The sequence below is a fragment of the Eulemur rufifrons genome, chromosome 6, assembly GCF_041146395.1.
Source record: "Eulemur rufifrons isolate Redbay chromosome 6, OSU_ERuf_1, whole genome shotgun sequence".
Taxonomy (NCBI): domain Eukaryota; kingdom Metazoa; phylum Chordata; class Mammalia; order Primates; family Lemuridae; genus Eulemur; species Eulemur rufifrons.
The window spans coordinates 35,535,912-35,824,269 of NC_090988.1; the positions used below are offsets into that span (position 1 = coordinate 35,535,912).

At 36.7% G+C, this 288,358-nt stretch overlaps 3 protein-coding genes across 6 annotated transcripts; 2 read left to right on the forward strand and 1 right to left on the reverse strand.

Annotated features, from left to right (window-relative positions):
• Nucleotides 1–3,353: 3,353 nt before the first annotated feature.
• MTMR2 (myotubularin related protein 2) lies at nucleotides 3,354–107,767 on the forward strand. Its single transcript, XM_069469039.1, has 15 exons — nucleotides 3,354–3,433; nucleotides 42,455–42,560; nucleotides 66,650–66,725; nucleotides 71,421–71,515; nucleotides 71,684–71,794; nucleotides 73,955–74,056; nucleotides 75,150–75,233; nucleotides 85,120–85,269; nucleotides 86,013–86,201; nucleotides 92,587–92,772; nucleotides 95,417–95,623; nucleotides 99,791–99,883; nucleotides 104,301–104,414; nucleotides 106,531–106,707; nucleotides 107,439–107,767. The coding sequence occupies exons 1-15, from the start codon at nucleotides 3,354–3,356 to the stop codon at nucleotides 107,598–107,600; spliced, it is 1,932 nt and encodes a 643-aa protein (XP_069325140.1). The 3' UTR covers nucleotides 107,601–107,767.
• Nucleotides 107,768–111,646: 3,879 nt separating this feature from the next.
• On the reverse strand, nucleotides 111,647–153,526 carry CEP57 (centrosomal protein 57). 2 transcript variants are annotated; one of them, XM_069469040.1, is made up of 11 exons: nucleotides 153,303–153,526; nucleotides 143,497–143,653; nucleotides 132,671–132,850; nucleotides 132,205–132,326; nucleotides 129,670–129,786; nucleotides 128,670–128,747; nucleotides 119,597–119,704; nucleotides 119,217–119,294; nucleotides 114,980–115,221; nucleotides 113,799–113,943; nucleotides 111,647–112,109 (listed from the first exon to the last, which is right to left on the reverse strand). In XM_069469040.1, exons 1-11 carry the CDS (start codon nucleotides 153,345–153,347, stop codon nucleotides 111,876–111,878), a joined length of 1,506 nt encoding a protein of 501 aa, XP_069325141.1. In that variant the 5' UTR covers nucleotides 153,348–153,526; the 3' UTR covers nucleotides 111,647–111,875. The 2 variants fall into 2 exon arrangements, with proteins under 2 accessions (XP_069325141.1, XP_069325142.1); XM_069469041.1 differs by lacking the exon at nucleotides 119,217–119,294.
• A 753-nt stretch (nucleotides 153,527–154,279) lies between these two features.
• Nucleotides 154,280–172,004, forward strand: FAM76B (family with sequence similarity 76 member B). 3 transcript variants are annotated; one of them, XM_069469042.1, is made up of 10 exons: nucleotides 154,280–154,660; nucleotides 155,495–155,559; nucleotides 156,394–156,448; nucleotides 157,526–157,681; nucleotides 159,817–160,016; nucleotides 163,154–163,201; nucleotides 163,392–163,472; nucleotides 164,101–164,236; nucleotides 167,059–167,160; nucleotides 171,807–172,004. In XM_069469042.1, the coding sequence occupies exons 1-10, from the start codon at nucleotides 154,574–154,576 to the stop codon at nucleotides 171,894–171,896; spliced, it is 1,020 nt and encodes a 339-aa protein (XP_069325143.1). In that variant the 5' UTR covers nucleotides 154,280–154,573; the 3' UTR covers nucleotides 171,897–172,004. The 3 variants fall into 3 exon arrangements, with proteins under 3 accessions (XP_069325143.1, XP_069325144.1, XP_069325145.1); XM_069469043.1 differs by having other exon boundaries at nucleotides 164,104–164,236; XM_069469044.1 differs by lacking the exon at nucleotides 163,154–163,201 and having other exon boundaries at nucleotides 159,817–160,003; nucleotides 163,409–163,472.
• The last annotated feature ends 116,354 nt before the right edge of the window (nucleotides 172,005–288,358 follow it).

The window sequence follows — 288,358 nt, forward strand, 5'->3', positions numbered from 1 at the left end:
GAAGGGCTGACTGTAACTAATTTTTCTTATATTAAAAAAAGTATTGGTTAGTGATGGTTTGAAAATTAAAAACAAAACACTGTTCCTTCCCTCAGATAGTTTGAGAAACACTGGCCTACAATACAAATAAAAACATAACTTTTGGGATGGCCTCAAGTTAACAATATAATGTAAGAGATAAGTCTAGACTGTAATTTGATTATAGCAACAGTTCCTGAATAACCCAGGCTAAGCTGAAATGTCCTTTGAAAAGACGAGAAAACTGAGGTATAGGATGTCCTAATCAAATTGATTTCTCTTGAGTAAATGGCATAGCAGCCAATGTGTTAGAAAAGGAATTCAGGAATAATTTAACTTTCAGCTGAGGTTAAAGTATTCTTGTTTTCTTTTTCACTCTGAGAAGTTACTGTTTTACCATTCAGGTTAGAAGTAAAGCAGTAAGTTCAGTGGAAAAACAATAGTAACAGATCTATTTACTAAGAGCCTACTGTGCAACTGACTCTGTGTAGAGAAAAACAACTTACTTTTTATTTTATTTTTTTTTTTTGAGACAGAGTCTCACTCTCTTGCCAGGGCTAGAATGCCTTGGCTTCAGCCTAGCTCACAGCAACCTCTAACTCCGGAGCTCAAACGATCTTCCTGCCTCAGCCTCCCTGGTAGCTGGGACTACAGGCACGCACCACCATGCCTGGCTAATTTTTTCTCTTTTTAGTTGTTTGGCTAATTTCTTTCTATTCTTAGTAGAGACGGGGGTCTCACTCTTGCTCAGGCTGGTCTTGAACTCCTGAGCTCAAGCAATCCTCCTGCCTCGGCCTCCCAGAGTGCTAGGATTACAGGCGTGAGGCACTGCGCCCGGCCGAAAAACAACTTATTATGTAGATTATTTTTATTCCCAATTTAGAGATGAGAAACAACTTAATCACAAGCATAAAGCAAGTTTTGTTACAGAACCAGGATTCCAATGCAGTTTTGTCTGGTTCCAAAGTCTCTACACTTAACTACACTGTTCCTTATTAACCACTAGATAGAACCATATTACATCAGCAGGCAGAAGGCTTCAAGTGCTCTATTAACACAGAAATGAACCGGGCAGGAGAGAGTACATGGGTCTCCTATTAAAGGGTTCATCAGTGTTCACCATACAGACTTTGGTAAATATAAATCAAAGTATCAGGTAACACTGAGCATTTTGGAAGGCAGGGAGAGATGGGAAAGAAATGAGTAAATTCTTCTATGATTCATTGTAGATATTTATGCTTGTTAAACAATGTCCCTTTCTGACTACCTATTCTCTTTGCCTATCATGGGAGTACAGTTAAAGTCTCTATAAAAATTACAGAAATAAAAATAATCTGTTGTCATCTGTCTTTACCAAGCTGAAGAATGGAATAGAAAGTCTAAGCCTTTTGTGCTTAAACATATATTCCATTATTAATAACTACTCTAGTTTATGCTGAGGATAACTAGGCTAGGTTGTTCTTTTGGGGAATGCATTTGCAAGTTAATATTTCATTGGTTACTCTACTTTTTTTTTTTTTTTTTTTTTACCCAAACCCAGCTAATTTTTTATTTTTTGTAGACAGGGCCTTGCTATTGCCCAGGCTAGTCTGGAACTCATGGCCTCCAGCGATCCTCCTGCCTGGGCCTCCCAAAGTATTTGCTGAATAACAAAGGCATGAGCCACCATGCTCAGCCTTTAGGCACTATACTTAAAGATTTTCTTAAAAACATCAGTTGTACAGTATAAATTAAATCTAATTTAAATCAATATAATTCTTTTTATCCTAGGAAGTAAGTTTTTTTTTTTTTAAGGAATCATTGTCTAACTTTTTACAGAAATAATCTTTGCAAAATTTTATACCACATACATGAGGTAACTGGGATTCACTCCCAATCAGAAAAATTCCTTTATGGTGTCCTTTCTATGGCCTTCCTGTATCCTTTGTAACAGAAAATCACTAGCAGGAGTATTTCCCATTTACCCAGTTCCTGTTCTCTTATCACAGTTCTATCTCTTCACACTCCCTTCCTGCTGTGCAGGGGAATTAAGGCGGGGTGGAAATCACTGAAAGTTTGCCCTCTATCCAACACAATCTCATCCAGTAGTATATGTACCTAATTCTTTTTGCATATGTTAACAGTTCCCTACTCATTCCCTCTTTCATACTTCTTTTTGTGGACAATGGATTAATGCTAAAGTGCTTTTCCTCTACAGATACTTCCAGACCATAAAACCCAATCAATCCAAGTCACGGTAGGACTGAAAGTTTCAACTTTTCCCCCAGTGCCCTTTCTACAATGTTGGGCCAGGGGTGGAATGGAAACAGAGCATTAATTTTTTTTCCTACCTGTGGTATTCTTCCTTCATTATTCTTCCCTTACCAACCACTTCTTACTTCCTTGCACCCTTTCTATATATTCTCCTCATAACATCTACCATTTTATTGAATTTATGTTAGAAACTGTTCATATATATGTTAGTCCATTCAACCCTTGTGAAGTACATTGAAATACTAATGGCTAACATCTGAGTGCTTACTAAGCGCCGAGCATTGCTTTACGCATTTTACACTTATCAGCTCATTTAATCTGTGAGACTATTCTTCTTCTTCCTTTTTTTTTTTTTTTTTTTACAGGTAAGGAAGCTCATGTTCAGTGCCCTGGCTTACACTACAGGCAACTGGCAGAGCCAGAATTTGAATCCATGTCTGCATGGCTCTGCAGCACCATGCTCGCCCCATAATCGCTATTTTCAGCTCCTCAGGTGGTGAACATTCACCATCTCATCCCTGGCGATCTCATCCTTTAAATACCCTTATGTTCTCTTCCTCCCTCCTTGATGCACTGCGTTCCATCTGCCCTTTCATTCTACAGCCCGCCCACATTTCTCTCATTACCCGGTCCTCTCATTTTCCTTGACTCTCACATTTGTCTCAATCATCTCAGTGCCTTCAAATCCTCATCTCTTTTTTTGCCGAGACCTTAGTATCCTCTCATTCCTCTTATATGTAGAACTCCCCCTGCTTCCCCGGAGTCCTCATCCCTCCGCCTCAGCGGACCCTCTCACTCTGGGAGCCGCCACTTCCCTGTCCCCGAGGCCACAGGCCGCCCAGGGGAAGCAGCGAGCACTGCGCGTCTGGGCCGGCGTCCGAGGGGCGCCGCGGGGGTCTTCCCACTCCCCGGCAGCCCCCGAGCGCGGTGCAGTCTGGGGGAACATGGCCGCTTCCGGTCTCGCTCCCGGGCCGGCGCTGTCCTGACCGCGGCTCCTGCCCGGCGCGCTGCGCCCTCAGCTTCTCCCGCCTGGCAGCGGCGGAGGCAGCTTCAGCCTTTCCCTCCCGCTGCCCCGCTGCGCCATGGAGAAGAGCTCAAGCTGCGAGAGTCTTGGCTCCCAGCCCGCGGCGGCTCGACCGCCCAGCGTGGACTCCTTGTCCAGGTAACCGGGACGCCCAGGGCCCCGCCCAGCTTCTGAGGGGGATGGAGAGGGGCCGAAGACCCGCTGCATGGTGCCCCAACTCGCACATTCTGGTTGCTGAAGGCTGCGCCGGAATTCCTTCCCTGGACTCGGGCACCACTTCTTCCTCCCTCTCTGGGTCGTAGAGGCAGAGGAAAAGGAGGTTAAAACTCGTTGCTGCTCTGTCGGTTTCCTCTACCTTTCGTATTGCGATCTTGCTTTCTCCCTGGCGGAGTTAGCCCCAGTTAATTAGTTTCTCTTATCTCTCATTCCGTTTCAAATCTTATTTTCGACAGCCCTTCCCCCACTCTTTCCCCCACCTCATTTCCTGCTTTCTCTCTTTTCCACTTTTTCCAAAACCATCCTCCAGTCTGTCTTCCTTCTTCCATCCTTTCTTATGTCTTTGGTTGTTGGATTCTTGCCCAATCTTTTTCTCTTCCATCACTTCACTTCCTTATCTCTTTCACGCTTTTCCCTACACTCTGATTTTCTCCCCGCCCCCCCTTTGCTTAAACATGTAAATAAAAATGCCTCCTGCGCCTCTCTTTTCTAAAATTTCCAGCTGAAAGTCAGTATGAAGGAATCTGAGTAGTCTTTATCCCCAGTGATTGGTTTAAGGAAGCAAAATGAGTGGTGCTTTTCTTCCTTCTTTGGCTACCCGTTCTCCAGGTTGTCATTTCTCTTGTAACACATGGGAATTTTATCCTGGAATTTTGAGGAGGACTTTAGTTTATGCAGCTTTGGAGAGAGCCGTTGTGAATATTAACTAGACATGTTTTGGATGCAGTCTTTTTCTTTGATTTAAAAATAGTAATTTAAAATTTTATTGAGAACTAATAGAAGACCTATAGTTTCTTCTCATACAACCACAGTGAAATCAGGTTCTTTTCCACTGTAAAATAGTCTAATTGTTGTTACAGAGTTATTAGATACTAAACTGCTGCGTGAAACACAGTTTTCATTTTCTCCCTTGAATAAATTGAAGTTGCTCTGTCTTTTAATTCCTTTTTGGACTCTGCTAAATATGGGTGGTATTTTCATTTTTTGCTATTGGTGTTCAGTACCTCGTTGGGGAACCACTGGCTGATCCCATCATCCTAAATTAGATTTCTCTACCTGTATGCACTCCATAGCTCCCTGCTCACTACTTTTTCAGAGTCCTTAACAAGCACACTGTAATTGTTGCTTTAATTGTCTTTTCTACTAGGCTGTAAGCTATTTGAGGATAAGGATCATATCTTAAACATCTTCATATTGCCAGCACTTAACGTAGACCCTGCATGTGATAGGTGCTCAATAAATGATTTTTGAATTTGTAGACTGAATTATCCAGGAGAGAATTATTTTTCTTTGCAGTTGATTGTTTATTGCACAGTTGTTTTAAGTAGTTTTTGAATTCTATATTTATTACTGTGAAATTTAGAAAGCTGATGATTTACATGCTCGGCTGTAAAAATCCTTCATTCAGAAAACAGGTTGGAAAATCATAATTTTATAGGAAAGTTACAAATGACAACTATGGTTTAGAATAGAATATAAAGAAAACAAATGAGGCAACCAGAACTCTTATCCAAGGGAGAGGGTTTAGAGTCACAGGAGGCAGCATAGTATGTTCGAAAAAGGAAGTCCTGGAAGTCTGGAGGCTCCCAAGTTGAAGTTCCTGGCTCAGCTGGCTATTTGGTCTGTATCATTTAACCTTTCTAGTCTGCAGTTTTCTCTCTTTTTTTTTTTAAGAGGTTGGTCTAGAAAATCTGTAAGGTCCCTTGGCGCTCTAAAATTCTATCATTTTTTATCTTAATGATAACACTGAGATAAGTGCATTCTTATCAATACCAATGTAATCCCCTTACAAATAAACCTTTGTTTTGGATTTTTGAAGTTACACTAAGTGTTATCTCTTATTATTACAAACTAATGTACATAACTGTGCCACCTTCACACATTTATTTCTTTTTTATTTTATTTTATTTTATTTTTTTGAGACAGAGTCTGGCTCTGTTGCCTGGGCTAGAGTGCTGTGGCGTCAGCCTAGCTCACAGCAACCTCAAACTTCTGGGCTCAAGCAATCCTTCTGCCTCAGCCTCCCAAGTAGCTGGGACTACAGGCATGCACCACTATGCCCGGTTAATTTTTTCTATATATTTTTAGTTGTCTGGCTAATTTGTTTCTATTTTTTTAGTAGAGACAGGGTCTTGCTCTTGCTTAGGCTGGTCTTGAACTCCTGAACTCAAACGATCTGCCCGCCTCGGCCTCCCACAGTGCTAGGATTACAGGCGTGAGCCACTGTGCCTGGCCTATTTCTTAAAAAAAATAGAAAGCTTAGCAAGTTAAAGTTTATATATGTTAACTTCTTCCTAAAAAATTGTTACTGACATATGCATTTGAGAAAATTAAGAACTCCTCAAAAGAATATTGATTATAATAGGTTAGCCTCATCCTCTCTGGGCAAAAATATAAATATAACATCTTATTTTCCACAAGAGAATACCAGCTTTCATTCCTCTCCTCTGGAAGGTAGAAAAATAACATTTAATTGAATATCTACTGTATAGAAGTTAACCTACTAAATTCTTTCGTATCTTTTATTTCATTAAACGTTATACTTGTTTGTGGCACTCTCTTTAATCAACAGTATATAATAGCTGCACTACAGGCACTGTTTACAAAGCTTAATTTTCTTTTCTTTTTTTTTCCAAAGCTTAATTTTAAACTTAATCGAGACTAACAATCACAGGTGATTCTAATTAATACATAGCCAGGACTACCATGGTTTTAATACCTATGTTAAGTGTCTATCTAGATTGTTTGAGTTTTTACTTTTGTTACATGACAAAGAAAAATATTGATGTTTGGACAATATTGTCTCAGCCTTTTGCAGAAATGTTGCTTTTAAATTGTGGTTTATTTTATGCTTTCTGTTTTTATAGAGAGGCTTAATTGGGAAATTGCCTTCTGATTTTGTTTTGTTAATCACTTGCAAAACAATAGTTAGTAATACTGTTAAATGTATCACAGAATGACTCTCACAAGATACATTAACATAAATTTCTGCTGAGGTTAGCTATAAGGAAAATTGTTTATGAAAACATTGTATAAGCTCCCTGTTTTTTAGAAAATGGGAACTGTATGTAGTCACTGCATCTTTCTCCTTCAGCTTATTAAAAAACTTCAGTCAAATTTATACTTGAAGTTGGCAATATACTTATCTCTAGTTTCTTCAAGTACTCTACTATTAGATGAACTCAGTTTAAGTATTATGTATTATGTTTAAATGTGTTAATTTATAAGATGTCTTAAGCCAGTCTGGGATGTAGGAAGAAGAGAAAAATAATACACTAACCCATCTGGTTGCCCATTGTTTTTTGAAAATGACATATTCCACTGAAGTTGGATGAAAGGCTGTTGTGCCGTCTGTAGTTCACACTAAACATATGTTGAGTCTTGATATGTATCTGTAGTCATTTCATTGCTTCTAGCTTTGCCTTCTATCTCCTCATAGGCCTGATGCCTTTGGTCACAAAAGAGCAATTTCATTCTTTATAGGATATCCAGTTGGTAGTTTCTTCGTCAACTATAGTTATGTCATCTTGCATCTTTTTTTAAAAAAAGTAGTTTTCTTTGGTGATCCCTGTTTGGTATTGCCATACTTCAGTGAAGTGTTCACCAATTCTTGTGTATCCTATTCTTATCCATTCTTCATACATGTCCAGCCTTACAGAGAGAAAGAATTGTGAAAAACTTCACTTTAGCATACTGATAATCAATTTAGCTATGTTCCGTAATTTTATTCTTGTTGGTCTTGCTCTGATTCTTGATGAAAGTATGACTTTATAGGATATAGATAAAATAGTACTGTAGTCAGATGTGATAGCGTGGGTAGGCTAAGCCTCAGAACTGTAATAAGTTATACAGCAGAATTTGATACTATATTGGTAATAGTCTGCCATCTTAATCTGGTTTTCCATTTTTCAGTTTGTACACTGTTATAAACTGTTCTGCTTGAGTAGGTTTCTTTGATTACTTTTTACTGTGCATAATCATATGATAAGATGTCTGGTGCCAAGTTGGTGCTCAGTGAACATCTGAATAAAGGAATGTTGACTGAATGTTCACCACTAGGCTTATTTTCCTATTCAAAGGATTACAAGGGTTTTCTTTTGTTGAATTTGGCCTGAGCAGTTACAACTTTAGATTCAAGTGAAGTATTTTTATATGAAGCCTCTTGACATCCTGAGCTGAGTTTACTGGCTGCATTATGTTTTCTGTGTCCAGTCCTATATATATGGAAATTGTTATGTTCCCTTCACCTACCTGTTTTTCCATCTGCTACTTTTGATTACTTTGGCCCCTTTTTCTCTAATTTATCTTGTTAGTTGTTTTATTTAATGTTAGTTTTTCATCCTTCATATATCCTCAATGCTTTAGTTACTCTGGCACGACACTTTTTTATCCCAGATTATTTTGGTTTCATTGATTTCTAGTATATAAATTTATTAGCATTAATGAGCATCTCATATTTACATTTAACTTATATTAAAAAACAAAAGGAAGGTACACATAATGTACTCAAATAAAGTAATCCCCAGCTAATTGCATTTTTAAATTTCATGTCTTCCTTAAATTATCATTTGAAAACAGCAATTCTTGGATCTCTGTTTCCATGAATTTTGATTATACTTATAGCCTGAAGAAGTAGAAGAATTTCTAGTATTTCTAAAACATATTTTGTTGCAAGGTCTAATTTTTAGTTTTAGCCTCAATGTCACCTAAAGGCGATAAGTTGGTAGAAAGTGTGCTTTTGGATTGTTTTCAGAAGTGGTAATGGATTTGTGTACAGTCACACATTCTTACTGAGTCCTCTTGTGACTCTTGGTATGTTTTCTGAGACAGCTTGCAGAGTTAGAGGTAGGAACTATAGCTGTAGAACAAAGTGAAGCTACTAGGTTGAACCTACAACCTTGACATTATTATTAGAACTTTGTGTCAAACATTGAACATATTGGTAGACTAAAAATTACTTACTTTGTATTTCATTATTCAGGTGCCCTAAAAGAACTTTAAAGTTCCCTTAAATAAGACACAATATTGTGAACTAATCAGTAATTATTGTATAGATTTTTCAACAAAGACATTTAAAGAGATTAATTACTAATCAAAAGCATACCAGTTAATACTGAAGCTGAGATTGGGGTCCTGTATACGTTTTCTTTTTTTTTCTCCTTATGCTATTTATCAATAGTTTTCTATTAGTATGGATCATTAGTTTCTAAAGTGTGGTTCTTAGATCAGGAGCATCAACATTACTTAGGAATTTGTTAAAAATGCAAATTCTTGGACCCTACCTTAGACTCAACAATCAAAAACTCTGGGCATGAAGCCCAAGAGTTCGTGTTTTAGCAAGCCTTCCAGGAGATCCTGATGCATGCTAAAGTTTTAGAACCACTGCCTTGGCTCTTTTGCTAATTAGTGCCTTGTAACTCCATTAACATTAGTTGAAATGGACTAAGGTCTATGTTGGAAGTATTATAAACCTATTACTTGAGAGTATTTTTGTAAAAATGTTGACTGAAGTAGTAGAAGGTTAAGTTATTTAATCGATTTATTATATCTGATTTCTAGGTCATTTGCTGAAGTCTTTTCTTTTTCAGCCATGAGTAACACAAATCAAGAGTATGTTTTAGGCTTTTTCTTAAAAATAAGATGCTTAGATAGATTAGTGGAAACAAGCATTTTAAAAAAGTGCAATTGACTCTTGTACAATGTGGGTTTGAGCTGTGTGGGGTCCACTTATATATGGATTTTATTCCTCCTCTGCCATCTCTGAAAGAGCAAGACCAGTCCCTCTTCTTCCTCTTCCTTCTCAGCCTACTCAAAACTGTGAAGATAATGTCTTTTATAATGATCCACTTCCAGTTAATGAATAGTAAATATATTGTCTCTTCCTTATGATTTCTTTGATAATATTTTCTTCTCTTTAGCTTACTTTATTGTAAGAATACAGGATATAATAGGATATAATACATATAACATACAAAATATGTATTAATTGTTAGCGGTAAGACTTTGATTAACAGTAGGCTATTTATTAGTAGTTAAATTTTTGGAGGAGTGAAAATTATACATGAATTTTTGACTGTGGGGGGTGGTTTGACACCCCCATGCCTGTGTTGTTCAGTGGTCAACTGTATTACAAAGAAGTAATTCCAGGAGGCCATCACCTGAGTTAATAAAACCTTGGATTATGCCCAAGGGAAGGAAATAACCTGGATACAGATGTCCAGAAAGCAGTAAGTTTATTTTGGAAAGCTGCCAAGTTAATGCTATTGTATGCAAAATCACCAGGGCCAAAGATTGCATGTGATTCAGGATTTGAGTAGTGGAAATTCTCCAAATTTTAGTGTGGAGTGTTTTCCCTTTTTAAGGAAAATGGTTTTGAGTATGTAAAGCACTTGCTGTCTTTGTGTCTACTCTATCATTAGTTAAATTAGTGTATAGTGTTAAATACTGTTAGAGAGATGATATTAAAGGAAGGATAGAGAGTGATTTTATAAGCCTGCTTTCCACAGGAAGTCAGGTTAAAAATGGAACTCTAAAAAAGGCAAGATTGGTACAAGATTATTAAAATAAAAGGGACTATGGAAGATGCCTTCTTAATGAAAATAATAACTTCAGTTCCCTTTCCTGTAGCTTTATTACACAGAACTAATTGTGCTTATTCCACTTAATGTGTTTCTATATATGTACCAATGTTGTCATCACTATAGACCATTAATGAGCAAGCTTCTTAATCTTTCTTTTGCCCAAGTAATAGGACCCATGGCAGTAATCACTGATGAATTTTCATTCTTCCAGAGACTCTTACTTCATATGTAACTCTTGGGCTCTTTAAGTACTTTTTAGTCTAGATTAAATAAGGATAGATACTGTGTTTTAAATACAATAAAAGTTAACTTTAAAATATGTTTTAATATATATACTTCAAAAAATCTAAATATTGTTATTTGGAAAAATTCTTCCTCTTTTTTTTTTTAAAGGTAGAGTGTAGGTTTAGCAGAGTATAACAGAAAATCCAAACTAACAATGGCTTAAAACAAGAGGTATTTAATTTTTTTCCCACATGAAAGCCTGGATATAGTCAATACGGATCTGATACAGTAGATCTGATCTATCAAGGACTCAACTTGTTCATACTTTGTAAGGTTACCTCATGAACCAAAATTGCTGTTGGAGCGCTAGCCATTGAATCTTGAGGAGAAGGGGAAGAAGATATTCCTTCTCTTTTAAGGATACTTTTTGGCAGTCACATGTGGTTTTTTAACTTGCATCCAGTTGGCTAGAACACGGTCCATGGTTGTACCTGGCCACCAGGGAGGCTAGGATATGTATGCTCTTCTGGGAGGCCTTTAGCTTCTGCTGAGCTAAAAATTGGAGGCTCTAACACTAAGAAATAGGATAGAATGGGTATTGGAGACACCAGCATCTTCTCCCATTATATATAAATGAGTCATTGGAAGGCAAGGAAGACATTTTCCGGTTAAGTCTATGACACTTCACTTATGCCAGAGACACTATTAGATTTGCAAATGCAATAACCAAGATAGGAAAGACACTGAAAAAGAGAGATAGTATATTGTGGAAGACCAAAAAAGAAAATTGTTTCTTGGAATACTCTGAACTCTGAGTTTAACTTTCTACTTTTTTGTGTATTATCTTGGGCTAGATTTTTATTATCCTAATTTAGGACCATAAAATGAAAGTGATACATTTAATAATTGCTAGATCATTCAGTGATGAGCAAATAGAAATCAAATGAAGAATGATTGCTGTGCTTTTTGAAATTATTTCATTTGAAGAGCTCAAAGAATTGCATGATAAATAGAATACTGCATCAGATTCTACTGAGGTATTTTTTATCATTTCAGTTGTAAGGATGTTGTCTCCAAAAGGGAAATAAAGCTTGCCATTTTAGGCCATTTTAGTTTACGAATGCTTTTGCCAATATTTTATGTTTTTATATCCTTAATCTAAAAATTTTATTGAAAATCCAGAGAAATCAGTGTCTTATGTGTTCTTGTCACCTAACTTAAATACTAATATTTTAAGCATATATTCAAACATATAAGGAGTTTAATCATTTGGGAGTGAGTGAGGAGGGTAGATAAGCCTCCTCTGGATTGATAAAACATTGATTCATCAGGCTCAGAGGGCTTACTAGGCATAAGTCATAAATATATCCATTTGCCTTCTCTGCAGAATTACTTTCACTGATAGCAAATGAGCAGTTTGTTAAGTGGGAGGAGGCTTTGTCTGGAGGTTGTGCATTAGCAAAAGGGAAAATAACTGGCTGATGATGAGCTAGTGATTGCAAGCCTTAATTTTCTTTTCTTTTTTTCTTGAGACAGGGTCTCACTCTATTGCCTGGAGTGCAGTGGCATCATCGTAGCTCACTGCAGCCTCTAATGCTTGGGTTCAGGCAATACTTCTGCCTCAGCCTCCCGAGTAGTTAGGACTATAGGCGGGCACCGCCACACCCGGCTAATTTATTTATTTATTTTTATTTTTTATTTTTTTGCAAAAACGGGGTCTCGCTCTGTTGCTCGGCTGAACTCGAACTCCTGGCCTCAAGTGATCCTCCTGCCTCAGCCTCCCAAAATTCTAGGATTATAGGCATGAGCCACTGTGCCCGGCCAAGACTTAATTTTCTTGAGCTGAGCCAAGATGCCCATCAGAGGTCAAAAATAAAATTTTATATGGTACAAATGTCCTCTGTTACTGATATTGGATAACATTCTTCAATTATAACCAAAGGCAGTACTTAAAAATAGAAACAACCTGAGATAAGTTTTACTTTCCAAGTGGTAGAGAGTCATAGTAATAAATGAATGGTATTAATATTAAACATAACAATACTAATATAAATAATAGGACTTAACATTTATTGTGTGCCTGCTTTGTGCTGGGCATGGTGCTAAATCTTTTCTTATGCATTTTTTCATATAATCTTCATAACTGTGTAAAGTAGATAGTATTAATGTTTCCACTTTACAGATAAGAAAACTGAAGATTTGACATTTGAATTCAAGTCTGTTTGACTTCAGGGTCTATGTGCTATAATGAACCAGTCATGCCTGAGATCTGGTGCTCCAGTTCCAGGCCAAAGCTTTGTAGTTAGAAGGCGGTCCCAGGGCAGGTTGATTGGGTGGTAGTGACGAGGGCATAGTTACCTTGACCCACTGCCTTGCTGGAAGAGGATAAAGGTACACAATACATTCACACATTGAGAGTGTCTATATTTGGTGAGAATTTTATCTAGCTTTGAATGTTTTTGCTTTTGACAGAAAATAGGATAACTTTTTTTTCTTTGCCTGATGATTAAGACTGTACTATCATTTTTATTCAAAAGAACAGTTTTATTATACATTTGGAGGATCAGAGAAATTATAAAGCAAGTAAACATAATGCCAAAGCCTCCTTTCCCCGATAGGCTTTACACAGTAATTTAGAATACTGTATTCTAGGGTTCCTTAAATTTCTGAATTCCCCTAAGTTCCTTTGTGTTTGTTTACAGTTAATGTGTTAAGAGCCATTGACATTTGAAGATCATCAGAAGTGAAGATAAAACATCTCAAAAATTATAATGTAAGTGAATGGGAACACGCAGCTAAAAATGGACAAAAGTTAATATTGTCAACAGTATTTCCAGAATCCATATATTATCCTAAATGAAATTTGCACATATGAGTAACCAGTAACTTCAATCTTCAGTCCCAATTCCAAGTCCCTTTCCTTCAAATTCTATGTTCTTTTCTACCTGGGGAAAATAGTCACTAAGTTTTAGTCATCCAGTAATTTTCCATTAGAATTTTTTGGCTTCCATCTCCTGTTTTCTTCCTTTTCCTCCTTAGTACTTTGCAGTTTGACTTGAGAGGAGGATAACAAGGGTTTGTGTTGTATTTAAAATTGTATTTGCGTAGAGACTGAGGTCTTTCCTTTCCAGCTATTGATATATGTTGTGTATGTTACCTCGCTTTAATTTTACTACCGTTTTGTATGTTTCTTCTTAGACAAAAATATGTTAGCTAGCCTCCCCGCTTCTCTCCCTCACATCTTTCTTTACCAGCACCCTTCCTCTTTCCCTTCCTTTCTTCCTTTCTGTAAATATTTGCTTAGCATCTATTATGCCCTGCACACTATGCTAGATCCAGAATTCCTATGAGCTTGGTGCTGAGATGAGTTATATCATTTTTTTATACTCTTAGTGGCATTAAAGATCATCCGATTCTAGTGTTTCTCAAGTGTGACTGAGGACCACCTGCATATTTCTCTCAACTGTGGTGCTTGGTGAACATTTAACTTCCTAGGTCCTGTCCAGACATTCTGACATTCTGAATCATTGGGAGTGACATTAAAAATTTGCACTTAGAATAAGAATTTAAAAAAAAAAAAACAAACAAAAACAAGAATTTGCACTTAAAAGTTTGAAAACCACTGATCCAGATGCTTTTTGGATTTTAGTCTAGTTCCGTGTATAAATTTGTGGATGAGGAAACAGATCTAAAGAAGTCTAGAATAATTTACCCAAAGGCACAGTAAATGTTAGAAGGTCAGGAAAGGTGGTGATATTTCTTCCAAAGTCACAGAGCTATTTAGTGCCAGACATGATCTTCTGACTTACAGTTCTAGACTTTACCAAGTAACTTCGTAATTTTTGTTGGGCTGTTACAGCTTCACTGTGTTTCATGTCTATAGGACCCTCCCCTTATGCCATATATAAGATCATAACCAATCTATCATTGTTTCTGAAAAAAATAACTAAAAGCATATATGGGTTATGTGTATGGAAAATAGGTGATTCTTCATCTTTAGTCAGATATGTGACTGATTCTGATTTTGAAATCATTGAGTGACAGACTTGGTAGAGAAAAAAACTTTCCTTTTTTGTATCCATGATATTATTCCTGCCTGGACTTTAAGTTTTATGCTTATGAAAAGGAGAACTGGATTTCATTTTTGAATGAGGTAGTGGGCACAAATTTCATAGTGCTTTACAAATAGTAGGTGCTTGGTGAACTAGGCTATGAACAGTTTACTATTAAAACTTTGTTTTTCCCTTTGGATTCTGTGAAGTACACTATTAAGAGTGGTGTTATTTGCTTTGTATAGAATCTTATGCTTTATATATCAAGCCAGAGACCTTAAATAGTTGAAATTATTTATATTTATGATACTATATTGCTATAGTTGATATTCACAAAATCTCTGAGGGACTGAAATGATCTAAAGCAATTTTTGAACTCTAAGAGTTTGAATTAATTTTAGTATTGTGTATATTTTATATTATGTTGTATGTAGTATATTGGTAGTTACTGAATTGTGATCTTACATTGGTAAAGGTAGCTATACTAATTTTTTGGACATATTCTGTAATTCTTGAATTGTTGAGAAATTTAACCATAAAATGCCAATACTCAATTTTTCTGGATATTTTGGGATACACTTTAATTATTTAATTTTTAAGTCATTCAAAAATAGCTTATTTATTTCTAATAAGCTTATGATACTTTGCATTTATAAATTTTCTTTTCATTAAAATATTTTTTGTTGTGCTTATAGCCATAGAATCAAAATCATAAATATAATAGCTCTAGAAAGGAGCCTTATCCATTATGTAGTCTAACTCCCTCATTTTCTGTGTTGGGACACTAAAGTTAAGGGACTTGGCCAAGAGTGGAAGTTTTAAAAACATATTCAAAATACTCTTGTGAACAAACAGAATGACATTTATTGTATTTCTATGATGATGTACGTGAAATGCTTTGAAAACTGTGAAATGTCACCCATATATAATGTATTATTATGATTACTGTTATAATGATAATATGTCCACTGAGATTCCTTGTGATTTAATTGCAAATTTTTATTACTGTTGAATTTAAATAGAGAAAGAAAAATGCATGTGCTTATCACTTGGTTTGTTCTCTTATTTCTTGTATTCAGATTTTTTTATGTCTCCTTTAAGCATATGGTACTAGAATAGATAACTATGCAGGTTGCCTAAATTTCTCTTTCACTGTGAAAGAGTCACAGTGATCAATCCAGATTGTCACTTTAAATAATTACACAACAATACTCAGGATGATACTTCTATATTGGAAGACTTCTGTCAGCAGTTTTTTTTAATGGAAGAAAATGGTTAATGAATGAATAAATGAATGAATGAATATTCAGTATTATTGCTCAACGTAGTCAAAGCAGCAAATAGTAAACACATTTTGGTGTAGTTTTTACAATTACAAATCTTTTTCACCTGTATAATCTCGGCTGTTTCTCATAACAGCCCTGTGAAGGTGGTCTCATTTGACAGATAAGTAACTGATGCCCAGAGAAATAACATGATTGTTCAGTGTTCCTGCTTATAAGAGAAAGGAACTGGAGCTGGAATTTTGACTCTAAATGCCATGTTGTTTCTACTGCCCAACATAAATCATAACATGGAAGTGGTGAAGTTCCATGGGTTATACATTTTGCTGTTTAAAAGAAATTTTAAATATTGGAAAACTAATCACAGGTTCACCTTGTCCAGCCAGCCTAATTAGTCAGTGCATACTTCTCTTTAAAAGTCTGACTCACTTCTACCCTGAAAATACTTAAAGGGGGCCTTGGATAAAAGTCTCATTCTCAGCATGGCTACCAGTGTGTGTTGCCTAAAATTATTTGCATGTGTAAATGTTTAAAAGAGTGGTAATTATGGTCTTTAGAAGTATATTGAACTATATCAAACTATCTCAAAAAATGTAATATGTGATATGAAACAGCACAATGTAGTGAAAAGTCTGGATCCTTTCTTAGTTTTGGGTTCTTTAGTTCTGATTCTGCTTTTTGACTATGACTTTAGGTGAGTCGCTTGATTTCTCACAGCCTTGATTCTCTTATCTGGAGAAATAGATAAAATGATAATTTACTGTCCTACCTTTAGGATCATTGTGAGATCCAAATGTGATGATTGTTTATGATGCCAATAATAAAAAAAATAGCCAAGACCTATACAGGGTGTGACTCAGGCACTGTTTTAGGTATTTTACATATATTAATTAGTTCATTTGATCCTCATAGCAATCCTATGAGGTATAAGAATTGTCATTATCTCCACTTTGTAGATGAGGAAACTGAGGCACAGAGGGGTTAAGTAAATTCCTCAAGATCACACAAAGTGGTTGAAATTAGAATTCAATAGTGGGCAATCTACCAATCAGAGGTGTAGTATATATGCAAGGTAACATACGTGAGAGTATTTTGATGTTTGTAAAGGGCTGTGATAATGTAAAGTATTATTACTTTAAAAAATATTTTGAAAGATAGGCTTTTCCTCATCTTTATCATACAGATAGAGAAAAATGACAAAAGCAAGTGAGAAAAAACAATGTCTTTTTCTTATTTAAGATTCCTAACCACCAACTAATCTGGTAAATAGAAAGCAGTATTCAAAATTATGGAGGGATGTCCTTGGCAGACATGAATCACTGAGTGATGCCAGTACTTGGATTTTTAGTTTAACCTTTCTGGGCTAGAAAGAGAAAGATGTTGAATGCTCTTCTTTTCCTACTGAATGTTTTAAATTAGTGAATAAAAAAAAAAAAAAAAACCCCAAACCTGAGTTACCTTCACTTGCATGCCTTTGAAGTTTGGGCACAAAAGTTATACCTTATTACGTTGAAAAGGTAGTAAAAAATTAGTAGTAATCATCAGTTTTGCATGTCTTGGAAAAACAAAGAGTATCTATCTAGATACCCAAAAGAATGGATATATGACTTCCTAATTTTAATAATAAATTTAGATTTGCATGCTGGGGTGAGAAAATTACATGAGAGATCATTTATTAAGGTACACATTTCCATTTGTTTTCTGTACTTGTCCAGGTAAAAGAATTGGTTGAGCAAGTGTTTGTCAAGTAGATCAATTCCCCTCTTTTAATGTTTCTGCCCTTATACTTCAATTTTGGATGTGTTTGTTTCAGGGTATTGTGGTTTGAGCTCTAATAATCTGACCAGTTTTCAGTTTAGTGTGACATTTCTCTGAGTTACATGAATACCTTTTTCCCTTTAGGCTACTTATGAATCCGTATGTTTTAAGCTATCATCTGAATTTAAATCAGAGATTTTTGAAGGGATTCTGAGAAGCTCTTTTAAGGTGCTGCTGTGGCTGTTGGGATTGATACTGGGAGTCACGGTATTTCTGCTCTCTAATCCTCACCCCCATTTCCCATGTACACACTCATTTTGACCAGAATACTTGAGCTTTTACTTGTTTTATTTATTTAAATTTCCAGATAAGATCTTTGAAGAAACAATACTCTGGAGAAAAAAAAGGACATGTGTAAACTATTTTCTATACAAACTGGTTGTTCAGACTTGCTGCTGCATTATCAATAATATGCCTTGTTTTTTAGTTTAGGAAATACAATTGATAGACCTGGAAATAAATTCTTACAAATTTAAGTTTATCCAGGGTCACACGTACCTTAGAACCTTGGGATTTTCCAAACTAAGTGCCAACGTGCATCAGTTTGAAGACTGTCCCCAGAGCTCAAATCCCTTTTGTTTCTCTGAAGAACACAAAATGTTTCTCATTTCTGTCAATCAGATGCCATGATGATAAGATCATTTGTGCCACCTCTTTTATCCTATGGATTGATTAAGTTAAAAATGCAGAGTTCTGGCATAGCATTTAAAAAAAAATAATTAGAAACTATAAATTAATTTATTTATAGTGGTTGTTTATCTATTTTGAGAATCCTGCAAATATTCTGACAATAAGTCTTTTGTGTCCCAAATGCTTTATACACACTGCAGGCCTTTCATTTTTTTAAATAAAATTTTCAACAGAATGACTAATAGAACATGCTTATGACACTGTAGTCCATTGTGTAAGTATTGAGAACAAAATTTGCATTCCTAGAAAAGCTTGTTCACAATCAGAATATAGAAGGCATTCTTTAATGTTCTTGGGCAAATGTACTATGTATTTGCTTAGGACATTACTTACAAAAAAAATAGTTTTTAAAAAGAAACTTTTCTTTCCATGGAATACTGAAGAAGAATTGGCAGTTAAGAGTGAAGCATTTTAAATAAGGCAAGTGGTTTAGACCTTATTATAATGACTATGGTCAGTAGTGACTGGAAATACAAGACAGGGCGCCTCTCCTCAATCCTGTGGAGGCATTTGTTTACTAGAATATGTGAGAAGATGGGTGACTTGTTTCCAAGTTTCCAGGTTGTTTTGAATAAGAGTGTATAATGCTGGTATGTTTATCTGCATCTCTGATTTCCAGAAATACTTTTATAAGAAATGTTTTTATTGAGTTATGAAAGATTAGGAAAAGTAACAGGAATATAAATATATATATGGCATCTGTGAGTGCATGGATTTTATTTTCTGTTCATTGTTGTGAAATGCCTCCAAATATTGCTGTGATTGACAATAAAATAATAATTCTATGAACAGTACAGCAAACCAGTGGAGCGAGAAAGGATCAGTACTTTGCTAATGGTTACATTAAAAATATTGGTGATGAAATTGGTTTTTGATTGAAGTTTTGGGTCAGTCTTCTGCTTGAATATATCAAAAGTTAGGTAGGATATATTTATGTGTGTGTGTTATGTGATTCAAGAGTTAACTAAAACTTTAGGTTCAAAAGTTTGTATATTCAGTTTTCCTAGTGCACACGAAGGCATTTTACAGTGTAGATCTAAGTGAAAAGTACTTTTAAGGCCAAGTGCTTTGGTTCATTTTAATTTAATTAGTGGATTCCTTCTTAAAAGTAGACCCTTATTTCTGATTTCATCTAATTTTCCCTTCTGAAGAGAGTATTCTTTTCCCACAATGCTATCTGTTGAACAATTTCTACCAGTTCATTGTTTAACACTAAGTACTTTATATAGATCGTGCCTTTTGATCCTTATTACAATCTTATAAGGTATCATTATCATTTTATAAATAAAGAATGAACTTAAATTGAGTAACTTGCCTGAATTTTTATTTGCTAAGTGGTGAGTCAAGTCTGCATGGCTTATATTTTCAACCACTAAACACTTCTATGTCCATGTTCTGTGTTCTCTTCTGTGTTCCTATTGCATCCGTTGTATATCTCTTCATTCTCTACTGTGGTATCCTGAGATACCTACATATCTGGCACCTTCATCAGACTATAAGGCTCTTAAAGACAATGAATCTGTTTTCAACTCTATCCCCAGGACATAGTATATTGGTGGTATCAGTAACTCTGTGGAAGGAAGGGGAGGGTAAAAACAAGAAGTGAGATTTAGGATGTTCCTGCTTCTGAAATGAAAGGGAAGATGGTTGAGGCCTTTAGTTGGAAGTGGAGGTCCTCAGTCTTCATCCTTCCAAGGAAGCTGAGGGTGGTACTTTGTGGTGTGGGAATATTTGGAGGTGATAAGTGAACTCTTTCTATCTGGAAAGAGATTTCTCTGTCTTTGCAGCATTAACAGGGATGCTTGTAAGTCCAGTAGTATTGAGTCAAAGAGTACTTCCATAAGTAGATACCAAAATTCATTTGTTTAGACTTAGTTTTCTTAATTTGCAAGTTTCCTTGGAACGTGTGAAACTAAAAAGTGGAGAGTGCTTTATCTTATTTACTGATATTATTTTGAAAGGCATATATCTGGTAATTCCTATTCCCCTACCACTAATTAGTTCATGTAATTCTGTTCACGTAAATGCTATACTTTCAAATAGTAGAACTGTTGAGACCAAAAGCATAGAGCATTGCTCTTAGGAATAGTGTAGCAAAGGAAAAAGACTTTTTGTTATAATAACAGCAGACTGGTACATGTGTGGGAATGACTAAGAGTCAGATGATGAGATTTCTGTTTTGATCTTATGGTGGAAAGAAAACTGTGTCACTCTGGCTGAGATAGCGGCAGGCTATTAGAAAACAGAGGATGACTAGTGCTGTACTGTATTATGCTTCTCTTACTATAAACCTAAGTTCTGTTCTTTCATAGGTATGTGTATGTGTGTATTCCTGTGGTTATTATGTAGAACTAGAAGTTAACATTTAAATAATATTGACTTGATTCTTTTTATTTAGGAATCGAGAATAACATAAGTTAGGATAGAATGAGTGGATCAAAGAGAGGGGAATCTTAGAGTGATTTCCCATTTAGAAGGGCCATGTCTCTGTGAATTTGGATGAATGCATTTGTGAATGTAAATTGTTTGAATTGTCATGTAATCCTTAACTGCCCTTTCCAAGGGTTGATAATGAATCCGAATTTAGTATATTAGAATATAATTGCAGTTTTATTCTAGGGGATATTTTGAGCCTCTTGGGAAAAGGAATCTCTATATAAATAAGTATAAGTATAAAGAAAAGTAATTGGTATTTTTACCAAGAGTATTCCAGAATGCTGGTTGTACTTAGATCAATTTTGAAGTTTTTGAGAAAGTATTTTTTTATGTAACAACTTCATTAATTTCTGAGGGGTGTATTTTGTTTATAAATATTTTTGACGCTGCATACTTACCTGAATAAAGATGTTAGTACTGTTGAGGGGAGGAATTATGTTTTGCCTACCCTATGATTGTTTTTGTTACAAAGTACATTTAATTCTCCAATATTCTGAATTTTATTAATTACTTTCAGGTTATCCAGTGCCTGCGAATTTTCTGTTTATTTATGGATTAGATATTTGAGCCTTGTGAGTGGGGTTTTTTTGTACCTCCATAAAGGATATATAGGAACAGAAGGGAATCGTGATTATATTTTAATTTTATTTCTTAACAACTCTGGTTAATGGTTTGGGTGGAGGTATTCACACTAACTGGGAATGAAGAACAAATTTTTATGATGCTACAGCTGTGTGTGTGAGTCCTTTCTATGGGGAAAGTTTATGCAGTATAATTAAGAAATGATGTTGAAGAACAAGCCTTTGAATCACATTTTCAAATGGGACAATAGTTTATTTGTATGTGTATGTGCATGTATGTGTAGGGGGGAGGAGAGAATTGGAGGCATTTTGATTATCAGGAGATGAAGGGATATTAAAAATGGTAATGTCTAGTTTAGCAATTATTTCTAGTATTTAGAGAGTATAACTTTTCAGTTTATCTGTAATCCTAGAATTTTGTGTCTGTGGTCCAAATGAAAGAATCTTAGATTTGAACTTCGAGACCCTCATGTCTTCCTTATGGCCTTTGAATGTCATCATTGACAAGACTCTAATTTCCTCAGCACTTCCTACTCCATTTTGGAGATCACTCTCATGATAACAGAAGGCCTTGTAGGACATACGAAGTAAATGTGTATGTAGCTTATCAGTTAAATGGAATATGGACAATGAAGAATGATTAGTTAGGAAATATAGCTGTGTTCCTCAATTAAGTACACATTGAGAAAAATATGCTTTTTTTGTGGCAGGAGGGGGAGGCAGCATTTCATGATTACAGCAGATATGGAGGATTAACTATAATTTAACTTGAGTAGTAGCATCACAATTCTTTTCATTGTTCGAAATCTCTTTGTGAAATATTTATGAATTTAAGGGCCATTAAAAAAGTATGTTTGGACCACGAACCATGTATTTTTATATATCATCTTTTCATTTGTGTGCCCAAATTCTGTCTGATTAGTCTTTTGTCAAAAATGACATATGATTTTTTTTGACATTTGGTGACTTTTTTACAAATCTTTTATTCTTTGTAATGATAGATTTGATCTTCTAAAATATTTATTTAATATTGTTATACCAATAAATCACTTATCCCTTAATTTAGTGTGAATAGATCTGGCCTATTTTTATTGCTGCCATTTTTAATGTAATGGGTATGTTGTAAATGCTAATCTCCAAAAGAGTTCTGATTTTAGTTTAGAAAGTTTTCTTGATAAGTGACATTTTTATTGAATTTATGCATTTTACCAAACTGGGAAACATAAACTTGCTTGACAATATTAGCAAAGAAGCAGTTATAGATAGCCATGAATTAAAGATGTATGTGCTGAGGGAGGCATATATCTAGAGGGAATGACATTAATCTAGAAAGTCTTCCTGAGAAAATATCTTTTGTTTCTTAGTTCCATACATGTTTATTTTTCACTTTAAGTCTTAAGTATTTTAACAGTAACTTCATTTTCCACACTTTAGCATCACTGCCAGTTGCAGGATGCTGACCCCTGGCCTCAATTCACATTTTTTGTTAAGCAATAGTATATATATATATATATATATATAAGAATATTACAGTTTAAACGGCATTTTCACATCATTTTCTATTGGTCTTTATAACTACTCATTGAGATAAATAGAATAGATATTTTTATCCCCACTTTGCAATATGAAATTGTGGTTCTGAGAGGCTATATGACTTCCCATGATTCAGGAGACCTAATTTTTCTTTCTCATTTCATAGTTTAAACTTACACGTCCTAGTTGGAGCACAAGACTAGTTTGTCTGTGAATTGGCATTTGCCAAAGTGTCCTCTGCTGCATATTGTGAAGATGATTTTTAGTATGGTTACATATAATAGTCCACTATTAAACACTTTACTGTAGACATTCTTTCATTGTCATGAAATACAGTAGTACCAAGCATTTAGGATAAAAGGATCCTAAAGGAAAGGATCTATGTTTCCAAGAATGAAATAATAATTCAAACTGTTTGCTAAAGGAGAAATATGAAATATCCTTTTTTAGAGATTGTTTTTGTTTAAATAAATTGTCTTTACTTTTCTCTGGTGAAGACTATCTGATTAAGGGTAATTTAGCCCATTGATTCTTTAGGAATCAGGTTGTTAAGAGTCTCATTTGTTTTGATCCTCCAATCTTATATTTAACCCCATTTTTCTAAACTAGAGTTCTCTGATGGCAGTAGGAGGTGTCCTGTTATAGTCTTCATTAGGTAAAAATAATAGTTCACATGGTTTTGCTGTTTGTCAGATAATGTGCTAAGCTCTTTGCATGCATTATTTTATTTCATTTTTGTAAGTATGTGAACAGTTCCTAGCATATATATGGTAAGCACTAACTGAGTATTAAATAATTCATTCAAAAACTTTCAATAAAATTCAACTTGTGAGCTGCTTCTATGTGTCAGGCATGAATCTAGAGCTAGACCAGTGTTTCTAAACACTTTTTCTCTCTCTTTAACAGCTTTATTGAGACATAATTCACATGCTGTGCAATTTACTCATTTAAAGTATACAAGTAAATGTTTTCTAATACATTCACAGAGTTGTGCAACAATTACCACAGTCTAATTTTTGAACATTTTCATTCTCACTAAAAGAAACCCTATACCCATTAGCGATCACAACCATTCTCCTCTCTACCCAGTCCTAAGCAACGATTAATCAACGTTTTTGTCTATGTGCCTATTCTGGGCATTTTATATAAACGGAGTCATACAACATGTGGTCTTTTGTTGCTGGCTTCTTTCATTTAGCATAATGTTTTCAAAGTTAATCTATGTTATAGCATTTTTCAGTACTTCATTTTAATGACCGAATATTTTGTTGCATGGATAATACCACATTTTATCTATCTACTCATCAATTGATGGACATTTGGGTTGTTTCCTCTTGGTTATATGAATAATTCTGCTGTGAATATTTGTGCACAAGTTTTTGTGTGGACATATATTGTATTTTCCTTGGATACATACTTAGAAGTGGAAATGTTGGATCATATGGTAACTTCATCACAACACTTTTTAACCCATTGACTGCCATACACAAAAAAGCAGGAACTTTTCCTTGGGGCCACAGTGTTTTATTGCAAAAGTAGAACAAAAACTTCAGCTATAATTTTAAGGTAAACATAAATAGAAAAATGAAATTTATTGACTTTTATTCATTTAATCCACGGTTTTAGAATTAAATTGTCAATATTAATTGTAACAATAAGAACCTCAACAAGTAAGATTTTTGTATATGCTTCACATGGCCTCAGGGTCAAAACTAGAATGAGTCAAATAGAACTCTCATGACAGTTAATGTGTTAAAAAAAAAAAAAAAGCGTTTTTGGACATTTTCCTCCCAATTGTCCTGTGTACCCATGAAAATATAATACCACAGATATACTATATGTCATTTTATGTATGCATATCTATGCTTTATGTATGAAAAGAGTAAAATTTTTTTCTCCCCTATCTGCAAAGAACCATTTTTTTTGCTTCCTTTTGGGATGACAAAATTTCTCTCATTGGGAAGGCATGGCCTGGACAATGGAGATGCAGTAGTGAACAAAACAGACACAAACCTTCAAACCCTCAAAGAGCTTACATTTTAAGGGGGATAGGGTAGGAGGGAATGTGGGAGACAGAAAATAAGCAAATAAGTAAAACAAAAAGTATGACAGATAGTAACAAGTAGCCTAGGAAAATAAAGCAGAGAAGGGGATAGAGCATGAGTGGGTTGGTTTGTAGTGGTTTGAATTTTAAATAAAAGGGCCAGGGAAAGTCTTACTAAGAAGGCAATATTTGAGCAAAAATGCTAAAGGAGATAAAGGGAAATATTTGGGAGAAGAGAGTTACCGACAGAGATAACTCAAGGGTGGAAAGGTCTTGAAGGTGGGAACTTGACTGGTGTTTTGAGGCACAACAGAGAGGCTCATGTGGCTATAGTGCAGGGGAGCAAAAGGGAGAAGAGTAAAAGGTGAGATCAGGGGGACAAGGGTAGGGGCAGACTGTGAAAGGCCCCTTAAGCCATTTTAAGAACTTTGGCTTTTATTCAGAGTGAGATGGGAAGGCATTGGAAGGTTTTGATGGGAGGGATGACCATGATTAAATATTTCAAAGGGATCACTCTGGCTACTGTATTAAGAATAGATTGGGGTACAGAAGCAAGGAAACTGGTTTATAGGAAATTAGAATCATCCAGATGATGTGGTAGCAGAAGTGGTTGATAGAAGTGATTGGATACTGGACATGTTTTGAAGATATAGCCAACAGAATTTCCTGACTGATTGAATGTGGATAAAATAGAACAGGAAAAAATGACTCCAAAGTTTTTTGACCAGGAAAGTAGAGGGATAGAATTACCATTTGCTAAGATATGGAAAACTGTTAGTGTTAGTTTCGTGGAGAAATGCAAGAGTTTGGTTTATTAGATACCTACCTAGAGGTGTTAAATAGGTTATTGGAATCTGGAATTCAAGAGCGAAGTCTAGAATAGAGCTATAAATTTGGGTTCATCCATTTAGAGATGTTAAACTGTGGGACTGGATGAGGTTATTAAGGAGAGGAGGTGTACATAGAGAAGACAAGAGCTTCAAGGACTGAGATTTCAAGCGCATTTCACTGTTAGGAGGTTAAGGAAATGAGAAAGAACCATTACTGGAGACCTGAGAGGAGTGGCTAGTGAAGGAGGAGAAAAGCCGTAAGAGTATGATACTCTGGAAGCCAAGTATAGAAAGTGTTTCACAGAGGAAGACGTGATCAACTATGTTAAGTGCTGCCTACAGATGAGGATGTAGTATTAACAATTGGGTTTAGCAAAGTGGAGGCTACTGATGAGTATTTTTGTTGGTTTGGTGTAGGCAAAGGCCTGACTGAAGTGGGTTTAAAGAGAATGAGAGGTAAGGGATTAGAAGCAGTGAGTATAGACATCTCTTTCAATGAGTTTTGCTATAAAGAAGCTCAGAAGTGGTTTCTGGAGCGGTTAAGGTGAGAGAAGTAATATAATAATGTTTCTATGCTGCTTAGAATGATTGAGTAGAGTGGGAACATTTTATAATGCAGGAACTGGAGGGGAGAATTGCTGGAGAGATTTTCTTGTGTATACAAGAGTAGATAGAGTTTAGGGGAGGGGCTTCAAATGGGAATATGGACAATTTCTCCATAGTAAGAGAAAGTAAGGCAGAGTATATCTGCACAGATGCACACAGGTTGTAGTTGGGGAGCTTGTGGAAAGTTGTCTTTGATTGCTTCTATATAATATTTTTCAGTGAAATAGGAAGCTACATCATTTATGAAAATTTAGGTTGGAGAGGATGATAGAGGGTAAAGAAAGAAAAGAAGATATGAAATAGTTATCTGAAGAATAGGAGTGTATGAACTACGAAAAGGTAGTGTGGTATCTGGGCTATCCTAAGGGCCTACTTGAGGTAAGTGGTCATGAATTCAAAATGAGTCCAGGCTGTATGGTTGTGTGTTTTTCTCTGGCCTCATTCAACTTTGTGGGTGCAGGTCTGGAATGGGCAGAAAGTTGGTTTTAACCAGCCAGCTTTGGATATTGTCAGGTAAGTTCTATGAGGCAAGTAAGGGCACGAGAGTGATTATAATAGCAGGCCATGGAATTTAATAACTGGGGAAAGAGGGAAATGAGAACACGAAATAGTGAGAGACCATGCAGGGTAGTAGGAGCAATGGAGGTCCTTAAGGGATTGAACAATTAAAGGTGTGGGCTGGGGTACTAGAGAAAGTGAGCTGGTGGTCAGACAGAATGTTCAGAGTTTAAATTAAGCAGGGATTACAGTTAATTGGTAATGCTGGTGTTTAGGATATGATCATGGAGTGGAATGGCTGAGGCAGAATGGAAGACAAGATTGTGCAGAAGAAGACATCAAGGAACTGAGAGGCCATGGTGTTTAAATGCTCATTTACATGGATATTGAAATCAATACAAATTATGGCAATTGGTAGTATTAGAAAGAATGATGGTGAGACTGAAGCTAAATCCTTAAGGAATGAGGAAGAGTGACTTAGAGATTGGTAGATGACTTTAACAAGGAGGGGTAGTACATGGTATAGTCTGATGGCATGAGATTGAACGCTTGGGGTTTTTAGAGATGGAGAGGAAGAATAATCTGACAATGGCAATGAGGAACAGGGCCCAGGTTCCAGGCCCAGTGGTGGGAATGGAGTATAGGAGAGACAGTAAATGGGCTTATTTTTGCATTTGAGAGGGCTGTTGGGAAAGGTGTCCCCAGGGAAAAGCCAGGCCTTAATAAGCATAAAAAGTAAAGAGGCCATTTAAGAAGAGTTAGAGAGTAAAGGATATTTTGCTGATGATTGACCTGGAAATCCAGAAGCACAAGAATTGGGGGTGAGTGGGAATTAGGGTCTGAAGAGGGGATTAGAATCTGGTAGTTCTGACTTCTTGTGAGAACTGTTAAACAGAGATAAAGAGTATAATGAAGTTAGTCCTTACAGTTTTCACGTGGACTGTGGTGGGATTGTGCATTGTAAAATGGAAATGGTAGTGAGGGGCAGAGAAGGGTAAGGTCCTGCAAGGAGCACTCAGAATCTGGGTCCTCCACTTCACTCTTGTGATGTGGCTGTAATGTTAGGCTGAGAGAGATGTACGGGCAGTCTTACTTTCCTAGAGCACTGGATTTGTGCTGTCCTTTCTTAACTCCTGCTGGGGGCCAGGGAAATGGGTGGTCTTGTCTGGAGCACAAGGAACTGAATAAGTGACCAATTATATGAAGTAGATATTGTCATATCTATACACATAAGAGACCGAGACTCAAAATTCGCCAGGCATGGTGGCTCATGCCTGTAGTCCTAGCTACTCAGGAGGCTGAGGTGGGAGGATCCTTTGAGCTCAGGGGTTCAAGGTTGCAGGAAGCTATGATTGCATCTCTGCACTCCAGCCTGCCAGAGTGAGTCCCTGTCTCTAAAACAATAACAAACTTGAGACTCAGAGAGCTGAGCGGTAGAGTATCCTGCCCGTGGTCATGTGGCTACTGGTAGTGGGGTAAAAGAAAATGAAGCTGTCTTCAACAGTAAAGTGGATGAGGAGTCAAGGACAGTAAAATTCTATGAGGTAATATCAGATTGTCATGGATCCTTATCTTCATTTACTTTCAGATCTTATAATACCACTTGGATTCATGCTGAATTCTGAGTGGGGGATTAAATTAGCACTCCAGCCTTCTCATGTGGAATGCATTCCTTGTTCCTTGTTGTCTAAAAACTTTAAAAAATATTTATAGGAAATGGGCCTAAAGGTAGTGACTGTCTCTGGTAGTCCATTCTTAATCCATTTCTAAATCCATTTGAGCTTTATCTTCTCCAGGGAGCATTCTCTCCCTGATCGGTTTCAACTAAAAGGAGAAAGGTTTTCAGGGTGCCTACTATCTAACCGGGAAGATGTAACATACACACACTCTACTATTTACTTTTATCCTATAAATTTACTGGATGAGTTCAGCAATGTGAGTAAGTCAAAAGGAGACATGATTCTGTATCTGATTTTATATGTGTATATAAAATTACTATTTTTCATATATATATTCTATATCTGGCATTGCTACTAATTTGACATCATATTCCAAACCATTTACTTCACTTCTCTGGGCTGCACTTTATCTGTAAATAAGGGGGGTTTCACTAGAAAGATCTTAGAGGTCCTTTATAGTTTTAAAATTCTATAATTCACTGACTATCAGAATAATTGGCTAACTGATGATTATACTTGTGTTTGAAAGGAACAATTTTAAAGAATATTATTTTGTATAATTCTGGGTACCGTACAGCTTAGTGTCATTGTAAGGAATGAGCAGTAGCCAAGCAGAATGAGAAATAAGGCTGGAGAGAGAGGGTGGGGCCAGCCAGTCAAATGCTTTGACTACTAGTGGCTATTTGTGAATGTGGGACTGAGAAGACCTAAAGATACAAGTTTGCAAATCATTTGCACAGAGGTGATAACTGAAGCTGTGGGAATCGATGATGTTGCAGAGAGAGATGAAGAACAGAAAACAGAGGCAAGGTCAGAGCTTTCAAGAATCTATATTTAGGGGGCAACTGGAAGAAAAGAACCTAGAGAAAGGAGAGAATAACAAAGAAAGCCAATAAATTTTAATGACCGTGGAAACTTAGAAGAGAATTCGAAGAGGGAGGTAGTGACAACAGTATCAAATAATGCAGAGAGGTTAAGGAGGGTGAGAACTGAGAGAAACAGGGCCCCTGCATTTGTTCCTGAGGTCATTAATGACATCCAGAAAGCAGTGTCAACAGAGTATTTGAGGTTAGAGTTCAATTTGAATGTTATTAATGATTCTTACATAGATTTAGATAATGGTTATTGAGATCCTACTAAATGTTCAGTGTTGTGTAAAGTTTATGTACGTACGTGCACACACCAACACCTCTACCAAAGGAGACTGGATGGGGCAGAATGAAAAGCACAGGTGGAAGGACTGGCTTTGAACCTGAGAAGGGACATGTCATCATCTAAAATGGGAAGGAAGACTGGGTTTGGATGGAGATGAGTTTACTGAGGGAGGGGCAAGAAGTTCAGGTAGTCCAGGCCTGAGTACCTCAGTTTTTTCATTCATATCAGGTTAGTATTTCTGAAATATTACACAGACTGTTGACACAGTAATTAATTTAACATATTTTATTAATCCAGTGGATTTTTCTCTTATTTTCCTTGACTGCTCTGTAGTATTGGATACTGTTAACTACTTATTCTGAAACACTTGTTTTGGCTTTTACTAAACTTCTCTCTTGATTCTTCTATCTCTCCAATCCTTTTTTTTTCCCAACACTTCTTTCAGACTCTGTGCAAATGAATATAGTTGTATTCACTCTATCTCAAATCTTTTCTTGCTTTAGATCCTGTCCCTGGGCTACATAATTTTATAGATGTGAATTAGCTATCACCTAGCTGTAACCTGTCCAGGGAATGTCAAAACTGTATTTCTGCTTGCTTAATGAATATATCCACTTGGATATTTTGCAAGAACCTCAAATTGAATGACATCAAAATCTTTTGCATTATTTTCACATACCATATCCCATTCAAACATGCTCTTCTATATTTCCTATCCTTGTCATTATGTGGCTTATTTCAGTTGTCTATGAAGTGATCTAACTGCTTAATACAATAAACTATTAACTCATCTAACTTCCTCTAGAATTTTTCTCCCAGTTGATGCTCCATAACCTGAGCAGAATATCTCTACACATAAAACTAATTACTTGACACTTCTGCTCAGAACTGTTTGATGGCTTCCCAGTGTCTTCAGAATACAATCTAAACTCTTAGCATGGTATCCAGGTTTCTTCATAGAATATATCCCTAACCTTTCTTGCCTCCACCCCTGCCATGATGCACAAAGCCTAATCACGTAGGTTTCCCTAGGTGATCTACTTATGTATGCTGTTCTCTGTCTACAATGGTTTTACTGTCATGCTTTACTCTCAAATCCTACTAAAAGGTCAGTGTTCAGCAAAAATGACAAATTTTTCAAGCATGCCTCAGCTTTTCCTAATCGCATTTAGTCTTTTACTCCTCTATGCTCCTGTAGTATTTTTTAAACCATTTTTATAGCATTCATCATAATCACATTCATAGATGTTTAAATAGATTATATAGTTTGGATAACTTGTCCCTTCCAAATCTCATAATATTGGAGGATGGGTGAGTTGGAGGTGTTTGGGTCATCAGGGCAGAGCACTCATGAATGGTTTGGTGCCCTCCCCACGATAATGAGTGAGTTCTCATTATTAGTTCTCATGTATTAGTTCACATGAGAGCTGGTTGCATAAAAGAGCCTGGCACCACCTCATCCCTTTCTTGCCAGGTAACATGCCTGCTTCCCCTTCCACCTTGATTGGAAGCTCCCTGAAACCCTCACCAGATGCAGATGCTGGTGCCATGCTTCTTGTACAGCCTGCAGAACCGTGAGCTAAATAAACCTTTTTTCTTTATAAATTACCCAGCCTCAGGTACTTCTTTTATAGCAACACAAAGTGGACTAACACAGGAGTCTACCTCTCCCATGAAGCTATAATTTGGGACTATATCTAATATTGTTGTATCACCACATGTATCTTCATAATGCACCCATCCAACCCCGAGTAAGCAGTAAATCAACTTTACCTGAATGAATGAATGAATGACCAGATGTATGATCAGGTAAAATCTAAAATCCATTGGCCTACTATTGTATCTGGTGCTACACATTTCCCTATAGATGCTTTGCTGCTACCTCAGTATTAAAGATTCTGAAACAAAAATCAGCAGCTCCCCAAATGACTGCTTTTCTTCTTTACTGCCTAATTTGGCACACTAGTTTCTCAGTCAGCAAGACTTGGGATCATATTTTGACTCTTCCTTCTCTCTTGTTCATCATATCAAGTCAGCTGCCAAGTTCTATTGATTCTGTTTCCACAGTGTCCCTTGTGTCCACTCTTATTTCATTCTGACTGCTAGTTTAGGCTCTCAGTACCTCTGACTTGAGGAAGTCTCCAAACAGATTTTCTTGCTCTTATAATCCATTCTTTGACCTGTTGTTAAAATGGTCTTCCTAAAGCACAGAAACTTTCAGTGGCTTCTCATTACTTACAGAACAGGATATCACCTCATTATTCAGCACTTTCTATGCTCTAATCCAAACCGACCTTTTCAGGATTATCTCTGATTGTGCCTCCTCAATACCCTATACTCCAACCAAAGTGGTCTACCTCTCACAATAGTTTTAACATGCTCTGAATTTCCCACTTCTTTGTTCTTTTTCATGCCATTCTTTTGCATAGTGAAATTGTTGAGAAGATGTTGAACCTCTTCTATCTTCAAGCTAACCTCAAATGCTACCTCTTTCATAAAAGCCTTTCTTGAGCCTCTATGTTAAAGTTGTATTTCAGCTTTTCAGTCTCTAAACCCCGAAGGGCTTTGTTTTTCTGTCACTCATTTATCATATTCTATTTTGTGTTGTATTTTTCTTGTGTACTTGTATTAAGTACATTGTAGTGAAAGCCCACCAAAGGCATCAAGCAACGTGGTCATATTTATGTCCGTATCTCTAGGAGTTCCTAGAACAGTAGTATCTTGCATAGAGTAGGTACTCAGAAAAGTATTGGTTAAATTAAACTGAGAGGTAAGATAACCACAATAATATGTAGCTGCAGGGAGATGAGAATTTATATTATAGATAAATATAGATAGATTATTGAACTGAGAAAAGACCATTTTATTTTTGTAAGCAGGTCATTAGTATTTACAGAAAGAGCCATTTTGGGGGATTGGTTGATAAAGCAGAAGACAAATTGCAAGGGATTAAGCAGTGAGTGGGTACTGAGGAAATGGAGACAGTGAGGATAGACAGTTTGCTGAGATGTAGAAGGCGGCTGAACTCTAAGAAATGGAATATTGTCTGCAGATTTGGGAAGAGACTTGTGAAGGAAAACCATATGTGGTATTTGAAAGAAAAATGAGTGTGCTGTCAGAAATGAAAGTACAAGATGACTCCAAGTCAAGCATTTCCATTTTTCACCTTGGCAGACAAATACTCCAAATGAGTCAGGCCACTGAAGCTAATAACCAGCTCTAGTGTGCCGAGGTCACAAGGTTAGAGTCAGTGTGTGAATCACAGAGTAAGAAGCCTTGGAAACATAACCCTGGACACCAGCAAGGGTGATGTCCTGGAGTCGATCGAGTTTATATTCATCTGTTCCAGTTTAGTCTGATGAAAATATTTATTTAGAGAGAAGAGTTCCTGAGCCAACCATATACATATTGTTAAGGGGTCTCTCTCCCCTAAATTATTTCAGGTGTATTTTGAAATGTAAGACATTTGAAGGAGAATCACTGCTTTGCTAAATTAGAATATTTGTCAAATGTATTTTAAAAGCGACATTTACTGGTAAAATCACTTAATATAAACAATGAAAATATTTAAAGAAATTGTGGCTTATATCTCTTGATAGAATGTCATTTCTATTTATAGGCAAGGATGTTGAATTTACACAGTGATAGCCCAGAGTTCCTGAAATAAATGTAGTTGTTGGATTTAGTTTTCCTTTGACTCCATTATATATAAATACTCTCTTAAAGACTTTATTATAGGAACACAATATTGGATTGATTCTATTTGGTCTTACATGTCTTGAGATTCAAGACTAAGATGGTGATTACATAATTAAAATATTTAAAAACTATTAAATATTTCAAATATGAAGCTATTATATTTTAGCATACACGTGTGTGTGCATGTGTGTATATGTGTAAATGTTTAGTCAATTTAATTTTTCAATATTCATCTAGATACTGTGTGAATGTTATAAAAGGTAGAATACTCATTTCAGAAGCCCTGGACTGCATTAGAACTAAAAGGGATCATCTAGGCCAAGGTTCTTAACCTTAAAGTCTCTGACATTGTAACGAATTCAAGGAATAGCTTTCATGAGATTCTCAAAGAGGTCTATGACCACCAAAAATGTTAAGAACCACTAATGTAGTCCAATTGGTACTTTTTTACAAAGAGAAAGTGTAACAGGGAGTGGGGATTAAGTGACTTGGCCAAGGATACTGCTGTTAGCTAGATTGGACTAAAATCCTGGTTTCTCAATTACCAACTACTTCTCTTTTAACCATCCCAGTGGAAATAACGTAGTCAAAAACCAATTATTGCCAGTTCTTTGAAGATTGTCATTCTTTTAAGACATAGCCTCTTTAAAGAGATATTTGTCTCAGTGTCCCAGGAAGTCTTTTAATGGGAATGGGACATGATATATGCTATATAAAATAATATGCACACAATAACTCCAGAAGTAAAACTAGGCTTTCTGTTTATCTTTCTCATTTTATCTTGCATGTTCTGGTCATGGCCTCTGATGAATTTGATTAGAATAATCCAGTCTTTTGACCGTTCTCTTTCATTCTTTCATTAACTTATTCAACAAATATTTCCTGATTGCCTACTCTATGCCAGGTGCCATGCTAGGTCCTAGGAATAGAATATTGAACAAAAAGGACATTGTCCAATCCTTCTTGAAGTTTGAAGTCTTCAGGGACATAGGCATTAATCAGATCATTTGCAAAGATATGTAAGAAGAGACTGTGGTAAGTAGAAAGAATGAAAAGCACAAAGTGCTTTGAGAGTGGCTACCAGGGTACTGGTTTTGTGTGGGGCATCTGATTGGATTTTCTTGAGGGGATGATTTTCCTTTGAGAATTAAAGTTGAGAGGGAGTTTGGGAAAACCATGATCTCTGCAGAGGGCCAGCTAATTTAATAATCTCAAAGAAGGCCAGTGTAGTTGGACTGGGGAAAACAAGGGGAGATGCACAAGAGGAAGGTGGAGAAGGAGGAGAGATCAGATTATGTAGTGACTTGAGGCAACGATAAGGTAGATAAGGTATTGATCTTTATTCTGAGAGCGCTGGGGAGCCATTGAAAGATTTTAAGCAGGGAAATGACATAGGCTGTTCCTACTTATGGGCTATTATGAATAAAGCTGCCATAAGCATTCATGTACATATTCATGTTCATTCATGTGTTTTTATGTGTGGAAATAGATTTTCATTTCTCTTCAGTGTATACTTGGGAGTGGAATTGCTGAGTCATGTAGTAACCTTGTATTTCACCTTTTAAGGAACTGCCAGACTGTTTTTCAAAGTGCTGTACCATTTTACATTCTCACCAGCAATGTATGAGTGTTCTAATTACTTCACATCTTTGCCAACACTTGCTATTTTGGTTTTCTTTTTTATTATAGTCACTATGGTGTGTGTGAAGTGCTACTTCATTGTGTGCCTTGCCTTTTACTAGCCAGGCTTTTAAGCTTGGCACTTAGGATTCATGAGATTACTTTTTTAGCACTTTGTACAGTTTAAGTACATAACTTATTATTCACAAAATGTGCCCTATACTTTCTCAAGTTCTTTATTTTTATTTCTTTTCTATTCCTTTTTATGTGCATGCTGGTAATTTGCCTAATCTGAGCCTCGTGTTCCTTAAAGGCCCAGGCTCAATTTCTTCTATTTTCTTCATTTTATCGCATTGAGCCATCTGATATAGTTGATATTTGACCATTTGACCCATAACAATAGCAATTTCAAATGGTTAAACATAATACATTACTTGGCTTCCTCTAGTTATAATTATTACCATTTCCCTTGAATTTTCTTCTCCTGGCCCTTGTTTATACTTCTCATGGCATTACTAATGTGCTTACATGGTATAGTGAGTGTCTCTTTCTGGGCAGAAATCTCAAGTGCAGAGGCTCTTCCATAACTCAATGTTTTGTATATAAAAAGGGCTTAGTAATTGTTAAAATTTATATGCACTAGATAATGAATCAATATAAACATGCCTATAACTGAATACAAATGCAGAGATTCTTGAAATGACTGGATTCATTGTAAGGAACCAGTAAGAATAACTTAGGACCTTTTTTGTGGAAAATGAACCTTCAATAGAGATTTTAGGTGGCAAAAGCCATGGTTGGTCAGAAGGGAAGAGTATTTGGAGACTAAAATAAAAGACATTCAAAGCAGAAAGTAAGAGGAGTCTGATTCTCAGGGACAGGTTTGCCTAGCTGGAGTGAAATGTAAGCTTGTGCTACAATTAGGTATCGTGGATCATTGGGGAAGATCCTTGACACTCTGAAAGCTGTGATTATGAGATTTAATTTGATTCAGAGGCCATTGGGTGCTAGTGCAAGCATCTTTATCACAGTGAATACAAGTGCAAAGGGATTGTTGGAGCGATCCTTGAAAAAAGTTATCCTTGTAGACAAGATTATTAAAGATTATTAAAGATTATTACAGATTGTATATTAATAATCTATTAAAAAGAGCTGAGATTGCCGTGTCTGAGTGAATGTAGGTGTGAGCTGATTTTGTCTATACTCAGCCAAGGCTTACTGAGCTAGAGAAAGAAGATGTGAAAATGGGAGAGAAAAGTTATATTTAGTGTGAAGAAAGGAAGAAAGGATGAAAGGAAGATATAAACTGTTTCTTTACAGAAATTATCTGGTGCGATTGGAGTATCTGTCAAGTTGGAGTAAACAGTTTTGGGAGATACAGTTCTGTAGAAAACTAATAGGCAAAATGAACATTCAATTTCTACTCATTTTTTTCAGAGAAAGGTAATTGTTGATGATATAATCATGTACCCTCTTTCATGGGACAGTCTTGTTCTTTTTAGTACTTTTTTAGAAGTTTAGAACTTTCTTTGTAACTTTCTTTGAAAGAAAATAATTTCAAGCTATCCATTTAAAACTGGAGTTCTTTTACTTGAGAATTTCAAGAGAAACTGGTTTGTTTCATCTTTTATGACATATTCATTTTGAAACTACATTTACAATGCCAAGACATATCCTTCCATAGTGGGAATAATATTTATTTTTATAATACTTCCAACATAATACTGTCCAAGAGGCATAATTTCTTATTTGGTAAACATTAGGCCTCTAATTATAATTCTTGCCTCCTATCTTTTGCCATTATCATTTGCTTTAACAAATGTGACTTTGGTGGGTAATACATGTGTAATAACACTCAGTTACCATAAATAATAATAGCTACATGTGCCAGGTATTCTTTCTTGAACACTTTACAGTAATGCTTTAGTGTGAGAACATGGGAAAACAATCTTTTGTGGTAAAGAAAGCATATTGGAATAGTAAATAACAAAATGTGAGGAAAGGAGCTTGTAGTTGAGTAAATGCAATAAAATGTTACAGGTGTTATGATAGAAATATGTACAGAGGGTACAGTAAAGGAAGAAATAGTTATGTCTACAAGGTGGATGAGACAAAGAGAGCATGGAAGAGTATGAAGGGCATTATAGGATGGTTGTCAGAGGTATAGAGGCATGAAATGCCTAGAGAATTTAGGAAATCCGCAAGCCATTCCCAATGGCTCCTGATGAGTGAGAGCTACAGCTGGATATATAGAACAAGGGCAGATCATGGAAAACTGTGAGTGTTATGCTAAGGTTTGGGCTTGATTCTATAGGCAATGAGGAGTCACTGAAGATTTAAGCAGGAGAGTGATATCAGATCTGTATTTTTGAAAGATCACTTTGGTATTGGTTTGGGATAATATATTGGATGAGTAGGAGAAAGGAGTCAATTGCAGTAGTTCAGGGAAGTGGTGTTAAGACAGTAAAAAGAGAGTCTGGCGTAGTGGCTCATGCTTGTATTCCCAGCACTTTGAGAAGCTGAGGCAGGAGAATGACTTGAGGTCAGGAGTTTGAGTCCACCCAGAGCAGCATGGTGAGACTCTGTCTATACCAAAGGAAAAAAAAAATAAGCCAGGCATGGTGGTGCACATAGTCTCAGCTAATTGGGAGACTAAGGGAGAAGGATCACTTGAGCCCAGTTGAGCCCAGGAGTTAGAGGTTACAGTAAGCCCTGATCGCACCACTGCACTCCAGCATGGAGGACAGAGCAAGACCTTGTCTCAAAAAAAAAAAAAAAAACCAGAAAGAAAGAAAAGAAAATTACGATGGAGAAGGGGATACAGGGCTTTCAGGACTTTGGATTGATCGGATGTGATAGGTTTGAGGAAAAGATGGTTATGGGTTAAACCAATCACTTGGAAATGGGAGCGTCACTGAGCACCGTGTTGGGCCTAGCTGATGTTTCTAACTGTAAGTGGCCCCAATTTGAAAATTTCCTTCACTGGTAGCCAAGCTTTAGTAATGGAGAAGGTAGATGGTTATATTGATCCATATTTAGGAATTAGCAGGGTAGTGGTGGCAAATGGATAAGGATATAAGGACACTGAGACTTAGGAAGGCAAGTAAAGTGGGCAAGGGAGAACAGTGAATCATGAAGGGCAATGAAAAATGGAGAGGTTATCTCCACTAGGTTGAAGATTGGGTAAAGGAAAAGTTAAGAAAGTGAGATATTGTGGAAAGGGTAAGCACCTGATTAGAGATTAATTTCCTTGAGTTTAAGATTATAGAGGCAGAGTAATTCCCAGAAATGATAAAGTCCAGGGTGTGACTACAGATGCACATTGCCTAAGTGGGAATGTGGATGAAAGATGTAGGAATTGAGAGATTTTGAGCTATGTGGTTGACAGTTTATTGTCATGGACAGTAAAATTCCCATGATGATGGCAGTTTTGTCGTAGAAAGAAATGTTAGAGAAGAAAGTGAGCCAGATGACAAAACCCTTAGTGAGTAAGGAGGAGTGATTAAAAGGTAGGGGGATGATAGTAACATGGAGGTTGTATACTGAAGAGCCCCTCAGAGGAAGAAGGCTTTTATATACAAAGGTGGGAAAGTAACACTAGTGTAAAACGCATGACAATTGACCTGGGAAAATGTTCATTTCATCTTTGGGCTTTATTAGATGTGGGTAAAGAAAAGAGTCTATTCTGTTAAAGGCTGCAGTGAAGTGGATTCCTGGGAGGGATGTCAATTGAGGCAGAGAGGTAGACCAGAGAATCCTGTTGAAGATGTTGGGGAGTGAGTAGTGGTGGCTATTCACTGTGGAATAAATATATCAGTATAAAGCTTAGGAAGAGAGTTAGTAGTTGAAGGAAGACTTGAACAGAGAAGGTGCATGGAGGAAAAGCAGTAATATGGTAATGAACATATGTAACAGAGAGTTGACTAGAAGGTGTGGCATTTTGAGGAGAAACTTAGGTTGGCAGGTATAACAGGAATATTTCAGTTGACTGTAGGGAAATTTGTGGGCCTAGGAAATCTGAGGACCAAAGTGGTATTGGTTACTTAATGAGGTTAATAGACTGCAGTCTTTGCTCTAAGTTCAAATGCCTTGTCAATTATAAGATTCTTACTCTCTAGCAGTTTATAGTTTACAAAGGAGGTGACCATGTAACTAAAGTTTTCTTCTCTAAGTGTACAGTGTTAAGTGCAGTTATAGACAAAGTCTATGAAAATGTAGAAGACTGAGTGTTTTAGCTCCAGCTGGAAGACCCGAGGAAGACTTCTTAGAGAAGCTAGTTTTTTAACTGGATCTGAAAGGGTAGGTAGGATGTTAATAAATATATTGAGGTAAAGGAACATTCTATTTTGGAACGGCATGAAGCAAGGGCATGAATTTCGGGAAATACAGAGCTTGTTTGAAGAACAGTTTATAAAAGGTAAACAGAGAGAGCTTGATTCCAAGATGAGCAAGGGAGAAATGGGAAAAAAGCAGTGGAAATTAGTGTGTTGTACCAGTAGCCATGGTGATCAGAAGCACGCACAGAGCCAGTATGACAGAAGAAAAAAACAACTGCAAAAAATAGGGCTCTGCATTACAGCATGCCTGTGGCCACCTTCAGTCTGAGTAGCTGCTACTCAGACTTCATGTTTATACCAGGAGAATTTTCACCAGTTCTGCTGGTCTCTCTGTGTGTATGTTTTCTGCCATAATCACAAGACCAGTACTATGATATATCCCTTCTCCTGTGCCCCCTCCAGCTCCTCATTGTTTGCTTGGAGTTTAAAACCTTTTGTAGACTGGTTACCCATGTTTATGTGTGTCTGAAAAGAGAAGTCAATAATTAAAGGCTATTTTACCACACTTTTGCTTGAAAAACTGATTCTTCAAATCTGAGACTACAAAGTATTAGTTGCAGTGTCTGGATTTGTTATTTTATTTCTCTTATATTTATTTACCTTATACTTTGATTCTAAGGAGCCATTTGGTTTCTTGGTGCTACATGCTACAATAGTCTTTCTGTCAATATTATTTTTCTAGATAATAAAGTACCTATAATTTCAAATCATGTTTTATTGCCTTTAAGAGTTTCTTCTGTTCTTTCAGAAGGTAATATACATAAAAAGTGGCACTATACATTCGAACTTTCTCCAAATACACTTTATAAGGTGTTGATTGCTTATATCAGTTAGAATTGTGTTTGTGTAGAATAGAAAACTCTATTACAGTAATTTTAATAATTGAAGTTCATTTATTTAATTTTCATTGATATAGTATTTATTTTATTTTTATTTTGAGATGGGGTCTCACTATATTGTCCAGGCTGACCTCGAACTCGTGGGCTCAATCCCCCCACCTCAGCTTCCTGAGCAGCTGGGACTACAGGCATATGTCACCTGGTCCAGTCATTTATTTTACATAACAGGAATTCCACAGTTAAAGAGTTGTTGGTCCAATGATGCTTTAAGGACATACGCTCATCTTGTTTGGCTCCCTGTCCTTGGCAGCCAAGCGTGTTGCTCATGTTTTAAGGTGGCTGCTGTATTTCCAATGTTTCCATTCTTATTTCAGGCAAGAGAAAGTAAGAAAGGATAAGGACTGCCCTGCTGTTTCTGCTCCTCCGTATAAAGAAAATAAATGGTTTCTATAACCATTAGCAGACTTCCCACTAAATCTCATTGACTAAAATTGTGTCACATGTCCCTCCTAGCCACAAGAAAAACAAAAGCAAGGCTGTCATCTTGGGCTGGGCACAAACTGCCCTGGTCAAAGTCAGGGACAAAAAGGGAATCTGTTTGGAGCAGGAAGCTATTAATATCTGTTAAACTAGTGTGATAAAGTTTATTTTATCTGTTATTTTAATGCAGATGGCATTTCATCAGTCAGAAGTTAGCTATCAAAAAAGAAAAGCATTATCAGCCTACCTATTTTTCTTTATTTACATTATAAAACTAGATAGTACAATTTCTTATGACTGCTCTTTTGTATAATATTATAGGTTGTTGGATATAAACAAATAACCACATATACTTTGAAATAGTAAATAAAAGGGGTGTTTGCATTTGCATGAAAAAAATATTGTGATGCATTCTCACTGGAATACCATTTTTCATCCATTGAAGTTAAGTGACAATTTCTTTTTTGGGGAAGTGATTTTCACATTGTATAAATAATTTGGTTATTGTTATAGATAGGTTTATGATCATTTACAATGGATGAGTTTATTTTAAAACTAAAATGTGGTTCTTAAATATTATCACAACCTAACATGAAGTATTTCATCAAAACCTGATGAAAAAATTTTGACTTTTGGTGTAAGGGAGGCTTAATATGTTGGGTATGGAGCTATAGAAAAACATATTTTTGAAATCTGAACTTTAAGATTTAATTCAAAGTGTTTGAGGTTTTTCCACCATTGGTTTTCTTACCTTAAATAATTTTAATTTTCCTTTACTGATAAAAGGAAATGATATCAATCATTCAGTTTGTGACATATTGTCAGTATGTTTTTTAATTTAACAAACATAATACATGTTAAAAGTATACACAGACACTAAAGTAGGTTAACAGTATACATAGACACTGAAGAAGGTTTTGTGGAAAATAAAAAAGAAATAAAGGCAATTCTTGCTTTTCTTATTAACACTTAAAATTTAGTGAGACAAAACGTACATATTTGGAATCACTAAGCAGTCGAAGACAGTATGTGATCAAGTATTGAAAGTTTTATAGAAATTTAAGAAAATAAAAGTAACTGTAGACTGTGATAACTTGGTATAATGGAAGAAGTAGATATTTAAGTCAGGCTTAAATATCTTGTTAGTCAGGCTTGTTAAAGTATAGAATTTGATATGGTAGGAAGATACAAGTTACCATGACCGGCCTATCTTTTCAGCATCATTTATTGCACTTATACACATTGAGCCATGTTGTATTATTTGTAGTTTCTCAAGTGTTCTGTGTGTTTTGATACTTCATACCTTTGCAGTGCTTTTTGTTTGTTTTTGGAATTTGCTTACCTGTTTGTCAGCTTGACGATTTCCTATCTTTCAAGACTCAAATATCATCTTCTCTGTGAAGTCTTCCCCGAACTTGCTGGCTAGAGTTAGCTGCGTCCTTTTCTTTTATCCCAAAGCTGTATGTGCTTATGTGTTGTCTGTGTGTATGAGTGTATGTGTAGAGTCACTATCACATCGTACCATTTATTTACTTGTCTATGTTTGCCGCAAGCTCATGAGCTCCATGAACATAAAGACTACATTATATTTATCTCCCAGTGCCTGATATAGTTGTTTTGTACATTGGACCACTCAATGAATGTCCTTTGGATGAATGAATGGATGGATGGACAAAAATAAGGAATTAGCCTGGAGTGTTTTTATGAGTTTTGGGAAAGTCTGTACACAGGAAACATGGGTGGTAAGAACACTTGATCCACCCCCCCCCCCCCCCCCACTGCAGGTATAGGGAATTTGTATTATCAGTATTCAGAGATAAGATTAAATAGGCAAAGTAGGTAGCACGACTTGGCAATGGAAGTTTTAATAAATAATGGAGTTATAGTAAAGAAAATGTCTGAAATTTGTCTTTAAAGCCCCCATTTTTCAAACATACTGTACTTTTATATTTTGTAGTGCCTCCACTTCTCATTCAGAGAATTCAGTGCATACAAAATCAGCTTCTGTTGTATCATCAGATTCCATTTCAACTTCTGCAGACAACTTTTCTCCTGATTTGAGGGTATGTATACTATTTTAAAACTTTGATGAAGGACTTTCTGTTAGGTATTTGTGGCCAACACTATGATATAACCTTTAATTAAGCAGATATTGATGGAGTATTTTCATAGACTTCAGTCAGTAAAATAGAATAGGCCAGCAAATTTGGAATGCTTACTTATTTGTAAAAGAAAAATGTGTAATTTATCTCTAAGGTTGATAACTTATGTTCTTTGCCAAAAGATAATTAATGAATTTCTTTATGTTATGAAAGATTTTCATGGTTACTCCCATAATAATGGCCAACAATAGCTAACTTTTATTGAGTGCTCACTAAGTGCCAAGCATTGTTCAGAATGGTGTATATGAATTATCTCTTGTAAAACTCCACCAATTCTGTCACCATTCTACAGATGATAATAACTCATAGAGACTAAGCAACGTGCCAAGGTCTCATAGCTAATAAATTCTATTGCCAGTGTTCCAGCCCATGCAGTCCAGTTCAGGAGCTAAGTCACTTAAACACTGTGTGGTAGTTCCTACACATCTCATTATATTTTGTAAGTATTTCTCCATTTATTAAGGTTCTTGTTTCTATGAAATTAACCACATCACCGATATCCTGTAGCACTTTGTACATTTCTGGATTCATCTGCTTTTCTACAACCCCTTGCCCATAAACAATGGACAAAAGTAATTTCATGTGTGGTGCTAACCCTTTAACCTTACTTCATAATCTTTTTTCTAAAATAATAGACATTTATTTCTTATAGTTCTGGAAGCTGGGAAATCCAAGATCAAGGCACTGGCAGATCCAGTGTCTGGTGAGGGTGTCTTCTCCTTGTAACATATTCACATGTAGACAGCACTTCAGATCTTTTTTCCTATTAAATATCTGCTTTCTTAATGGTTACATTTATACAGTTTTAACTCAAACATTGTTTTCATGAATGAAGTCATTTGCTGTTAAGCATATATTGAGGATACATGTATATTTTTCATCCATTTCATTTTCAAAATAGAATTCCACAAATATAAAAAGACAGATTAGAAACATCCGTGAAGACTTTTGTATATTTGCATTACCTTTTGTGAAGTTTCATAAAATATTAGATTGGGTATAACATGATTTAAAACATCAATAAAAATTATAAAGGCTTATTTTTATAATCTGGATATATGTTGTGCTAATCTTGAAGGCTTCATGATACCATTAGCCATTATCTTGAATCATAACATCCATTTAAGGCAGGGTTCATTGTTAACAATAATGGTTACAAATCTGTTGTTGCTTCTCCTTGTTACTCTTTAAAAAATATATAGGTATCTAAGTTTTGCTTGTTCATTATGTTAATAAAAATCCACTAAGGGCGTATAGACTTCTTGATAGTTTTGAAATGTTTTGGACTACTTTTGGTTAGATCTTGTTAGTTAAAAACGTCATTGTTTCTAGCCACATATTGTGACTGATAAAGAACTCATACTAGGAATGAAGAAATGTCACTTTTGCTACTTGCCTATACCTGCTTTATTAATGTTATATTCTACCTGTTGTTTCTTGTCTGGGATGTTTTAAACCATTTGTGTAGTCTTGTGAGTGTTTAATTAAATTAATTAACTAGACATACGTGTGAACTGTAGTACATTGCAGGATGCTGAAATTGGATAGGAGAAGGAGGCCTCTCCACTGTCAACCTCCCTGCATGTAAAACCCCTTTATTTCCTCAGGACACCATAAATAATGAGTGAGTGGCTTACATTTGGACAAACTGAGAGCCATAGTATTATTCTGTATATAAAATATTATAATTTAAAAAAATTTTATGAGATGAACCTTTTATTTTAGAACAATTTTAGATTTACAGAAGAATTACAAAGATAGTATAGGTTTATCATATGCTTCCCATCTAGTTTCTCCTACTCTTAGCATCTTACATTTGTTTCACGTAATGAATCAGTATTGATAGATTATTATTAACTAAAGTCCATACGTTATTCAGATAGCCTTAGTTTTTACCTAGTGTCCTTTTTGTTCCGGGATCCCACCCAAGATACCACATTACATTTTGTAATGTTGCCTCAGGCTCCTCTTCGCTGTGAGGGTTTCTCAGACTTTTGTTGTTTTTGATGACTCTCAGTTTTCAAGAGTACTGGTTAGCTATTTTGTCAATGTCTGATGTATTACCCATTATTGAACTGGGGTTATGTATTTTGAGGAGTTAAGATCACAGAAGTACAGGGCCATTTCATCACATTATATCAAAGGTACATACTGTTAACACGATTTATCACGGTTGACGTTCACCTTGATCACATGGCTGAGGTAGTGTTAGGTTTTTTTTCCCTGTCAGTACTCTTTTCCACACTTCTCCCTATATCATACTCTTTAGAAAAAAATTGCTATTCACAGCCCTCACTTAAGGAGTGGGCAGTTACTCTCTGCCTCCTTAAAGTTGGAATATCTAATACAGTTTTTGGAATTCTGCGTGAAAGAGATTTGTTTCTTTGCCCCCATTTTTTGATTAATGTAATTATTTATTTCATTATAGGTTCTTGGATATATATTTTATACTTTTCATTACAATCCAGAACTACTTTATTGCTCACATTATTCCAACTCCAAATTGAGTTCTTTTAGTCAGCTCTTGTGTCCCTTTGACATACTCCCATCATCATAGTATTTTTTTGAGTACTTCCTTATTTTCTGGCACTACAAGATGCTTCAGGTTCCTCATGTATATTTCCTGCCTCAGTTCTAGAATCATCATCCATTTTACCAAGGAGCCCTGGTTCCTTTTTGGGGGGAATGCTACTAGAAAGCAAGATCTGGGCATTAGGTATACTTACTATTTTTTACAAAAAAAAAAGATAATAAAGTACTTTTTTGTTTCTTCTGGTAAAAGATCATCTTCTAAGCCTGCAGACTTCCGCAATCCAGCCACAATTGTCTCGCTCCATCCCTCACCTCAGGGGGAGTGGAGATCAAGCAAACCCTGGGAGCTACAGGGTCCCTCCTAAAGCTTGGGGCATTTGTATGCCCCACCTGGGGAACCAGAGCTTACCACAGGCACAAAAGACCATCTCAGCAGCTGGCTCTTCCTGGTAAACATCAGTCAGTGATGGGGAACAACCCCGTAGCTAAGCATAGGCACCTTCCAACTCAAGCAAACAGGGAGCAGCTGACTCGTGCTCACAAGTACCATCCACCGTCACTGAGATTAAGCTGGGGGACCTAACTCACTACACACTCTTGGGAAGTGGGGAAGACAGCACATCAGAGGTAACCTGACAGGTACACCAGACAGCAGCTCAGGATGAGAAACACTCCTCTCCCTGGCATGCTCAGGGGTTGATCTTTGGGGACCTAGAGACAAGCCCATAAGCTGGGCCTAGCACCCCCAGGTCTTGACCGAGAGGCCAGATGAGAAAGGAGTCAGTGAAAGAACTCCAGAAGCATGAAAATCAGAGTGAAATGATACCCCCAAAGAAAATAATTTTTTACCAGTGGATACCAGCCAAAACGGAAAGATTAAAATGACATCTGAAAAATTTCAAATAGGATTATATGGTAGCTCAATGAAATACAATAAAAAATAGAAACCCAACCCCCAACCACAAAAACAGTGTAGGAAATGAATGAAAAATTTACAAAGGAAGTCGAATTATTAAAAAAAAATCAAACAGAACTTCTGGAAATGAAAAATTCATTCAAGGAAATACAAAACATAGTGGAAAGCTGTAAGAATAGGCTGGATCAGACAGAAGAAAGCATATCAGAGCTTGAAGACAACATCTATGAGTTAGACAAGTCAGTCAAAGAGAAAGAATTCAGAAATAAGAGGAACAAACAAAACCTACAAGAAATACGGGATTATGTAAAGAGGCCTAACACAAGAATCATAGGCATCCGTGAGAGCCAAGAAGAAAATACACAAGGGTTGGAAAACATATTTGAGGGCATAATTGAGGAAAATTTCGCTGGCCTTGCTAGAAATCTAGATATCCAGGTATAAGAAGCTCAAAGGACCCCTGTGAGATTCATCATGAAGAGGCACTCACCGTGACACATAGTCATCAGACTGGCCAAAGTAAACATGAAAGAGTGACTCCTACAAGCCAGTAAGGTGAAAGCAACAGGTAACTTACAAAGGAAAACTCATCAAACTAACTACAGATATCTCAGCTGAGACTTTATGAGCCAGAAGGGACTAGGGCCCCATTCTCAATCTTCTCAACAGAATAACGGCTAGCCTAGAATTTTGTATCCTGCAAAACTAAGTTTCTGATATGAGGGAGAAATAAAGACTTTCTCAGACAAGCAAACACTGAGGGAATTTGTCAAGATGGGACCCGCCCTGCAGGAAGTACTCAGATCTATATTATACGTCTATCAGCACAATAGAAATCCACCAGTGTAAAATCACCCAAAAGCTAAAGCTCAGAGCCCATATAAAATAATGGTTCAAGTGGTAAAGCAAAGCAATAAAGTTCTACTCAACAGGATGAACAGAAACCCATCACAATGATCAATTCTTTTAATAAATGTGAATGGCTTGAACTCCCCACTCAAGAGACATAGGCTGGCTGGATGAATAAAAAAATACAAGCTATGTACAAACCCACAGCCAATATCATGCTGAATGGGGAAAAATTGAAAGTATTCCTCCTTAGAACTGGAACCAGACGAGGTTGCCAACTGTTACCACTTCTGTTCAACATTGTGTTGGAAGGCCTACCTAGAGCAGTCAGGCAAGAGAAGGAAATCAAAGGTATCCAAATGGGGAAAGAAGAGGTCAAACTATCACTCTTCACTGATGATATGATCTTATATCTAGAAAACCCCAAAGATTCTGCCAAGAGACTCTTGGAATTGACAAATAAATTCAGCAAAGTCTCAGCTTACAAAATCAATGTACACAAATCAGTAGCATTCCTATACCAACAATAGTCAAGTGGAGAATCAAGTCAGACATGCGATACAACAGCAGCAAAGAAAATAAAATACCTAGGAATATATTTAACCAAGGATGTGAATGGGGAGAACTATGAAAAACTGAGGGAGGAAATTACAGAGGATGTAAACAAATGGAAAAACATATCATGCTCATGGATTAGCAGAATAAACATTAAAATATCTATACTATCTAAAGTGATTTACAGATTTAGTGCAATCCCCATTAAAATACCGATGTCAGTTTTTACAGATCTAGAAAAAATAATTCTACACTTCATATGGAACCAGAAAAGAGCCTGAATAGCGAAAGCAACCTTAAGCAAAAACAACAAATCAGGAGGCATCACTTTACCAGACTTCAAGCTGTATTACAAGGCTGTAGTAACCAAAACAGCATGGTGCTGGCACAAGAACAGACACCTAGATCAATGGATCAGATCAGAGAACCCAGATATAAAACAATCATCATATTGCCATCTGATCTTTGACAAAGCAGACAAAAACATACAGTGGGGAAAAGAATCCCTATTCAATAAATGGTGCTGGGAAAATTGGATAGCCACATGTACAAGACTAAAACAGGATCTGTACCTCTTACCACTCACAAAAATTAATTCATGGTAGATAACAGACTTAAACCTAAGACACGAAACTATAAGAATTCTAAAAGAAGAGGTTGGAAAAACTCTTATAGATATTGGCCTAGGCAAAGAATTTATAAAGAAGACACCAAAGGCAATCACAGCAACAATAAAAATAAATAAATGGGACCTGATTAAATCAAAAGGCATCTGCACAGCAAGGAAACAATCAATAGCGTGAATAGACAACCTACAGAATGGGAGAAAATATTTGCATGCTATATATCGGATAAAAGGCTAATAACAAGAATCTACGAAGAACTCAAGCAAATCAGCAAGAAGACATTAAACAACCCCCTTAAAAAGTGGGCAAAAGACATGAACAGAAGCTTTTCAAAAGAAGAAAGACTAATGGCCAAGAAACATATGACAAAATGTTCAACATCTCTAATCAGGGAAATGCAAATCAAAACCACAATGAGATATCACCTAATTCCAGTAAGAATGGCTTTTATCAAAAAGACCCAAAACAACAGGTGCTGGCATGGATGCTGAGAGAAGGAAACACTTATACACTGTTGGTGGGACTGCATATTAGTTCAACCTCTATGGAAAGTAGTATGGAGATACTTAAAGAACTAAAAGTAGACCTACCATTTGATCCAGCAATCCCACTACTGGGTATTTACCCAACGGAAAAAAAGACATTTTATGAAAAAGACATTTATACTCAAATGTTTATAGCAGCAGAATTCAGTCACAAAGATGTGGAAATAACTCAAGTGCTCATCAATACATGAACGGATTAATAAAATGTGGGTATATGTATACCATGGAATACTACTCGGCCATAAAAAATGGTGAACTAATACCTTTTGTAATGACCTGGATGTAACTGGAGACCATCCTTTTCAGTGAAGTATTGGCAAGAATGGAATAACAACCACATGTATGCACCACTAAATTGGAACTAATAGATCAACACTCACGTACACATATGGTAGTAAAATTCGGTGGAAATCAGGCAGGTGTTATGTGGGAGGAGGGGATGGGTAAATTCACACCTAATGGGTACAATGCACACTGTCTGGGTGATAGACACACTTGTAACTTTGACTCAGACTGTACAAAAGCAATTCATGTAACCAAAACGTTTGTATCCCTGTAATATTCTGAAATAGAAAAAATTTTTAGAAAAAGATCATCCTCTAAGTATCATAGGAGATAATATTATGGGTAGGGTGATCATACATGCAAGTTTGTCTGGAATAGGCCTGTTTTATGCTGGTTGTTTCTTCAGGTTAAATGTGAGACACAAGTGTCCTGAATTATATGGATACCTTAGCACTAGGTTACACAGAGAATCTGTTAAATTTATATATCAATTCTATGCTGCAACAGTTGTTTCTCTATATCCCCATTAGTGTCTTGCTAATTCAGCATCCTTCACAACTTAGCAGGACTCTCAGGGAATTTTATTAGATGAATGAACAGAGAGCTGCCAAATTAAGAAGATGGTTTTAGGCAATAAAGGTTTACTGTCCTTTCCGTAGTATAGTGCCTAAAGGTGCAGAGAAAAAAAGAAAACTAATATGTTAGGCTACTTGTTACTCCATTTCCTTAATTATAAAGATATCTTTAATTGTTAAGTATACATTTACTTGATTTATAGTCTTATTTTCAATTTTTGGAGGGAGATGGATGAGTAACATTATATTAAAAATGCAGCTTGATTTCAAATATATGTGTGCCTTTTTTGATGGGGGAAGGTGGGGTGGGAGAAGGCATGTGCTCCTAATAATTGAAAAGTATCTAGCCTGCTCTTATGGTAGATGTTTTTACATGTCTCATCTCTTTTAGCTTTCCCAACAATCTTGTGAGACAGTTACTATTATTCCCATTTGACAAATGAGAAACCTAATAGAAGGGGTGAGTTAAATCGTGTTCTTAACAGCACACAGCTAGGTGTTGCCCTTATTTTGTCTCAGGTCAGTCATACTCCTGTATAGCATGTTACTAGGAGACATTAGCCTCCCATAATTTTGCTGCTAAGGTTTTTCAAATGCTAAGTGAGATTTCTTAATAAGGAATATCTTTTATACATTTTGGGGAGATGGAAATAGTGGGTTTCAATCTTACTTTTTTAATGACTCAAATGCTTTTCTAAATAATCAGAAAAAGGATTTTGTAATAAAATTTGATTTCCTCTCAACTTTGTTAATTGATGATGTTTTGCTTTTACTGTGTATACCTTTAGCAATCGTAAAATGATAGTGTGTTAGTTAATCATAGGTGAAACTAACTGCAGACAGCTGTGTGTTGCTTTTTACTGACCATGGTTTGGCTCTCTCTGCGTTGAGGGGTTTGGTACAGTATTTTTGAAAATCATCATACACAGATGATTTGAAATTGGTTAACCTCTAGGCTTCCAGTTCTCCACGTAGCCTCATTGCTTTTTCCTGCCCTGAATCTTCACATTTTATAAGCTCCTTTAGTAACTGCTTTTAAATAGAAGTGTGGAGAACATAATGCATTGAAAGGCTAATACAATTTCATTAAAAATATTGTGTAGGTTTTCTGCTATAGGTACTGTAAAATGGCACTTTCCTTAAAGGATAGTATCTCAGTAGATTAAACAGTTAAATGTGAAAGCCTTTTCTATTAAGGATTTTGTATTCAAACAAGATTTGTTGCCTCTGCATCAATAAAGCAGAATGGAAAATCGATTGGGGGATGGAACTAGTTTTGATATCTTGAACTTTTGTTTATTCAAGTGGACTTTTATTTGTATTACTTTTTTGCCTTGCTAGCTTTGTTTGTTATGGGAAAAAGTCCTATACAGATAATCCAGTAGATGTGTTTCTGAAAAATTTAGCACAAATCCAAGCTTTTTAAATTGAATTGTGCTTTTCTTAGTTACATAATTTTAGAGTGTTTTTACTTTGCTTCATTTGTTCTTCGCTTGGCAGTAAAACTTATGTGATTTCATTTTAAAACTTAAAAAGTAGAATTCTTTTATATAGAGTTTTTAATAATGCAGTTAAAAATAATTTATTTGCAATCTTTTTTCTTTTCTTTTTTTTAAACAGATGGTCTTGCTCTGTTGTTCAGGCTGGAGTGCAGTGGCTCGATGGTAGCTCACTGTAACCTCAAACTCCTGGCCTCAAGCGATCCTCCTGCCTCAGTCTCCCAAATTGCTGGGATTACAGGCATGAGCCACAATGCGTGGCCTACTTGCAAGTTTTACAATTATTCTTTCTTTAAGTAGAACATATTTCTGATGTTTGCCAATTAGTGGAACTAAGAACCTAGGGAACGTACGTCTGGTGATTTTTATTTGCTCACTGCAGAATAAATCCCATTAAATATAGGATTTTAAAATTTAAATGCCCAACTCTACTTATTTATAAGTTGCAATTTATGTAACTTTGGGCTTTAAAGTATGTGCCATAAATGGTAGTGATTGAAAGATAAAAGTCAAGCTATGTAGTATGTCCTTTCTTTTTGAAGCCTGTGATATTGCACTTACATCAATATTTCTCTACAATTCAGAATTAAATATTAAAATAGAATTGTATTTTCTCTTTTATGTCTTTATTTTAGATATTTTATGTACATATATGAGATAAAGGGTATAATATTTTGGGTTTTGTTCTTAATGCTCTGCCTTGTCCTGAAATATTTAATAAGCTTAATTAAAGCAGGCAAATCTCTTCAGGATTTCTGTTATGTTATGCATATTTCTTTAAGAACAAAAGGCCACAGATAATCAGGTTGTTTGTTATCTGGACGGTGTCCATGAGTATGATATTGACATGTACTAAAAATATGCAGATTTATTCAGAATGAGTTAAATCTCATAGAGCATATATCAAATAGACAATGAACAGTGCCTATCACGCATGACCAGAGAAGAAATGATTGAAGTTAGCACTTATTTATGATTAACACCACCACCTCCCTTACCAGCATCAACTCGTAAAAAGCTAGAAATTGTAAAAAAACAACTTTAGCCAGATAAAGAACATCCATCAAAACAACACAGTTGTTGAAACCTCATACTAAATGGTGAAATGTTACAAGCATTTCCTTTAAACTTAGAAACATGGTGATGATTGCTATCATCACTTTTATTTAACATTATTCTGGAAGTGTTAGCCAGTAAAATAAGAAAGGAAAAAAGAACAAATGACATAATAAATGAAAGTAAGAAACAAAAATTTTATTACAGATGATTGTCTATATGGAAAATCTAAGAAAATCTACGTACAAACTACCAGAACTAATTAGATAGCTCAGCACTGTTGTGGATACAAGATAACTTTAAAAAAAGAAATCATGCTACTGTACCTTAGCAAAAATGTTTAGAAAATGTGATTTTAAAAAGGTCCCAATTACAAAAGCAACAAAAGTACATTACTAAGGAATAAGTCTAATAAAAATATATATAAGAACCTTATGGAGAAAGTTACCAAACTTTATTACAGAGTCTAAAAGAATACCTAAATAAATGGATGAATAGACTCAATAGCCTGTAAAATATTTTTAAATCTACCTGTTACTTGAATATAATTTAAAACAAAATTAATATTTACCCAGAGGAAATGAGTGGAAAAAGAAAAATAAAGAAGGTTTAAAAAAATTCAAAAGTTTGTTTTGCAGAACTTCGCAAAATTTTAGGTGATCCTAAAATTTATATGCAAGGGTAAAAGATCAAGATTACCCAAGAGGAAAAATGAAGTGGGGGGGGGGATTTACCCAATCAGACATAAAGCTAAAGTAATTAAAACAAGCATCAGTCAGTCAAATTCAGGATTCGACTTGTGTTTGTAGGAACTCTGTATGTTACAGAGGTGGTATGACAAATCAGTGGGGGAAAGAATGAGCTATTTGGTAATCAATGCTAAATTAGCCGTAAAAAAAAAGGAGTTGGGTTCCTACCTCATACATATGCAAAAATTGAATTTATTAGATTAAAAACCTAAAATGGAAAATCAAAACTTTAAATTTCTTAGAAGAAAATGTATGAAAATATCTTTATGATATGCTATCGGGAAGAATATTTTAAACAAGACCTAAAAGTATTAATAATTAAAGAAAAGATTATTATTTTTATTGTGCTAAAATTTATCGACTAAGACAAAAGACTCTATATGCAAAGACCAAAAAGAGAAATCACATTTTGGAAAGAAGACTTGCAAAGATTACATGTAATTGATAAAGGGTTTGTATTCAAAATATGTAAAGAACATCTCCAAGTTAATAACTCTTGAAATTTTCTGAGTGTCCTGATGAAAAAGCATCCAGTAAGACATGGTGTCTGCTTGCATGAAGCTTAGAGTCACGTAGTGGGAAAGGAGATAAGCAAATCAGTGACTATTGTGATGAAAACATGCTAGGGAACAGAGAGGGCATAACATTCTAAAGCAGTCTACAACCTACATTAATACAAATTAAAAATATTTTAAAATACTTACAAAAATACTTGGGAATTGTTTATAAAAACAAGAATTTAAAGAAAAATAAATTTACTGGGGGAAAAAAAAAGAAGAAAGAGTATTACCATAAGCCCCCTCAGGGTAGACGTAACTGCCTTATTCCCTGTTGTATTTTTAAAGCTCAGGATCTGGAATGTACTAGGTACTCAGGAAAAGTTTGTCGACTGAATCAGTGGAAGAGAATGAGAAGTGCTAAGTTATTTTCCTCTTTATCAAATTGTTATCTCTCTTAAAAATGCTCATTTTCCCCTTTACTTTCCATTCTTTATGGTCTTCCAGTTCTTATGTTTGATAGGCTTGCCTTTCTGTAATTCAGGTAATACACTACCCTAAGGTTAATCTTCCTCTGACATCACTTTTATAATGTCACACCCCTGCTTAAAAACTTAGGGGGGATACATTTCTTATAGTACAAAGTGCAGACTTCTATACCTTATATTCAGGGCTTGTCACTTTTAGTCCTGTCACTGCTATCACTTGCTCCCCACCTGTTCCCAAACTAACCCCAGCTCTACAGACAGGGATTCTTCTTACAGTCCTTTACACATAGTGTGCTCATTCCCACTTCCATCCATACTGGCTCATGCATCTGGAATGTACTTCCTTCTGCTTTTCAGTGAAATGAGTCACGGTCAGCCTGTGAATTACAGAACTAGCCCCATTTTTGATCTTTGCAGCCCTTACGATCTTTTTATTCTCATAGATATTTAGATAAAAATTTTAAAAAATTAAAGAAATTTTTGGAAGAAACTTTGGAAGAGAACAAGAAAGCCAGTCACTAATTCATCTCCTTTAGCAAAGAGTTACCAAAATCCATTTGGAAATGTTCAGGGTTGTTTCATTATTTCCATTCTTAATAGGGAAATGACATCAATCCAAATTGTTAAAACTTCCCATTTTACTGAAACTGTTCTCTCCAAAGTTACCATTAACTCTCCTTTACGAAATTTTGTATCTTAATAGCATTGAGGGTTTTTTTACTATCAAATTAATACAGTCTCATAAAAATTTGTTGGAAATATGGTATAAACAGGAAATATCATAGAAACAGGATTAAGGAAAAAATAAAAATCACCAGTACTTCTCCACCTAGAAATAATTACTCTTTGTATTTGCTACACAGAAATTCTTTCCCTTAGAAATTTCTACTGAGAACTTTTACAGGTACAAGATTGGGTATCAGAGTAAAAATTCCTCATCTGTATTCACCACAAACTTAAAATATCAGCAGTTGGCTAGGCTACTAGGCAAGGAGGGTCATACCTCCTATCCTCTTTTGTAGGCTATAGCATGGATTATTTGGTTTGTAATTATTTTGGTGTGATTTATAAATATTTTGCAGATATTATTAACCACCTTAAGGCTTAAAAGCTCTGAATGTGTTGAAAGTTTTAGTAAAAAGAGCCAAATAATTATAATAGAAACATAAGTAGAGATTATTTAAAAATTACAAAGTATGAAAAATGATAAATGTCTATCTATTATACTCATGATGCAACAGGAATAGTATTGTCTGTATTCAGTGATAGTGAGGAGAAAAGAAAAAGTTTCCTTTCTATGTGCCTAAAGGATATTTATTAGGTGGTTCACTTATTAACATGATGCTAATGCTGGAGAAGACATTTCAGACTTCAAGCCTAAGCATAGTGAAAATGCTGTTGGTATAACTTGTTGTAAGTCACAGATGGTTCCATATAATCATCTTTATATGTATAGAAGAGGCATTTAATAAAGGGCATTTCACAAAATTCAACATCTATTTGAGATTTTAAAAACTTTTAGTTAGAAAGGAATAGGGGGATACTTATGTAAACATTGTGCTTAATATTAAAATATTAAAACTCTAGAAATAATCCCATTAAAGAATAAGACAGGGATACCTATTATCATGCTCGGATTATTTAGTATTGTTTATAAGTACTATCTGATGAAATTAGTTAAAAGAAATACATGAGAGGCATATAACTGAAAAGAAAGACAAAATAAGCAGTATTTTTACCTGGAAATCAAGAAAATCAAATGAAAATTATTAGAAACAAAGACTATAATCAGGTGGCTAGTTACAAAGCTTGGAAGTTGTCATTCTGTTCTGATAACAAGTAAAAAGCTAAACAAGTTGAAAATTAACAACCCTTCTTAGCTCTACCAAGGTTTCAGGGCAAATAGCTGATGGAGAGAGACATGCAGATACATAGAATCACCACTTACTGGAGCAGAAACCCACCAGAAGAGACCTTTGCAGGAACAAGTACCAGGGTAGGAAGACTTTAAATGGTACTTGATGAATTGCTGTAGTCTCAGTGTAGAAAAGTCTGAGAGTTAAAAACTCCAGGGGTCCCAGCCTTATGGGTGCCCTCCTACTTTTGTGAGTTTTACCTTCAGGAGCTCTACCAAATTCTCACAGTGAAGATTGACAAAAACTTCCTGCTTCCTGCAGGGAGAGAGGAAAAAGCAGCTATTCTGAAATATACCCAGAGTATTCTGTTCTTAACATGACAGAAGAGAATATCATCATGGATTGGCCCAGTTAATGTACTGCTTTTAGATGACCATTATTCATTTAGTGCTCATAACACCCTTAAAAGATAAATAGTATTCTTAAGCCCATTTATAACAGAAGTTAAGCAACTTTTCCAAGGTGACATATAACTCCCAACAGCAGCTGGACTTGAACAGATGTCTGATCGTACTCAGACTATGATCATGACATGATAACATCTGGAGCAGGCAACTGATATGAAGGACCAGAGCAAAGATGTAGGTGACATCCATAAAAAAGATGATGTTAATAGTTAAAACCATGAGAAGGAAAGAGAATAAAGAAAGAAAGAGGACAGGGGAAGCAAGGAATGAAGGATACATCCGGGTCACCCTACTTAGATGAGGAGAAAGAACAGCAAAGCACATATAGGAGGGGCAGACAGTCAAGAAATGAACCACAAATTGTCACCGAGTTTGAAACCTGGAATCAGATTTGACTCCTCTCTCCCCGTAATCTGCAACATTCAGGCAGCTTCATACATATTACATTCATCTATATTTCAAATCTGTCCTTTATGAGACAGTATGTCATTACCCTAATATATGCTCTTTATCAACTTTTTTTGGAATTATTCAAACAGCCTCCAAACATGTCTCCTTGTTTCCATTCTACTTCCCCTAACTAATATCACCTGTTTATGTACCATAGCCTCTTCTATCTCTCCACCCACTATCCACAACAAGTGGGAAGTTATTATTCACACTGTTCTGTCATTGGAATTTTAACCTATCTTGAACATCTTTTCATATCCACACATGCAAATCCATTCTTCTTTTCAGACTGCACGTATTCAATTGCAACCACAAAAATAATTTAAATAACCATCCCCCACCACTGAAAGGCATTTATATTATTTCCAGACTTTCGTCATTACAAGCTTGAGATTCATCTTGTCAGATTTTAACCATACTATTTACAGAACAAGCAAAAATTAAAATCTGGACAATATTGAGCTTTTCTGCTTAAAAATAAGGTATGTCTTTCCATTTATTTAAGTATTCATTTATGTTGCTTAGCAGAATTTTAAAGTTTCTTCATATAGCTTCTGCATATTTCTTAAGTTTATTCCTGGAGGTTTCATATTTTAATTGTTATTATAAACAGAATCTTTCCTACTCTCATATAAGTATTTTTATAAAACAAAGCTGTTAATTCAAACACAAATTTTGCCTTTTAGTGTGCCTTGTAATTTTTTGTTGGAAGTCAGACATGACGTACTAGGTAAAAAGAACTGAGGTAAATAGGCCTTTAGCGATGTGGTGGCAAGGGGGTGGGAGAAGGGGAAATAGAGGAAACATTCTGTGGTCCTGTGGTTCAGCCCTATGCTCCTAATCTTTTGGTGGGCCTGTTCCCCTGGGCTAAGATGACATTCATGAGTGCTTCTCCATTTTCTACCCAGCCCCCTTAGGTAAGACAGGATGGCTAGCGGATGCTGGAGTTTTTATTTCCCTTTCCCCACGTGAAAAACTAGAGAGGGCTGGAGTTTGACATTTCCCTTCCTTCAGGTCAGTTAGGCTTTGACAAAATCCCAGTAGGCTACACTCTGGTAAAACTTCTGTAAGAGTCAATTACCCCATTTATACATGGGCTTAAGAATCCTATTTATCTTTCAGGGATGTTATGAGCACTAAATGAATAATGGTCTTCTAAAAGCAGTACATTAACTGGGCCAATTCATGATGATTTCTCTTTGGTATGAGGCAAAATGAAAGTAATTGAGACAATATTGTATCTACCTATCTTCTATTTTATTTGTTTTTGGTAGATAATCTATTATGAACCATTTTTTAATGGAAAGAACTGTCCTTTATTATAAGATTTTATCCTAACTTTTTGGTTTTAAAAATCTTCTTTCTTTTATGAAATGATGTTATATATGGTAGTTGTTGTTTTAATGTTCTCAATAATAAAAAAAAAAATCTGCAGCCCTGTGTCAATCTCCCAAAGTTCTATTTTCATTTTTACTGGTGTTGAAGTTCAAAAATTTGAGGACCACTGAAGTATACCTCAGAAGAACATATCAGAAGGTGTAGGGCTAGTGTGATAAGCAATGGGCATGGAAAAGTGGGGTTATGTTAGGGGTATGGGAGTGGAGATGAAACAGACATGACAGGAGTTGGAAATAAATTGAATATAAGGGTTGAGGAAGCAGTAAAACATGACTACACTGATGCATATAATAACATGTCACTCCTTAGAGATACAGAATTTCTTGTAGAGTTTTTACAGAAAAGGGAAGGAACTTTTACTAATATTTACTGGATTTATTTATTGAAGGACATTTATTGAATTGACTGTACCTTGTCAAGAACTGTTACATACTCAACATATTATCTATGTGTTTTAGGAACAGCTTATATTTTTCAAAAATTAATAGACTTTATTCTTTTAGAGCTGTTTTAGGTTTACAGAAAACTTTACCAGAAAGTACAGAGAATTTCCACGTTACTGCCTCCCCACCCCTGACCCCAATTTCCCTTATTATTTGCATCTTGATTAGTATGGTACATTTGTTATAATTGATGAACCAATATTATACATTATTATGACTAAAGTCCATAGTTTGCATTCGGGTTGATGCTTTGTGGTATATATTCTATGGGTTTTGATAAACTATAACAGCATGTGTTCATTGTTACTGTATCATTTACAATAGTTTCAGTGCCCTCAAAATCCCCTTTGCCGCACTTATTTGTCCCTCCCTCCCTCTCCCTGAACAGCTGGCAATTGCAGATCTTTTCCTGTCTCCATACTTTTACCTTTTCCAGAGTGTCATGTAGTTGGAATCATCCAGTATAAATAGCCTTTTCAGACTGGCTTCTTTCACCTAGCAATATGCTTTTAAGTTTTCTTCATATCTTTTCATGGCTTGATAGCTCATTTCTTTTTATCACTTAATAATATTCCCTTGTATGGATGTATCACAGTTTGTTTATCCATTCACCTACTGAAGAACATTTTGGTTGCTTCCAAATTTTGACAGTTATGAACAGCTGGTATTTTAAGATTAAAATTTGAAAGTTTTTCTTGATATTAGGTGTATTAGTTTCTTAGGGTTGCTGTAACAGAGTGCCACAAGTTGGGTGTCTTAAAACAACAAAAGTTTATTCTGTCACAGGTACAGATGCTAGAAATCTGAAATCAAGGTGTTGGCAGCGTTGGTTCCTGCCAACCAAGATGAGGGAGAATGTGTTCCATACCTCTTTCCTAGCTGCTGGTGAAGGCCAACCATCATTGGTGTTTCTTGGATTGTAGATGCATCAGTTCAGTCTCTGCTTCCATTTTAACATTGCATTTCCCCCGTGTCTTCACATGGCTGTCTTGTAAGGACAAGACATACCCTACTCCAGTATGACCCTATCTTAACTAATTCTATCTTCAACAACCCTATTTCCAAATAAGGTCACATTCTGAGGTACTGGCAGTTAGGACTTCAACAAATTCTTTATTAGAGGGCACAGTTTAGCCTATAGCATGATATGATGCTTTCCAGACGGTTCTTCTTTAGATATTCATCGTTCGTTGTTGTTGAATCATTGATGGTGATGTAATCTTGTCCAGTTTTTGGTAATTGTGGTTTCATCTGAAAACCAAATTGTCCTTGACTGAGTCATAAAAAGAAAGGGCTTCCCTGTGCTCGAATTTGGATGTACTTTTAAATGTGTAACCAATAAGATCTCTCCCATATGCCAGTCTGTGGATCTACCCTGTTAGGATTTTTGTTTGTGTGGTTCATTTGCCCACTTTTTGGTTTGTCAGTTAAGTTGTATAAAAAGTAAAATAAAATATAATTGATGTAAGTAATTTTCTCTAGAATTATCCAGTGAAAAGTAAGTTTATTATTTTTTCTTCTGGGTTTTATTGTATAAAGAAACTGTGGAGGCTATTTTGTAACTTTTATAGACTCATTTTTCCCTTTCAGATGATTACTATTTAGTGTTTTGTAGATTTCAGAAAATTTTTTTTTTTTCCAGTTTTTCTACCATCTGACCATTCCTTGTGAAAATTGACTCATAAACTTGCCAACTTCCAGGTCAAGGCTTCTGAATTTCCTTTATAGTAATTTCCTAATTGTATGTGTGTTGGGGGGGCTGGCATGGAGAGAAAAGGAGGGGAGAGAGAGGAAGAGGGAAAAGGGAGGGAGGGAAGAGGGAGGTTAAAGTCACATGGAAAATTACTGAGCAGTTTGAAAATAATTTGTTAAAAAGAGCATGGAAGAAAATTAGGGTTGAGGAGAGGGCAAAACCAGCCTGATTACATATTAGGAATTAAAAATAGAATTATAAATTTGAATCTTGTAGGTTTTTTGTTTATAAGTAAGATTTTAATAACATTAATAACTCTTCTTGGTAGTAATAAAGGATTAAATGTTATTTTGTGGGAAAGGATTAAATGTTGTATTAAATGTTGTGTAATCTTACCTATTGATATAGCCAGAGCTCAGAGGCAGACAGGGATCTAATGCATCTGAGTGGAAACAGGTTGGATCCCCTGTTGGTAACATTATTTTGGCCCAGTAAGGGAAAATGTTTAATGTATTCCAGGGAATTTCTCTAGCAGTGAATTTCTCTTCTCCTCTCGCATCTGAGGGTTGTATAACTTGCTCTCCACTAAAGGTATTTCCATGTGAAGGCAGAAAAACCTAATGATCAGTCTGGCCTTGCTCTCTTAGTTCTCCATCCCCCATTTTTGGAAGGTAGGCCTCTGGTGCTTTTGAGTTGCCCCACTTGTTTTGACCTCACTTTATTTCTTGATTGAATCTGCATTTCTCTTTCTTCCATTGCTGACATACTGAGATGCAATTCCTTTTGAGTAAAATCATCAAGTATTATTTCTACAATTGGCTTCTGTTTGTTTTAAAAGCCTGGGGTCAAATTTGATCAGTTTTTCCAATGTATCATATTCCTCTTTATTTCTGCTGCCACACACTAATCCAGGATTTTGCTATTTCTGTCCCAGAATATCATTTCATCTTTATCATATTCAGTTTTTTGCCCTTCTTGACTGTGCCATCTGCCTCCATCAAAGGCCTACAGTGATTTTATTTTTTTACATGAGTGGTCAAATTTAAAATTCTTACTTTCTCTCCAATATTTTGTTGTAAAAATGTCTGAATACACAGCCAGGTTTCTGCCATTAACATTTCAATCTACTGTACGTGTTTTTATCTCACATCCATCATCTGTCTATCCGTCTATCCATCCGTTAGGCAAGCTTGCTTTTTGATACATTTCAAAGTAAATTGCAGACATCAGTACGTTTCCAACTAAATACTTGAGCATGCAAATCATTAACTAGAGCTAAATCTTATGTATAGTTTTTCTTTCAATATAAAATTTATATCTAATGAAATGCAGAAATCTTAAGTGTATATGCTGTGAGTTTAGAAAGTATAACCCAAATCCATATCAAGAACTTGTTATTACTCCACATTATTTTCCTCATGCCCTTCTCAGTCCATACTCCCAGCTCACTCTCATAGCAACCACTGTTTTGAGGTTTTTTTTTTCCTACTATAGATTAGTTTTGCTATTGTAAAATTTTATATAATTGGACTCATACAATATGGACTCTCTTACGGAAGGCTTCTTTAGTATAATGTTTCAAAATCCTTACCCTTTTTTTGAAGCCTTTCACTAAAATACCCTAAATTTTTACTCCATTTTTATTTCTCAAGCCATCTCCTTTATTCTCTCAGGCAAACATTAAGGTTTTTTTAATTTTATTAATTTTTCTCAAGTTGTACCAGACTCTTAGACTATTCCTGCTGCCTCCTCAGCCTTTATAAGTATTGAAAGAAAGGGAAAACATTTGTTGCCTTAGAACAGTCGGATGCTTACTATTTTGTAGCTAAATCTAGAATTTAGTGATTTAAGAATCAGAAAGAGAGACAGAGAAAAAGAGAGAAATCTATGGTTCCCTGTGTGACATGCTGTCTCAAATATTAATCCCTTGTGTATTTTAAAGCAGAGGAACAAAGCACCATGTGAATAGGCTGTTTTGATAACAGACAGTGAAAACTTCTGTTCATACTTCTGTTAAGTGAATAATAAGTACAAATGCTTCTCGACTTACGATGGGGTTATATCCAGATAAATCTGTTATAAATTGAAAATATCATAATTTGAACCATCATAAATCAGACACTGTATTTCTTACATTTTAATAGTATTTTGCAAATCTATTTATGATACAGTTACCTTATTTCATAGTTGCAAAACTATAAGGTAGATATTAATATTATGTTAATAATATGAATGATGAAACTAAGACTCAGAGGTTAGTATGGTAGTAGTGAATGAAGGGGAAGTACTTAGGATATGAAATCTGCATCTTCACTGTACACCACAATTGTGTATTTTAATTTTGATTCTCCTTTTTTTAGCTAATTGCAGCTGCAGGTAATTTGTTTTTCTTCTTTCAAAAAAGGGACTTCTGGGTTATATTTTCTGAGACCTGAATATCTGAGAATGACTTCCCGTTGCCATTCAGCGCATTACAGAAGCATTTTCCTTTACGGCTCTGATGACATTTTGTTATTATCTTCTAGAATATGGTATTATAGATAAATATGAAGCTAGTCTGATCTTGCTTCCTTTGAAGGTAATTTCTCTTCATTTTTTCCTGCCTATATTCTTATAATTTGTTTTTTAATTCTTGTAGTTCAAAAAAATTTGCCAAAGCGCACCTAGATATGTCTCTGTTCATTGATTTTTGTGCAGAACACTGTAAACTAGAAATTATTTATTCTGTTCAAAAGCATATTCTTCAGTTATATATTGGATTTTTGCTCATATTGTTTTGATTTTTTTCTTTTTGAAAATAGAATTATTTTCTTGGTTTTTTATTATTTTTCCTAATGATTTTATCTTTATTCTTTTCCTTCAAATTCTTACAGCACTTTTCATGTTTGCCCTTAACCTTAATGCTGTTTTCTGAATAATTGATTCAGTTCTTTACTAATGCCATACAGATTTTATTTCTGCTATTACATTTTAAAATTTTCTTGTAATCATTCCTTATCTCACCCATTTTTCTTATCTCGATGTGTCTCCCCTTGTGGCTTTCTGTTCCTATTTCTTAGGAAATATGGCATATTTTCTTCGGTGTATGCCAAGTACCTTATACATGCTTATACTAATGTCTATAGGGAATTATTTTCAGAAGACTATGTTTTTTTTTTTTTTTTAAGCTTTAGGCTGATATTCCCTTTTGTCAAATAATCTTTTCTCTAGGCCCTATTTTTTCTCTTCTGTTTGATTAAGGATAGATTTGTTCAGAACCAGTGTTTGTCAACAAACACAGGGTCTGGATTGCCCTCATCCCTGCTCTTTTCACTTGGGTGCTACTTGGAGTTCTTTTTCATATCTTTAGCTGTAGAGTGAGTTGTTTATGTATAACCTCTAGTGTATGCATATTGTTAAAAGTTTGTCATCTAATACAGCTCTGCTGGACAAAGATGGGATCCTGCATTACTTCTATTCATTGCCTTGCTCTTTGACATTCTGAGAGAATATAAGAAAGCCCGTGGTTCTCAATGTGTGCTACTTGCGAGAGTTTTCTGACCTCTTTTCTCATTTTATAAAGCTTTACTTATGAGGATTAGACCTCCCATGTTACTGAGCCTTTGCCAGAACGATCCTCCTCTCTTCTGTATATGACACACATATTTTCTAGGGCTTGCAAGTTCCTTCTGAATATGGAAATACAGAAAGAGAGGAGGTTGTGGGGAATAGTACTGTAGCAGCCACAAGGAGGTATACCTGTGCAATATAGGAACTACAGCCCAGCTTTGTAAGTGACATAATCTTTATATTTCTGGGTGAGGTGGCAGACTGGGGGAAGGATAAAGCATCTTCCTGTGTGATCTTTCACATGTGCAGCATTGTTTGATTGTTTTTCAGTGTACTATGCGCTAATTATTATTTGTATTTTCTGATCTAATTCTCTTGCTTTCATAATTAGTAGAAATTATTAGCAGATTCTGGCAATCAGGTACTATGAATTTTTATTATTACTAATAGTCAACACTTATTAAGTACATCTTATGTACCAACACTGATATAAATACTTTAAATGTGTTAACTCATGTAATTTTTATCACCCTATTGTGTGATACTATAATTATTATCATTTTATAGATGGGGAAATTGAGGCTTAGAGAAGTTGAACACCTTGCCTAAGAATACTTAGCTGGTTTGTGGCATAGTCAGGATTGAACCCAGGAAGTCTGTATTTTTGCATATTGCAAGTTTTTATCTTGCTCCCCTCCCCCCATCTTCATAGGTTGGTCCTCCCTCTTTACCTCTCTTCCTTCCTTCTTTCCATTTTTTTATGACTACACAAAAGACTGGCAAGTATATAGCATTGAAAAAAGATGACCTTTATAGTTATTTTGTTCTTTGTAGGTCTTAGTTATTGGCCTTAGATGAGCATTGGACTGGGGCAATAATGTCTGTCTCTTTTGTCTAATCCTCCCTAAGCCACTTTCTTAAACTAGGGCATGACTTGATCATCAGGAAGAGTCAGATTCATTTGATTTGCACTGCCCAATACAGGGACCACTGGACATGTGACTATCGAGCACTTGAAATATGGCTGATCTGAGTTGAGATGTGCTATATGTATAAAATACACCCCGGATACTGAAGGCTTAAGTATCAAAAAAAAAAAAAAGAATGTAATTAAAATCAATTTTGCCTATTCCTACCTTTTTGAATGTGACTATTAGAAAATTAAATTAAATTTAAAATTTTAAAATTAAAACTTAACACACGTGGCTCATGTTATATTTCCATTGTGTATTTAGAAGTGTGTAAGGTATGGTGTCTCTTCTCTAGGAGTCTGGTAGGAAAAAGGGACTGAAAGGCAGTTAGAGAGGTGTGGTAAATGTGAGATAGGAACTCACACAGAGGAGACATCTAAACCCGTTTTGAAGCCCTGTAAAAGGTGAGCTTTAAGGCAATGGTAGTACCTTGTCTTTTCTTCTGTTTTACCTTTTTTTTGAGGTCTCTAAGTCTACTCTTTGGAAGAAAGGAAATAAAGATCAAAAGCTGATTAAAAAATGGTTTGAAAGTCTTTTTTCTAGTATTGGTTCTTGGTATAATGAAACTGATCAAGGTTGAAGAAGGCCTGAATCTGCTCACAGAGGCCACTGCTCTTTGTCCTGTCCCCAAACACTGGTTTAGACAACCAAATGTATGGTAGTGTCATTTGCTAAGTATGGAAAACAGATCAGCTTTACTTCTATTAAGTTCAAGATACCTGTGGTACATCCACATGGGGATTGACATGAAGCAGTTGAATGTATGGAACTAGAGCCTGAGAAAAATCTCTGCTGGCTATGTAGATTGAAATAAGTTTAAGTCATGGGTAGGTATGAAATCATCAGGAATTGAGTGAAGTGAGAAATGAATCTAGGACAAACCCCTGAGGAACAGTGAGGGTGAGGAAAAGGAACAGGAACATAAAGGCCACTGGCAAAGAATGGCCACTGGCAGAGAGGGAGGAGGTTAGCCAAGATGGTGTGCTTTCAAGAAGCAGTAAAAGTATAGACAGTGTCAAATGTGACTAAGAGATAAAAATAAAGACTGGGAAATGTCTATTGTCTTTAATTATGAAGAGGTATTGGGGAGAGAGTACGTTCCCAGGAGGGGTTGGGTTAGGTGGCAAAGCCAGATTGCAGATGGTTGAGGAATTGATGGGATTGGAGAAAAAAACTGATTCTTTGGTAATGAAAGAGGGAGAAGAGAGGAATACTTTTGGTAGCTATCAGAGGATATATTTAGCACGTGACAACTTGGGATGTGTGTTGTGTCTCTGAGTTGTAACTCCTTTAGAAAACTGTGTTTCTATATCTGCATTCTTGGAATATAGTGCATCCTTCACAAGGTAACTACTTAGTAACAGTTGTTATGATTTTAATTTACTTAACACTTCTTTTTCGAGAAAATTCTTTATTAACATCATTTCTAAATTCTCTAAACATTAGATCTACATGAGCACTTAAGTTTATCCAAGTTTAAATGCACCATGGTATGGCTTAATGGCAAGGGAATGGCCTTTGGAATCCATTACAACTATAATTCAGATCGAGACTTTGGCACTGTAACTATGTGATCTTGAACAAATTAGTTACTACTTTTGGCCTCTTTTTCCTCATCTGCGAAATGAGGATATAACACCTCTATTACTGTCAGGCTGTTTAGGATTCAGTGTGAAAAGTTGTAAAGTTTTTTGTGTACAAGTGTAAAGTGTTTGGATATGAATTAGGCACTTAGTAAATGCTTTCTTGAAAAACAGTAGCTTCACATATTATACATGCCTGTATTAAAAGAGCACATGTACCCCATACATATACACACCTATTGTGTACCCATAATAATTAAAAATAAACAAATTAAAAATAAAAGTAATGTATAGGGTATGGTATTATAACTTGAAATAAGAGCAAGCATACTCAGTTGAAATTTGAGTGAAAAATTCACCTTGGAATAAAAAAATGTTTCTTTTCTTGTCCTCTCCCCCTCAATCCAGGTCCTGAGGGAGTCTAACAAATTAGCAGAAATGGAAGAACCACCCTTGCTTCCAGGAGAAAATATTAAAGACATGGGTCTGTAATGCCATTTTTTGTCTAATTTCCTTCTCCTTTCTGACTGTGCAGACTGTTGAGTCCTCTCAGCATACAGAGAACAAACTGGCTGTCGGAGGTGCCTCCTGTCTGGCCACACTCATTACCTGCAGCCTCCCCAGCCTCTCAGTGTGTTCTGCAAGCCAGGGCCTACACCTGTTGGTAGTGTTTATGTTTGGACTATTGGGAAACATGCAAATTGAATTATACTCTGCTTCTTCTCTTCCAAAAACCTTCTAAAAAAGTTTGTTTTACTTTCTTTGAAAGTAGGTGGCTTTTTTTTTTTTTTAACTGTTGCTGAGTTCTGACTAGGGAAATTTTATTGTTTTCAATTACTGTATTCATATACTGGATTGCCTAGATAAAAACATTGAATTGTCACTTTATACAAGTAGTTTTTCTTAAAACATGTTCTCTATTGTTTGCCTCCTTTATGTTTTTCTTCTCTGAATAAACTTGGGTCAATTTTGGAGTGAAATTTTTCATCCCAGTTGCATCTATTTGTATATAGATGCCTTTCTCTGTCCAACCTAATTAACTTAAAATATGGACTGTAAACTGAAAATCAGCATATAAGGTGTGTTTTTGTCCTTATGCTTTTGCTTTGTTTCATCTGTGTAATAATTAGCAAATACTCAGATTTTGAGAAGTAAACTAATATGTTAGGAGAAGAAGTAAATGATTTCTTAAAGTAGATACCATCTTTCATTTTACTATCAATCATAATTTTTTTTAAAGAATTTAAAAACTGCTTAATTTCCCTTGGCTACGTGTCTTTCCTTGTGTGAAAATAAATAAGCCAAAGGGGGACCTCCCTCTAAATGGGTTATTATTACCTACTAAATTTAGCTTCTTAGAACTTAGCCATGGTATTTGTCTCTTCTTGCTCTTGACTCTTGATTGAGTAACTTGCCAATCTTTTTATCCCCCCACTCAGCCTTTTTTATACGCTAAGCTCTTGATCTGCTGAACTATATACTGAGTTACATATATTTTTTCAGTACTGGCTATTATATAATGTTAATAGTTATCATTATAGGGTACTTACTGTCTCAGTCATTTTCAGAGTAATATTCTGAGAAAGATACTAGCCTCATTTTGTAGATAAGGAAACTAAGGCATAGGGAGATAACCTAGCTAATAAAGTTATATCTAGCATTGTGACAATTTCTTTTTTCCTATTCCAAAACTAATGCCCATGCTGCTTCCACTGTGATATATGGCCTTATTAAAGACTTTTGGGCTACCACTCAGTCTCATTTGTTGGTTCCTGTTCCTTTAAAATCAACATTCCCTAGGACTTCACCCTTAACCATTTCCCTTTTCCCTCCTGTATATTCTTTTTAGGTGATCATATCTAAATAAGTAACTTCACCTACCATATATCAGATGATGACTCCAAAGTTTATATTTCTAGTCTAAACCTTGGTCCTAATACATGTAAACAAATGCCTCTGTCTTAGACGTATGCCCTTGGCTATCCCATAGGAACCTTATATCCAACATGTCCAAAACTGAAATCATCATCTTTAACTCCAAACTTACTCTTTTTCTAGCATTCTCTCCCTCAGTTGACATCAATACCAGCTGTCCATATACTCAAAACTAGAAATCTGGTTGTCATCCTAGACTGCTCCTTTTTTTTGAACTCTTAATATCCAATCAATTACCAGATCTGAAGGAGTCAATCTCTAAGAATTTCACAAATTTATCTTTTCTTTATTTTTATGAGCACTTGGTATAATATTTATGTATATAAAATATTTATGTATATTAAGGGAGATCTAGGCTTGAGGTCCATGTTTGGGAATAATCAGCACATGGATATTAGTGGAAAATAGGAGGGGAAAAATAACTAAGAGAGTGTATGGAGTGAGAAGAACACCAAGAACATAGCTTTGGTAAACACTAACATCTTACAATTATATGGGAAAAGAGGAACGAGGGAGGGAAATTAAAGAATGGAGAGAGTATGGCACAAGATAAATTGGAGAGAGCCAGACTAGGCACTTTGTACATATCTTTGTTGGATTATGTACTTTATTTCCCCACTTCTGTATCTTGGATTAGGTTCTTTTGCATTAAGTACTTTGTCACCATCTTTACCGATCTAAAGGATACCTACCATTGGGGGACAATTCTGATGCCTATGTTCCTTGAGCACTTCTCTGATCCTATGGCTGAATGGACTTTCCCTTCTCTGTATTATTTGGAATACTTAGAATAATTAGACACGTGTTTTTGTGTCTCTCTGCACAGATTGCATACTCATGTATTACATTTATTTATATGTATTCATTATTTCTCCTTATAGATGTGTATTTTCAAAGTCATTTTGGCATACCTCACAGAAAGTATTATGTGTTCTTCCTCTGATCTCAGTGGAAATTTGAGAGGATTAGTAAATCTAAGATCTTTTTATAACACTAGGCGGTATTATCATTGCAAAATTTAGAGGAACACCAAATATGATTTAAAAAATTTAAAATCATCTGTACATGATGATTATTGTGCAAAAAAATTAAATTTAATCAAAAAAAGTCTAAGGTTAGAGTAAATTTGCATATATTCATTCATGTAAAAAAGACCTTGGATTTTTCAGTTGGCGTAATATGAATCTATGTTTAGATTTTTTTTAAAAAAAGTGAAAGTGATGTTAGGAATATCAACAGAATGCCTTAGGAAAGTAACAGTCTCAAAGTATCGTGGCCTGGCCACATTACGAGTAGAGGTATCCCCAGACTGCAGTGATTTAACTTTTAACGCAGGAGAAAGATGTGCAATGGACTGTGCTGAATTAGTGGCTTGGCTTTGCCATAGGAGAGGAGGAAGCATGATGTGGTAGAGAGAGTCTTAGGGGAACTGGATTCAAGTCTTAATCATAGCAGTTACTGGTTCTGAAACACTGGGCAATTTATTTCACTTTTCTGAGCTCTGATATTCTCATCTAAAAATTGTAGGTAGTTATATTCCTATATTTAAGAGTTGTTAAGAAGGTTAAATAAGGTACTCAGGTGAAAAGTAATTTAAAATTCTAAAGTGCTTATATCACTAATGCTAGTTGTTGTTACTGTCATTTATTTTGGTAAGGTTCCTAGTTACTCATAGTCTCCCATCTACTTGCTATAAAGCTACTGAGCATAACTTTTCTCTTTGAGTGACTTAGCCTGAGAAGAGATGAGAGAGGGAACAGAACAGAGTAATGATAATAATAGTAACACAGGTATAAACCCTTGTATTTGTATAGTACTTTCAATTTTAGAAGCACTTTTGTGTATATTATGATTTTAGAATAAAAGGGAAGGTATAACAAAGGAAGCTTTGGACCGAGGGTGACATATCCTCTAGTGGGATATAGAAGAATAAGACTGATTTTTCTTGCATGAATAAGAAAACTGGCTCTGGAAGGAATCCAGAAATCTGTTTAATAACATTGAATAAAGCTTTCCTAGTTGAGGTACAAATTCATAAGGGAAAAAAAATGTGTGCAAGGCAAGTTTGTGTATCTTTATATAATGATGGTTTTATTTAATTTTAAAAGCTTCCCTCTAAATGAAACATGCATTAGAAACAATGATTTAAAAAATGTAGCTCATATTTGAGCATTCCTAAGGGAACTATTTTGAAAGTTAGAAATGATTGTCAAAAGATCAGCCTCAAAGCAAATTCCATACAAAGCAGTCAGTCCTTCAAAGTGATGACTAAGAAGCAAAGTCAGGAAGTTGCAATACCCTATTAAACACATTTCATGGCCCTAAGTTTTCCCATAAGCCCTTGAAAGGATCTTAGAAAGTTGTTGCTCCGCAAAACTGCAGCTCACTTCCTGGGAACAATGAAGATGTTCCTTTATTTGCTGATTTGCTGTGGTAATCACATAGCAGGAATTTATGAATATTTTAAGATATAACAACCTTGTATTGGGAATTATGAACTCTGCTATTTTAAATAATATTTTGAGCTAGTGATTGCTGAGTTGTCCTGCTTAATCAATTAATGTATATATTTTACAAACCAAAATGTCATAAAGATTCATTTATCATTTAATAAAACATTACTTGGAATTATTTCTTTACAAAGTTGGACATACGTTGCTTGGTCAGGAATATAATATCCTCTTGTACTATTATTTTTCTAAGAAATTATATTTCATATACATTTCATTTCACCTACAATATTTTCTCCAGAAATATAATCAGATCAGGAGTTTCTGGTTTAGGTATTGCATTTTTAGAAGAATGTTGACAAACTGGACTGTGGCCAGGCAAGATCAAGAGATTGGTGAGGCCATCTGGAAACTGTGATGAGATAGATGAATAGTGACTGTGCTCTAACACGTTTACTGTTGTTGCCACCATTGCCAGCACCTATCTACTCCACTACTCCAACCACCACACCTATTTGATCCGACCGGGATAGTAGCTATCTCTTTTATTTTCTATTCTGTCTCAAGGAAGAGATGTCCCGCCACATCTTCAGTCCTTCTCATTTAATTCTACATTCCTTCCTCAGATTAGCACAGGGTTGGAAGCTTGGATTAGACTTCGGAAGTCTCTTGGAATCATGGATTCTGTGATTTTTGAGCATAAATTAGACTAGCAATTAGAATAAGTTTATAAGATGAGAAAGCAGTTTTTAATAGCTCACAAAAAGTAAACTGTGGACTTTTTGCCTTTTCAGCCAAAGATGTAACTTATATATGTCCATTCACTGGTGCTGTGCGAGGAACTCTGACTGTCACGAATTATAGATTATATTTCAAAAGCATGGAACGGGTAAGACTTGGATTGGATTTTTGTATGTACATGTATGTGTTGTTTGCAGCCAGTTTTGTTCGTTTTTGATCATTTCTAGTTAAAGAATTTCTGATTAAGATTTTTATCAGCTAAAATTGTACAGTATCAACTGCTCAGTTTTAATTGTTTTTTCTTTCCTTCCTTTAGGACCCCCCATTTGTTTTAGATGCTTCTCTTGGTGTGATAAGTAGAGTAGAAAAAATTGGTGGTGCTTCTAGTCGAGGTGAAAATTCTTATGGACTAGAAACTGTGTGCAAGGTAAATGTTTTAATATGTATGTGATTTTCTTTGGTTTGTAAGGCTTTGTGTTAAACTGAGCTTGTGTTTAGAAACTTGTTTCCAAAATATCAAATTGATTTCATATTAGAAGTGCTGTTCAAGTAGAAGAAAACAAAAGTTAGCAGTAATAGAAAAGGTGATTCACGAATTAGACTTAATTCTTTTGGGCCCAATTCAGTCTACATATTTTGATATGCTCACAAATTTATAGCAACTTATTTTTATAATGACCGTCTTTAAGGTGCATAGTACTTTACAGGATATAAAGTACTTTCACATTCATTATTTCACTTTGAGCTTCATTTATGATTCTGTGAGGTAGACACAAAAGACATTATTAATTTACAAATTAGAAACATTAGGTTCTGAGCAGTTAAGGCGAAGTACTTTGCTAATACATATATGTTCATCATTGCCGATCTTTTTCTATTTCTAGTTCTTACAGTTTTTCTACTTCTGAAACAATGATGGGCAAAACTTGATATTATAGACCTTCCCGATTTTTTTTTTAATCTACTGGCATTCTTTAATTGAAACTTAGATTTTTACTATTAAGTCATAGGTATTTAATACCATGTACCACTTCTCCAGGTCACTGTTCTTATTGTTATGGCCTAATTAACACCCGTATGCATCTCAATCTAGATTACATTGCTCTTTTCTTTTGCTGTTCTGCCAGTGCCAAAAGTAGAAGAAACAGCACATGTATAATTCAAGATACTTTCCTGTGTTAATCTTAGAAGTTTTGTGAATCTAGTATTCAAGCTAATTACTTAGTAATTATTTTTATGTTTTTCCCATTATAGTCAGAAGGGCTCTGTGAATGTAACCATGTGTGAAGCACAGTGTCCCCTGATTACTTTTCTGTGGTCTAATAGTAAATAGAATGTAGAATATAAGAGATTGTGAAAGAGGATGATTTTGAAATCTTGATCATTTTAAATAAAATTTTTCCATGGAACAAGACCATTATCAATAAACCCAAACATTTGTAGGGCCCCTTCTGTGGTACTTTCAGAGAGCTCTGTGGTTAACAGAGTGATTCTGAATATCTCTACTAGTTGTAAAGATATTTACTGAGGGAAAACAAGATGATAACAGCTTAGGTTCCTGCACATGTTTACTTTAAAAGAAGGAAAGGATATCATTCTAGTTTTGGATCAGATTTGTAATACACTGTTTTACTTATTAATGTACCATAGGTGCATCGTAGTGAAGTGTTTTGAGTTCAATTTTATAGAATGAGGTATAATAAAGCTATTTTGAATTCTGCCTAGGTTAAAACATGTAAATAAAATAGGTAGTCTTGAAATTATTCTTAATTCCCAATTTTTTTTAAATGCTATTAGGATATCAGTAAACCAGAGCATGAATATCTGCATTCAGCCTGAGCATAGAAAACTACTTGAGAACAAATAATGGAAGGGAACCTTGGTCTGTAAACCTGACTGTAGAGTCTGGATGATATCAACGAAACCGTTCAGAGTCAATGTGTCGGTAGATGATGGAAGTACTTGGATGTGGAGTGAAGGAATGCCTTTAGGCAGAGTTTGGTTCTATTCTAGCAGCAGGGGACTTATGAAGAGAAGGTCCAATGGAAATGAGTCTTGGCAAGGGATAGTAAATAGAAAAATAATAACCAGACATAATTGAAATGAAGATACATATGAAATGTAATAGCAGCTAAGCAGGTTTTATTAATAGGGAAATTCATGACAGAAAGTAGGCTTTGACAGGGAAAGGACATATGCTGAGTGTGTATCAGTCATGATACTGAGCTTAAGATGTGATATCTCTAATCTCCAGTGCTTAACAACAAATGCTACCTCTTTCACTGGCCTACCTTGAGTCCTTAGGCATAGGTAAATTTTCTGCCCTCTGAATTCTGCCTTCTATTAGAGTGCCTTGTGCTTCTTTTTATTTCTCCCAATGATTATACAATATATGTTACATACTATGTGTATAGTTATATATATTATATAATAATTATTCTGCCTCCAGGAGCTGTTGTCTGATTTATTTTTGTATCCCACATTCACAGATCTTAACATTTTACAAGATAGTTCCAAGTAACCTTATTTATTAATTAAATAAAAAGTGAAGAAATAATTATTAACTTGGATCCTAAATCTTTTCTAGGATATTAGGAATTTACGTTTTGCTCATAAACCTGAGGGGCGGACGAGAAGATCAATATTTGAGAATCTAATGAAATATGCGTTTCCTGTCTCTAATAACCTGGTAAAATGTTTGTTTTCTTTGGAATATTTGTATTATAATCATTGATGTAGTGTAAAGAAACTTGTCTAGGCTATCTAGAGTCTCTTCATTTACATCCCTGCTTTGACATTTAACCAGATGAATAGTGTAGGTTTGATCTAATCTCTTGAACCAGTTTCTTCAGGTATGAATAAGGAAGCTGGATTAGCTGATTTGTCAGGTCCATTCTAACATTTACATTCTGTAATTATATGATCTGGCTTTCCAGGGTATTCCCATGATGAAAAGCATTATGTGGTGGTCTTCATTAGGATTTGAAATCTCCTTTTTAATTGGGAGCTGACAGTTAAGACTGGAAATTTGGGAATGAAGGGTAGGCAAATACTTATTTGCTACTATGTGCTATGTGCCAGTGTTAGGCTCCCTTATTTATATCATTTCACTTCCATAGTTGCCCTATCATGGTAGGTATTATTTATTCCTGTTTTAGAAATTAAACCATTGTCCGGTAAGCAGTTAACTCAAGGGCCCAGCTAGAAGGTAGTAGAATTTGGAATCAACACCGGTTTTCTGACTCCAGTTCAATTTTTTTTATCATAGTTGTTTCTGCCATTACATCTATAAATATGACGACAAATTAATTTTTTTTGGTAAGCAGATTGCATGCCAAAAAAAACCTTACTCAGTGTGTTTTAGAAAATATAGCATAAACTTCATTGCTGCTTAACTGCTGGTATCTGTGATGTCAAACTAGTTAATTATATCAGAAGATGTCTTTTTAAATGTAATCTTTCACTATTTGGAAGTAAACCTACAAAAGATACCAAAGATATCTGAAAGAAACATGATGATATGTTAGTATTTGATAAGTTTTGTTGGTAGGTGTCTGTGCTTTTCTATGTGTTTGAAAAATATGTAAAAAAAAAAAAAAACCAATAAATTTCAAAATTGTAAAATAAAAACTAAAACAATATAAAAAGGAAAGCCAATACACAGTATTCTTGCAGATAAGTAAATTAAAACTTTGGGTATGGTAAAGATACATTTCTCATTTCTTACTCATTACCTTCTTAAATGTCTTTTAAAGCTATTAACTTTGTTTACTTTTTTGTAGCCTCTTTTTGCTTTTGAATATAAGGAAGTATTCCCTGAAAATGGGTGGAAACTGTATGACCCTCTTTTAGAATATAGAAGGCAGGTATGTACTTCTTTTTTTTCAATTTTAGTACTTTATATCTTTTTCATTGTAAAGAAAACTTCTTGGGTAGAAGTAAACAGCTTTATGTAGATTTTTTGTTTGTTTGTTTTGAATGAATGCTAATCCTGATTGTTTGGCTACTTTTCATTTTCTTTGAACTGCTTTTCAGAATATGCCAGTGATCTTTTGTGAATCTTATCTAAGAGTTTACAAGTATATCAATTTGTTTCAAAAACGTTTAACAATTTTAAAGATTAAAAATAAGATGATAAGTATATAAAAGTTTTAATGTTTTTATGTGCCATTTAACATTGTTCACTCAGATTTTTCTTTTTTGGGTATTTTATAATTTAATTCTGAAGAAAATGTCTTAATAATTCTACTGCTTATAACTTAGCTCCACATAAAATTTTGAAAGTATGTTGGGCTAAAGATAGCATTGATTTACTTTGGTTAGTAACCATAATGGGAATAACCCCTCTACATTTTGACATGAATTCATCACATCTTTTTTATTATTTTATATGTAGATCAAAACTTAACTCCTATTAATTTCTTAAGAAATTCCTTACCCTACTTGGATTCATTTTAATTTGATATTTACTAATGCCTGCTTAGCCCTTTATTCTTTTTTTTTTCTGCTGAAGCCATTTGCTTTGTAATTCTTCATCAATGCTGCCAGCTTTTTGGAACAAACATCTCTCATTAGTTTGGTATTTTTCATGCTCTAAGAAGGAAGGTACTACATCTTTTTTCTCAGTGTTCTATCCTCAGGATATAGCACAGGGTCTGGCACATAGTTGACAGTAAATATCTGTTGAATGAATGAGAATGCATGAGTGAAGCTTAGGAGAATATTTTGCTTATAGTATGTGTTCTATAAATATTTGTTGACTAACAAGTCTCCTCCCTATATTGGTTTTATTTACTAAACTGTGTATATTGTACCTATATATGCCAGGCTTTTTCTTAAGCATTTCATAAATACTAATTCATTTGCTCTTCATAATAATTCTGTGGTGTATGTACTAATATTATCTACATAGCATATGAGTAAAGTGAGGCACAGGAACATCGAGTAGTTTGCCCAAAGTTACAGCTACTAAGTATGGGAATCGGGATTTGAATCTAGGAAGTCTGGCTCCAGAATCATGCTCTTCACCATTTACACATAGATTTTTTTCCAATATCAAAATCATTTTTTAAAAAATGGGTTTTTGGTGCTGAGGGATTATACTACTTCTTGTATAGAAAATTATCCATAGTAGCTATAATAAAGAGTCTAGCTGTTATGAAGAAGTATGTATATTTTATTAACCAAATAATTGGAAGAATACAATTTTAAAATTAACTCTAATTGTAACTAAGGAGGATACTGTAAGTCTAAGGACAACATCCAAAAATCATATTTACATTTCATGGTAGTTTGGAATCTTACGAGTCTTAAGATAATGAATGAATTGATAATAGGTTGACTTGGGTGGGCCTCATGGAGCAAGGGGGATAAAAATAAAAGCCTCAGTTCCCTTGGGTTGTAGTGTCTGATGATCAACCCCTACATATTTTAAGATCAGGTCCCAAAGTGCTAGATCTTCAAGGTAAGAGTGAACTGGAATTAAATCAGATCTTGATTAGACATGCAGCCTAGATTTGTACAACTTGAATTTTCTGGTAAACTCAAGAAGAGGGAGAAGCGGGGGTAGAAATTATCTTTGAAGACATAAGCTGGAAATATTCTCAAACTGATGAAAGATACCAATGTATAAATAGACAAGCTCAATTAATCTCAAGCGAGATGAGTGTAAAGAGGTTCACATTTAGATATACTACAGGGGGACTATGGAACATCAAGAACAAAGAGAAAATCTTAAAAGCAGCTAGAAAAAAATACATCATTTACGAAAAAACAAGAATTAGACTGACGGGTTGTTTTTTTTTTTTTGTTTTGTTTTTTGAGACAGAGTCTCACTTTGTTGCCCGGGCTAGAGTGAGTGCCATGGCGTCAGCCTAGCTCACAGCAACCTCAAGCTCCTGGGCTCAAGCGATCCTGCTGCCTCAGCCTCCCGAGTAGCTGGGACTACAGGCATGCGCCACCATGCCCGGCTAATTTTTTTTTTTCTATATATATTTTAGTTGTCCATATAATTTCTTTTTTTTTTTTTTTTTTTTTTTTTGAGACAGAGTCTCACTCTGTTGCCCAGGCTAGAGTGAGTGCCGTGGCGTCAGCCTAGCTCACAGCAACCTCAAACTCCTGAGCTCAAGCGATCCTCCTGTCTCAGCCTCCCGAGTAGCTGGGACTACGGGCATGCGCCACCATGCCCGGCTAATTTTTTCTATATATATTTTTAGCTGTCCATATAATTTCTTTCTATTTTTAGTAGAGGTGGGGTCTCGCTCTTGCTCAGGCTGGTCTCGAACTCCTGACCTCGAGCGATCCACCCGCCTCAGCCTCCCAGAGTGCTAGGATTACAGGCGTGAGCCACCGCGCCCGGCCCTGATGGGTTGTTTTTCAAAAGCAATAATGCAAGCCAGAAGACAGTGTATTAATAATTTTATCTTTAGTGTGTTGAAATAAAACAACTGCCAGTTGACAATACTATTCCAGTGAATATATCCTTCAGAAATGAAGGCAAAATAAAAACATTTTTAGACAAACAAGACCAAAGAGTATTAACTACCACAGAAAATTCGAAAGGATATACATCAGGCAGAAGTCAAGTGACCCCAGATAGAAAATCAAAGATCAAAGAGTAAATGAAAAGTAGAGAGAATGGTGAGTGTGTGGTGAATCTAAATGTTGACTATATAAAACAATATTTTCTGAAGTATAATATATATGAAATTAAAATACATGGTATCAATAACACATACTTCAGAGAGGGGTAAACAGTTATAGTGTTTAAAGGCTCTTGTCTGGAAGATAAGGAAAGACATTTATTAATACTAGAATTTAATGACATTGTTTATAATTTATAGTTCTAAATGCATGTGATAGAAAAGAAAGGAGGGAAGTTTAATGATCTTAAATATAAAGAAGTTAGAAAAAGGGGGTGGTGAAGATGGTGAGATGTTGATCAGAGGATACATAATTACAAATAGGAGAAATAAATTTCAAGTGATCTATTGTATGGCTAATGATGAAATAGTATATTCTTAAAAAAATTAAAGAATGTGGATGTTATATGGACTTACCACAAAAATAACTATGTGAGGTAATGCATTTATTAATTAGCTAGATTTAACCATTCCACAATGTATGTGTACTTTAAAACATCATGTTGTACACAATAAAAACGTGTTTTCTGTTAATTAAAGAAATAGAAAAATTGGAAAAAGAATACTGAAGTTAACCTAAAGAAAGAAGGAAGGAAATAATAAAGATAAGAGAAGATGTTAATTAAATAGAAAACCACTATACAGTAAGGATCAACAGAGACAACAGTAGTTTCTCTGAAAATATCAATAAAATTGTCAAACCTCTTAAGAGACTTAACAAGAAAACAAAGACAATTCTCAAGTAACCAGTATTAGAAATGGAAAGAAGGACATCCCTATAGACTGTGCAGATATTAAGGATAATATCAAGATATTATAGGCAACTTTGTCAGTAAATTTTAAAATTTTGGTGAAATGAACAATTATTTAGAAAATACTTGCCAAAGACTAATTCAAGAAGAAATGGAGAACCTGTATGATTCTATATCCATTACATGAATCTGTGATCAAAAATCTTACCCCAAAATGACCCCATGCCCAGGTTTCAGGGATAAGTTCTACCAAACATTTAAGTAAGAAATAATTCAAATCATATATAAATCTTTCAGAAAATAGTAAAAAAAATAAAATAAAATAAAAAAAATAAAAAGAAGATAGCCTTCCTTAGCTTATGAGTCTAAACCTTGAATTAAAAACCCTATGAAGACAAAAAAGAGAAAAATGATAGACCAGTTTCACTTATAAACATATATTTAGAACTTCTACATAAAATGTTAACAAATCAAATCCAGTAGTGTATAAAAAGGATAATACAATATGACCAGGGTGGGTTGGTCTAATATTAGAAAACCTATTAATATAATTCACCACATTAAGAGATTAAGGCAAAATTCAATCTTGAAATCTGTGTTTTAGTGTATCATTCTTCCTATTTTTCCTCAGTAAATTACTTCTCAAAGAGTCCCTGTACTGCAGTACTTAAATTCTACCTAAAACAGTCTTTATTTTCAATTTTCTTTATGTCCGCTTGCTTTCTTCAGAATTTAAGTTGACAAATGATTGTTTCCCATAATTATTAGATTTGATATCCAAATTATTCTAGAATTCAAATTTGAAAATCCTCAAGCTGTGACTTTTGTGTTTATATGTCAAACATTGCATTTTAATTATAACACTTCTAATTTACTGAGTTTTTTTTGTTTTAGAAGCCAGGAAGAGTAAATAAAAAAAAACACTGCTAAAGCGCTAAAGATATCAAAATGGTCTGAAGCTGAATTTGTTACTACACTCATATGTGGCAAGCGAAATTTTAAATTCCTCATTCAGTTACATTATACCATCAATTGGCAAAATAAATGGGAATCAACTAAAAATTAAGAGTATACAAATAACATTATAAGATTTATGCTAATCTAAAAAATTCAGTGTCAGAATAAGGTGATTAAGCAACCAGAAAAATCTATCAAGTGTCTTCAGAAATAAGTAAGGATTATTCTTTGGGAGTCTGGGCAGAAATTGCTGTCTGTTCTAGCAGCATTCAACATGAAACTTTGGAAAGCAGATGAGATAATTATCTCCAAAGAAAAGAAGTAAATTATTATTAAAAGGGAAAGAGTTGAAGGGTAAATGAATAAGTACACCTATACAGAAAGAGAATCATGAGATTAGGAAATGTGGCAGTCAGAACACAGCACTGACCTCTACATTACATGATGGGGATGCTTTATGGTTTTTGACTGACTTAGATGAATTTGTTGGTTTTTTTTAATTTTCTTTTCTGCAGAGTTAGAAACTTTTATCTCTGAGTCAACTAAGCTAAGGTTTACTGTAGAGGATACTATATTTTTAGTTAGAAGATTTAGTTTGTTCTTTTCTTGGATATATTTAAGGTTATTACAGAAGAAAATGAAGATGATCTCTTAAAATTTAAGACTAAAGATAAAGCATCAGAACATGCCTTTTTTTTCCCCTTTAAATAAAAAAAAGGAAGTGCTAATACTTGTACTCTATATAAAATTTAAAAGATCCAAAAGGGTATATACTGAACTTTCCAGAACAACCCTGTCCCCCAGCCATCCCAGTTTCCTTCCCTTTGGGAAATAATGTTACTGGTTTCATATATACCCTCTCAAAGATACTATGCCTACAAAGATCGTGTTTGTATGTGTGTACATTTCTTTTTGAGCATATGATTGCATACCATGTGCACTATACTGCACCTTTCTTTTCTCATTTAATGTATTTTGGAGATTGTACCATCTCAGAGCATACAGACCTTTCTGCGTTTTTTAATTGAGATATAATTCACATACCATAAAATTCATTGTTTTACAGTATATAGTCCACTGGTTTTTAGCATATTCACAAGGTTTTGCAGTTATCACCACACTAATTCTAGGACATTTAGAAGACTTTGTTTTGAATTTTAGTTCTAGCTCTTACTCTCACATTTAGGTGCATGCTCTTTACTGAATCATTTATATCACAGTGCCTTTATTTTTTACTTGGTGATAAGTACTGCTTTATGGGATTGTTTGAAAGATTAATAACATATAGGAAAGCACTTTGTAAACTATAAAATATATTCAAATTATTATTATGTTTATTACATTGTAAAGCTCTGAAAACAAATCATGACTGATTAGCTTTATCATGTGCTGCCACTAAATCAAAAAATGAAAGCAACATTAATTCTACAGACCTATACATGATAGTGCTAATAGAAATTATATCTTCTTAAAAATGGAAAAAACTATTAATACTTTATAACAAACCCCTTTGAGTTTGTTGTAAAAGGAGAGTTTTTCTTTAATTTACTCTTGAAGTACAGTATGTTGTGATTATACAGAGGACCCTGGAATTTGTGGAAAAGGTCAAGAAAAATCAAGTCTTCAGTAAAAATCTGTATAAAGAAAATGAGCATGGTCTTCTGCAGAAATACCCAGTCACAAGGTACATGCATTGCTGAACGAACTTGGAAAACATTCAAGTTCAGTTATGGAAAACAGAATTTATCCTTAGAACTGGAATGGAAGTAACCGAGGAAAGTCATAATCCTATTAATTTGGTTGTAACTGGACTCTGACAAGTGGACATACTAACTAAGGGTAGTGATTTACATGGAGAGTAGAAAAATATATGCCAAAGATCAACAATTGTCAGAATATCTTTAGTACTGTCTACAAAGAGGGTATATGAGGACAAGCCAACTCCAGTTTTCTCCTTGAAAGGCAGTCACTTTATTGGAGGTAGGTGTGTCAACTTATCTAAGAATGAGGAGGACAGTAGCCATTAAGGGACTTGAAGACAGTGGTTCTCGTTCCTACCTGACCCTGACACTTCCCTGAAGAAGGTGACATTCCCAGTGGAGCAGTGGTTCTCTTGGTAGTGATTTTTCAAGGATATGGGAAGGGGGTGGGAGAAAGATGGGAGTACCTTTCTGGGTTGAGGGATGGTACATTAGGATCTCAGATGTATGCTTCTCAAGCGATCTGTCCCCTCTTACTTCTGATTTCATGTTTTCTAAGAACACTTTAGAAACTAACTTTGCTTCCTATGGAAGCTTCATATGGCTCATTGATTTATTCATTCATATATTCATTCATGCATTCACCAAGTTCATACAGTACCTACAAAATACTAGTAGCTAACATACGAAATGTAAAGGTACAGTTCTGGCCCTCAAAGAGTTTGTGTTTAATGGCAGGTTCAAACAAGTAGACTAACAATTACAACATATTATAATAAATACTCTTATAGAGCAAATACTCTAGTGCAAGAACATGAAACCATCTGGGAACTGAAAGAAGTCTTACACAGGCTGGATTAGAGTGTACAGTGGCAAGGGAGAGGTCTGGAGAAAGCAGGATTGTGAAGTGCTTTGCTAAGTCTCACAAAGGACTTTAGATGAAAAGCAGTATTTTAGGCAGAGGAATGACATGATCACTTTTGCATTTTAAAAGATTACTGTGGGCCGGGCGGGGTGGCTCACGCCTGTAATCCTAGCACTCTGGGAGGCCGAGGCGGGTGGATCGCTCAAAGTCAGGAGTTCGAGACCAGCCTGAGCAAGAGTGAGACCCCGTCTCTACTAAAAATAGAAAGAAATTATATGGACAACTAAAATATATATAGAAAAAATTAGCCGGGCATGGTGGCGCATGCCTGTAGTCCTAGCTACTCGGGAGGCTGAGGCAGTAGGATCGCTTGAGCCCAGGAGTTTGAGGTTGCTGTGAGCTAGGCTGACGCCATGGCACTCACTCTAGCCTGGGCAACAAAGTGAGACTCTGTCTCAAAAAAAAAAAAAATAAAATAAAAAAAATAAAAGATTACTGTGGAGGCAGTGTAGAGAATGGATTATAGAGGGACAGGAGAGAACTGATAATGGCTTGGATTAGGGAAGTGGCAATGAGAATTGAGAGAAGTGAGCAAACTTCTGGTACTTTTGGGGGAAAAAAATAGGAATTGGTCATTGATTGGATGTAGGAGGTAAGGGAGAGGGAGGAGTTAAAGATGTCATTCAAGTTTATTGCTTAAGTACCACTTCTTTAAACTTGGCAACTCACTGTACTGTACTTTTTATTATAGTACGTGAATATTTTTTAAAAAATTTAATATTTAAATTAAAAACCTTAACATAAAAATAATTAAGCCTTTCTTTTACTTCTGGAAATGAGTAAGGATCTTATAGTTGCCCAGACTATCTAAAGTTGAGGAAAGCAAGAGGAAGGGAGAGATGTGTAGAACATAGGGAGCAAGTTGGGACTAGGCTAATTAATAGGAATAAATAGGATATAAGGCACCAATGAGGAAACAACACAGCTAGGGATAGATAGTAATGCAATTGAGACTGTTTACCACATGATTACTGGAAGGGAGTTTTCTCTCCTTTCTTAATTTTAATATTCTCCTGGATATTTGGCAACAGCTTGAGAAATACTTCTTTAAAGGAGAGTACATTCTGCTCTTTATTTGAGAGTTTTATAACAATTTATAGTGAACTAGGATAGTAAATTTTTCTTGAGGAATAATGTACACTGTACTTTAAAATAAAAAGGGTAGATTTGGAATGTACATGGAATTCTCTATTCTACCACGTCCTAATGTATAGCTTTGGTCAAATTACAAACCACATGTGCCACAGTTTTTTAATAAAATGAAATTAATAAAACCTGAATACAGGCTGGGTGTGGTAGCTCATGCCTATAATCCTGGCACTTTGGGAGGCTGAGGTGGGAGGATCACTTGAACCCAGGAGTTTGAGACCAGCCTGGGTAATAGCAAGACCCTGTGTCTACAAAGAATAAAAAAAATTAGCCAGGTGTTGGTGGTGTGTGCCTGTAGTCCTGGCTGCTCAGGAGGCTGAGACAGGAGGATTATTTGAGTGTAGGAATTGGAGGTTGCAGTGAGCTATGATGATGCCACTGCACTCTAGGCTGGGTTACAGAGCAAGACCTTGTCTCAGAAAAATAAAAAATCCTCCCAAAACCCTTGAATGCAATAATATGTATGTGTGTGTATTTATAAAGAGGCTGGCATAGTTGCCTATGATGATATGAATTTTCAGGAATCATTGCATTTAAAATAGATTCTTAAGTCCAACCATTTAATTTAATGGCTTTATTTTCTATACAATGGAGGATGGAAAATTTCAATTTTCTTTAATCCTCTACCTATGTGAAGTAGTACACTAATAAAATAGCAGATATTGAAGGACCACCTGAGAGCTTAATATCTGGTATAGTTTTAAAAAGTTAAGTCTTTCTCTTGCCTGTTGTCTGTCTCCACTTTGCCTTACATTACTCCCTTGCTTTTATGATGTTTTAGATTAGCAATATCCCATTAGTACTACAATGCTGGGGTGAAAAATTCACTTTAGATATGTAAGGGATAGCTATGTATCTAGCATTCTAGTGGACACTTGGTGCCTGCCCTCCGAAATTTCTTTACATAGATGAATGGCAGCAAAATTAATCAAACTGAATGAGACTGTGTTCTCTTTTTTTTTTTTTTTTTTTTTTTTGTTGAGACAGAGTCTCACTTTGTTGCCCAGGCAAGAGTGAGTGCCGTGGCGTCAGCTTAGCTCACAGCAACCTCAGACTCCTCGGCTTAAGCGATCCTACTGCCTCAGCCTCCCGAGTAGCTGGGACTACAGGCATGCGCCACCATGCCTGGCTAATTTTTTTTTTTCTATATAGATTTTTAGTTGACCATATAATGTCTTTCTATTTTTAGTAGAGACAGGGTCTCGCTCAGGCTGGTCTCGAACTCCTGACCTTGAGCGATCCACCCGCCTCGGCCTCCCAGAGTGCTAGGATTACAGGCGTGAGCCACCGCGCCCGGCCTGTGTTCTCTTTTAAGACAGGGAACATTTGCAGTCTTAATTGTTTCCTTCCTTCCCCTGGATATGTTTACACAGACCCACACTCAACATTTAATGTATTAATAAATCTATTAACATAAAATTGGGTGCCAAAATGAACCCAAATCCCAGCCTTAGAATGTCTAATCCTAAAAGCCTGGCCACCACAGGCAGACAATAACAATTCCAATACTTTAAGAAATATATTAATATAATGCAGATAAGAGAGGTTGCATAGGATAGCTTCTGTCCTGGTGTCTTTTAATATTTTAGTTAGATAATAATTTGTCTCATGTTTTATTTCACATGTAGGGAATTCCAAATGAAAGCTGGAGAATAACAAAGATAAACGAACGATATGAACTTAGTGACACATACCCTGCCCTCCTGGTTGTGCCAGCAAATATTCCTGATGAAGAATTAAAGAGAGTGGCATCCTTCAGATCAAGGGGTCGTATCCCAGTAAGTATGAAGCTTTGATGAAACTTTGCAAATGCTTTTATATTCTACCTAATGCTGAGATTAATGAATGAGAGAATGGATTCACGATAAAAATAGCTACAGGTCTTTTATGGGGATATTGGAGTTTGAGTTATTTAGTAAAATTAAAACTGGAGGAAAGACTTAGATTAAAGAGGTTTCTGGAGACTCTGACATGAGTATTAGATAACTGCACAGAATTGCATGGTTCTTCACTGGGAAACGTTTGCCCTGTACATTAGTCACTGCTGGTTTATCTTAGTGTACATTCCTTAGCCATGTTCTTTTCCTTTAAGTCCTAAGAAAGAAGAAAACTTTACAAATTTATGATAAATAACTAGAAAGATAAATAACATAGAAAGATCAGCTCTAATAATTTTAGGTACGAAATTCATAGATTCTCAAGAGTTGAACAGTTTTACTGATACAGTAAGTGGGGTTTACTTAGCCCTGTTTTAATGTATTTTTTCCTAGAGACAGCACTTCTCAATATTAACAGTGACTTTCCTAAATTAATGTCTGACTAAAGAATTAGACCAAATTTTCCATATGCCAGAGTTGGCTTGAAAGAAAAATGATGAGTTTTCCTTGCAGCCTTAGGCATCCTTTCATGGCCAGGCTTCGGATCCAATAAGAAAGCAGAGCTTTATTGAGTATTGTTTTTGAGAAGAATTATAAACAGAGAAGCATATAAAGGGTGTGTTACCATTTTTTCCCTCATTAAGGTTTTATCATGGATTCATCCTGAAAGTCAGGCCACAATCACTCGATGTAGCCAGCCCATGGTGGGAGTGAGTGGAAAGCGAAGCAAAGAAGATGAAAAATACCTTCAAGCTATCATGGATTCCAATGCCCAGTCTCACAAAATCTTTATATTTGATGCCCGGCCAAGTGTTAATGCTGTTGCCAATAAGGTGAGACCATCTTTCAGTAATTAAGATTATAATTACAGTTTCATGAATCAGCTGAGTTTGGCAGGGGCCACAGTGTAGTAAAAAGAGCTTGGGCTCTGTGGTGGAAAGTTCTAGTCTTGGCTCTTCTACTTGATGGTGTGAATTTTCAGTTATTTAATCATTTTAGACCTCAGTTTGCTCATTGGTAAAATGAGAATAATAATAGCTAACAGAGTTGTTTTAGGAGGACAGTCATTTAGTAAAAAATAGTGCATAACCCTGTGCTTACTTATGCAATAACTAGGTGTTCAGTTTTTCTTAGATTCTTTCTCCCCTCTCCAAATGTGACAACTAGCTGAGCTTATGACTGATGGATGTTCCTGTACAGAACTGCTGTAGGAATAGTGAAACAGTGTTCTCAGTGACAAGTGGTGCCCTCTTCTCACTGCCCTCCACCTGAACAAGTTATTCAGGCTGCAGGACTTGCAGTTAGCTGTAGCAGTATTCCCGATTGCTCCTGCAGAACTAGTATTGTGGAAATAGAAATGCTGCTTCAGGGGACAAAATCTACCATAGAGGAAGGAAGAAGAGAAGAGATACAACTCAGCTTTAAGAAATTACCTGTTTTTTAAAACCCCAATAAGCAATGCATATTTTTTATAAAAAATTACATAATGCATATAAGCAAAAAAAGGAAAATATTTTAAAACACCCAAACTCCTGTAACTGTGAGAGAAATACTGTTAAACTTTGGTAATGCTTCGAGACCTGTGTGGATATGTATGTACACATATTTGAAACAAAATTGGATAACTGTAACTTCCTTTTTTAAAAATTGACACTATTATCTCATATGCCAGTAAACATTCATCTGTAACATCATTTTAATGGTATAGTAACTATACCGATTGTTGCTGGATATTCAGGTTTTTTTTTTGTGTGTGTGTGTGTTTTGTTTTTTGCTATTATAAACAATGCTTGGATGATCATCCTTTTAAACTGTGGAAGATGTACCTAATTATTTCCATCCTACTTAGCTTTTTGAGGGCATTGTGTTATCTAGGCATTCCCTAGTAAACTGTAAATTATTTACTCTTAAGGGATACGGGGGAGATACATGGCACCCTAAACAGTTATCAGTTAATACTTCAGTTATGGGGCATAAAGATAAAATGAGATAATGTGTATGTGAGGCCCGTAGCCCAGGGACTGGCATATATTCTTCCAGTAATTACTTGTTTCCCTCCTTAAACTGTCTACCATGAATTAGCAGGAATGAGATTTAGGATTATTTCCTGGGATGAGAGGAAGGGAGAGAGGAATATAAGGCAGAAAAGGTGGTAGCGTAAAATGTTAGGTTCTTCCTTTTACTTCTTTTTTAGTTATTCTCGCACATACCTCACTGTGGCAATCCCCTCTTTTTAATATGCAAAAGCCCATGTCATTGTTGCAACAAGTTTTTTTTTACCTGCATAGTAGGAACTTTTTTAATAGCTTAATGAATTATTGTATGACAAATGCTCTTGCAGCTGTGACTCATATTGAGAATTAAAACTTTGCCAGCCACTGATTCCTCCATGTGTGCCTCACCCCGATCAATTTCACCTTCCACCCCTGCCAAAAGTAACCACGATCCTTTTATAGTAATCATTTCCTTGCATTTTTTAATACTTTTATTACCAAAGTGTACCTCCCTAGACTATACTTTAGTCTTACCTTTTAAAATATTATACTTGATGTGTCTTTTAAGTCTCTCTTGATTTATAGTCCTCTCTTTGCCCATCTTTTTCTTTTTCTTATATTTTATCTGTAGAGTTCTCGTGGTTTGGATTTTGCTGATTGCATCATGGTATGGTTCAACCTTCTTCTGTCCTAAATTTCCTTCAGATGAATCCAGAGGTTTATTCGGATTTTGGTTCAATCCCTTTGCCAAAGCTGTAGGTGGTGCACCTAATTTGAGGTGGATCCTCCTTTGTGGGACGTTAGCAGCTGTTGATGCTCAGTGCCTACATACTTCTAATTCATTGGGAGTTACAAAGTGGTTACATTCTAATTTCATGATTTCTTTTTTAGCTTTTAGTTGAATTCTTTCTATACAGAGGTACTTTTTCTTTTCTGTCTATATTTTGGATAACTGGCAGTTCATATAAGAAAGACAGAAAGGCGTGATTCTTTCTCCTTATTTACCAGTTTTCCAAATAATAAATTTATTCTCTATCTTTTAGGGTAACTGATTTTTTTTAAGTATCATTATGAACTCATGTATTTAAATGTAATTGACATTTCCTAATCCATAACATTTTTTTTTTATGTTAGAAATTATCTCATCTTTGTTGAGAGGAAGTCTTTTCAGGTTATCTCCTGAGTTCTTGTGACATAACCATAGTAATCTTTGCCGTCTGGTGTGACAGGATGTACAAGATTCATCAGGAAATGTACAAGATTTCCTAGACTGGACTAGCCATTTATCCATGAAGTTCTGGTTTCTACTAATAGGAAATGGTATTTCAAACCATAATCTGGGTGCTAAGGATGTTCATTTGTTACTGGGATGGTTCTGTTTCTAGGTGTTTTCAGTGGACAGAGTTAGGAAATATTTACATATTTTTAAAGATAGCTGGGCCTGGTGGCTCACACCTGTGGTCCCAGCTACTCATGAGGCTGAGGCCAGGGGATTGCTTGGAACCCCAGGAGTTCCAGGCTGCAGTGAGGTATGATCATGCCACTGCACTCCAGCCTGGGTGACAGAGCATGACCCTGTCTCTTAAGAGAGAAAAAAGTATCCCATGAGTTGATAGTGTCTCCTTTCTTCCCCACCAGCATTCCTGGTTCTTCAGGACACAGGTGATGATAAAATGAGTATGTCCCTTAATTAGCCATTTGCTTTATCCCACCACAGTCTCAAGTAACAATACTGTTACCACCATCAGCAGTATGATTACTTAAGTTAAATGTTATTTTTTTTGCATTTGCTCTCTTCATTTTCGCCCCATCTTAAAGATTCTTTATATTATCTCTGCATTGTCAGAGTATATAAGCTTTTAGGCAATCCCTTTTATACACATTCTCTCTCTTCTACCTCTTACTGCTACGAGTAGCTATATATTTTCTGTTCACAACCAATGCAGCCAATTCTTATATGGACGTCCTTCTCGTCATTTTTCTTTTGGTCTAAAGTTGTTTAGTAGTAAATATTTCAGGAAGGGTTCATGGGAACAACATTCTCCAAGTCCTCGTGGAGGACACAGCAGCTTGTGTCCTTTATATTTGAAAGTCACTTTCACTGGATATACAGTCCTTGGCTCATATTTGATTTTCTTGAGTACCTTAAAGACATTACTTCATTTTCTTTTGGCATGAAGTGTCAAAAACTTTAATGATAAACTAAATATCTTTTCCTTCTAAGTTACTCCTTTTGCTTGAATATCCAAAGGATTTTATTTCTTTAGTGCAGTTATTTTGCCAGAATATGTCTTCATGTTAGGTGTTGCAGGTCAGTATTCTCAGGTATGCATTTCAGTTTGTATTAATAATTTTCAATTTTTAAAAAAGATTTCATGAATATATCCTTTAATTATAGTTCTTAGCATTCTGTTTCCTTGTTTTGGCTTACTTCTTCAGGCATTCCTCTGGCTCTTCTTTACCTATCTTTATCGTTTGTCACTTTCTCTTGAATCCTTTTTATGTCTTTATGATGTCTTTTTGGTTTTTAAGACTTTACAGCATCTGTTTCTTTTAATTTAGTATCTATTTATTTATTTGCTTTAGTGTTGCTTTTACTTTAGTCTTCATTTCTGAAATGATCTTTTTCTTTTAATTTTTCCCCAATGCTATCCCTTCATTTCTGAGTTTTTTTTAGTTCTAATTTATGTTGGTTTTCACACCTGATCTTATTTTACTTTACTTAATGAATGAAAGGCAGAGTCTCACTTTGTCGCCCCAGCTAGAGTGCAGTGGCATCATCATAGTTCACTGCAACCCCGAACTCCTGGGCTCAAGTGATCCTTCTCCCTCAGCCTCCCGAGTAGCTGCGACTATAGGCATGCAACACCAGGCCCAGCTAATTTTTCTAGTTTTTGTAGAGCTGGGGTGTCACCCAAACTGATCTTGAACTCCTGACCTCAACTGATCCTCCCGCCTTGATCTGCCACAGTGTTAGGATTACAGGCGTGAGCCACTGCACCGGGCCTGATCTTATTTTAAAATGTGTTTAGCTTGCTTGAAGAGAGAAGGCTTTAGTTTTGAGGGGCACTATCTGTAGGGATGTTATAAATGCTGTTCATTCTCTTTTCTTATAGGATAGCTTATATAGGATTTGACCTCGATCTTCTGTTACTCATTTTTAGGTGAAATTAGTTTCCTGAACTTTTAACAGGATGAATGGTTTGGTTAGAAGGCATGGCACAAAAGTTAGGTGTACCCAGAAGTTACAAGAGCTAATCACTGAGCATTCCTCTTTTGTTGTTTTTGTGTAATATTAAAAAATACTGGAGCTTACCTTCTGATATTTCCTGGCTCCATCCTGTCTCTTACACCCTGCACCCACGCCCACACCTATACCTACCCTAAGCCTGACCCTACCCCATCCCCACCCACAGCCAACACCACCTACCCTAACCCCACCGCATCGCCCCATCCCTGCGCACATACATCCTTTATCTGGACCTTCTCTTCTGTTGTCTCTGTCCTGCTCAGTTTTGATCCTGCACTTTAGAAGAGATCCCTGGCTAGTCAGATAGGAGAGTTTGTAAGGGTTAGACTGCTTTGGCTCCTTTACATCTACTATAGGCTACCTTTTATACTCATCAACTGTTAGAATGGACAGAACCCCTCCCAGTTTCAGCTGCACTTCTTAGATTGATCTCTTGTGCTTTCCTGTAGTTCCAGAAGAAAACCAAACACAGAAGCAGAGCAAATACTAAAAATTAAAAGACTCTTGGGGTTCTCCTGTTCTTGGGTCTGTCGTACGTCCAGAAAGCTTTCTTCTCCTTTCTCCCATGCACTAATTAATGGCAGGCAGATCTTGTGGCTATTGGTGGTTTGCCCCACCTGTTGGTGTTTTGGGGTTTGATGGAAAACTTTCCTACTTAATTGTGTTTTACATGTTTTTTGCATGTTTTGGGTTTTACTGTCTAGTTGCCCTTTTAAAAAAAAAAATCACCTTTATGGATATACAATCCATTCACCATAAAATGCACTCTTTAAAGTGCTCTTCTTTTAAAGTGTGCATTTCAGTGTTTTTAGTCTGTTCATAAAGTTGTACAACCATCACCATTACCTGATTCCATAGCATTTTCATTCTATATGTTTCTGTGATGGGTTCTGTATAGCTGCTACCACTGTTATCTTTCTAGCATTTGTTGCAACAAATTTGAATTGAAAGTCCCTCCACCCCTGACCCGTCCTATTTCCATTCTTCAGAAGTAATCCTTGTTAGCAGGGATCCACTGCAACCCTGTTCATTTTATAACTGTGCCTGCTGTGAATCTGAACTATTTCCCGGACTTTCAGTGTCAGGAGGGAGCTTGTGTTCTTTTAGCAATCTGTTGTTGGTTGTGAGTTTGTGAGTTTTGTTGTTTTCAAAGGTATGGGTCATATGATCACTTAATTTTACATAACTACATTTGCTACTCTAGGATTTTCCTAATTTGTTCCTATTAGGGCTCTAAGAGGTATGATTTTATACATGAGTTAGGTAGGAGATTGGAGAATATTTTGTTCATAAAATATAAAAAGATTAAGTCCAGAAAAATTAGGTTCTCCTTTCTAGCCAAAGCTTATTTTGAACACCAAATATTTTCTCACTCTGTTCTGAAGATACAGATTTAAGTCTTTGAGGATAAGGATGACAATAGCATTCTGTGCTTTATTTTGTTCTGTCTTTTTATTTAAAAAGAATTTTGTGGTTTAAACTAGAAGCAAGTCATTATGATTGCAAAGAATTTATTTTGCAAATATTAAGATTAAAATGAGGTGAAGAGGCTGCCTGGTGAAGAAGCACGAGTGAACCAGATACGTGGAAATTACAGTCTGGTCTTAATTTCGATAAATATGAAGGGAATTCTTCTGTAAGAAATTATGTTTGGGTAGGATTTGAAATATGGTCAGGGAAAATTTAGTGCTTTAAAATGTTTAAATACTTTCATATATGTTTCACACTTAATTTGTCACATAAGAAAGTCAGGGTGAGTGTACATTCCTGTTTTATAAGGAAAAGCATGAGGTAGAGGGTGGTTGTGCTATGTCACGCTAAGCCATCCACATTTCCCCATGGTGTTTTCCTAGTCACCAGTAATATGAAGCATCTTTTATGCTATTGGATATTTTATGGCACTTTTTGATGGACGTCCACATACAATGGATGTGTATTCATATATGGCTTACCATGATGTGTGCCTTTTTCCAGGCAAAGGGTGGAGGTTATGAAAGTGAAGATGCATATCAAAATGCAGAACTAGTTTTTCTGGATATCCACAATATTCATGTTATGAGAGAATCATTACGGAAACTTAAGGAGATTGTATACCCCAACATCGAGGAAACTCACTGGCTGTCTAACTTGGAATCTACTCACTGGCTAGAACATATTAAGGTGGGTATATGTTACTGTTTCCCAAACCAAGAGTGTCTTTACCCCTTTGTCACTATTAGCTCTTTTCCTATAATTGAAATCAACATGAAGGTACCTTTCTACACAGTGAAAATAGATAAATGCTTTGATAATTAGAACTTCTAAATTTTGACGTTTGAATGAATTAGTTTCCTATATTGTACATTTGCTTCTGTTGTACTTCTTTCTTTCCCTCTTTCCCATCCTATCTGAATTCTATCTATCCTTCAGATCCTAATTCATATTTCTTTCATAATGTCTGCTCAGATCATATCTATTTCTATTTTCTCTCAACTCTTCACTTTCTCTTTCCATTTAATCATGTACTACCCTTTCATTTGTTTGCTTTTGTGTGTAACCATTGTATATTGCTAACTCATGGAGACTGGGACTGGATAGATCATATCTCTATTTTGTCCTCTCAGGAGTTAGGTCAGCACTATCTGTGTGAACAGGTACTCACTCAGTAAACACTTGCTGCATGATTTGTGAAGGTAAAACCATCCTGATTAGGGAAGTTTGGTGGAGTAGTTGAATGAAGGATACCATAGAGTGCTAAATCATTCAGAGAGCACTATGTGAATGCTAATTTACCTAACATGCTAATTTAATACTTGCAGCATCAACTATTATTTCAGTTAATATTGTTATATATATACATTTCAGGTATTGTCTGAATTTTAGTAACATAACCTATCAAAATATAGACCTATATAACTACATACATATTAATATTATGAAGTAAAGGGGAATAGGATTTTTCATGTTAAGAAGGAGGAGACTTATACTCACATTAAAATCTCTAAAATTCAGATAAAATTGAAGAGAAGGCCAAACTGAACTAATAAGAATTACAGACTATTTTTATTGTTTTTCTTCTAAAAGCTTAGATGCTTGAATATAGCAAAGTATAAACACTACTCAGAGAGTATGTTTATGTGGCCCATTTATTAAATCATATGGTGTGCAAATGTAAAGCGATAGGACTTGATTTGGAACTAACATAAATTGCTGTGTTTGCTTCTGAAAATTAAGTAGCCAATTTCACTAGCGGGTATAACATTCTCCCCAAAATGCTACCAGTAACAAAAACATGTTTCCTTAAGGTATGACATGCAGTTTGGCTGGATTACTTTCTCCTCCCCAAGTCCTTATCATATCCACAAAGTTTACACACTCATCCTCTTCAGATCGCTGCTCAAATATCACCTCCTCAGAGAGGTCTTTCCCAACCACTCCATACAAAACAACAGTTCTACCAGCACTCCCTATTCCCTGTATGGAGCTTTTCCACTTACTGCCATCTGATATGTCTTGTATTTCCTTGTGTATTATTTGTGTCAAGCTGGCCTTGCCCAAGTAGAATGTAAGCTTCATTCAGCAAGTCCTGTGTTCTGTTCATGACTCTATCAACAGCACTAGAGCAGTGCCTGTGCCATAGTAAGGGACTCCATAAATGTTTATGTGGTGAATGAATGAAGATTACTGCTTTGGATATCTCTTTCTGGTCAGTCTTAACTTAGCCTTTGGGTTAGTGATTCTTACTTCTGAATATGCATTTGAATTATGGGTGGAACTTACTTAAAATGGATTCAGATCATTGGAGAATGGCAGAATGGGGCCCAGGTACTTTACTGCTTACAAATGACCCTGATACCTAGTCACGGTTGAGATTGCTTCAGAGTATTCCATTTCTGGAATATGCCAACAGTTATGATCAAAGGGAGGTTATCATGAGATTTCTAAGCCTAGCAAATCTACTTTCTTTCATTCTCATCTATGTGTGTGGAACTATACTGTTCTTTAAGCATAATATTAGGATGTGACCATTGCAGGGAAGAGTGGGCCTATACTGTCCATTTTTAAAGATACTATATACTTTTCTGTTTCTTTTTTGGTTATATATAATTCTGTTTAGTTTTAACTCAAGATCAATTTCAGAAAAGGTAAGTTATTTCACAAAAGGTTTCTGCATATTAAAAAAAATAAGAGCTGAAGTTATTTTAGATACCAGTTAAATTGACATGCTAATATTAATCTGATGAGAATTTTCATGCATACTGTTATAGTAAAGTAGCTTACCCTAAAGTTTATACTGTGGTTGCTGTGTGCTATATGACCTAGAAAAATATTCAGTAAAAACAATAAAATAAATGCTACACAATATTTTAAGAGAGATCCAGTTTTATTGGTTTCAGAGACTTATTCAAATTTGGTTAAGCATTATTTTAAATAATAGAAAGATAAGGCTTCAGTTGCCTTATCAATTATTTTTATTTAAATAGATGATGGACTATTTGATGATTCTTAGAAGCAGATCTCTTTAGAACTTAATTCTTCTAACAGAAATCGTACTCACACTACTGATTCATTTAGCACCCAAAGGTACCTTTCATTTGGATATTATTGTGTAAAGTAATAGGAGTCAGCATTTATGAAATCTGTCTAGTTTTGAAAACAAAATTTATATATCTTCTACCCTTTACAAACATTTTTAGGAAGGGACAAATGTTTTTCCTCCCCATGTTACTGAGATAGTTATCCGTAACAAAACTGTAGTAATAAATTTTGAAAGGGAGTATTTAATTTTTTAAAAAATTTGATTGAAAAAAAATCTGTTTTCCAGCTTATTCTTGCAGGGGCTCTAAGAATTGCTGACAAGGTAGAGTCAGGGAAGACCTCGGTGGTGGTACATTGCAGTGACGGTTGGGATCGCACAGCTCAGCTGACTTCCCTTGCCATGCTCATGTTGGATGGATACTATCGAACTCTCCGAGGATTTGAAGTCCTTGTGGAGAAAGAATGGCTAAGTTTTGGACATCGATTTCAACTAGTGAGTAAAGAGCCTTGACTCTTAATGTGTCACATGCATTTCGTGCAAGGGATGTGAAAATGCCTTTTTCTTTCATAAAATACTCATCTACACTTGATCATTTATCTAGAGGCGTAAACTTCTCATGAGAACTTTGTTTTAGAAAGCATTAGGATACCCTAATGTGACTCGAGTCTGCAGCCAGAGCTAGCTATTTTTCAGGCATCTGACCCAGTCTCTTCTGTGATCTCTACCAGGAAGTACCAGATAGCATTCAGTGATGTCCATGGGTGTTTCTTCCTCCAAGTGACAGTTCAAGACTAGTATGATGGTTACAGAATCATAAGGCACTTCTAGCCTTTCCTGTGGACTTACAAAAAGACAAGAATGGCTTAATTATTATTCTTGAAGTAGCTATATAAAGTAGCAGTGCTCACAAAGAATCAGGGTCCAAAAAAAATCAGGCTGGGGGTAAAAGAAAAATGGAGTGAAAGTAAGTTTAGTTCAGAGTTGGAAATAAAACAGCTTTTCTATTATGCTTCTTAAGGTACTAACACTAAAATGACAATGTGTATGGTAAGTGTTGCGGATAGCTTTATGGAAATGACAAATTTTTGAGCCCTCTGGTATGGTTCAAACTTTATTTTGATGTTATCAAATTTCAGAATTGGAAGGACCTCAGAATCCAGGCATTCATTGTTACTTGAATGTCTTCTGTGGTGCCCCTGTCAAAGGATGGTTGAGTTTCTCCAGTATCACCTCCAGAAATAAGCAGCACATCCCTTCCTGAGGCTATCCTGTCTCACTTTAGAAAGTCTACCTACTAGAAACTTCTTCCTCGTAGTGAACTGAAATTTGCTTCCCACTGTACCACCTTCCCCTCTGTAGACATGAAGAACAAATACGACTCCTTATTCAAATCAGAAAGCCCTTCAAATATTTGAAAGTAGCTGACTGCCCACATCACCTGTAAGGTTCAGTTCTTCAAACTGAACATCCTTTTTCTTCATTCTTTTCTTATCCTAATGCCCTCACCATCCCAGTTGTCCTCTGGACTTTGCTCATGACTTTCTGCAAGGGTGGCACTCTGAACTAATCATAGTTCCTTAGACAAATAGGACTATTATGTCCCTTTTAAAAGATACTACACTTTTTCCTCCGCTATCTAGTTATATCATACTTTGGATTCATGGAGCGTTTAATTAAACATTCAAGTGGTTTTCAACTGTGCTTCTGCTAACACTAAATTGGGAATCAGAAAACTTGGGAACAGTGACCTTGTGGGCCTTGGTCTTCTCATCTGTTGTCCATATGTCATAATCATAGAATTTAGATTGAGGAGTAGGAATAATTTCCCAAGAAGGAGAAACAGGGGAGCAAATTGTCTGGGTGCCAAGGAGCAACGAGCGTGGCAAGAGTAGAGTTGAGGGAGGGGGCAATCTGGAGAATCATGTAGAAGGGAGCCAGATAGTCAGAGGCCTCGAAGCCACTGAGAGCTTGGAGTCTCTGCAGACATTTTCCTAGGTTAGTTGACAGACTTTCTGAAAGGTGTTTGCCCAGATGCCTTCCCTAGTGTTAACCTTTAGTATCCAATAGTTACCAGAGCACACTAGCAGTGTTTATAAATACAGTCATCCCTTGGTATATGCAGGTGACTGGTTCCAGGACCCTCTGCGTATATACCAAAGTCTGCACATACTCAAGTCCCATCTGCCCCGTGGAACCTGCCTATAGATAAGTTGGCCCTGTGTACACACGGGTTTCGCATCCTGCATCTGATTGAAAAAAATCCACATGTAAGTGGTCACATGCAGTTAAAACTGTGTTGTTCAAGGGTCAACTGTAACATGAAAGGAACAGACATCTAAAGTTAGTGTCCTCTTTTGAATTTGAACTGTTAAATAAAATTGGTATCTATTTAGATGGTTCACATTTTTCAGTTCTCTATACTATGTACTTTTCACAAAAAGACCATTTAAAACAAACTCTTACTTCAAAGAATGAAACTTCAGGCAGCCAAAGCTGCATATGTTCATATAAATATGTTCAAAATCATAAATGTTTCGGGCTGTTTGAAATTGCTGTGGATCCCTAAACTACTAACTGTGGTTACCTACTCCATTTTTTTCCCTAGTTGTATTCTGAAAGCAGAATTTTGACAATTAAAGGACATCCAGTCAAGAGGTTATGCTCACATGGTTAACGCAGGGAATGATTCTCAAACTTTTTGGTTTCAGGACCCCTTTACACTGTTAACAATTAACGATGACCCTAAAGAACTTTGTTTATATGAGTTTTATCTATCAGTATTTGCCACATTAGAAATTAAATTTAAAGACTATTTCTTAATTTGGGAAAATAATTATTATATATTAAATAATATTTTAATGAAAAATAATTGTATTTTCCAAAACAAAGATTAATGAGATGACTGGCATTATTTTTACATTTTTTTGCAAATTTCTCTGATGAGTGTGGCTTAGTAGAAGATAGGTGAATATACATCGACTTTTACATTCAGTCTTTTGTGACATGTTCTGTTGTTTTAAGTATGTGAGGAAAATCTGACCACACACAGATATTTAAGTGGAAAAACAAAATATTTTAGTAGCTTTTTCATGGAACTGTGGCCACGCTTCTTTGATACTATGCCAAAACTTGACAAATGGTAGTTTCTTATAGGTTAGAGGTAATGTGGAATCCCAAATCAAATCTATGAGGTTTTTGTTGTTTATTTCACTAAATTTCATTGGTCTCTCTTGCACTTTGAATAGATCTTTTACCTATGCATGATTGTGTAACATTGTGTATTGGTTATTTGGAAAATATCGGCTTACTGAGTTATATAGATCTTCCAAATGTTACTATATTTCACTATATAATATCATAAAATCACATTTAATATCATCACTGATTTTTATTAGTAAAGTCTTCAAGTATTGTCAAGCTCATTGTGTTGGGTAAAATTCCCAAAATTGAATTTTTACCCACCCCAAAGCTTGAATTTTATGATTGAAAACAAATAGTCAGTAGTTTTCCTTAAGGTAATATATTCACTTTGTACATTTTCAAAAATGTCTGCAAGTCTTATTAGCCATAGTTCATATATCAATTGTTCTTTTCAGCAAAAATGATATTCCATAAAAAAGTGATATTTCTTACAATTGTATGTCAATATGCAGCAGAAACACATTATTGCATATTTCCTATTTTATCACAGAGGATATTAACAAATATCTACTCAGGGGTGAGATTTAATAAAATGTTTTTTAGTGCTTCATCAAGCACACTGGCCTAAGCGACATTGACTTTTTTCTTTCATGCAACTGCATGTGTCTGGCAGGGCAGAATAACTAGAGCAGTTTGATAGCATTGCCTTGCTTGATTCCTACTAACTTAGCACCCGAAGTTTATCCTTCATCACTTCTGCACCGTTAATGCAAATGCCAACATACTATAAAAGGCAAATAATGTCTTCTGAAAATCTTATGAAAATACTTTTGATCTCACAGCCCCTGGAACCACACTGTGGGCCACATATTTATAATCCCTGCTTTGGGGTAAGGAGCAGGGTTGTGTTTCAATCATCTGGGTGAAAGGTCCTCAGAGGAGAAAAGAACTGAGAAACTGCTTGGGTGACTGACTGCATGCTTGGAGGGCGAATGTCCAGCAGTTGCAGTTTTGAAAGGTTCTCTAAGATTTGTGCTAATGTTGCTCCTCCTAATGAAGACACATTTAGAGCTAAATGGGATGGCGTACCCTTCACTCACTGAACAAGACATTAACAGAGAAGTATGCTTGCCAAGGCCAGTGTGTAACTAACTACTATTTACCAGAGGGAAATTAAATCTCGAGGATAAAAATCTGGGCTGAGGTGTGACTGCTCCTATCTTCCATTATCAACTTTTTAAGATCTGGGTTTCATTTATCAAACAAAGTGGTAAGCCCTACTACACGCATCTCATGTCAGAAAAATCTGGCAGTTTGTACATCAAAATGTTTGTTAATAGTGGTTTCTGCTTGATAGGATTTTGGGTGATTTCTACTTCCGTTTGCAGTGCTCTATAAAAAGATTTTCTCAAAGTTTGTAGAATATTGACCAAATGTTATTTTTATTGAAAAATTATTTCCATTAAAAACTGAAATATCTTACAAAGCTCATATAATATTTCACTGTCTTTGCATCAGAGAGTTGGCCATGGAGATAAGAACCATGCAGATGCAGACAGATCGCCTGTTTTTCTTCAGTTTATTGACTGTGTCTGGCAAATGACAAGACAGGTAACTTATCTGGGATATTTATGCTCATCTCTTTTAAACTGTTCAGTTAGAGTTGGGAGATGTAGTCACTTATCCTATGGTTTGTGTAAAATGGAAATTCTTATATTAATAGTTTCCAGGTAAGAATGATTGTCATATTATAAATTAAGTTAAAAAGTTGTTATTTGGGGGTAGTATTAAACACTTGACAATTTAATCTCAGCATTTCTTCAACAAGTGGCATTGATAATAACCCCTAAGAAGTTATTTTGTGTTCTTTTGAACAAATAGTGTTAAACACCAATAGGCTTACCCGAAAGCTCATCTATACCTTGCTAAGGGAGGTGAAGAAATAAGCTAGGTAACTCAAACAAAATAAAATCCTACTTTAAGTAATTTTAATTATTTTAAGGGAAAAATGTGTTTAGATGGAAATTATAACAAAGTAGATATATAATAGATTCAGTTCTTTTTGTTTTTAGGCATGGATAGGGCTACTACATTTTTTTTAGATCTAACAACTTTGTAACAAACCAGATTTATTTGAAATATTAATGTAAATGGATTTAATCTTTTGGGAAGATACCAGAGGAGACTGAAAAAACACATTTATTATGAGATCACTTCACTAATGAGGCAAGGGGTCATTGTCTTAAAAATATGATTTAATTTTAACTCAAGAAAAATCACCTCAAAACCCAAGAGTTGAATGCAGCTTTGGCATGTAAGTTATTTGTTCATCCAAGGGTTTACTGGACCTCAAATGACTGGAGTCTGGATTGTTTTTACTTAGATTGCCACATGAATTTAAAGTAGGGTAGGTGCTGGCTCTGTTTGGCTTTAGGATCATATTTTATTTAGGAGCATATTTAAGCTTTAATAAGATACTACTTTATTAAAAGAAAATGGTGATCCTCAGGTGAAATGTATTAATTATATATTTAATAGTTTTTTCCCCTCATAAGCATTTTAACTTGAATGGTTTATTTTGAACCTGCTGGCTTAAATGAAGCATTGTTTGTAGATATGACTACAACGTGATGAGGTGGTATTTTAACATACATACTGAAAAGGTGTATACGATTCAGTGTTGGGGGGAGTTAGGGGAAGGAGAGATGCTATGTACTTAGTTTTACATGTTTACTAGTTCGCAGAGTAGCTTTGAATTTTTCTTTTGGAATTGCCTCTGAGTCGGTGTATCAGCTACATAAATCCCTACCAATCTTTTTTTTGGATATTTGACTAGAAACAATAGGACCCACTTTTGACCATTACCATATTTGATTTTAAATAACCTTTGATTATTGGCAAAATCAAATGTGCCGTCACAGGGGTAGGGAAGTCCTTTGAAATCATGGCATAATTTAGGATTACATGGTACTGCTTCCCTAGGTGAATACCGTGAGGGGGCAGTGTGTTTGAATATAATAGTTCTGGCATATTTATTAGAAAAAAGATTCAATCACATTTTCCAGTCTCTTGAAAGGAAGAATATATATAATGGTCTATGGCCATACCACTCTGAACTTGCCTGATCTCATCTGATCTTGGAAGCTAATAAGCAGGGTTGGGCCTGATGGGAGAATACATATTAAATGATGCGTTTATTCCTCAGTAATATTAACTCTATATGGTATATATCTAAAAACATTTTAACCCTAATTTTAAGTCTGTTACTAAGACTTAGTTTTATGCATGTTATGTTAACATGTTTTTCTATATATTTTCTTCTTGAATATAAAGCATGCTAGCTATTCATAATGTTTATTAACAATCATCAGTTTTATAAATAATTGAATACTAGTACAAAGACTTAAATAGCATACTTCTCAAAATAGGACCAATTATGTTGTAACTAGCCAGATTCTATGCCTCTCCCCCTCCTTCCATCCTCATCTCCATCCCATCAGTCCTGAGTGGGATCAGGAAGTTGTCATTCAACGGCCCTTTAGATTTTAAACACATAAAGAAAACAAAATATTCCTCTTCTTAGGATTTTAAAAGCAACAGCAGCAGTTAATGCTCTGCTATTTTAGTTTCATTGTGAGGAAATGCCTACTGATTAAGTTATCTTCTCATAACTGAGCTAATAGTTTTGCCAAGAAGAAGAAAAACTAATCGCAGGCTTACATCCTTGGGATTGCTATTTAATGGATTCAGGATGCACTCATATTGGGCTAATAAGGCTGTTAACAGTGTGAACAAATACAGGCGATGAAGTTTGTTTTTTTAAATAAATGAATAAATGAACGTTGTTGGCAATGCTTGATCACCTGCTTCATTCAGCTTCACAGCCACAAAAATTATTCAAGGCCCTGTAATTGCCCTTTAGTAATAGGACATTAAATGTGAAATGTCTGATTTCAAAACAAAAGTGTAGTTTATTATATATCAAACAAAAAGCAGTACAATTAACCAAAGTATGTGCCTAAACTGTCAACACAGTTTTGCCATCTTAATGGTAGCTTATTTACGTCAGCAGCAAGGAAGCCTGGAGAGCGAGTGGCGATGAAATCGCAAAAGGCATTTTCCACAGTTTGATGAAAACTGGATATTTTTCCTTGCAAGAAGTGCTTCAAAGCCTGGAAGAAGTGGCAGTCAGTTGGTGCAAGGTCTGGTGAATACGGTGGATGACAGAGAGTTTCCAAGTCCAGCTTCTGTAGTTTGAGTACAGTTGTTTGTGTGACATGTGGTTGAGCGTTGTCTTGCAAGAGGATTGCCTGTCTCTATTGATCAATCTCAGCTGTCTAATCGCAAGCATTTCCATCATTTCGTCCAATTGGTTACAATAGACATCTGCTGTAATTGATTGACCAGGTTTCATGAAGCTGTAGTGGATAATATCAGCGCTGGACCACTAGACATCATTAGCTTTTTTTGATGAACATTTGGTTTTGGACTGTGTTTCAGCACTTCATCTTTATTCAACCATTGTGCTGAACACTTGTAATTGTCAAAAAGAATCCATTTTTCACCACACGTAACAATAGTGTGGAAATGGTTCGCCTTTATGTAGTGACAGCAGAGAAAGACAAGCTTCGAGACAATTTCTCTTCTGACGCTACTTTAATTCATGTGTAACCCACTTTTCCAGCTTCTTTACCTTGCCAGTTTGTTTCAAATGTTCCAATATTGGAATAATAATGTCAAACCTTGCTGCTAATTCATGACGTGTAGGTTGAGATGGATTCACTTCTACAACAGCTTTGGTCTCAGGTCCCCCATGTGGCTCATTTTCAAGATTAAAATCACCAGAACAGAACTTCTCAAACCACTGACATACTACGTGTTCATTAGCCACATCCTTCCAAAACACTTCGTAGATATTTCAAGCTATCTGCACAGCATTGGTTCCACAACAGAACTCATATTAAAAATAACACAAGTTTTTGACTTATCCATGGTTTCACAAAAATTGCTCTAAAAATATTTGAAAGGTAATCACAAGCCAAAATGTGCATTTGAAAGACTGAGAATGTGCCTTCACAATGATAAACCAAGAAATGTCCAAGTGAAATGTCAGAGATATCAACTGTCAAACTTAGTACTTAAGGAAATTGGACATTTCATGCTCAATAATCTAATATTTGAGAAATCTGCCATATTACCCTGTCTATAGCTTCCTAATATTTAGGAAACTTCAAGGCAAAGTTGTTTTCATCCCTATCCTTTTTGCATGCTGTTTATACAATTTTTCTCCACTGTAAAGGGCAGGGATCTAAGAAATAAAAACTTGGAAACAATATGTATTTTCCCAATCTGCAATCCAGATATTCATAGAATTTCTTTCACACATAGCCCTCTTATTGGTACAGTTTTACCTAGAAGCTTCCAAATAATGTTGAAATGTTAAATGGATAGGATGGATTAAACTTTCTGTGGTCTCTAATTCTTCATTTGACAGTCCTTCAAAATTGTGTTGTTTAAAACTGAGATATCTAGCCAGGTTTGGAGAAAGGGTGAATTTTCTTTATGTTAGAAAGATGCTAACAAAGTAGATTACAAAGGACTCTGGTTTGATTAGATGTTCCTTGAGAAGTAGGTTGATCTGTTGAAAACTTAAAAGAAAAATCTTACTGTTGTTTGTGGTCATTTTGGCGGAGAAAGGACTAGAGTTGCCAGAATTGCCCAAGTCAAAATTCAGCAGCCTTCAAGTTTAGGGTTAACAGATATAGAAGATACAGAAACATCATAGTCAGACCTTTCTAACTCTTACTGCACAAGAAAAGGAGATTCTGGAAGAAATTGCCTCAGAAAAGTGATAAAGTAATTTTTGAACAGAAAAACCATACAGATAATGCCAAAATGGCTTGGAATCATGTAATTTTGTATGTTTAACTTAATTTTAAATACTATTACAAAGGATCTACCCATGACAAAGATGAATATGCTTGAAAAAAATGTTTATTTTTGTGTGTTTGTGGTGTTCAATTTGCAGTTTCCTACCGCATTTGAATTCAATGAATATTTTCTCATTACCATTTTGGACCACCTGTATAGCTGTTTATTTGGAACATTCCTGTGTAACAGTGAACAACAGAGAGGAAAAGAGGTAAAATCTCTCTCTACTATCCCCACTATACTTTTCCCTGCAAGAACACACTCTGTGATAGATTTCAACTGAAGTTGTTCTTCTGGGGGGGTCATAATTTATCTTATATGCTGTAATATGATTACTTCCTTCCATACATCTGGACCTGATCTATTTTAGAATATCTGTGTCACAAGCTGTCCACTGAGTTATGGGTAGGAAGTAGTGTCTACTAAAGAGAATTGAAGTATGTGAAATAGGAGTACTGGTGTACCAGTTTTTTTGTGCAGGTTGGAAATCTTTCAAAACAGGTACAGAAAAATATAATTAGCAGAAAACATACATTTGAATGAATGGGCAGCTCAAATTCCCATATAATATTCTCCATATATATGAGACATTTTAGATTAAGTTTTTAGGTTTTTTAAATTATCATGTAATACTGTAAAAAAATTCAAACACTGAAAAGATACTACGTAGAAAGTTAAAATTTTTCATTACCCCACTCCCCAGAGATATTACCACTGTTTAGTGGGGTTGGTATTATTAAGAAGAAACGATGTAAGGATTACATTTCAAGTTTTACTTATGTCTTTCTCAAAATACATCTATATTCTATGTATGAACATCTTAATCATCTTGATTGGTGTCTCTCTCTACATCAACTTTTATTCTAAAAAAAGTGGTTATAAAGTAGTTTATTCTTGCTTTTTACAAAAGCATAGTGGGAAAAAGTGCTTGCACTGAAGCCCAGCTGCTGGGTTCAAATCTTGGATCTATCACTTACTGTGTAACTTTGGGCAGGTTAATTTCTTTTTTTTTTTTTTTTTTTTTGAGACAGTGTCTCTCTCTATTGCCCAGGCTAGAGTGAGTGCCGTGGCGTCAGCCTAGCTCACAGCAACCTCAAACTCCTGAGCTCAAGGGATCCTCCTGTCTCAGCCTCCCGAGTAGCTGGGACTACAGGCATGCGCCACCATGCCCGGCTAATTTTTTCTATATATATTTTTAGCTGTCCATATATAATTTCTTTCTATTTTTAGTAGAGATGGGGTCTCGCTCTTGCTCAGGCTGGTCTCGAACTCCCGAGCTCAAACGATCCGCCCACCTCGGCCTCCCAGAGTGCTAGGATTACAGGCGTGAGCCACCGCGCCCGGCCTGGGCAGGTTAATTTCTGCTTCTGTAAAATAGGGATAATAATACTTATTATTGTGAAGATTGATTAAACCATACAAAATACCACAAGAGCTACGTAGTGCTTCCTAGACTGTTCCTTGAAGGCAGGTATTATTTTTAAGTTCACTCATCTTTAGTGTCTACTATGCAATAAATATTTTCATGCATAGCAGGCGCATTCAATAATTTATACAATGTTAGATAACTAAGAATAGCATAACTAAGTTCCAAAGATACTTTCATCTTTTGAGAGCCTTGGAAAGATTCACTGTATTTTGATTAAAAAATTTTTTACTGATATAATTTGCATACCATATCCACTTTTAAAGTGCAGAGTCTAGTGGTTTTTAGTATAACTGCAGAGTTGTGCAACCATTACCATTATTGAGTTTCAGAATGTTTCATCACCTCAAAAGACCTGTTAGTAGTCACTCCCCATTCTTCCCTCCTCTCAGCCTCTGGCAAACACTAATCTTTTTTTTCCTCTGGATTTACCTCTTGTGGACATTCATATACATGGAATCATTCCATATGTGACCTCTGTGTCTGGCTCCTTTCATTTAGTGTTTTCAAGGTTCATCAGGTTGTATTATTTTTCTGTGGTTAATATTCCATTATGTATTTTATTCATCAGTTGATGGATTTTGGGTTGTTTCTACTTTTTCACTATTATGAGTACTACTAGTACTTTTATCTGTGAAAAAGATTTTGTATAGACATGTGTTTTCAGTTCTGTTGGATATAAGCCTAGGAGTGGGACTGCTGGGTCATATGGTAACTATGTTTAACTTTTGAGGAACTGCAGACTGTTTTCCAGTACCTCCGATTGGGGTTTATCACTGAAGTCTCCAAGAACACTCCATCTAAAGAGATTTTAATGACCACAAAATACCTCTTTACAAATGTTGTCTAATGTATAAATGGCTTATGCAGTGGAGTCTTTACCTATTTTTCCTTCTTATAGAATCTTCCTAAAAGGACTGTGTCACTGTGGTCTTACATAAATAGTCAGCAGGAAGACTTCACTAATCCTCTCTATGGGAGCTATTCCAATCATGTCCTTTATCCAGTAGCCAGCATGCGCCACCTAGAGCTCTGGGTGGGATATTACATAAGGTGGAATCCACGGATGAAACCACAGGTATGCACACTGCAATGTACGATGGGAGTTTTCATTCACAAAATACAACTTTATTAGATTTGTCTCCTTTAAAGCAACTGGAAAAATTATCTGTGCATATTTAAAGCTTTCCCCTCTACCCAATAATAGTTATAATTGTACAGTAGAAAAAGCACGGTACTGGGCTAAGGTAATCACTATATCTGACTCTTATCTTGATTTTTTTTTTTTTTTGTATGACTTTGAACAAATTCCTTCTCTGTTTTTGTCTCTTCTTCCCTCCTCTCTCTGGATAGCTTGTAGGGGCATTATTGTAGTAAATTGAAGAAAACAGCTTTAGGAAAGTAAAAAGCCTAGCAAAGTTCCAATCTGTTGTGAATAGGTTATAGAATATTTGCTACTTAGAAGTGTTCAGGGTTAAAAAATCTACATCTAAATGATAGGGAATCTTTTGAGTGAGTATTGTCTTTCAATTGTCTTGTTCATTAGTTGTTTTATTTGGAAAAATACCGGTTTCAGGAGCATCTCCACAGAGGGTATTCTCTGGAAATACTTGGGGGCACTGGGAAAGCCAGTGAAAAAGCAGTAGTGTCAGCAGTGGCGTCAGTGGTCCCTCAACTTAATTTCTGGTATGGAAAGGTAGGATTGGTCTCAATGGCTAAAAAAACACACACTGCAACATTTAGGGAATGACTTGACTTTGAGTTTGGTTAGGATTGCGTAGCTGAATAATTTTATGTTTGCTTTTGTAGGAACCTATTCACAGCAGATATAAAGAACTTCTTGCTAAACGAGCAGAGCTTCAGAAGAAAGTAGAGGAACTACAGAGAGAGATTTCCAACCGATCGACCTCATCCTCAGAGAGAGCTGGCTCTCCTGCACAGTGTGTCACGCCTGTCCAAACTGTCGTATGAAGGACTATTAGATCAGGGGCCTTATTGCTATGAACTCTTGATTACAGTGGCAGCTTTATGAGTAGAAAGCCTTCTGAATTTAGAACCTATCTATGAGAGAAAGTTCAGCCGCTTTATTTATTTGAAATCTGTCTAGGATGTGTTTAGAACTGTGGCAGTGCAGGTGGCTTAAGTGAAGTAACTCCATATGTAACTACATGATTATGACACTAATCTTATAAGTCACTCAAAGAATATTAAAATACTTCAAGCCTGGATCCACAGTGGGAATAAGTTTCTAATATTAAAAGAAAAACTGTCTTACAAATTTTGGCATGTTGTAAGATGAAAACACAAACCCCTTTAGAATTACCTCTTTTGACGGGAGAGAGCTCATTGCACAGAGTAACATCCCAACATTGAAATTCTGTGGCATCACATTGGGCCTTGATGTCATGACAGATCAAAATCATTTGGTAGCCCTTTCTCCACCATAGGTTTTTCTTTTTTGTAGTAATCGATTCACTTTCATCACTTTTCACCTTCCATATTCTTCATATAGTGAGAGGCACAGTTGATATTATGGTGTAGTGGTAGTTGAAAATTATCGCTGTAATTATTTATATATCTATTTAAGATGTATTAGATAGCTGTTCCAAAACGCCTTATAGATGTGTTTAGGGAAAGATGAATGGGAGAAAGTGGTGGCCAATCAGGAGTTCAAAGAATTCCACACCCCTCAATTAGCTTCCATTTGTTCCATTACTAGAAACATCATGGAAGATATTTTAAAAACTCATTATTTACCGTTCTTTATTTTACTTATTTTTTTGTGTGTCCAAACATACAGAAGCTAATTGACAAGTTTTTAAGCAATTTAAAAATCTTATTAGAACTGACTTTTCCTGAAGGCTATAACTTAAGGTGAGAAGTACTATGCTCAAATTTTACATTACATATATTTTCCTTTGCAAATTCCGTAATTCCACTGAATGATTAAGTCTACCAAAGAACATACTGCATGTAATAGATGTATTACAATCTCAATGCCAGTAAAAGAAATCTTGCTACACTGTTGGCCTGCTACATATCAGAGTTCGGTGCTGGTATAAACATTTGACTCCCTGATGTATATTTTACTCTATATAAGAGCCATATGTAATGTACTGTAACAAAGGAGCTTCTTGTCCCTTGGTCTTTTAATTAAAACAAATTTCAACTGACTTTCAAGTTGTTTTTCTTTTTTCGCATAAATGTTATTTGGAAATGTTTTGAGGAATACACACCTCAAATGGAAGTGTTCAATACGAATCTGTTTTTTCTCCCAAATCAAACAATAATCAAAACTTCAGTACTTTTTTGCTCCTTATGTCACTATACAGATAGTCTGAACTTAGCCCTGCTTGGTTTTGCAATGAGGAAATAGTTTCTGTTACTACATCCAGTATTAGCAAAATCGGTACCAAAATGATTTGGTCACTGTGAAATTTGTCATGAGAAAATTTTTAACAGCACTTAAGCAGCCAATCGGTGTTAAAGCTAAATTTTCTACTCCAAATATTTCATAAACCCATTCTCTTCTCCATTCCATCATTTTCCTCATCTAAGCCTTTATCATCTTGGTCTGATACCACATAAAAGAATGTAGAATGGCTGAAGAGATCAAGAATTTAAAACTTCCAGTCTTCATATACTTGCATCTACTTCAGATTCCACTCAAAAGCCAGAGAAATCTAAGTGCAAACCTTCCAGTGGCTTACCTCACCTTCTGCAGGAGTCTCCAATATGGAGCGCTTGCACTTGAACATTTAAGATAGACCATAGGTATGTGTGTGGAAGGGGGAGAGGAGGAGTGCTTACAATTTTTACATATTTATCTACACACACAAAACTTTTAAACTGATAGTTATGTTTTATAACTTTACATTTCTATGAATATTGGTTGTGCACGTGCACTTTATGATCAGGGATACAAAATTTAGAGACCAGTATAACCAAATTTTACTTATCCTCCTGTAACCTCTGTCTCCCCTTCTATTCTTATCTGCATATCTCAATTTTTATGTACCAGTACTACTACATTCACAATTCCCCTATGTAAACTGCAGACTCCTACTTTCCCACTTTTGTTGATTCTATCTTGTGGACCTGGAACAACTGTTCTTCCTTGCAACTAAGTCCTATTCTCTCGAGTTTAGGCATCATCTCTTCCTCTGGGAAGCTATCTTTGATTCATCACTCCCCTCTGCCATGCCCCACCCGCCTCTGCGCCCCACAGCACCATGCACATGGCTACCACCACTACATTCACCACACCGTGTTGAAATGAACAACGCAGCTGTGCAGCACCAGGCTGTAAACATACCTTTCTTCCTCTGCTTGGTATCCACGTTGGCAGCTTACACATAGAAGATACTTGTATTTGAAACGAACTGCAATAAAGTTCTGCTATAACACAAGTGGATGGATAACACATCCCTCCACTGTAAACGCTCAGATGAGAAACCTGAAGCAGTATTTTCTTGTTTTTAGTTCTCACCTGAGAGCACCAAAAGCTGGAGCAGTTATTTTAGTTTGAATCCTAGCTGACAGATGGGGTGGGATTTAGCATCATTCAATCATTCTTCTCCTAATTAGGACTCAGAGCCACTACAATTTAAATGACGGTTATACAATTTAATGACCTAAAATTCAAAAAAGGAGATAACAAAAGTTTAATAGTTGAAATAGTGGTTGAGACACACATATTTACCATGTCACCAGAGCAGAGATTCTCACTTTCCTCAGGTCTAAAGGCTCGCTGTTGTGAATCTGATCAAGGTACAAACCTACTCATCAGAAAATGGCAAACACTAGCAAAAGTTTACATACAACTTCAGGAGATTTCACACATAACCCCAAATCTACTTAAGGATCTTAAGTTAAGAACTCTCAACTGTAGAAAGGCTTGACAAGCCTAGTGCTCAGGTAGCCACAATTCATTCTGGCTGTGTGGATACAATCCTAGAACTCCATCTCAATTCCCGGAAAGGCATATAAAAGGCATTCCTTTAATTATGTGGCTAATGTGTTCATTAGCACACTTATGAGGTAATTCAGTTTTGTTGGGCTTACTTTATATATAAGCGTAAGAATGGGAAATTACCAAATACTACACATTCTATAGTTTCTACGTATACTATAGTTTCTCATAATTAATAATGTCCCATTTAGAAATGTATTTCTTGAGAGTTTACATCAAATAAAGCCTTTATTAACAGGCTGTTAAAGAAAGTTTCAGTGCTTCTTAAAAGAGCTGCTTTATTAAGTGGCAAATTTATAAAAAGTTAACATTTCTTGATCTACTAAAAATTATGATTTACATTAACATGACAATTGTGTACAGTTTATATTACATTCATACTGTACACCAGTAAAAGCGAATATTAAAGGGGTTCTCTAAATTTCAAGATTAAAAACCATAATACCTTGACTGAATAGCATGATTATAAACAGGTATTACTTAAAAACTGCGACTGTATGTATGCTTACAACATCCCCCCATTTTCTCTTCCGCTCTAACTTGACTTCAAAATCTCATTTCATTGACAACTTGTTTATACTTCTAAAATTCTTTCATAATTTTTACAGGCAGTTCATTGAAAATGATTGCTTGGGTCTTTAAAAAAAATTTTAACAGTGGATTAAAAAGCAATACTAAGGCATTTAATACTGATCAATGTTTGAAATGCCAAAAAGCAAAACAAAACCAAAAATCCTCTTAAATATATATATAAATATTTAAATATGGAAAACACATTGAATACAGAAATATTGATAAACCTCCATCAATAGTAGAAACAAAGTATATTTAATAGTTGTATTGGAAAGGGGAAGTGGGCACTTCATGCCAGGGGAAGATTTAAAAATGAGACTTTTCAAGCAAACACTGCCTTGGGATAGCCTCGTATTTTGAAAATTTAAACCTAATTTTATTACATATAAAGAACTATTTAAAAAAAAATCACATCCACAAGTAAAAAACTGGTAATTTCTTTACAAAGTGCAATAGATCAGTACAGCAAATTCATCTCAAAGAAACAGATTATGTGTGGCTTCTCAGGCTTTAAAACTCCCCTGGTTTCCATTTAAATGGTTTAACATTTAGTCATGTTGCATACACAAAAAGCCAGTGTAATGAAGCTTGGGTTCCTTAATACCTGCTACTAATTCCAACATAAGTGAATATGAGTAAACTGTCAACATCTGATTGATGAGGTACAGATTATCTGAATAAAATTTATGACCTGTTCCAACTCAGTAATCCCAACACAAACTATTGCTTTGTAATGAATTCTGTATGGTCTGCATGTCCTTCAATAACTGAAGATTTTTCCTGCTTTTTTCTCCAGGTCTCAGTTTGGCACAATCCTTCTTATTTGTGGTCCCTGTGATTCCAGAAGAACGGCTGCTGCTGTTTCCTTCTTCATCAAGAGTCTTTTTGGTAGCTTTTAATTCCTTCTTCGGCTTCTCTATCTTCTGTTTCTCCAGCTATACCAAATAAACAAGGCGGGGAAAAAGGAGAACTTAAAGAAACATTCTCTTCTGCCAACCAGTACTTTTAAAAAGAATTCTCTTACTAACTGAGACTCAATATAATCTAGGTGTATTTTCTTAAAGGCTTCAAAAATCTATTGCACTAGTCATTTAACACTCAGTGCTTAAAACATATAACAATATACAAAGAAGTAAACAAGAGTAAACATATCAATTCTGGTATCATAAAGTATTGTTGCCAAAGTACAGAATAGGGTGAGTGAAAATCAGGGGGCGGGGTCAGTTGGAGAAAGGACTCATGGAGGAGACAAAAAAAAATCTAACACTGGGAAATGAAGGATGGGAAGGCTTTTCACAAACGGGGGAGAGGCATTCTAAGAAATTAGTCTGAGCAAAGAATCATATTCCAGATGGATGAAGCTATGAAAAGGATTCTTAATTTTATCCTTGTTCTATTATTTTTAGAATAATTTAATTTAAAATAGGGGAGCTTTAGTTTTACTTTAGCTAAACTGCTGACATGTTTGTGTTCCATGAGAATAAAGTTAAGTTTAATTAGGACAAGCAACAAATTAGACGATTAATCCTATAGGAATCATTTGCTTATATTTCTTTTTTAAACATGAACTTTGGAAAAAAGTGCTTTAAAAAAGCCCAGGTTTTGAAGTTGAAAAGATCCAAGTATGTATCCCAGCTCTGCCATTTACCAGTGAGCTAGTCCATCCTTGGGCAAGTTATTTAATTTCACTGAGGTTATATGTGCACTTCCCAGAAAACATGGCCCAGCATCTTCATCTATAAAATGAGAACAGTATACCCACTTCACAGGCCTTTCATGAAAATTCAATGAGATGACATACTGAAAGCACTTGGCACCATGTCTATCATATGGCTACCGATCGACAGTCAAACCTGTTCTGCTCCATTTTAGTCAGTAATACCACCATTCTTTGTAACTCCTCTTCCTTCAGTGTGGTATCCAGCAGCAAGCAGCCCTAATATTTCTATTTCCGAAACATATCCAAATCTGTCCACCTCTCCCCAACTCCAGTCACCATCTTGGCACAGTGCTGACCACCTCTGCTATCTGCTAACCTCTGATAACAGCCTCGCTGGTCTTTCAGCCTCTCTGTCTTACCTCACTGTCCCACACCCAGCTGTCACAGTCATCTCTTAAATACATGAATTGTTGTGTTTCTCTCTTGATGAAAACCCTTGACTATGACTTCACCACTGCACTTAGTAAATACTAAATAAATGGCTGATTTATTTAATATAATTAGTAACATCAATATAACTAAAGATTCTTTTCACATATTTATATCTGACTTATTCCTTTGGAAATTGAGAATTTCTAGGTACTTTTTAGAAGACTTGGGTAAGCTCTGAACCATTTAAATTATCACAGAAAAAGTTTATTCATAAAGATAAGAATATTAAATATATTCAGTATTTGAAAGATGTATCTTAGATGTAACCTACTCTAAAAAAGTGTCTTTCCTAACTCACTTTAACATCAATTCTAATAATTAATTCACTTAATAAGTGTCTTCAATAAAGAAATATCTCCTATAGCTCTTTATCTATGATACATTTAGTGTCATTATTTAATATATTTGAAGAAAAGTGTTTATTTTTGTTTTTTTAATCATTAGAAACTTGAGTGAAGGAAAATTAAGTTACCTGGGCTTGGTATTTTCGAACTTTAGTTATTTGATTGGCTTTTGCCTCCATCCTTCCCACTAATGCCTCCAGTTCACACTCTAAGTTTTCTTTGAGTTCAACAGTTGGCGACTCCTGGATAAGTTTTGCAAGCTGCTGGTGATCACTATATACAAAAGTAAAGCTTGGTTAAGTTCACTATATTTCACGGTTAGGTCCTATTATACCTCATTCACCATGCGGTCACTGTTCTATGTATTAAAAAATGATTCAATTTTTTGAATACAGTAACAAGTTTTCAAATTATCAGTGACAGTTTTAAAAGGTTCACGAAAGGCAATGGAGGCAAATGCAAAAGAGTTCTTAATTTCAAAGTGTTAATTATTTACATTCTTATTTTCCCCACAAGAGTATTACATATGTAGAAAGGGTATTCTAGAGAAGGATATTGTTCTTCAAACACTTACATTCCTAACTTATTTAAGTCTAGCTAAACTTAATGTAGTCACGTGCCACATAACAATGTTTTTGTCAACAACAGACCAATATACAATAGTGGTCTCCTAAGATTGTAATACTGTACTTTTACTATGTTTAGACAACACAAATGCTTACCAATGTGTTACAGATGCCTACAGTATTCAAGTATAGTAACATGCTGTACAGGTTTGTACATTAGGAGTATCAGGGTAAACTAGGGGTGTGGTCTTCCAGATCCCCAAGTGCGACCCCTCGACTAAATCCAAACCTTTTAAAGGGATTTGTTCTGTGAAGTTTGGATTTGGTTGAAAGGCTGCACTCAGGGACCCAGAAGGCCACGTGTGGCCTCAATACCATACAGCTTAGTTTGTGTAAGTACACTCTATGATGTCAGGACAATGACAAAATTGCCTAATGATGCATTTTTCAGAATATATCCCCATGGTTAAGTTATGCATGACTGTAAATCAAGCTCTCAAACAAGGAAATAAAACTTAAACCTTGGTCTTTAAAACATTTAAATTATTAGAAAAAGGAGAGATTTTTACCCTCAATAGATATATTTATTAAAGTCCCAGTAAATTGGCTGATGCAAAGACTGTGCTCACCAGTATTGGCTGAACAAGTGAAAGGAAGATTAATAAAGTCACCAAGAATTAAAAAACAATAAGGTATTAGAACTGTATTTAAAAAAAAAAAACAAAACAAAAACTAGAACTCACAAGCTCATTTGCCCAAATTCATCCTGTAAGGTCTGTAAGACTTCTGACAACTCCTCATTAATGCTATTGGAGGAGGGTGGTGTTACCGACAACTTCTTACTTTTACCACCTCGTGAAGATACTTGCTTTGCCAAAGGAACACTGTTGACTACTCGATCATTGCACAAAGCTTTACTGTGTTGCTTCATTAGATGTAAGACATGCTGGACATTGGCTACCACGGCATGGCTAGGAGTGGTGGACTAAAGAGAGAAAAATGATATAAGAAACAAGTATTTGAAGCTACATTCTCTACACCTGTTTTCTTTTTACTCCATAATCTGGGTAAAAAGACACTCAGGCCCCCCAGCCCCTGCTTAGGATATAAATTTCCTAGTCTAACCACTTATAAAGTCCCATGCATTCAACCTCTGAAATATCTCCACTCCACCTCTTACTGTCCACCTTATTATTCACTTGGCTTATGCACCCATCTCTTCAGCTATAGGAAGACATCCCAACTGGTCTTTCTGCTCTCAGAATGTCTTTAACTCCATAATGCTATCACTTATCCTCCTAAAATACTATTCTGATCATGTTCTCCTATTTGAAATCCTCTGATGTAAATCCACTGACTACAATACCCAAACTTAGCTGCAGCCTACACTTCCTGGCCTCATGTCCTACCATCTCTTAATTTCTTTCCATCTTTTGAACAAACTATTTGTAGATGGCTTTTTGTGTGTGTGGCTACTTTATGCCGTTTTTTATTATAAAATTGGGTTCAAATATATCATTTTTAAAGGTTTCCTTAAAACTGCCAGGCAATTAATTGGTCCATTCTCAGATCACCTATTAACATTTTCAACATACCTCTATAATGGCATTTATCACAATATATTTTAATTATGTTTACCAATTTCACATATTAAACAGCCTGCATCCAGGTGGTAAAAACTACTATTGTATTCATTTCTCTGTCCTGGAATAGGAGAAAGCACTAAGTACATGTCTGTTACCTAAACAACATAAAGAAGAAACACCTGGTAGCCTTCTTGAGACTTTATTTTGTTTTGAACACTAAACAACCATCTCTATGTGCTATTCCAGTTTATAAGCAGATGGCTGGGCTTACTTAGCTCCATAAACATCATTAGATAGCTTATTTAAAATGCATATTTCTAGACAGCACTTCAACTCTGCAAGAACGAGACCCCGTCTCTACTAGAAATAGAAAGAAATTAGACAGGCAACTAAAACGGTAAAAAATTAGCTGGGCATGGTGGCGCACGCCTGTAGTCCCAGCTACTCAGGAGGCTGAGGCAGGAGGATCACTTGGGCCCAGGAGTTTGAGGTTGCTGTGAGCTAGGCTGATGCCATGGCACTCTAGCCTGGGCAAGAGAGGGGAAAAAAAAAAAAGGTAGTCTGGAATCATCAGAACCCTTCTGTCAAACTGTCTAATGTCAATTTATTTTCTGACACTACTTCTACGTCTTCTTCCTCATTGTGTGCCAATGGTTTGGAAGCACTCATCTCCATCAAGTCGTCTGCTGTTAATTCTTTTGTTGTGGTGTCTGTTAGCTCTTGAATTTCTCCAAGGTTCCTATCTTGAAACCCTTCAACCCCCACACCTTTGTTGGCATATCCACAATCTTTCATGATTTCTTTGACTGACTCTGTGAACTCATGCACAACAGGACACAGTTTTCTCCAGCAGGAATTTATTGTTTTTGACTTGATGACTTTCAAAGCTTTTTCTATAACAATGATGGTATCTTGGATGGTGTAATCCTTCCAGACTTTCATGATGTTCAATCGAGGTACTCGTTCATAGCGTTGACAATCCTTTTCACAGAGTACCAAGTGTTATGAACCTTAAAGGTCCTTATAACCCCTGATCTAGAGGCGTTGTTTATGGGGGCAATTAGGCCACTTCAATACCTTAGGTGTTGAACTCATGGGGCTTGGGGTGCCCAGGGGGCATTTGTCAATATTAAGAGAACTTTAAAAGGCGGTCCCTTACTGGCAAGGTACTTACTTCTCGACTTTAGGGACAAAGCATTGATGAAACCAATCCAGAAAAAGGATTTTCACTGTTCAGACCTTCTTGTACAACCCAAAGACTGTCAGCTGGGATTTATCTTTTTCCTTAAAGGCTCGAGTTTTAGCAGCTTTATAGTTAAGGGCAGTACTGATCATAAACGTGACTGACTGCATTTGCACAAAACAGTAGAGTTAGCCTGTCCCTTCCTGCCTTAAATCCTAGTGCTTGATTCTCTTGCTTTCTAACACATGTTCTTTGTGGCTTTTTTTTCCCCAGAATAGGGCACTTTTATCTGCATTCAAAACCTGTTTGAGCAGATATCCTTTCTCCTCAATGATTTTCTTAATGACATCTGGGAACTCATCTGCTATGTCTTGGTCAGCAGAAGCTGCTTCTCTTGCTGTCTCAACATTTTTAAAGTCAAAACTCTTTCTAAAATTATCAAACCATCCTTTGCTGGCAGTAAATTCTCCAGTTTTAGATGCTTCATCTTCCTTTTGCTTTAAGTTGTCATACGACTTCACTTTTTCTGAAATCGTATTAGAGTCTATAGGTTAGGTACACCTTTCTTATAGCAATCCTGAACTCACATAAAAGTTGAATTTTCAATACCAGATAAAAAGGTATTTTGCAAAAAGTGCAAGGTTTTCATATCTGCTAGGGCAGCTACAGGGATGGTTCACAAATTCTTTTTCCTTTTTTTTTTTTTGAAATGAAAACAATGGTCCTTATGCTGGATTCATTTATTTTGAAATGGCAGGCAACCACAGTTGTAGACCTTAATCCACAGTACATCATAGCAAGCAATTCAACATTTTCTTGTAGTATCATGACTTTTCTCTGCTTCTTGGGAGTATGTCCACCATTACTAGTATGGGTAATGGTGTTACCATTTGTGGGGCACTTTGTATGGGTCCCACGGTATTAATCAAGGTTTATGGAATTGCACTAAACACAATGGAAAACATGAGAGAACTCTGAGACATCGCTTTATACTTGTGATATCCAATTTACTGGAGACATCAAGTGCTCATGTGGAAACACTTGAGCTCACTGCAATAGCCACAAGAGGTGGCTACAAAATGTAGTAGTACAGTGTGTACTCCAGTTAACTTTATGCAGTTATGATTTAATACTGCCTCTTTACGTTTGTTTAAATTTCTCTTCACTGCAAATGTGCCATGTATGGGCAAAAGTTTTGATAAATTTTAATCTTTTATAACAAATATGTATCTATTTTATGGTATTAAATGATAAAATAGACTAGTATATGCATATATTTTATGTACTTATGATACCTTTTTCCTAATTTTTGATATTCTTAGGCTATGCGGTTTGTGAATTTTTTCAAATTGTCACAAATTCCTCCCAAATTTTCTAATATATTTTTTAAAAGTCATGTGTAAGTAGACCCACGCAGTTCAAATCTGTGTTGGTCAAGGGTCAACTGTACTTTTTGGAAACACTTGTTACCATTGATATATTACATTCCCCAAACTTTCACTGAGGGTTTACTGCGGGGTTATAAGTAAATAAATACATACATAAATAAATATTTTAAAAACAAATAAAATGAAAATTCAAAAGAATGTTTACTTCCCAAGCTGCTAAAATTGACAATCTAGTTGGGTATTCCAGCTATCTACACATGAAACAACCAGGAATATTAACAGTTCATAAAAAACTAACAGAGTTAAGCACTTGTTAGAAATCACTCAGTACTTGATATTTGACAACATTATCGTCTCTATGTTTAAGTGCTAAAGGAACATAAGATTCAAGTCTATGTATGACTGCTTCTTGAAGAATTAGTCCTAGAAATGATCTAGATGTGAGGACAAACAGGATGTGCTATTTATTTACTTAAATACCTACTTATATTTAAATACAAACCAATAGGATTGATATTAAAAACCCAATGCTACAAATATACTATTTATTTCCTTAACCCTTATCTGCAGTGACAGCTTCTTTAACCCAACGTCTCTGCTTTTAGCACTTCCCTTCCACATAAGGTAGTCTTTAACTGCTCTAGGGTAGTCTTTTTCATCTCCTCTCTGCTCCCTCATTCTCACATCACTATGACACACACTGGTAAAGGAGGCAAAAAACCAAAATGTTTCTACAATTTATAGGCGCACATGCAGATGTGCAGATTTAATTCAAAGATCTAAGTTATTAAAAAAATAATAATCTAGAGTTTCACCAACTCACCTTTCCAGCTACAAATGGCATATCACCCAAGCATAATCTATAATGTGGCTGTGCACCCAAACAGTTCCTAGAACTCTTCTGAAAGGAAAACAATTTTATTTTATTAACATGATAAAAACAGACCATTCATGACTATGTAATACTTAATAATACTAGCTTTGTATAGTGCTCTGTAGTTCCAAAATGCTTATATATACACATATATATACACACACACATTTTTTTTTCTCACTATCACAGTAAAACTGTAGGAGTAAAGTTTTTCTTCACCTTCCAAATGAAGAAAGTTAGAATGAAAGACATTCTCGTAGTAACACATGATTTATGAGTGTTTTCACATAAATTTTACCAAATAATCAGTACTTTGCCTGTTGTCATACCTTTTCTGGTGATTTTGACTTCTTTTTTTTAATTCTTCTTGCAGTGGGAACATATGGAGTTGCCTTATTGTCAAAGATAAGTCTATTTGTTTCTAGACCAGTCTGCAACTAGGAAGAATATGAAAGCCTAAAAGTTAATGCTGTAGAAATAAAAGCTATCGTTCAAATTTGAGATATAACATGTAAAAGCCTGTAAAAACCAACAATTGTATCTGACTGAAAAACATATCATAGCTGACTATGCCTTGAACCAATCAATATTTGCCAAATATTTTAAATGGATACTGGTATCTCATTTTATCTTGAACTCCCGTGTTATAATTTGCCATTTCCTTAGCCTAGAACGCATTAGCGCCACTATCTGTAGTTACTCCATAAAGCCTATCTAATGAGTTAAATGCAATGTATATAACTCTAAACTGATGCTTCAGTAGTTTTTCTGTTAAAAAATGGCAGCCACCACAGTGCCAGACACAAACCAGCTAAAGAGGAAAATATATTTCTTCCTCTTCTAAAAACTCACAAACTTACTATATAAAAAAAAAAGAATCAATAATTTACGTCCAAAAAAATATGAAAGGTATTTCAGCAAATCTTACCAAGTCCTTTCCTATAAAAGCTTAGTAACTACCTTAATTTTTAATGTTCAAAGATAGCTGACTAGAGATATCAGCTGCCATATCTTCAAGTTTCAGATGAAAAAAAACACAGATTGGGTAATTCTGAGGGAAAAGTGCCAGAACCTACCAGAGGTTCTATGGGAAGAAGTTGTGGAGTAGAATAAGAAGGAGTAAGATACTGGCAGAGATCAACCCCCAGGAGGCTTGTGGCCTGGCGAAAAGGGTAGGTGGGGATTTTGTTTCTCCTTCCCTCAAACCTCTGCAAGTGAGCATGCTCTTGAGCTGCTGGAGAGCTTTTCTACCTTCATGAGCCCAAAAGCTGCTGCCACCAGTGAACTGGGAACTTCTTGACGACAAAGTACCCGGTTGCCAGCTCTCAGGGTCACTTCCCATCACAACAGACTCCAGCCAAGAAGGTGGGCACCATACTGTTTCTCCAACCATTTTATGCCTTTGTCCTCCCCCAGAGAGCTTCAGTCCCTCTGTTTTTGTGTTGTTTCCACACAAACATTTCCCAACTCCAGCCCAGACTGCTGGTAGCCAGTGGGTCCTGGGGGATCTGTGTGATTCCAAAGCGTTGACATTCTGGGCAGGCTGCCTTCCGTGGAGAGGGAGAGAGATGAACAGAGTGCCAATTCTCCACTCAGACTCTTTTCCTCCTCCACCCCCTGCTGCTGAGAGGCACAGGTGCCCCCAGGGATGACTGAACCTAGACTGTCAGAAGTGGCGCTTCCCCTCTGTTGGTGCACCCAGCACACTGAGGCTTCCACAGAGGGGCTCACACCTTTCCTATTAAAGACCTGCAGTGGACCAAGGGATGCTTGGACTGTGAGCTCCCTGCCTGCCAGCCCTGTGCTGCTTGTCTGGCTGGTCCAGCAAAGCAGGGCACACCCTGAAGCAGAGGGACATCAAACCTGCTTCAGCACTCGACAGGCAACTTGGGACCAGCATGCTTCTCCCTGACACGGTCAAAGACTGAACTTGGGGGACCTGGGGACAGCCCTCAGGCCAGATCCCATATGCCTAGGACTTAATCATGTTGCTTGGGGGCACAGGGAGGAGATCTGTGAACTAATTTTGGGAATCAAGGGAGCCCGCACGGGCAGAACTGAGAGGAGACTACAGGGTATGTCTAAGCTGCAGCACACTCCTGGAAGACCCCTTCCCCCACAGCAAGGCTGTGCTCTAGGCCTGGGGTGGGATCCTGGACAGGGAAACTCTCAGCCCACAGCACCATTGCTGGTGAGCTCAGCTAGTTTGAGCACCTGCCTGCAGCCAGATGGGGAAAGGGACCTCAGGGAAGAGGAGGGGAGAGAAGAGCAAAATCCACTCCTGACAGCCTGACTGCAAATCTCAGACGGCCCTTCCCCCAAGAGCAGACTTTCTAGCATGGTGGGCTGGTTCAGCCCCTCCCTGGTCACTTTCCCCAATGGCCTGAGAGCAGCCCCTCCATCCCTGCCAAGACAGCTCTTTTGCCTGCCTGTGTGGAGCCTGAAAGCAGGCTTACCCGACCCATCCGTGCCTAGCCTTGCTCCTCCAATGGCTATGTAGTGGCGGAAAATAATGAGTCCCCTGGGATTCCCAGGGTTCTGCCCACCACCTGTGGCATTCGAGTGCTTCTACTGGGGGCCTAAAGCCAGTCACTGGCCCCAAAAAACAATACAGCTGGTTCTTTCTGGCAAGCACCATCTAGTGGCAAGAAGGACAACCTGTACAGCCCTTTATAGCATTTACTGACTCAATCATACAGGGCGAAGCTGATTCTTTTCCATAAGCACCGCCTACTGTCTCAGAGATTAAACTGGGCATCCCAATGTGATTCATGCTTTTAAGACCATGGGGCTGGGGAAAGAGAAAGGATTTCAAAGGATTTCCATCTTCTCTCATCAACAAGAGACAGGGAATCTGTATGCATGTGTTGGCGTGTGTGCGCACACACGCCACTTGTACAGCCTACAAGTAACTAGCAACTGAGAAAATGACCACACTAAGGATATCTATAACTAAGACATCCATCCAGAACCTAGACCCCATCAAAGCATCCACAAACAAGGCCAAAGATGCTTACCCAACATATACTCCAGACATAACTTTAAGAGTGAGGGGGAGAAAGCCACTCCAGATGAGAAGGAATCAGCACAAGATATCTGGAAGTATGAAAAATCAGAGTGAAAGCACATGCCCAAAGGAGCACACCAGCTCTCTAGCAACGGATCCCAACCAAAATGGAAATATTGAAATGACAGAAAGAACTGCAAATATGGATTATAAGGAAGCTCAATGAAATCCAAGAGTAAATGGAAAACCAACTCAAAGAAATCAGAAAAACAATTCAGGAAATTTATGGAAACTTTAGTAAAGAGATAGACATATTAAAAACAACTAAATAGAACTTCTGGAAATGAAAATTAATTTTAGGAAATACAAAACACAGTGGAAAACTTTATGAGAAATATGGGATTACGTAAATCAGGCAAATGTAAGTATCATAGGCATCCCAGAAGGTGAAAAAGAAAAAGTACAAGGTCAAGAAAACCTATTTAAGGGAATAATTGAGGAAAACTTCCCTGTCTCTGGATTTAAACACCCAGATACAAGAAGCTCAAAAGACACCTGGGAGAGTCGTTGCAAAGCAGAAATCACCAAGACATATAGTCATCAGAGTGGCCAAAGTCAATGAGAAGAAGAAACTCCTGAGAGTTATGAGGGGAAAACATCAAGTAACTTAAAAAGGAAAACCCATCGCTAACTGCAGACTTCTCAGTGGAGACCTTACAAGCAAGAAGGAATTGGGGTCCCATCTTCAGTCTTCTTGAAGAAACCACTACCAGCCTAGAATTTTGTATCCTGCAAAACTCAGTTTCATATATGAAGGAGAAATAAAGACTTTTCCAGACAAGCAAACACTAAAAAGAATACATCACAACCAAACCTGGGAAACACTAAGAACTGCATTATACATGGATCAGCACAAAAAAGATAACCACCAGTGTAAAATTACCGAAAAGCTAAAGCTCACAGCTCACATAAAACAGCACAAGGGGGAAAACAAAGCAATGAGATACTACTCAACATGATGACTAGAACAGCATCCCACTTATCAATTCTATCACTCAATGTTAACGGTCTGAATGCTGTACTCAAAAGACAAACTAGCTGAATGGATGAAAAAACACAACCCAAGTATCTGCTGTCTCGAGGAAACACATCTAACCCACAAGGACTCACAGACTCATGGTAAAGGAATGGATAAAATATATTAAGCAAACGAAACCAAAAGAGAGTAGGTGTAGCCATTCTCATTATCAGATAAAAATTAACTTTAAATTAATAATGGTAAAGAAAGACAAAGATGGTCATTATATAATGGTAAAGGGAGCAATTTAACAAGAAGATGTAACAATCCTAAATATGTATGCACCTAACATAGCAGCTCCCAGATGCATAAAGCAAATTCTACTAGATCTAAGCAAACAGATAAATGGCAGCATTGTAACTGCCAGGGACTTCAACACTCCCATGACAGACCTAGACAGACCATCAAAGCTGAAAATAAGGAAACACTGGATTTAAATGGTACTCTAGAACAAATGGACCTAACAGGCATTTACAGAACATTCTATCCAAAAACTACTGAATACACATTCTTCTCATCAGCGCATGGGACATTCTCCAAGATTGACTATATCTTAGGCCATAAACCACATCTCAACAATTAAAAAAACTGAAATCATACCATGTATCTTCTCAGACCACAGAAGAATAAAAGTAGAAATCAATTCTAAGAGAAACTCTAAAATCTACACAAAGTAATGGAAATTAAACCTGCTGAACAATTCTTGGATCAAGGAGGAAATTAAGATGGAAATCAAAAAATTCCTTGAACTGAACTGAACAAGGGGACAAAATCTATCAAACTCCATGGGATTAACCAAAAGTAGTCCTAAGGGGAAAATTCATACCCTTAAATGCCTACATTTAGAAGACAGAAAGATCACAGAAAGATCAGTGGGTTTCATACCAGGGATGCAAACATGGATGAACATATATAAATCTGTAAATGTGATTTACCACATAAACAAGTGAAACTAAGACCATGTGATCATCTCAATAGATGCATAAAAAGCATTCGACAAAATCCAGCATCCTTTCAGGATAAAAACCCTCAACAAACTAGGCACAGAGGGAACATATCTCAAAATTACAAAAGCCAGATATGACAAACCCACAGCCAAGCTCAAACTAAATGAGGAAAAATTGAGAGCATTTCCCTAAGAACTGGAACAAGACAAGGGTGCCCACTGTCACCACTTCTATTCAACACAGTACTAGAAGTCCTAGCCAGAGCAATCAGACAAGAGAAAGAAATACAGGGTATCCGAATTGGGAAAGAGGTGGTCAAACTATCACTTTTCATTGATAGTATGATCTTATATCTAGAAAATCCCCAAGATTCCACCAACAGACTGCTGGAAATCAATGTACACAAATCAGCAGCATTTCTATAGATAATAGTTAAGCTGAGAGTCAAATCAAAGACTCAATACCATTCACAATAGCTACAAAGAAAATAAAATACTTAGGAATGTACTTAACCAAGGAGGTGAAAGATCTCTACAAGAACTAAGAAACGCTGATGAAAGGAATCGCAAATGACACAAACAAATGAAAAACATATCATGCTCCTGGATCAGTAGAATCAACATTGTTAAAATGTCTATACTGCCCTCAGTAATTTACAGAGTCAACACAATCCCTATCAAAATATCAATATCATATTTCACAGATCTAGAGAAAATAATTCTACCCTTCGTCTTCAACCAAAAAAGGGCCCAAATAGCCAAAGCAATCTTAACACATTGAAAGCCACACACAAAAAAATCCCAGAAACTTTTCCTTGGGGCTACAGTGTTTTATTACAAAAACAGAACACAAACTTTGAGTGTAACTTAAACACAAATAGAAAGACGAAATTTATTGACTTCTATTCATTTAATCCATGTTTTTAGAATTAAATTGTCAGTATTAATTGTAACAAGAACAACAAGATTTTATATATGCTTCACGTAGCCCTAAGATTGAAACTACAGTTGAGTTAAATACAGCTCACATGGCAGTCAATGCGTTAAGCAAAAAAGAACGAACCTGGAGGCATCACATTACCGGACTTCAAACTATACCACAAGGGTATAGTAACCAAAACAGCATGGTACTGGCTACAAAAATAGACATAGACCAATGGAGCAGAACAGAGAACCCAGATATAAAACAATCTACCTACAACCAACTGATCATTGGCAAAGCAGACAACAACTGACATTGGGGGAAAAAAGCCCTATTCAATAGATGCTACTGGGAAATTGGATAGCTGCATGCAAAAGAATTAAACAAGACCCCTATCCCTTACCACTTACAAAATTAATCCAAGATGGAGAAAAGACTTAAATGTAAGGCATGAAACTATAAAAATTCTAGAAGAAAATGTAGAAAAAACTCTTCTAGATATTGGCCTAGGCAAAAAATTTATGACTAAGATCCCAAGGGCAATTACAGAAACAACAAAAATAAATAAGTGGGACTTTATTACATTACAAAGCTTTTGCACAACAAAGGAAATAATCAACAGAGCAAATAACCTACAGAATGGAAGAAAATATTCAAAATCTATACATCAAATAAAGGGCTAATATCCAGAATCTACAAAGAATTCAATCAAATCAGCAAGGAAAAAAGAGACAACCCCATTAAGTGGGCAGAAGACATGAACAGAAGCTTTTCAAAAGACAAATGGGCAACAAACATGAAAAAATGCTCAACGTCACTAATAAGGGAAATGCAAATCAAAACCACAATGAGATATCACCTTACCCCAGTCAGAATGGCTTTTATTAAAAAGTCCAAAAACAATGCATGCTGTGTGGATGCAGAGAGAAAGAATGCTTATACACTGTTGGTGGGACTGCAAATTAGTACCACCTCTATGGCAAACAGCATGGGATTTCTCAAAGAATTAAATGTAGACCTACCATTTGATTTAGCAATCCCAGTACTGGGTTATCTACTCAAAGGAAAAGAAGTCATTTTATCAAAAAGACACCTGTACTCGAATGTTTATTGCAGCACAATTCACAATTGCAAAGATATGGAACCAATCGAAGTGCCCATCAATTCATGAGTGGATTAAGAAAATATGGTGTATATATAGGGCATCCCAAAAGTCACCATACATAGGGAAAATGGGAAATTGTAGCTAAATGTGCATTTACAAAATTTTACACAATTTTTCTTTTGTATGGAGACTACAAAGGAAATGTCATGGTACAAATCTCACAAGAAATTACTAAGGATTTCAAAAATGAACTGTCATTTTCCCTTAACCAACTTTCTCAACTTTCCTTTAAAAAAAATCTTGTCTTGAATAGTGGTTGTTTTAAATCTGCCTACATGTATCAAAAATGTCTGGAGTTTTTATGAGAAAAATTCAGATGCCAGGCTCCTGTCCAGATCTCATGATTTTGGGCCTCCCAGGTTGGAGAAATTTGTATTTTATAAATATTTAAAAAGCCCCACAGGAAATGACGATGGTGCTAGAACCAACACTCAGAACCAATGGATTCAGTGTAAAAAAAAAAAATACATATATTGAGATCATTACTAATACCTCCCACATAATTACACTCTTTGGGGGAAAGAATCTATTAAATGATGAAGAATACTGGGATCTCTACCCTCAAGGCCCAAGGCCAGACTTGGAACCACATATCCCTCGTCATTATTCTTCTAGTACAATAGTGTTCACTATTAGAACTCAAAACCTTTACTGATATTGTATTATCAGCAATAGGTGATTTGATCCCTACTTGTTGCCTGTTAAATGGAAAAGAAAGCAAAAGTAGCATAAACTAATTTTTAAAATTCATAAAACAATGAATTTGTTAAATTTTGCATTTCATATATAATGGATTCAACAACACAATGTACATAAACCACAACCCATAAGTCTGCTTGTTACAAGTGAGGATATGAAGACACTATATATAAAGTGGTTTACTCCAAAGTGGAAATGGGCAGAGAAAATTTGTTGGTCATAAAGCCATGTGACTACATAACTCAGAAAACACACTGAGGGGAAAAAATATGAACCTAAGAACTGATCAAAACATAAAAAACTGAGAAGGAAATATATCAGGTTTAATAGAAAGAAAATATCTTAAGTTGGTGAGTTCAGAGAAGCACTAGAAGAAACAGACAAGATAACAAAGATGAGATAATAGCATGTTTATATTCCTGTGGTCACATACATGAGATGAGCCCAGGACACTGTAGGCACTGGGCCACAGACTGAACCGTGGAGACTCAACTCCTTGGAATTAGTACCTGCTTTTTTATTTTGGAGACAGTCTCGCTCTGTCACCCTGGCTAGAGTGCAGTGGCATCATCCTAGCTCACTGCAACTTCAAATTCCTAGGCTCAAGCAATCCTCCTGCCTCAGTCTCCTGAGTAGCTGGGACTACAAGTGTGAGCCACTGCATCTGGCTAATTTTTCTATTTTTAGTATAGACAGGGTCTTGCCCTTGTTCAAGCTGCTCTCAAACTCCTGAGCTCAAGAGATCCTCCTACCTTGGCGTCCTAGAGTGCTAGGATCACAGGCGTAAGCCACCAGGCCTGGCTCAGTACCTGCTTCTTGTGTTAATATGAGAAAAGGTACAAGCAAATGTCATAAAACTTAAAGATCTTAGAAGGAGGAGGGGAATACCTGGGAGGTATTTAAGCAAATAAGTTCATAAGGACAGAGTCTTCAGTTGAAAACATCAATATTTTATTTTACTGAATCTATAGACTTGTTTCAGTGGTCTTGCTAAATCTCCTAGAAATGGAGTTCCAGTTAGTACATATAAACTCAATGTTTTTGTGAATCCACAGTGCCTCACCTATTCTACTTAGTGGCCAGTACAGGTGATAAAATTACAAACTAGGAGAAAGTAGAGCTCATTTTCCTCATCTGGTGGCTTCTGTGAACTGGTCTGGGGGTTCACTTGGTTTGAAACTGGGGCATCCCATACCTCAACTTCTGTTCTGGTGTCTTGAGCGCAAAGAAAAGAAGTACCTACAAGTAGGATACTAAATGATGGCTTTTGAACATTTCTGATAGTGACCCATGATAAGGCGTACATGATTACTTACCTTATGTGTATAATCTCTGGTATTTTTTAGTCTGTTATTTTTTAAAAGCTGGTTGAAACTCCACAATTTGAAATACGCTGAAGATTTGCTCAAATTTTACTCTTCATATATAAAAATACTTGTTATAATTTCCACATTAAGCTATATCTACAATTCATATATTGGACTACTCTAAAACAAATAATCTAAAATGCCCAAATATAATTGTCTATTTGTATGTTAAGAGGGATTAAGAAATATGAGGAACCTATTTGCTCACATTAACTTACCTCAGCTGCCTTAGCTTGCATACGTTTCCTTTCCTGTTCTTCTTCATGGAGTTTTGCTTCCAACTCTTGCATTTTTTTCTATGATAAAAATAACAAAAGGGTAATAGTGAAAAGTCTTCAGTATCTACTTGTAAAATTTTAATATTGCAGCATAGGCACTTGTGAATTTTAGCACAAATAAGCTTGTTCGTTCACTCTAGTAATGGGATCTCTGGGGTTGACAGCATCCATGACACTCTCCATTGTGTTCAATTATGAGTCATTTGTGAGGTTAGCTGTAACAGTTAGACAGAATTATGGGTAAAATCTACAGCCAAAGAACACAGATCTGTATGAAGGTAAATAGGCCATATGGAGGCTGAATTTGGAACTTTACTCTGAGTGGTATTAAATAGTTCCCAAGTACAACAATTTAAAATTCGCTCAGAGAATAACTTAAACCAAGTGATACGAACCTTAAGAATACTCAAAAACATGTAATCTTTAAATATTTTCAAAAAGAATTCCTCCTTTTTTTAAAAGAATGCCCATCAAGATTATAAAATGTGAACATTCTCTTCAAACTTACATTTTTTCTTTTTAAAGCTCCTTTTTAAAAATTAATGAATTAATATTTTTTTTAAGAGACAGGGTCTCATTCTGTCACCCAGGTTGGAATGCAGTGGCTTGATCACAGCTCACTGTAATCTTGAATTACTGGACTCAAGTGATACTCCTGCCTCAGCTTCCAGAGTTACTAGGACTACAGGCACGTACACTTGGCTAATAATTTTATTTTTTGTAGAGATGGGGTCATGGGGTCTGGCTATGTTGCCCAGACTGGTTTTGAATGTCTAGGCTCAAAAGATCCTCCCACCTCAGCCAACTAAAGTGCTGAGATTACAGGTATAAGCCACTAGGCTTGGCCTAAAACTCCTACATACTTATTGCTATAAATATCCAGTGATATAATTTTAAAAACGCTGATATGCATTAATGAGTATAAGACGCATGCACTGACTTCTGCAAGAGCCTGCATTGTGGTAAGTTTATTATACTCCTGTTCAAGAAGATCCAGTTTTTCAAGCTGGCTCTGAACATGTGTTTGATCATGTTGTCGTTCTCTTTCTAAGGAAACCTGAAAAACAGCATTAAATACAGTATGATAATTTGACAATTAAAAAATAGGAAAACACTGAGCATATCTTAGAATACATTGTATGCTACTGTCTGGCCCTTCTTAGAATTATTTAGATATACAGAGGAATTCTAGGAAAATAATATTAAGATGAAACCATAGGGGCATCAATGAATTATTGATTTAAGTGGAATATTGCCCTTCTTATTAATATATATACTACTTTACATAACACATGGTTTTATATAGTGAGACTATCTCTATGCCCTGGGATAGCAGGGACTTAGACATATAGGCTACACACACACACACACACACACACACACACACAAATACTTTCAATTAGTTTGGTCCTCTTAAGTACTTAATTTCTGGTTTACATTCCTTTGAATTCCACATAAAACACACTTTTAACTTTTTATTTTCAGGTTTAGAGTCACAGATTTAAAAAGACATCCTCATATACAGACTTAAAGACTGATAGAATAAACCATTAAACTAGGAGAAGTGAAAATATACTAAATTGGAGCCCAGTAGTAAAAAACCAAAACACTAAATAACTGGACTTATAAACAGTATTCTCTCTATATAAGGCTATGACAATAGGAATCATCATAACAGCAATTTGAATACAGCAAAGCAATATAAAGCAATAATTTTATCACGAATTTGTATGAACTACTAATTCCCTTCTGTACACCTTAGTGATAGTCACAGTTCTTAAAGAATCCATTAACTTAAAAATCTGCACAAACCATATTTTATTTCCAGCATTGGAGCCAGTCTTATGAAATTATCCTTATTAAAAAGGGCTATTTAAAATTTACTGATGAAACAAAGACTATAATCCAAAGACATCTATTATATAGTTGTCTCCTAGATACATTAGTCAAGACATTTTAAAGTTACCTCATTGAACTGATCCCTCCCTTCTCCACTTCATCCACCACAGAGACAAAATAGCAATAATAATGTAATAAATTATTTATTACTTAGCTAGCCTGAAATCAAGAAAAGAGAATCTCTACATGCAAAAAAGAGAAAGGAACTTGAAAGCAAATGAAGTGATCCTAAGTCTAATATCACATGAAGCAGTACTAGAGCCTGGGTATATAAGATGTACAGGAACAAGATAAAAAAATTCAGGCAATGTATAATCCACAATAATGTCGTATTGATCACTATATTAACATAAATCTGGACCAGAGTCATCAAGCTTCAGCAAAGGCGAATCCACAACTGTCTCATAAGGCTGCCCACACAACTTAGAAAGTACTGAATTTCCACAGTAACAACTCTAAAGAATATGAGTTCACCATGAAAAAAAGCCATCATAAAAAAACAACAACGTAAAGGAGAATCAGTAGATAACACAAAAGAGAGGATGAACACTTTAAAAATATAAGAATTGTTTACAGTGTTCAAAAAGAGAAAAGGAATAAAAACCACAGAGTAATAGTACATTAAAGTAACAAAAATAAGTGGATGGAAAAAGACCCAACTGAAAATATAAAAATATGGTTACTGAAATAAACTCAGTAACATACTGAAGAGACCTATAATACATATGAGAATTAAATACTGAGACATCTTCTGAAAGTATTGAGAAAAGCTGCATAGTATTTCTCTTTTACACTTTACAGCATCTAGATCATATTAAGCATATAAACTGTCAAATTTTGTATAACAGAGTTAAGAGGTCCAGAAATTGTAGTATTCGTGATGAATACAAATTCTAGATAATAGGAAAAAGAAAATGCCTTAAAAAATATATTCCAGACTCATGTTGATGTCCTCTCGCAAACATGCAAGTTACTTAAATACAAAGACCTCTGATATAACAAAGCAGAAAAATACTTTGCTAAAGTAACAACTGTTAAGAGTTTTACAAAGTATAAAGAATCTTCAAATAAGTATCTCACTAGAGTCTTTAAACAAATTTAAGAGGTACAGAGGCATATGATTATTTATACTTTTTATAAGGTAGACTCAAAGAAGTTAACATGACTTAAAAGTATGCCACAACTGTAGTCGGGCATGGTGGCGCATGCCTGTAGTCCCAGCTACTCAGGAGGCTGAGACAGGAGGATTGCTTGAGCTCAGGAGTTTGAGTTTGAGGTTGCTGTGAGCTAGGCTGATGCCACGGCACTCACTCTAGCCTGGGCAACAGAGTGAGACTCTGTCTCAAAAAAAAAAAAAAAAAAGTATGCCACAACTGTATAGTATTTTTCCAATTTAAGTAATACTCTACCAAATGCAACAATGAAGAAAGCCAATCAAACTTTCAGATTCCATAACTGATCCCAGGAAATTTCAGTCCTTGACACCATTAGTGTTCACTGAGAATAAAGGTCTTTATTTCAATTAATTTTCCCCACAACTAACTGCTCTTGAGTATCAGCCTGTGAGGTGCCTTACCTGTTTCTCCAAGACAGATGTCCTCTCTGTTTCTGCATGTTTTATCATATTTCGCATGTACTCCAACTGTTTTTCTAAAAGATTACACTTATTTTCTGCAGCTAACAACTGAGATGTCAGTTCTAAAAATACATGAAAAAAGCAGAAATCAGCTTACCCATGGAATAGTTTTACAAACTGTTAACAGGAATCAAATCTACTACATATAAAATATAAATGTTCCATAGCTCTGAAGCCTTTTCAGGTTATCTAAATCATTCTGTATGCTAGTAAAATCTGCCTTGCATTCAGTCAGTAAATTTAATGAATGACACCAGCATTTGCTCCTCAAAATGCACTTGAGCACTGTATGACTTTGTAGTGTCCTAAAATACTAACCACTAGAAAACACTAACAGAGAATTGTTTTTAGAATAATTTCACAATACTTACTGACAAAATTTAATTTCCTTCATAATAAAACAAACCTTGATTGTGTTTTGATTCCTCATTCTTTGAATTCTCCCTTTCTTGTATCTGTTCATCTAGTACTTTCTTATATTCAATTGTTTCTTTAGACAAGGTTTTCACACTTTCTTCTGCCTGAATCCTTTCAAGTTCCAAGCGTCGAATCTTATCTTGAAGATTCTTCAGAGCAGAAAATATGGCTGCCAAATACAAATAATATAAAGTAACAACATAAGTGGATTTTATATAATGGTAAAAAAATGTAGCTAATCACACAAAATTTACAAAACTGCCCCAAAGTACATTTTTAACTGTCTAAACCTTTTTTGTTTTAACAAACATCATATGTATAACAGAATCCAATTGTAGAGTTAGAAAGTCAAGCACAAAAACACTTCTTAAAATCTACATTTTAAGCACTCTCTAAATTTTCCTTCAAAAGTTTCTGATTATAAAAGTAATATGTATTCACGGTAGAAAATGTAGACTGCAGTCTCTAACCACTGGGCTGCAAACCAGTACTGGTCTGTAGCCTGTTTGAAACTGGGCTACACAGCAGGAGGTGAGTGGCAGGTGAGCTATGGAAGCTTAATCTACATTTTTAGTGGCTCCCCACTGCTGGAGTTGAGCTTCCAGTCAGATCAGGAGCAGCATTAGATTCTGCATTATGGTGAGTTGTATAATTATTTCATTATATATTACAATGTAATAACAAAAATAAAGTGCACAATAAATGTAATGAGCTTGAATTATCTATCCCTAAACCATCCTCCCCGCTCCACCATCCATGGAAAAATTGTCTTCTGTGAAACCGGTCCCTAGTGCCAAAAGGGCTGGGGACTGCTAATATAGAAGATACAGGAACTCAGAGATAACAACTGTCATTTTTAGTTCTTTCAATCTTTTTATACATGCATAAATTGAGATCAAAATATACTAAATTTCACCTTAGCATTAACAGTGAGCATTCCCTAGTGTAATCAGTCTTAAAAGATTATTTCCTTATGATCAACAATTAAAATCTAAAAAAATTAAGTTACTGGGTAAAAGAATATTTATATTGTAAAGGCTCAGAAACAAAGTACCTTCAAAAAGGGGTTGCATCAATTTATACTTTCATCGAAAGTACATGTCTTTTCCAATGCAGAAAACCTCTGCCATTCTCATAAGGAAAACATGCTACTTATGGTTATTTTGCAATTCTGTTAAAGTTTAAATAGTTTAATATTTCTGTATACATTATTGGCCAATTTTCCCCCTTTCATAAATTTCCTTTGTTCATTTTTCTATGGGAAAAAGTTTCCCTCTCTCCATTTTATTTTCTGTCTTTAATTCTAGTTTTGGTGTTATTAGTTTTGATGTACAGATGTTTTGATCTTTCATAAAGGTATCCCTAACATTATTTCCCATCAAGTTTTCTTTCTTTGTTTATATACTTAGAAAGTTCTTCCTAACCTCAAGATCAGATAAACTTTGTATTTTCTTTTAATACCCTTAGGATTTCAAATGTTTTTACATTCAATTAAGTCAAATAAAAAGTATTTCTGTATTGAAGAACTTTAAATACCAAATTTATCACATACTAAATTCACACATACACTGATATATATAGAGATACAAAGATACAGACCCTATGATTATTACTTACACATCCCTAAGACAGTTTCAGACTTCTATTCTGGTTTCACTATTGTGCCAGTATTTCAATTTTATCCATTTATTAACATCATTCATTCACCAAATTTTTCAGTGCATATGACAACTCCCAAATAAGAGACTGATACATTTTACAATATAGCCAATTGGTATTCAATGAGACCGTAACTGGAAAGAACGCAAACATGAAATACATACACCTAGAAACCTGAAAAATCAACTGAAAAGACTTTGAGAACTAATAGTAAAGGAATCCAGATATAAGATTAATATTAAAAGGAGCAATTCTTTTTTATACCTGTAATTATCAGATAAATGTAATAGAAAGAGAAAATTTAAAAATGTCCTTTAATATCAACTAAGTTTTCTTAACCTCTTTTGAACCACTGAGGCATATTTATTAAAATAAGACTACGTAATATCAAACATTTCTTGCATTTCTTCATTAAATTATATTCGATAGCACATAATTTTGCTAGTATTTTATTTTTGCATCTATATTTGTTACTGAAACTGGCCAGAACACTCCATTTCTATATGTGAGCAACTGTAGTAGTATTATAGGGATATGCAGGATTAACAAATAGAACCAGGGTGGGGTGTATGCTTTCCTGTTCTGATTCTGGAATGGCTTATATATGATGGGGATGATTTGTTTTTCAAGCACTTCTCAAAATTTATTCCCTAAAACTACGTGGGGCTCAAGCCTTACTGAGGCTTTGACAATGTAATGTAAAAAAATTTCTTTTCCAATAACTTTTTTCCTTTTCTATGTTTAAAAATTTCTGAAACATATTAAAAATTATTAATAGAGAACTGAACATAATAGTTACCATAATAATCCACTGTATTTTCCTTATTTCTAATTTTGTGAATAGATTTATGTTTTTCTTAGAATCTTAGCATCTCCTTAGAAATCTTTAGCATTTTTACTTCAAAGCAAAACAAAATACAAGGCCAAACATTAGTTCTTTCGCCCACTTTCCTTATTCTTTTGTTCTTTAGTAAACTTAATGTTTAATTATTTTCATTCCTTTCTTGCTCTATAATGAAAAGTATTTTAAGATTATATTACATTAAATTCCTTCCAAGTACTACAATCCCTGTTTAAATGTGTACTGTTTTACTGTCTTCTTTTTCAAAAAATTGAAAAAAAATGCACATATGGATAATTTAGAAAAAACATGAAAAGGAAAAAAAATCTTACCCATAATCCCACCATCTAGGTATAACAATGATGAATATTTTATTGAAATCCTTTTGGATTTTTTCTGTGCTTTTATATGTTAGTGGGACTACCCTTTCTTTACTCACTATTTTATGTCATACTTATTTATGAGTATGCTTTAAATGTAATTCATAATATTAAGAGTTTTCACTAACATTGTATAGCTCTATGTATTCAAGTCTTCATGTGTGCACCTCAGTGAGCACATGAAATAGATCTAGATTAATTTATCAGAGGTTAACTTTTCTATCCACAGCTTCTTCCCCAAGCCACAGGCCGAGATGTTCCAATACCACTTCTCTAATTTCATCACCCTCAGCTTTGTAAAAGAAGTATTCCAGGGCCTAAAGCTTTGTTCTCCAGTTTCTATCTATATTTCAAATCCTATCTTCTCCCCTCCTGTACCCGAACACCTAAAGCTTCTGTGTCTGATGACAAGACTCCCTTAGGTTTTTGGCTTTATTATCCTCCTTACTGCTCTGGCTTGAAACTTTTTATTTCTGGCACCTGGGTATTTCTTCTCCTTGATTTTAAGCCAGATGTTGTTATTTATTATTATATGAAAATGTTGATATTTGTCTATATTATTCTGTCTGATAATACTGCCATCCATCTTTTTTATTTGTATGGCTCTAATATATCTTCGCCAACCTTTTATTCTTAATCTGTTTCATTCTGTTTCAGGTTTTACTTAAGAAGCATATATTGACTTTTCTTTTGAGTTAACATAATCGCATTTGCAATACCTGATAAATCATTTTTTCATTGTATTTTATGCTAATTGTTTTCTTCAATTTTTATTATATTTTACTATATAACATAATGCATACATCTTTGAAACTGTTTGCCTGACTGATATACCTCTTTTTCTGGGAATTTCCCCTTACCTCAACATAGGTATAAACTACAACTGATTTATCCCTTTATTACCCTTTCAACAAATCTGCCTAATTGATCCACAGGGGACACCAACTAAAGCCCAGACAATGGCTGTCTTCTTGGGACTTTTGCCCAAAAACTGAAGTCAGAATTAGTTTAACTTAAAACTCCAAAACTGTCAGCAGCTGTATTTCCTGCTAGGTGGGAAAAAAAGGAGATGGAGAGAAAGTGCTGGCCATATTTAAGCCCGTGGTTTCTGATATTCTTAAAGTCCACGTGTATACTGCACTTCCATGTTCTTGGTTGTTCAATCCTTGCTTACATGTTTGTAAAGCAAAAAGACTCCTCTTTGCCAAAACTAGTTCAGTCAGAGTTTCTATTACTTATAACTAAGAAACTATTAACTGTACTTTTTCTAAGCTCTTTGTAAAAATAAATCTAGTATTAGAAAGATAAAATATGACTTTATTCTACTAGTGGCTAACTATATGTTTAAAAATACATAAACACACAAGCCCATAAACATATTGCTGAAAACATTTTCAATGTCAAAAATGAAATTTTTATTATATAAAAGTTAATATAAGAAATATGGCAAGCTTTTTATTTCATCCTCTTGTCTAGTTTTCTAATTAGGGATTTTTGGATCCAGGTTATTAATTTACATTTTATACCTTCATTTCAAGAGTTATATTTGGTATAGGTTTTCAGTTTTATATATAGTTTTTTCTTACAAACATATCTGCTTTCTTGAGTTAAAAAAAAACATTCTAGGTAATCAAGTGATGGATCTTAAGCATTCATTTTCTCCTTAAAAAGGTATGAGGGTGAGCTCTTGCTTTTTCTTCCCTTCTATTGTCCTCTCTTCTATGAAGTCACAAACTACTGTGCTAATTATGCTTATGTTACCATGTTACTTGCAAAAATTCCTGAATGAAAAATATTCTATGTAGAAATAAACAATGAACAATTCAGAGATTTTTTTTAAACTTCATATACTGGAAAGAGAGACAATGGGGAAACATTTCTAGAAGAAGCAAACTCATTAATATTTGTTTAAAGAAAAAAGTAACATACTGAAATACTATATTTTTCCTTTCAGAAACAGACTGTTTGGCTGGGTGCGGTGGCTCATGCCTGTAATCTTAGTGCTCTGGGAGGCAGAAGTGGGAGGAAGCTTGAGCTCAGGAATTTGAGGCCAGCCTGACCAAGTGCAAGACCCCGTTTCTACTAAAAATAGAAAAAATTAGCCAGGCATGGTGGTGCGTGCCCGTAGTCCCAGCTACTCGGGAGGCTGAGAGGCAGGAGGATTGCTTGAGTCCAGGAGTTAGAGGTTGCTGTGAGCTAGGCTGATGCCATGGTACTCTAGCCCAGTAAACTGGGCGAGACTATCTCAAAAAAAAAAAAAAAAAAAAAAAAAGAAAAGAAAAGAAAATGAAATAGACTGATATGATAGACTGTTCATAGCAAACACCAGATTTAAAATGTTTATCCTCCATACTACCCACAATGTTTCTGAACATACATGTTCAAAATGAAATATATTTTGGTTATGTATGGAAGTGTAAATGCCTCTGGAAAATTGCAGACACAAAGGGAGATAACTCAGTTTTTCTTAAACTTTACTTAATGATCACTGAAACATGAGTTCCTTGAGGAAGGAGACGATCTCTTATTCATATAATATTTAAAATAAATATGAGGGTGCCATTTATTTGTTCTTAAGAGAATAATTTAGTTGGTAGCTGGAGTCTGTATTCTCTCTGTCCCAAAGGACATCAAACCCAGGCTGTTAGGGGCTGTCCTGGTAGTCGTGCATGTGCGGTTCACTCCTAGTGAGGTGAGAAGGTAATCTTTACATAGAGGTATCGCCAAACCTCAGTATTTCAGGGGACTGGTTCCAAGATACCACCCACCCCCAAATCTGCGCATGCTCAAGCCCCTTATATAAAATGGTACAGTATTTGCATATAACCTAGCATATCCTCCTGCATACTTTAAATCTTCTCTAGATTATTTATAATACCTAATCCAATGTAAATAGTTGTTATACTGTCTTGTTTAGGGAAAAATGTCTGTACATGTTCAGTACAAACATAACTACATTTTCAATCCCTGGTTGGTTGAGTTGGAGGATGTGGAGCCCGTGGACATGGAGAGACAACTGCACATGCTTTGCCTCTTTCTTCTTCCCTGGGTATGGGGGATTTTATTCATAATTAAAACTCCGGTGCTATCACTATGTCTGGCACACAGCTGGCACTCAAATGTTTTAATAAACATATATGAAGGAAAATCTCCATGATTATTAATTTAAAATATCAATTGGAACAGCAGTCCCTAATCTCTTTGGCACCAGGGACTGGTTTCATGGAAGACAGTTTTTCCACGGACTGTGGCAGGGGGTGTGGAGGCGAAGGTAGGGTGAGGAAATGGTTTTGGGATGATTCAAGCACATTATATTTATTGTGCACTTTATTTCTATTATTAGATCATAACATATAATGAAAGAATTTATACAACTCACCACAATGTAGAATCAGTGGGAGCCCTGCGCTTGTTCTCCTGCAACTAGATGGTCCCATCTGGAGGTGATGGGAGACAGCTGACAGATCTGACAGGAGGTGGAGCTCAGGCAATGGGGAGCAGCTGTAAATACAGATGAAGCTTTACTGGCTCACCGGCCATTCACATCCTGCTGTGCGGCCCAGTTCATAACAAGACCAGTACAGTCCATGGCCTGGGATTGGGGACTGCTGAATTAGAAGACAATTAGCAGCAATCCCTTTCTCCCTGACTCTTTAGCTGGCAAAACTTTACTACATCTCAGTAATGCATCCTTTATCTAACATAGCCAGTGGTTCCCTACCTAACTTCACTGCATTTCTGAAATACCTGGGGATCATTTATTTATTTATTTACTTACTTTTGAGACAGAATCTGTCTCTGTCGCCCAGGCTGAAGTGCAGTGGCATCATCATAGTTCACTGCAACCTCCAACTTCTGGCCTCAAGTGATCTGCCTCAGCCTCCCAAAGTGCTAGGATTACAGGAGTATGCCACCAACCACATCTAGCCCTGGAGAGCATTTAAAAATCACAATGCCTAGGACATACCCCACACAAAAAGAAAAAAAAAAAAAAAAGATATCTAAAAGAATATTTTGAATGAAAGCCAGGAGTCCAAGAAGATTCTCAGGTGATTCTAACGTGCAAAGTCTGAAAACTGCTTTAAGTGACTTCAAGGAGCACTAAAAGAGTGGAAGACTTTCTACCCACTTCTCAAGCCCAGTGTATCATTCATTTAGAAGACTGAAGTGCACGGTGTACATTAAGCTTAGCAGATCTCAATGTTATCTGTTGTTAATAACAAAGTCAGGTTCATCTGTTGTTTGGAACATTTCTATTATTAATACATCAATACGAGTTTGTTGTAGATTAAGGGAGAAAGAAAATAATCTGCATCTTTTGTTTCTCCCATATTGCTGTCTTGGTAGTTCTCTACCTTTCTGACTGTTCCTACTTTTTAGCTCACTGTTTAAATGGTATTTTCCAGAGCTCTTTTCTCCCTGTACTTTCTTCTTGAAGAAACCCCTCATAGGCTTCATCCACTACTGTATCCTTGATGGTGCCTAAATTCATTAATGTAGCATTCTCTATTGCACCTCAGACTTATATTTTCACTTGCTTACTATTCACCTCCCTCTAACTCACAGGCACTTCAAACGTGATATAGCCAAAATCATATGACCATTCCTTGAAATGCTCTATTTTTCCTGTGACCTGTCTTAATCACACCATTTATTATCCATACTAGAAAACTTAGACTCAAAGATTTCTCCATCTTCCTCACTGCCCTCATCAAAGCATGCTGTCACTGCTTTAGTTTAGATTTATTTCTGATGTAAACTTCAGTTCAATAAATGTTTGTAGACCACACATGATGTGTAAGGTACTCTGCAAGGAGGAGGAGATAACATAAAGACAATTAAGATGATCTCTGCCTTCAAGGAGCTATCATCTAGATTCTAGACAAGATGCTGCTATCTACATTCTTCCTACACCTGGTAAAAATATTTACTTGAACAAAATACTATTCTGAATGTACTCCTATCCTTTATTACAGTAGTTTTCAAATGCATGAGCCCATGGAGGTCAGGATTCATGAGACCTTTCCCAGGGTCTGTGAGGTCAACACTATTTTCATAATACTAGTAAGACTTTTTGCTCTTTTCATTGTGTTAATGTTTGCCAATGATGATGCAAAAGCAATGTTAGGTAAAACTGCTAATTTTATCCCAAATTAAGGAAGTGGCACTAAACTATAATCTTAAGCATTATATTCTCCACTGTCACACACTCCCAAGAAGGAAAGAAAAACAAAGCAACAATGTCCTTGACAAAGTCTGCAAACCTTTCACATGCTGTACTCCTACTGAAATTTTCTTCTTATAGAAATATACTCCTTTTTTAAAAGCCCACATTATATAGTTTTTCCTTCTTCCTCTGAAAAGTCGTCTTCTCCTCTAGTTTCCCCAACATACAGATCTCTCCCTGCCCACCCCAAATGTCTTTTGTGAACTCTCTTGGCCCTTTGTTCATACCTCATCGCCTTTATTTTTTTGTACTTGGGAAAGGGATGGTGATTTCTGTGTCTATCCTTCCCATTTTGAAAGTATTGTTGGATTAATACTAGAAATGCTGTAAAAGTATAATGGATATTAATGATTATCCTGGGGCAGTGCTTAAACAGTTCACATCCCTATGCTCTGAAGGCATAAAAGCTTGCTTACTGTCTTGCACGTTATTTTTTCTTTCTTTCATCTCCTTTTTTCTCCCTTCCCTCTTATATTTCTTAAAAACATTACTGTCACACTCAAGAAGAATTTTGCTTTATTAGTAACATACTGGGCTAAACATTTACTGACTCTCTGTGAATTAATTTGCCCACTTAATTTTTCTTATTCTTTAATAAATTGCCTTTCTCTGAACTTTTTTTTAAAGTTTCTTTTCATGGATGTAAAGATTAGAACTACATAGAATACTGTAAAGGAAGAATTCATATCTAATTCTTAGATCTTCTGTTTCCTGTTAGAGCTATGTTACATGGTTATTTTAATTTGTGCTTATTTTTAAATAAGAAATTATTACTGAAACTCATTGATTTTTGTTGTACTGTGGGATTCAGTTGTTTATTTTTGCTTTTAAAATCTGTTGTTTTAATGTCGTGCCACAATTTTTTTTAATTGCCAAAGCCTTTAATTGCTATATTCTGATAATTAGCACCTTAACGATTGTTTTAGCTATTAAATTAACGTGTTTTTTTTTTTTTGAGACAGAGTCTCCTCTGTTGCCCTGGGTAGTACAGTGGCTGCAACCTCAAACTCCTGGGCTCAAGTGATCCTCTTGCCTCAGCCTCCCAAGTAGCTGGGACTACATGTGAGTGCCATGATGCCTAGCTAATTTTTCTATTTTTAGCAGAGATGGGGGGTCTTGCTCTTGCTCAGGCTGGTCTCAAACTCCTGAGTTCAAGCAACCCTCCTGTCTCGGCCTCTGGCGAGTGCTAGGATTACAGGCATGAGCCACCTCACCCAGCCAACATTTCCTTTATCATTGATATGCAGTATCTTCCAAAGAGGTTTCTACTTAGTGAATATCAAGTACTGAAATTCTTAAAAGACACCAGACTATTTGCTTACATTTATTTTAGCACACACACTTTTGAGCCCCCATTATGGGCTAAGATTTATAGTGTAACTGTACTTAGATATTATCTTCCTGGTATTTTACTGTTCAATCAGTCTACAGTTTGAAAAACAGTTTCATCAGGAGATTAATTTTTAAGACACTTACAATACACCTCAGTTGGAACAAAAAAGTTCCTACACTAATTTATAAATTCCTGTGTAGCTTATGATGTGGCTAATATGTCTTTTACCTAGAGAATCAGTAACACAAGTAATTGCTGCAATATTAGTGATTAAACACAATTCTGAAAAAAATGAAATACAGCAGCATTTCAAATAAAGCAAATACATTTCATTTAAACCTCTCTCTCTCATACACATACAAAGTATTATAGATGAAGAAACATCTCAAAGATGATTAATATCCCACTGTTGCTGCAGGGGACCGTAAAGAAAGCCTGAGAAGAAAAAAGGACAGTTTCTAGAAGCAAAGACTGTCCCCAAGTGACAGTGGCTAGGCAACAGAATCTCAGTCCTGAACTACAAGGGACTGAATTTGGCCAAGAATCTGAATGAGCCTGGAAGCAGATTTTCCCCAGAGCCTCCAGTAAACAACACAGCTCCAGCCAATACCTTAATTTGAGCCTTATAAGACCCTAAGCAGGGATCCCAGACTTCTGACCGACAAAAACTGTGAGATAATAAATAAATTTGTGTTATTTAAAACTGTTGAGTTTGTGGCAATTTGTTAAGGCAGCAAGAAAGCCAATACAGATGGCAGGTTCCAGGAACAAATATATTTCAAAGTAGCCAGAGCAAAAGATGGGTAAGGAAAAAGAGGAGAGGCTAGGGATGGAATTGAAGATAGCAGTTAAAATCTAGGTTATAAAAAATTTAAGAACTTATGTAAGCCATGGAGAGGTACTAAAACTTTTTTGTTTAAAGTGGGAGAGATGATGGATAACAATAAATGGTAGAAATCCTGTTAACTGGGGATGAGAAGGAGAAAATGGGCAGGGAGATCAATTAGGAGTGTATTGTGAACATCTAGGCAACAGATGATAAGTACCTGAACCAAAGTAAGGAGAACAAAAAGAGACAGAACCAATTGGCTTTCGGGATATTTCAGAAACAAAAATACAAGTCTTGGTTCCTGATTGACACTGGAGATGACAAGAGCAGTCACAGGCGACTCAAGTATTTTAGCTTCAGTGATCTGGTGGATGAAGATGTTCAACAATCAATATAAGGAACATAAGAAAAGCATAGTATTTTGAGGCTAAAAACTGGAAGGGGGAAATATCCTTTCCTCTAATTTCAAAATAATGGAGGACAAAGTTAAGAATTTTAAACCAGTAAGTAGACACAAACAACATCTATTTTGTTAAGCACTATTACCTCTACTGTTGCTTTCCGGATAGGCAAGTGTAGGTTTATTTGGGGAGCGTCGTAGATCACTATTCAGGAAAGGCTTATCAGATGGATATACTACATATGGAGATGAAGAATGGCGAACCATACTTCCATTAGACCTTGATGTTTCACCTAAGGTGTTCTGAAAAATAAAAACATACAAATTATCTTTCAAAAATTTAAACCACAAATAGCGCATTTAAACCACAAACATTCAAGACTGAGAACTGGACTGTCCATATGAACATGGATAGAGCCAACAGGAAAAAACACAACCCAATGACTATATACAACAGAATTCAATCATTATTTATTTAAAAAATATAACTTTTAAAGTATTTCATATTTTCCTAAATGGAGACATATGCCAGATACTATAAAAAGAAAATAATGCTCTTACAACTCAAACACAAATGCTGTGCAGAAATACATATGGTACTCACAATGAACTTAATAAACTGTATCTTAAAAATATGCACTGTGAACTATACATTCAGAAAAGTACATACGGTCTCTTTCCAGGGCCAGAAACTGCTACAAATGACTGAATTTCTCTATCCTCAATCAACAAAATACTGCCTGAATATTTATAGTGTCCAAAACTTCAGAAAGAAGACATTGTCCTTGCCTCAAAGAATTTATGTTTAGTTAGAAAAGGGAAACAATAAGAAAACATTAAGGCTTATTAAATATCCAAATACAATACTTTATTTCCACACATACACCACTCTGTCATGAATGGCATTCTATTAAATTTGGGATTCCATAAGATAATTCTCAATCCACAGATGCTAACTGTTTATATGTTGTAGGCAACTTCCTATTAATAGATGGACCTACAGTGGCGGAAATGACAGAAAAGCTGAGGGCTATGGTGGAAGACATGACTGCCAGCTGTTCAAAATTCTCAAATATCCATTCTTTTTTTTTCAAATGGCCACAGCAAACTAGGTTTTTCAACTCTAACCTTTGGAGAACTATATTTATGAAGTACCAGAATAATCTGTTTTCAGAAAAGTACAAAGGAACAGTGAGTATTTACAATAACAGTAAATAACTCCTGAAATAAAGGCTATCAAAATACCTAGACTGTATTCAAATCTTACTAAAAATTGAAGATTCTACTTCCATGTTATAAATAAATGCAAAGTCTACTGCAGTAAAGTGTGTTTGTATGCAACAAGGACAAATATTTGTCATTTTCCAAACTTAATGATAAATTGACATCTGGTATTAGAGGTAACTGGAAAATAGGGTAAGTTTTCCATTTTTTATACTACGGTCAAAAGTCTTGCAAAGGATCATGAGTTACGCACAACTTAATCACAACCTTAGGTCTTCATTGGTTACCTACATTCTACCATTTAACATTCAAAAAAGTTAAGTGACTTGCCTACCACCCCTACCACCCTTGCCTCAAAAGAATCAGGGAGCCACATAAATTATGTGATTAACTGAACAATAAACTAGTTCTCAAAAGAGAACCCTCCAACCTACGTACATCTGTTCTCATACATACTACATCTGCTCCTGTGAAAGAAATAATAGCTTGTGTAATGGACCTGTCTCCATTTACCTAGTCATAGTCTTGGTTCTTGTAATTAATGTCTATTTCTCCCTCCCTACTAGATCTTTCACATTCTCATTAAGGACAAAAAAAAGAAAGAAAGGAAGGAAGGAAGGAGGGAGGGAGGGAGGGGGAAAAAATAAGACAAATGTAAAAGAGCCTGAAATTTAGGACTTCCCTCCAGTTCTGGCCTCATTTTTCAGCTTTTATAACAATCTCTCAAAAGAATTGCTTGTAATTGTTGCCACCTCTTGAATCACCTCTCCTCTCACCCACTCCAAAGAAACAGCTCTTCAAAATCAGTGATTTCTACATTGCTGAATTCAATGACCTCTCAGAAGCATGACAGAGTAATCACTTCATCTCAAAACTCTCCTTAATGGATGCAACACCATACTCCTTGGTTTTCCTCCTAGAGCCTCTCTGTCTCTCTCTCTCTCTCTCTCTCTCTTTTTTTTTTTTTTTAATCAACATGAATTCCCTTGATGATTTCATCCACTCTCGGGGCTTTAAAAAGCCTCTAAGTATTTGCAGGTAACTCTCAAGTTTAAATATGGAATCAAGACCTCTCCCTCTCAAACTCTACACTCATATCCACCTTTCTACTACTCATTATCTCCACTTAGATACCTAAGGGGCACATCAAATTTAACAGGTCTATAACCAAATTCTTGTTAGTCCCAAAACCTGCTCCTCTCCTAGCATATCAAAACAAATGGCACACCATTTATCCAGCTGCTCAGGTTAAATTAAAATCCTTAGATGGAGTCATTTCTCATATATCCAACATCCAATCTTTACTGGTACTAAATCTTTTTGGGGCTCTGTCTTCAGAATATATCCAGAAACTCTTCAACTTCTCATCAATTCCACAACTACTACCCTGGTTCACACCATCATGATCTTTAGTCTGGGCTAACATAACAACCTCTAAACTGCTCTTGTCCACTTCCTTGGTCGGTTGTCCAAAGTTCCCTAGTCATAATGATCCTTTAAAAAAGTAAATCAATTAAAGTAATATTCCTAATCAAAACCCTCCAACAGATTTTTACCACAGAATAAAATCCAAAGTTTTTACCATGGCTTATAAAGCCCCACATAATCAAACCCCAGGCTAACCCTAACACTCTCTCTTCACACCATCTCCCTCCTCCCCTCACTATTTTCCAGCCATACTGACCACCATACTGACATGCACAATACACTCCATTTTCATATGCTATGTTTACAGTACCTGGAAAGCTCCCTTCTCCTCACTTCATTCAGGTATCTGCTCAAAAGTGTCAGTGAGGCCTTCCCAGACCACCCTATCTAAAATAGCAACCATCTGTCACTCTATCTTCTTACCTTTTTTTGAAACACTCACCACTATATATTTTTATCATCTGTATATCCTGTGGTATAATTAAAACAATTTATACTTAGTTTGTCTCTGGTTCCAGATAGAGATTCAAAAACTCCTGCAATTTCTCAAATATAGCCGTGTCTTTGTTACGCCAAGCGGACTCATGGTTGGATCCCTAGGTAACTTCAGGTATGAAGATATCTTCTGGGGGCTAGTTGCCACAAAAACCAACCACCTGATATTAGAGAATTACAAATACTATCCCTACACTCCAACCTCAGAGGAGGGGAGGGGCAGAGATGGAGCCCAATCACCAATGGACAATATTAATAATTTAATCAGTTATGCCTATGTAATGAAATTTCATTAAGATAACTCTTGAATAATTAGGTTTGGGTAGCTTTTGGATGGGTGAACACCCTGATGAGCTGTGAAGGTGGTGTAGAGGGTATGGAAGCAAGCCCCTTCACACTTTTCCTGTGTCTCTTCCATTTGACTACTCCTGAGCTGTATCCATTATAATAAAACTGCAACTGTTTAAGTATAGTACTTTCCTGAGTACTATAAGTCGTTCTACCAAAGTTGTGGGAACCCCTTAAGTTTTAGTCAGCTGAGCAGAAATGAAGGTGCCTTGGAGATACCCACGACTTCTGGCTGCTGACTTAAGTGGGGGCAGTCTTGTGAGTCTGTGCCCCTTACTGTGTTGGGGAGTCTGAGCTACATCTGGGTAATGTCAGAATTGAAATAACTGTAAGACACCCAGTTGGTGCAGAAGTGTTGTTGGAGAAATGTATACTTGTTCCTACTAGAGTTTAAGTTCCAATAAAGACACTCAAACATTTAATAAATCTGTGGAAATAATTATACAATTTCTTTGCAAAACAAGAGAACTGCACATTTATTAAAAAATTATCCTTTTTGATAAAGTTATGATAATCCCTTGAGAAATAATCAAAAGCTTTTGGTTTCCTTTTCATCAAATAGTAACAAATAGCAAAAATGCTACAGGAAAGCTGTGTAGAAAGCCTAAGGCTTCCAACTCCCAATCTGACTCCAAGCATTCAGTAAAAATTATTCCAACTAAAATATGTTTCTAGGATACGATTTCAGGATTAAAGGCAAAATGTTTAACCTGATCACTGGTGGCTTATGTTGTTAGGGCAAATATCCTATTTAAGAACACTTAAAATTCAAATATTTATTGAACATCTCTGTATAACACTGTGTTAAGTATGAAGGATGAGTAAAAAATGTGTATTGTTTTATTTTTAAGTGGAATGTGCAACATAGCTAGAATAAATTAGGCAGATAAAATTCAAATACAAAGAGCCGGTGGGCTGCTAAATTGGATGTAACAGAGACTAAATGCAAATTAAATTCAGATGCATTCAACAACAGACCATTGCTTCAAATTAGTGTGGTAAAGGAAGGTTTCTAATAGTGCTGAAATCAATACTGAGTCCTGCAGATTGACCTGTGTTTTGATAGGCAAACTAGAAATGGGTATGAAAAGCAATTATTCCCAGGTTAATGAATACATTAGTTTAGCTGATAAAAAGGTTTGTGTATACAAAGTTGAAGAAAATCGGAGAACTAAGTCAAGGTCCAAAAGTGGAGGAACTTATGTAGAGCTCTAAACAGTCTTCACAATCAATGTAACAGTTTTAAAGAATCAATTTGAGTTTCACAAAACATTCAACAGATGCTTCAACCCTTACACAAACACTTTAAGGAAACAGAAAAAGAGGGAACCCATTCATTTTATAAGTCTGTCTTGATCTCCAAACCAAGTAACAACGTAATAAAGAAAAATTATAAGCCATTATTTTCCAATAAACAAATTTAAACATCTTAAACAAAAAATCGAGTAAATCATACCAACTATACAGAAAGAATAAAACAGTATCATCAAGGTGAGGTTATTCTAGTAATGCAGAACTGGATGAATACTATGTCTTTTAACATAATTTATCCTACTAAAGTAAAAATCCATATGATTATCAACAAATGTTAAAAATGTATTCAATAAAATTCAATATCCAGCAATTATTAAAAACGACTATTTTCTTATGATAATATGAAGTTTTACAAAAACATGGCAAACATAACTCAATGGTGCAAAAATTTGTGACATTCCTTTTAAAATGAGGAACAAGATAAAGGTATCTACACAACAACTTCTAGTCAACTTTGTACTGCATTTCCTAATCTGCACATTAAGGCAATGGTAAGAACTAACAGATACTAAGATAGAAAAGAAAGAAGAATCCAAACTTCACAGATTATGACTAAGTAGAAAGCACCAAATAATCCTCAATTATTGGAATTAACTAGAGTTTGGCAAGGTTGCTGGATAAAATTAATATGTAAGAATCAATAATTCTATATACTAGTTAGAAAATGCAACTTATGAAAATATATATCACACAAACAACTAGAAATAAATTTAGTAAATATACAAGATTTGAAATTACAAAAACGTTAAAGGTCTAAATAAACGGAGTACATTAACATTCACTGATAGAAGGTTCAATATCTTAATTATATCAGTTATTCTCAAATTAAACTAGAAGTTCAATCAAAAAATCCAATCGCCGGTTTTAGAATTTCTACTGAAGAAAAGGACCATGAATAGCCAACATTTCTCTTGAGGAACAAGGAAAGTATACCTCTTCTCCTGCCCACCTTAGATACTCACCTAGTACAGTGGGTATCTACATAGGGAGAAACAAGCAACAGTGGAACCAAAGAGCTCAGTAACACACCCATACACGTAGAAAATTAACATATTGATAGAGCTAGAACTGCAAATCGCTGGGGAAAGGATGAGTTTTCAACAAGTAGTACTGAGACAATTGTGTATTTTAAGTAAAAACATTATATAGGATCCCTACATCACAGCATACAAATTAATGTCAAGTAAATTAAAGACTTAAAAGCCCTCAACTTTAGGCCAGGCTTGGTGGCTCATGCCTGTAAATCCTAGCACTTTGGGAGGCTGAAGCAGGAGGATCACTTGAGGCTAGAAGTTCCAGACCAGCCTGAGCCACACAGCGAGTTTCTAAAAGAATAAAAAGAAAATTAGCTGGGCTTGGTGGTGGGCCCTGTAGTCCCAGCTACTACAAAGGCTGGGGCAGGAGGATCATTTGAGCCCAAGAGTTCTAAGGGTTGCAGTGAGCTACCAGGAAGCCACTGCACTCTAACCTGGGCAACAGAATGAGATCCTGTCTCAAAACAAACAAACAAAACCACAATTTTAAAATTTGTAGGGAAAAATATAGAAGAATATAATCAAGGCTTTAAAGCAAAGAAATTTTTTAAACAAAAATCACTAATCATAAGAAAAGACCAAAATTTTACATTAAAATTAAGAATTTCTATTAATGAAAAGATATCAAAGACAAGCCCAGGTGTATCTGGAATAGTCCTAACAGACTGAGGATTAACATCCAGAATATAAAAGAATGCTTATATAAAAGAAAAGGCAACCCAATTGAAAAAGAAGCAAAAGACATGAATGAGCATTTCACAGAAGAAAAAACACACAAAAGACTACTAAAGAAATAGGGAAAAAAGGGTGCTTCCTCACCAATGATTACTGGAGCACATTATCACAAAAGAACAAGATATCACTTCACACCCCATCACTTAGCAAAAATTTACAAGTGGGACAATATCACCCATTTAAGAGGGGACTGCTGGTGGAAACATATTGCTATAATCGCTCTAGAAAACAATTTAGCATAACCAAGGAAAGCTGAAGATGCACTTTCGTTCACAGGTATATCTGCTGAACTGTTTTCTCTCTCCCCTTTTTTGAAAATGATATGGGCTGAGCCATTATACATATTCCACAACCCACTACTGAGTTGTAACCTACAGACCAGCCTGCAGTTTGAAAAATCACTGCTCTAGAGTTGCTACTCACAAACCTTTTCTCTCAGGACCCCTTTATACTCTTAAAAATTTACTGAAGAGTATCACTGTTTTACATCTTTGCAAATCTCTTTAATGTCTAGCTTAAAATAAGGATGCTGGATTCTCTTACCTGCTTCTGCATTCACTGTTAGATATTATTTTAGTTGAAGTACATAAAGGAAAGCTAGTCTCCCACAAACATGCAGTTGGATATAGAGAGATCTTGTAGACTTCCTGAGAGGGTCTCAGAGACACCCAATATTATATATTACTATGATATTAAAAAGTACGGTAGTGGGTGGGTGTGGGAGAAAGAAGGAACAGGAAGATGCAAAAAGGGTATGAAAGTATTCATTTTATTCTCAAAAATAAATCTTACAAGGGTGTTGGTTATTGGGAAAATATTAAAAGGCTGAGCTGAAAGACAATACTGTATTTCAACACTATGCTGCCCATACTTCTACATAGCATTAAATTCATTATGCCCAATCAGGATTGTTTTCCTGCCCTTTCCACCAGTGAGTTAGTTGATACACGGTAATCAATAAATGTTACCTGCTGTTGCTACTGTTCTTGCTGCTGTTGTGGTGAAATACTTAAAAAGACCACTTGAAACTTATTGCCTAGTTCCATGTTGTTTACATTTTGAGATTTACATGGTCTCTGCTTCCTAAAGACTGTTATTTGTGAATCTACTTGTTAAAAATCCTTGCCCGGTAAAAACGCCTCCATTTTCTACAACTAGGTTCAGGTGTTTATCAATGCTAACTACAGTTGAATACATCTGAGGTGTCAATGTTCACAACCTTGAATCTGAATGAACAGTCTTTGGGGTTCATGTTGTAGTTTAAAAAAATCTTTTTATGCTGTCTTATTGATTAGCTGTTTCTTAAGACAAAGTGCTTTCACAATTCTGTTGGAAATGGTAGCCTTATTTCTGACGGGGCATCCAAGCAGGGCCATTTCTTACACACCAAGAAACCAACTAAAGTTAGTCATTTTTGTTTTAAGAAATAGTAGCTTCCAAACTAGACATTTTGATGTAGCAGGTCAAGTTAGTTAAGAAGGTTGTTATACTTTGATTTGTGAAGGATCTAGATATTCTTAGAATACTCTTAATCCACTTTAAGCTGAGTTTAGCACAATAAATATTAATATGGTTTTCTATTTAACATTTTTGGGGGATTTCTGTCAAGACTACTGTAAGGACTCAGGGTTGACTATATCTCAGTCCCACTGCTCAGCTAGACTGCCTTGGCATAGTGCAGCTCAATTCAACATTTATAGGAGTATTTTCCCTTAGTTCAGTCTTCAGGTGCTTAAATTTTGATGGTAGTGAACAGCCCTTTTCTTCCAGGTTTAATTAATCACATCTCCTATATAATCTCTTCTATCCACTGACACTTCTTTCTAATAGTTTCACTTATTTTTCTTTCCTTTTACTGATCTAATTTTTGCTTCACTCATTACTTCTCCTTAACTTCCCTTAGACCTCTCTGCAAACGTGTTATCCCCGTTTTGCTGAGACGTTCTTATACTTCTGGCCTCATTATCACAAATTCAAACAGCCACAGAAAGCTAAAACTGAGAATATGTGTGATTTCCCCACGGTGACTCTGCTAAATGTTCCTTCCTTACACTCCTAGCTTCTATGAAATCACTTTATCCTAATATTCTCCTGGCTTCTTCCCTCATTACTCCTCTTTTCTCATGTTTTCACCTACTTTTCCAATTCATCTCACCCAACTCTACTTCCTTATTATCTTTGCTCATTCCAAAGCATCCCAAGTTTTCCGAAAGCACCTATTGTCTTGGTACATACTCCAAAATGTCTGCAGTGCCTTTTTATCTTTCCACGATTCTTGTGACAAGCAATTGCAACTCCTTCCATAAGCAGCTAACACCATCTTCCTGTCTAGGAAATCTTTTCTAGCTTACCCAAGCACTGCTAATCTCTCCCATTTAGATTATTCTAGTATGGTAGCACTTATCAGGCTACCCGTTTCTTCAAAGCAGGATTTCTGTCCTACTCATCTGTGTAATTTTAAAACCTAACAGTATGCCAGGCACCAAGCATTTGCTAAACAGAGAAATATAACAGTTCCAACTTTTGCTTTGTCACGTTTACTAAGCCTGAGTCTTTACAGTAGTCTTAACAGAAAGCCCAAAAAGTGTTAAATAGAAAACCATATATATTTATTGTGCTAAACTCAGCTTAAAGAAATAGGATTAAGAATATCCTATCACTTCTCAATGCCGCGGTTCCCAACACACTAAGCGTTCGACGCTATAATTTGACAAAAACCAGTGACTAAACTGCCTGGGGACTCTTGCGGAGGCCAAAACAATATTTAAGACCCGTTCTCCCGGCCGCCTCTCCAAAACGGCATTTCCACATCGCAGTCCTACATTTCTACATTGTAGTCCTACTAATACTACGGAAAGCGCGCGCTCTGGCTGCTAGGATCATGCAACGAAGTTAATGAGAGGATGGGAGGGGGAGGCACTACAGGTAAAGGAAACAGCACAAGCAATGACTAGAACGCTCCAGAGACTGCAGACTACTCAACAGCTGTCTACTAGGAGACTGGCGCGCCTACCTGGTCCCGGCCAGTTTCCAAGAGGGGCCGTTACACCCACGTGACCAGAGGAGCTATGTTTTCGCAGGCCAGCGAGTGGGTACAGTCATCGCAGCCGAGCTTTGGCAATGTTCAGCAACCTGGGCTACTACGCCAGAACGTGAATGAGGGATGGGGAATGCAACGGGCCAAGCCAGTTTCACTGCAAACCAGAGGGTGCAGCCTCGACAGAGGAGCAGTGAACGGAACCCAGGGTGGCGCGAGCCGATTTAGGCGGGCGCTTCCCCACCGTCCTCCAGGATGGGGCCAGAAGCTGGACCGAGGAGCGCACTGAAACGTGAGGAAACGCCAAAAAGCGCTAGGAACGTCAACTGCTTCTTACCGAGAACTGAGAACCAGAAGCCGCAGAGACCGACGCTGCCGCCATCTTTCTGCCTGCCCAAGGGGACCTCTGCAGCTCCGGGGCGGTTTGGCTTCTCGTGCTGTTATTCAAGACTCGAGAGCCGCCCACCAGGGGCGACCCTAAGCCCAACCCCTGATGGAAAGGGTAGGGGTGCTGGTGCCGGGTTTAGAAACCCCTGCCACACTCTCCCTCAGGGACGCCCACGCTCACTGAGCACACTGAAAGAACCACACGTCCTAACGGACGTCTCCAATAGCCAATCAAAAAAAGCAGACGTCTTCCTGTAGTAGGAGAGAACCCGCCTCTTCCCCCGGTGACGTCACAAGGTAGCGCGCAGCTGAACCTGCTAAGGGTCGTCAAGGCTGCAGGCTACCAGTCGGCTCCGAGGGGATTCTACGAAGGGGCGGGACTTCTCGAGGAGGAGCTGGAGGCGCGGGGTAGTGTTGTCGCCAGTGGCAACTGAGTGGAATGACTGAAATAGAATAAAAGCGAATGCGAAGTTCAGACACTCCATCAGTTCACTCGGACTAAATGCTGGAGAGAGCGTGAGTTTGACTTGGGGACGCCTCTCCAGGTGAAATGCTTACCTTTTGGCCAATAACAAATACGATTAGGAGGGGCTTAATGATTTGGTCCAATAGAAGTCAAGGGGAAAAAAAGTAGCGGCAGAGAGCGAACCTTTCGCGAACATTTGCCCAATTGGATTGGGGCACTCTCTCCAAACCTGAGACTGGCTGCTAGAACTAGCCGCGACCGGGACCTTTGGGCGGGGCGGGTTTAAAGCGGTTTTCGCGCGCTGGGAGCATCGGATTGTCATTGGCCGGTGACATCCTCCTTTTGTGGGCGCTCCCTGCGTAGCCGGAGTTCGGAATTGGGCGGAGTGACCGAGTGACGCGATAGGCTCCGCAGCCAATCAGGGGTGGGGAAGGGAGGCCGAGAAGGAAGCGGATCCGCGGCCGCACAGCTAAACTGCCACCAACTCTCCGCTTCGTCTCCCTCCGCCACTATCGGGGCCTAAGCGGGAGCGGCTGGGACGGCGTCACTGGGTGGGCTGGGGCGGAAGTGGAGGCGGAGGGAGACGGCGGCGTCGTCCGCGGGGCCTTGGGCTCTGGCGGCGAGGCCCTGGTGGGCGCGAGGCAGGGGGAGGGGGAGGAGGAGGAGCCCGCGGCCCGGGCGGCGGCGGCTCTCGAGTTCCCTGTAGGGCTCCGCCTCGGAGCGGGCGGCGGCGGAGGAGGAGACTGAGGAGCAGGATGGCGGCCTCGGCCCTGTATGCCTGCACCAAGTGTACTCAGCGCTATCCCTTCGAGGAGCTCTCCCAGGGCCAGCAGCTTTGCAAGGTCCGTAGGTGCCGGGCGGCGGGCGGGCTGGGTGTCCTCGGCCGTAACCCGAGGGGGCTGGGTGGCCGCTGCACCGCAGTCTCTCTCTCTTTCCCTGCGCCTTAGGGGTTTGGGAGTCTGGAGCCCTTGCCTCCCCATCCGGGGACCCCTTTTTCCGAGGTCCTGGGCATCAACTGCGGAAGGCCCTTGAGAGGGAGACAGAATCCTGCCTTCTTCCAGGCGGCCCAGGAGGGGGCCGGGCCCCATCAGCGTCCGGGGGTCTCGGGTGGGGCTGAGTGAGGCAGCCACCTGTCTTATGCCGCAGAGACCCTGGGGTGGAGATGTTTTCATCTCAGTTTTCTGCCTGGTCTGTCCTCTCCTTCCACCAGGAGGGCAGGGGACGGTTTTTGCACTTTCTTGCTAGGAACCCGAAGCCGCAAAGCTGATGGCATCCTTCTTCCCTGTCCAGGAAAGCGAAGCGACTGGTTTGGGAACAGAATGCTCTATGATTTGGAGCTCCTCCCATCCCATTAAAGCCGGGATGCTGTCTGTGAGCAACGGTGCAAAATAATAAGTAGTTTCACATTTAACCAATCTTTGAAATCGGCCCTGACAGCTTTCTTAATTTATCTGTAATAACCCCCCCTATCTAATAAAGACAAAGACACCTATGTCTTTCCTAAGGAATTATACTGTGATTGGCCACTTACATAAATCCTCCAATTGTTTACGTTGGGGGCCAGGTTTTATTGATGTGTTTTAGACATTTGACTAGGTTTGGCAATAATTTTCTACCAGAAAAGTGAGATTTGGGACTTTGAGATACATACTGACTAATGTATTGTCTTATTGCAGGAATGTCGGATTGCGCATCCTATTGTAAAATGTACTTACTGCAGATCAGAATTTCAACAAGAGAGGTTTGTATACTGAACAGTTTTTGATTGTTAAAGACAAGCCGTTGTCTGTAAGGAACACTTGGGCCTTGTAATCCCATATTTATATTATTTTTGTAAAATGGTCTAGCCTCTGAAATTTTAAATTGTAAACCTTTCATATATGGTGGGAGAGAGAATGTTGCCAAATAGTGATTATTTTACAACTAGACTTCAGTCTACCTATGATGAAATAGAGAATAAATTATTTTATGAAAGATGTCAGCCTTGCTATTGAAGGTGCAAAAATAAAGTTACGATTAAGCTATGAAAAAATGGTAAAAGTTTAAGGAACCTGAGGTAAAGTCTGTAGTGTTACCAACTGCCTTCTAAGGGTGAGATCTAGTAGAATAGCACATAGTTTTTTAAACAGGTGATTCCACTCTGGGAGCACACACAGAAAATAGTCTAAGAGAAGAACAAATAATTTCTTCATAAGTAAGTCACGGCATGATAATGAGAATGGCCAAGTGAAAGGTCAGGGGGGCACTGATGTGTAATGCTGTGCATTAATAGTGGCAAGTGTGGAGATTTTAACTAGATAGGAAACATTAGGATTTTTTGTTTTGTTTCCTTTACAAAAAAAAATACACAATAAAAATGACTAAAACATTTCTTTTAAGTTAATGGGCAGAGAAGTAAATTCAGGTTAAAACAACCTTGAAAAGATTCTTATATTTGTATTTTTGAAAAAATCCTTGGTCTGTGTTAGAGTAAGTTTTAAGAACTACAAATCTGTGACTCGTGTTTACTTTAGTTCAACATTGTGCTACAGAAAGCTACATAAATGTGATCATCTATATTCAATTTCCTTTTCAGCAAAACTAACACAATTTGTAAGAAGTGTGCTCAAAATGTGAAGCAATTTGGGACAGTAAGTATGTTTTATATTTTTATTTCATGTTTCTATTGCTGATCAGATAATGTTTTTTACAAAGCTAGACCTTTAAAAAATATGTATTGCTATATTCTTAAATATTTCAACACATCAACATTTTTTATGAAAGAAATGTTCTGTAGATGGTCTAATGGGAAGGTGACAACATTTAAAAACAGTCAAATTATGTACATGTTTTATGTATATTGAATTTCAAGGTGAAATTTATGAAGCTGTTTTTTAAAAATTAAATACAGCAAACCCCTGGTTATGGAGAACCTACTTACCCATAAGGCTTGCATAATCAGACTCTCCCCCCCGCTTTCAGAACCCCCTTCAAAGTTATTTTTATGTAGCAGTACAATTTAGATATTTATTCACAAAAGTCATGACACTGTACTAGTGCAAATTGTTTTACATGTGTATTAGTCATTATTGGTATATTATGCCAATATTAATAATAGTGTTTAAAGTGCTGACCTTAAGACTTTATACTGTCTTGATTTATCTTTTGAATAGCAAAGAAAAGGTATTTGTGTTATAGTTTATGTTGAATATGCTTGTGCCAATTTTTTTAAGTTGAAAACTCATCTGTATTCTGTATTCCTTATATGGTCTGTACCTGTATATGATGAAAAGTTAAATGTTTCTTGGATAAGTGATATGGTTATTAAACTAACCAGGATATTAGTAGCAGTTCATTTCCCTAAATTCTGGATACATGAGACTTTTTAATCCATGTGTACCTTTATTTTCATTCTTGGAGACCTTTTTCATATGTAGTTTTTGTATTATATAATGTACTATGGAAATCACATGTATATTTCTCATTATTTTTCATTTAAATATTCCAATAGAGTAAAAGTGAGTGTCATGACTCTAGAAATAGATACTTGTTGAATGAATAGAAACATGATGAATTTCATTGAATGTTACAAGGCAACATACTTGACAGAAAAGAAATTTTTATCCCTTTTCTTAATCCCAGAGGTATGTCTGTAATACTGGTTACGTTTTATGTAGCAAATTTTTAATATTTTTAAAAATTTGAAAGGAAATGTATATCTTTTTCAGCCCAAGCCTTGTCAGTACTGTAACATAATTGCAGCATTTATTGGTACCAAGTGTCAGCGTTGCACAAATTCGGAAAAAAAATATGGACCACCTCAGACCTGTGAACAGTGCAAACAACAGTGTGCTTTTGATCGGAAGGAAGAAGGAAGAAGAAAGGTATGTTTGATTTATGTTATGACATCATCTGGAAATTAAATAAAATACCAAACATGTTGTAAGTTATTATAATTAATACACTGCTGAGACATCTATTCTTTGAGTCCCTAAAAGCAGATAATTAGATGAAAGTGCAGGAATGTGAGTTTTTTTCCTTATTTGCATGTTACATAGATTAATGTTGATCAAGTAGGATTATTGTGCTTTAAAAAATATTCTGTGATGGCTATTCTGTATTATTTGGTTATCCCTCATTTAATTCAGGAGATTTAACTAATTATTGTTTTAAATAAATCTTTTCACCTGCCTCACCCTTTTGTTGGTTACTTGAAGTTGCTGGTGTGAAAAAATACCTAATGGCACATTAGCACATAAAATTCAAAGTTAGTCTTGTGCCTTTTGATATGGGCATATATTTGAAACCATTGTTTGTTTTTCTCTACCTACAGTGACTTAATAAGTATGTGTATGCATGTGGCATTCCTCTGCTGATCAGCATTCACACAGGCCTCCTGTTGTCTATCAGTTTCAGTTGATTTGGAGGATGACTATCTCTTTGAGGGGCTCCCCCAGGTCCTCCCACAGCAATGTATGTACCCTAGTTATAAGACATGTCCCTCCAGCACTTCTTGTGTGAACAAACAGAAGACAGAAACTTGATTTTATTTTTACAGGTTTAGTCTCAGTAATTTTGGAAAGAAATCTCTTTCACTCTCCTTAGGCACACATAAAATTGATTCTTGTTATTTAAGGAAGTTATGCTCTATAGAGTTGCCACAAACACTGAATTAGTGAATGCAGTATTTCCCCCTTTATCCTTCCAGACCTACCTCTTCCTTCTAAGACCCCCAGTGGATGCCTGAAAGTGGGGATAGTAATGAACTTTATATATACTGTGTTTTTTCCCTGTACATACATGCCTGTAATAACGTTTAATTTACAAGTTAGGCACAGTAAGAGATTAACAATAACTGATAACAAAATAGAACAATTATAACAATATACTATAACAAAAGTTACGTGAATGTGGTCTCTCTCTCTCTGAAAATATCTTACTGCATTAATATGTAATATTTTCGGACCGAGGTTGACCATGTGAAACTGAAACTGTGGATAAGAGGGGACTACTATACTGAACCATTGTCCCTAAGGGAAGTACAGGATTAGGTTCTTGCCTCTGATAACGTGTTGATCAGTTGATCAATACATAATCTTATTTTTTGTGTGTTTCTGTTTGAAGACACCACATTTACTATGCTGTTGATTAATTTAATTGAACTCATGGGCCACAGCACTAATGATGCCTGAATGAAGCTTATCTGATGCACGTATTTTCTCCATAAGGCACATCATAGCCTTCTTGAACTTAGGAACCATAAACGGCACTTCAGCGCTACTCCTTGGGACCATTTTAAACATCAAAATCACCAACAAAAAGCACAGAAACTTGAAAAACATGGCACTGAATAGACTGAAAAGGATACTTGTCTGAGAGCTAAAACAGAAAGGGCAGAGTGTCACCGTGTTCCACTTCAGCTTGGAACATGTGCTGTTGGGTGACACATATTTTTCCCCACTCTGCATATGTGCAAATGGCCACAAAAATGCTGTAAGTCTTCATTTTTAGGGTTACAGATAGATATTAATAAGTAAGGAAATTTGCAAATACAAAAATTTAGGAATAATGAGAATCAACTATATATGCCATTAAGGCTCTCTTCTGTAAATTTACAATACTTACTGTAGTGGGAAATACTTTATTATTTTAGGAATTACATAGTGATTTCAAGTTATATTTCTTGGAAGTGTACCAATTTATACTTATTTTCTAGGAATAAGAAAAAAGGTAGCATGTTTTTCTCTTCAAATTAAAATGCCTTGAAACTAATGGAGGTCCGTATATCATCACCAATTTTATAATAATCCTCCAAACAGGCATTTTCCCATGTTTCAGAAAAGTTTAATTTTCCATTTTGCAAAAATCTGCAAATGTGTGTGTGCATGCATCATGCATGTGTGTGTGTGTGTGTGTGTGTGTGATGTAATAACTGAAAGATGAGCAATTTATTTTACCTGGTTTCATTTACAGCCAGTTTATGGGTATCTTTAATCTAATAAAAATATTTTCTTAAAAGGTTGATGGAAAGTTATTATGCTGGCTCTGTACTTTATCATATAAGAGAGTTTTACAGAAGACAAAAGAACAAAGGAAGAGCCTGGGATCTTCACATTCAAATTCATCATCTTCATCTCTAACTGAGAAAGACCAGCATCATGCAAAACATCATCACCATCATCATCACCACCACCATCGTCACAGTAGTAGCCATCACAAGTAAGTAATTTGAGATCATATTTTCTAAAATCCTTCCTGGCATTTTTAATGTCATTTATTGGTGTTTACGTCTTACAAATATTGACTGTGTGCTAGTCTAGTTTCCATTGTACACGGTAAACTTCTTAAATATCTAAGACCTCATTTTAATCAGTGTGTAAAACACATAGAATGTGTTTAGCTATTTACCATAGTAATAAAGAGAGGACATTTAGGGAATTAACCTATAAAATTATCATATCATGAAGTCAAAATACAAGTACTTGGGAGTTAATAATTCAATTATTTAAGTTATCAAAAGCCTCAATATTCTTTTTTGTTTTAATAATTGTTGGGATTTTACTTGTAAAAATTATATTTACCACAGTGGTCATTAATTTGTTTTAGTAAAAACAAATTTAAACTAGTGACAGGGAAATATACATTTAGTCTTTTGGGAAACAGATTATAACACTATCATTTGTTACCATGATGGAAGCATTCTTAATCTTGGAGGTCCACAAAATGTGAGAAATAGTATTTTTAATTAGTGGTACTTAGCTGTTTTTAAAACATATAGTTAGGAACTCTGTTCAAACACAGACGACTATAGTCAGCCTTCAGTATATGTGGAGGATTGGTCTAGGAGTACCTGCATAGTATACCAAAATCTGCACATACTCAAGTCCCACAGTCAGCCTTGTGAAACTTGGGTATATGAAAAATCAACCCTCCCTGCAGGTTTTGTATCCTGCAAATACTATATTTTTGATCTGCATTTGGTTGGAAAAAAAAAAAAAAAAAAAATCTACATATAGGTAGACCTGCACAGTTCAAACCCAGTTGTTCAAGGGTCAACTATACTTGATTCTTGAAGTTACTTGAGGTCGGGGGAGGTTATATAGTAGTAATCTTAATCCTTTATGTGTGTGGTATAAAGAGTTTTTTGAAATATAATTTTAGTCTTCATGGAAAAATCAATCTTAAAACACAAACTCATATAAACACACAAATTAAAATAGAAAAAACAGGGACATGATACCCACCCATTTTTAAATTTTTCTACGAGTCTTTGAAGTTTCAGATAGTTACTTAAAACATTTTATTTACAGAAAATTGCTGCCTACTGCATTTTGGAACACATAATGGTGTCTTTGGAATTTAATATAGTTGTGTCTAATTAGTGAGATTGATTCTAAACTATATGCTCTCACCAAGCAGATTATGAAGTTTTATAGAGAGAGGCACTGATGTTTTCTTCTACCGCGTTGTAGTACTTTCTAGGAGTGACAGTGGTAGACTGCAATGCAATGACTTCTCTTTTGGCTATTTTGAAGAAATCTTGTGATCTTTATATCAGAGTATCACAAGAAGCAAAGGAAGATAAATCTCTCTTTTGTTTCCTCCTTTAAAGAAAATATGACAAAATAACTATATATTAATACCCTAATGGCATAAGTCAGATGTATCCCTAAGACCCAGCTGAAATGTCTCTTTTCCATGTCCTTTACAGATAAATTTGTCTTAGCAAAGGACACAATCAGAACACGTTTTGTGAAGATCAAGTTGTGTGATAGTAACTTAATCTTTTTGAAAGAATTAACAGTTTTCAAAAATAAAAGGAGGGAGGACAGTATTGACTTCCGATTTTTTTCCCTTTTGGTTACTTAAATACAAATACTATATTGCATTTGATGACTATAGACCTTGTGCTGAACAGATAGTTTGTAGGGCCCTATCTTAGATTCTGTAGATCAGAATGAACATGAAGAGCATACTGTAGTGGTGGTAATTGGTGAGGGAGTGGCACTAAGGTCAATCTGAATCTAGGAATGGACAACTCTCAGAAAGCTAAGACAGTAATTCAAATGTTTCTGATAAATCATTATTAATGTGATTGTTCTCACTTTGAGATCTGGTTAGTGCTTATGTGGCATGCTAATGCTTATCATGAAATTTGTAAAAGAAACAAAAGAACAACTGAATTCCTCAGTAGGGTTTCCAGTTCACTCACAAGTAAAGAGTAAATCAGGTTGATAGAATATAGCTACTGTGTCACCACCTTAGTATTTATTTATAGGTGATTCTTAAACTTGGTCTGTTTTTTACTTTTGATTAAATTTCTACAGCTGAAACAACACTAAATTGTATACATACATGTAAACATATATACATATACCTATTTTTTATATACTAGCACTGTACTAAGTGCTTTTTACATGTGTAACTCATTTAATCCTCATATCCTTATAAGCTACGTATTATACCCATTTTACATATCAGGGATCTTACTGAGGCTCAAGGCTTTTCAGTAACTTGCACAAGGTCACAGGTCTTCTCACATCTCATAAATTGTATAAATATGGTGTCTGGTTCACAGGAGAGGCTCTATACATGTTGAATGAATAAACTAGGGGTTAGTGAAGGATTGACTGACATGCAAGAATAGGAAAAATGTAGACTTCATAGTGAATTATAGGGTAGCAATTAGGATTGTGGAGAAATGGAAAAATAGTATTAATTATAAGTAAAAGTAAAATCATTTGTCACTATGAAATTTCCCAATAGTTTCAGCATGGCTTCTCCAGGGCACTAACTAAAGTGAGATCTAGAGACTTTGGATAGGATTCTTAAGAAAACTAGGAAAGAATCAAAGAAATAAAGATATTTTCTTATTTTACTTGACGTACTAGTCTTAGCAATGTGAATTACTCAAAAGGAAGAATCTCATCTTAGGACTATCAGGAAAGCCTTAACTTTAAAGATAAAAATTTTCTGTCTGAAATAGTAAGGGTAGCCAAAGTACAATAATTTCTAGACTTTATACTTATAGAATCCTTTTATAGTAGTTTCATGCTCATAAACCCCACCCTTGCTATGGTATTAAATAGAATTATGGAGATCCTGATTAAAAAGAAAATTCAATCTATATCATTGTACCTTTCTGAACTTAAAATGGCTAGTAGTTATTTGATTAGAATTTATCTCATTTGAATATGATTTATTAAACATATATTATCTTAGTCTGAAAACTTAAATATGCCTTTCTCTGAACAAAAAATTATAAACACACACAATTTGATTCCATTGAGAAAAAATGCCATTAAATGTAGATATATGAAATAAATGTTATTAGATGTCATTTATGTATTTTTCAGAATCAGCAATCTAAGTCCAGAACAAGAGCAGGGACTGTGGAAACAGAGGTAAATACATTAATGTATTTTCTGAAGTATTTTGAAATGTATTTTTGTAAATGTGCTATCCCTTTAACTTTATTATTCAGGCTTCGAAAAAAATCAGTGATGTTCAATAATACTTTAGGGGAAGAAGACTAACTTATCATTTGGTTCTTCCCTATTTACTCTAATTATTCTTATTAATGTTTGGTTACAGCCATAAATCCTCTGCAGCAATTCAGAATGAAACTCCAAAGAAAAAACCCAAATTGGAATCTAAGCCATCTAACGGAGATAGGTAAAAATGAATTCCTTTAGTGTTGTAAAAATTATGATTGATTGCCAGTTATTACTAGATAAAAGAATAGAAACATATATTTTCTACATTGACTTCTTTGAGTCACCTAGAAGAGTAAACATAATCAGTTAAAAAATTAACTTAATTTTGGCAATAAGAAAGTGGCACTAAACTATATTGTTCTATTTGGGGAATAAATTTGGGTTTTGAAAAAAAAAAACAAATCTGAATAGAGAACATAATCTTTATTCTTCAAAGAAACACAAATCGAATTGTGATATTTTAAACTGACCTGCTTTGAAAATGTTTTTAGATTTAAAATATGAGCGTGACTTTGTTTTAGTTCATTAGCCAAAAGTTTGCTGATGTTACTGTACAAATTGGCTGCCTATTGCTTAACACTAGAAATATTGACCCCCTAAAAGCTAATACTGAATTATATTTCTGCAGGTGTATGTAATGTGTGCCATTAGTAAGGTAATTTGCCAGTTGCATCCATTTCTGTCAGGTACATATTTTTTTGCATTAGCCTTAAGGATGTTTGTGGAATTGTCTAATTTATGCAATTTGAACACCTGCTAATTTTCCTTCTACTTCATTTAACTGTGTTTTATTTTTTTCTTTTTAGTAGCTCTATAAATCAGTCAGCAGATAGTGGGGGAACAGACAATTTTGTCCTTATAAGTCAACTGAAAGAAGAAGTGATGTCACTTAAGCGTCTCTTACAGCAAAGAGACCAGACCATTTTAGAAAAAGATAAAAAGGTAAGAACACGGTTCACTGAAGCCTGGTAAAATTTACATGTTGACTCTTGCTTAATCATTGCAGATTTTATTAGATTTTCTTTAACAATTTGGTAATGTTCATTGTGCACGTTTCCTATAAAGACAAATTACGAAAGTCCAAATTGGAGTCTAGGCCATCATCTAATCAAGGTAAATAAAAATACTCTTTCAGAATTTTAGTTCTAAGAATTAACTGAGGGCTAGTTAGAATAGTAATAATTTCTGAACCTTAGTTTTTAGTAAGTGTGTAATTTTAAAATAGGTCTGAAGTCTTAATTTAAAAATGAGATGCAAATGGAATATTTCAAAAACCCTTGTGATTTAAGAATGTTGGTTGAAAGTAGTCTTTAATATACCTATCATGTGTCAATCCAGATCAAATAACTGGTGAAAGATAATTGTATGGGAATTTCCTATGTGGTAGTCAGTGATTAGGAATAGGTGTCTAAAATCATTTTGTAAGAAGTAACTGTACTTTTTGGGACTTTGCTTATCAGTTCAATCAAGAGGAATGTCAAATATGTTGTCCATCTAATGAAAAGAGGAATATTAACAAAATTATAGATAGATTTAAGGTATTCTTGTGCTGTGAAATCAAGATAGCATAATAGTGGGCGGGCATGGAGCAGGAAATAGCTTTAAAGTCATTTAGCCATAACTAGGTTCAAATTCCATTTCTAACACTTTCTATGTGACCTTGAGTGAATGCTGTCACTTCCTTGGGCCTCAGTTTTCTCATTTTGAAAATGAGAGGATTAATACTATCTCTTAGGATGGTTGTGATGATTAAATGAGAATGCAAAGTATTTACTACAGTTCCTGGCAAATGTAAGTGCTCACAGGGACTATTACTGATGTTTGGTCATCTTTAGGGGTAGAACCTACTTTTGTGCTTGTTTTATGGTCCCACACGATGTAGTTTGAGCTATGGCAAATATCTTGCAGAAGGAGAACATTAAAAACATTTCTTTTAAAATTATGAAAAAGACATGATTATAAATATGTTACGAATAATCCATCTCTGAGTATCTATAGTAGTGCTTGAGTTTGAGCTGGCTTTTACTTCTGCCATTCAATAACTTTTATGTTACATTTTCCTGCACCTTGATGGTTAGTGGACTTAATTTCAATACATTTGTACCTCATTTTAAGCAAATTCAGTAAATGGAAAATTAGGATTCACATATAGGAAAGTCATGGGTGTCATTGTCTTATTCTTTTTTGATTGACAGCATTTTTTAATAAGCTTTTATGGAAATTTGTTCTATGCACAAAATTTTAGACACAAGCCAGGTATATCTGCATTAACCTTGAAAAAAGTGGAATAAAATGCTTAAGTTTACTGCAAAATAACAATGATCTCAAAGCCAAGTAGTAATAAGTTATAGCATATTGAGTTTTTTTAGATTTTTTTTCCCTCTGTAACATAACTCTTCTGTATCAGTACAGTTTGTTGAAGTTCTGCTTTTGTTAGTGTTCCTCTTTTTTAAAAAAACAACTGAGGATTGAAACTAGCAATGTTGAGAGGAAAATAATAATTGTAAACCTAAAATAGTTACACATTTGCAACTTTTTCTTATAGATCTAAGACAGCCAAGTTATTTTCCTGAATTGGTTTCATAAACTGTTATTCAGTAACTTCTAGAGCCAGGCACTGTTCTAGGTTATGAGGCTACAAAGATGACAAAATACAACACAATGCTTATCTTCCAGAAGTTCATAATCTGGAGGCAACTCACAGTATAGTGAATAGAATAATTGTCTTAACTCATTTAGTGTGAATTGGCATTTCAGAACAGGAATTCTTTTGTAATACAGAAAGTTGAGAGAGAAAGAATTTAGTCATACTTTGAATTTGACAAAGTGAGGGCTTTTATTTGAAAAGGTAAGAATATGAGACACCATGACTTCCTCTCTTTTTGCTGTTGTATGTCTTTCAGTTTACTAACTACCAGATAATAACAAAAAAGACCTGCAAACCTTTGACTTACAAAGTGCAAAAACGTTTTAAAATAACCTGAAGCTGCTTCTGCATGGTTCTGACAATGAAATTATATTACTTATTTTTGAATTTGAAGTCATGAGATATTGTACTTTTATGTATGTCATTTATGTGTATGAAAAAAATTGTCATGTAGCTTTCTTTGTTACCTCAAACCACTGATTTTTTTCTTTTATTTGTCTAATTTAGCCCAAATTTTATGGTAACCCCCTTTCTCATTTCATGTTAGTTGTATATCTTTGTGGTGTTCTCCATTTTTATCTCAAGGGTTAGGTAGTGTTGTGTACATAATCCTGGACATAAATCTTACAAACAATACAACTGTTGGTTGATATGACCATTCCTCTTTATGTTTGCCCAGTATCAAACTTTTTTTATTATTGAAAAATTATTTTAACCTGAAGCTAGTTTAAATGTTTACTTTGTTTATATTAACATGAAGTACATTTTAATTGAGGCATTTTCCAAGGTATTAGCCATTAAGTTTTTTGTTGGCATACCAGTTGTCAAATTCTTTGTCAGTGAAGCCACGTTTTTTTAAGGAAAAAAAAAAAGACAGCTTCTGAAATGTTTTACTGATGGTCAAGTATTATCTTAACATTAAAATTATATTAAACCAGATAGAATTCATCATTTCACAAAGCAAATTTTAGATAGGTTGTAAAACTCAGGAAACTGCTGTTAACATCTTCCACTTTTATAATGAAGTGTGAGTTTATTATGAAGGATATTTAAAATGCTGTGCATTTGTGTGTGTGTGCATATGTATACATATATGTTTTTTCTTTCAATCTCTCAGTTAACTGAACTCAAGGCAGACTTTCAATACCAAGAGTCAAATTTGAGAACAAAGATGAACAGTATGGAAAAAGCTCACAAAGAAACTGTGGAACAACTTCAGGTAAATGACATTATTTATGTAAAATGTTAGGCAAGGAGACCTAAACTTGGGTAATAGCATTCATTGACTTAGATTGGTATTGGTGTCCTTATTTTGTGCATATTGTGCCTTTCAGTTTTGATTTTGACTGTATAATAGTTTTTAGTCTTGATCCCATTAAAAGTTGTTTGAAATCACTTGAAAGATAATTCAGTACATGAGTCCTGAAAACTTTTGCCTAAACTTGGGGTTTTCAGAGGAAAATATCATTGGATTATCTTCAGTTGATCATCAGGCTTAAGCAAAAAAATTAAAAATCAAATTAATGAAACTAAGTTAAAAATAAGGGTCTTCAGTAGTAATTATTCTTCCTATATCTTTCCAAATAATGGGAAGAGTGGTGGGCATATAAAATCAACACTCTGGGATCTCAAGTGGTGGAAATTTATGCTGCATGCAGTGATGCAAGGCAAGAGAGTATGCTTAATCTGTGTACTGTGGTTTGCAAAGTGCCAAAAACAGTTCTGCTCATATGCCAACAGGTAGTGATCCACCTCAACCTCAGAGTACTGCAAAATATATTAAGCAGGATTTAAATACACAGAACAATTATATGGTGACTTCAAGAGTCACCACAATAACAGAGAGGGGGGTAGTACCTGATGTCTGGCATGCAAAGATGATAAACATCCAACATAGATACAGATTATTCCCTTACTAAAGCTTGTTCTCATATAGGTTTCATACATTCAGAAGTGAGACCACACTAAATTAATTACATGTTCTCTTTGATTTATACATTCTGACATTTGTAGACTTAATCTTTAGTAACAGAGTTTTTAACATTAAGAAGTTTTAAATCTTAAAAGCATAGAAAAGTTGCCAGCATAGACCACCAAGACTTGATGGGAGAGTACAGCTTCAGAAGGATGGAATTAATACTGCCCTGTTTTTTCTAAACATTGTAACACCAAGGGATATTTGCTATTCCCGTCGTTTGGTTTTGTATTCTTCGTGCTTCTCTGCAAATAGCCTAAGTCTAGTAGGATTTAGGAACCTGCTAAAATTTGAGGTACAGATTGCCTGGTCTTAACCCTAGTCTTACTGTTAGAAATAACTTTGAAAAGGAACCATACATAGAACCCATAGAACCTGGGACATAGTAGGCATTCAACTGATTTATTAAATAAGTGGTGATTTATGGAAATGCCCATCTGCCCTCTGTCCTGAAAGATTGCCTATATCATACACCAGGCTTATTGTACATTAATTATAGTTTTTCATCCACCAGCAAGTATTTTTAGTTTATGATACTATTATTTTTCTCATTCAGTTATTAATGCTGAAGGGTTACCTAGAACAAAATCTTTAATCTGATGATCTCTGATTTGATGTGATGTAACCAAAGCTCTGAGGTAAATTCAGAATGAGATAACAGAATAACTGTGAGTGGTACTTAAACATGATTTAACTTAGTACTTCCCACTGTTAAGAAGAGCAATTTGTTTTCCGTTTTTTAAAATCATAGCTGCAAGCACAGGGGAACCCTCTTTGACTTAGCCTGATTGGTATCTTAGGCTTACCTCCTCTTGCTTGATAGCTCACTTTTCATATAGTATAAGAGTAATTAATATTTACATAGAGGTAGGACATTTTCAACATGATTTTACATATGCTATCTTATTTATTCCTTACAGTAGCTCTGAGTTACATGGTTTGCCCATTTTATAGTTGAAACTGTGGTTATACAGTAAGTAAACCTTCATCTTCTGACCCAGGTTTAGCTCTAATTTCCCCTGTGCTACACTAGCTCCCACCACCTCATGTTACTCAGATTTTCTATTTCATCCTTCTTATCAGAACACTTCCCTGTATCTTTTGTGTTATGGCTAGAGACTTTCTGTTACAGCTAAGTGCTGTCTTTTTACCCCACTCCCATTAGCAACCAGTGATACTAGTAGGATTCTTTACTGAGGTAAGTAAGCATAGTAAATTTTTTTTCTTTATATGATAAGGAATGAACTCTGTAACACAAAATTCATGTTACTCTAACAGTTCTTAAAATATTTTTAACTATCAAACCTAGGAATAAGCACTGAACATGACAAGAAAAAGTTGTCTAAAATATCCCCCCAAAACTCCCCAAATTATGTAAAATACTAAAAATATCAAATAAAAATTCTGTTTAATTAGATAAATGGCTAAAAGAGGAAAGGGACCTAACATTTGAATGCCTTGTATGTACCAGTCACTGTGTCAGGCTAAGTGTTTTATATTTTTGATTAGTTCTTTCAACTCATTTTGAGGTGGGTGATGGAGTTTCTGTTTTACAAATGAGCAAATATACTCCAGGTTACATAGCAGTAAGTGGCAGAGCCAGGACTTAAAGCAGGATCTGTGTAATTCTTAATTCAGATGTTTTTTCCTTCAAATCAACATTTCTAAATGTTTTTAAATAATTTCATTGATTTCTTTCAGGGTGTGAAATGAAGTAATTTTAGGATAAAAAGTTTAAATGTACATTTATTTAAATATTGCATTGTGAAATTCATTTTTAGAGTACTCAAATTAGAATAAGACAAATTTGGACTTGTGTCCATTTGACAACTGATACACTATTTTAAAGGCTTTTTTCTTATTTATTAACAAATTTGTTGGGGTATGATAAATGCAGATTGAAAATTAGCTGCATTAAAAGGAAAAACTGCTTTCAAGATGTAATATTTGAATTCTTGTATTTTGTACTTAGAATGTGGAAATTATAAACTCATTTTTTTAATTTGATAATTGAGAAAAGATAATTTAGAGATTTACTTTTTAACCATTTAGTGTATCAGTATAAACATTTTTATGTAAATGTAATTTACAGATCTGGTGGAGGTCTTTTTGAAGCAGATTTATAAACATAGCCTTTTTTATGGCCTTCATTAATTTGTGTTTTAAAATTTATGTTTCTTAAATTTCCAGTTAGCCAGTGGGCTTATTATAGTTATAAACTAGATAATATGTAGTTAATAATTAAATGCAAATTTTAAACTACCACACTGACTAGAACTGGTCAGCTGAGTAATAAACCAGTTGATTACGAGTGTGCTACTTGATTTCCCCTAACTGCCAGGTACATTCTCACTTGATTTGCCCTCTGAGTTTCTCAAACTGTTTAGTTTTAATGGGAGAAGAGTCCTTTTCAATTCTTTATGGTTTTCAAAGTTTAAAATGGATATTGAATTTGAAATTGAAGCTCTTCATTATTGCCTTATTTAATAACCATTGAATAAAGAAACCCTATTAATCATGCAGCTGAACATAAAAAATGATTTGCCACATATAAGGTAGCACTGAGAATATTTGCATTTTGGAGGTCAGGGGTGTTAATTAGGAAAAGTTTGATTGGAGAAGGGTGGGGGAATGGAACCATTTTAAGGTGGCACAGAGAAGAAGGCCGGGTATTATCTGGCCATTCCAAGCTAAAAGTAGAAGGTGAAGCATTGAGATTAAAAAATGTTTGTCTAGATAATAAAAAATCTTGAAACCTGTGTAGGCAAATGGTTTTGAAAAAAAAGCCAGAGGAGATCTTTTAAAAAATTGTTTAATTGTTTTATTTGTTTAAAAATTTTAGGGCAGTGCTCAGGTTCTAAACTATTTTCATCACTCTCCCCATTTTGGCTCAGAAACCTCAAAAGTGCTTGATCGTTAATATATTTATATATACAGGAATCCTTATCATCTAAGTTTCCACAGTTAAGAGACTGCATAACGTGGCAAAAGCAATTAGAATATGAAAATATTCACTGAAGGTCCCTACATACACCTTCCTCCTTACTAAACTAGTGATTGTCATAGCATATTGGCTCAAGGACAATGTCTTTGTAGGTGATGGATGGGACATTTGATAATGAAGTACAAATTAAGTTGAGGTGGTTAGCAAAGTGAAATTTTGAGTCTTTGCAAGAAAAAAAATTTCAGGTTTTCATGAAATTGAAAACAGTGATGATAGGCAACTGCTCAGATCACACCAAAGCCAGCACCCAATGACTGTATGTCTATTAAAGGAACAAGACTAAGATCAGAAAAAGGCAGGTCCTGATGAGTGCCTAAAAAAAAATTGGGCATCATTAAGAGTGCCTTTGGCAAATTGATAAATTCCAAGTATTGTTTGCAGAATGATCTCTTAGCTTGTTTTACAAGAAGGAAAACATCAAATGAAAGACCTCATACAGCTTGCTGGGAAATATTACTCCCAAATCAACACTTGATTCATTCTTTGATTTTATTGATTATAAAATACAACTTATTTTTGTAGTTTTCATTTCATGTTTTTAAGATAAAGGGCCAAACATGTTTTCCCTATTTAAAATCTGAACCTTCTTTTAAGTGGATTCACTTTGTTACCTTTTTTCATAACCAGTTATATCTCTGGACGACAATTACATTAATAATGACATTTACAAAAGGGGCTGATAAACCAATCTAGAATTTCCTTCTGCATATTCAGCCTTAAGAGATGAACCTAAATGTACCAACTCTTTCATTTAATCTGTTAGTGTTTCAGTAAAGCTTTTTGCCATGTAAATGGAAAGAACAGTATTAAATAAGTAGTATTCTTCAGAATGACTCTTAATAATGTTTCAAACATTTTTAATCTTGAATATTTTTGTCTTCCACAGGCCAAAAACAGAGAACTACTCAAACAGGTTGCAGCATTGTCAAAGGGTAAAAAGTTTGACAAAAGTGGAAGCATCCTAACATCTCCTTGAGAAAGCAATTATTTGTTTAGTGTTTCTGCTTACAGTGTAAATTTGGGGGTGGGGGAGAATTCTGTGAAGCCCTAAAATTCTGTGTAGTGGAAAAATATTTTTGCACACCAAATAAATTGGCGTGTTTCCTATTCACTTTTGTAACTGATATACAGCATTTTTTAAGTTGTAAAACATTCAAATAAAACTTCAACTGGTTTGAAGTAACTTTTTAATTATTTGATATCCAGGAACTTTTTTGCCAGCAATAGTATTAAACAGTTGTAAAGGAGTGCATGAGTAGTACTCTTTATAAAACTCAACATGCAATAATAGAGTAGGTATGGTTTTAAGAAGTCAAAGCAGCAGGGTTTTTTTGTGTTGTTTTTTTTTCACTATGCTAATTTGAGATAAACAGTTTTCAATTTAGAAATACAAAAACTTTTAAAGGAGAAAAGTGGTAAACACTGGTTTTTTGAGAATTGTGTTTTTACTTTGCATCAACATAAATTTAGGAAAGAATCATGGTGCTTCTATTAAATGAACTTAAGAGTATATGTAAATATGTTTTTAAAAGTTACATCATTAACATTAGTAACCTAGCATTTTCATTATTGGTATAGGAATTAATGTTTATTGTACAGTATCCGAGGTAAAATGTGTTTGTTTTGTAAAAACTACTGTAGATTTTTACTTACAAGTGCCTTTTTGCCAGCTAATGTTTTTATTTATAGGAATGCTGATCTTTTGTACATACAGTTTGTTTTAAAATCATGTTTAATAAATGTTTGTATATAAATGAATATGTACAGAACCCTATTTCAAAAGGAAATCAAAGTTGCTAGTAAAATGTTTGAGGTTGCATTAAGAACTAACTCAAAATGCATATAGACTTTAGAAGATTTTGTGGTTTATTTCTGTGTGATAAGGGAAGCTGTTGGTCATTGAATTCATTTAATTATGTCAAAATACTTCCCCAAAGATTTAACTTTAAGTCACTTCCAATAGAGTATTTTTATTTTTTATGTCATAGGGCTTCATATTCTTATTTCATAAGTTACATGTTTTGCTTTTTTTTATAAAAATTCTTTAAAATTTATAATGTTTCTATAATGGTTGATATATCTGCTTTCCCTATAATGTGTGGTTATCTAAGTTAATATTTATGTATATCATACTTAATTTGTAAATTTAAGGCAAATCTGGAAAAAAATAACTTTTTAATCCAGTCTGTGATTATGTTTGAATAAATTGGAATCTATAAGATTCAGGCACTATTTATAAGTAAATTGTCTCAAAGTCTTTAAAATTGTCTATAACAGGTTAAGGTAGGGTGGAATAGGTTATGTGAAGTTAATGACTATATTCTGATCCAGTGGTTTTCAGCATGTAATGGAATTGATCTACGCAATATTGGTTCAGATTTTAGTGCAATTTTAAAGCCTCAGACATTGCTAGATACACTGTGTAAAGTAAGAGTTTCTTCCCTTAGGAGATTTTGGGCAGAGATAATTTGTTTCAAGTAAAACAGTTATTAAATGTAGCAGTTCTGAAGGTTTTATTTTGAGACAAGCATTGATTATGTCATATCAAAGATTGGCTTTCTTAAGAACACACGATTATAACAGTTCTTTTTAACATGATGTGTGTTTCTGCAGACTATTCCTATAGTTCACTATAAAGTGATACCAAATAATTCTTTTTCCAATTTGGAAGCATAATATAGGTTATTTTCAAGTGATAGTAAAAGATCCAGTCAGAATCTTGGAAAAATTAGACCAGTTTATTTTTGAGATCCTCGTGTAATAAATTTACTCTCAACCATGATAGATAATGCCTTAACATGGATTTTAATGTTTGCAGGATTTGCTAAATTCATAAGGTAGTTGTTACCTTTCTTTAAAATTTATAATATGTTATATTCTTGTTTTATAGCCATTTGTCAATCCACAGTGGTCATTATGATTTTACTGTGAATAGTTCTTATACCTTGTTGAAGATGCTACAAAAGAAAGTTGCCCTTTTCTTTAGCTAACATTAAAATTGAAAATTATTTAATTTTAATGTTAGCTAACATAAACAGTCTAAATAATTAAGTTTTGTAAATTCCAAGGCTAAAACCTTTTAGTGGCTTCACAGTATTTAGTCGCAATTAAATACCCTCTCTTTGTTTCATGATCTTATTTTATAACTTAAATTTTTTGCAATTGTGTAAACTAATAATTGAGTCCCAGTCCTGGATCTGTAGTGTATTGACATAATGAGCTGGTATTCTTTAAATGTGGATCTGTAAGGAGATACTATGGTGTGCTGTATTGTGCTCTTAGCCTGTTTTCCACTATTAATTAGCATTTACCAGTGAGGGTCATTTTGGCTCCAAGTTATTTATGTATTAATAGCCTGTGAATATTGCAGTCCTTTTTAGATTATATTGGTCTAAATATGCATTCTGCAGCGAACCTGTTAAGCTGTTCACATGTATAGACTGTTGAAATACTGTACTTGTACAATCTGACTGTTGACATTTTGTACTTTTTTCTAAATCCAATATTTCACAATAAAAACTTGTCAAAGGCTTTGTATTAGTTTCCTATTATTGCTGTAACAAATGCCCACAAATGTGGTGGCTTAAAACAACAAAGATTAATTCTCTTACAGTTCTGGAGGCCAGAAGTCCAAAATCAGATCCTCTGGGGTGGAGTCAAGGGGTTGGCAGGGTTCATTTCTTCTGGAGGCTCTAGGGGAGAATCTGTTTTCTTGCCTTTTCCAGTTTCTAGAACTGCTGCATTCCTTGCATTCTGGGAACTCACTGGTCCTCTATCTTCAAAGTCAAAAGTGTAGCATCTTAAAATCTCTTTCTGCTGCTGTCATCATATGGCCTCCTTCTTTGGTTATAGGGTCTACCTCTGTTCTCTCTTAGGAGGACATTGCCTCCACCTGGATGAACAGGATAAGCTTCCCATCTGAGTACAGTCACATCTGCTAAGTCCTAATTGTCATATTAGGTAATGTAGTCACAGATTCTAAGGATTAAGGCATGGACATCTTGGGAGACCATTATTGAGCCTACCATAAGCTTCATCCACATTTTCTCCCTTTTTCCTAGTGTGAAGTCCCAAAACAACAGATGTGAGGGAAGTGGTTCAGGTCTAACATTAGAAACTCTTTTCCTGGCTATTTGTTTAGACCACTTAAGTGCAAGTTACTTTCCTGGAAAGGTTATAAAGATATCATTTTTTTTTATTTAATTGAGCTGTTTCAAAGCAACAATGAAATCAAGCTATGTATAGTTAAGTTTTTGAAAACTTTGTATTATGACTAGTACCATGTAGGTTGTTTTATACGATAAAAATTGAAGACATGATTCTTTAATTTATAGACTAATTGGGAAAACTGTACATGGGGAAAAAAATCTAGAACCTAACTTTGGTATATAAGGTGCAATAAAAAGCTAATAGCTTTTAGCATGACCATTCTAAGAATTGTGGGAAAGGTATAGTCATTGGTTTCTCCAAATTTAGTATGCATCAGAGTTACCTGGAGAGCTTGTTAAGCACATGCTGCTAGACCTCATCCTCAGTTTCTGATTCAGCAGGTCTGGGATGGAGCCCACAAATTTGCATTTCTCAGTTCTTAGGTGATGCTGATGCACTGGCCCAGGGCCCACAATTTGAGAACCAGTGTTTCAGTATTTCCTGCATTTCCCATACCAACTATACCACTGGGTGGGTAATAGTAGACGAGGGGTAGTTTCTCTTTAGAAAAGCATTCCACTTAATGAAAAAGGAAGAATGGAATTACAATATCACCATTTTGCAACGTCTAATGGAGATGAGCATTGGTCATCAGATATCAAAATTACACGAAGAGACAGTTTCTTATATCAAGTGTTTTCTGATGGTGGAATACACTGCAGTATCTATAAAGTCATTTTGCCAAAAAGAATCAAAACCTAAATCTGATCAAGCATCTACCAGTTAATAGGCAATAGGACAAGAATATCATCTTGAATGACACCAAAAGGATGCAATTGGCACTACTGTTTCTTCAATAAGTTGCAAAGGGGGAAAAGAAATTATAGCATAACAATGTGTGGACCTCATTTGTGTCTTGAATCAAAAAAACTTTAAAAAAATATTTTAACATTTATGAGACAGTTGGAAATTTGAACACTGGTTATGTAATGATATTAAGGAATCACTATTAACTTTTTAGCTGTGATAATGGTATTGCAGCTATGTTTGTTTTTTTAAAGGGTCCCTCTAGAGGTACTACTAAAATATTTGCAATAAAATGGTATGATGTTTGGTATTTGCTTCAAAATAATATAGGGAGGGAGATGGATGGGAATATAAATGAAATAGAACTGGCTGTGAGTTGATTTTTGGAACTGGATTGATGTATATATGGTGGTTCATTATACTATATTCAGCTTTTGTGTACATTTAAAGTTTTTTCATAATAAAAAGTAACACCACCGCCATCACGCCTGCCAAATAATGCTCACCTTAAACAATATATGCTCACTGAAAATACGGACAGTACACAAAAAGTATGAATAAAAAAAAAAAGACCACGCACAATTCTACTACCTGGGGACATTCATATTTCTATTTTGTATGTTTTCTTCCATCATTATCTGTGAGTGGTGGCTGTAATCGTGCCACAGCGTAATTTTGGCTCCTGTTTTCATCCCTTTTCCCTCCCCTTACATAACAAAAGGAATCCTTACATTAAAAAAACAAAAAAACCAACAAAAAAACCTATTTGTTGTTATTTTATATAGCCATACATGTGAGGCAGTAGAGCAGTAGTAGTATTTAAGACTGCTATTTTTGGAATAAAATCTGGTTTCAAATCCAACTCTGCCATTTAGTATCTCTGAGTTTCGGTCTCCTCGTCTGTGTAATTATATAGTTATTAATGAGCATTAAGTAAAGTATTAATATACAAAGCACTTTATATAATCTCTGACACATAGTAGAGTTACAATATGATTAGGTAATTATCATGGGTAGTAGCGGTCCTTGGCCTGTTAGGAACTGGGCTGCACAGCAGTGGGTGGTCGAGCAAAGCTTCATCTGTATTTACAGCCACTCCCCATTGTTTGCATCACTGCATAAGCTCTGCCTCCTGTCAGATCATCAGTGGCATTAGATTCCCATAGGAGCATTGAACCCTACTTTCAACTGCACACGTGAGGGTTCTAGGTTGTGTGCTCCTTATGAGAATCTAATGCCTGATGAGCTGAGGTGGAGCTGAGGCAGTGATGCTAGTGCTGGGGAGCAGCTGCAAATACAGATTATCATTAGCAGAGAGGTTTGACTGCACGATAAGTGTAATGCGCTTGAATCATCCTGAAATCATCTCCCCTCCCTCACCCCAGTCTGTGGAAAAATTGTCTTCCAGGAAGCTGGTCTTGGGTGCCAAAAAGGTTGGGGATTGCTGATTTAATCAATTAATAGTCTAAAATGGTAAAACGAAGGCTAACTGCCTTTCCAGCTTTCAAGCATGTCTTTTGATACATCTGATGACAGTAAAATATTAGGGTTGACTAATGGCTTCATGGTTTTCAGCTATGGAACCAATTTTCTTTTGTAAAATAAACTCAGGAGTCCTAATATATAAAATAAACGCTAAGACACTGGTTGAAGGCAGGGCAAGATCAGTATCACTGTCATAGGTGGACCCAGCAGGGCAAATGCTGGTGGCTAAGTCCTTGATACTGCTACATAATTTAAACATCACAGTCATTGAATTATATCTGAGCTTTTGCTAATTTTGAATGGAGAATCTCAACGAATAGTATCTTACTGTATGGACATTTTCATTTCAAAGGGGTGAATTTCCTATTAAATTTCAATATCAATTGAACATGTATTATGCACTATGTCCTAGTCACTGTGCCGGTTGCTACAAAGATGCAAAGACAAACCTTATTCTCAGGAAATCTAGAAGAAACAGCCAGGTAAATTATTACAGAAAGTATAATAAATTATAGATATTCACATATGCTCACACTAGGGAGGAAGTTACTAAGATGAAGCCATTTTGTGTAAAGAGAAAAACTAGGTGCAAAGGTCCATGACTTTCAAAACATCCCATTTGCCTGTTTTTTTCTTACCTTTCTTGCTGCTGCTTGGTTTCTTTTGTTCATGCCTTCTCATATCCCTTACATGAAATGGTTAGAGCTGCTCAGGGCTCAGTCTTTGTATCTCTTCTTTTTTTATTTTAAATATATATTCACTTCCTAGGTAAGCTCCTTAAACATTATAAGTCTAAGGACTCCCAAATTTACAATAAACAGCTTATACCTCTCTGCTAATTTCCAGACTTAATACTCAACACAACTGTACATCTCCTCTTGGGTGTCTAACAAAGGCTCTTAAATTTAACATGTCCAAAATGCTGTGCTCCTTATCTGCATGCCCCAGTCCAAACAACCACCAAGTCAGCCCCTGTTGCTGTCTTCCCATCTCAGTTAATGACAATTCAAGTCTAGCTGTTCAGGCCCAAATACTTGATGTTATTCATGACTCTTCCTCTTTTTCTCACTGCATGAGAAATTTCAGTCAGCTCCAACTTCAAAATATATCCAGGATTTGACCACTTTTCACTATCTCCACTCCTAAGTGATATCTCTGTTGCCTGATATCTATTCTCAACAGAGAAGAGAGTGATCCTATAAAAGATGTCATATCATGTTATTATTCTACTCCAGTGGTTCTCAACTGAAGGTTATTTTGCTCATCTGCGGACATTTGGCAATGTCTAGAGACATTTTTGATTATCACTACTGGTGGGCTTGGGAAGGGGTTGCTACTGGCATCAAATGGATAGAGGCCAGGAATGTTGCTAAACATCCTACAATGCACAGAACAGCCCTATGCAATAAAGGATTGTATATCCCAAAATATCAGTAGTCCCAGCAGAGGCTGAGAAGCTCTGCTGTCTTAGTTCATTGGGGCTGCTATAACAAAACACCTTAGATTAGGTAGCTTATAAACAACAGAAATTTATTCTTGCAGTTCCAGAGGCTGGGAAGTCCAACATCCAGGCACTGGCAGATTCCATGTGTGGTGAGGGCCCATTCCTCATAAACAGCACCTTCTGGTTGCATCCTTACATGGTGGAAAGGGCAAGGCAGCTCTCTAGGGCCTCTTTTATAAGGGAACTAATCCCATTCATGAGACAAAATCCCTCATGACCTAATCAACTTCCCAGAGTCCCGGTTTCTAATACCATCACCTTGGTAATTAGGATACAACATGTACATTTTGGTGAGGACACAAACATTCAGACCATTCCACCTACTCTACTCAAAACCCTAAAATTGTCTTACATCTCAGCCCTTACAATGGCCTAAAAGCCCTTGACTTTAAAGCAAGTCTTTATGCCACACTACAGCTTATACAGCCCATCCATGAAGCAGCTATTTCCCACTTCTTTTCTTCTTCTTTTTGTTTTATTTCAGCTTATTATGGGGGTACAAAAGTTCAGGTTATGTATATTACCCATGTCCCCCCCCATCCCCGCGAGTCAGAGCTTCAAGCATGTCCGTTCCCCAGACAGTGCACATCGCACTTGTTATGTAGCTATACACCCATCCCCTCCCCTCCGCCCCCACATCTGTCTGACACCCAATTGGTGTTATTCCCAAATGTGCACTTAGGTGATGATCAGGGAAACCAATTTGCTGGTGAGTACATGTGGTGCTTATTTTTCCATTCTTGAGATACTTCACTTGATAGAATGGGTTCCAACTCTCTCCAGGAGAACAAAAGGGATTCTGTATCACCATTATTTCTTATAGCTGAATAATACTCCATGGTATACACATACCACATTTTACTAATCCATTCATGTATGGATGGACACTTGGGTTGTTTCCACATCTTTGCAATTGTGAATTGTGCTGCTATAAACATTTGGGTGCATGTGTCTTTTTTATAGAATGACTTTTGTTCTTTTGGGTAGATGCCCAATAATGGGATTGCTGGATCAAATGGTAAGTCTACTTGAATCTGTTTAAGGTATCTCCATATTGCTTTCCACAGGGGTTGCACTAGTTTGCAGTCCCACCAGCAGTGTATGAGTGTTCCTGTCTCTCCGCATCCACGCGAACATGTATTGTTTTGGGACTTTTTGATAAAGGCCATTCTCACTGGAGTTAAGTGATATCTCATTGTGGGTTTGATTTGCATTTCCCTGATGATTAGAGATGTTGAGCATTTTTTCATAGGTTAGCCAATCTTATGCCTTCTTTTGAAAAATTTCTATTCATGTCCTTTGCCCACTTTTTGATACGGTTGTTCGATTTTTTCTTACTGATTTTCCTGAGTTCTAAATAGATTCTTGTTATCAGTCCTTTATCTGATGTATAGCATGCGAAAATTTTTTCCCATTCTGTAGGTTGTCTGTTTATTCTCATGACTATTTCTTTGGCTGTGCAGAAGCTTTTTAATTTAATCAGGTCCCATTTATTTTTGTTGTTGCTGTGATTGCCTTAGGGGTCTTCTTCATCAATTCTTTGCCTAGGCCAATGTTCTTTTCTTCTTTAGTTCTGTAAATATTAAAGAGGAAATGAAATGTATTTAGATTTTACCTTTTTTGTTAAAATTCCTACATATTTCCACTAGAGGGAGCCCTTCACTACTAAATAATACTGTACAGTATTTTCATTGGCTGCATAGCTGTTGGAGTCACTGGAATCAGAGCAAGCATACTCATAGTTACTCTGTGTTAACAGAATGTTTTGTTATTTATTATAACCCATTTTTTGATGCAATTGTTTTTTCACAATTCCAGTGTACATTTTTAATACATTAACTGTCATGTGAGTTGTATTAACTCACACTAGTTTTGAGCCCGGGGCCTCGTGAAGTGTATGTAACTCACACATCTCTTCACCTTGGCAGCCACAAGAACTACTTTTCAAGTTGCATGTAACTCACACACAGCAAAAAATTAAAAATAACAAATATTTCATTCAATTAGAAAGGATCATTTTGTTTTCGAAGTTTTTCTCCTATTTTCTCAGTAAAACACTGTAGCCACAAGGGGAAAATTTTTTTTTTCCTAGTGTGGCAGTTAATGTGTTAAAATTAGCTCAATAAAATAAGTTTTAAAATACAATTTTATCTTTGTATGCGTTGTTTTTGAACTCAGAAGTACTATTTTAAAAAGTTGCTTTTAAAAGATTTCTGTATTGGATTTTTGTGTACGTTTCTTTTCCTCTAAAGCCAGTCCTACCGATGGCTCTGGGTACATTTATTGAGTTCCTCCTTCATCTATCTTTGAGGTAGCTCCTGCAGCCAGTACACTCAGGGACAGCATAGTGGGTTAGGGAATCAGCAGTCCTAAGTCAGAGGCCTACTATCTCCAACTAAGTCATTGTCTCCTAGGGAGACCGGACATGGACACTGAACTTTTCATTACCAGTGCACTCCTGGAACCCTGGAGTTGTACAGTATACAGCCTGTGCGCCCATGAATGATAGCCTAAGGCTTATAGTAACCACTGGGGAAATAGTGTGCTTTGAATCAAGCTATTGCATGTATTAAATGGCTCCTAAATGATCATTTCTTTATAGATTTTCCTCATTTTTGCATACTTCATGTGTCATGCATTTTTCTTTGAGAGGGTTATTCGATCTCTCTCTTACTCATTATTAATGGGACAGTGTCTATTAGGACATCAGGAACTCATATGGGCTTGGCCACTCAGCTTCTGTTGTGAGTCCCTCTTTTTATTTTCTTAATTATCAACGCAGCTAGAAAAATTGTACAGTTTAGAAGCTTCCTGAAAAGTTATGAGTGAAACTGAAATTAATGATGGGGTGTAACAGGTATAAGGAGGAGGTAACCTGAGAAATCTGGAGAGTAGCTGAAAGGAAGATGGGGCATTGGGAAAAGTGGAGTTTAGGTAGAAATGAAACCCCAAAGACCAGCATAAGTACTGCATCCAACTTTTTTACATTAAAATGACTTTATACAAGTCTGACTTAGTCTGGGATCGTGGCATGACCATCCTTCAGCTGGGTGCTTTTATAGTCAAACTAATAATCAAAACTAATAACTAACAAATATACATATATATATGTGTATGTGTATATAATATGGTCAAATCTACTCTTATTACTACATCATTTCAAATTGTCTTAAGTTCTTTTTGCAGTATACATTTTATTAATACCAACTGAAGGTTTAAACATGGCTGCAGGAATTCAGATACTTCTTTTAGAAATCATTTCCAAGTACCTCTCAAAAGGAATGAAAGGCATTTAATAGAATACTTTCTTTACATCACCTTGTAATTCCCTTCAGCATAGCAGCTCTGAGCAAATAGAAGCCACAATCCAGGCTTCTGATGTCATCAGCTGCCTGCTCCATTGATTACCAAGATGAGCCCACAATTTCTGACCATCTATGTCAGTGAAGTGGCCTGTTTCTTACACTATAAATATCTGCATAGCTGTACAGAGTAGAGCGAGAAAAGGACATTTGGCAGTATTTCATTTTTCCTTTGGGTAAAGAAAATTTTTAATACATAAAGTACATGTTTTCTGTGTTCTCAATATAGGTGGGCTCTCAATCCACCTATCTTAAAGTAATAGAGTAAGACAACCTTTGGGAGCATTTGAAAAGGTGTGAAAAACAGACATTCGAATCAGGAATAGGGCTGTGAGTTCAGTGTGTGCATGCAGATCGTTTATCATAGGATACGAGACTGAAAGCTATGATTGTGACACCAAGTGCTGATAGATACTAGATACCAAAGTGAGATGGACCACACCTGGGGGCTTGCAAAAAGGAGGTAACTGAAAACCCAGGACATGATCCTTAACTTCTCACCAACACTGGGGGTCTAAAAAGGTTGAGAGTGGTACCTAGGAGATTTCTTTGGAGAGAGCCAAGCTGTATGCCCTTCCTCTCCACCCAAGAAGGTAGGTTTGGGGTGTTTTCCCCCATCAAAAGTGAAGATCTTCAATGAATTCACTAGAAGAGCTTGATAAGTTCATGGCCACCGGGGGGACAACATGGACTAGTGTCCAGCTGCTCCTGGAAAGTCTAAACTCTGGCGGATATGCTGGCTAGCTTCTCTGATGGTACCAGCAAAGGAAATGCCACTGCATCAAGATCAACTTCTATTCTCAGAGATTATTGGGTCAAGGATGTGGGAATAGGGTTTCCAATTGCGGGGAATGTGAGATAGCTGGCTTGGAGTTGTTCTAAATTTTGCTCAGGAGGATGGCTTTGGGCGGGTGGCAGATGAGAAGTGAGGGGTTCCAGCAGAAAGTCTTTATTAGATAGTCAAAAGAAAACCTGAGCTTTCAGGGGAGCAGTGAGTGATAGGAAAGTGTCTAGCCCATGTTAGAAAAAGTACAATAAAAAGTTCCCAGTGACTTGGAGGAAGATGTCAAAAGAACACATAAAAGCACCAACTCTGCCATAGCTGCCCATCCCATCACAAGAGAAGGAATCAATTCTAAATATCTGCCAAATCCAGACAGTGAAACCATCTTATGATAACACCATTATAGTAATAATTCCCACTCCTGTTACTGCTCTGGCCTCCCCTTGCTTTGGTACCAGCTGGGCCAGAAATACTAGCAAGCTAGAGGAAGAGGACAAATGTCAAGTGGGGCAAGAGAAGGATCATGACCTCTTTCCTAACCACAAAGAGCTGGGGTACAGCAGTCCTCAGCTATGCTGCTAAAAAGACCATATGGAAGGATAACATGGAGAGGAAAAGTCTGAGACTACACAGAGAGGGAAAGAAGACCAGCTGTCCTACTCAAGTTCAAGGCCAATATTATTTCATCTGTACCAACACTCAACTTCCCCCAATTATCTTCAAGCAAATCCTAATCATCGTATAATTTTATTCATAAGTATTTCAGTGTATGCTCTAGACAAAAATGATTCTTTCTAAAAACATAACCTTAATTTCATTATTTCATTTGAAAGTTATATAGTTTAATATTATCTGTTATCAGCATTCAAAATTTTCTGAGATTATTTTTTAGTTTGTTAAAATTAAGATCTGTATGAGAGCTATATACTGCATTTATTACGTCTTTTAAACATCTTTTCACTTCTTCGTCTTCCATTTCCCCTTTACATCCCACACCTCAGGGATACAAATCTTAAGGCAGCAGATTCTGAGAAAGGCTCTTGGGACAGCCATTACTGAGGGGACTCCAACAACCCAAACTGAGCCCCAGTGAGCTAACAAAGAATATGCAGACATTTAATGGGGCCTGGCATTTAGACAGAAAAAGATCAGCCAGAACCAATAATACATAAACAACGAACCAAAGATGCCGATGGGGAGAAATGAACAGTTGAACAGGAAACAGTTGAACAGGAAACAGTTGAAGAAATACAAACATATGGGGGAAAAAAGAGACTTTCTTGACCTAAAGAAGATAATCTCCCCACCAAACATTTCAGTAAAGGAAGAGGATAGTCATTGCTAAGATTGAATTAGTATCCTGGAAGAATAATTATGAGATATAACCCAAATGTAAAGTAGACATGGCAAGAAAAGATAATTTTTCCTTCAAGATCCATCCAGGAGTCCCGATATACAAAGTAATAATAATTTTTAAAGCCATTCTAGGAAAAACATTAGAAAGGAACAGAAGAAATAGAGACATTAATTATAGTAGAAAACATCCCAGAGCTGATGAAAAGATTGTTTGCATATTAGTAATAGAAGGAATCAATGAGTTTATAATAGGATTGATTTTTTAAAGAAAGATATATTATGTAAAATTCCTGCATTCCAAAGCTGATGATAAAAGTCTTATAAGCTTCCAGACAGAAAAAATACCTTTCCTGCAAAGGAAAAGGAATCAGACTTCTCATCTGTAACACTAGAAGAGACAGGGAACTAACATCCTGCGAACTACTTAGAGAAAAAAAGCTGCCACCTAAGAATCCTACACAAGCCAACTATCATTTTCCTCTCAAGATGAAAGAACTTGAATTTTAGCTATGGATATAACCAGAGACTATATCACCCATGTTGTCTATATGAGGAAAATATTCTAGAAAGGACGCTAGGCAAGAGAACCTGAAAAGAAAACTTCAATATGGAGATGTAATGGAGAGCAAACAGTGGTGAGCAACGAAGCTTGCAAGATGTACATATCCTTAAATCTAAACAAATAACATTACAGTGGAATTTTTCAAGATCAGTAAGGGTAAATATGGGCTCGTGAAAAAAAGAGACATATCGAAGGTGTTGAACTCTCTTGACAAAATCTATGAGTTAGAGATAGGAAAGAGGACTAAATAATTTCATCTCCAAAGTTTCGTGGTGGGTGAGGCAGACAGCAGGGAAAATGAGCATATTTTAAAAGGTTGAACTTACTGGGATGAAGAGAAATTGGAAAACTAGAACCCTGGGGTGGGAGAAATAGATGGTATCATTTCTTCAAATAAAATAGGAAAACATGAGTGTGATCCTGGGACGGGAAAGGGCAAGAAGCCATTCATGCAATGAAAAAGGGCTAGAGCTTTCAAAATATCAGGGAAAAAACTGGACTGAAAGCAGCTTGATCAAACCCGTAAAAATAAGGAAAAGGAAACACCATTAAAACAATAACTACTGGAAAAGAGAAGTGGCAAGTGATGTGAAGTGGCTGGAGAGAAAGGGAAGGTGAAAACAAAGAGAGACAGAGACCATGCTATGGGAATCTAGCATGAATATAATCACTTTATACATATATAAAAATTAGATGGGTATTTTTGAAAATGAACTACTGCCCAACAGCTTTTATTTTTAAAATAAACCCTCTGCCTTGTGTAAATAAAGATAATCATATAATAATGATAATGAAGATAAACTTTAGCAAGGACATACACAGTAAAAGTAGAATAACAAATCAAACATCATGAATTCCAGTGAAAAGAATAATTCAGGAAAGTATTTTCTCCTGATTACTAAAATTTAATAAAAGTCAAAAAGTTTAAACCAGGCTTTGATGAAAAATTCCCCTCCCCCACCCCTAATAAATACAACACTTCCTGGTACTCCAAAGTGATGATTGCTGGAAAGAATTTAACTTTTCCTTAACTCAAGGACAAACACCTGACATCAGACTTAGGACAGTGCTGTAGACAGGGGCCACAAAGCATGATGACTAAGAACTGAGGCTTCAGGTTAGAGCCTGGTTCAATCTCAGACTCGGCCACTGTCTGGCTGTGTAACACTGGGCAAGTTACTTAACTTCTCTGAGCCTCAGTTTCCTCATTGCTAAAATGGTTGTAAATCCCCAAAAAGGCATGCAAAATGCTAATTCCATTTGCCTGGGTAAGTGCTCAATAAATGGGGCTATTATGATTTCCTACAAAGGCAAATAAATGTAGGACTAAGTAGGATAGGACACAGGAACTATCCTATTTCGTGGATATCAAAAACTCCTTGCTTTCCACTTCTTTTTAAATTATTTTCCTCTTTCAAATAAAGAGAAGGAGTATCCATGCAGTCACCTGATTTCCAGAGCTGAGCTTCCACTAAATTAATCATTGAATCAAAGTCTGCTGTGATGGAGAAAAATAAATGTGAAATGTGGAGTCAGGAGACTTTGAAAATACCTTTTTTTTTTTTTTTTTTATCATTTTGTTTTCTCACTCTTAACATGTCATAACACTGCTGTTAACTATCTACCCCCAGGGCTATGAGGCTCCAGTAAGATCATGATTATAAAAATTCCTTATACATCATAAATTGCCATCAAATATTATTATTATTACAGACCATGCAGCAAATGCTTCCTTGGCAGCTGAACTAAGCTGAGCCCCTGGGGTACCATAAGGATGGCAGCGTCTGAATTCTGCCATGCTTGATGGAGTTGCTGAAGTTAACAGGTTGCATGTCCTTTCTGCGAATGTCCTCCTAGACCACAAGTTCTCAGTAAGGCACAGAGATATCTAAGAGGGCTACTCTCGTGTCACAGAACCCTTTTGGTGATCTTCGTGGGGCAGATTCTTTTCTTCTTCCCATCACTTCTACCCTCCTGCTGCTTCTGCCCCAGTGTCGGTGTCAAAGTCAGTCCCACCTCAGATCTCTGCCACCTGTTTTGCTGCTTTTAGTCTTCAGTATTTCCTACTCTCTCTCTGTTCCTTTTTGCTCTTTTGTTTTTCTTCCTTTTCTTCCCCAGTGCTTTTTGTTTTGTTATTTTTGCTTTCTTACATTTGCTTTTTTTTTTTTTTTAAATTTTGCTATGCTAATAAGTAGCTTGAATTTCCCGGCCATCAGAGACCAATGAAAGTGCTTTTTTCTTGCATTTTTAATATCCCAACCAATCAGCCAGTAGATCCAACTCAATAAAGATGACGAGATGATTATGGATATATGACTGGAAAATCCAAATTTGAGAAAATCTACCATGAGCCAAATTATTTTGTGATTATTTTCTTGAGACTATCGGACCCTATGAAACCTTATAGAGGGGAGAGGAGTCCCCTGCTGGAAAGGGATGTTCCCACTATCAATCATTAGGGGATAAGTGGTGGACCAAGGTCTGGGAGCAGGAAGGGCTTTGTCTTCTCTCCAGGGCTCTGAGTAAGCTGGGCATGGTCTCTGAGGAGTGGGGAGGCCTGAAGAAGCCCGGGAAGTAGGAATGAGCTGCATGGCAGCAAGGACAACAGGTAAGGAGAAACCGATGAAATGGTTTCTCACGGCAGAGTCAGGAGCATCGATGACAGCAAGTCCAGAGGCTGCAGCCTCCAGGGCAGCAGGGAGAGCTTTCGAGTCTCAGGGCTCCTGTTTGAGTTTCATTCAGCCCAAAGCAACAACAGATACAAGAAAACATCTCCAGAAAACAAAATGTCTCGCTAATGTGACCAAGTAGAAGCTTGGTTTTTACACCTTGCCAGTGGAGAGACATTTGTAATTTGAACTGGTCAAACTCTTCATTCCTTCTGCAGATTCTTCAGCAGCTTTCGACTAGCGGTTTTCGTGCTGTGCTCCACAGAAGCTGTGCGAGTTTGCAAATATGATAAAAATCCATTTAAAATATTCTGAGTACTTCAAAAATGAATAAGAAGCAAGAAACAGCCTCATGTACTTATAACAAATTTTAACACATAACAGGTTCTATAAATTAAGGTTATGATTTCAAATAATAGAAACCAACCCTAAGTAGCAAAAGCAAAAATGGAGAATTTTATTTCAAGGACTCAGGACTTTTTCATAGACCAAGAGCTGGAATGCAGCCAGATCTCAGGAAGGGATTGAAACCAGGTACCAAAGGACAGTAGGACTCTCTATTTCTCATCTTTGTGTGTTTCTTCATTCTTTTCTCTGAAGACTTGCTTTCTATGCTCCTCAGGCCTTGTGGCCAAAAGTATGGCCACAACACACCCCATGAGTCCATATATCTTCAGAGACTGACTCAACTTTCAGTCCCAATTCCAAATGCTTAGGACAGGGAATCCAATTGGCTAATTGAACCAAGTAGCAACTGCAGATCCAATTTACTGTGGCCAAGGGCACTGAATCATGCAGTATAGACATGGCTGCCGGGATCCCATGCCCATGGGAAAAGGGATGCTTGTGACCTGGTGCTGGGACATCACTGAGGCGTCTACTGTGGGGCTCACAAGTTATGTGCTGACTTGTGATACCTAGTTTAACTTCATTTTGAGCAAACTTTGGAATAAAATTTTTCTGATAGCTTTTATATTTGTACTTTTTAAAAAAGCAAATGTGTTATATAGGACATTTGTAGCTCTACCCCAGTGTTTTTTGAATTGAGATGGGGGCATGTGTCTTCTCATAAAGTTGTGTCAGCAGTACATCATGGCACCTCGTGAATGCTGCGCTCAGTTAAATGTTAGATGACATTCAGAAGCTTCCCCTGGGTGCATGGCATTTTCATGGAGAAATATGCAGTTTTAAGAAATACATGAATGGGTAACATGTTGTGATTCAATTATATTACAGATAGTTTTAGCATTTGTGAGTTTGTGGTGCCGACTTTTAGTAAGCTTAACAAACTCAGTTTTACAATTTAGTCTTTCAGTATTTTCTAGCTAAAAAATGCAGATAAAATGTCAAGGATAAAAGTGAACCTTAAAGTTTGAAATCTACATGCAAAACAAAGTAAATATAACCATTTGAAAACAGCCTAAGTATGGCACAGCAATTATGAGATTCTGGATTTAGATCGCTCGAGTTCCACACATAGCTTCATGCCTTAGCTGTGAAACCTTGGGCATGCTAGTCGACTTCTCTTTGCCTCAGTTTTCTCAGCTGTGAATTGGAACTAGATTTCATTTTATGGGGTTGCTGTAAGGATGAAATAGGACAACACCTACTAAGTGTTTGGCATGGAATAACTGCTCAATAAAAAGTTATGGTAATCATCAGCTCCTGACTTCGGTGGGTACCACTCTCAAGGTTAACCACCCCTCTGTCTCAGCCTCTCTGGGACGGGCTCAGCAGTAAAGCTCCCTCTGTTCTTGCTGATCCACAAGTGTCATATCATCTAGTTTCTGCCTTATGGAAATTTACCAATGACTTCCATATGTTGATGTCCCCCTCCCATTCTCAGCTCTTAGAGGACTTTCCCCTCTTTTTTGCTCATTGTCATTTCAATGAGTCTTCAGGAAGAAGGGAGGGACATGAGTGCTCCATTTGCATCTTCCTGAGGATTTAAAAGATATGCTGGGTATCTCATAATGATCCCAATTATGTAGTGCTTAAGAAATTGTCCCATCAACTCACTCCAAACTGAATTCTTACCAAAGGACAAAATGTGAACAATGTCAGATATTGTCCATGAGTCAACTTTGAATAAAAAAGATTTATTATGGCTCCTCTTTCAACCTTTTGGATCAATTATAATGAAGAGTATCATGAGACTGCTAAGCAATCTTTTAAAAGCATTATCGTTTGCAACAATTTTTCTCTATGAATTAGAAGTTTGTTTATACTTTGTAATCAGATAAAAATAAAGAAGTAAATTAGAGACTGAGGATGATATAATACAGCAACTGCTATTGGTGATTTCTATTATATCAACCCTGATTTTTATGTAAGTAAAACTTCATTATTCATTGGTGACTTTATAAGTAAACATTGGCAATTTTTGTTAAACTTGGTATATTGACCACATAAGATTGTATCTTCTTCCTTTCAAGACTTCAAAAAAAAAAAAAAAAAAAAAAAAACTAAAAAAACTTAAAAGGAATAGACCCAGGAAGAAAATGGGAATATCAACAGATGCAGGTGAGTGATAAATGACTTAGCAGAGTAGAGGAGATCACAACATGAACAGTCTGCAAAAGGTGAAACTGACCAGCAGCAAGCTCATCCACCCCCATGGATACCTTGCCAGGGTCAGAACTTGGAGCTATCAGGTACCATGGAAGGTGGGAATGAGGCATAGGGCTGAAAACAAGAAGTTTGTTTGAACGTCTGCAACAAACTGAAGGAGCTCAGGAAATTTCATCCCAAAATACGACTCCTTGGTATAAAGAATATTTCGAATTAAAGGCCATTTGAGATCAAAAAGCACTGGAAGGGGCTTTCCCTCTCTCTGCATAAACCACACTAACCCAGTCAAAAGATCAAAGGTAGAATTGACTTCCCTTCGTCTTCTTGTTATCTCAGTATATTGCAGGAAAAAAATGATCAAGAATGCAACCAGGGCCGGGTGCGGTGGCTCACGCCTGCAATCCTAGCACTCTGGGAGGCCGAGGCGGGTGGATTGCTCAAGGTCAGGAGTTCGAGACCAGCCTGAGCGAGACTCCGTCTCTACTAAAAATAGAAAGACATTATATGGACAACTAAAAATCTATATAGAAAAAATTAGCCGGGCATAGTGGCGCATGCCTGTAGTCCCAGCTACTCGGGAGGCTGAGGCAGTAGGATCGCTTAAGCTGAGGAGTCTGAGGTTGCTGTGAGCTAAGCTGACGCCACGGCACTCACTCTAGCCTGGGCAACAAAGTGAGACTCTGTCTCAACAAAAAAAAAAAAAAAGAATGCAACCAGACCTGGCCCAAATCATTTAAATATAATACCTGTCCCTCAGGTTAATTTAATTTGCAAAGAGAATCGTTTACAAGTCAATCTGTGTCCCCATCCATTTCTCCTCCCTAGCACCATTTGTCACCCCTAAACAGAATTACCTGCACTCCTCATTTCCCCTCCCCTCCGAAAAGACAGGTATAAAAATGTCTGAACTTTGTTGGGATATTGAGTAATCACTCTGTGATTCCCCCCATGGTCATGGTAAATAAACGTTTCTCTTATTAATCTGCCTTAATTGTGAGTTGATCTTTCAGTGAACTTTCAGGGTAAGGGGCAGTTTCCCCTCACCCCTACAAAACCAAACAAAGCTTTAACTCAAGGATAGCAGGCATTGTGTGTGGCTAGGACGAAAGGCAGGCAAGGAAGCAGGGACTGAGTGAAAGGCCACATACAGAAAACAAGACTGGCCCTCTAGCCACTTTCCTCATCCTGTTTGCAGATTGCAGAAGCCTGAGAATAAATAAAACAAGGTACAAATACACAAGGAGAGAGAAAAGACGGTAAGTGATCCCAGCAGATGTGAGATGCCAACAAATATTTTAGAAGAGAGAAAGCTAATGGATGGGGGATTTCAACTTAGCAGAGTAAAAATAGCTAAAATATAGGTACTTAAAGAGGGAGTGCCCACAACAAAGCAGGCAGTTTACTTTGCATGACCCAGGAAAGACTGATACCTGGAGGCAGGGTTGAGGATGGGCTGAATGAAGAGGACTTGCTGAAATTTACAGTATTTGAACTCTTCTGTCCTCCTTCAAAAAGTCAGACATCTGGAAGTTTATTCTCCAGAGAAATTAAATCAAGACCCTCTGAACTTAGTAATGACAGACACAGCCTAGGGCCAGAGTGAGTCACTTTATTAGAAATGAAGATTGTATTAAATTCTGTGTAACGGATGGTAACATCTCTCAGTCCATCTCTTTAGCTGGACTCCCTAATCACAGATGCTTCGTGTGGTGCACAGAGGCAGGAGTTTGGGGGATTCAGCCCTCCAAGGCAATAGGCATGGCAAGAACTAAGGTCATTATTAATGTTGTATAACAAACCGCTACAAAATTTAGTGACATAAAACATAAACCATTTTATAATGCTAATGGCTCTATAGGTCAGGATTTCAGACAGTACACTCTCTAATTAAACTTCAGTGGCATGGCTTTGCTTTATAACAACTGGGGTCTCAATTGGGACAGCTCAAACATCTGGAGCAACTCAAATGGTTATGGACCAAAATCATCTGGAAACTTCTTTAACCACAGGTATGGTGACTGGTGAGATGGCATGAAGACTGGGCTCAGTGGGGACCGGCAACTGGAATGCCTACCTGTGGCCTCTCCTCGTGGTCTGGGCCTCCCCGCAGCACAGAGGACTGCTCCAGTGAAATGACAGATCCTCCCTGGTCCTTTATGACCTGGCCTCATAAATCGTTGTGTCACTTCTGCTGTATTCGATTGAGCAAAGCAGTCAAAACCCATCCAGATTCAAGTCAGGCACAGACATCATTTCTCAATGGGGGGAACATCAAAGAATTTGTGGCCAGGTTTTAAAACCGCTACATCTAGTCATGAGAGCAACAAGTAGGATCTCATCAGAGAAATCAAGGCAACAGCCGAAAGGAAAATCAGGCTGAAGTCTAGTTGATAAGGGCTATGGCAACAAAAATAATTTCTGGATCCACCTGCTGGTGGGTGAGACTGCTGGTATAATCTCTGGCCTGTGTTGAGCTTTAGGGGAAGGGCATGTAGGGCCCTAGGTGGGAGGATCTGGAAAGGTTAGGATCGAGTGAACCTCTGGAGCCTGAGGAACAAAAGGCTCAGCGTGAACCTCGTTTGGACCCTGCCTCAAGAAGACAACCAAGGAAATTTAAACAGTGATGATACCGAAGATTTACTGTAACATTTGGATGTGACAATGGTATCGTTGTTCTGTTAAAAATGATAAATTCATTTTATTAAAAAAAAAGGGGTCCTTATTTTTTAAGAAACATAAATAATGTGATGTCTTGGATTTGCTTTGAAATAATAGAGTAAGAGAAAGGGGAGGAGATGGGAGTATAGGTGAAACAAGATTGGCTGTATGTTGATATTATAAAAACTAGTGAGGGCTACAAGGGAGTTCTTTATACCATTTCTCTCTTTGTGTATGTTTGAAAACTTTCACACTGAAAAATTTTTAAAAGTTTGCACGTGCACACAGGTTCATGCAAATTGATATTAACGTCTAGAGTGCATTTGCCATATTTAAAAGAGCAACGAGGAACTTCTAATAAATTCTATTTGCATATACTTAAGTCAATTGTTATTTTTATAAATAACAGCAGTGTAGCACTTTGCATTTTATAAAACACTTGGACCTTCGCAATAATTCCACAAGGTAGGCAGGTGATGGATTTAGGCACAGAGGGATAAAGGGACATGACATGTTCAGGGTCACACAGCTAGTGTTTGGAGGACTCAAGTCTCAAATTTGAGTCTTTTGGCTTTAACAATTCATTGCCATTATACGATGAGTTACTACGCAACAGTGGTTCTTAACATTTAGAGACCATGTGTATGATGCTTTGATGAACTGATCAAAACTATGGAAACTTTTCCCAGAAAAATACATATGTGCACACATCCAAAACTGGGAAGACAATTTGAGGAATGAGGAGGTTTATTTCCCCTAATACATCTGAAGCCCATTTATGGACCTTAGGTTAGGCATTACTGCTCTATAAAGAGTATGCTTGTTAGTCAATTATATTTCTCCTTTGTTGGCTGTCATTACTCAGCCTTCTAACAGAGTTCTAGCTTCTCCCTCATCCAATTAACTACGTTGAAGCTGCTCTCTTTCTCTCTGATAATGATCTGAGCATTGAGCATGAGGGTATCCTCACTTAGCCTTAAATCAGCAGCAGTTCCTCACAAGACCCACAGATAGCTATTTCATTTTATAATGTTTAATTTACTGTTCCTTGTGTCTGTTACAGCATTTACAGTTCAAAACTGTCTCAATTCTGAGAAACTTGGGTATATTGTTCACAATCTATTACTGAAATAGTATCTGCTCGGGGAAGCTTTTCCTATGGCATGGAGAATTAATCCCTCTTCTGTGTCCCTATAGCTCTCTAAGCATGTCTCTATCAGATGAGTTCACATTTTATAATGATCCAATTATATGTCTCGCTCCTTCAGGACACTGTGAGCTTTTTGGGGACAGGAACTATATCAATTCATCACTAGGGAATGGCTAGCACAGGGCATGACACATAGTAAGAGTGAAATAAACATTTCTTGAATTAATAAATAAATAACTCCAAATATGCCATTTAATGAATTACTTAAAATAGTAAAACAATACAAAACAAAACAAAACAACCTGTAAATACTTGCTGGGTATAACTGCATCATCCTTCAGAGGTCAATTAAGTAGGAACTGTTTTGAATGCTTCCTTTTATTGCTCTTCTGGAGACCAGAAGGAGAGAGATTTATTTTGGATAAATGTTATTAAAAGTTCTCCAGTTTTATTAACTACCTTCCTGGAGACTTATTTTAAGCCCTCATCTCATTAAAATGTTCACTCCCAGTGACTGGCCAAGAGGATTGATGGATCTCCTGCCTGGATTGATTAGATGTTCTCTTTTGGGTTAAACAACAAAGGCAGAACTGTTATCTCCAGGAGGCGTTTGCTGAAAAGAACAGGTGTTACCTTGGTAAAGAGCAATAAACCCTGCACTAGTCTCCCCACTACCGCTGGAGTGTAGCCCATCTACATAGGCCCTGAATGGGGAGTTGGACTCTGAACAGATGGATAATTAGGCAGGAAATTCTGTTGAGAGACGTTTTGAAAAAAGTAGGAGTATAGTGTCCTACATAAGGAATCCAAAACCAAGGATGCAGGTGAGGAAGGATGGTTAGGCAGGGTATTGTTGCTAAATGAAAAGGGTAGAGAACCTTTTATCATGAAAATATTGCCAAAACAACCACGGTAGGGCTTCTTTGACTATTTATTCTTTGCTCTTCCTCCAAAGTTTGTTCAATGACAAAAGGGGATTATTATGGTATTTGAAGGGGAAGGTTAAGTCTTTTGTAGATTAATGTGAATTTTACTTAAATCGGAAAGCAAAGCCTAAAGTAAAATAGCAATCAAACCAGTCTTTGACTTCCACTTCCAGATGTGACAAACTGACTGAGATGGGACTTGCTCTCCCACAAAAACATTAGAAAATTGTACAAAAGTATATTAAACAACTGTCTTTAGATTGGACAACAGGGATTACAGGACTGTAAATAAGCAATGTGGGCCTACAATGACCCTAGTCTTCTATACTTTATGGATGGTAGCACAGAGAAGGAGAACCTGAACAGAACTCAGTGGGCTTGTGTTGAGGACATAGAAACCAGAAATTAGAGAGGTTGAGGTAGCTGGAGTTTGTAATGCAGGGTAACTGAAGAGTAGGGGGCTGTGCAGAGAAAGCACCAGAAATCTGTTTGGGGTCTGTTTGAGTTTGTTGCTGAACATTAAGTTATGTATGTTGAGGATAAAAACTCCTCAAGGCCAAGCAAGGAACTATCACAGGGAGCTGTAAAATAAGCAATTTCCAGAGATCATACGTGACTAAAAGTTATTTGTGTTCCAACTAGCCAAAGTGGTGAGACCTCATTAAACATTAGAGACCCCAGAAGACTCACACCTTAGTAGCAGGCTAGACTAGCCCTAGAGTAAAAGTTACTCTAGACATTCCTAAAAGCTTAAAAACAAGCCTCAAAAAGATTGAGATGATCCAAAAGAAACTTAAGCACACTTTAATGGAAGACAACAAAATTTAGACACTCAACAGTGTAACAATCACAATTCCTAGTATCCAATAAGAATTTCTGGACATGTGAGGAAGCAGAAAAATGTGATCTGAAACCAGAAAATAAGTCAGTAGGAACAAACTTACAAATGACAAAGATGGAATTAACATATAATGGCTTTAAATATTTGTTAAAATTGTTGTAACAAAAATGCTTAAGGATTGTAAAAAAAATATGTGAAGTTAAAGAGGAGAGAAATAAAAAATATTTAAAAAAATAGAAGCACATGGAACTTCTAGGGATAAAAAAATCAATATCTAAAGTCAAAATGTTACCAAGTAGACATAACAGAAGATGATACAGTGTAGAAAAGATTAGTGAAATTAATGAGGTAGCAATAAAAACTACCCAAATAGAAGTAGAAAAAGGTGAAAAAAAGTAAAACAAATGAATAGAGCCTCAGCAGTCTTTGGAATAATTTCAAGCACTCTACATATATATAAGTGAAATCTGTGAAGAAAGAAAGGGGATAGAAAAAGTATTTGATTAAATAAAGGAAGAAGAACTTCCAAATTTGATAAAAACCACAAAATTAACAGGCAATCATACAAACAGAAAAACAAAACCAAAAAGTCCTCCAAGCCATATCTTAATCAAATTTCTGAAAATCATTGATAAAGATCTTAAAAACAGCCAGAGGAAAAGAGAATGCTATATTATGTAAAAGGGAAAAAAACATAAGAGTGACATCAGACTTCCTATCAGAAACAATACAAGCTAATACACAATAGGACAGCAGATTAAAAGTGCTGAAAGAAAAATAAAAAGACTTGTTCACCTAGAATTTTATATTAAGCAAAAATATCCTTCAGAAATGGAGGAGATAAAACGATTTATTCAGACAGACATAAATAGCACAGAGCAAGATCATAGATTTAAACCAAACAATATCAATAGTTTATGAAATGTTAATGGCCTAAGTCTCTAAATAAAAGTCAAAGATTGTCAGATTGGATAAAAAAAGCAATATTCAGCTCTGTGATACCTGCAAGAAACCTACTTTAAATATTAAAACCTAAGTTAAAACTGGTAGAATGAAAAAAAACAACCACAAAAAGCCTAATCAAGAGTGGCTGTAGGCCGGGCGCGGTGGTTCACGCCTGTAATCCTAGCACTTTGGGAGGCCAAGGTGGGCGGATCGTTTAAGCTCAGGAGTTCGAGACCAGCCTGAGCAGGAGCGAGACCCCATCTCTACTAAAAATAGAAAGAAATTATATGGACAGCTAAAAATGTATATAGAAAAAAATAGCCGGGCATGGTGGTGCATGCCTGTAGTCCCAGCTAGTCGGGAGGCTGACAGGAGGATCGCTTGAGCTCAGGAGTTTGAGGTTGCTGTGAGCTAGGCTGACGCCACAGCACTCACTCTAGCCTGGGCAACAGAGTGAGACTCTGTCTCAAAAAAAAAAAAAAAAAAGAGTGGCTGTATTAATATTAAAGTAGACTCTGAACAAATAATATTATCAGAATTAAAAAAGCATAATTTAAGTTTTCACTTTAAGATAATACATACTGTACACTACAGAACAAATAAAACCCAAAGTAAACAGAAGGAAAGGAATAATAAAGATAAGAAGAGAAAGTAATTAAATAGAAAGTAGACAAACAGAAAAAAATCAATCAAACCACAAGGTGATTCTTCGAAAAGGTCAATACAATTGATTAGCTTCTAGCAGAGACTGATCAGAAAAAAAAAGAAAGATACAAATAACCCATATCAGGAACAAAGGAGAATTCATCACTAGAGATCTTGCAGCATTAAAAGGGAAATAGGGAATATTATGAACAACTTTATGCCAAAAAATGGACAACTTAGGTGAAATAAGTATTTTTTGAACAGTACAAATTACTAACAAGGGTAAAAATAAAATATTTGAATAACCCTATATCTATGAAAGAAATTATATCAAAAATGAAAAAATTCTCACAAAGAAAACTACAGATCTGCTGGATTGCTTCATTGCTGAATGACATCAAACATTTAAGAAATAATTAATACAAATCCCACACAAACTTATTTGGAAAACAGAAGAAGAGGAAATATCTTTTAACTTGCTTTATGAGGACAGCTGTCTTTTAGTCGATTTTATGCTACTATAACAGAATATTTGAACCCATTATTTATAAAGAACAGAAATTTATTTCTTACAGTTATGGAGGCTGGGAAGTCCAAGATCAAGGCACTGATAAGTTCATTGTTTGGTAAGGGTCTGGTCTCTACTTCCAAGATGGTGCCCTGAACACTGCATCCTCACATGGCAAAAGGGAGAAGGGCAAAAATAGGGGTGAACTCTTGATGGATAAGGCTAGGTCTGTCAAGCACTTTTATAAAGGCACCTAATCAATCACCTCCCAAAGTCCATACCTCCCATTACAGTTGCATTGTGAATTATGTTTCAATAGAATTTTGGAAGGGGCAAAACATTCAAACGATAACATGAGCCTTACTTTGATAACAAAACCAAACAAATGTGTGTGTGTGTGTGTGTGTGTGTGTGTGTGGTGTGTTGAATTGCCCTTGCCCAGTCTTTTCCACCAGTGATTTTCCACACAATACAAGAAAACTATACACCTATGTCCCTCATGGACATTGACACAAAATTACTCTACAAATTATAAGCAATGGAATCCAGAAATACATTAAAGAGATCATACAAAATGAATAAGATTTATCCTGGGAATGCAAAGTTGTTTTACATTAAAAAATTAATTAATTTCATCATCATTCACCACATCAATAGAATAAGAAGAAAAAACATATAAACCTTATCATCAAAAGAACGAACATTGGACATACTCAACACAGATTCATGATAAAATATCTCAGCAAACTAGGAATAGAAGGGAAATTTTCAACCTGATGAAGGGCATCTACAAAAAATATCATGGCTAATATCACATTTACTGGTAAAAAGCTCAATGTAAGATTGGGGATATAATGAGGATGTCTGTTTTTACCACTTCTATTAAACATTACACTGGTCCTAGTCTGTGGTCCTAGACCATGCAATAAAGCAAGGCCAAAATAAGTATACAAATTAGAAAGGAAGAGTAAAGCTGTTTTTACTCACATGTGACATGATCATGTATGTACAAAACCCTAAAGAATCTATAAGAAAGCTACTAGAACTAACAAGTGGATTTATCAAGTTCACAAAGTAGTAGACAAAAAACAATTGTATTTTCATATTCTAGCAATGAACTACTGAAAAATGCAATAAAAGTGATTCCATTTAGAATAGCATAAAAGGCATAAAATAATTAGAGATAAATTTAACAAAAGGTATTAAGACTGTACACTATAAAACCTTAAAACTACAAAACCTTGCTTAGAGAAATGAAAGAATGCCTAAATAAATGGTAAGATATATCATGTTCATGGATCGGAAGATTCCATATTGTTAAATTGTCAATTCTCCCCGATTTGATGTAGAATTTTACTTTAATCATGGCATACTTCTGTTTTGTAGAATTGTCAAGTTGATTCTATAATTTACGTGGAAATCACACATCAACCATAATTACTAAAATTAAAAAGATTAACAATACCAAATGTTGACAAACTGTAGAGCCACTGGAACTTGTAAATTAGTTATGGAGATATAAAATGGTGGAGCACTTTGGAAAAGAGTCTGGAATATTCTTATAAAGTTAAACACACCATTCCAAATGACCAGCAATCCTGCCTAGGAGTCTATCCAAGAGAAATGAAATCATATGTCTGCACAAACAATTTTACATGAACATTCACAGCAGCTTTCTTCACAATAGCCAAAACCAGCAAACAACTCAAATGTCCATGAATAGGTGGATAAACAAGTTATAGTATATTCATACATATATAGTTATAGTATATTCATAGAATACTACTAAGCAACAAAAGAGAGCAAAATACTGAACCATGTAGCAGGATGAATGACTCTCAAAAACATGCTGAATAAAAGTAAATGCACAAAAGTGAATTTATGTGAAATTTTAGCAGAGGCAAAACTCATCTATAGTGGCAGATGAGTGGCTGCTTGGGGATTGGTGTGGAATAATTTGCTACCAAGAGGCACAAAGGAAATTTTTGGGGTGATGAAAATGTATTCATGATGGTCATAGTTATACAGGTATACACATTTGTCAAACCTCATTAACCTATGCACTTAAAAATGTGTATACTTTATTGTATATAATTTATACCTCAAATAAATTGATTTTTAAAAGGCATTTTTCATCGGGCAAAAGGAAAGCCACTACAATGCATGACTCCCTGCCATGACCACTGGTCAGCTGGTAGCAGTTATCTTGCTAGTTATATAAATTCATGTTACGCTGATTCAGTATCCACGGTAGGATGTGGATATAGCTCCTTTGGTACAGTTGTGAGGCTTTGCAAGGTTAGAATTTATCATGAGCTCTGGGTGGTGGGAGATGTGAGTAAGATATCTACAGGATGAAGGAAAGGGAAGGCAAAAAGGCACAAGTCTGCCATGCAGTAGCTGATATCCTTGACCAGACACCACTTTTACTAGATCTCAGAGAGATCTGAGCAGAGGGCAAGGCCAGAAAAACATACACTATTCCTTGCCAGGCTTTTGGCCCCTCATGCTGTGTTAATCTTGTGAGAAGTGAGTTCTAAGAGGTACAAAAAAGGGAAGAAAGCATTGAGACAGGGCAACTCACATGGAGGGACGGATTCATAAACTCCTTAGTGCTCTACTCCTGACCTTTCAACAGTACTAGCTCAAGCTTATATCATGTTTACCATGTACCAGACATTCTTTTAAGATATATACATATCTATATACTTATATATCTTAAAAGAAATTTATATATATAGACAGATGCTGAAATATGTATATATATATGGGTGTGTGTATATATATCTGTATATTTATGTATATAGTCTTGTGTCACTTAATGATAGGACCACATTCTGAGAAATGTATCTTTAGGTGATTTCTTCATGGGAACATCATAGAGTGTATTTACACAAACCTAGATGGCACAACCTATCACACACCTAGGCTATATGACGGTATAGCCTATTGCTCCCAGGCTCTGTACAGCATGCTACGTACTGAATACTGTAGGCAATTGTAACATAATGGTAAGTATTTATGTATACAAACATATCTAAACATAGAGAAGGTACAGTAAAAGTATAGTATTATAACCTTATGGGACCACTCTTCTGTATGCGGTCTGTCATTGACTGAAATGTCGCTATGTGGCACATGAATGTATGTATAATTTATTCACTCCTCACGTCAGCCTTGCTTATCATCCCTATCTGACAGTTTAATAGCTGAGACACAGAAAGGCTAACTAATTTGCCCAACGTCACACAGCTACTGAGAGATCTAAGATTTAAACCCATACAGTATGGTGTAGAATCTGTGCTTTCCATTGTTACATTATTCTGCCAGTTATACTCTAAAAGTATCAACACTTCAGCACTATTCCTCCTCAGGTAGAATCATGCAAAGAGAGTCTTCACATTCCCCTTCAGATTGACAAATGTAAAAGAGACCCCCATCCTTTGTGTATGTATGTATGTATTTGCTGAAGGTAACTACTTACTATCACTGATTTTTCATTTAACAAATTATTTGTTGAGTGACTTGCACGTGTCCAATATTATGCCAATCACTGGGGATTCAGAAATAAATCAGGTATAACTCTCACTTTCCAAGGACTAGAACTTCCTCCAAGGTGACTTGGTGAAATGCACGTAGTGCAGATGGGAATTTAGAACACCAGCCACACTAGTGTAAGTTGAATATTGAGGCGGCACCACCTGCATTCATGTTATCAGGAGGCTGTCTGCATTTGGCTCACTGAAGGTCACACCTGGGAATCCCTGGGGGTCTCCTTATCTTTACCATTAAACATGTGAAGCCATAAAATGATTAGGGTCAGCATGCTTTTAGAGGGTTAATGTTCTAACAAATTGGGTGATTTTGCTCAGCTTGGCTATTGAGGATAACATATTGTGAATTTACTGAGCTCATCTGTGACCAGATTCCTCTGCAGGGTAATTGAAAGTGAATGGAAATAGCTATTTATGTATTCTCAGCCATTAGATGTTGCTTTCATCTCTGATTTCTTTGGATGATGAGTCAAAATATATGCTGAGATCATTGCCTTCGGGTGCCACTTTGCATGTTCAATTAACTAAGGCTGTGCTTAGTATTGGCCATGAAAAGGCAGATGGTGAAAGGGAAGCTGGACTGTTAGACTTCAGAAATGACCCACCAGCTCGATGGGGGTATATTTCTGAATTGCATCTCCTTCTTTTAGGGTTTTATGGCCACTAGGGGTGTGTGTGGCCCTCAGTTAAATTCACAATCCTATGACAGTGTTACCCAAAGTTTTGCATGAATGTTAAGAATTAATTTTCAAACTCATATAAAAAGAGCTTTTGGTGAAATACATTTAGGAATTTCCATATTGAACAAAGTTAAATGCATTTCTTTAGTGCAGGATTATTCAGATCCCTGAGTATAGTTATATGCACTGGAGTTCTCTAAGAGAGGAAAGTGACAAAATTACCAAACTTAGAAGAAAACCGGCACTTACTGAGCACCTATGTATTATTTATTACATTAAATACTTTACATAGATTACTTTCTGTAATCTGTATAACTATTCTATGACATATCTTTTTTTTTTTTTTTTTTGCCGTATGTATACGTACTTTTATTTATTTATTTATTTTGTTTTATTCTTATTTCAGCATAATGTGGGGGTACAAAAGTTTAGGTTATGTATATTGCCTTTCCCCCCCACCCCCCCTGAGTCAGAGCTTCAAACATGTCCATCCCCTAGACAGTGCGCATCACACTCATTATGTATTTTGACTGGTAGCGTGCTTACATAATTTTTCCAAGGTCATAAAGAGCAAGTGGCTTTACTGTGATTTGAACCTTTGGCTGCAGAACCCATACTTTTGACCACAATGCTCTATTTCTTCCTTTTTTATTTTTATTTTTTCCAAAAAGGATCTTGCTCAAGGAGAAACCCACAGATCATGCTTTGAGAAGGGAAACCCTAAGATAAAAATAGCAAATATTTCTGAGATGTGCCCCAGCTCAGGGTCCATGATATAGTGGAGACAAGGAAACAAAGAGCCAGTGTGAGATGTTTTTTCATCACCCCAGCCTAATTCTATTCTCTAAAGTACCGAATAAATTAAGGACTCCTCGAGTTTTGGAATGAGAGCTGATTGCACGTTTTCCTGAGAATTGGAATGACCTTGCCCTGATCTAGCTCATTCTTCACTTTTCCATTCAAGCATCACAAAAACTCTGACAATACCATTTCATTAAAGTCACTCATTTCTGAATGCATATTATGAGTCAGACCCTGTGCTAGCTGTTGCATTCAGAGCCAAGTCAGTAGTAGATACAGAAATCTGACAGAGATGGAAAACTGGCTTTGTTGGCAAGGCTGATTAGAGAATGTGGTTTAGAAATGGTATTCCCCATGGGCCACCTAAGACTTTACTCCTAAATCTGGCAGATCTATCTTGCCCCCCAGGCCCTGGAAAAGCAGTACACTCTCACTCTTCACTCTACCCCATACACTCACCCCATGGTAGCAGCAGAGATGGCCATTCTAAGGGCAAACCTGGTCCAAAAAGAGAGGCAGATGCGACTGAAATGCGCATGCTTGATCCTCTTCTCTTACATTTTCCAATGAAGTGAGCCGCCTGCCGAGGAGTGAGGGAGGGCTTAGAGGGACATCACAAGTTCCTCCCATGTTTTTCTCTTCTTCTAAGGAACTAGAAATTTCTGCTCCTCTCTGTCTGGAAACAAGTAGTGGGGAAATAAATGTTCCCCCACTCTGAATATTAGTGACAGAGGCTATAACAGCTAAACACATGTAGCCTCTCAAGGAGCTCAGAGTCCATTGGAAGAGACAGGCAGACAAATAAATAGAACATCGTGAAGTAAAAGTAGGTGTGAGGAGGGGGTGAAGCAGAAGGTTATGGAGGAGATAGGGTCCCAACACTATTTTCAACCACTTAAATACAAAATTCACATTGTTTCCTTCTCTCTGCCAGGATTACATTTTCATATATAACATTAATATTTCTCTTCCATTCATTCCTTAATTCATTCATCCATCAAATGTATATGAGTACTGAAATGTATTGAGCCCTGGAGATACAAAGCTGGTTAAGATGAAGCCAGAACATCTTCCTCTGACTTAAAAAAAAAAAATTCTCTTGGATTAATTAACTGTGTGTGGATTATGTAATATGGAAAACTGACTTATTGGCTGTGTGTAATGTCCTCAAGGTAGTGCCGCATGGGATGTAAGTTTTGGGTAGGGGAGATTTGAAGCACAGGTCAGGGGTCCACCTGAGCACTGTTAACCAGAAGGGAGGATGGTGAGGAGAGTTCTGTAATGAATGGGTTAAAAGCCTCAGACATGAATTGTGGAGCAGCTCCCACCCAGTCTTTGCTTCACAAATTTGCTCAGAGTCAGTATGTCTTTTATTAAGATAGAATTGTACCCACAGAAGTTCAAATGAGGTCCAGGGAATCAAATGAAAGTCTAGAATTGAATTGCTAAAACACCGAGAGTGGTTGCGCTGTTCTGACGTCAAAGGACATGAGCTGGTAATTATTCTGTTTGTGAAGGGAAGATGGAAAGATTGAGGACTTGGAGATAGAGAAGCTAAATTAGCTCTAATGAAATATAATGGATATGAAAGCCAGGGTATCCTAATATGTAGTTCCACAAAATCAGATCTGGAAATGAAAAGAGTAAAAAATGCTATATAAAATTCCATTACTTGTTTGAATGGGAAGGGAACAAAGCCATTATTTGCCAGTATGAAACCTTGTTTCAGGGGAAAGGCTACAGTCTTTACAGAAACCTCACTCACTGGAATGCTGAGTGTTGAGGGGACAGGGGAGAACTCTCTACCCCTCTCCCCAGTGCCAACTCAGCATTCCTGAGCTCTGTGAGGACAGAGATCTTTGTTCCTTAGTGTATCACAAGTGCCTAGAATGGTGTGTGTTTGGTGTGCTGTAGATCTTCAATAAATATTTGTTTCATGATGAATTCTTTGCCAAATTCTTCCAAGGGAGTAACATGGAGGTAGTTTCATGGGAAAAAGAAAAAGTAGTTTTATGAAGAAAAAGGATCCTCTGGAAAAAAGAGTGAGTGGGTTTGCAATAGATCATTCTCAGGCTCTCAATTAGAGGGGAAGACAAAGCAACTTAACTAAAACCAGAACTGAGTAATTTGGTTAGAAAAACTCCTTCCCAGGAGGTAGTTAAATAAGAAAGCTGCTGCCAGGAACTTGGACTTACAACACTAATGTTTCCCCACCCCTTCCTTCAATTATTTCAAGACAAAAAAATGTCCAGGTGATGTTCATTTCTTTTTCTGATTATTTAGTCCACTGTTTTGTAGAAAATCACTGGCTAGCTTGCTTAATGGTTTATCAGACCAGGTGAACCCTATACATCTGGAATTTTTAGGACTGTGAATATTCAGGAATGCAGCTGGGTGCCATAAGTGAGTTTCACCGGTCTTCATTCAGCTGCTGCAATTGAGAAGGCATTGAAAATTGTCTGTGTTTTTCCTTCTCTAATCCTGTAATTGTTTTCTCTTCTGAAGACTGGGTTAATTATATAGTGGCTATTTTAGGGTTGCTTCTGACTACATAATGTTTGTGTTTGGTGTTTTTTCCTCGGATAAAAGGAAGAGCTTATTCTTGGGTCCCTGAAATAAAAAGGGAAGCAACAGAAGCCAACATTTGTGCAGCAGTGGCCACCGAACTGTATTTCATCAAATCATCACAATGACCCTGTGGAGTGGTACCATGACCATAACTATTTTATTTCCGGTGACTGGAGGCTCAGAGTTGTCAAGTTACATGGCTAGGAAAGGTACACCAAGTCGTACTTGGACCTGTGTCTTGGAACCAAAATTTTGGCACTCTCTGCTGCCAATAAGTTATCATAATCCTTATGCAACAAAGGCCTAAGTTAGTCTCATCATAACATCATGCCTAGTAAATTATAGACTTAAGAAATATATGAACTCTTGAACTTTAGGGGGCACAACCATTTTTCAGACTAAATCTTTTCTTTTTGTTGAAATAACTTTGTGATGTCAAATAGAAGGAAAAGAAACATTACCTTCCAATTTTATTTACTGACTTCATTTCTTTAAAAATAGACATACCATCAAGGTTAGTATCAAGATAAGATCTGAACTATTACTGTTAGTCTTTCTCTTTTTTCCTATCCTGCAATTGGAATAGCTAGAAATAACACGGAAACTTCTAACCTCCTTTCTTCACTTCATTACCACCAATCTTTGTGCCACAAGAGACTGAGAGAATAGGATTGTGGTGGGATGGAATCTAACAAGGTTTCCTTTTTCAGGCTCAGCTTGAGTATTGATCTATTCTAATAACGTTTTACCATTAAGTAGTCTTCCTTCCTTCCTTTCTTTCTGAAAGTAGAAGCCATTTATACTTCCTTATGCTAATATATGTATTTTGAAATGTTCTGAAATAGCACCACACAGAGAATCATCTCTCTGATAGAAATTTTTGAATATTTTCCAAATTCTGCTATATATGTTTACTCTTGCTTTGGCACAGTGCTGATTGCTGCCCTCAGATCTAGTCCTTGCTCTCCCCCTGCTTGAAGGGCTGATCCTTGTAGGCTGTTTCCCAGGTTCCATGTATCAGCAGCCTCCTGACTGTGTGTGGCCAGTGGGAAACCCTGTAGGAGATAGAGGGGTGAGAGAAATGGGGATATTTCTCTTCATTTGCATTTTTTGGGGGTTATCTCTGGCTAGGCTATGTGTTTTCCAGGGCACTAACTCCTGTCTGACAGGCCTGCCATGAAACTGGCTTCTGCTGAGTAACCCTGGCACTGGGACTCTGGTAACCTTGCCTCTTCCCTTTAGCTACCCAGCCTAGGCATAGGAGTGGTTCCCTGATGTGCTACGGATGTCTCCTCACCATTTCATTTGGTTTCTCAGCTCCATCTTTTGTGGAATCAACTTCCTGCATTATGTACCCTCTGCATAAATACTTCAAGTGCATTTTCCTGGTTATGCCCTGACCAAAACAGGCTCTGATAATCGCTTTAAGATTACTGAGACAGACAGGTTTGTTAAACTGTAACAGTAGTAAACAGTGACTTTCTTGACGAGGGAATTGGCTGTGATTCTGAATGAGTTCACATTTCACTGTAGTGGATCAGTAGTAAAATTAACAGGCAGTGATTTTTACATGCATTCACGGTTATCTGTAAGGTAGAGACATCACTTCTTTTTAAAAAATTAATGAATTTTATTTTTAGAGCAGTTTTAGGTTCACAGAAAAATTGAGCGGGAAGAACAGAGAGTTCCCAAATAGCCCCCGGCCCCACACATGCCCATCACTACTTTTTGACTTTCTCAAAAACAGAGGACTTAATAAATAAATAGCAATCCCAGTTCTGTTGTTCTATTTGTGAGAGCTTGTATTGAGAGAGCAAAAGAAATGTAGCATTCTAGAACTTTCTGCTAGGCAAGGTAGTAAATAATAGCTACTTCCATGTAGCTAATGCTTTGAAGAGAAACACAAGGCATGAATCTATTCAGCTGGAAATGGAAATGGAACATATGAGTGCCTTTGAGGTCTGAGAAAATGGAGGAGAGGTGGGGCTGAGGTTTGGGTACTACTGCTTACAGGAGAGGAGGAGGAAGCTTGAAACTCCTCTCTCTATTTGATGGTGCATGTTGCAGGGGAGGAGAGGAGGGATACTGTATAGGCACATCTAGACACACCAAAGCAGAAGCCAAGCAGATTAACTCCTGATGGGTGAGACATTTTAGTAATTCCGTCTCAAAACATAGAGGCTTTTTACACAAGAGAACGCCTTGCATGTGCTGAAGAGAAACAGGTTAGAAAACCCACAAATAGCACAGATGGTACAAGAGTGAGCACTAAAATTCACTGGGAATAGTTGGGTAACACCTCGGCAGCTTTGGAGACTTGAAAAGTCACATAGAGCAGAGATGACCTGGCATTTTGAGAGACACCCCAGACATTGGCCCCTTGCTTCTGACTTCCTTCCCTTCCTTCGTTTGTTTTTCCTTCTTTCCTTCCTTCCTTCTCCCTTCCTTCCCTCCTTCCTTCTTCCCTCCTTTTGACAATTATTTATGAGTGTCAGGCCCTGTTCTAGGCAATGGTGACATATTAATAAATAACAGAGGCAAAACAAAAAAAAAAACTCTGCCTTGAGAGAAAATATCCAAGAAGTATAATAAATAAGTCATTATGATATAGCATGCTAAAAGGTGAAGAGTGCAATGGGAAAATCTGGGGATAGCAAGAGTGCTAGGGTTGGGATTGAGGATGGAATGGGATTGGGTAGGGTAGAGCTCATTGAGAAGGTGACTTTTGGCAAAAACGTTAGGAAGCAAAAGAGGGAGCCATGAGGTATTTATCGGAAGAGCATTCCAGGTAAAGGGGACAGCAAATGCAAAGGTCAGAAGGCAAGAGTTGCTTTATAAAGTTAAAAATACATTTACCCTATGACCCAGTAATCCTACTCCTGGGTGTTTACTCAAGAGAAATGAAAACCATGTCCACACAAAGACTTGTACACTAATGTTCATAGTGGCTTTATTTATGTTAGTCAAAAATAGAAAACATCGCTAATGTCCATCAAGAGGAGAATGGACAAATGAACTGTGATATATTCATACAGTGGAATACTACTCAACAATTAAAAGAAAAGAACTATGAATACATGCTCCAACATGAATGAATCTTAAAAACATTATGTTAAGTCAAAAAAGCCAGGCACAAAAGAATACATACTATTTGATTCCATTTATATTAAATCTAAGAACAAGCAAAGCTAATCTATGGTGACAGAAATTAAAACAGTGCCTATAAGGATGTGTGGGAATTGACTGGAAAAGGATCTGAGAGACAGAAATGTTCTATATCTTGATGTGGATGGTGGTTACAAGGGTGTATATAATTGTTGAAACTCTGTGAACTGAATACTTAAGATTTGCACATTTTATTATATGCAAATTATATCTCAGTTAAAAAATATGTGCCTGCAGTGTTTGTTGAGGACAAGCAGGGAATCAGAGTCTTTGGTGTGGAGTGAGCGAGGAGGAATGTAGCATGTGATGAGGCCAAAGATATGCTAGGGAATGGTAGGCTAGCATAAGACCTCCAGATCTCATTCTGGATGAAACAAGGAGGCTTTACAAGATTTTGAGCAGAGGTGCTAAATGATCTGATGTATGTTTCAATTAGCTCACTCTGGCTGCTGCGTTGAGAAAGACTGTGGGCAGATCCATCAGAAGACTATGCAATAATCAAAGCTAGAGCTAGTGATGGCTACGGTGAGGGTGGCAGCAGTGGAGATGGTCAAGAAGAGTTTGGATTGTTATACAAGTTTGATGGTAGAGATGACAGAATTTGTGGAAAGATTGGACTTCGGGTATGAGAGGAAGAAAGAAACAAAAAGTGACTCAAATTTTGGCTTCAGCAACTTGAAAGATGGAGTTGCTATTAGCTGAGATGGGGAAGACCACAGGCTTTATGGGCATGTTAAGTATGAGATGATTATTGGACATCTGAGTAGAGATGATGATTAGACAGTTGGATATTGGGAGTTTTTAATATATAGGTGTTATTAAAAAGCAACCAGACTGGTATGATCACCAAGGAATTGGATGTGAATAGAAGAAAGGAGAAGTCCAAGGGTATTTGGGTATCAGCAACGCTGAAGGGGTAGCTGGTCTGGCCATGTTAGCCAGAAAGGAGAGGTCACCAATAGGAAAGGGGTAGAATCCTCAGTGTTGACAGGCACAGAAGAGGAGACACAGTCTCCCTTTCCTTCCTCTATAGCTCAACATCAGAGGATAGACAGCAGAATGGAGAGGGATAAAGAGGACAGAAGACATCAACCCTCTTCTTTCTCTTCACTCTCCTCTCAAGCTTTAGAGTCATGAATTTAGACTACGCTAGGGCAAAGAGAAACAAGGATTTGGGTCAAACTTGAGAACTGAAGCTTAATGAAGAGCACACTCTTTTAAGATCCAAAACGTGACTATTTTAACTACTGAAAGTGACTACAAAGTTATGAAGCCAGAATGACACCTTGAGAGATCATGCTCACCAGTCTGGAAAATGATCTGAGCGGGTGTTCCCCAGAGCACAGGGGGTATCAGTTATTGGGGAAAAAAACCCAAAACTTTTACTGTTTATATCTCTGTGAGTTGAGAATGTTCACAAAACTGGTCATATCACTATTCGATGCTATGAGATCAAGAGAGATAGCTTTGGACTTCAATTTGCTCACCTTAAAATAAGTAGGTTGGGCCATATGATAGTCTGCAAGATCATTTCTAAATCTCAAATTGTGTCATTTGATTTGAAACACTTGAGATCAGTAGTGGCATATTGGTACTAAGCCAAGATTTTGGTAAAGAGTTATTTTTTTTCTCTCTGAAACTACATTTGGAGGAATAAAATTGAACCATTTGCATTGCTGTGAAACTAAAGGGCTTTTTAAATCCAGTTATTAAAATATTTTCAAGATTCTGATTTTAAGGTAAGCATTACCAATAATAAGGAGCAATACAATTTTTGCTGCTATCTGCAGAGCAAGAATATCAATGGAATTTCAGATTATGCAGACACCTGCTTTACTGGGTTTAATGAGAATCTAAAAATAAGAACTAATGTCCTATGTGGAGATAAACACTCTGACAAATTTGTTTGACACAAAGAGTTCCCAACATTGAGGAACATATCATTCCAACTTGTGTTTTGGCCTCTTTAAGCCCTCAAACAGCAATCTTTTAGGAAACTTAATGGCAAATGTGTTCCAGAAATGATTTCCTATAATTCTTCCACATTAGTGGGGGAAATCAGCTAAGGTCTCAGAATGCAAATCAGTGATTTTACCAAACAAAATTTATTCTAATTTCCTCTTGGGAAAAAACTTGCAATTGAAACACATTGGTTTTGAGTAGATTTGAGGCCTATTTTGCAACTTCCAATATACAAATATTGAACCTTAAACAGCAACTAATGGTCACAGCATCTATGAAACTATTTATGTTATAAAAGAAGAAAAGACATCTGAAATTGAGTCTGGTACTTCATTGTTATTTTGAGCAAATGGTTTTCTAAGATTTAAAAGATTAATACAATTATAAAAAAATAAGATTTTTTAGGAAGCTGGGTGTATCATTCCAATGAGGGGAAAACAATCAATAAGATCTTACGTGATATGCTCAGTACAGTTCTGAGCCCTTGGCAGGTACTGACTGGTCACTTGATAGGGTTTTCATAGGAATGAAGGGACTGAATATAGAAAAGGCACATCTTGTCCATTTATTTATTCATTTAGAATGGAGGTGAAGCCGTCGACTTTATCTAAGCAGTAATGAGATAGCAGGCTATGACGCCAATTTCAGTAAAATTAAAAATGGGTGAACAGTATAAATTTAATAGTTCTTATCCAGAATATTCCGGTTTGTGATGGTTTGCTTGACTGTGTTGCGTAGTTTTTTCTACTTTTTATTTCTGTACATATACTTTAAAAATTAAAAAATGCTATTTTATTTGGAAACAAAGAAATATGGGTGCAATATATACATATATAGAGGGGAAAAAGAGAGATGTAGGTGTGTTTACCTACATATACATGTATATATGCACATATATATCTGCTATGTTGCAGATGGTACAGACTTTATAGCCAGGAGACCTGCAGTTTCGTCCTGGGCCCATCACTTTTTGCTGTATAACTTTAATTCAGACCTTTAGTAACTCTGAAATTATTTCACTACCTGTAAAACAGTCCAATGACATAGTGTTATGAAAAGGCATTCAAAAAATACATAGAGAGAAACATAAAACATGTTGTCTATATGCATAATCTATCTATATCTCTATACATATATCTATCTACTATGTACAAGTCCTTTACATGGTTCCTCACAGTAAACTGTGAGATCAGTAGTAGCCCCACTTTACAGATGAGAAAACTGAGCTCAGCAAATCTAAGACACTTGTTTCAGGTCACAGAGCTATTAATAGTTAGTTGTCCATAAAGATTGATTCCTAGCCTATTTGGCTTTAAACCCATGCTCTTTTCACTCTGCTGCACTATCCTCTTTCTGCACACCTACTAAGGAAGCAATACAAATCTGCAAAAAAATTAATTAGAGGCTTTCAAATGAATCCACTCTAGGCTTTAAAAAATGACCAGTGTTTAAATACCATCTGCCTTCATATACAACTCATTACAATGTGTTCACTTTTCAGGAATGTAAGTATTATATAACATGAGGCATGTCTTTTAAAATGAATACCATAGATGTGTTCTTGGCTACAAAAGATCTTTGTTGCTTTATTTCATATGTATACTTTCCTGACATCTTCACTAATATCATGGGTAGAATCTTTTACTGAGAATAGAAGTAACACACAAGTAACATATATGTGAGGCATTAGGGCCTTAGTCATAACCAGCAGAGGTTTATTAAACTCCCACAATGTGTCAGAAGGCGTTGAGACAAGGGCAGACAAATGCACAAAACAAATTCTCTACTGTTATGTACCAAGAAATAGTGTGACAAAGAGGCATATTCATTGAACTCCATAGATATAGAGATAGAGAGATATATTCACATATTTCTAGTGATTCATACAACATGTTTTCGAAGCCACATTAGGTAAGAGGTAAAAAATAACAAGGTCAGAAGACAGTACAAATATGGTATTCTTTTTTTTTTATTCCAGGATATTACGGGGGTACAAACATTTTAGTTACATGTTATGACTTTACCACACCCAGGCCATGATTTGAGGTGTGCCCTTTCCCCCCTACAATGCTCACCATGTCCTTTAGTTGTGAGTTTACCCACCCCCAATCCCCCAACTCCCAAAGAATATTACTACTGTGTGAGCACCTTAGTGTTGATCAGTTAATGCTAATTTGATGGCGAGTACATGTGGTGCTTATTCTTCCATTTTTGTGATATCTCACTTCGGAGGATGGGCTCAAGCTCTATCCAGGAAAATGTAAGAGGTGCTAGATCACCATCGTTTTTTGTAATTGAGTAGTATTCCATTGTATACATATATCATATTTTATTAATCCACTTATGGATTGATGGGCATTTGGGTTGTTTCCACATCCTTTCAATAGTGAATTGTGCTACCATAAACATTTGAGTGCAGATGTCTTTATTATAGAATGTCTTTTGTTCCTTTGGGAGATGACTAATAGTGCAATTGCTGGATCGAATGGTAGTTCTATTTTTAGCTCTTTGAGGTATCTCCAAATTCTTTTCCACAGAGGTCGATACTAATTTGCAGTCTGACCAGCAATATAAGAGTGTTCCTATCTCTCCGTATCCTCACCAGCATTTGTTGTTTTGGGATTTTTTGATAAAGGCCAATCTCACTGGGGTTAGGTGATATCTCATTGTGGTTTTGATTTGCATTTCCCTAATGATTAGAGATGAGCATTTTTCTATATGTTTGCTGGCCATTATTCTCTCTTCTTTTGAAAAGTTTCTGTTCATGTCCTTTGCCCATTTATTGATGTGGTTGTTTGATTTTTTCTTATTGATTTTTTTGAGTTTTGAATAGATTCTTGTTATCAGCCCTTTGTCAGATGTGTAGACAGAAAATATTTTCTTCCATTCTGTAGGCTGTCTATTTGCTGTAATGATAGTTTCTTTGGCTGTGCAAAAGCTTTTTAATTTGATCAGGTCCTATTTATTTATTTTTGTTGCTGCTGTGATTGCTTTGGGGGTCTTCTTCATAAATTCTTTGCCAAGGCTGATGTCTGAAAGAGTCTTCTCTACATTTTCTTCTAGGATTCTTAAGGTTTCTGCCTTACGTTTAAGTCTGTTATCCATTGTGAATTGATTTTTATAAGAGGTGAGAGGTGGAGATTCAGTTTCAATCTTCTGCATGTAGTTATCCAGTTTTCCCAGCACCATTTATTGAAAAGAGATCTTTTCCCCAGTGTATATTTTTGTCTGCTTTGTCAAAGATTAGATGACAATATGTGGATGGTTTCATCTCTGGATTCTCAGTCCTGTTCCAAAAGTCTATATTTCTGTTCTTGTGCCAATACCATGGTGTTTTAGTTACTATAACCTTGTGGTACAGCTTGAAGTCTGGTAGACTGATACCTCCCAGTTTGTTCATTTTGCTTAAGATTGCTTTGGCTATACGAGGTCTTCTCTGGTTCCATACAAAGCATAGAATTATTTTTGCTAGATCTGTAAAGAATGATGATGGTACTTTGATAGGGATTGCACTAATTCTGTAGAACGCTTTGGGTAGTACGGACATTTTAATAATGTTGATTCTGTCAATCCATGAGCAAGGTAGATTTTTTCATCTGTTTACATCTTCTACAATTTCTTTTCTTAGTGTTTGGCAGTTCTCTCTGTGTATGTCTCTCACCTCTTTTGTTAAATATATTCCTAGATATTTAATTTTCTTTAAGGCTATTGTAAAAGGTGCTGCATTTTTTATTTGAATTTTGGCTTGACTGTTATTGGTGTCTATGAATGCCTCTGATGTGTGTATTGATTTTGTAGCCTGAGACTTTACTGAATTCATTTATAAATTCCAGGGGTCTCTTAGTTGAATCCTTGGGGTTTTCTAGATATAATATTATATCATCAGCAAAGAGTGAGAGTTTGGTCTCTTCTGCCCCTATTTGGATGCCCTCAATTCCCCTCTCTTGTCTAATTGCTCTAGCAAGGACTTCCAGCACTATGTTGAATAGAAGTGGAGATAGTGGGCCATCTTGTCTGCTTCCAGTTCTAAGTGGGAATGGTTTCAATTTTTCCCCATTCAGTATGATATTGGCTGTGGGTTTATCGTGTATGGCCTTAATTTTAAGGTATGTCCTATCTATGCCTCTTTTGTTAAGAGTTTTTATCATAAAAGTGTGCAGGGCTTTGTCAAATGCTTTTTCCGCATCTATTGAGAGAATCATATGATCTTTATTCTTGCTTTTATTTATGTGGTGTATTGCATTTATAGATTTGTGTATGTTGAACCAGCCTTGCATCTCTGGGATAAAGCCCGCCTGGTCACAGTGAGTTATTTTTTTGATATTCTATTGGATTCGATTTGCTAAAATTTTGTTGAGATTTTTGCATCTGTATTCATGATGGATATTGGTCTGTAGTTTTCTTTTTTTGTTGTGTCCTTTTCTGGCTTTGGTATCAAGGTGATATTGGCTTTGTAGAATGAGTTGGGGAGGATACCATCTTTCTCAATGTTGTGGAATAATTTCTGTACTATAGGTATGAGTTCTTCTTTGTATGTTTGTTAAAACTCAGAAGTGAACTCATTTGGCCCAGGAATTTTCCTTTTTGGAAGGTTTTTAATTGCTGCTCCAATTTCTGTGCTTGATATTGGTCTGTTCCGGAATTCTGTTTCCTCTTGTGTGAGCTTAGGGAGGTCGTATGTTTCCAGGAATTTGTCCATTTCCTCCACATTATGTAGTTTTGGGGCATATAGGCTTTTATAGTATTCAAAGATAATGTTTTGTATTTCCATGGTGTCTGTTGTGACCTCTCCTTTTCCATTTCTAATTGAGTTTATTAGAGTCCTTTCCCTTCTAGTTCTTGTTAATCTAGCAAGGGAGCTGTCAATTTTGTTTATCTTTTTGAAAAACCGGTTTTTAGTTTTGTTGATCTCCTGTATAGTTCTTTTATTCTCAATTTCATTTAGTTCTGCTCTGATCTTAGTCATTTCTTTTCTTTTGCTAGGTTTGGACTTGATTTGCTTTTTCTTTTCCAGTTCCTTGAGACTATTAATTAGTCTGTTGATTTTTGAGCTTTCTGTTTTTGGATGTGAGCATTTAATGCTATTAGTTTTCCTCTCAGGAATGCTTTTGCTGTATCCCACAGATTTTGATAACTTTTGTCCCCATTGTCATTTAGTTCAAAGAATCTTTTGATTTCCCTCTGTATTTTCTCCTTGACCGAATAGTTATTCAACAATAGATTGTTTAATTTCCATGAATTTGTGAAGTGGTATTTCTGTTGGAATTGAACTCTAATTTTATACCACTATGATCTGAGAAGATACATGGTATAATTTCTATTTTTTTTTAATTTGTTGAGGTGTGTTTTGTGGCCTGGTATGTGATCAATTTTGGAGAAAGTTCCATGAGCTGATGAGAAAAATGTATATTCGGCTTTATTTGGGTAGAATGTTCTGTAGATGTCTGTTAGATCTTTTTGTTCTAGAGCTCTGTTTAAGTCCATTATTTCCTTGCTTATTTTCTGTTTGGAAGATCTGTCCAGTTCAGTCAGTGGGGTGTTGAAATCCCCAGCTACTATGGCGTTATTGTTTATCATGCTATTTAGATCAGACAGGATTTGCTTTATGTATCTGGGTGCTCCTGAATTGGGTGCATAAATATTAAGAACTGTTAAGTCTTCTTGTTGGATCTTCCCTTTCACCATTATATAGTGGCCATCTTTGTCCTTTCTTGCTTTTGCTAGTTTAAAGGTTATGTCATCTGAAATAAATATAGCTTCCCCTGCTTTCTTTTGGCTTCCATTTGTCTGGAGGATTGTTTTCCATACCTTGAGCTTGAGCCTGAAAACATCTTTGTGGGTTAGATGCATTTCCTGTAGACAGCAGATACTAGTCTTGTGGATTTTTATCCACTCTGCCAGTCTATGTCTCTTCAGAGGACAATTCAAGCCATTCACATTTATTGAGAGGATTGATATTTGGGGTAGATTTCCGTTCATATTGTTGAGTGAATTCCTACTGTTTTGTTTTACTCCTTGAGTCATCGTGGAATCCAGGTTCTAGACTTTAATTCCTGAGTTATTTTACTTTGGATAGTGTCTCTTGCACTGTTTGGTGTATAATGCAGGTCTGAGTACTTCCTATAGGGCCGGTCTGGTCTTTGTGAATTCTATCAGTGATTGCTTGCCTGGGAAGGTCTTTATTTCTCCCTCATAGATGAAGCTTAGTTTTTCCAGGTAGAGAATTCTAGGTTGGCCATTGTTCTGTTTTAGAAGATTAAGGATAGGCACCCAGTCCCTTCTGGCTTGTAAAGTTTCAGTTGAGAAGTCTGTAGTTAGTCTGATAGGTTTTCCTTTGTAGGTAATTTGCTGTTTTCATCTCACTGCTCGAAGGATTGCTTCTTTCATATTTACTTTGGTCAGCCTAATAACTACGTGATGTGGTGATTGCCTTTTCACATTGAGTCTCCCAGGAGGTCTGTGTGCTTGTTGTATGTGGATATCTAGATTTCTGGCCAGGCCAGGCATATTTTCCTCCAGTTTTCCATGAAATAAATTTTCCAGCCCTTATGTACTTTCTTCTTCTCTCTCTGGTATGTCTATGATTCTTATATTTGGGTTCTTTACATAATCCCACATTTCTTCTATGTTTTGGTCTTATATCTTGTTTCTGTGTCCTTTTTCTTCATCCAATTTGTTTAGCATATAGGCATTATCTTCAAGCTCTGAGATTCTTTCCTCTGCATGATCCATTCTATTCTTGAGGCTTTCTACTGTGTTTTTTAGTTTCCTAAATGAGTCTTTAATTTCCGGAATTTCTGTTTGGTTTTTCCATAATATTTCAATTTCTTTAGAGAATTTTTCATTCATTTCCTGTATTGTTCTTGTGGCTTCTTTATGTTGAGTTTCTATTTTCTCTTCAATTCCATTGAATTTTCTTACACTCCAAATTTGTAATTCTTCCTCTGTCCGTTTAATCATGTCATGTAAGTTGGTATTTATTGATGGAGATTGAATGTTTTCTTTTGGAGGTGACTTTTCTCTTTGATCTTTCATGTTTCCTGTGTTCTTTTGCTGATTCTTTCTCATCAGGCTACTGTGTTGAGAACTGGGGGTGCTGAGGCTGGTTTATGGCCTTATCTCCAAGTCCCCCGTGGGAGGTTCCTTGACAGTGCTGGGGAGATGTGCTCTGGTCCTATATTGCCTTAGAGGTGTTGTAGTCTGTTGGATTATCTCCGACCTGTTGTCTTCACCTCTTGCCAAATGAGATTGATGAGTTTGGACACCTTGTTTAATCTCCCAGGTGGTGAATCACTCTTGTGTGTGTGACTTTGCTGCCCTCCACTAGTTTGAGATGGAAGGCACTTGTTGAGCTATGAGGTTACCCTATCTGTTGTTGCTTTTGGTTTGCGAGGAGGAGTTGATTATCAAGGTATTGCAATGCTTTTATGTTGGGCTCTAACCCCTGAATAGGGTATACAAGTGCCCCAATCTTTGGGAAATGTTTTGTCACTCCCAAGGGTGATTTGAGTCCTGTTGTCATTTTAGGTGGGGTAAGAGCAACAGGTACCTGCAAGCCTGAGAGGGTATACTTCTATGGTTGTTTGATCTGCTGCTAGGGGAGAGCTGCTAATACATTATTCAGGGATCTTTTGCCACATTTGCAAGGCAGCTCCAGGTTGGGGGTGTCAATTGGTGCAATTTCTGAGGACTCTGGCCAGGATTTTCCTTCCCAGTCCACAAGCTCCAAAGCTGGCAGTGACCTGGGCACCAAGGGAGACCCCTAGTGTTATGTTCTTATCAGATGATCAAAGCCAACCCTCTGGGCCCAAACAACCGTCTGCCTCCTTTTGCTTAGTTCCAAGGTCCCACAGATTCACGCCAGTTGCACTGAGAAAGCAACTTTTCGCTCTTCTCCCTGCCTCCAAGGGCAGAGTCTGCCTTGCCGGGCTGGCGGTGGGGCTTGTTGCCTGAGACCACTGCACATCCCAGCCCAGAAAACATTTCTTATTTCTCCTCTCCTCCAAGGGCAGGGTTTGTCTAGGCACGAAACACAAGCAGCCAGGTGGGGGTGGGGAGCGCTAGGAGGAGCGCCTGCCTGAAGCCCCGTCCAGGACTCAGCTCAGAAAGTGGCTTCTCCCCTCACTCCTCACCTCCAGGGGCGGGGCCTGTCCTGCCAGCACAAAAGGTAAGCAGCCGGTTGGAGGAGGAATGTTCAGAAAGCAGCTTCTCTTATTACTCTCCTCCTCCAACCGTTGGGCCTCCTCTGCCAGGCAGGGGCCAGGGGCATTGCATGAGACCGTTGCCTGAGTCTGCCCTGCTGGGCTGGAGAAGGGGCGGTGCCCAAAACCCCAATGCGCCACAGAGTTTCTAGGCTATTGACCCCCAAAATGGCGGCTGCCCACCCATAGAGAGCCAGCACTGGAGGCAACTGCTCTACGAGGGGGGAGGGAGGGGGGGGCAGTGGGTGCTGGGTTTGGGAGGGTGTCTCAATGAGCTGCTGGCTGTCATCACTGCTTCTGCCCCACAGTCTCACGTCAGTCCTGCACTCTGTCCCACCCAGCACCAGCCGAATCTTCAGCGGTTTCCTGGGACAGAGCCTCCCTTTCGGCGTTCACCTCCTTTGTTCTGGTCCCACTGACCAACTGAGGCAGGTGCCTGTCTCCAAACTCCCTCCTGCAGACCCAGGAAGTGTCCACTCAGACCAGTCCCTCCCCCACCCAGTGTGGACCTAGCACAGAGCACTGGAGAGTTCAAAATGTTTCCCGCTTTTGTCTCTTCTCCACATAGCCTGTCATCCTGTGCCACAACTTCGCACTGACTTCAGGCGCTTCCCTGACTGAGTGGATGTGGAAGTCAGTGGAGGAAGAGTCGTCCTCCTGTGGGTCAGACCACACTGCCCTGGCCAGCCAACGGGCGTGGCGTCCCACGCTCTATTCCCTATCGTATATCTCAATTGGATTCTCCAATTCACTTTTTTTTTTTTTTCCAGCACTGCTAGTCTCGCGCTGTTTCTCTTTAGATTCAAGATGCTGTTCTTGTGGGAGAGCGATCCACTTGTGTGTAGCTGTCTGCATTCTTCGCCTCCTACTCTGGGAGCAGAGAGTCAGTAGGTCACTACTAATCCGCCATTTTTTCCTCCTATATGCAAATATGGTATTCCTTTTGTTTTGTGTCATTCACCCCAGACATCTGAAGTCTTTACTGATTACTTCTGAGTTATCCTCAGAGTACTTCACCAGAACATACACCCCCAAACACTATCATTTTACTTCCTTCCATCCCTAGCTTTGCTGCCTAGGGTAAGGTCTGCTACCAAATTTCCCAGTGCCAAACAAGCAGATGCTGCTGCCCAGGGCTCTTGCCTTGGCCCTCTCCTCCCCCCTGCCCCCTGCTTTCCCCAGTACTGAAGCTATTTCATTGTGCCAAAGCCACTGATGTGGGCAGCTTTGGTGCAGAAATCTCATGTTGTGTTCTCCATTGGTGTGTGGAGAATCCCCCCCTCTCTTTTGTATCACACTCCTAGTGTACATGTAACTCATATCCTGAGGCCTCACCAATCTGTTGGTAGAAATGAAATCACATTATCATAATGCCTAGAATTGGCTGGCTCCTTTGCCCTCATTTATAAAACTGCAGCGATTTAGCAATCCCCATCCTTGCCCAAGTCTTCCCACTTAAGTGGGAACCCTTAGATCGCAGCTTTGTGCACTCAGAAACAGATCTGTTTAGATGTTTCTACCCAGAGTCCTCCTTTTAGCTATCCATGCAAAATATGCTTAAAAATAGACTTTAGTATCATAAGCCCCAGACCCAGGATCCTGAGTTCTGAGGCAGCGTGGTGTCCTTGTAATAAATTTCCATGTTTTACTTAAGCAGGCTTAAGTTAGTGTCTGTCACTTCCGACAAAAAGAATCTCAGCTGACACAAGTGTGGCAGGAAGGGGTGATCTATTTGCCTGTGAGCATTGTTACTTTTTATGTTCTAAATCATTTCAGGTCTTCAGAATTCCCAAGTTTGCCCAAAACACTTCATCACTAGTTATATCCCACACAATGAAGCTCTCTCAGGGTAAATTAATGTTGAGAGCTCAACTTGTTTCTCTGTCTGATGTGATTTGTCGTCAGCATTGATTAATTGAACACCTTGTTTGGTAATTTTATTTTCCTCTGATATTGCAAAATTTAACACTCTTCAATATCATGAATTTATTCATGTTTATAAATATTTAAATTAAAAACGTTCTTTTAGTAAACCACTCTTCTTGCAGCAGTACTGCTATGTTGCAGATAGTTGGATTTTATAGCCTGGAGACCTGCAGTTTGGTCCTGGGCCCATCACTTTTTGCTGTATGACTTCAATTCATATCCTTAGTATCTCTGAAATTATTTCATTATCTATAAAACAGACAAATAACATAGTGTTATGAAAACACATTGAAAAATATGAAGTCTATAAAAAGTAGAGATAAATAATGAATATACTAAACAAAAGGATATTGAGAGTTTTGTCTTAGTTTCCCTAGATAAGATAGGTTTGCAACATTTTCTTATTTAAACCCTTTTCATAATAAGTGTGGAAAAACTACTAGAAAAAATTCAAATAGCATTAAAGCTAAAATTGCTAGAGAAATAATAATGATGTATTTGAAAGAATATTTTTAGCAGAATAAAATACATATTTATGAATTTATAAATGAGATAAAAACATGGATTTCCATCAGAATCTTCTTTGTAGTCTTTTTAGTGTTTGGTACAGATGTCTTCTCTGGATATATTATCATAGAAACCTTATTTCTAGGCTCGTGTTATGGATAAATATGCAAATTTACCAATGTTGAACTTAGCTAAATAGTCTCTAACTCAGCCAGATTTTAGGATGGGGAGAAGGGAGACAGAGCTAATGTTTAATCCTGTCTTTGCTAAAAGGTTGGTGAAGATGTTAAGATATCCATTTCTTTTATGTATATATATCCATTTCTTTTTATATATATCCATTTCTTTTATATGTATGTATTTCTTTTATATATATCCATTTCTTTTATACATATATATAAAATATATATACATATATTTAGTAGAGACAGGGTCTCACTATTGCTCAGGCTGGTCTTGAACTTCTGAACTCAAGCGATCCTCTCACCTTGGCCTCCCAGAGTGCTAGGATTACAGGCATGAGCCACTGCGCCCAGCCCAAGATATCAATTTCTTTAATAGGTGCCAGATGTCATCACCTGAATTAGATGGAAATTAAGATTAACCAGTCAATGTTAATTTCCTGACTACTAGACAATGTTCAGTGTTTGGATTTTGGACTGAATTTAAATACATTTTTATGACTTGCTGATGATTATTTACTTCTTATTTGAAGTTCTAAGCATTGCTTTCTCCTTTCATTCCTATTCTAACAAAAAACATTGTTTTCAGCATTATTTTGTGTGTATTTTGTTTGTATGCTTGGTCTGTTATAGCAGGCTTGGTAATATTAATACAATATGGCATCATATATCCAGAATGATGGTGACTAAATTAGCTAATGCATTTTAAAAGGTCTAACAATGTGTGTGTTCTTATTTATTTAATATAATTTAAAATGGATTTGTTTCTATCAAGTCAATTGATATGAATAGAATTATCACTAAATATATTGCACTGGAGCTGTTAGCTTTTATTTTTATTCAATAGAACCAACATGAATTCTGTATGAATTGTCAAAAATTCTGAATTAGTGGTGTACAAATCGAGATAGCATCTCCTAGATTTTAAATTCAAATGTACTCTCTAGTTTTTTCCTTTTCTCTACAGCATATTCCCTGATTCCAGAAATAAATTGGATGAATCTTCCTTTCACCCTCTGCAAGATAAATTGAGTTTCCTTGTGTGAAAGCAAAGCAACTGGAAACATAATTTTTTCTGTCTTGGGCAGTTCTGTTGAGTTATAGCATCATTGCATTCAAGGCTTTTACAGATAAGGAAGTCAGGTGTGAAGAGACAAGAGCTCCTAAGGAGAGAGGGGAAAACCATACTCAGGAAGGTTGTAGTTTGTGATCTCCCTGAGAAAAGAGAACACAGCATGTTGGAGTAGAACATGTTCTGGAATAAGTGAACAGACTTGTGTGAAGTTCTGCTAAGACCCAGAAAGTAAATATTAAGTGTGCTTCGCAGTTTATACAATCATATTTAATCTTCTTATCCAACTCTGCAGGGCAAATATTATTTTCTAATTTTACTGTGAATAATTGCAGCTTAGATAATTGATGTGACTAATGGGAGACAGAACATGGAATTTGATCTTGGGTCTTCTTATTCTAATGCATCCTCATGTCCTATGCATCACCACCTTCCATAGAATCCCCTTTGTCATCAACAGAAAATGCTTGCTGTCTGGGTTAACAGGCAGCCTGTGGCTCTAAGGCCCAGAATAAAAGATATGATGCTTCTCCCTATGGAAAGCCATTAGACTTTATAAACTCCTCAATGTGAGTTCACTCCTGCTATTTGTGTATGTATTTACTGAATGTCACTGCTTCAAGTTAGACTATAAGCTCCCTGAGGGCATGGATGAGATTAGTTTTACTCATTGCCTCATACAAAGTGCAGCCCAGCAATGCAAAACCATAGCAGCATTTGTTCAATGTAGAATGAATAATATTTTAAATAAACATTTTATTTTAAAACCATTTCATATTTACAGAATTACCGTGAAGATAGTTTAGTCATCCCATATACTTTACACTGAGTTTCCCCTGTTATGAATATCTTACGTTAGTATGGTACATTTTTCACAATTAATAAAATAATTATTATTATTGCTACATTATTATTAAGTAAACTCCCACTTTATTAAGATTTTCTTAGTTTTTTACCTAATGTTCTTTTTTCATTCCAGGATCCCATCTAGGGTACCACATTACATTTAGTAGTCATGTCTCCTCTTGGCTGTGACAATTTCTCACACTTTCCCTGTTTAGGGGACCCTAGTAATTTGGAGACACACTAGTCAGATATTGCTGTGGCTTGAATATTTGTCTCCTCCAAAATTCCTGTTGAAATTTAATTGTCTTTGTGACAAAATTAAGAGGGGGTGGGACCTTTAAGAGGTGATTAGGCCATGAGGGCTCCACTCTCATGAGTGGGATTGGTGCCATTATAAAAATGTCAGCTCAGCCCTCTCGTGACCTCTCTTGCTCATCTGTCTCCAGCCATGGGATGTTGCAGCAAGAAGGCCCTTGCCAGATGCCAGCCCTTTGTTCTTGGAATTCCTGGCTCCAGAACCGTGAGCCAATAAATTTCTGTTCATTATAAATGACCCAATTTCAGGTATTCCGTTATGACAGCAAAAATGGACTAAGACAGGTATTTTGTAGAATGTCCCTCAATTGGGATTTGTCTGATTTTTTCCCCCCAGGGTTAGACTGGGTAATGTGTTTTGGAAAGGATGATCACAGAGATAAAATGTCATTTTCATTACATCATATCAAGGCACATACTATCAATATGACTTATCACTGTTGATGTTAGCTGTTAGCCTTGATCTCCTGGGTTGACGTAGTGTTTGTCAGGTTTCTCCACAGTGAAGTTACTCTTTTCTCTCTCTTTCCATATTGTGCTCTTGGAAGAAAATCTCTGTGTATGGCCTACACTTAAGTATTAGTGCATTGTGCTCCCCTTTCTTGAGGATGGAGTGTCCACAAATTATTTGGAATTCTTCTGCATAGGATTGCTCCAGCTTTGTCAATTGGGAGCTCTTTCACTTGCCTCCTATATCTTTTTGACATACTCCCATCAGTGTGAGAATTTGTTTTGTTTCATTTTGAGCACTTTCTTTCTGTAACTACAGGATGTTCCAGGCTAATCTTATATATTTTCTGCCCAAGTCCTAAAATCAGCCATTTCTCCATGGATCCCTAGTTCCTTTTATTGGAGAATGGTATTAGAAGGCAAGATCTGGGCACTGGATGTACTTGTTACAACTGGGGTATCTTGCTTCCAGGCTATCTCAGATGACAAAATGAGGAGATATTTGTGTACACTTACTAACATATATACCCACATCTATAAGCATTTCTATATGTAACCATTGGTATCTATTTGGGCTAGCCATGAGTTTATACTGATGTTTCCAACTTTTACCTATTGCAGGTGGATCACTCCAGATTCCTCCCATTGCTTATCTGTACTCTTTCACCCCAACAGTGAGAAACTTGGTGCCCAGTATCCACCATCCATTTATTAATTGGATACAATTCCAGTCCCACGTATAGTGGTTTCAGAATTGTTAACATATATTCTTCTTATCAGCACATGGAACATTCTCTAAGATTGATCACGTCTTAGGCCACAAAACATGCCTTGACAAATTTGAAAAATAGGAATTATACCATGTATCTTTTCAGACCACAGTGGAATAAAATTGGAAATCAACAGAAACACTCAATTCTACACAAAGTCATGGAAATTAAACAACCTACTGCTGAATGATTATTATCATGGAACCAAGGGCTAGACTATTTCTCTCTGAAGGCCACAGCCACACTCTTATCCAATATAGCAGTTCTCCAGTGGTAGGGGGATGGGTGCTTTCCCAGATCCCTATTCCTCAGCTCCCCACCACACTCTTCCATTGGATATGTCTGTGAGGACTTCCTTGCCAACCATGTCCAGCTCCCAGACTTCACCCCTATGTCCCCATGCACCCATCTCATGTCTGGAGGGTTACCAGGACTGGCTTGCTTATCTGAGCTGCTTGGTAGGAAGTTCCCAAATTCCCCCCCACACCGTGTTCCACCACAAGTCCTCAAGGGAAGAGTGGTGGGCCCCACTCTCTGTGTAGACAACAGCCTGGGATGCATGTCCACAGGAGAGAATTGGCTATTCATGAACTTCTTGGCTCAAACTACACTCAGGGTGGTAATGGGTGTGGGAGGGGCTGCAGCTCCTGGTCAGCCAGAGCTCAGACTGCTTTCTCCGTTGCAGTGGATAGGGGAGATGCAGGGGAGGAAGTGTCTGGATGGGAGAAAGCTGGCCGTCCAGCCTCTGTTGGCACTCTCCTGGGGGGAGCCCCTCACAGACTGCCCAAACTCCTACAACTCACTAGTTTACCCCACTATTCCTTATTTGCCTCCATGCCTGGACTCCTGGAGGGTGGAAAAGCCTTCAGTAAACTTAGTGTCCCACTGCTCACTGAAGGAGAGGGAGAGGAATCCCCCTTTGTCCTTTCACTGGGCTCTGAGCCTCTCTGGGTTTGATATTCACTGATACCTTCTCCTGTCTATCTTCTTCTTTCTCACTTTCGCAATTTTTCTCCACGTAGTCTCCAGACATCTCTGTACTCTCGCTCTGTGATCTGCACTGAGCTACGACTCTACTCCCCTCTCTACTATCTGATATCCTGCCTTCCTGCCGGGACAGTCCAACAAACGGTGTCTCTAGTCAGCCATCTTCACTAACTCCCGCAATATGAATTTAAGAGTCTTCCATTTTTTTTGTGGCTTGATAGCTCATTCCTTTTTATCACTGAATAATATCCCATTGTATAGATGTAGCAAGGTTTGTTTATCCACTTGTGGAAGGACATCTTGATTACTTCCAGTTTTAGGCAGTTATAAATAGAGCTGTTATAAACATTCATGTGAAGGTTTTTGTGTGGACATATGTTTTCAAATCAGCCGGGTAAATACCTAGGAATGTGATTACTTATAAGACTGTAATAGTTTTTTAAGAAATTGACAAAATGTCTTCCAAAGTGGCTGTACCATTTTGCATTTCCACCAGCAGTGAATGAGAGTTTCTGCTGCTCTACATACTTGACGGTAGTTAAATGTTTTGGATTTTAGCCCTTCTAATAGATGTGCAGTGGTATGTCTCTCTGTTGTTAAATGGATGAATTTTCACAGAGAAGGGTACCATTCTCTCACATTCCTTGGAAATGGACAACTTACAGCTCATCTTCTGGACCAAACCCTTGTTTTACAAGTCAGTAAATTGAGTACCAGGGAAGAGCAGTAACTTGACAAGTTTCCAATGGAGTTTGGAGGAACACAACATCATACTGAGGCCATCAGTGTGACAATTGTTTTTTCTTTCTTTCTTTTTTTTTTTTTTTTCCTTACTGTTCTTTTACAATAGTAGAGCTATCTTTATTGGGTAAAATTTGAAAAACTCACACTGCACGTAGTGTTTTTTTTAAAAAGTTATGAAGCTTCAGAACCATAGGCAGAAACTGTGGGTATGAGCAGATCTTTGGGGGGCCAGGCTCTGTTAGATCCCTGAACTCAGCTGACATGGGACCATGTTTATGAGGCTGAGGAAGAAATCATACTATGCCCAGCCCTGGTAGCTTTGTATTAAGGACAGCTCTACTTCCTTATCATGAGATTACATCTCCTTAAATACTTAGAGGAAATCCATAGAACACTAGTGGCAGAAATATATCCTTTTATTTATTATAGTTGCTGTTTATAAGACACAGAGATAGGATAAAAAACATCTGCTGCTTACCTAGATTTTTTGCCTAGATACCAGAATCTTGACTGCAAGATTCAGAGAAGTTTCATCTCAGTCCAGAAATCTTCTTACAATGATACCTAAAGAAATTCTTTAACTGGAATTTTATTAAGAAAATAGAATAATTAACGGATGGTTAGGAAATCTATATTATGAAATGAAATTTATATGAACTTTGCTATATAGTTGGCATGAGAAAAATAGTAATAATATTTAACAAACTAAAAATTTTGTTTTTCTGGATGTAGTTCTGATTCCTCCATGCCAAGGAACTGATAAAACTCTCTGCCAGATGTGACCAAGGAAAATGTTTCTGTTTTGGTTCTTTATCCAGGGCCTGACTTGCCTACTCTGCTATACATCACACTATTTATGTCCCAGACTCTCTGTGTGGATACATTCCTTTCTTCATGGGTTTAACATTTAATTGCATAGAATTTTCTGCATTTTTTCTTGCAATTGCCCAAAGTTCAGATGCAACATTTTGAGTGGAAATATGTTTATTATCTCTAACCATCTTTTTAATATAATTGTTCAGCTACAACCAAGCTCTGCAAAATACTGGATTCAGCTTTCTGTGTCTCTGTGCACCATGCATGCTCTGATCTATACTGCAGTAGTGGGCAGGGTATAGATTTTTGCCTTGAGAGAAGAGAGCTGGTGCCCAACTAAGTATGATCTGAAAATGTTCCCCAAAGGCACAGAATTTGTGGATTCTTTAGATTGATCAAGTAGACATTTGTGATTTTTCTCATCTGGCAGTTGGAATAGGTGCTCCCAATGTCATTCCTTCCTGCCCAGAATTGTCCGAGGGTGGACCTGGGTCCCAGACTCTTCCTAAGGGCAGCACTTTCTAACAGCAAAGTATGCCCTGATGAATCACCTTGGGGTCTGTAATTTCTGTGTACTTGTCTGTGTACAGGGGGTAGATCTCAGAAGAAGCTTGGTTATAGGATTTTCTGATTTTATTCTATTCCCTTTCAACAAGTCGAGGACTGAGGTGGCAGCAGTCTCAAAATGGTCTCCTCCAAAGACCTCTCTCTGCTTCAGGGTTCTCAAGTCCCTTCTCTTCAGCTTCCCTTTTTACTTTATTCTCCTAAAGATAACTCAGAGCCAGACAAATATCCCACTGATATTGTCACTCACCAGCAGTGGCATGAGAGCTGGCAGTAGGGTTGGCAGAGAGGGCCAAGAAGAAAACTGCTGGAGGAGGAAGAAGCACTCCCCTCTAAGGCATGGTTGAAGAGGTTCTAAAAAAGCTCTTGACTTCCTAACCCAAACGTTTCCCTTCCTGATCTGCCAAAGTGCTTGAACTTTCTCAAAGTTTTTAATCCCTTGGGTTTAGGCACTAAAGTCTTATGGGAAGTGCAGATGCTGTTTAGGTGCAGGAGCCATAAAAATTTAACTCAGATTAATTTATCAGTTAAGCCTCAATAATTTAGCAGGGGAATAAGCTATTCCTAAGGGAATAAGATATGAGACAGATGAGATTTGATATGGGAAGAGGAATTATTCTTATCTTTGGTGGTTAAAGACTCCTTAGAGAGTATTTCAAAAGCTATAGATCTTCTCCCCAGAAATATGTACATTAATGGAGGTGGCTATTTGCAGCTGGGCATGTTCAGAAGTCCAAACTAGATGAAAATTTTGTAGAGACAAAATTTTGCTTAAAAGCCTTTAAGTCATCTTGAAGTATAGTGTAAATGATTTTTAAGTATATTGCTGTTGAGTAATTACTAAGCATATTGAAACTTGATTACCATTGATCTAGATCAAAGATGGGATAAAAAGAATGCTGATGTCTGGCCCTTCACAGCATTCTGCCTTCGCAGTAACAATTAATCTCTGGAGGAGGATGGGGGATAGGCGTACATTCTCAAGCTTGCCTGCAGAGTATAGTCCAGTCTGGTTTTTACTATTGAGCCACTATAGCCTTAATACATGCTAATAGATTTGTTTGTGGTTGAGGATCAAAAGAAAAAAAAATTAGTGGCAAGGCTAGGTTCTAAAGTCAGAATATAAGTCACATTTGTGGAAAATGAGGCTCCACTGTATACCCCAAATTCACTTTGGATTTGGAACACTTGTTGTTTCAGGTGGTTGGGAGGATGGGAAGCAGAGCAGCTGGGAAGAGGGTGAACTGAAGGTGATGAAAATGCAGCAGAGAGTAGAGAGGGAGATGGAGAGGATTGTGGAAAAGTTCCTCTGCTGACCTTCAACTTTTCCTTGGACCAGCCCCAGCTGGAGACCTTTCTCCTTTTTAAAATTCCCTTTGCTCCCTCTTCTGTTTGCTCCTTCCCACCATCCTGTCTCCCTCCTACATGCCCCAGTGCTTCCCCCTCCCAGCCTCTTAGCACTCAGCAAGTTAGGCCCAAAAGAAGTTGCCAATTGGATTATGGGAAAGCATAAAGCAGCCTTATCACCACTTCCCTGATTCCTCTGGGGTTTATTGTTATTAATTTTCTTATGCAATGTATCTATGAGACAGCTGTATTTTCAGCTGGAGAAAAGTTTTTGACCTTAGAACAGAAATGAAAAAAAAAAAAAAAAAAAAAAAAAAGAAGCTGTTAAGAAAAGGAGTGAAGAATTCTAAAAGTCAGAATTTCTTTAAATAGCATCAACTGTAGCCAGTACCCATCTTTTCTACAAAATCTTCCCTGGCTGAATAGAATGTAGATGGCCATTCTCTGTGGTCTAATGATTTTCCATTTCTTTTTTGGCACAGGGTTATGAACAACAAAATTTCTTTGTATCTAGTGAGATCATTAATACACTTGTTAAGTCAGTCTATAAACTTGTTAGAAAGTGATTTAGGACCATTGCAAAAGCTGTAATCTCTCTATAGATACATAAAATTATGGCTCTTACTCTATTTCCTCATTTGGTAGAAAAAAAGGGGGGGCATATGACTTAGTTTGTTGTTTGTTTATTGTAAAGATTAAATGAGATAATGTATGTAAAAATACTAGTCATCACTTAGTACTTGTAAAGAGTTCAGTACATTACATGTTAGTTTCACTTTCCTTCTCTAGATGAACATGCCCACACTCCAGATGGTTCTATTCTTATCAGAACCCAGTGCCTGTTACCTTCAGAACCCTGATAGGTGGCAAGAAAGAACAGGACACATGCATTTATGTTAAAGCTATTGAGAAGCTTCCAAGGTAAGGTGGGTATAGTATACTGCTAGCTTTGATATCCATTACAATAGATTTTTCTACACCTTTAAGTTGTATTTTGCATATGAAAACTCCTCTGGTTTTATGGAGACAATCACCACTCGATTAAGATACAAAACTTGTGAGATCCTTAGCAACATTATGTAATCTGCAAACAAAATAATTTTTGTAGTCAAATACCTGTTTTTTTTTTTCAATTTCTTTTTCACATGTAATTATGCTAACATGCAAACTCCATAAGGATGGGAGTTTTGGCCTTTCTTTTCACTGACACATTCCAATCACTTAAAGCAATGCCTGACACAAAGTATAAATGTTAGTTGAATAAGTGAATGAATGAACAATATTGTTCAAGCAGCCTTGTGAGAGTCATTCTAGGTTTTGCTCCTCTAGAATATCTGACAGTATCTAATAGATAGTCTAAGGGGTGCTGGAAAAAAAATGTTTTTGAGAGTCTACTATGTATCTTGCATTGTGTTGGGTCCTTGGGATTTTGGGTGGTTAACAAGTTCAGTCATGCTCCTTGACATGAAATGAACATATAGTTTAATGGGGAAGAGAGAAATTTAAAAAGTCAATACAAGAATGAAAAAGCTTCTGCACAGGTAAGGAAACCATCATTAGAGTGAATAGACAACCTACAGAATAGGAGAAAATATTTGCATGCTATACATCCAATAAAGGGCTGATAACTAGAATCTATATAGAACTCAGGGAAATCAGCAAGAAAAAAATCATTAAAAAGTGGGCAAAGAACATGAACAGAAACTTTTCAAAAGAAGATAAACTAATGGCCAATAAAATATGAAAAAATGCTCAACATCTCTAATCGTCAGGGAAATGCAAATCAAAACCACAGTGAGATATCACTTAACTCCAGTGAGAATGGCTTTTATCAAAAAGTCCCCAAACAACAAAGGTTGGCATGGATGTGGAGAGATAGGAACACTCATACACTGCTGGTGGGACTGCAAACTAATACAACCTCTGTAGAAAACAGTATGGAGATACCTCAAAGAACTAAAAGTAGAAACTACCATTTGATCCAGCAATCCTACTCTTGAGTATCTACCAAAGGAAAAAAAAGACATTCTATAAAAAAGACATATGCACTCGAATGTTTATAGCAGCACAATTCACAATTGCAAAGATGTAGAAACAATCCGAGTGCCCATCCATACATGAGTGGATTAATAAAATGTGGTACATGTATACTGTGGAGTTCTACTCAGCCATAAAAAGGTGAACTGCCTCTTGTATTATCCTGGATGGAGCTCGAGCCCATTCTTCTAAGTGAAGGATCACAAGAATGGAAAAACAAACACCACATGTACTCACCATTAAATCGGTATTCATCAATCAACACTAATGTGCACATGTGGGAAGTAACATTCATTGGGTGTTGGGAAGGTGGGAGGTGGTGGGGAGGAGGGGATGGGTAAATTCACACCTAAGGGTTGTGGTGCACAGTGTCTGGGGGATGGGCATGCTTGTAGCTCTAACTTGGGTGGTGCAAAGGCCATTTATGTAACCAAAGCTTTTTGTACGCCTGTAATACTCTGAAAAAAATCAGTACAAGAATGGTTTTTGTGGGGGAAAAAAGGTACAGAGAGTAGTGAGAGCATCGTAGTGGCCCCAGCATGTAAACAAAGGCAATATTCCTAAAGCAAGTGTTACAGAATGTGAAAACATCCTGAAAATTTCAAAAAGTGCTTCAAATAAAAGGTATCGTTAACACGTGTTAATTAGCTGCCTCTTTCCTGGTGCTCTATCTCTTTTTTGGGGTACAGAATGAAAAACGTAGTTGCCTCCATGTTTCCAATGTGCGTATGACCCTGAGATGCAGTCAAAGACTGAGCCTGAATAGGTCAGCAAGCAACTTGTTCTACGGTTCTCTCTTTTGGGATGCCAACCATCACATGGGTCTCTCAACATTAGCATATTTTTCAGCCATCTGCAGTGGTTGCCTTCCACCCACACAAGCTTAGTCACTGCACACAAACACGTACCTTTGTCCAAACTTTAGTACCAGGCTTTACAATGAAAGACTCTGCTATATCTCCTTGGCACCACCATGAAGCTTCATAGTCCATGCATATTCTCCCAAGGGCACTGCATATTTATTTTATTTGCAATGTATTTATCACTTTTTAGCTCATTTGAATTCAAGGGAAAACACAGAAGGAGACTGTTGTTGTAGTTGTTTTTTGGTTGTTATTTCTCCTTAAAGTCATAGGATGAAAGAAAGCCTGAGATATCAGTTGGTTTCACTTCCTACTAGGCACTTAGGGAGGCCCACTCTGAAATAAAACCTCTAATTCAACATACTTTCATTTTTAACCCATTATGGGATGAAATTCTGTAGGTTCCTATGTTAAATTATTTCAGAATGAGTAAACCTTGCATTTGGACATTTCTTTTACATTTAGCTAAACTATCCTCCAATGTCTCTGGGGATAAGTGTTAAGTTTCAGTTGTAGTATAGCCTAAGATGTAGTTAAGAGCTAAGGTCTTGGAATCAGGCAGATCTAGGTTCAAATTTGACGTCTGCTGCTGATGAATTTGTGTGATTTGATACAATTACATGACCATTTTGTATCCTAGTTCTTTCTCGGTAAATTGAGGAAAATAACACTCATATCAAGAGGATGGTATCTGTGACTGTGACGTTGACCCAGCTTCTCCCATATAATGAATATTTGATAAATCATGATTATCATTATTGCTCTGTAAAGTGATAGTAATATCCTTGGGAGCAGGAACTGTGACTTTTGGGGGTTTGTATCCTTCACAGCTCTTAGTACTGGATATGATAGGTACTCAAGATTTGTGTATAAGTGATTAACAAAAAAGTAAGGTAGTAAGAGTAGAGAACGTCTTGTTCTTCTATTAACTTGCTTCATGCTGGGGCAAATCATTTACATTTCCTGAATCTTAGTTTCTTTATCTGTAAACTGTTTTATAAATAACCCTTTGCATTTGAATATTTACGATGAGTATTATTTTGCTATTTCAGAACTCCAGAGAAGGAAGTTCTCTAGGCAAAATTTCTGGCCCTAAAAATTACTTCTTAATGATAATCTGATTTCTAAAAACTCTTGAATATTTTATTTAGCTACATTTTCAAACATCTTTGAGGAAAGAGATGAGAAACTTTGCCATATTTTCCTGATTAGATTCAAGATAAAAAAAAAGTAAATGTAGCATAGCATAGAGTTTCTGTTTCCTTTGGTTTTATTTCATGGACAGCATGGGGCCGGAATTGAAACTGGTTACCACAGTGAACGTAAAAGTGGGAAAGGAGGTGAAGGAGCCAAACTCTAGAACGATTCCGTTTCATTTGTTATTTTGGTGACTAATGTCTTCAGCTTTTTCCCTGAAGTGTTTCCAATGCTTTTCGTTGACTCTGCCCAATATTCTGAACCTCAGCTAAATGAAACTTTAGTTTATGACAGCATAAAACTAAAGAAATGCAGCTTGTAAAACCGGGGCACAATTCTACTTAAAGATACAATGATAAACCCACACTTATATTCATTTGACTGTACTGATTTCTTTTTTTCAGAATTTAAGTGGGCTGAGGCAAAGAGGTCTGTGATAGGGAGGAAGGGGAAAATCCTTGGGGGTCCTAAATACTCTTTGGTGTTTCTTTCTACACTGAACCCTTCTCTGGGGGTCTGAAGGTTCCCACATGAATATTAATTACCTTGCAAAATGCTAAGAAAATGAATTATTTTGTCAGTTTCACCAGTGGCCACTTTGGATTCTCAAAGAGCACAGTAAATTTCAGATAGGTGAATAAACCATTAGGTGGATAAAGGAGTATGTCAGTTTAGCATAATATTCTCGTCTGATCCAACAACAAATCTTACAGCGTCAATATGCCAATGTCAGAACACATTAATTGAAAGAAATAAATAAGATTGTATCTCTAAGTGTATATATAGACTTACAGAAGCCTAGTTATATGATGGTATTCTACAGGAATTATGCCATGTTTAGTTATTTTTTGATGGGCAGGTGGCATTTCTTAGGCTTTTGGGTAGGATAAACTGTAATATGGGAAAATTATTTGTTCAAGTAAATTGGTAGCACTAATAGGAATAAAACCCAGGTTAGTGGATGTGGTTTCAGTTTTGCTCTATTCATACTAAAATCATATCTTTATATTCTGCTGTTTTACCTTGAGCCAATGACGTCAGCCAAAAGAAGCTCAATCCTAAAGGAAATTTCCATGTTGAATCAAATAATTGTAAGAAAGTTATTTCTTCTTAACTTCCTAAATTCTATGCCAATGATTCCATTGGATATAGAGCAAAGGGTCTTTCCTTTGAGAATTTTCTTTCCACCAACTGATTAAAAATACATAGGCCAGGAAATCCCTTTACTACAAACCAGGTAAAGTTGATATAAATGAAAACAAGGTCAAATAAAAAGAGTGGGTAGAGTCTGACATGTTTATTTACTAAAATACCATAGATAGTTATGAATGGCACAATATATTTCAGATTCCACTAACGTTTATTTTATATCATTATCACATACATCATCTTAGTTTTTAGATTAAACTTGTAAATGAGCTCTTACTGTCCCCCATATTTTTGAAGACAGGGAAATAGAGGCAGAGAGATGTTAAATAACTTCCCAAACCAAATAGTTAAAAAACCCAATTCAATTCTAGTTCCATCTGACTGTAGACCAGTGTTTCTTCCCATTTTGCTGATGACTCTCAAACCTTTTTCTCACTCAGGGCTCCTGATAATTTGAGTCTATCAATAGCAGTGTGCCTCTGTTTGGTGGGGAGGTGGGAGGTTTCCTTTGGGGGCCCACTGGAATCTACATGTGTGTGGGTATGTGTAGTTTGAAAATGATGCCAGAATAATTCCACTTCCTCACCACCCACCTGGGTTGACATTCTCAGAATTATCCCACATTCTGTACCATTTTGGCAAACCAAGATTTTAGTCTCTTGACTTTAGCATAGAACTTCTCTCAGCTTTGCAGTTTAATATCTCCATATTATGTATTTTTGCACAAATTTACCAGGCAATGACTTTCATGGAATATTTTTGGGTTGGCACATTTCCTTCTCTCAGAAGTAAATATTGGAATATATGGGGCAAGGAACTCTTACCACAGAGTTATATTAAGGTTTAATTAGAATAAAACATCAATTCAGGGGTTACTATATGAAGCTGGAAACCTCTCTGTCACATCTCCATATTTCTTCTCTAGCGAAAGTCTTTGACCTTGCTTATAACGGCTTATTATAACAGGAATCATTCTGCTTGAGCTCATTCTGACACCCTTGGCTCAACGGCTTCCTAACGTGCCTCAGGAGGAGGAAGTAATCACTTTCACTACTCCCTACCCGCAGGTCCCTTTCTTTTCTGGCCACAGTCATCTCTAGTCTCTGGAGAGAGTCTCTACCCCTCCTTGCTCAGCACCCACCACGCCCTCCCCTTGTGTATGACGCTGTGGTGTCTCAGCTAAGTTACATCCATACTTCATGTTGTGTCATGCTTTTTACTGGTTGCTTTGCTTTTTCTTCGTGGTCTCCTCTAAGCCATAACTCGTTTTTCTCATTAGCAAAATGAGTTGGCAAGTTTTGTGATACTGAATCAGGCATAGGGAAAATACAATATTAGACTATTAGGGCTATGGAGCTCATTGAATTTAAATACTTATTGCCCTTTGGAAATAATGGCAAGTAGGCTGAATTATATACCTTTATGTCCAGTCTTCATGTGTCATACTGTTGTGAAAAGGGACATTGCTACTTTCTCTCTGTGTTGACGTTTCAGTATCAACATTCTTTCAAAATCATTGGCCAATTTGGATTTCACAGGGAGTACACCCTTTTCAGGTTTCATCTGAAGAAAAGGAGCTGTTCCTTTTCACAGAAAAGCTGCTGTCAGAAGCCAAACCACAAGGGGATTTTTTCACAGCTGTCCTTCATTGTTCTAAAACTCTTCTTGGAGCATCTAGGAGCCAATGATTCTGCAGCTAACCTCAGAGATCATATGAAAGAAGAGGGCTACATATTTTACAAACTCACCTCTTTCTTTCTATTGCTTACTGTGTACTCTGTCTGGGCTCTGACATTCATGGAGGATGGAGTTAGTGAGCCCACTGATGATGTAATCCCAGGGACAGATGTAATTTTCGACCTCTGTCAAGATATCTGAAACCTTACCCTGAGAGATTCATTCTTTGGAGGCTTTTTTCAACAGTCGTATATAAAAGTGTAAATGCCATTGGGAGGTATTGCATTTTAAGCCTTATACTTTTTTGCACTTAAAACATCTGAAGGCAATGTCAGTATACACCTTAGGGGTATTCACTGACAGCTAGCTGAAAGCAAAATAATAGGGAAAGCAGCAAATCTCGGAAACAGTTTGCCAGGGAATGGTGCTAAAGAAACCAAGGACAAACTTTGACAAGTTCACTCACACCTTTTTTGGTCCTCTCTATGTGTGTAATAATCATTCCATTGCAAGAGGTTTTGACATATCCCATTTGTAGGATGTATATTATGGGTTGTGTTCAAGATTTAACAGTAGTGAACATTAGTCTCTGTGCACATGTTAATGTACAATGTTAAAACATGAATTACTTTGTTTTCCAGAAGGCAGTAAAAATATCACAAAATTGAATGTGCATTCATCTCTCAAGTAGATGACTGATATTTCTGCGTAGCTAGTTACTCATCGGATGATTGGGATGGGTGAGATCAGAGGGGCTTCCCTAGACAGGATGGGAAGCAGAAACAACCTTGACTCAGAGCAGAGTGGTGTGGCCCCAGAATATGACGAACTGCCAACTGGATCTAAGAGCACGAGGGTCAGACCAGAGGGGCATGTCCTCCTGGATCATCAAAGCTGAAGAAGCCAGAAGTGGAAACTGAGAGGAGAATTCAGAAAGCCAGAGAAGGTGAGAACAAGAAGAACAGTTTGTTTTAAGTGAACTGTTTGGATAGATGTTGGACATTGAAGACTAGGCCTTAAAGATGGAGTTTTGCACATTCTTGACATCCATTGCTTGGTCAGGCTAGATCTGTTTATGGGGTCTGGGATGGGATGGAGCTGTTCTTGTCTATTCTATTTTACTTTAGCATGTGCATATACATTGAGTACTTTCTATGGGCCAGCTCCCTGCTAAGCCTTATGAATCTAAATACTACCAACAATAACCCCTACTAGTACTAACACTACAATAAGTGCTTTACACATATTACTCAGTTAATCCTCCCCACAATCCCATCAGGTGAATATTATCTTTATTTTGAAGATAAAGGAATAAGTTCAATAATACCAGGAAACATGCCCAAGGTTACATGGGATATAAATGGTGGAGTTGGGACTTGAACTCATGTCTCTTTTTCTAAAATTTATGATTTTAAAATTTTACATGTGCATTATATCTGGCTATATCCTGTTGCTGAACATTAATGAAAATGAGGAATTCAAGAATTTCCATAGTATGTCTGGGTAATTGAGATTAAGCTCGGACTTTTTGGGGGTGAGGAACTTCTAGAAACAAAGAAAACAATTGCTTGTGCTTCAGCTTTCCCAGCACTTCTTCCCACTTTTGTCTATACTCACCCCATCCTCCTGTCCACTATGCTATGAAGGCTAAGGGATTACAGGGTATGTGGTTTACAACTGAATTCAGAGCTCTCTCACAAAGATAAGCTCCTCTGAGGAGTTGTGCAAATGCAATGAAAGAAGTCAGAGAGGGGAAATGATCAGATCAAGAGAAAGTGCCTGTTAGGTCCAAGGCCTTGTTCTTGGTGCTGTTTGATATGATTAAATATCAGCTGTTGCTGCTGCCCTCCAGGAGCTTAAAAAGTCTGCTGCAGATGTTACCCCAAAGCATGTGACTACTTAGAGAACCAGGCACAAATTAAATAATAAAACTTATAAGAGACTTCAGTAGGCAGTTTAGTTGATACATAATCGGTGTTGACCGTGAGTGGTATGAAGAATTGTAAAGACTGGAAGGAAAGCATGCATGAAGAGAGAACACCATTCTTAACTAGTACCTGAAAGATACACAGGTTTTGGCTAAGTGATGAAGCCAAGCTCAGTGGAAACTGAATGAGCAGAAGTGTGAGAAACAATATAGGAGATGGTGAGGAAACCAATTTGGTGCAGACTTGGTATAGAGGACTAGTGGCAGACAGGGCCAAGGAAGTGGGCTGGGGTCGAGCGTGCAGGGCTTCTAAAGTCATGCCCAAGAATTTGGATGGCCAGGAAGTTTAAAGCCATCATGGCTTTTTAAAGGAAGAAAAGATACTTTTAAAGGACATTTTAGGAAGATAAAGCAGGGAGTGGGTAATGAGTATTGAAGGAGGGTATGGAAGCAGGGGAATAAGCTCTTCCCTGCCTGTGGCTTTTCATCTTGCATTGCCCTGGTTGGATCATGCTTCTCTGTGCTCTTCAAACGGTTGGTTCCTTCTCTAGCTCAAATAAGACCTCACCTAAGACACTCCCCTTGACATTACGCTCTTTATTTCCTTCATAGAAATGACCACAATTCAAAATTGTAGTGTTCATGTATTTGTTGATTTGTTTATTGCTTCTCTCCTGTAATACAACGTGAGCTTTTTGAGGGCAGGAATCATACTGTTTACCACTGGATCCCTCATGCCTTAAGCAGTGCCTGGCCTGTGTTAGACAAAAAAAAAAAAAAAAAGGAAGAAGAAAGAAAGAAAGAAAAAAAAGATTGAAAGAACTGATGAACGAACTGGAATCTGGACATTATTTTTTATGGCTACTACAATATTCCAAGAAGGAGGTAATAAAATCTTAAACATAATTTATTGGGAATAGAGCCAGAATGGAAAAGATAATCATGCGCATTTTCAAAAAGGAGAGATGGAAAGTGAAAGAAAGATGGATTAATTCTGTCATATGTCTAGTTAATTCATTGTTCTTTTTCTCTTTGACTAGGACTTTATGTCTTAGTGTCTGCCAAAATTAGGGAGGCCTAATTTTTCTGGGTAAGACCTTTATAGGTTCTTTTGATAACAAGGACAGAAATTACGGGATACTGAAGGACATGTATTCATGAAAGCATTTCACTCCCTCTTTATTCCAAAAGAAATTTGGTGCCAAGTATATCTAGCTATTACACAGTTCTCTGCTCTCTTCCTGAGGGTGGAACTTTTCTCCTGTCTGAACAATCCTGGTTTCAGAGCTGGCATAGCTTTTTTTTTTTTTTTTTGCAACAACAGGAGGTGGTAGAGGGGTTGCCCAAAGAGTAGCTGAGTGTCGGAGCCTGAATAGGTGATTATTATTGGGGGTGAGATTATTCCCATCACTCCCATCGACTTGCTTAGCACTGAAATTGTAGGCCCATGGTGAAAGTCATTCTTCTTATTCTTGTGCTTTATTTGAGACATTGCAAATATAGCCATTAGGATTTAATAGTACTAAAGACATAATATATAACAATGGGTAACATTTATTAAACACTCTCTGCCTGGCATGGTTATATGTACTATTCACGTATTAGTTTATTTAATTCTTGCAACAACCTTATGAAGTAAGTACTATTACTATCCCTATTTTATAGCTGAATGCAAGATGGAATATTTAAATAATTTGCCAAAGTTCCCAGTTAGAAATGGCAAAGCTGGACTTTTGAAACCTACATGTAATCTGGTTCCAGAACTGACACTCTTAACCCTATTCTGCCTGTCATGGTACTTGCTACAGGCTGTTTTCCTTGATGTGCACACACAGTCTAATTCCAACAATAAGAGAACAGACCTTTGTGCTGTGGGGTGCTGGAGGCAGGTTGTGTGGGACTGCAAGAGCTGATTATGCACAACTTGCCCCAATTCTGCAGTCAGTGATGTCATATGGGTAGCTTAAAGTTACGGTGGGAGTATGTACACCACAGAAATCAACACTACATGTTAGGGCTCCCCCTTTCCCAACAGAGAGCTGCTTAAATACTTACCAAGCACCCTACTGCCTTAGTGTACTTTGCATAAGAAAAAATGACGTCATCTGCTTCCTAGGAGAAGAAAAAATGTCTATTTTCAGATGGTCTTAGGATTTTTGTAGGGTGGTTTCTGAAGGATCTCGCATATCACTTACATAGTAATTACACTTACATGGTAGTTACATCGTGACTACATTTACCTTATGCAAATTCAAGTATACATGCCTATTAAAAGGAAAACTCAGAGATATAACAATTTCAGTAGTGTGGGCAGTTCTATCAACGCTTGCAAGTGGGAGTATTTCTCCTGGAGTTAGCCTAGATTGGCAGAGCTACCAGAGCTCTGGGGCAGAGTGATGCAGGCTAAGAGAATGAGCTTTGGGATCCACAGGTTCAAATCCTGTTACTAGCTGTTTGACCTTTGACAACACTTTAACCTCTCTCAACTGCATATATTATTAGGAATATTAAATAAAATAACCTATGATGGTTCTGTTCTCCAACATCCTCAATAAGTTTTAGTTACCTGCCCCCTTTCAAAATCACTTGGAGGGGCTAAAGTTCACTGTCCCAGGGTGCTTGTCCAGGGGGAAAGAAACATGTTTAGGTCTGGGTCCTGATATGTAGATGATATGCAGATGAGGCAGTGTGAGCAGTGACGTGGATCCAGAAGCAGAAGACAGACAGCAGCACAGCTGCCCTGCAACAAAACACAAGCTGATGGAGCAATTAAACAGCAAGAACTACTGAATGATGATGACATGCAAATAGTGCAAAATCACCAGCAGAAGTGAACACAGCTCCCCCAGCACCTAACCCATGAAAATGCCCAAATCTGAAAATTACAGCACAGATAAACAAGTCTGGACAGAAATTTCTGAAGGTGAATTGTTGCCTGCGTGATGTAATGAATCTAGGTATTAATTAGGAACCAATGTTTTCAAAGAAGGAGGGAGTGAAAAGGAAATAAAGACTATTCTATTGTTTTCTGTCTGGCTCTTTTTCTGTTCCTCTCTCTGCTTGTTCTCCTTTTGGGTATTTTTTTGTTTTTTTACTTGATCTCTCCTTTGCTCTGTCTCTCCGGCTTGTTTTTTCCTTCCTTCTGATTGTCTCTTGTTCTTACTTCTATGTGTGGTCAGGGGTAAAGAAATTCTGATGCCAGCTGCTTTTGTTCTTTAATCAAACCATGTCTGACATTCCCCAAAGGCATCCTAGGACCATGTGTCTGGGTGGAGAAGACAAACCAGAAATCCTTCTTCCAAACCTTCAATCTGCTCCTCTCTTCCCAGCTCCAAGGCTGGCCCTTTCTTCTCCCTTTATTCCACAATTGAAAACACACTTGTACAATTGGGGCTTAGAGTATCAGAGTTGCCCCGGACATTTGAGATACTTGGAGCTGACAAAGGGGAGATACAGCAGGTGGCGCTCTCCCACCAGGGCAGCAACAGCCGGCAACGCCTCACTAGGCAAGGTCAGACCGCTACTCTACCCTTCCTTAAATCCGAAGTTAGGAGCTTCCCAACCCACTAAAGGAATTGCCATACCTCGGTTAGTGTATCACTTGCCACTTTTGCTTTAACTATTTAGCTGTCTCATGATGGGATGGGGGCTGGGAAATATATTTCTTAAAAACATCATGAAAGCACATTTTGGCAGATGAAATTGAGAGTTGGATTAAGAGCTCTTGATATTCTGCTCAGATGTCAAGTTGATGGTAGTCTTTTAGACAAAAACACCTTGCATGCTCATTGAAGGTCTATTTTCTTTCTTTCCCAGTGCTTAGTTTTTGCATGACATTGCTAAATTGTATGGCAATAGGTAAATAAGTAATCAACAATTACAGCCCTTTCTCAGAAGTGTGAAGAAAAGTTATTTCTGTTTGCGAGGAACCTTGGGGATATTTAGAATAGAAGGCTCAGTGTAAGTGGGGCATGAGGTGTTCTTGCTGGCGTGTCGCTATGGTAACACTCACCCTGCAGCCTGGTCCTTGGCCCCGTGGAGGGAGAACACCTGGCTCAGGGGTGGGCTCAGAGTAGGGACTGAAGAAATGTTGAATTGAACACCCATTCTTAACATATTTTATGTTCAAGAACGTAGGGTATTTTATCTTTGCCCACTTTTTTTGTTTTTGTCTAAAGACTAGCAAAAATACTGAGGGCCAAGTGGAAACGTCTAGGGCAGCCATTTTGTTTTTCAGGACCAGCTGATTCCCTTTCCTCTCCTCTCTTCCTGTTCTGCTGTGAATTACGTGACGCTCTCTGGCAACGATGGCTCACACGCCTCCATTCCACCTGCGTCTATTGCTCTTCCTGTTCCATTAGAACAGCCCTGTTTCATGCCCATGGGAACTTAACATCTCAGTTCTTCTGGCACTGTTGTGATTTCAAAAACATTTTAAATTCATAATTACATTTTTACTTGTCCAACCACTTGACCCAACGGTTAGATTCATAAAATGTGCTTATTACATTCACAATCCTTTGGTAGCTAATCTGTAGAAATGGCCTGATCGGTGTTTGAGTAGAAGCTAGTGGCTAAAAGCATTAATCATCCCTTTCCCTCTATTGCATTTTAACACAATGCTTGCTTTAACAAAGAGAGTAAAGAATTTCAGGCACATGGCAGCCTGATGAAGGAGAAGATTTGAGGGTGGGTGAGTCATTTAGTTTTCTCAAATCATACCCTCTCTGAGGAGAGTTGCAGACCACAACAAAATCTCCTGGGAGCCTTATTCTGCAGCCCTTTGCCTGCCAGTATGTGTGCGGCATATCCAGAGAGGAATAACCTGCTAAAGCAACATCCTGCAAGGGCTGTTGCTAATGTTGTTTGCTTACTCTGATTATCAGAGCCTTCTCTATGATTTTCCATCGGGCAGATCCAGTCCAAATAATTATTCATTATGACTTTGCTAGGGGGTTTCACATTGGATATTCTGATGAATACAAAAAAGGATTGAGAATAATTATCAAGGAATGTGATATTTTCAACTAAACAGTTAATAAGTAGATATTAATATACACACACACATGAAACTACAAATAATATTCAATGAAGAAATTGCCCTATTTCCTATCTTAAATCATTAGATAACTGGTAAAAGATTTAGACAGGAATGCCTAAGCAAATGTCTCTGCCTGGTCCATGTATAGGGCTTCACTTTTCCTCCCCTTTACATCTAATTCTGGGATGTGATTTTATTATCTTCAATGTGATGCTATTCCATGTCTCCCATAGGTCTGTACTGGAATGGTTACATCTTGAATTAGAGCTCTTAAACTACTTGAGAATTCTCAGGCTTTCTGTCTGCAATTGCTTGGAGTTCACACCTTAAGATGAGTTTCTATCAGCTGTATCTCTTTAGTTCTCATTACTCTTCTTCCTTACTACTACTGCCTGGATCTATGTCATGCTGGAACTTTTAGAGAGTTTCTCTTTTTCAAGTCAGCTCACAGCACTGGTCACCTGGGAATGACATAACTCTGTCCTGTGCCTCACTTTATTTTTTTCAGTTCTCTCATTTAGTGGAGGCACTGTGAGTAGTTATATAAATAACTGTGGCTTTTAATTGAGAAGAGAGAACTTCCAAGTCAATAACTACCTAAAAGTCTTTCCATTAGGAAAATGCCATTAACTTAGGCTCTTCCTCCATCTCTTTGGTGTGCATAGCACTCTTTAACCATTTTTTGCCCATTTGGTTTTGCAAACTTAGAGCAGGTCTTTTCTCATCCTAGGGTGGCAGTGAGGCCAAGACAGTGTAGCCTATGCATTCTCTGTGTGCTGAATGTATGTAGCCCATCTTCTAAAGGGCAACCAATACAAAGAAAAGAGGCAGTTCTGCTAACAGCAACAAAAACAACAAAATGCCACGAAATGGTGGGGAAGGTCACAGGAAGCAGAACAACTTTGGGGGCTCCTCTACCCCCACAGAAAGAATGCAAGACCTGGGACTATCCTATCCTATATAATCCCTTCACTAGCTTAATGGCTAGTTGCTGGGTACCCAGTGAGTTTGCACACTTATCTCCACCCCACCCCGTAATCAAGCGGTACCAGTTTTCCTAAGTCTCTCTCTGAAGACTGTGGTTGAAATTGAAGTGGTTAGTACTGTGCTGGGTTGGAGGTTAAAGTCTGGACTGAATTGGGGAAACACAGAGGCTCAGAAGGACTGAAGATAGGTGATAGACTAAGTTTTTGTTGAACTGTAAAATGAATTTATCATTTGAGCACCATTGTTTAGAAAATGCCATGATTCCAGTTGATGTGAAAGTGTGTGTGTGTCTGTGTGTATTCACATGGCTCCTTTCCCAGCTCTTAAAGCCTCACCATGACTCATACTGCTCTCTTTCCCTCAATAAATAATCATCATTATGAATTGAATTAACTGGAAATGACAGATAGCAATGTTTTATTTTATTATTACTATAAATCAGTGGTAGCGAAAGGATGTTGGCTTGGTACAGCTGGACTCTTTAGTCTTTGAGTTTCCCGAAGGTCAGAGGTTTTTAAACATCAGAAGGGTATTAAGTCTGGGTCCTGAGGTTACCTTTCTGTTTGGGAGAGGGGTAGACTAGAGAGAACATTTTTAAAGACTTATAAAACTGTTTTTCCTAGTTACTGCCTGAATGAGTGGCTTGGACATTTATGTTCTTTTTATAGGGAAGTTTTCTTTATTGGTGTGAAGGAAGTTAAAATGCTTTGAGAACTGAAGCTGCTTCATGCAGCACTTAACACAGTAACAAGAAGGTACTCAGGATGCATGTGTTGATTAAGTGATTGAAAAGTCAGCTGCTCGACTCCTTTCTCTGTTAATAAAAACAAAGGTAATCCTGGCACACAAACTGTAATCTGGAAATGGGTTTTGGAAATCCACTCTGCTGAATAAATGGGCCATTAGAGCCCATCATTACTGTGGTTAAAAAGGTGCATTAGACTCGATGGAGGGGGGATTGGTGAGGGAGGGTGGTGCATTTAACTATCTCAAAATGTTGATAGAGAAGAAATTTTAGCTCCTAAGTTTTTATCAGCCTAATATTCCTACTGACAGCCTAAAAATCATAATGTCTGGAAATTGTCAAGAACTGTAAAGGGTTGAGATTTTACCCTGCTCGTAAGCTAATGTGTTAGCCTGCTACAGTTTCATAGATGCTGACAGAAGGCTCCCAGATCAGAAATAAAGGACTTTATTACTCAGAGTAGCAGCAATGGTAAAGCATCTGAATTTTCTTCTGGTAGTTCTCTGAGCCTCAGTTTCCACAGAGTGACGTGAAGAAGGCCAGGTGACACCTGCACATGGAGTAGGTGGCATGACAGGAGAGAACTTTGAAACCAGGAGCCCCAGATCCAACACAGTGGAAAGTAAGCATGCCTACCCTTTGCACTGGAGGTAGATTCTATATATTGCAAGGCAACTTTCTGTACAAACATCCTTGAAAAGAGAGTCCAGAACAAAAAGTCATGGCCTCTAATTACAAGATGTACAGAAAGTGAGAGTCCAATGGAGAAACTGTCTTCCAATAGGGCTTTTAAAAGAATGTGGTATCTATGCCCAGTGCATGCTCTCTGTCTCTTTTCCACTGCTACCTTCAGGCTACCATCTTAACTGAAATGTAGTAATCCTTATTGCCTCCAGGGTCTGTTCTCAAACCTGGCTTGAAATTATCCTGGGTATCTTTATCTTCCTTGAGTCTGACCCTTGGTGATTCTGAGGGATCTTTGCATTCAAGAAAGATGACAACTCATCTAGGTCTCTGGCAGGAGGAAGTAACTTTTTCCAGGGTCAATAGTGATACCTGATTGACCTAGGTATGGGGGGAGAGAATAAATAGGAGAAGAAAAACTGAAGTGTGGGGGAGAATGGAAAAATAAAGGATAACAGAGAAAAGGAGAGGAGGACCAAAGACTGCTCATCCTTCTCCCAGTAAAAAGGCTTTACAGTATATTTGGGGGGGGGGGGGTAAGAAATGAAGAGAACAGTGTTATCTGACAAAGGTTGACAACCAATGTTTATAACAAGCAGGTTGGTGTGTAGAAAATAGAAGAGAAAGAGAAGGAGGAAAAAAAAAGAGAGAGGTGGGAAATTGATTGCTAGTTCAAATCTAACTGCATTAGTTAAAATTTTTCCTTGAATATTTTTATCTGCCATTTCCAGTAGAATCAGGGACGGTATTTAGCATCTATTTATGAAAAGTAAAGCAGTGAGTCATAGACTACTGGTAAGGCTAAGGCCCCAGAGGAAACTGTGTGGGTAGCAAAGAAATCAAGCTTTCATACATTGAAGTAGCTGCAAAAGATAAAGATCCTTTTTTTTTTTTTTAAGTCCCTCTATTTAGCATAGTGAAAAATTTAAAGGAAACTTGAAGAAAACATGTTATATAAGTAAAAAGTGAATGTTTGATTTCTACAACAGAGAAACTTAAATTAATGGAGACTTTTCCATAGGCGTGAATGGAACTCCACTAGCACCACCAGACTTTGTGAATAGTGCCTGTGTCCATAAGGCACCATCTTGCATTCAAACTTTTAATCTTCTCAATATCCATATAAGCCTTCACCAAATCTTGTTCACAGCAGAGCAAACACTGGGATAAAAGTCAAACAACTTTCCCATCAATGGGCCCAAAACATGAACCAGATCACCTCAATCCAAGCCCAGATTTGGACCTACAGTGTTAAACTGTAATGGAAATTAATAATGTGGAAAGTCAAAAAAGAAAACATGCCATTGCGTCCTCTCTCTCTTTGATGAAGGTTGACCCTCCTCTCTAAGATAGTGCGAGGTGATATGGCAGGCAGGTGTTTTCACACTGACTCACAGCAGAACTGCTCCACACAAGAAACAACTTCCTCTTTGTGAAATCCAGGAACTTCTTGGCTGAGGCAAACAGAAATGTATGAAGGAAGGGATGTGCTGTTCACAGGGCAGAGATAAGCAGCCTACCCTTGGGATCCTTCAAACAGAAGAGCCTCTGTTTGTAAAAGGCATGGAAGAAGATCTTACTGAAGAAGCTGCCCTCAGCAACAATATTTTTAGGTTCTTACATGGTGATCTTTTTAAAAAGTAGCTGAATTGCCTCATGAAACACTGAGGATTTTCTCATCTACATTCAACTGCTTTAATCCGGTGTGCTGGAAATTTGAGTTTGAGGCTCAGCTTTCCTGAAGAATAGCTGTATGGTCTTGCATAGAGAAGACCATGAAATCCATGGAGAGGATGAGATAATTGGTATAATGTTTTCAGTCCTAGATGAATCAAAATAGTAATTATTATGATATGAGCATCTCAGATCCATTTTCTTTTCCTAAGGAGATGATGACTTAAATCAGCCCTGTCCAAAAAAGGAATAATTTTAGTCAATTTTCTTTTTATCTCCAGCCATTGGTATCCTACCACTGGTCTTTCCTAGCACTGTGTCCTTCCGCTTTCCTTGTTTCTTCCCGTAACATATGAATACTACTTTTAATCTTATGCTGGCATTGTTCAGTGATTATTCTACTCTTTGTGTTCTCTATATATTGATCCTGCAAATGTTGGCTGTCTCTGAGTGGAAATCTCTTAAGAGCATAGAATACGTTACTGTGAACTGTGTCTACAAAGTGACAAACACAAATAGGTGTTGAATAATACTTTGTATTAACTTGAAGACAAGGTCGATGATGATCTTCACAGTTTACTAAAAGTAAAGGAAGTGACAGATTTATTCCTAAAAACATCCCTCAGAAAAAGAGCCTAAAATTCAAAGGCATTCAAAATCATGGAGGAAGAACAAAAACAGTGGGGAAAAAAAGGATAAATGCCTGAGTCTTGCCCTTTTAAATGTATAGAGAGTATTTCCATTTCTACATTTCATCATTATGTGAAATTCAACATGCCTTAAACCCAACTCACTCTTTTCTCCCTCAAAGCAGCTGTCCTGATTAGCGTCCCTATTTCAGATTTATTCTCATAGCTGCCTAAGCTCAAAACCCCTGAGTCATTTATTACTGCAGCCTCTTCCATACACTCATATCCAATCAGTAATCAAGTCCTGTTGTTTCTGCCTTCAAAATAATTTTCATATCTTTCCCTTTCAGTTACCATGGATACCATCGAATCTCCCTTTTTGCTTCATGCCTGGACAACTGCATTAACTTCCTGAGTCTCTCGGCTCCAATCTGCCCTGCATACAGCTGCTGCTGGAATAATTTCTTTTGTCATGTCATATCCCTGCCCAGAAACCTTCAGTGGCTCCTCATTGTTGTTACCTAAAGTCCAAATTCTTTATAGTAACTTGCATAGCCTTCCATAATCTGACCACATTGAGAGGATGCCTGCTACTTTCTATGATGCCTTTGGGCAAAATTGAGATGGCATCCCCCATGGGCAGAGGCAGCCTGGTGATTTAAGGCTCAGCTAGTGAACCCAGCCTTACCCCAGAGGAAATAAATAAATAAATAAATTGGGTAGTCACATCCCTCTTGGAGAGCAGGACATAGGCTGTTATTTAGCCCTCAGCCACTCAGAGACCCTTGCAAGACACAACCTTCACAGCCATAGGCAGCCAACCTATTCAACCTGATTTCTCTTTGCACCTAAACTCTGTCCTTCTCTCAGACAACTTTGCTTTCTCTAACATGCTATACTTAATTTGACCAGTGTCCCTTGACTCATGTTTTTTGCATTTCTTGAAATATACTTCAGCTTCTTCATAGCTGGCTAATTCCTGCTTGCCTATCAACATTTGCCTCCAGTGTTACTCCTCTGGGAAGCCTTTTCTAATTCCATAGTCCGAAGAAACTGACTTGGCTTCCATAGCACTATGTACACTCAGTTATACTGCAGAGGGGTCAAATTTGATAACCTGCAATGCAGATGAAGTGTGACTTCTCAATTTTTTGGTGACTGATTTCATCTTGCTCTGGAATTTCTGGCAATGTTAGAAAACCATAGAATTTTCAATTTCAAGGTAATTGTCTCTTTTGGATAAATAACCACACACTTCAAGTGTTCTAACTCTCCTCTCCAGGGAGTTGATGGAGTCTGGGAGCAGGGTGAGGTTTGCTGAACTAATGGTGTGCAGAAGTGGTGAAGAGGTGAATGACTGACATGTTGTCCTTTTCTGCTTGCTTCTGGCGTTCTAGATAAGCTCATCTGGCCTGGTCTTTGTGAGGCAGCGTATATTCATATTAAAGCTGCTACTGAGCATATGGCTGTTGTAACTCAGGTTCTGTCCTTCCAGGGTGGTGATACATGGTGATGGGTCCCAAAGAGCTTGGCCATCCCCTCCTGTCGATTAGGCCCCAGGCTGGCTCTTACTGCTGCTTCCGATTCGCAGTGACTCCATCCCATCCGCAGCTTGGCCTGTCTTTGCCTCTAGTAAGTTCTCCAGTCAGCACTCATGATCCACATTCCAGGAGCTTCTGGATTCCTTCTACATCATATAAGCACCAAGGGAGAGTCATTTGTTCCATAGCAGTCCAGTCTCTGCTGACACTTCCTCCACTCTTTCTTGCTCTACTGCTTCAAGGCTAGTTTGGACACCGGGGAAAACAGGACACTAGCATGGATGCTCCTGAGTTCTGCCTCAATGTGTCTGGTTTCTTGTGTGTGTGTGTGTGTGTGTGTGTGTGTGTGTGTGGCAATCTCAATTGCAGCAAAACTTTCCAGTCTCCACACCTGGCCCCTGTGCTGGGGCTCTACCTAGGGACCCATGATCATCCTCTCTCTCATCTCATCACTTTTAGATCCCCCTGTCTGACTTCTGTCTTTTAAATCAGAAGTTCTTTCCACTTCCTTCTTACTGGTTAGGTACATGGCAACTTCCCTTAAGTTGTAATACTTAAATTTCTCTCCATCTAGAGCATACAGTAAAATTGCATGCTTCAAATTCCAAATTTTGCTCCTGGTATGGAGAGGGAAACTATTCAACTTTAGAAATAACTTATTTCTCAGCAAATCCTGGCTTTCGTGACTACAGTTTTGCCATGGGCCCCTCTTTTGCAAATCAAAAGCTGAATGATGGCTCTTTCTTTGCATTCTAGTTAGAATAAAATCTACCCAGTGGTAAAAAAAAAAAAAAAATGTATCTGGTTTAGTAGAGGACAGTCTCATGCAAGAAGAGTGGAAAAAGAAATCATTAATGTCTTTTAAAAATATTATCCACTGCTACACCAACACTTAAACTTTTATTATAATCATAGTTTCACTTGTCTGTCTTTCCCTCTAAACTGAAAGTCTTCCATGGTGGCTATGTCTTACTCCACTTTTCAACCTAATATAAATAAAACAAAAGCAAGGTTTAGGGACACCTCTCATCCTCCCCTGGTCCAATGGAGAAGACAAAGGGAAGATCCCAAAGGAAAATATAAGTGTGACAACTTCGTTTCCCTAGGCAGGGAGCAACACATAGGTGGCAGAGAGGATGGATGAGCATTATTCTGGAATATTCTGGGTTCTGAAGCAGTTGGGTCCTAAAGTGATTGGTCAGGCAAGAATTTGCAATCCCTGCCAGTGGGTCTGCATAGAGGCAAGAACCAGATGTATGCTGTGTTGCTTCAGCCTGCTAAGGAAAGAAAACCATAGAGATCTTATTTTTATGGAGCTGGCCAGGAGTAGTGCTGGCCTTTATGGATAAAGTCCAGGCATCCAAGGATTGGGATGCTCATGCATAAGTAATCATAACAGTATTACTAATAACCATCAAGGATTGAGCTCCCACTATGTGCCAGGGGTTCTTCAAAGAGTCTTTACATATGTTGACTCAGTTAATTCTTACCACAGCACTGTAAAGTAGCTTCTATAATTAACTTCATTTTACAGGTAATTTATCTAAGGTCATGTAACTAAAAAGTAGCAGAGCTAGGAGTGAACATAGCAAGTGTAACTTTAGAGCTACTATTCTGTGCTCTTACCCACTTGACAATCCTACTCATACAATTCAAATGTAATATTTGTGCCTATATTTAAACTTGCATTACAATTAAACTGGATGAAGCTATTTTATATTTCATGCTTGTAGTCTTCAACAAATCTCAACAGAATCTGATGACCAAAAGAAGCAAGAATTGTTTCAAGTAGCAGACGGACAAGAGGGTCCAAAAGGAAAAGCCCCAAAAAGAAAATTTCCTGGGAAAATCCATTAATATACAGAGTCATAGAAAATTCACTTTCATAATTTAAATAGCTTTCAAGCTTATTTAAAGTGAAACTTTCTTTTCCCAAATAAAATCTTACAAGGCAGCAAGAGAGATAAGTAAATGATCAAAGTGATGCTACAAAGCAGGAACTGCGGTGAGCGCTCAGAGTTAAATGCTCAATTTGCTGCCTCCTCCCTGAAAGCCTCCTTACCCATGAAGCATTTGGCAAATTCATTATACCCCTTCTATGTGCCAGAAATTTTGTTACATTCTGCCACAAAATTTAAAAATTCCAAATATGATTAATTAAAAATTAAAAATTAATTAAAATTAAAAATTCCAAATATGAGCTACTTTTCAAAATATAGACTGAAACTTCCTTTATGGTATTGCATTTGAACACATATGCATGAGTGTTAGCATAGGTGGGAGGATAGCTGTTTGCTTACTTGACCAGGTGTGCATTTCAATTTTTGTTGGGGAAAAAAGAAGGAAAAAATATTGATTTAATTTTTAGTATGAGTTAGTTTCCATATATTTGCCATATATAGGTACGGTGACAATTTTCTAACTAACATTTTGGTCTGGTATGTTGTCTGACAATAGAAAAGAGTATTTCAAAATCTAGACTGTCTATGCAGCTCATTATACATGGTTAGTAGTTTAGTGTAGTGGAGTCAAAAAGATCTGGTTTTTAATTCTGATTTCTTATCTGTGGATTTTTTGGCAAATTAGCAGACTTCCTTATGCCTCAGTTTCCTCATCTAAAATATGAGTATAATTATATTATATTAATAGCATTTATATCTCTGTAAATGTTCTAGGAATATTCTAAGCATAACAAAAATCATAAATGTAAAGTGGCATAGTACTCAGAATATAGCAAATAATAGTAATTACTATTACCAAGCTGGCAATCATATCTTTGTGTTGGTATCATTTTCCAAATATGTTCAGCTCTTAATGAGCAATGAATAAAAGACAACTCATTCATACATGCATGCCTTAAGGTATAGTTATAGTATCTTATAGTGTAGCAATTGTGTTAAGTACTAGGTGTCCAGGATCAATAAGGCTCATTCTTCATCCTCAAGGAGGATACACTCATATGGTGGAGTCAGAGAAGACCAAAGACCACTATGAATGGGAACTGTGAAAAGGTAGCACTGTTGATTTGTACAGGGTACAATCTTAACAGGGAAAAGGAGGACACCTAGGTGCAACTGTGTAATCAGAACATGAGCTGGTGAATTATGGAAAAAAGGAACAACATATCCAAAGGAATGGAGATAAGAAACAGCTTGACATATTGAATTTGTAGTAATTTAGTATGTCCCAAGTAAAAAGTGCCCAGAGGGAGGAGGAGTTGGGGAGTTAGGCAAGTGCTTTATCATGTAGGGCATTGCATACTAAGAAAAAGAACTTGAGCTTTATCATGAAAAAGTGCAGAGCTATTATATTAAAGGAGTTTAATCAAGGAAATTGCATTTTAGAAAGATCACTTTGGGGTGAAAAATGAATTGCAGTGGGGCAAACTGAAAATAGGGCGGCCATTCAGGAAACAGAAAAACAGGAAGCTATTGCAATAACAAAGTGTGAAGTGATTAGAGCACAAACTAAGAAACTCGCAGTAGATATAAAAGGGGGACAGATTCAAGAGCTGTTTTGGAGTTTGAATCTATTAGGATTGGGTAAGTGGTTGGATTGTAGCAGGGGTTTTGAGAGGCAAAGAGGAATATGGACAATACTATTTTCTTCTAGTTTGGGTGACTAAGTTGGGAAGATTGATGTTCACTTAGATGGCAACTGCAAGAAAAGGTGCAGATTTAGTAAGGAAAGAATGATTTGGATGTAATGAATTTGAAGTTCTTTGGGGTTCTAAGTGGAGATGTCCCATATGCAGTTGTATATACAGATCTGGAGTTTCGAAAAGAGGTAGAAGCCAGAGAAATGTGTTTGGAGTTAATAATATGTATATATCTAAGAGTTGAAGTTGTGAATGTGGATGAAATTCTCCAAGGAGAGTACATGGAGCAGAAAAGCTAGGGTAAACAACAGAGCCCTGGAGGACAACAAATTTGAGAGTTAATTAGAGATAATAGAATCTACAAAGGAGATTGGGAAGAAACAGCAAATGAGGCTAAGAGAGAAACCAGAAGACTAAGTTACAGAATCCAAAGCAGGGAATATATTTCATAAAGAATAAAATAGTCAGGAGCATCAAATGCCACAAAGATAAAACTTTTAGAATGCCCATCAGAACTGGGAAGTAAAGAAAATCATTGATATTTGTTTGGAAAGTAGAGTCAATAGAAGATCTGAAGTAGACATTGATTGTCAAATAGTATGGCTGTGAAGGAAAGACGAGATGAGACTGTAGCTCATGGTAAGGAGAAGTTTGAGGTTAAAAAAAGGGAATATTTTTTAGTAGCTTAAAATATACATTTATTGTCTCACAGAATTGTATATAACTCAACTGGGTTCTCTGCGTGAGGCCTCCCAAGGCTGAAATCAAGGTGCCAGTCTGGCTGTTACATGCAGGATCTGGAGAAAACTGTATTTCCAAGTCCTTTCAGGTTGTCATAATTCAGTTTCTCATAGTTTCTTACATTAGAAAGACTTAGGTTCCTGTTCTTCCAGAGGCCACCTGCATTCCTCATCATGTGTTCTTCCCCAGCCTCACAGCCATAGTGCATTAAATCTTCCTCATGCTTCAAATCTCCCTGTCTTGCTCTTTTACCTTTAAATTTTTCTTTGAATTTTTAATTGTGGTTTAACATAGCATACAATTTACCACCTTAGCCATTTTTAAGTGTACAGTTTGGTAGTGTTAAGTATATTCACATTGTTGTGCAACTTATCTACAGAACTTTCTCATGTTGCAAAACTGAAACTTTATTACCTCTAAATGATGATTTTTCATTTCTTCCTTTCCCCCACCCTCTACTCCTGGTAGCCATCATTTTACTTTCTGTTTCTAAGAGTTTGGCTACTCTAGATACCTCATATAAGTGGAATCATACAGCATTTGTCTTTTTGTGACTGGTTTATTTACTTAGCATAATGTCCTTAGGTCCATCCATGTTCTAGCATGCATCACAGTTACCTGGGGAAAGGAATTTTTAAGATGGAAAAGATGAAAAAACAATAGACAACATATTCCTGGAAAGGAACCAGCTGATGTGTCAAGATTGGAGAGATTCTACCTTAAATCTTTCCATCAAAAAAATTGTGTATTTGATCTTTAAGACTTCTTGTTTGTTCAGTCTCCCAGTTAAAAATCAAATATATCTACAGATGAGTAAACCTTTGAACATTCAAGGTTGACTAGTTGACTGTTGGTTGAAATCAAGACTCTAAAGGAAATAGGAAGGAAGATAGGTACCTGGAAAGGGAAAATAAAGAGTGTGTGTGTTGGGGAGGGATAAAGAAGAGGTGAAGCCCGGGAAAATGGTCCATAGGGCAGCCTGGTGGCTGGAAGTCATCCTTCTTAAGAATTCTACAGAAGTCAGCTAGATTGTCTTAGAATGCACGTTATGACCTTATAAGAATATTTGCAATTTCATTCAATTTAGCTTAGGTGCCTATTCTATTTGCATTTTAAGAAGACACTGATGACAAAGGAAGAGACCCCAGAAAGGCCCCAGTTAGAGAGAAACCAGATGGAAACTCGATACTTTCATGGATTATTGATTCTAAGAGCAGAGCAGTTATACCTGGAGAAAAGGGAATAACTGTTTCAAAGTGAGGGTATCATTTTAGAAGGGTCTTATGACATACTCTGTGTATCTCAACCTATGACCCCGTCCTCTGACCTCTTGTATACTCAGCTGACTACTTGACATCTCTATTTAGATTACTGAAAGGAATCTCAAAGTTAACCCGTCCAATACTTCACTTGATTTCCTATCCCTCCTTCAAACCTATGCCTCTCCTAGTCTTCTCCAGTTCAAAAAAATGCCACCCCTATCAATCCAGTTGTTTAGGCAACATTCTAGAAGTCATTCCTATTTCTCTCATGCAATTTATCAGAAAATCCTGGTAGTCCTATCATGAAAGACATTCACTTCCTCCCATCTTCAGTGGTCTAGCCTGTCCAAGCACTGTTGTTTTTCCCCAGAACTACCCTGACTGGTCTTTCTGCTCCATTTTTGCCAGCCCGTATTCCACTCTTCAAACTGCAGCCTCAAAATCCTTCAAAATCCTTCAGTCTTTTCACTGCACTTGGGATAAAATTCAGATTTCCTATCACAGGCTCTGGGCCCTGATAACCTCTCTGACCTTATCTATTATTTTTCTTTTCCCTTACCACTTTCCAGCTATATCTGTCTTCTTTCTATTCCTCACCAATCCCCTCCGATTTTGTTTTCGTCTTAATGCTCTTCTTTCCACCTGGAACTCTCTTCCTCCAAATCATGTCATTGCTGCCTCCTTACTGCCATTCTGATCTTACCTCACACGGTTCCTCCTTAGGAAGGCTGTTCTTGACCTCCCCATCTAACGAAATCTTTCACCCCAGTCACTCTGAGCTTTTATTTTTCTTCATAGACCTTTTCAGTGTCTAGAATGATCATGTTTATTTTTTCATTTATTTATATGTTTATCATTTTATTCCTCCCATTAGAATACAAACTCCAAGGAGCAAAGATTGCATCTGTCTCACTGCTGTATTGTCAGAATGTAGAACAGTGTCTGATATAAAGTAGATGCTCAATGAGTACGTGTTGACTGAATAAGTGAATCATTTCCAAACGTGGAATTTGGTTGAAAATTGTTAGTGGTTGAAGCAGATGGCAAGCAGGGAGTCCTATTCTGAGAATAGATTTCTGTTCTTGTGAAAAGATGAAACAAGAACATATTATTCAATGAATTAACAATAACAGTTCTGGATTCTTCTGGTTAGAGGGCAAATGTGTTTGAAGGTGAAAACAATGTGGTGTTGATCTCCCTTCCTGGCTTTGCAAAGAGCCAGGAAGATGAAATCAGTGATTTCAAAATGAGTCACTGGAAACAAGTGGTTTTCAAAGAACACACCTTGAAGTTTAAACCAGGTGACAATGAGGGAGGAAGAAAAACATGACGATATTTTAGACTTTGTAAACTTTTTAGCAGTTCAGAGTAGGTCTGTCCATTAAAATATGTGTGCTAAACCACGGACTATGGCACCCTCAAGGAATGAGTGACTCTGGCTGTTTTCCGGATAGCTGATAGTTAACTTGTAATTGCTGTAACTGATTTTTTTTAATGGAAAATGTTCTAAAATTTTTCCCTCGATTAAGGGAGACGGTGGAAAAAACATGGGCTTTAGAGCAGGATAGACCTGGGCTGGGTCCAAGTTCTGCAACTAAAAAATTCTGTGACGTTGGCACTTAATCACGCTGAGCTGCAGGTTCTCTATCTGTAGGATGGGACTAATGATAGCTCGTAGAAGTGTTGTGTGGATGAAATGAAATAGTGATAGTAAAACTGTCATTATACAAAATAGGAGCTTCAGAAATGATAAATGTTATTGATACTACTAGTAAAAGGTACTCTTTAAAGACATTGAACAACATATATACTTTTCTAATGCCCCGTTGCCAAAATTATGGAAAGATAATTTCTGTGATGTCTTGTTAAAATAGCTATAGAGGCATGTGGTGTAAAGTATGAGCTCTAATATATGTCAGTACCACTAGCAGCATTAAAATTGTGCTTTCTTGAAAATGTCTCTGATGTCAGATTATTTTTACTCATTTGCCTCCCTCTCGTGAAAGTCAAGTGACACATGGTGAAATTCATGACTTCCAGGGCAGCCTACGTGGCCACTTTCCTGCAAAATGAATTAAAGGCTGCTCTTCCACAAGTGCATTTCTGATCCTCCAAAAAGCCTCTCTTCTCTGTGTTGATGTGCTCTGACAGGGTATAAGGCAGTATTTTCTAAGTGTCTTTCATGAAAAACTGGACCCAAGAGATGTTCCCGTGAAAAAGGATTCTGTGATGAAACACACTTGGGCATTAGATTCGCAGTGCACAGTGATATCGTTGAGATTCTGAAATGTAGCACAAGGAAAAAAGCAATCCATTTTGTTTAAACTAATGTTTCTTAAACAATTAGACTATAATTTTTCTTTAACACAACACCTATTAACAGGAAATTTGCTTGCTACAGGGCACATTTGAAGCAACACTGCTGTAAGAAAATGCTACATTTCTTAAGAAAATAAAACCAAGACCTTCAAGGTTGTCCCTGGGAGGAGAACCCCTGCAGGGAAGGAAGAAGTGTCATTCTGATCCTGAAGTTTTATCACCTTCCAAGGTGGGCAAGTGCCATATCATGTAGAGCATTGTATACTATGCATTCCCTGGGGAACATTTTGAAAATGTAGGAGCATTTTTGTCTTTTAGTGTGATCATACTTGAGCATGTACATAAGAAAAAATTACTATATTGTCAACTGCTTTCCTTTTATTTTTCTTTTATAATATAGTTTGAGGACTATATTGATTTCTTTATTTATATGTGAAGATAGTTATACTATCTCTGAATTTTATTTCAGGGTAGCAAAGGGAAGATTACAAAATATTTGTTCTAGAAAGGTGTTGTTTGTTTAGCAAGGGTGATTTCTTACTTATTTCTACTGTCACCTCCCCATATGTGTACAAGTGTCAAGAGGTCCTTGTTCTTTCAATTTTGCCCCAGGCAAAATAAAACTAACTTTTGCTAACTGCTAAAGGAGAAAAGTAGGGAAATAAATATGGAGAGTTGGAAGAACCCAAAGCAGGAAGAATCTAAACAGTCTGGGCCATAATCTATAACTTGCTGCAGAGTCTTGCAGAATCTGTCCCATTCTGGTGCCTCAGAGAAAAAGAAATGACTGATCCAAATCTTAAATTTTCTAGTACCTAGCTTATCTCTATGAGTTGATTATCAATTTTTAAATGTGTCACCCAAGAAACAGTTTCTTAGAAATCTACATGCTCCAAAACCCAGGCCAGGAAAGGAAGACAGTGACTTACTTTTCCCCTTGTATTTGCTAGGATTGAGTTCAGTGTCTTGTGGAAGAAAACCTAAATATGGTGGCTTAAACCAGAACATCTCATTAGCTTACATAAAAACTGGAGGTCAGTATCCAGGGCGGGTATTTGTCAGAAACCCAGGCTTCCTGCAGTTTCTCAGGTGCAATCACTTACAGACACTGTGAGTGGTTCAAAATGTTTCTGAAGCTCCAGCTATTGCCCACATCAGCCAACAAAAGGAAGAAAAGAAAGGATGAAATCATGCCTTTTCCCTTTCAGGACACTTTCCAAGGTTGTGCACACCACTTTAGTTTACATGCCATTGACCGGAACTTGGTCATACGATTGCACCTAACTGCAAAAGTGATCTTCATTACAGGAACCCATAAGCCCAGCTAAAATCAGTTGAAATAGTTAGAAAAAAAAAAAAAAAAAAAAAGGCAAAGGTTCTGCCATCACCATGTTCCAAAATATCCTCTAGATTTGTTCTGGATTCCATATTTCTAGACTTACCTCTTATTATACAACTAACTTTAGGAATGATTTCATATACTTCATGTGTGACCAGTCCCTTTTACACACTACCTATTAATAGGAAATTTGCTTGCTACAGAACACATTTGAAGTAACACTGCTGTAAGAAAATGCTACATTTCTTTAAAAAAATAAAGGTCTAATGGTTGTGCAATAACTTATTTTATTTACTCTGAATAATAGTAGTAATAGTGATAATAACAGTAAACAATAATGTGGGCATCCTTTCTATATGCACAGAAAATGTATCTTCTCAACAACCCCTCCTTACATATTTATGAGAATCCCCAAGGAATGCAACATGCCTTACAAATCTATCCCAGTTGTGGCTTCTCCCCTTAGCTGGTCATTTTGTTCCAGATGACTTTTCTGTGCCTGGGCAGCTCTTTGTAACCAACTTCTCATGGCTTCGTCTGCTTTCCTTGAACTTACTTGTCCTGGTGCGGACACAGATCCCTCCCTTAATTCCCAAAAGACATTGGTTAGGCTTGGCTGGCATAGTTAACAAAAGTGACCAATGGCTTGGGAAAAACAAAGGGAAGGGAGAGAGGAAAATCTTAAGCTTTTCTACTACATAATGCTATTGCTGGAGCCTCGAGCCTATTGCCTGTTAGAAGGGAAATGCCCTCTTGCCTCACGTTCTCAACAGGCCTTTGGGAGTTACTTCTTTCCCATAACAGTGCATTTGCCCCTGCTCCACAGCCCCAACAGCTGTGCAAACAAACAAGCAAGCGAATGTGCACTGCAGTTCAGTTCTAGTGAGAGCGTCTGGGTACAGAGAATCTATTTTCTCTTTTAAGATTAGCAAATACATTTTAGATTTGTGCACATTGCCTTTCATTAAAAATGCAATTTAAAAAATTTTTTTTATTTGAAAAAATTTCAATAGATTTAGGGGGTATAAATGGTTTTTCGCTACATGGATGAATTGTATAGTGGTGAAGTCAGGGCTTTTAGTGTATCCATCACCCAGATAGTGTACACTGTACCCTTGTATCAGATAGGTAATTTCTGATCCCGGAACCTCTACTCTCCTCTCCTGCATCTGAGTCTCCAAAGTCCATTAAACCACTCTGTATGGCCTTATAAACCCATCATTTAGCTCCCACTTATAAGTGAGTACGGTTCTGTTCCTGAGATACTTCATTTAGGGTAATGGCTTCCAGTTCCATCCAAGTTGCTGCAAAAGACATCATTTTATTCTTTTTTATGGCTGAGTAGTATTCCATGGTATGTGTGTGTGCAGGTATGTGCACATACATGCACACACGCACCACATTTTCTTTACCCACTCATCAGTTGATGGGCACTTAGGTTGATTCCATATCTACCCAAAGCAAAAGAAGTCATTATGTCAAAAGATACGTGCACTCATGTGCTTATTGCAGCACAAAACAGTGCAATTTAAATCAAGGAGTGGCTTCACGGAGATGCCAAACTTTTGTTTACAATATGGTGCCAGCAGAGTTATTGTTAAGGCTTAGTTTTGCCATTTAGCTTTTCCTTGATGCAATAAACATGGAACACCCCCACAGGCTGCTAACCTATGTATCAGGTATCATGCCTTTGACGAGGCCTGTGAAAGTTTCAAGGAGTGTGGGCAAGTCCTTCTCCTCTTTTCCCACCACATGTGGGTAAAGATCTGCTATGGCCTGCTGATACCCTCCATGGGCTCCCTCAGACTTGGCCACACTTCCTCGTTCTCTTCCCCTGGCAAGCCTCTTACACAGAGCTGGAGTGACTATCTGCTGCGTACCCTGCTGGCCCTACGTCTGAGCTCCGTCCTTACCGCTGCCACCACATTGACTCATATTTATTACTTTCTTCCTTTTTTCCTACTTTCCATCTTTCTAACTCTCACATTTCCTGTCATTTTACTCATGCTCCTTGTATAATGAGATGTATGGGCATTTCTTCCATTTTGGAACCACGGGATGCATTTAGGTCCTCAGCATTTGTGGCGCCTTCATTTGATGTTGGGTGTTCTCAGAAATTGCTTTGTTTTGTTCAAATTTATCAGCCATTTTTGAAACTGGAGCTATTCCAGAAGTCTAATGGCTTCAGAGAGATCCAGAGGACTCCAGTTAGCCAGAGTTTCTCTGTACATCAATTACTATAATGGCGCTTAGTATTCAACATTCACTGTATACCAGAAGGTACAGACCTGAATTAGAGGCTGTATTTTCCAGGAAGGCACGACTCAATCTCGGGAAAGAGTCTGCTTTTGGGTTGTTAATTTTCCAAAAAGATGATGTAATTCTATTCTGTCCATTATAGATTTTGGGGGATCCTGAATTGGTTAAAAATGATTTCGAGTTTAAAATTAGCTATAAAGAAGAAGTAAACTTTATATGAAACATTCAAAAGCTGACATTAGTTGGAAATGTTTTGATTGTAAGTAACAAAAATCCAACTAAAATTGTCTTAAAGAAACAGGAGATTCACTGGTTCATGCAACTAGAAAGAATAGGTAGGGGCTGGCCTCAAGGTCAGCTGGACACCAGGATTCTCTCTCTACATCTCTCCTCTCTCTGTGTCCTTTTGCCTGATGGTAATCTTCTATGGCGTGTCTCTCCATGCAACCTGGCCAATGCAGCTCATAGGATTTATTCATTGTTCCAGACCTTTGACTTAATGAAAATCTTCCCGGCTCACTGTCCATCGAGGAATGAGTGGACCTCTCTCCCCCATTTCAATGCATATAAATCACAGCAAAAGATTCTGATTGCCTCAACTAAGCTCCTGGGGCTGTCACATGGCTATATCCAGGCTATACCTGGCCTGGCCCTGGTCACTTGCCCAGCCCTGTGGCAGGTGGTGTGTATATATATGTGTAGGGCCCACTGTAATTGGTAGTTTCCCTAGAATCACATTATTTTTTGAAGGGGGTAGAAGCAGTTACCCGGAAAAGGAAAAAGGGATTTTAGGCAGACAGAACAATGGAGATTCACTACAGGGATGAAGAAAATAATTAAAGTTTTCAACTTTGGAAAGAAAGTAGATGAATGATACGAAAAATACAGGACAAAAAGGACATATTTATCGGGATGACAAAAAATAAAAATGATTATCACAGTGATAAAATATTTGAAGATTATCCTGAATATTTTAAGTGTTTAGGCATTGTAGAACATAGTTAATATTAGGATGTACTATTAAAAGTAGGATGAATTGAAGTAAAAATGATTAGAGGACAGGAACAATGTGTATTGAAAGAAACATAAATTGTCTTAAGTACCTGGTTTAAATTTTATCTACTTATTAGCTTAGAATGATGTTGGATGGATTTCCTGGAAGACAATCTTCCAGGTGGATTTTCAATGAGTGGAAGGTTATTCCATACAAAAGAAAAAGGGAACAGAGGTAGGGGTTTGATCTGGGGAGATATGCCTTCAAAGCCTTAACAGTCTGGAAAGTGTGATGGTGACGGCAGCCAGAATTACTATCTGTGATCCAGCAAAGCCAACCACAGGCAGCCTGAACACCAGAGGAAATTTCCAGAGAGGACACAGAACAGCTTCGTTTGGACTGAGGTTGTGCCAATGTCAGAAGTTACACAAACAGCACAATACAGGGAAGTGTGGCCTATGTTTGGCACTGTAAGGTCTGAAAGTTCACAGATTATTCTTTCCTTAGGAAATAAACAGCTGGAAATCAAATGAGGTAAAAGGAAAGTTACTCAGTGAGAAAATAAATTCTTTTGGGTTCCGCATGAAGTAAATCCATATATATTAATATCATCTCTGGAGAGGCTAAGACTATTCCTAATACCACTCCATCCCACCCTCTTAACAGATATAAAGTGCTCATCGGGATCCTGACCTACCTTCATAATACAGAGAAACAACCTGTCTAGGCCGATGAATTAGCATACTGAAATGGGAAGAGAGAGGACTTCAAATCCTAGCGTTATCATTGGATATGACACAGCCATTTAAATGCCTGAGCCTTTGGAAAATGGGGAAACCTGAGACTAAGAACTTACATCTTTTATTTTTAATCTAGTGCACTTCCCCCTAAATAAGAATATTTTCCCCTCAGTAAGGTAGTTGTGAAAACTGAATGGAGAATACATGAGAGCCCTGTATGAAGTGTAGACAGAAGGGTCTTTACGAGGAACAGAGGCGGCAGGAGAGTCAGAGGCAGAGGGGAGACGTGGCAGGAGAAGCAGAGGTCAGAGCTTTTCCTGTCAACCTATCGATTATCCCAAGTATATAACCATCCATTCTAAAACGCTCTTCTTTCACTTCTGCTCTCCTCCAGCTGCCTCTGTATTGCTGCTCTCCCTGCAAAGATCACATTCCTTGCCAGGGCTGTCCCCACTCCCACTCTGTTTCATTCCTCCCCGCAACATGTAATAGCTTCTGCCACCGGTGTTACTTCTGAGCCCTCCTTGATGCCACTGGGGCTCCCTGACTATCAAAGCATTCCAGTCCCACCCCTGCCTTGACCTCACAGAGTCACTGACCCTGCCGAGCACTTCCTCAGTCTGTTGGTTCCAGCGACACTCCTGTCTCTCCTCCTTCTCCTCCTATAACCCAGTGTGTGTGTGTGTGTGTGTGTGTGTGTGTGTGTGTGTGTTTGGGGGGGAATTATAAATGAGTTGGGGTTGCTAACACACAAAGTAAGGAGAGGGAGCAGTGAGCAAAGAGGCTGGGGAGGTAGTCAGGTCTTGCCTGCTGTAATAAGGTGCCTGGGCTTTTTATAGAAGCAGTCGGGAGGCACTGAGGGGTTTTGAGTAAGGGAAGGCACTTAGTTTTAGAAATACCACTCTGACAGCAAGTGGAGGAAGATTTTAAGACAACACTATCCGAGCCAGGGAGGCCTATTATAAGTGTTCCTCACCTCTCAAAGGGGCATAATAAATATTGTCTCTCAGGTTTGTGTGAAGTGAGTAAAATTTGAAAGAAATGCCTCCAAAGATTATACAGCACTGTATAAATATAGGTTCTTTTGTTTTTACCAAAATGTGCTTTGTTATTTCTCAGGAAATACCATATATTTCTGTTCATTTTCTTGTATAGAATTGTAGAATATTTGAGCTGGGAAGTATTTGAGCTGGAAGGAATCTGAGAGATCTTAGATGATGCGATCACCTTATTTACACATTTGAACTTGGAGGCTGAAAGAATGTAGAGAGACCGGCCAAACGGCACAGAAAAGAGTCAGTGACAGGATGGGGGTTGGAACTTAGCACTCCTGATGTCTAGTCTGGGACTTTGCTCAGTACCCCAAGGCTTCTCAAGCTGTTTGGCTCATCCCACAAGATGATGGGGGGAGGTGGAGGGAAATCGTATTGTCAAAGAACTTTGAGAAAGTAGGAAAAGAGAATAGAAAGAGAAAATCTCAGAAAAAAGGAAACGGTTGCATCTTCCACTTCATTGTGGATATAAACATCCGTAAGTTTCTAGGAAATCCTGTTCTAAAGAAACTTAATTTTGTTCACTCATTATTTCCCAAATTTATTTGACCATAGAAACCCCCTTTTTTTCTTTTCCCATAGGCCTATCAGTGTCACTCTTTAGAGAACCCCTTTCCTCCCTCCCTTCATCGTTTCTTTCATTTTCTCTTTTTGTTTCCTTCTTTTTAATCGTTTGTCCACATAACTCCCAGAAGGAGTTGAGACAACTTATACAATTTGTTTTTCAAAGAACCTAAGTGAGGGGGATAAACATTTATTTACAATATTTACTAATCTCATTTTATTAATGTGAATTCTGTTTTTATTTTATTAAAAGAATCAATGTTTACTATTTTCTCTTCTCTCCATGCACAGTGCAGAATTCTCTAGTTAGTCAGCTGTAGAAACATCTACTTCAGTCAGAAATTGGTGTGCTTTAACTCAGTCTAAGAAACAAGATGTGTTTTAGTGGGGGACTGTTTCCTAATTATATATGTATACAAGTTATAATAAGTGCAGTGAGGCTTACCTTATTGCCATTGCTTAATCATGCCATTTATACAGTACTTTCACATTTTTTTTGTGTTCTTGCACCAGTCTCCTAAAATCAGTAGAATAGCCACTATAGGCTAATTTTACAAATGGGTGTCTGTAGCTCAGGAGGATTAGCAACTAGTGCTAGTGACCAGGTGTGGCATCTCTGGGAGAGGATGAGTCTTCTTACTATTAATTCAAAGGTATTGATTTGAATGCCTACAAAATGGTTCATACAGGAGATTTTAAATTCCTTTTAAACTTCCTAAAAAATTGGCGCACATAATTCTGGAAGCTTGGAAATCCAAAATCGGCTGCCTAGGCCAGCCAGCTGGAGATCCAGGAAAGAGGTGATGCTGCAACTCAAGTCTGAAGGCAGTCAGTGGCAGAATTCCCTCTTCCTTGGGGGACCTCTGTCTTTTTATTCTTAAAGTCATCAACTGATTGGATGAGGCCCACCCATGCTATGGAGGATAATCTGCCTTACTCAAAGTTTACTGATTTAAATGCTTAATTAACTTAAATCTCATCTAAAGATACCTGAAAAGAAAAATTTAGACTGGCGTTTGACCAAATATCTGAGTACTATGGCTTAGGCAAGCTGACACATAAACTTAACCATCATAGCTAGTAACTGATGTTCATATGTGACACAACTCTCTGCAACTAGACTGAGTGAGTGATGTGTCTCCTGAGGGCTTGAGGCCTCTATGTTGTTTCCCAGTAAGGAACCAGAAAAGATGAAGAAATAATGCAGACAGTGAACAGATAGAGAGAGGTTTATTATCCTAAAAGCTTGGATGGTTTAGAATGAGATATTTTATTTTAAGGAGACCAAATCTTTCCCAGTAAGACTGCAGATTACTACCCAGCCTCAAAGACCATCAGAGCCGGGGTAGATCCTATGGTCTTCTATTAATAGTTCCATCCCTCGATAGACGGATGGGGGCAGGGGTGGTACAGGGACTGAGACCCAAGCCAAGGGGGTCTTCTCTAAAGAAAGGACCAAGAAAAGTCAGGTCCTCTGAGTCCTTACCCAAAGTCACCCATTTTAAAAAGCTGTTTATAAAATGCTGAACTCCATGGGGCTCTTAAATGACATTCTGGGTCTGGGCATTCACCAGTGATATATCCCTGTCAGGCAGATCATAATGGAAGGGGAGTCATTAGAGGGCTTTAGCTAATTGATTGTTTGAATTAACAACAATGTCTTCAACTGGAAAAGTAATGAGGGGCAGCAGTGTAGGGAAAGTATTTGGGTGAACTGTATTTTGGGTATGGGCTAACATGAGATTTTCCCTGAATGTCTTTTTACTTTACCAGAATCACAGTTCACATGGCAATTTAAAATATCCCTAAATATTAGCTAAACTAAGATGTTAATAGTTTAGGAATGAGGAGAGGTGTGATAAAAGCTTATATATAATATTTAGGACTGAGACAATCCTTTAAAAACTCATTATAAAAAATGTGTTACAGTCTGTCTCTATGATTATTGAATTCATCAACTCTCATGCCACTTAGCAACACTGGTCTTTGCTTTTTCTTTTTTTCCCCATATATTTCTTGACCATTTGTGTTTCTTTCTTGTGAATTTACTATTATGGCTTTAAAAAAATTAACAAGTAAAAATTGTACATAGTTATGGCATACAACATGATATTTTGATATACATATACATTGTGGAATAATTAAATCAACTATTTATCATATGCATAATCTCCCATGCTTATCATTTTTTTGTGGTGAGAACACTTAAAATCTACTCTTAGCAATTTTCAAGAATGTGATATATTGTTATTAACTATAGTCACCATGAGGTACACTAGGTCTCTTGAATGTATTTTTCCTGCCTAATTGAGATTTTGTGTCCTTTGGCCCACATTTCCCCAATCCCCCCACCCCCACCAGCATCTGGTAACCACCATTTCTTTGTTTCTATGACAGTGACTTTTTTAGATTCCATATATAAGTGAGATCATGCGATATTTCTGTCTTTCTGTGCTTGGCTTATTTCACTTAACATAATGTCCTCCAGGTTCATCCATGTTGTGGCAAATGACAGGATTTTCTTCTTTTTTAAGGCTGACTAGTATTCCATTGTGTGTGTGTTTGTGTATGTGTACATATACACATGTATATATATATACATGCCACATTTTCTTTATTCATTACTCTGTTGGTGGACACCTAGATTGAGTCCATGTTTCAGCTATCGTGAACAATGCTGCAATGCATGTGGGAGTGCAGACAGCACTTCAACACACTGATGTCACATCCTTCGAATATATACCCCGCAGTGGTATCACTGCATCATATGGTAGTTCTATTTTTGATTTTTTGAAGAACTTCCAGAACATTTTCTATAATGGTTGAACTAATTTACATTCCCACCAACAGTGTACAAGGGTCTCCTTTTCTCCACATCCTCGCCAACACTTATCTCTTGTCTTTTTGGTCATAGCCATTATAACAGGTGTGAGGGGTTGTGTCTTTGTGGTTTTAATTTGCATTTCCCGGATGATTAGTGATGTGGAACATTTTTTCATTTGCCTGTTGGCCATTTGTATGTCTTCTTTTGAGAAATGTCTATTCAGGTCCTTTGCTCATTTTTAATTTGGTTATTTGTTTTCTTACTTTTGGGTTGTAAGATATATTTCTTATGTGTTTTGGATATTAACCCCTTATAAGATGTAAGGTTTGCAAATGTATCTTCCATTCTGTAGGTTTGTCTCTTCACTCTGTTGATTGTTTCTTTTGCTGTGCAGAAACTTTATATTATAAATTGATGCACTCCCCTATGTCTATTTTTGCTTTTGTTGCCAGTGTTTTTAGAGTCATATTAAAAAAATCATTGTCCAAATCAAGGTCTTGAAGCTTTTCCTCTGTTTTCTCCTAGTAGTTTTATATTTTCATGTTTTACATTAAGACTTTAATCCATTTTGAGTTTATTTTTATATATAGTGTGAGAAAAGGGTCTAATTTTATTTTGCATTTGGATATCCAGTTTTTCCAGTACTATTGATCAAAAAGACTCCTTTCCCAATTGTGTGTTTTTGGCATCTATGTTGAAAATCTTTAATTTCTTGAACATACTAAACGCTTCCTCTTCAAGCCTCTGTACATGCTTTCTTTGTTGCCTAGAATCCACTTCTGACTCCTTTTCATTCTCCAGGATTTAGGTTAAATGCCATCTCCATCCTATCTAAATTAGACCTCAACTTGTTATTCTCTTCCACACTATCCAGTTTATTTCCTTCATGGATCTTACCACAATTTGTAATTATATGTTTGTTGGTTTTCTGTCCCTTCCCACTAGACAGTAAGCTCCCGGAGAACAGGGACTCAAATTGGATGGGGAAAAGATGACACACTATCAAAGGATACTGGCAAGGCTTAATATTGGAGACAGTTATATTGGTGGGCAAGACGCAGAAATATCACAGGCATAGTTCAGTACCTCAGAGCTGGTAAGAGTGGGACATTCCCACGCTAGGCCTGAGGAGGTGAGAGAAGGGAGAGGTCACTGCACCTGGAGGGAGAGAATCATGTGCAGAGGAACATCCTGAGCGGAGCATTCCCCTTTGATTGAAGGATGTGGCAGGGTTGGCAGGACAGGATCCAACTTCAGAGACACCCCTGCTTCATTCTTTTTTCTCCCTCCCAATTTCTGCTGGGAAACTGAGGGCAAGGATGCCCACTGATATTGTACGGTGGAGCAGAGGATGAGATAGGTGGAGAGTGGACATGGAAAAGGTCTAGTACAAGAACCATGCCTGCCTAATTCACCCTTATCCCCAGTGCTGAGCACAGGACATTGTTTATTTATTATTCATTTATTTTCATGTATTCATATATAGTCATAAATACAAATAAATGATTAATAAATAAAACAAATTTGTTTCCTAGTATATGTTTTATTACACATTCCTTTGCTGATTCTCATTATTTTTAAGGGGATGCTGTGGATATTTGCTTGATTCAAATTAGTTTGGGCACTTTTAAGTAGAGGAGCCTTCCAGGCATCTCTTTGCCAGAGGAAGGAGACTTGGTGGGTTGGAAGGCAGTGACCACGCATTAGGGGGTCGGCCAGGGCTGCTAAGGCTAGAAATATTCTTCAAGGCTGCCGATGCTGGAAATATCCTCACCCTTTAGAGAATAATTTCTGGCTTTTATCTATTCTGGTGTTATACTAGGGAAGGAGCACACTTGATTGGGTAGAGTCAGGATGCACAAGCTTTGCGTGGGAAGGAGCAAAGGGGCTGGTGGTCACTACTCGCACTCACATCTCCCCAGTGCCCTTCCTCCACCCCAGTGGTGACGGGATGGTGCAAACTGGAGCAGCCATCTGGGACCCAGACATGAAGCCAGGCATTCAGGATGGCAGGCTGCTTACTTCTGGACTGTCCCATGACAGAAATAAACTGTTGTCTTATTTAGGCCATTATTTTGTCTCTTTGTAATAGCAGCTCAGCCTACATCCTAACTAAAGGAAAGAGATTCCAGAGGATTAAAATAGTCAAGCTCCCAGGACTGTACTTTTTGGGTGAATCTCAGAGTCTTTAGAAGAGGGATTCAAAACATAAGAGTGAGAGAAATATAGAAATGGTACCACTGGTAATTTTAGTATATAGCTAAAAGGAGGCCAATTACTATTGTCCCTTGGTCTAAAATGGACATAGAAGAAGCATTTCATAGTGAAGGTGGCATGTGGAATACCCTATGAGGTGGCACTGGCACCCAAATATTGGAGCAGTGAGGTGTATAGTGTTGGTGATCTGGTATTGGAGCCAGGTGGGAAAGTAGAAAAATGGGTAGATGGGGGGATATCTGGAGACAGTTTGAGTGGGAGAGCAAGTTTTTAATGTTCACTGAGCAGATTATGAGTCAAAAAATTACTATACTGTTACCCATTTTCTGATCCCATTGTACCCCAGAGTGGCAGCCCTGGGAAATATCTGTCACTTTGCCTACTTATGATGGAAGAGTTTTAAGCCAATCTCAAAATTATCATGCTTTGGTTAGAGAAGGCTGAAACCCAGATGTCAACAAGGGAGAAAGAAGTCTGGTTGCCCACAGGCCTTACTGTTTGGTGGGGAGGAACAGAGAGTGTATCACCAGGAACTCAATTTGCTCATTGCCACAGACTTGAATGGCTCTCTTGGGGGCTTAATCAAGATAACAGAACTCATGGGAGATGAATATGTAAATAAGAATTTGAATTATTCATTTGCAAAGTAGCTATATCTTTCCAGTGTCTGCATTTTACATAACTACCATCCATGACCCCTGTTTTTGCTACTAAAGTACATAGGAAGCTGAGTTACTGTATTTCTATAATTTTAAAGTGTTACTGATAATTAGATTACACCATGGGTTAATTGCCATGTTTTGGAAAACAAAACTAGTAGCACATTAAATGTGCTTGTTGGAAGATGCTTACAAATGTCATAAAAGTAAAAGTGTGAAAATATATACATTACTTCTTAGAAATGACAAAATACTATTATGGTCCAGAGGTTCCTTCATGAGCAGAGGTTCAGGGGAAAGCAGATGGACCATCCCAACTGTGGCTCCCACTCCAAAGGACCTTGGGAGGCACTTGGAAAGAGAGGAAGGTTTGCCTTCCTGGGTGAGCAGGTGAAGCTCCAGGAGAGAGAGGTAGAATGTGTAATATGGAAAAAACATATTCAATCTGGAATAATTTGAATTTGATTTTAGTAACACACAATTTAGTCCTAGTTTCAAGTTAACATAAAGGAGAGTGAAGTTTTAATGTTTAAAAAATTAGAAATCTTCATTAATTCAATAATCATGTGAGTACCTATCACATGCCAGGTGCCATGCTAGATTCTGGAGATAGCAGGATGAACTAGACAGTTTCTTCCTGAGTGGAGGTGGTAGCTTAGTGATAAAAATTGAGAAACCCTAGTCCAGGCCCTGGGACAGCTCAATGAACAGTGACACCATCAGATCAGAGAATATTTTAGAGACCACATTCAGTTCCTCTACTTGGGACAATGCTGGGCCAACATTGACAAGTTCTTGCTCTCTAGCCCTCCTTCTACTTTTTCTAGGCTCATGTGCACCAACTTCTTTGTGTCTACACATTCGTTCTCTTTTTAAAACAAATTAAGATAATAGCATTGATTAGGCTCCAGGGTTTTGTTTTTTGTTTTTTTTTAAGCCCATAAATGCAATCATTTGTTTTCCTGTCCTGGATCTTTTGTTTTTCAGAACATAATGTTTTATAAAGTGTTTTCTGGAGATAACAGATCATATCCATTTACAACTGGTTTACTAGTTTAACCTTCAGAGGGAAGTCTTATTTCCAAGCTCTGGTGGGCCTCTTGATGTCATCCCAACTTCAGTGGTAGAATATGTCACTCATCAACTACATTTACTCAGCACTTCAAATGTGGGTGGCACTATACTAGATATGCAGGGTACAAAGATCAGAAGAACATAACATGGTTCTTGATCTCAAAGGCCAAGTGCACATATGTGAAATGATAACTAGTCCAATAAACCAGCCTGTGCTCAATGAGGGCCACTGACAGAAAGTGCTGAAGAGTTCTGTAGAGGAGAATAGTGTGGGTAAAGATTCTGGCAAAGATCAGCTCCTGTTTCTCCTCATTTAACTCCTTAATGTTACCCCTAATACCTACAAGTTAAAGGTCCATCCAGTATTACCTATTTGGGCCAAAACTGTCTTTATAGCTTCTTCTCCAATTCTTCGATGCTACATGATGAATTCTTTTAGTTTGGTTTAAATTTAGTCTTTACCCGAATTGGCTCTCTGGAAAGTCAAAAATGTGTTTCTTGAATACACTGTGCTGGGCACAACGTGCAAATATTGAAATGTAAGACGTCTCTCCTTCTAAGTAGTTTGCAGTCTGATTAGGGGGAGAGATGAAAATCCTAAAGTTAAGATACAGAATAATATAGAGTTAAATGCTAAACTGTGTAGTGCAATTAGGGAAACTCTACCAACTTTGTTATTGGAAAATTTCATTTAGCTGGCAAAAGCAAATTTTTTTCTACTCCAGTGGAGTGAAAGGCAGTTCACAAGTCCAATGAGACTCTGAACAATGCGAGTCTGGGCAGGGAAAGGGTTGGTTTGACTGTCCTGGCAGCTGAGGGACAGAAAGCAACCATCCCAGGACTCAGGCAATGCTGGGGAGGCAGCTGCTCTCCTGCAGCTCAAACAGCACAGGCCTCTAGAGTGGGAGAGCGCCCTTCACAGGCCATGCCATGAGAGTCTTCCATATCACATGCTTAGAGCTCAGGTGTGCTCGTTACTCAGGTTGGCCAGGTGGATTGGGACTGAAACAAAAGGAAGTGAAAACAAGTACAATTTATTGAGCACATACTGTGTTCCAGGTGCAGTATATGATATTTTACTTATAATATGTCATTTTATTTTCACAGAAGTTTTACAATGTATGAAGTTGTACCCTTTTTACAAGTGAGAAGAGTAAAGCTCATAGAGTTCGAGTGATTTGTCCCAGGTGAAATATCAAGTTACCAACATAGCTAGGATTCAAACCCATATCTCTGGCTCTTAAGCCTGTGTTCTTTTCCTCCACCTACTCAGAGGGGAAACCAAGGAGACAAGTATCTCTCCAGCAGCAACATCTCATAGGCCATGGCCCCTCTGCAGGGTGGCAGTCCAGCCTTCTGCAGCGCAGAAAAGAAGAAGAGGGAAAACATGTTTCAGAATGCTTCCCTGTGGTCTAGCCTGTGTTTTTTTTTTTCGTTATAGGTTTCTACCAACAGAGAATATCACCCACATGCACCCTATTTATAATTAGAAAGTATTGTTTAACTCCAACGAATCCAGTGAAGCAGCAGAATATAACATCCCCTTGTACATTGCAGGCATACAATAAACATTGAACAGAAAAAAAGAAATCTCAGCATACCCAGAAGACGAAACAGCTGGTGTTCATCAGGGAATTCCAGTGGAAAATTCATGAAACTGCAAAATATTCTATTTAATTCTCACTGTCACCTCTTGCCCCTTGGCAGTAACTCTTGAAGAATAATGACATGAAAGACATATCCAGTTCAGAGTTTTCCTCACTCTTTAACAACACTCCCCAAACTAAGAGTTTTCCTGCCATTCTACTTCCTTCTGATGCAGGGTGGAGTGAGAACTGTGGACTAAAATAAAGCACTGATAGAGGAGTCAGGGAGGTTGGGATTCTAGTCCCACCTTGTTGGTAATCATTATGTAATCTGGGGCAAGTAACTTTTGATTCTCTGGCTTCCATTATCTTACAAAATGAGGGGATTGTTCTGTTAGAACCAGCATCAATATTTGATAGTGTAGAAACGGAAACAAATTTAAGTGAGTTCATCCAATGGGAAAGATACCCAGGGAGCAGGGATTTAAGCACTGCTGAATGGCTTGTAGGGAAACCTACACGCCTACTCTAGGACAGAGTAGTAGAGTTGTTTCTTTCCTTCTCTCCTTCTCATGTGAATGTCTAACAATTATTTTGCTAATCATTCCCTGTTCCTCACATGGTTTGAGATTAGTTTCCTAGTTATTAAGAGATTGGACTAAGGGAAATAGGACAAGCAGAATATGCACTTTCAGGAGATAACACGGAAATCTTTTGCTCTGTTTGTTTAATGTTGATTTTTTTAAAAAATGGTAAATTAGGAGTAGAACTTCAAGAAGTTATTCTTTTATTATTGTGGTATGTCTTTGGAAAAATATTCCTTGATCATAATAACTAAGAAATTCAAAAGAATGAAAACATTAGCATTGAACTAAAGAAATCTAGCCCATCATAGGCTCACATACTATTTTAGCCACAGAAGAGCCGCCTTTTTATAGTTTGACTTTGTTATAGAAGTAGGCATAAAAATGCTGACATCAGAATCTGCTCTGGTATCTTATCACTGTAAGACCATGCAAATCCTTGCTTTCCTTTCTTTACACATTTGCCATGCAAGAACCTCTGTTTCAATAAATACTTCTGGGTCCAAGTGACAATAATCCAACCTCAGCAGTCTTCAGCAAAAAACAAGAGTATAATAACTCACAAAAACAAACTGTGTGAGGGGCAGAGGTCAAGTTGACTTTGAAGGTGCCTTGAACTAGAGCTCAGTTGCTTTCAGAACTTCCTTGCTTTTTCTCTGTTGACTTTATTTCTGTTTCGTGGCTGTATTCTTTGGGTACTTGACTGCTTGATTTCACGCTTACATTCATTGAGTCTTTTAATCAGGGACGTGACCCCTAAAACTTATCTCTGGAAGAAAAAAGGTTTTTCTCTCTCAGCACAATTTGAAAAATTCAGGCAAAGGATTCTGATAAAAATAGAGAAATTAATGAAACAAAAATTTTATTTTGGGATTCTCAATTCTATTATATTCCTATGATATATTATATCCTTATGCCAGTACCAGTTTTGATTAGTATAGTTTTATAGTAAGTTTTGAAATAAAAAAGTATGAATCCTCCAACTTTGTTCTTCCTTTTCAAGATTGTTCCAGCTATACTGGACCTCTTATAATTCCATATAAATATGAAGATTGAGTTTTCCGGTTCTGCAACATGGCTGTTGGAATTTTGCTAGAGATCACATTGAATATGTGATCTTTGAGAAGTATTGCCATGTTAATAACATTAAGTCTTCCAGTCCATTAACAAAAGATGTCATTTCATTTATTTAGGTCAACTTTGATTTCTTACAGCAATGTTGCAGTATTTTACCTCTCTGGTTACATCTATGGCCAATTAATTTCTGATAAGGATGCCAAGACCATTCAATGGGGGAAGAATGGTCTCTTCAACAAATAATACTGCGATAACTGGAAATATATTTAAAGAGTAAAATTGGACCTCTACCTCATGCCATATACAAAAATAAACTCAAAATGATTTGACAATATAAATACAAAACCTAAAACTATACAACTCATTAGCAAAAACATAAATCTTTGTGACGTTGGGTTTGGCAATGGATTCTTAGATATGACACTACAGGCACCAGAATTAAAAACAAATAAATTGGACTGCATCAAAATTAAAAACTTGTGTATCGAATGATACTATCAAGAAAGTGAAAGGACAACCTACAGAATAGGAGAAAATATTTGCAAATGATATCTGGTAAGGGATTAATATCCAGGATATATGAAGAACTCTTACAACTCAACAACAAAAAGATAACACAATTGAAATACAGGTAAAGGATATAAATGGACATTTCTCCAAAGAAGTTATACAAATGGCTATCAAAAACATGAAAAGATGCTCAACATCATTATTCATTAGGGAAATGCAAATCAAAACTACAATGACTTACCACTTCACACCCACTTGGATAGCCATAAAAAATGCAAAGTAATAAATGTTGGTGATGATCTGGAGAAACTAGAAGCCTCGTACATTGATAATGTGACTGTAAAATGGTTCACCCACTGTGAAAAACAGTTTGGTAGTTCCTCAAAAAGTTAAACATAGAATTATCATATAATCCAGTAATTCCACTTCTAGGTATTAATATATACCCAATAGAATTGAAATAAGATACTCAAATATTTGTATAAAAATATTCATAGCAGCACTATTCACAATAGAAAAAGGTAAAAACAATCCAAATGTCTATCAATGGATGAATGAATAAACAAATGGATAAATATATATTATGGTATACACATAAAATAAAATATTGTTCAGCCACAGAAAAATGAAGTACTGATACATGCTACAATGAGAATGCACCTCAAAAACATTATGCTAAGTGAAAGAAGCCTGGCATAAAAGATTACATATTGTATGATGCCATTTACATGAATTACCTAGGGTGGGTAAATACATAGAAGTAGTAGATTGGTGGTTGCCGGTGTCTGCAGGATGTGGGGATTAGGGAATAATAGCTTAAGGCATACAGGATTTTATTTTGGGGTATAAAAATGTTTTTAAACTAGATGAAGGGAGAGTTTGCACAATATTATGAATGTACTAAATGACACTGAATTTTCACTTTAAAATGATGAATTTTATATTAATATTATGTAAATTTCACCCCAAAGCAGGTAAGAAACAGATATTCACTTATGTACTTCTTTATCATGGGAAATCTGCTTTGATACAATCCCATTTGTTTCAAAACCCCTGCCACATAGGATTTCATGGTTGCAACTCTTAAACTGAAGTTAATTCTCCTGTATATCTGAGAGAATCTCAGGGTATATCAGGAACATGCTGATTCTCTGACACGTATATACCTGCTCATCCTATATGTGTATTATTTATGTTGCCTATTTCTCTTGTGAAGCCTGCTACTTTTCAATTCTATCACTCCCAACTGTCTGAACTCAGGAAATAAAAGTTTCTCCATTTTTCTTTTTCCTTTAGGATTTTGTTTATTTTTCTTTTTCTATGCAAAGCTGTATGACTGCAGTGAAAAAAAAACAAAAACAAACAAACAAAAACCTCTGATGGTGATGTACCAAAATAACTGGGCTGGAAAAGGCTAAGTGTAAAAAAAGGGAATTGGAGTTGGAAAGCCAATGGAAGAGTATCCAACACTTGACATTGTACAAGACCACAACTCATGTGGTCCTGAGTGCATACAAAGTTTTGGTAAGCATCGTCTATTCTGATTTATTCAGTCTAAGAGTTTCTGATTTCTATTTAATCCCATGGAAAATTTTCAGCATGACTGAAAAATGTAATAGATAGATTCTGCTATGCCACCAAAAGTTGAGTTATTAATATTCTCAGCTTGGGAACAGTCTGTCCAAAGAGTGACTAGTTTGGTCACATCCTCTCTTTATTCCCTCACTCTGACCTCTTGGCGTGTATAAACTGTGAAGACATTTTCTTCTGTGAAGTTTTCAATGACTACACCGACTGACCCCCAGCAGCATGCAATGTTTGGAAATGTTTCCCCTCTCAAGTCAAGTTTCCATTTTCTTGTTAAGTGCAATAAACTCGCCCAGAAAATGCTTCTGTCAATGCTAACTTTGATTCTCTGGGGCTTTAGTGCAGTACATTGTGCTGCTCATGACATCACAGTCTCCATGGCAACTCCCTACTGAGACCTCTCATGGTCAAAAGAAAAATAAATGCAAAGAAAGTCCTGTTCAATCTTAATAGCCTTGGTTATTTATATTGTTGAGAGAAGATGAAATGGGAAGAATTGAATTGTATTACTTGGGGATAACCACACATGTTTCAAACTAATGTTCAGAGTCTCAATCAGTACTCTCTGTTCTTCCAATTTCTTCCTCATCCTCTCCATGAAAACTGAACTCTTCTGAGGCTTACTTGAGTAGGTGTTCTGGGTACTGAGAAGTGAAAGAGAACTTGACTAAGCATGTGAAAGAGGGTACATCTGACAAGACCCTAGGATTAAGACCTGCGTTGTAACAAACATATTTCTTACTAACTGTGTGATCTTCAGCCAATCAGTGAATTTCTCTGTGCCAGTTTCCTAAGGTGCTGAAAGAAAGGAATTACCTGTTCTGCCCTTCAGAGGGTATATTGTAAAGATAAAATATCTGAGTTTTGTATATTTCAGACTATGGATTTTTTGAACCAACTGGCAAAAATTATAATATGGTTATCTTTCATAATCAATTTTATAACATATTTCACTTATGGTGGTTTCCAAACCCCATAACCCTTTCTAAGAAAATATGCCTCCTGTTAAAAAAAGGAACCTAGACAGTCATATTACTGCTATCTGACCCTGCCTCCAGCCATAGCCATTGACTAGAGGTGAGCACCTAAAAATCCATAATATGGACTGGTATGAAGAGAGGCGATGAAGAAACCAGGTTCTCTCTATTTGGAATTAGCACTGGAAAACTGTTAGAATCGGGATATAAAACTAAGAGTATAGGTAGAAAGTAGTCATGAGAAATGATTAGGGCTATGGGAGATGGTGGGGGCATTGTAGGGTAAATAAAGAGAAGACTCTGGATAGATACTGGCCAAGTAGGTGTTACAAAGCAGCAGACACTATGAATTCAGTAAAAACTAGAGCGACAGGATGGAAAGGGTAAGTCAGTCAGTAGCAAAAGAAAGATAATAATTGTGGCACAGAAGTAGAAACACCAAAAAAGATAACATATTGAGTGAACATTTATTGAATGCCTATTGTGCAATGCTGGGCATTGGAGATTCAATAGAAGGACAGACATGGAACAAATATCTAAACAGATTATCATTTTTAAAAAGACGTTCTAAGTGCTTTGATAGGAAATACATGGTGTGCTGCAGGAATGCATAATAGGCACAGCTAACTTAGTCTAGAGAGTTCAAGGAAGACTTCCCAGAGGAACCGGCCATTTAAGTGCAGACCTAATTAACATGTGAAAGTAATTCCAGTGAGAAGAGGGAGATAGTAGAGAGAGTGTTTCAAGAGATAAAGAAAACATGAGAAGATTGTAATGAGATATCAGCAGCTTACCAGCACCAGGGCACATGTATTTCTACAATTAATTCCATTTTCTTAATATGGTCTCAGCAAATCTTTGTTTTCCCCATCCTATAGCGTCTAACTAAAGCAAATGTCTCTAAGATTTGAGAAAGTTCACATGGAACGTAGGTTTATAGAGACATATAAGACATGATCCTGCTCTCAAGGAGCTTAGAATGTAGATGAGCAGATGGGCTGTTAGCAGAAAAGAAAGAACAGAATTATTAATAATATATAGACATGCTATTTTTAAAATTTCAAGTTATAAGTACAAACAGAAAATGGCATATAAATTCAAAGTTGGCAAATCATGATTTTCAAATTATTAAATGCAAACTTCTTTCAAAAGAGATATTTTCTTTATGGTTAACATGGGTTTACATACAATATCTTATAGTTGTAATAATCTGTTTTAGGTTGATACCAACTTAACCTTAATTGCATACAATAAGTCTATACTTTTATTTTTACCCCACCACACCTTATGTTATTGATGTTACCATTTGCATCTTTTTGTAATGTGTATCCATTAATATATTTTCATAGTTGTGGTTTTTTAAATACTTTCGTATTTTAAGAATTAAGTGATATATACATATATATATACTACAGTTACAGAATCACAGTATTATGTATTTGTCTAAATATTTACATATATATGGATGTTATTTATGTTTTCTTCTTGCTGTTTAGCATCCTTTCATTTCAACTTGGAGAACTCCTTTTAGTATTTTATAAATGCTAAAAGGTAGGTATAGTGGTAATTAAATCCCTTAGTTTTGGTTGTTTTGGAAAGTCTTTATCTTGCCTTCATTTCTGAAAGATATTTCTGCTGGATATAGTATTCTTGCTCATCAGGGATTTTTTTTTTTTTTCTTTTGGCCCTTGGAACATATCATCTCACTCCTTTCCAGCTTGGAAAATTTCTGCTGAGAAATCTGATGATCTTATGAGAATGCTATTGTATGGAAAAAGTTCCTTTTCTCTTGCTGCTTTCAAAATTCTCTATCTTTGTCTTTTGATAATTTGATTATAATGTGTGTCAGTGTGCATTTCTTTGGGTTCATCTTATTTGGGATCCTTTGGGATTCCTATATATGGATGTCCATTTCCTTTCCCAGATTGGAAATATTCAGCCACCATTTCTTTGAATCAGCTTTCTGACCCTTTCTCTCTCTCTTTCTCTCTCTCTTCTTTTTCTGGGACCTCCATAATGTACCAATGCCTACTTGAGGGTGTCCCAAAAGTCCCTTAAGCTTTCTTCACTCTTTTTCATTATTTTTTCTTTTTGGTCCTCTGATTAATTTCAAGTGACCAGTCTTTGAGTTCACTAATTCTTTCTTCTGCTTGATTTAGTCTGCTATTCAATCTTTTTTTGAATTTTACATTTTGGTTTTTGTATTCTTCAGCTCTAAGATTTCAGTTTGGTTGTTTATTATATTTTCTATCTCTTTGTTGAAATTTTCACTTTGTTCATGCACTTTTCCCCTGAGTTCATGGAATATCTTTATAATGGTTATTTTGAATTCTATGTCATGGGATTCATACATCTCCATATCATTAGAGTTGGTTTCTGGAGGTTTATGTTATTTCTTTGTTTGGAGTATATTTCCCTATTTCATTTTTCTTGACACTTTATGTTGGTATCTGAGCATTAGAGAAAACACTAATCTTTCCCAATGTAGAATACACAAAATAAAGAGAGAAAGGAATTAAAACATATCAATACAAAAAAATCAATGAAATACAAAGGCAGATAGCAAAAGAGGAAAAGAAGGACAAAAGAGCTACAAGACAGGTAATAATTTTTTAAATGGCAGTAGCAAATCCTTTTATATCAATAATTACTTTAAATGTAAATGAATTTAACACTCCAAAGACAGAATGGATAAGAGATTATATGCTGTCTATAAGACACTCACTTTAGATTTTAAGGACACAGATAGAAAGTAAAGGAATGTAAAAAGATATTGCATACAAATGGCAACCAAAAGAGAGCAGGGGTGGCTATACTTACATCAGACAAAATAGACTTTAAGTCCAAAACTGTAAAACCAGAAAGAAAAGGTCATTATATAACGATAAAGGGGTCAATTCATCAAGCTAATACAACAATTGTAAATATATACATGCACCCAATATCAGAGCACCTAATACATAAGCAAACATTGACAAAACTGAAGGGAGAAATAAGTAATACAAAACTTAAATACTCAAATTTCAACAATGGATAGAACATCCAGAGAGAAAATCACTAGAAAAATAGTGGACTTGAACAACACTATAAACCAAACAGATCTAACAAACCTGTACAGAACATTCCACCCAATAGCAGCAGAATATAGTCTTCTCAGGAGCACACAGAACAATCTCCAGGATAGATCATTTGTTGGGCCACAAAACAAATCTTAACAAATTTAAGAAGATTGAAATTATCCCAAATATCTTTCCTGACCACAATGGAATGAAACTAGAACTCAATAGCTGAAGGAAAATTGGAAAATTCATAAATATGTAAAAATTAAACAACACACTCTTGAGTAATCAATGGGTCAAAAAAAGAAATTTAAAAGGAAATTATAAAATATCTCGAGACAAACAAAAAGAAAAATCAACATATCTAAACTTATGGGTTGCTGTAAAAGCAATACTAATAGGGAAGTTTATAGCTTAAGTGCTTACATTAAAAAAGAAGAAAGATGTCAAATAAATAACCCAACTTTATATTTCAAGGGACTAGAAAAGAAAGAACTGATTAAGCTCACATTTAGCAGAAGGAATAAAATAATAAAGATTAGAGATAAATGAAACAAAGAATAGAAAAGAAAAATAATACAAAAAATCAAGGAAACTAAGACTTGATGTTTTAAAAAGATTAACAAAATTAACAAACCTTTAGCTAGACTCATTAGGAAAAAAGAGAGAAGACTCAAATAAATTTAAAAAATCAGAAATGAAAGAGGAGACATTATAACTGATGGTACAGAAATAAAAAAGAAACATTAGAGACTGCTATGAGCAACTGGACACCAACCAATTGGGTAACCTGAAGAAGTGGATAAATTTCTAGACACATACAACCTACCAGACTGAATCATGAAGAAATAGAAAATCTGACCAGACCTATAATTATTAAGGATATAATAGTATCCTTAATAAAAACTTATCAATAAAGTATTTTATACACATACATGTACACACATCCCCCCACACAAAATGAAATATTATTCAACCTTAAAAAAGTAGAAAATCCTGCCATATGTGAGAACATGAATGAACCTTGAGGATATTTTGCTAAGTAAAATGAGCTAGTCACAGAGGGACGCATATTGCATGATTCCACTTATATGAAATATCTAAAATAGTCAAACTCATAGAAGCAGAATATAGAATGGTGGTTTCCAGTGGCTGATGGGAGGATGAAACGGGAAGTTGCTGTCCCACAGGTATAAAATTTGTTATGCAAAATGAATAAGTTATAGAGATCTACTGAAAAATATTGTGCCTATAGTTAATAACACTGTATTGTATACTTAAAGAATTTGTTAAGAGGGTAGATCTCATGTTAAGTGTTCTTACCACAATTTTAAAAAAGGAGATATTTGGTTTGTGTCAAAGTTTCATTTAAGTGATTGAAGGGCCTCCAGAATGACGAAGTTACTTCAGTGACGGTATGAGAAACTAGAAGTTATATAGTCAGTGGAAATAGGAATGCTGAAAGAAGATTAAGTTAGATAAAAAAAAGCACCTGGACTCTAAAAAATTGTTAGTCAAAATTATATTTCTTGAGAGACTCAGGTAGCTCTCAGATGTACTAGAAAATGGTACTTGCATGACATTAAAAAAATCTCATAGTCATTTCTTTCTGCCTTATTTTCAAGTTCTGGACAAATTTTCCTGAACATTGCCTGTGCTTTCACAAATAAGCTGAATATTATTCTTAATAGTGCGTGTGTATACACATGTTCTTATACATAAAAGCTGACTTCGTAAGTTTTTCTGCTAAGATCATTAATTAGACTTGTTTAATTAACTGCCTTCTATAGTTTTAAAAGTTAATTGAAATTAGGCATAGGCTTAATACATTGCTTACATATAGAGCCATGACTCCAATACTAATTGTACAATAATTTATATTATTATACCAACTCAGTGGTAGCTATTGCATGTAGTCTCAGAACTGCATCTTTATATTGTGTAGGTTCTGTTCTATTTGGCCTAATTTATTTACATAAGTGCAGCAAGAGGTATTGTATCATTAACCCTTTTGTATTTTTAGCAAAACTAGAGAGAAGTTCACTTAATTAATTTCTGTCTAGAGGTTATGTAAAAAAATCTAAGAATCTAGGGTTGCATTTTCAATAGCTTTTATTATTCCTTATATATTTTCTTCTACTATTATTAGCTCATCTATTATTAAGCTAAGAAACTAAGAAATTAATCTCCACTGGGATTTTGCCTGTGGTACATATAACTGTAAATAAATTCTGCCTTCCTCCACGTTCCTCAATTCAATAAGATTCTTGGCCAGGAAGGGATATTCTTTACTACCAGCTACAAGCCATAGACCTCCTGAGAGGGCTTTGTAGATATTGGTTCCACATATGAAGTACAATCCTTGCTCCTTAATGGTGGGCCCTTCCTATCCGATTAAATAGGATTTATTTTCCAACATGGCATTACTAGCATGGCTTTGGTTGCACAATTGATCTGTCCAGTTATATCCTGGCATAAGGACTGATTCCTAAAAATATTCTGTAAGTAATTACATTACCATTAAAGGTAAAGAGGCTCAATCCAGGTTGTTGTAATAATATCTGTTCACTGTTCTAAGTACATTTGCAGACAAGGCAATCAGCATCTTACATATTTTCTGTAGAAAGATCATAGATTATGCCAGAGATAACATTTATAAGTATAGTTTGCTTATTTATAGACAAATTATACTTAGAAATTATGAAATCTAAATTTAGTAAGGTCTTACCTGTTTTTTTTTTTTTTTTTGTCATCAATGGTCAGTTGTGATTTTTCTAAGCTTAACTCAAACTAAAATCATTCTTCTGGATTTCAGGAACCAGAGTCATTATCTTTAAGGTCCCCTAATGAGTCATTAGTTTATAATTTATATTATGATTCCCCATAGAATATTTTCACTTAATTTTGAGGGATCAGTAGGAATAAGAAAACATTCAAAGAGTATTTTCTTTCAGTTTGTACAAGTATAGCTTGCATTAGAAATAGGTCAAGAAGAAAGAAAAAGGAAATCTTGTATGCTCATCAGAAAAACCAATGTTAAAAATGCTACCAACAATATTTTAAAACAAATACCCACACATAGATTTTCTTCATAGATTTTATTCAGTCCTAATTTATATCCCATCGATCTTGGGTCAACTACTATCTACTTTCATGCAGTTGTGTCCTTCTGGATTAAAGCAGATCTGTAAATCCTGACTCAGGCCCCTGGTAAGGTTTAGTAGGTGTTGCTCATGGTGTTGATGTTAGCTCACCCACCCTGGAAGGCCTATATACATGAGCCTTTTCCTGCACCATTGGTAGTTAGGAAGGCTTGTTATGCTTCTCTCCTCCAAAATGCTAAGATGATCCTCCTCTGCTGTTTCATCTACAAGGTCCAATTGCCAGCCTATAGCTAGAAAAAAGAAAAGAAAAAAGCAGAGGCCTTCATGCAAGATGAGAGAAGAAGAAAGTACCTATTGATGACAAAAATAGAAATTTGGGGTAACTTTTTTTGAACAAAGAAATCAGGAAAATTATAGGAAAACAAATGAGTAAGCTATGTCAATCAAGAAAGGTAATAAATAGAGTCCTAAAAAAATAAAAGGACAAAGACTTTAAGGAATAACAAAATACTGAAGCCTCAAGAATGAAATGGGTCAGGAGATTTACTGGATAAGAAAATGGAAAGTGAAAGTAAAGGAAGAAAAATAATGACATTGAGGCCATTTAGAAGAACTAAGGTTATGATTTGTGAAAATAGTTTCAGATTTGTTGGAAAAAGAATTATAAATATGTCAGCCAATGACGACTTTATATACTCAGAGATAACTTGTGAGCATGAAGTTAGATTAAAAAATATTTTGAAAGGGGGCTATTCAAAAGCAGGTGTTGAGCAGACAGGAGTATTCCTGTTGATTGTACTTCCCTCTAACAATCTCAAAGAGTAGTTTATTCGTTGTGTTGGTGTTGATGTGGAAATTACTGTGAAAAACGAAAGGAAGGGGAAAAAGCCATGTCAAAAATTACTGTTATGTAAAGTCACATGATGTGCTCATTCATTTTAAGGAAGCTTGTCCTTCAAAGTTTCTCTACCCACTGTCCATTTGACTGCTAAGTACGACCAGAAGTCTGGATTAAATACTCAATTATTGTTTTTCAAGATGAAAAGCAATGGGCTTAGAGCCAGTTTTAGTTTTCTAAACAAATTTAGAAGAAACCTAAAGATGAAAGACACATTTATGTTTCTTTTTTTTTTTCTTTTAGTTACATTTTATGTCTTTGCCTCACCCAAGTGAGGTTTATATGCATGCCCTTTTCTTTCCAAGATAATACTTAGGAGGGCTGTCAGCTCCATGGCCAGAGCAAGGAATGAACTGCAGCATCTCCTTTTTCTTTTTATAGAAAACTCCATGGGTGGGTAACCTAGCACCTGTCTGTGCCCACCTCCAGAGTCAGCTCGTTCCCATGTTGGCACCTTTTCTCTTCTTCCAGAATCCCTTCTCTCGCTCCCTGTGCTCATCCTAAATGCCACTTAACTGCCAAGAGTCAACTCCAATCCCACTTTCTCTGTCAAGTCAGTTCTGCTCCCTCTGGCTTTTATTTACCTCTCTTCACAGTCCAAACACTCTGCTCAGAGATTACATCTTGGTATCTAGCATTTCTGAGTCAAATGATGCATTTGTAATGTAAAAATGTCATAAACTCTCACATGATAGGTTATAACGTTATGTGATGGAAAAAATCCATAGAATAGGCGTTCCCAGTCTTTTACCTCCTTCTGTCGACTCAAATGGATTGTGACTTTGTCTTTTTGGTCACTTTCTCTACCATCTCCAAGTTGCCAGGTGAGTTCTTTTGGGCTTTGTCATGGAAAATCAAGGGGAAGAGGGGAGAGAGGAAGGAATAAAGGCATTTAGCCTAAATCTTGAAGGAGGAGACAGTGTTACCTGGCGGGGGTGGGGGGGGCAGAATAGTGGGTTCAAGGACCAAAACGTGTTAAAGAAGTATAGCTTCAGGGCATAAATTTTATTCATGGTATCTGAGAAATTTTAATAAAGGTCTTAAATAATTCTGAATTACTTTTCTCGATTCTGTTCTATTGATTATGACAAAATTTGGGGACTAAACCTCATGGGTTAAGATTCATTACTGCTCCATTTGGTATCAATTTATTGATAAAATATGTGCTAACCAAAATCAAGAACAAGTGAGGAGAGACAAGATAGTACAGACTTTTGAGATGGACTGATAAAGGTTTGAATTCCAGTTCCTCAATTTAATTCTTGCATAACTTTGGCCCAATTATCTAAACAATCTGAGCTTTGGATATCTCCTTTGTAAAAGGAGCATAATAATGATGATGATAATAACAATAATGTTGATAGTATGTAACCCACAGGTTAGTTGTGAGAATTAAACAATAAGTCTGAAGTACCTAACGAGATGCCAGACCCTGAGTAAATGCTCATTAACAACTATCGTTATTATTGCAACCCATATGTGATTAGTTTCATTGGAAGGAAAATTAATGGGAAGGGGATTAATCAGTTTAGCTAAAGTAGCTCAAGTGAGGTTCTTCATGGGATTGCTTCTCATAGTATTAAGTTTTCACTCATTTATACTTTCAAAAATCACACAAATTTGCACATTCACTGTAAAAAAAATCAATTTTTAAAAAGCAGAAAGAAAAACTCATCTGAAACACCATTTCCAAAAATAATTACTATTAATGTTTTGTTGTATATTCTTTTAAATTTTGTGTGTGTGTGTGTGTGTGTGTGTGTGTGTACTTGTTGGTTGATGTTTGCTTTAAAACAAAAATAGGATACCAGTAGATATAACATTTTGCAAACTACACTTAACATGTGACTATTCTTTCATATCAATCTCTCTATATACTTTCATTTCATTTTTAAAATTAATTTATTTTTATTTTCATAAATTTAAGGGGTACAAGTGTTTTTTGTTACATGGATGAATTGTGTAGTGGCTTAGTCAGGGCCTTTAGTGTACCTGTCACTGGAATAGTGTACCTTGTACCAAATAGCTAATTTTTGATCCCTCACCCTCCTCCTAACCTCCCCTTCTCTTAGTTTCCTATATGTTCATTTTAAATTTCTGTATAGTATTCCTTTTTATGAATGTTTCAAAATTTATTTAATTCTGAAGATAGAGTTTTGAGCTGATTCCTAAATGGTGAGGAGGAGGCAGTCATAGGAAGCTAATGGCAGAGAGAATAGCAAAGTTTCAAGGCTCTGATACTCTGATATGGGAATGGACTTTTTCAAGAGACTGGAAGAGGCCAAGTGTGATGTATTGCCAAGGAGAAGAAAGTGGAGGATTTTGAGCAAAAGAATGGCATGATCTGTTTATTATCATTTTTTCAACCAATACAGTAAGTAGCTCTGTGAAGACTAGAATGAAAGTTGAGGGCTGGGAAGAGTAGATGCAGAGAAACCAGTTAGGGGGCTCTTGCAGTTTTCCAAAAGAAAATAATGATAACTTAGATCAGGGTATACACTCTGCTGTTGCCATCTTGAAATTACTAATAACTTATCTTTGAACTTGAGTTTGATGAGATAATGGAGCACGTTCATGAGCAAAGAAGACATATACAATATGTGTGTCCATCATTCCTTGCTGTCCCAGTTGCATACAGAATTTTCAATGCCCCATGAGCACAAAATTCCAGTGGACCCACAACCCCATACATGGGAGTTCAGTAAGACTCAGAGCAAGACTTTTTTTGGCTGCTTTTAAAATTTTGTGTTTATTAATGGTTTTGAGCAATTTGACTGTGATATGCCTATGTGTGTTTTTCTTCATGTTTCTTGTGCTAGAGGTGTTATGAGTTTCTTGGATTTATTGTTTCTTCCAATTTGGAAAATGTGTTGTCATTATTTCTTAAAATATTTCTTCTGTTCTTAACTCAATTCTCTTTTGAGGACTCCATTTACTCATATATTGGGCCATTTGAAGTTACTCCACAGCTCATCGATGTTCTTCTCATCCTTCTCTGTGTGCTTCATTTTGTATGGTTTCTATTGCTATGCTTTCAAGTTCCCTGATCTTTTCTTTTGCAATGTCTAATCTGTTCTTAATACAATCCATCATGTTTTTCATCTTGGGCGTTGGAGTTTTCATCTCTAAAAGTTAAGTCTGAGTGTTTTTTATATATTACGTAAACTTAAAATTTTAAACATATGGACTACAGTTATTATACTTGCTTAAATGTTATTTTCTGTGTCATTTTGAGTTAGTTTTGACTGATTTTTTTTTCATCATTATGGTTCATATTTCCCCACTTTTTTGTTTGGTGATATTTGATTAGATCTCATATATTATAAATTTTACCTTGTTGGGTGCTAGATACTTTTAAACTCCAATACTTCTTTTTGGGGTGTTATTTTGAGATATAGTTAAGTTATTTGTAAAGAAATTGATCCTTTCAGGACTCACTTTTATGATTTGTTAGGTGGGTAGCAAGTAGGGCTGAGTCTAAAGCTAATTATTTTTTACCACTGAGGAAAGACCTTCCTGAGCACTTTCCCAAGTGCCCCATGAATTATGAATTTTTTAACCTGGTTAGTGAGAACAGGCATAGTTCCTGGGCACTGTTTCCTCTAATCCTTTTAAATGGTTCTTTCTCCAACCTTAAATAGATTTCCCACATTCACGTACTGATAAATACCCTGCTGAATACTAGAGAGGGTTGCTCTGAAGATTTCCTGAGTTTGCTATGTTTGATCTTCTCTCCTCAATTTTGCTTTACTGTGAGCACTGTAACTGTCTTGACTTCCTCAGACTCTCAGCTTTCTGTCTTTAACTCAGAGAGGACACAGACTGCTTGATTTCCCCCTCTCTGCTCCACAGCCTGGAGTCATTCTCCAGGAAGTAAGCTTGGT

Excerpts from the sequence above, each read along its gene's own strand:
- MTMR2 (XM_069469039.1), top strand. The coding sequence starts at position 3,354 with ATGGAGAAGAGCTCAAGCTGCGAGAGTCTTGGCTCCCAGCCCGCGGCG. Across the intron at positions 66,726-71,420 it reads AGAAAATATTAAAGACATGG|CCAAAGATGTAACTTATATA; the intron begins GTCTGTAATGCC and ends TTGCCTTTTCAG. Across the intron at positions 71,516-71,683 it reads ATTTCAAAAGCATGGAACGG|GACCCCCCATTTGTTTTAGA; the intron begins GTAAGACTTGGA and ends TCCTTCCTTTAG.
- CEP57 (XM_069469040.1), bottom strand. The coding sequence starts at position 153,347 with ATGGCGGCAGCGTCGGTCTCTGCGGCTTCTGGTTCTCAGTTCTCG. Across the intron at positions 128,748-129,669 it reads CAATGCAGGCTCTTGCAGAA|AAAAAAATGCAAGAGTTGGA; the intron begins GTCAGTGCATGC and ends TTTTTATCATAG. Across the intron at positions 112,110-113,798 it reads TTCGAAAATACCAAGCCCAG|CTGGAGAAACAGAAGATAGA; the intron begins GTAACTTAATTT and ends TATTTGGTATAG.
- FAM76B (XM_069469042.1), top strand. The coding sequence starts at position 154,574 with ATGGCGGCCTCGGCCCTGTATGCCTGCACCAAGTGTACTCAGCGCTAT. Across the intron at positions 154,661-155,494 it reads AGGGCCAGCAGCTTTGCAAG|GAATGTCGGATTGCGCATCC; the intron begins GTCCGTAGGTGC and ends GTCTTATTGCAG. Across the intron at positions 164,237-167,058 it reads TTTTAGAAAAAGATAAAAAG|TTAACTGAACTCAAGGCAGA; the intron begins GTAAGAACACGG and ends TCAATCTCTCAG.